The following is a 243,793-nucleotide window of genomic DNA, read 5'->3' as shown; positions in this document are numbered from 1 at the left end:
AGAATTTTTTAATGCTTTCTGATCTCCAGACAGCCATCCAGGTGGGTAATGGTTGACATTGTGAGCTTAATGCAAGCACATCTATTCACTATTTTGTTCACTATTTTGTTGTATGATCCTCAGTGAAACACAGTTGAAATAACACACCAGGACCTTCTAAGCGCCAGAAGTTTTACATAAAACCTGCTGTGGAAAGTCCTTTTTCCTCTGGAGATGGATGATCTACAACGGCCATCTATTTCTTTCCTTGGTATTAGTAATGTGAAGCGTATATTGAGTATTGCTTTGTGAGAAATCCTTTGATACTTTTGTTAAACACTGTCCTTTGCTATAGCTTTATCTCTAGCAACAAATCTGGTGTGTTTTGTACAGACAGAAAAAATGATAAAAACAACTTATTCTATTAAAGGAGACCATTCAAATTTAAAACGAGATTACTCTTTACAAGAAAGGTGGCTTATCTCTCCTAGGGAGAGATGCCTCGCTCTCATCAGATACCACCCTGACAGACCCAACAAAGCAGCCTCTCCTAGCAGAGCCTCGCAAGGCGGCTGCTGGTGAACCAAAGACAGTTCCTTGCAGCGGCCATCTCCCGACCTTCAGGGCTCCTTGGAGCTCCACCAGCTCCGTGGCCCGGCCTAGAAATGCCTGGGAATCCCCCGGCACCCGAGGGGTGCCATGTCGGGCGACTCGGGGGCAGCTCCGCACCCAACCGGGGCTGCGACCCCTCTGCCTGGGGGCACTCCAAGCCGGAACCAGCTTTCACACTCATCTCCCCGCCAGCTTTCCCGGACCCTCGGAGGGCTCCCTCCGGACCCCCGAGCTTTGCCCCCCGCCTCCCCTCTTCCTCCCTCCGCCAACAGCGGGCTCCTGGCCGCTGCCCCAGGTTCCCTCCGCTGAAGAAGTCGGGAGCTGCCCGGGGCTGGGGCTACGCCCGTCATGGCGGCGGGGCCGCGGGGCCTGAGGGACGGCGGCTGGATGGCGGCGGCGCGGCCCCGGCAGGGGGAGCCGGAGACCGCCGGGCTGAGGTGAGGGGGCCCGGCTGGCCTGTCTGTCTTCACTGCGAGGCTGGGAGGCTGGATGGGGCTTGGGGCAGCCTGCTCCGGTGGGAGGGGTCCCTGCCTATAGCAGGGGGCTGGAACCAGGTGGCCTTTAAGGTCCCTTCCAGCCCAAACCACTCTGTGATTCTGTGACCCTAACGTGTGGGGCAGCTCTCGGGCACTGCCAGGTGTCACGGCCCCGAAGTGCCACTCTCTTCCTTGCACCACGCTCTAGGGAAGGCTGGGGTCTCTACGGGACCTGCCCACCCTTTCCCCTCTTGCTGTGGTCTGAAATGCCTTCATAGATTCTACAGATATTTTCTGCTTTCCATCAGTTTAGTTTTGCACTTTTTTTCCCCCCATTTTTTTTTTATTAAATTAACTTGCTGTGTTTGCCTTCAGATGCTTGTTAATTTTTGAGGAAGGCAAGTACAGCTTCATTATGTCAGTTTCGAAGAGTTAGATACCGAAAACAATTCATCACAATGAAGTGAGGCACTTCAAATGTCAGAAAGCTTTAATTTTAATCACCTGCTCTCGGAGTCGACCCTGAAGCCTGGATCAGCTCCTGCTTGTGCTCCCAGAGTGAGGCGTAGGAAGAGCTAGCTGTGGCACAGCGACTGCCAGGACGCTGGGATGGGCACAGGACGGGCCTGCCTGGGAGAAAACACCGAGCAGAAAGGTATGGCAGCCATCCCAGCTCTCTCTGGAGTCTGGGTGTTTAGCGTAGAAAGGTACCTCCACACACCTGAGTTGTGGTCTGGAGCTCTTTAATGAGACGAGGTGCCTGCAAAGAGAAGAGAGCTCTTAGTTTTTCCTTTACATATACATACATTCCTCCTCTCCTACTGGGGAGAGGAGATGGGGGTGTCATTGTGGTATATAACACCTTGTTAGAGAAACTCTGCAGAAAGTGAGAGATCATTTACTTTGCAAGCTCATGACTTCCAAAGTAACATCTCTCGCTGGTCCCAGAAGTAAGCCTGTAGCTTACTGGGAAAGAATTGCAGTACTTGCTACCTATGTCTTCATGCAGAAAATAACACATGGGAAAAGGAAATTTGGCTCCTGCGTGAAGTACTTGGACAACCTGGGAGTCCAGAGTTCTGATCCCTGCCTCAGGGACTGCAGAGGCATTTTACTGATTAAATCCTTGGGGTAGTTTTCCTTGGAGTAGTGCTCAGTACCAAATGCTGCCTTCCCCAGGTACGTGTTTTAAGTCCTTAGGTGTTCTGTCAGAGGAGACCCTTGCATCAGCACACAGCAGCTGTGACAAGGCTTTTTGTACTTGGGATCTCAATACCTTAGTTATGCCTAAGACCCAACTTGGTGACGTCTTTTTCTCTCCCTTTTGAAAAACAAACAAACAACAACAACAACAACAAAACACAACCAACCAACCAACCAAAAAAATGATACGATCCTCTTTTTCAATATTTTTTGTAAATGTAAATATTTCTATATACAACTAATTGGCAAGATGAACATATATCTATACTTCAGAAACTCAAATGGCTGCTTTGGAAGTAAGCAATATCACCAACAAAAATACAGTTTAATGTCTAAAATCACACCAGTATGCTTAAGTACTGAGAAAATTTCTGGATGATGAAGAAGCTAATGAAAAAAAATATGTAAGCACACACATGCTAGGTATGAAGATAAAAGGTACAGAAAGAGCTTCTAAAGTGGGATTTACATATATTAACTTTGTAATTGCATACACAACAGGCAATTACACAAGAGTTAATAAAATAGTAGTAATGATTTGTACTAGGTAATTGAAATTTATGAAGCAGTTTTGGTGTCTCTAATAAAGCTGTGATGTCCTCAAGTAGAGCTAATGAGTATGATAGAAGTGACTAGCATGGATAAACACAATTAGTGTTGCATTTGTCAAACCAAGATAGTAAATATTTTTTTAAGTGTCTGAATGTTAGTATCATCATTAATATAGATGGGAAACTGAGGCAGGAATGTAAGTCATGTTTCAGTTTGCTTTGCAACAATATAAAAGACAGAAATTGGATACTGCATTCTTTCGTCTATGTACCCTTTTTCTACTTAGTAAAATCATGGTTGTTATTTACAAACGATGTGTAAAGTGACTTCAAAATCTAATGCAGGGTCTGCTGGTGTGTTTTGGCATTACTTCTGTACTTGTGGTATACTCCCCAAACCACTGTTGTGCTTTGCAATCTGAATTCTTTCCTCATGTTCGAACTGCTGTAATTGTAGCTGTTTGTTATTGTTGAGCTCGGGTCTGTAACAGTTACCCTGCAGAAGTAAGCTGATTGCTCCTGGGTCGCAGTATCTCTGTCTCTGCCTTTGAGATGTGTGAAGAAAGGAGAACTCTGAATGTAAGCGTGTTTGTGTTTGAGCATGGCTTATTTTTCTAAGTACTGTTTCTATGCAGAGGACTTACATTAAAGCTAATTTCTTTATTTGCAAGTTCTAATTCCATATTTTCTTTTCTTCCACACCATAGGATATATTTCCAAGGTGTGATAGCAAATGCTTTTCCTTACCAGAAAATAATTTGCAAATGATTTAATTGCCATCCAGTTGGAAAGTCTTTGCTTTCTACGTTCTGTGGGGCTTTCAGCTGGACAGGGCATTAAGACCTTTGTGCTGGGAAGGGTTCAATTTTCTTTGTTCCTGTCATATTGCAGTGTCAGTCTCTTAAAGGAGGCACGTTCACTGTAGAGTAGAATGAAACAGTATGGAATAGATTCTTTTAGCTCTCCCACTGGTCATACAATTTTATTTTGCTTCAGAAAAGTCCTGTATCATAATGGTATGGATGCTAGCAGCCAGAATTGTGGTTGAGGAATAATTTGGCAGGCTACTATTGGGAGGGACAGGGGAAAACTCCAGGAATAAGGTAAGCAGAAGTAGTGGCAAGCAAGTCAAATTGGTCGTGAGATGTGGTGGTAGTGGTTTGGAGCTGCACTGTCAGTGATGAGTAAGGACTGCAGGGGGCACAGAGGTTATAAGTCAGGATTGACGTGTGTTGACAGAATTATGTATGAGTATTTTGAGAACTAAGACTTGTTTTATGCCATAGGTTCTCTGTTCCCCTCCTCTCCCTCCCTGCCTCCAGCTGAGCTCCTAATGGAAAGGTTGCGGGGGGGGTAATGGGAAGCAGCAGAAGGATATTTATTGCTGCTTGGCAGGAATGTAAATTAAGTAACTAATGATGCGCACTGAAGAAATAGGTTTGGTTTTGTTGTCTTACTTCTTACTGCAGATTGCTACTAACAGCCTGCCTCTCTCTTTCACCCACATATAACTATGTATAACTTTGAACTATACCTAGGAAAGTCTTATCAAACTGAGTCTCATTTTGAGCATCTTCCCTTTCTACAGCAACCAGAAGTTTCTTGAATCAAGTGTGTCAAATCTCCACCAACACTTATCACCTTTAGGACAGCCATGGAGTGTGGGAAGGATGGGTCTGGTTGCCAAAGCTCTGGGCACCACTCCCCTTTTAAAGCAAGAGAGTGGGATTTGAAAGCCTGTGAGAGCAGATGGAGTGGCGGTGCTCTTCCACCACTCTTTATTTCTTGGAAATTTCTGCAATTTCTTTGGGTGCAGAGCTGGCTGGTGCTCATTCGCTCCACATGGGATCCTCACAAGGGGAGTAACCTACCATAAAGGTATTGGAAAGCTTCACACACGCACCTTTTCCTTGAGCTGCATATCTGGAAGAAGTTTGAGCTGTTATGAAGGCATTGAAGGAGGAATATCCTACACAGAAGGAGGGAGCAAAATGTGGGGTTCAGTGGTTTTCGTTACAAGGTGTGCTGTATTTCAAAAATGACAAAAAAAGGAAGCAAGGGGCCGGTGGACTTGGGTGAGATCAACTCTGATCTAGTCACTGGTGCTGAGGAACCAAGAGAGCAGTTGGGTTGACACAAACTAAAAATGAGTGAAGCTGCATGTCATGCCCGTTGACCTTCGCCCCCAAAGGATGCCCTAAACCAGTGCAAATCAGAGACTCTTTTAGATCCTCTTCCCTCCCCACACCGTACTGTTCTTCCATGCCTCCTGGGAAACCCTGCTGTCTGCTGTTGATGTTTCACTGATGCGTCCTCAGCCTCCTCCACCTTGTCCAGCTCTGACAGCTGATGCTCTTCCAGGCAGGGAGCGGATCTCTCCTCTGTTTCAAGACCTGCTTACAAGCAAGATGTTTCTACAGCTGGGTCGGGAACAGGGAAGCAGTGGTTCAGATCTTTCTGAAAACTGGAGGAACTATCACAGTGCCCTTCAATACAGTAAGAAATGTGGTTCACTAGTTGGTGTTGTAAGTGGGCAGAACGCCTGCTTCGGCTTTCTTAGGCTTAGTATAGCAGGTGGTGTGAGCCAGCCCCAGGGTGCAGTCTCAGGCCTGGACTGTCTCACACAGTCCTGTCAGAGGGTCATGCTCAGACAGATTTCTGACCAGGACCTGCTGCAGGCTTGCTTGAGGATTCGACTTTCTTCTGCTGAATACTCCAGCCCGTTTCCACACGGTCTTCACCAGCCAGGTTCAAGTCTTCCTTGCCATGTACATAAGAAACTGGAGCGGTAGCTTAAGACTGGGAGCTGCCTGCTGAAGACTGCTTGGCTTCAGTCAGTACAAAGTCTTGCAAAATACAGTACAAAGCCTTATCTGGGGCCTGCAATTTCTCTCTCCAGCAGGTAATAAAGAGGATGGGTGACTGCTTCAAGGGAGTGCTGGAAAAACATTTTGCTTGATATATTGTTTTCTTAACCCTTCTCTCCACTTCCTTGTTTTATCTACTCTCCAGGCTTTTTTTTTTTCATCTTACACACAGGCTGGTCCTGAGAACTAGGGGTTGTCTGCCAGGGTGACAAGTTCAGTTCCTTCCCAAGGAACTCTCGTGAGCCTCGCTGTCTCTGTGGGGATCACTCAAGCAGGAAAGAGTGAGGAGAAATACTGGTGAGAAGGTTTGAAGAAGAGGAGAGACTTGCAGTGACAAGGATGCTTTTGCTTCGACACAAACAATTATTATCTCTTCCTGCTCGTTTCGTTTCTTAATAAACATCCTGCTCCCTGAACTGTGTACTCTCTGGACAGCATGTCATTTAATTATTTTTCACTGGATGGAAAATCTGTCATTCCACTAAATTAAAAATAGAGCTGCAAATGGGCTTGGTTTGATCTCTGTGGCATCTGTAGCGGAGGAACAAGATTAATTCCAGCAATTAGATGTTAATTGATGTCTGAACATGTCTATTCCTAGAAACAGCAAGACCACATATAGCATAACTAGCACCATTAAAACAGCATCGTCTCCCCTCTGTGCTCTGCGAGTGCAGAACTGGAGGGGGGATCTTTCTGGGGACCCACATCTAAATAGAGCAGTGGGGGAGGCTGTGAAATGAACAAAAGCTTGTAGTGGGGAAGGGAAAGAGGGAGAGCAGCCTCGCTGAATGGTTAAGATCTGGTGGTTAAGTGAACGGGGTGTTACAGAGGAACTGTGGTTTTGTTTGTTAGACACACATCCACTTTATTTTCATTTCACTGCTGGTCAGGTCTGCCTAAGATTCACATCATAAGCAACTACAAAGGCTTATTACAAACTGTTGAAATACCTGATGAAGAGGGAAAAAAAAAAAGCACTTTTTTTTTTCACCATTGGAAAACCATATACTAACAATTTTGATTAAATGGAATAAGAGGTCATTGAATCTGGTCTTTTACCTACTGTGCGTAACAGCTTCAGCTACATCCATTTCAATAATGAGATTCTGTTTCCGTGCTGCCTGTGCCTTATATATAAAGCACCAGGCACTGTATATATTTCATTTTGTTTCCATTTAACAATACAGCAAAAATCTTTTTCAACTAGAATAGATGCTAGCCTTGGATACTGAAGTGCTGAATAGAATAATAAATCCTGTGCATCACTAGCTTGACTTTCATCCAAGAGTCTCAAAGAGCTTTATAAACATCAAGTAATCTTTCCAGCATGCCCATCACAACTGGAGGGTATTACCACCATTCTGTAGCTATTGTTATTAATTTGTATCATCGTATCAGATTGAAGACTTTACTGTGTACATAATGAAAAGCTAAGCCCCATCCCAAAGACCTTTGAACGATTATAAAGAGAGAAAAATAGGAGTGGGATACAAGAGACTGGAGGAACACAAGATAACAGGAGAAGGAAAAGAAAATTACAAAAAAAAGGGAAATCGCCCAGTGTTGGAACAGCATGGTCTGTCCAGCTGTTGTCCTGCGTCTTCTGGGCAGTGCAGCGAAGGCAAGATCTGAGGAAGTGTCTGCCTAAGGCACGCTTGGCTTGAGGAGCGATAGGGTCTGCCTCGGTATTAGGAGAAAAAAATATAGGTTGGAAGTAACTGAGCTGTGGAGGAGTGAAGGCCGTTGCTTTACTTATGGTAGCGATGAAAATGGAACCAGTGGGTTGAGGAAAAGAGGAACACAGAGTAGCCAGCTCCTTGCCCCAAGAGAACGGCCAAACTGAATGTGGATAGTGGGTGTTAGGGCAGCTTGCTGTATCTGGGCTGTGGGACGATCTCAACATCGTAATCCTGTTTAAACCTGCTTTGCGGTGTCCTTTTTTCCCAGACATAAAGGATTTTTCAGCAGAGGAAGAGAAGCACTGAGACTACATCACCACGTACGGAATATTACATACAGCCCGGTCACCTGTGGTCAGGCATTAAATTGCAGCAGGTGTGGAGAGAGCAGTTCTGGTGATTCAGCAACTGAAGAGGCAGCTTTAGGAAGCAGTGTCTGGCAAATTTGGGCTGTGCAGTGATCTATAAGCCTTTTTGTTCAGGCTTACCCTTTCATTCTTTGTACTAATGCAAAGGCTGAGGAGCATCTACAGCAAAGCTGTTTGCTTTACTCTGAAGTCTGTACCACTTCTGAGATGCACATGCTCATGTCTCGCTCTAACCTCATAAAGGGCATTAATTGCAGCTCCGATTGCCCCCAGCTGATGAGCACACCTGCAAGAGCTGAGTGTGGGTGACTCCCATATGCAGCTTCTGCTGGAGAAGACCCCTTGTTATCTCGTTTTACCCCGTGATCTCACCTGTTTTTCTCATTTTTCCTCCAGTCTCCTGGCTGTTCTTGGTAAAGTAGAGGCAGAATTTGCTTCATTATCCAAGTCTAGACAGCTGTCTGCCTTTTGAGTGGATTGCCTCTAATGCCTGGCTCCCTTTGGCAGCGTGGACAGGCCCAGGTCATCCCTGACGTAAGAGCACAGATGAGCAGAAGCCTGTAATGTTGAAAGTGCAGCTGTCTGCAGACTACGGGTATCTGTGTCCAGAACAAAACCCTCACAACAGCTTCTGCCTGTACACAGGTCAGGACTCCTGGATCCCAGATGTTTCTGAGGTATGTGTCATGCTGCTTCTGCCGCCCTCCACCCAGCAGAACAAACCTGCAGAGGTCTTTGTGCAGGCCTAGACCGTATGCTCTTCCTTAAGTGTGTTCCCTTTGCACGTCTTGTTTGTCCATCCCAGCCCCCACCTCCGTGTTCGGGTGTAACACCCGTGTAGTTTTGATGCGGTTTTGGTGCTAGCCTGTTGCAGTAATCGGTGCAATACCTCGTAGCTGTTGCTCTCCCTGAAGATGTCACTGAAGCTGAGCATCCAGCTCAAAGGCAATCAGACAGGTTGGGGAAAAACAAACGCACGCTCTGCACAGATCAGAACAGCACTTTACTTGGCCTGCTGGTAGGCTGCTGCGGGCTGCGATTCTCCTAACTTCTGTGAGGCAACGCAGGTTCAAGCTCGGTCAGTTCTTAGGTGGGAGAATGCTAAAGAAAAATTAGGTGCTGCAAGGTGTTTTTTTTTTGTTGCTGTCGCTGGCAGAGGAGGTGGCATTCCTCTCTCTTCAAGGACTGACTCATTGCCTTGGTGTGATAGCAGGGGACGTTGTCCTGCTGGAATTGCCATCATTCATGCATGGCATGAACACTGCATCCAGTTTGTGCTGCAGTTTAGAACGTCCCAAGGCACTGGGATTCTTATTCTGCTCAAACTCTTCAGATTTCCATGTAAACAACTTCAGTGCTGCCTCCCTAAATCTACGTTCATATGATAACAAGTGTTTGAGGCACAGTGTGTGAAGGACTATATTTGCAAGACGAGGGGAATGCATCTGAAGTGTTACTGAGGGGCTGGTGATAAATAGTAACTTAAAGCACAAGGTTTTTGCTTAAACCAACATGAAAATGGTCTTACTTTGCACTTGCGATGGGCTAAAGGCACGCATGGCCTTGGCTACTGTGCTCAGCTGATGAGCTGCGATCCGTTGTGTGCCCTGGTAGCTCAATCACTCACACTCATAGTCTGGATGGAGGGAGGATAGTGATTAATCTGTCTTTAATCCACGCATCGAGGGTTTTTCTGGGTGAAGATGGTTGGGCTTTGTTTACCTAAGTGTAGGAAACTCAACAGGAGGAAAAGGATCCTTGTGGTCACGGTTTTCTTTCTGTAAGAGCAAATTCTTCGTGGGCAAGCTATGCAGTCAAAATTGCGAGTGAGGTGAGGCCTAGCAGTGAAATTTCAGCAGTGGGGTGAACATTTGGGTTTTTGTAGTGGAAAGGATAAGGAGAGGTACTGCTGCCTGGTGTCCTTGGGTGCCAAGGTTTTGCATGTGGTTTCTATGCTTCTTGGTTGCATTTCAACTTGGTGTGACTGTACAGACTCACCTCCAATGCTTCTGATGACATTTGAGTATTTTTCTGCCTCTTAAAAGCTAAGATAAAAAAGAACATAATGGGCTGCCTAATCTGTGCAGTCCTTACTCTCCTCCTATACAAGATAAACTGCTTTTTTTTTTTCTTTTTCTTTCACTATTAATTAATTTGACCTTCCCTTTGTATTACTGAAGGTAAAATACTGTTATGCACTTGGAACAAGGAGGGGAAAATGGCATAAACAGTGTAAGACAGCTCAGCTACCACTGAGAAATATGTGTTCGTTGCATTAATTTCTCCGCAACAGCTGATTATGAAGTGCCTTCACACGACGCAATCTCTGGTCCATGCAAGGCTGTCCATGCGTTGCAAGGGGAGGTTTCAGCATTTGAAAGTAGACTCCTGCTAGTTGAACGGGGATTTTGAGACTCTCACGGCACCTAAATGTGGAATTTAGGTCCCCTGCCAAATGGCTTCGTTATTTTCCCACCCCTGAGAGCTGTGTGTTGGCAGAATGCATGCCGGCCTCACCAGTGTCGTCTGCATGTGCCTCTGTGCTCCTACACTTACAGCAGTCAGCCTGATGGACCTTCAACTTGCTCCCTTTCTGCCTTGTGGAAGGGAAGTCTGAGTCTGCATTTCTGCAGATGTGCTGGACCAAATGACCTGTGTTACTTTCCTCTCAAAATACACGATGATCACGAAGATAATGCAGGAGGCTGGGTGCCTGTTTTGTAAAGGCAGTGAAATGACTCCAAATGAGAGAAAAGCAGGCTAGCCCAATCTTTGGTTGGTGGGGAGATGGAGGTAGAGGGGTGCAGCACAGCTGTAATTACCCCCAAAAATCTATTTTTGCGGTTCAAAAGGCATTTCTTACAGCTTCATCTGCAGGGTTCAGCGCCCGACTTCATTGGTTGGCTTGTAGAGCCTGCTTCTGGTATTCTGATCTCAGCAGCCATGTATCGGAGGAGACAGAGATGAAACAAATTAGGCGCCAAAGCTAGCCCCGTGCTAACTAATGGGATGTGTCTGTGAGCAGCGAGCAGCCCCGCAGCTGCTGGTGCAGCCATTTCATCCAGCACTCGTGAGCATTCTCAAAGCTGCTAGGTATGAAGCGAGCTGGCAGCTGGGAAAGGAAGCGCTGATAAAGGAGTCAATCAAAAACATTTTGATTGCAGGTTCACGCGTCTCATTTTAAAATGAAACAACCCCCCTGGAGCTGTGGCACAAACCGTCTCCCTCTGATCCCTGCCCGGCCGTGTCCCGCTTACATCCCACGGCAGGAGAAGCCGTTGTGGGTGCACAGAGACACTGCAGAGGCTTTGCCCACCTGGCACGGCATTTTTGGGCCTCCATCACCTGTGGGCCCACGGAGACCTGCTGCCACCACAGCTTCTCTGTTACTGTCATATGTTGACATGGAGAAATGGAGGTCAGATATGGTATTCGTGTGACTAAAGCAAGGGCTGCTTCATTGCGAGCTGCCTTCCATTTAGTTTCTTCTTTGTAAAGGGAAGAAGAATAGTGTCTTTGCAGCAATTTGTGGCTTATTTTTGTGTCGTGCATCAAATCTGCAACAAAAATGAAGGTTTAACACCCTTTGAATTAGACTTAGCTAGCCCCCGTTCCCAGGTCTTCTATTCATTTTGCTTTTTTGCTTACCCTTGGCTGCTGGAAATTCATTATCTTGGGTGTGCTGTAGTATGCAGAATTGGGGCCCATCAGCTGAGCTGCGCTAGGACAGTTCTGGGTTTTGTTTCTTTATTACATGCAAATGGCACCAGCTGGATGGCTTTGTGTAAGCAAGGGGAATAGCTGCTTGCTCTGTCTGGTTTGTCTTAAGCACTGTGTGCTGTAGCAGAGGAGCAGTGGGGGAGAGCTGCCCGCTTATCCTGCTGTAGCTGCGCGCAGGTGAAGCCCTGGGGAAGGAGGAGAACCTTGTACTTCCCTCAGAGGAAAGAAAAAAAAAAAGCTGTTTGCAGTTAGGAAAACCTTGGGGAGGGAAAGGAGAGCAGAGACATGGGCAGGGAGTCTCCAGCAGAAGAGGCAGAGTCCCTCTCTTTTTCCACAAGGACAAAGTGATGAATGGAAAAACCTCAGTTTTGGTGGCTTTGATATATTTTGGTGGCTTTTGACTGCCTCAGCAAGCACAGCTCCATTTTTTTTTCTCTATTTAAAGAGAGGGCTTATTTTAGAGCCTGACAAAGTAGAACATGTTTTGGTTCAGAGAGTAGGAGCTTCTTGGCGTACATGTTGTGCTCATTTGAAAGTAGAGGTGGGGCATAGCTCCATACTCTAGCGGATTCATGGTCCTGTCACAGCGTATTTTTCTACTTTCCTTCTACATTAATTGGAAAAATGGAAAATAATGAAGCAGGGACGTAAAATAGGGTACCTGGATCGATAAAATGTCAGTTTGCTTGCATCAGTGTAACAGGCAGAGCTCATGTCATGCGGCTAAATAAATAGATGTGGTTTTTTTTCAGCATTGTGGTTGTCCGGAGTGCTTTAAAAGCAAAGACGATGTTCAAAAATCCCAAGCCTTCATCTGTATGAGCAGGGTAAGCAACAGTGAATGGAAACAAATGCCTCGTTACATGTTTGTGCAGTGTTTTATTGGAAATTACCGGCATCCTCTGTGTCGTGAGAGGCTGCTGAAGTCTGGTCAGTGTTGCTGCTGCTGGGTGGTGGCGGTGTCTTGGTACGGAGCTCTCGGGCACTGCGTGGCCAGCAGATGTGTACTCAGATCTCGGCGTTGGGCTTCTCGAAGACCCCCAGGCTCAGATTTGTGGCAGGGACCCAGCCGGACTTACTGTGGACAAGCACAGCCCTAATGCTGCTAGCCAGGTTTGTGAGCTGGTTTGATCAACGCCTTTGCAAGCCAAGCAATGCCCAGTGAGCAATGCTCTGCCTAAGGAGATGCTAGCAAACCCATTTTCATGGCACTTAGTGTTCACTGGTGGTGTTTTTTTCTTCAAGCTTTCAGTAGCAGCCCAGAAATTTACAAGTCTTTGTGCAGTTTCTCTGATGTTGCAGCATTTCCAGAGAGGTTTTTTTAAATACCGATGGAAAGGGAAGGAATCTTAATGGTCAGGAAGAAGGAGCTGCTGGTTTATCTGGGAACAAGTTTCATTTCAGCCAGATATCTGAAGTCTTCGTACTTCTTTGATGCACCCCTTACTTCTCAGCTTCACTTCTCAGCCCTAAATGCTGCGGCTCAATAAACGTCCATCAATCAATAGATAAATATAGACATAAAACCGGGTTGCTGCCAAGGACCTGGCCTAGGGAGGAGTTAACCATGGGAGCTGGAGGAGAATTTCTGCTTTCAAGGCTGCTAAAACTTAAATGAAAGGAAATTCCTTTAAACCCTGACCTTCAGCTCCTGGGTTTACTTTGTTCATGTTCTTTTCCAGGAGCCACATACTGGCTTTACTTATACTGGGTAAAATAAATAAGTGTGTGGCCCTTTCTCCTACGTGCAGGCAGCTTATTTCTGACAGAAAAGGTTCTTTATGAAATTCTGAAATTAACACTGACAGACGACCTCTCAATAGTCTGTATTTAACACTTCTTACACGCATTTTGGTGCTTTACAAATAGGATTGCATGCTCTGATCCCCTTTCCAAAGGGCAAATGCCTCAGGAGGAAACAGCCACATTTGCAACATCCCCCCCAAAAAATCGAACAGCATCCTAGTGTGAGAAAGAGAATAGTACTTCAGCTAGGCTTAGGAAACTTAAATTGTAAGAAGTTGGTCTAGTGCACAGTCATCCTGGCTAGCGTCGTGTCCTTTTACTAATCTTACGTCTGTTTTCCGTGTCTTGTGAAAATTGGGTACTGAGCCAAAGTGTTAGCTCAGCCTGGAGCAGTTAAGTTGTGTCCTGTGTTGGCGCTGTGCAGTGCCTGATGCAGGGCCCATCCTGTGCTCGACTTGGACTGGCAAGGTGTGACCTGTGAAATAACGGGGCCAAGGGCTCGTCCTGAGCACACAGAATGCAACGTGGCGGAGAGATCTGCTGATTCTCCAAGCTCCATGCCCACAGTGATGAGGTGGGCACTGTCAGCTCCTGGAATCAAGTTCTGCCTACAGCCTGGCTTCCAAGGGGGGGCTGGTGAGTGCTAACCCTAAAAAGCAGCCAAGCGTTGCCCTCATTGCATGCCAGGAGGATATTCCCCTCCAAGTCACGCACCCCTTTGGCTGTGCCGAGCTGCCACTTGCCTGGGGGGATGATGTTGCAAGGGGGTACAACTTGTGCGCCAGTCTGACTGGGGATGCCAGCTCTTTCCCTGGTTTGCCATATTCAGTATGCACAAATGCACTAGTGGAGTGTGATTCTTGTGTATGGGGGGGTTTGGACTCTGCCTCCTTATCAGAGGTGGCTTCCACATTTAAATGAGCTGGGGATAAATGGATACTTCAGAGCTGAGTAGTACTTCTCTATCCTTGCTGAATACACAAATTGTTGAGATGTCTGCAGGTGAAGGTTGCATAGTCTGTCATCTCTGAGATAAGTAATGCTTGGGTACGTGAGTGAGCCTGTCCTGCGAGTGTCCTAGTCCCAAACCCTTATTTATATGCTTTAAAAACAAAGGGTAAAAATTAGCCATTCTAGGGCTAATTCTTCCATCTTCTCATGGGCTCTGGAACAGCAGTTATCTGGTGACGGTGTTACGCAGTACTCACAAACGGTAGCTCACAGTTAAGCCCTCTCAAACAGAGAATTACAGCAAGAAAGCCATAAATAATAAGAACAGCAAGGGTCGGGCTATCTGGCTGGGAAGAACTGTATGGTGCAGTAAGCCTATCCCCTTTTGTTCCTTCTGCTGTTAATGCCTCAATACCCGCTTCCATGGTGCTTTCTGAGGAATCAGAAAGGTAATGCTGTATTCAAAACATGTTTTAGTCTTAGAATTACATTTTGGTACATTCTACACAAATTTGTGTCATCTTTAAGGTGGGTATCTAGCTCTGCCTGATATATTTTGTCTTCAGACTGCTCTCAAAATAAGCGGTGCTCCCCGCCTCTGCCCCAGAAAGGTGCCGAGTGTCAGCCAAGGAAAACTGCTCCGTGGGGCCGTTGCATGGCTGAATGAGGGCTGGCAGGAGCCAGGCGGTCGGTGCTGCCTTAACCTCCCTGCCCTGCTGGCTGCACGCGGGTGTTTCCATCCCCGTGAGTGGTGTGGGTGCTGCAGGCTGCTCCTCTCCTCCCCTGCCTTCCTGCTAGGGGTAAGGTCTGCTAGGAACAAGCCACCCTGAAAAGCACAATCCAAGCACAGACCAGCACCAGCTTCTTTAATACATCGTGTCTCTTTATAAACAATTTTATTGTTTCGCACGACAAATGTGGTTAGAAAGAGCAGGTACGATACGCAACTTGATCGCTTCAGGGACGCGTGGCTGCTTGGTTCTGTGAATCCTGAAGTCTTGCAGGGCCTGGGGTGAGAGCGCAGAGCTCTGCTGCAGCTGTGGGGCCAGGGGCAGCTCGTGCATGGATGCAGCCGAGGCAGCGTGATTGGCTTTACCTTCATCACCAGGCTGAGACCAGCACAGGCAAGGAGCTGGTTCTGACTTTGGTTCTGACTTATGTAATGCTTTTGACTTGGTCCACATGCCCCGTGGTTTCTACATCAGTCAAATCAGCCTGTTTCAGTAGCTGTGGCAGCTGGGAATTGTTTTCGGGAAGCTTGATGTAAAGAAACCAAACAAAGCCACGGTATCAACCACGTGGCTATAATTTTATGCCCGCATCATAGACCTGGAGTATTACTTGGAAAATGAGTGCAAGCTTTATGTTTTGTCTGCAGAATAACATTGGGATAACAACAGGCAGAACAAAAAGACAAAAAAATGCTTGGAGGCTTGGGCTGGATGGGCTGTCAGTACCTGCGGAGGTAACTCTGAAACACCGCTCGCGTATCTGCCGTGGCTGTAGCACCAAACTAGCTTTAAGGGTCCTTGTATTGACAAAGTCCACAGAGAAAGTTAAGAGCCCTGAGGAACTGGAAATATACATTGGAAATACAACTCAGCCTTACAGTGTTAAGACACAGCTCTAGGAATTTTGTATAGTAAACAGCAGCAGTCATTTAACACTTAAAAGCATTTTCATTACAGCCAGCAACAGCTCCTGGCAATACATGCCTCGATACCTCCAGAAGGGATCATCTCTACTGTTATGTTGTCTTCGTGTAGACTCTTTGAATATGACAGGCTGGGGAACACAGTTGAGCGTTGCAGTTGATGAGGGAGAGTCTGCAAAGGGAGGCTGCAGCAAGGCTCTGGAAATCATGGTGAACACAGAAGCCAGGGAGCAGAGAAACGAGGGCCTGTGTGGGTGCCAGAACAGAGGCTGCCAGAGTACCTGGAACAAAGTGTCAAAGAGCAGGTATTTCCCTGCTCCCACTAAGGGCTGAATTTTGCAGGAGTGCCTGCCTCAAACAGAAGCGAAGTGTGGCTGTTGAGGTAGCGGCTGGAATAAGGTCAGCAGCACCAGTCTGATCCTATACCTACATGTGTAGGAAGGTTGTGAATGTGCACACCCTCTACGCCCCCCCGTCACAGCGGCCTATGCCCCTAGTGCCATGAACAGCACGAGACAAACCACTGAGTAATGCCTGTAATCCAGCAGCGTGCTCACTTCTGCAGCTCTTGGCATGCCCTCAGCCTTTTCAGCTGTTTGGGATTGGTGGATTTTTAATGGCACTGCAAATGAGCGTAACGGTGCTTCCAGGGCTGAGGCTACAGTAATTGGTAATGCTGAAACGCCAACTACTACTACACAGACAAATTCAGACACTGGGACCTGCTATGTTGCCCCAGAAGGACTGATTCGATGTGCATGAGTGTTTAAGCCCAGAAACATGACTTGACTTGCCAGCAGACTTGTGTGTGCGCGTATTGGTGTATGGAAATACCTGCTTGGAGCTATGACTTTTGGCAAGACCTGAGGCCAAACAGTCAGAAAGAGAAAACAATGGGTGAGCGGTGTGACTCGAAGACAACTGTAGAATTTGTAACTAATTGCTGCTTCAGTGATGAGTACTTTAATCTATTTAGACATGGAGGGTAATGAAGAGGGAACTGCGTGCAGACAGAACGAAGGGGACACCTCGGGCTGTTGTGCACAGGGCAGACTATCCAAAGGAGCGTGACTCATGCAACATTGATACAAGGCAGCTTATTTAAAACATTTTTAGCTAGCCATCATTTTAAAACGTTAATGTAGACAAGACCAGTGGTGCCAACCAACAGAGGCTAACTTAAAATTTAGCTTATTCCTGGAGCTCATAGTCTTCAGCTCATGCTGCTGCTGACTGCAGTATGTCCTAGCAGGTCTCCAGAAACAGATCTACTGACAGCTTCTAGGAACGTAAATTGTCATATAATTTAAATGCTACAGAAGAAAAAAATATATAATTAAAAGCCAAGCTATTGCTGTGGTTAAGAATGAACTTGTCTTTGCTTCTTTGAAAAGTAGAGCTGAGACCAAGCACTTCAGGAGTTAACAATGAATCTCTCAGTTGGTTTCCTTAATGCAGAAGTGCTGATCATGCAGAACTTCCTTTCAAAAGATGATACAATGCTATGTTTTTTTTTTTTTCAAGGATTGCTACTTTGCTTCAAACAGACCCTGAACACATTAAGAGAAATAAAAAAAGAACATTGTCAAGTGTTCTGAGCACGCAGAAGAGATGTCCTTCTGGTGCTGCATCTCAGATACAGAGGATGACTTCTCTTCAACACTTCACTTTCAGAGATGTCTTTTTTTTTTCTTTTTAATGATTGAAGTACTTAGTACTCTAGTTAGACTGTGGTCTCCCATCCTCCCTGAGCAGAGTTGGAAGAGAGAAGGAAGGAGGCGTCTGCAACTCAGAAGAGAATAAAATGGACTGAGCAACCAGGAAACCAGCTTGGGCACCAAGTGGGCACCAGCTTTTGTCCTCTTGCTTCAAGGGAGAGCCAACAGACAAGAGTAGGTCTCTGTAATTTTATTCTCATTACTTACAGTCACTGCACTGTGCCACAAGCTATTAACGCACAGCATCCTATTGCATGTTGTTAGCTTTGCACGACCCTAGCAGAAGGAACCTTCTGCTTTTGGTTAAACCCTTGCCATCAACACATGCTACTAGCTGCAGAACAAAACCCTTGTTAGAGGATGCAGTCATTTTTAAAAACTACTTGTTATTTCAGTAATCTTTTCCGAATGCTTCAGAAGCATGTATTGAAATTGTTTACTGTTAGTCTTACGAAGTTTCGCTTGTTTTCTTTCACTGAATATAGCAGTGTATTGCAAAATGGGAAGGTCCTGTAGCAAAATCCATAGTTTTTCTAAATAATCCATCAAAAATGTTTTCTAATTGTGACAGTTCTGTTTCATTTCTTTGCATATAACGTATATTGTGGAATTGACTCGAACTCTAATGTGGTATATTCACAAAGAGAACGCAAAACAATATACTGCAGTACCAACCCAAGAACGTCGGTAAGGTTTGGCAAGTCATTATTTGTCTCTTCGCTCTTCTTATGATCTGAGCTGACTTGAAGAGGCAGGTGGACATGATCAGTAAGCACCGGTCACTTAGCAGCCTCTGCCTCCTTCTTTTGTGCCTTCTTTCCTCCTGACTCAACGTTGGACTGGCAGGTGAGGCACGCAGAGTTTACAGGAAAGTGGATGTGAGCAATAAAACAGAACTAGGGTGTGAGCTGTGGTTGTGTCCTGCCCCTTTCAAAGGATGGTTTGAAGAAACCTAATGGCCTAACACGTCAGTCACATCAATTAACTGAAACATAACGGAGAAAAAATAGCCTGTCACTGTGGTAACCTCCTCGTGTACTTCACTACTTTTACAACCAATCATCCAGATTTCAATCTGTTTGAAGTACTGCACAGGGACTTGCAAAAGGACCAAAGCTGATGCTTTCTTTTCTGTGGTGAGTGCCGAGAATCCAGAAAGAGCGATGTTCAAGCACGACTACTTCCAAATGACCAGTTGCACATGCTGAACGCCTCAGTGAAAAGTGAATAAAGAGTAAGAGAGACAGAAAAATATATCCTTGTAACTGCTGTCTTTGAGCCCTGTTATTTAAGAGTGGCTCTTTCCAGCATCATTAATGTTTGCGTTCCTGGAAAAGCTGCTAATAGAGTGAGATATAAAACCCATTGTTGCACAAGTTCAGCATGTAAAACATGCACTGTGAATACTTTTGAGAATTTTAATCTACACACTGTTTCTCCAGTGTGGTCCTTTGCAATAAAATGCAAACAGACGCACACTCTCACTCACCTGTAAGATTGTGACCTGGTTGCACTAAAACTGTATCCTTATATAGCAGCTCCTGCCACATCAGCTTTTGTGTTGAACCACTGCTCAATGCTTACATTACTTTTATTTTGTGAGCAGAATTAGAACCAGGTATTTGAGTGATGAAATAAACATCTGGTGCCAATAAATACAGATCTTTTTAAGTAGCATTGTCTAAAACATTTCCATTTGTTTTCTAGGTTTAAAAGTGCCCAGGAGCATACAAAATTATTTCCAGCACAAATTGGCTGCAATCTCATTGTGACATTAAGGAATTACTTCAATTAGACTTTCTCTTTGCTGTTCCACTGATGACTGACAATTGCAGTAACTACAATACGACAAAGAAAATGTCAATTCATTTGTCTGGGCACTTAACTGCGTACGCATCGCTATGAGCATGGGTGCTGCTGATTATTCCACTGATGCATTTTTTTTTAAAGCTGTTATAAGACCTGTATTTTTAGTGACACCATTAGTATCAGTTTTCTTCCTTGGTGAGTCTGTACTGAAAGAATCAGTGTAAGATTAAAAAACGTGCTTTTACCCTTCAGAGATTTATACATAAGCTGTAGCACAGTCACAGAAGGAACTGCATCGATTGCGGCATGAACTGAACAACACAATGAGCACAAAGTTAAATATAAACAGGATACTGTATTCAAGAGGCCAGTGGATTACAGATGCTCCAAAAGAAGGAAGTCATGCAAAATTCAAGGTTTGAACCTATTAATCACATTCCATGAAGACGATAAAAAGCAGTTAATGTTATTCTGGGACTGCTATAATTGCACCAGGTCTCCATCAGGGTGTTGCCTGTGCATTACTGCAGAGGAGCTCGTGTTCTCACATTTCACAGTTACATCCTCTCTCACTCAAGACATTGAACTGCTTCAAAACAGAAATCAGGTGCAATCAAGGACAGACTCCGGTGTAGCAACCTCGATGGACAATTCTTACTTTTCCTCAAAGCCTGGGCTTGCAGCCAGCTACAGGCTTGGAACTTAACAAAAAAGGTAGAGCTATCTTATGTAACTTACCTTTTCTATCGCCCCGCCATGTTGTTCAAGAATCACACACAGATTTAAAATTGAAAGTACCATATTAATTTGAGAGGAAATAAGGGGTGTACATGTCCCATGAATGAGGAAGAATTTCAATTCCAAACAATTTTAAAAGTTTTAAATAATCACCTTGCTGTTCTCTCTTTAATACATTCCATTGTTTATTACCTTTGAGTGTCTAGATTCTAAATGATTAAGAAACTGTTGCTACTCCTCTAGTTACCCATTGTGAATACAGCCCACTATAATTTGGAATACAGCTACTATAGGTGCAGAAGTTGCCAAAATATATCAAAGAACGTGTAGGATGTTTTAAAACTTCCATGTCAATCATACAGTGCACTGTATAGATTTGACTTGATAAGAGCAAGAACAACTTGTTCATTTGATTGCTCTATCTAACCTCATGATTAAGCTGACCAATACTCAGGCTACAGTAGATTTAGCCAGATTTGCTTACGAAATAAATCAATAAACTTGAACGCAGCAAAAACACCATCCTCCCCTTTCAATCTGGCAGAAAATCCTGTTCACCTTCCACCAGCTCTAAATTCAGCTCTAAGTCACTGGCCTAACACTGGCATTTTCCCCATTCATATTTATTACATGAACTTGCAGCAGAAATGGTGCAAAATAGCAAGACCTGTTGGAATAGGCAGAAAGGAATTCAAACTTTAATCTGATTGGTTTAATTTTTTTAGCAGGAGGAAAAAGAATAAAGTTACAAGATTCTTTTAATATTTTCACAATGTTAAACTAAAACTGAGCTCTAGGCTACATGTGTAAGTAAATCTAGAACACAAAAGGGTTAAATAAGATCTTCTTTTAAGATACAAGAACTTAAGCTTTCTTTACGTTTAACAAACTTCACAGAACAGATACTGCAAAGGAACAACCCCGTCCCCAACTTGTTTCTTTAAAGTGAACATTGTCCATAATTCACATGAATTTTTAAGTAGTGTTCTCACAAGAGCCACCTTGAAACCATCTGTGCACTTGTAACAAGTTTAAAGAGAATATTAAGGAGGAACAAAATAGCATCTTCAGTATTAATGCAGAAAAGTCTCGTGTATCAATCAGAATGCCCATCAAATGTTATGAATAGGTTTTGTAGGAAAAGAAAGTGCGTTTCACAGCAGCAGCTGAAATCCATGCTTTTATAAATTCTTCACGGCAAATGTAAATAATATCCTTGGACAGTCCCTTTCACCAGGACCATTTCCTGAAAATGCAGCACATTAGAGAAGATTTTGCTGCTGGTTTCATATTCTTGAATAATAATAATAATAAAAAAAAAAAACCTCTTGCCTTTTGGATAGCTTGTGTTTTATAGCGATGGGACACTTCTGATTCGTGGTTAATTTATGCTAATACAGTCAGATGCTGAATGTGTGTGTGGAGATGTGGTTTGCTGTTGTTGTTGGTTGTTGTTTTTGGAATTAGTTCTCCTTGTTAAATGCTTCTACCAGTGTAACAATGATTTGGCCGATAAGGAGTTAGTTACCTGCGACAAGTAGAATGGAGGATGACTCATACAAACCTTCTCCCAAAACACTGGGGTTTTTCAAGTGACACGTTACTGCACCTCTCTGATGTTTTCTGTCTGCCCAGTATTCAAGATGAGACAAAACCTTTTCCTCCCTCAGGTTTTCTTACACATTTACCTGATTGTTAATACCTTACCAATGGACTGGGAAATTCACTCGGGATTTAGCTGGGCCACGTGAGTACAAATCCTTTTTACTTGCATAAACCCTGTGTGCAGCAGGAGACATGCTGAATATTATTTTTGCTTTTTTGTTCACAAACTGACGAGACCGGTGCAATTCAGTTCAGCTCAGCTCAATGCGACATACCGTAATACAGAACCATAGGTCTAAACAGAGCCAAAACATCCTACTCCACGTAATGCTTTTCACGTTCACTTGCTATACTTGCTTTGCAATAGATGCGGGCAGAGATTTTCATGAGAGCGTTCAGCTGCATAGAAACAGGGCTGACGAAGCCCATTTGATTATCTCATTGACACTCTGGAAGCGAGGAATACAAACTCAATCTGGTACAGGGTGTTTCACCGGTTGTTCCCCAATACTGTTACTGAATTCCGTTTGCTACAAAATGTCCTTTTTTTTTTTCCCCAATATATAAGTCTAGCTACAGAAAGTCAGTCTGTAGAATCCAGCCATGGCTACTGTGCTGTGAATTAGCCTTATTTGATCAATTATCAGATACCTGCACTTAGCAAAAGGCAAACGAGAGCCAATCAGGTTTCGGCCGGTGGGAATGGCTGCACTGCTCAATGTATGTGCAATCTTCACACGACTCTTAGAATCTCTGTGGATGCCATGTAAAATGTATGCACCATTTACTGCTCTGGGATGGAGTTGGCTTTAAAGTGAGATCATAATTTAACCGAGAAGGAAAAAAAAAACGAAAAACAAAAAAACCCTCATAGGTTCCTTATAGTAAGATAGATATAAAAATTTTTCATAAGAATCTCTGTCCCCCTTTCTTTTTGGCTTCCTGGGAAGAACCAGGAAGATGTTCCTACCCCAACAGAATCCCTGATGCTGGTGACACTGCCTAACTCAAAAGCCACACGCGATGAAGGCACGAGTGACCAGTCAGGTCTTCTGGGCTTAAGCAGCTGCAGTTGCTGCTCTTAGTAGTATTTCACCTCCTCAGGATTAACTAGAAGTGAAGAGGTGAAAGGCTGCACATTAAACAGTTTGTCTGAAAGCTATGTGCATAGCAAACTTTTACACCAGCTTCTACACAACTATTTGTTTTAACTCCGCAGCTGGAATGTTTCCAGCGTAAGGCTTTTACAGTGACTCCAGCAATAACAGAAGCCTTTGGATTTTTCTTGTTTTGTTTAAATCCACTAGCCATGCTCAAAAAATAATATTTCTTCATGTTTTAATTTTATACGGTGGCTAGCAGGCACCTTAGTAACCAGCCAGAAATCAATTTCAACCACCATCATCCCCTAAACTACAGTACCAGGACGGTTGGCTAAAGAAAGGAAACTGATTGGCTGTAGTCTGAAACTTGCCTAGTACAAGGTGTCTGGCTGACTTTGTCCTAAATAAGGCTAACATTAGTGAACTAAGAGAACAGCATTTGGTTGCAGTCTTGCACTCAGGAACATCCTTCGCCGATGCGTTGGCAAGATCTTCCTACTTTCCGATCCAGTTTCACCATTTTCATAATGGCTTCCTCACGCCCACGTCCCATGTGGTCAAATGTGCAGTCATGTTGTTCAGGCAGGCGATGTAACATACAGAACACATAACCTACCGTGGAAAGGGAGAGGAAAAAAAAAAAAAAAAGCAAAGTTAAGGACTTGAAGAAAGTGGCAGAATCTTACCTGAATCAGAAGGGAGATATTGCCTACCGAGGGATCACTCGGTTCTCAAAAATCAAGTTTTTACTTACTTTCCTGACATGGCATTAATAAATACTGATTATTTACTGCTTTTTCTTGCATATTTATCAACACAATTCAAAGCCCAAGTCACACTAGTGTTTCTTTTGCCATCCTCTTACATTTAGGAGGAAGTCCTCAGGCATTGGGACACTGGGACACATCATGCCACAACATCTTGCTCTGTAGCTGAAAAGATGTAGCTTACTGTCTCTCTGTCTAAAGCTAATCAGTGTTGCCAGGAGGTCATCTCCAGCAGCCACCTCCTTCTAGTCTACAAAGAAAATCAGCTTTTTGACTTTAGAACGGTACAGAAATTGTCTCAAATTCCTTACCTCTAAAATGAATGTGATAAGTAGTATTAGGATGATAAAGTAGTGAGAAGAGTTACACAGCCAGAGGGTTTATGTAGTCCACTGTACATGAAATGAGGTATGCTATTGCCTGTGCTGCAATAGTTTTCCTGAATAATGGGTGCAAAGAGCATCACACTGCTTCCCGCTGAATGCTTTACATTACTGCCTCTCTTTGAATGCTCAAAAGACATTAAAGCCGCAAAGTGATGACATTTGAGGGATGGAAAAGAATAAAAATAAGTGAATGACTGAGAGTATATGCATATAGCCGTGCGTGTTTGTTGTATATGTGAGTATGTAAAATATTTCAAGCTCCTGAACTACAAAACATCAATTGTATGAGAGAACAACAGGTTACCTTTATGTTAATGCCACTGTTATGAAAATGGAAAAGGACACAAAAGTATCACACACAGAATTATGTTAAAAAAAAACAACTGAAGAAAAATTGATTCATCTTTGCTCTTTGTTTCAATAGCACCAGCTACAAAAATACATGCCTATTATCTGATTTTGAAACCCAGTTCTAGAAACAAAGAAAAAAGACACGTTTTCTGTATTGGTACGTGCAAGTTCAGGAATACAGATGTGATGCAGACTGAATTGAGATAACACTCTCTCCTTGTCATCATTGCCTCTACTTCAATCTCAATCTGGTCATACCACACTGAAATGTGATGAACATCTTCTGTGAGGTGCCAGAAATTCAAGGTTTGATTGTCAAAATGAAAATGTCCTCAGACTACGGTTTCAATGCTGAATAGGCATTTTCACTCAATTCTCTCCTACAGAGAGCAAGGACTGAAGGCTTCCCTTCATTATTTTTGAAATAAAATTTCAAATTACTGAACCAGTGTCCACTGTAGGCACAAGAACACATCAACACCTGACTGGATCAGCTCAAGAATCAATTAAGTCCATCACCTTATCTGCAATGGATGTGACAGAAGCAGATGCAAGAAATCCTGCAGATAAGGATTGGGCTGAAGTCATTTCAGTCCCCAATAGGTAAAGACTAGTTTCAAATCCTGATTATTTATTTTTTTTTACAGATCCTCTCCACTTGGTTAACAAGCACACGTAGAAATGCTATTTAGTGTGATTTAAAGGAGATACCAAATATATACACAGCCCCCTGCACAGCTTCAGTAAGACCCTTTTGACAAGTTCAACAAATCTAATAAGGAAATACATTTAGAAGACGATTTATCACTTTTGAACACAACCTCTCAGCTGCACCATCTCCTCACCTTCTACAAAGCCTCCTGGCCTTTTTTAGACCATAGTAGCTTCAAGATGTTTCTTTCTACTCTGCTTCCCCCAAGAAAATATTATCTATTCTCTACTTTGTCATATCTTTATCAAACACCTTTCAGTTCTTCTTAGAGAACCTATTTTCATACAGGAAAAGTTGTACCGTATACTATATTCATTCCAGATAAAACACGCTACTTATTTCTTCTGTTCATCAAATATTTCCTTATTCCTGAACAGAATTTCAATAACTGCCCAAAGAATGACAGACAATTTTCATTTTTGATCCTGCTAATTTACACTCTGAGGGAAAAGTATTTCTAATTGCAGCAACTAAATGATCTAAACCTGCTATTCATGTATCTATTTAAATATGAATAGCTAACTAGAACTGATAATACCTAATAAATGAAAGAGTACCCAAAGCATTTTCAACATCACTAAGGACAGGTTTGCATATATTAGCTGTTCTTAATGAAGGAGTTTATTCTTTTCAAAATAGCAATAGGGATCTTCTAAAGCCTCATTTCCAAACCATACTTCAGATCTTTAGTCCCATTATTCCAAATGCCTAAGTGACTTTGAAGGTTGGAACTTTTTTTTTTTTAAATTTATTTATTAAGTTTTATTTAGAATTCAGAGGATTTGAATACTGCTACATGGTAGCTAGTTGAATAGCACTAGTTTGGAACATTTTTTCATTAGTTCTGAGCAGATTTCTTCAATTAAGTTATAACTGCTCTATTCATTCCTGGCTTCTTCTCTCGTCTAGACATCACAGTGGACATTCTGCAGTCTGCATGTGGACTAATGCCCTGTCTAGTCTCAGGACCATCAGCTTTTACAACAGTTAAATTATTTACTTATGTGCACTGGGACAGGTGGTCAATATATTTGCTTCTATTTTGATCCTTAAAACCAATCCAGATTTAGAGATGAAACTTTGTGTCCTGAAAAGTCTGCTTTTTATGGTTATAAAGGAGAGTTAGATTAATGAGCTCTTGTGGTATATTTACTTTTAAGTTCATTATTGGAAGATATCAAATACGGGTTGTTTCCCCTAAAGGATTTTATTGCAGAAATGCTTCTTTTACCACACCATAGCTAAAAGGCAAAATAAATAACTTTCTGCTAGGGAAAAGAGCACTGGAAAAGGGAATCCATCTTCCAACTAAAGTTAGTTTACCGTAGTCATCAACCAAAATATGCCAGACTTCCACTACAACCACAGAAGATGTCAATCTAGTAAATGCAATAATACATCTCACAGCATTGCAATTGTTTCCTGATGTTAGAAGTAGACTATGAATCATCTACACCTCAGGCCACTAATGCAAACATCTTGGAAAAACATTATTTAGTGCATCAAAACCTTTAAGTTGCTTTAGGTACCCCAGAAACTACTTCATGATCGATTATCAAAAATTCACTTCCATTTCATCACCAGAGCATCAACGGCTAAAGCAACGAGCATATCAGCTCTGCCTTATTTGTAACCATGTGAGTGAGTCTTTTGCATAGGACATGCAAAAAAAAATCAGTCAAAGGAAGTCTAAGACTGACAGAGTACAACAAACCTAGTTTGTTGGGTAGGGGTGATACCAAAAACAGACTGCATTTTCCTCGTTTTTACATTCAAGAGCACTGACAAGACTAGAATATGGATTGATGGTAAGAAAAATATTTAAACTGAAACCTGAATTCAATTCATAATTTTGTCTTCAAATTCTGAAAGTAGGAAACTGTTATATCATCATCAACATACATGAAGCATCAGAAATAATTAAACAAAATGGCATGATAATCCACAACACAAAAGCCAAATTGTAATTCTAGAGGGTCCCTGATTTTTTTACATTTATTTTTTCTCTTTGTAAACTCAACAAAATGTGGTCAGACTTTCTGGAGCATGGCACAAATGCCCATTAAGCAGACTACTGCAAACCACCAGAGAGGCATAGCACATGGTGGGAGTACTCTAGTGGAGATACTTGGCCAGGCGTGATGTCCTGGTCTCTTCTAACACACTGCTGGAGAACACCATACTGTTACAGAAGATACAGGTAAATCTAATGATCCCTGTTACTTGAATAGCAACATAATAGAAAGGAAACTCTTCCCACCCCCGCCAAGATTCTGGTCTTGATCTCACAGATGAAACATTCAGAAAGCTGCTAAAGGAAAACTGATTTCTTGTTTGTGAGCATGTTTTGAAAAGTGGTGGAAATGCCAAGTAAGGTTATTAAATATTTACAAAGCGTACATATTTACAAAGTGGCTTAAACACATTTAACAGTGTCCCTATTTGAAAGATCTTGCTGTATATTACCTAAGAAGTAGTTGCGTGCTCCCACAATTACCCTTTAATAACTGCCTCACATTCTGTACATCCATACTGTTGTAATAATAAAGAGCGTATTTAGACTTTTCCATACAGCAAGTGTCATATACTTAATACGGCAGACCCATCTACTGATGAAAACTGAACCCCACTTATGTACAGGTATATTTCTGCATTTCTAGAAAAATCCAAGCCATTCAGATACAAAAATATAACTGCTGGCATGAAAAGATGAAGTCTCTGACTACCACCAACTATCAATCTTCTTAATTGTTCAAGCTAGACATTTACTTTCATTGCATCCAATGACTCTCTTATATACTCTACCAGCCCCTTCCAATTTGTTCGAAGAAGCTCCCATTGGCAGGTAAAGGAAAAGAAGGTCGATACTACAACACAACACCAGAGCTATTAAAACTTTAAAACCACCTTACCTGCATGCTGGCAGCATTTATAATTTTCATTCCCCCGTCAAACTCTCAAAACCGCCAGAATTTGCAGCTTAGGCCATTTCCAGATTTTATTTAATAAACAACTTGTGTAGATCTATAGAGATTCTTCAAAAGTAGCCTCAATAATTGCAAAGACTTACTCCTGTACAGAATTGTACGCTGTATGCTTTGACTTCTTCATGTGCTTCATAAGAAATTTTACCTTTCTTGCTGATTTGAAATTCCAATCAACAGAGTTTCGAACAGAACTTAAAAGCACCTCGTAGCCTTAAGAGATGAGGGTGCTGCAAAAATTCTCTGCTGAAGATGTATCATCTAATATGGCACATGTGAGCCTATATGCAGGTTTCTACATAAAGTCTGTGTACCACACAAAGTGCAAGAACAGATTTTAACGTATCTTTAAAAGGTAAACATATCTACGGGGTATTAGACAAAACAGCAAAATCACACAGATTAACCAACAGAGAAGATTAGCTCGTGCAGTGATACATGCTGCTGCAGCACTGCTCACGGTAATTGGACATCATTTCCCCAAAGAGTGTAATTATCCCCGAAACAATGTTTATGCATCTCCCCCATCCCTTCCAACTAGAAGGATAGCTTAATTTGTTGGACGTGATACCAGCAAAAAAGCTATTTTAAAAAGGGTGGGAGGGAAATCTATCTTTCTTTTTCAACTTGATACAAATTATTATTCTTCAAGAGACTTATGCAGTTGTTAAAGCACTGAAGCTAAAAACCGGTTTAATTTAACAAGACAATTTTCAAATCAAACGTTTTGCCCCCAACAGCAGTACCAGACAGGTAACACCACTGCACAAATAACTTAAGGGAGCGGGGGAGAGTTTTGTACAACATTAAAAAGTTAGATGTTATGTAGGTGTAAAGAATTTCCTTTTTTGAATAATCACATGATCTTGAAAATAATACATTCTGAAGGACTTAATATCACCACTATATTCATAAAAGGAACACTGACTGCCAAGTTTGTGTGCCCAGGAACATACTGAAGCAACACCACATCTTGCCTATCGTTTCCAGGTTCACAAGGTTATATCCTGTAGGAAGGGGGAGAATGAACCCAAAGAACAGAATGGAGGTTGGGAGATACGCAGTAGGAAGGCAGAGCTGTGCCAAAAAGGCATCTCAGTGTCCAAGACTAGACACCCAATAAAACTGAGATATAAAGAGGTAACACTATTGCAAATGGTAGTACTCCTATAATATTATTTCCATAGGCTATACAAGCATATATGCAAGTATCTGTTTCCTAGGCAGAACATATAGATTTGAGAGTAATGTGAAATCTTAAGAAAAAAAGAATAAAAAAGAAAAAAGTGTCTCTTGAAAAAGGGCAGGTGGATGCTAGAGCTATCCTGACATCGTAACAGGGCCTTGTGTATACGGTTGGACTTTTTCGAAAGAGATAGATTGGTATTAATACTTTTAGATGTCTCTGTACACCAAGCCCACTGGAGCTAATATGCTCATCCCAGAAGCTAAGGATTTAATTAAGAGCCAAAGCGTATCCAGTAATTTAATTAAAATAGCAAACAATACTGAGTGATTTAATAATGTATGTGTATCATTTTGTTTGGACCAATGAAACTGCCAGAAAGATACAGCTTCTAATAAAGAACTGGATTAAATAATGAAAGGCTCTATACTAACATACTGTACGTGTTGCATTAATTCTAACACTTCTCCCCGATCCTTCATGCATTTTGACTTCAAAGCGTCACATGCTGAATACAGTACTGGGTTTGACTTTCAGTGTACTTCCTGAATTATATTATTTATGCCTTGGGTTGTAATAGCTTTCTAGAGGTTGCACCATATTGATCCACAGGCTGACAGCTCCACTTGTTGGCCAAATCACTGGAGAGAAGCAGTTCTATTTTTTTTTTTTTTTAAAACCTAGATTAAATTTATTTTAGGTGTTTATCCCCTACTTACACCTTACTTCCAGTGTCTCTTAGATTACCCCTTCTGCTCCATCTAAGTCTTTATTCCTGTACCCTCTTGCAATCTGTATCACGAGTAATTCCTCTCAGAGAAAAACAGGGCTCCATTCAGAAGATGTATTTATACCATAAAGGAATACAAAGACTTAACGATGCACATTTCCATCCCCCTGCCTCTCTTTTTTTTTTTTTTTTTGAAAAGGCTTACACAACAATCCCTGCCCTCCTGCTTGTTCAGAATATGGCAGGATGCCCCGTGCCCCATTTATTCACATATTTGGCCATGACTTCAAAAAGTCAGGAACATTTAATGGCTGCGAGCACCTCCATAGGTGAACCTTTTCATTTCACGTTAAGCGTGTAGCTATTGTTAGCACACAGAGCACGTTTGATTCACTTTCAGGGAGATGCTTTCTAGGCCATCTCCTTCCTTCTGAGAAGAGGCTGCGGAGGACTCCTGCCAACCTCCAGCAGCTTTCTAAGTGCACAGTCCTGGTGCAGCTACACCTGCCTGTGAGACGCTGGATAAGCAACACCAGTGTAGAGGAAGAGCTTTGTTTAGAAAAGGTAGAGCATTTTAACCTTCAAAAACTGATTCCCTTAACATCTGGCAGGTAAGTGGCTTTTATCTTCATTTTTTTTCTGATAAGAAAAAAAACAACTAGAGACTGAGCCAATTACTTCCCTAAAGCTACTGAAAAAGACTGAACTAGAAATAAGGTAGTCTCAGTTAGATTTTTATGTTCAAGTTCAGCAGGCCATGTATCTCTTGGGTATAAAAGACAATTAAAAAAAAAGTATCATCTTTTACTTTATGCATACGCTTCTTTTCTTTTCTTACTGCAGTGTGGGTACTGACAGCAGAGACCTAACATGGCACATTAACAGAACGCTTATTTTTTTCCTCACATTTGTACCATCTCTGCAAAAACTCCCTGAAGGTTATATGCTGAAGGACTTACTACATCAGTAGCATCAAAATAAATTTTTTTTTTTTAACTTTTTTTTTTTTAAAAAAAAAAAACAAGGAACCTTCTAACTTGTTTTATATAAGGAAGACTTAAGAGATCAACTGACCCATTTCAATTACATTTATTGATCGGGACTGTAGGAAGGTGTAACCAGCAGGTTCGATATGTGTTACTAAATCAAAGGAGTTGCCTGTTGCAGATCTTTAGGTAGCACAGTGGAAGGAATCAAGATCAGTACCTGCTGCAACACAACCCCCACTGGCTGAACAAGCAGGGGGAATATACCAGAACCTTTTCAAATGGGATCTTTTGATTCCTAACTACAAGCAGACCATGAACTCCCTTTGCACTTCTAAATCTGCAGACAGCTTTTCTGAAACAAAGACACTACAGCATTTTACTGAGTCCCATCTTTAGGACCCATGACACACCAGTAACTTACCTGCTTTTCACTCTTTCATTTCAGAACACGTTACTGAGAGAGACCAATACTAGTTAACAGCTTCTATTCCCCATCATTTCAATTACCATCTTCATAAAATAAAACAAAAGAAAAGATACCTTTGAGTTTGAATTCAAACTCTTTTAAAATGATTGCAGCAATGTAAGCTAAGATGGTAGGCATTACTGGAGTGGCTGAAGCAAAAGTACTATTCTGGGAGCAAACCACTGAGGTGCCCGGCCAACATAAGTCAGCTGAATATGGCACATCTCAAGTCACAGCAGCAAGGCTTGTCAGCAAAGGCAGAATTATAGTATGTCGCCAGTTACTAATAAGATTTATTTTTCCTTTAGTACTTATTATTGAGCCGGTTGACTAAACCTCCAGAAGCAATGCGTGTATTTACTTTTAATCCATGGAAGTACTATACATCTGTTATAACAATACATAATCATGTCCTGAAGACATTTTGGCTTGTACCAGATAAACCTTACCCATCTGAAAAGTGAATTTACCAGTACCATTACAAATTCTTCTGCATACAAAAAGGTTCCAGAGAAATGGAACCATAATTTAGTATTTTAGTCAGTTTTAAGAGAAGCATTATTTTCAATACATGTTGGACTATTTTGTACAGCGATCAAGCAGTTGTCAGAACATTTTTTTCTTTTTGCTTATCTATTCAAGTTTGTTTCTTTCTTCCTGTCCTTTTGAAGATAATTTCTAAATTAACTGAGTAAATCAAATCATTCCAAATTTATTCTGGCACAATCCAAACAAGTGCCTCATCTCCTGTGTTTATGAACAAGCAGCTCTGTTATACAAGTTAAGAATCTGCAGCTGTTTTTCTTCCACCTGTTTTGTTACTGAATCGCAGTGAGACTCTCTGCCACACTATCTGTTAAAATGGTAAAGTCTCTTCTGCATGAATGCGTTTTGTTTCTGAAGGCTAACAGAAATGCTCAGTGCTTGATAGGAGCCTGTCTGTTCCTATCTCCCTCTTACCCCTCTGCTGAGCAAACAGAAGTGAAGTAACACTTTTAAACAGCAGCAAGAAAAAGAAGCCTACCAGGCTGCTGTACATTTATACAGAAATGAAATACAAATAAGGATGTGGAAAAATAAGCATATTAACAAACCAGAACTCTCTTTTTTTATACCTATTAACTATGCTTATGTGTACATGTATGTATACACATATAGGTATATATGTATATAACATGAGACAAGCTTTTGAAATAGGTAAGAAAATGTTTGCCAAATATTTACAATGAACAAACAAACAACAAAAACAAAATAAAACATTGTTTCTTTCCCTTCTATGATTACAGATTTTAACATTTATAATGTTCTCTTGTGGTGGTCGATCTCCTTTGAAAACATTAATGAGTAAATGCAATTTAAGTTCTTTGCATCGTTAACAAAACATACATATATTTTTCAAATGTTGGCAAGTGGCAAATTATCTGTAGAACCCCATCAGACTTAAGTCAGGAGATGGCTTAGGACGTAAGATGTTTTGTAACAGACACAATGCTGGTTTGGTTTTAGTTTTTTCTCTTGTGCAAGATAAATGTGATCCCAACAGGTTTAGTCCCTCATCACCTTAAGGTCAGCTTTCCTTTGAGCTACTTTCTTCAAATGACTTATCAAGTTTGTAATTTTGTTCCTATGAGTAGCTTCCCTCATGATCACTGTTCACATACAAAGGGACATGGTGCATTGATACCTGTGTAGACATTAACGCAAAGACCTGACATGAATTTTTAGCTTTTCTCTTTTGTTTTTTTCTGTATGAATGAATTTGTCATTCTAGCCATCTGCACTATGCAACATGTGCACCTTGTACTACTATGGCCTCTTGTCTTTATTTTCCTCTCTTTCTGTTCCCTCTCAGAAAAGAATGCACAATTGTCAGTGTTTGCATGCAACGACTTTAAGGGAAACAAACCACAAATTAGTCTGGTACAAATTGAGTTATAAACTATTCAAGCAATCTTTTGATTTTCTGTGTTGCTAAGCTGTGGCAATCACCTTACTATTAAACATGTTAGAACTAGAAACCATTTTAGCAAGGCAATCTTATCCACTTTGATCATGTCTTGATGAAGCATTTCACCAACTTCTAATAAAACTTTAATAAGGAATTTATCCAGTTTGCATTAAAGTCACATTCAATGCCATCTCTGACAAGCCCAGCACGTTGTATACTGCAAAGGCTAAAACAGGCAGAAAAAAAATAACACAGAAAAATAGGTTCCTATCAGAGAAGCACACAACCAGATCAGCAACATCTCTCCAAGGCACTGCTACCAGAATATAGATACACTCAGATTCCAGGGCACAATATCTTGGCCACTCCATTGACTGCAAGAGGATACAACTAAACCCAGCTCTGCATATGTGGAGCCTGAGCAACAGACATGTCTATTAGGATGTGGCCTATAAATAGCAAATCATTCTATACCAAACCGCCGAAGAGCCAGCACACTGTATTCATCTCTCTTTAATTGCTGACTTGAACTGGATCTAACACGACAGACGTGAAATTCCTTTAATGAGCTCCTAGAACATCCTTGTATGCCTCGCGTAATTCCAGCACTACTAAAGACCACTAAGGACTTCTGTGTTTTGCCTTTAAAAAGCAAGTGATACCAGAATTACTTTTTGCTGTACAATACTAAGCCTCTGCCATAAAATTAAGCAGTGTTTTCTGTGCAAATAACTTCCATGGCTTAGAAATTTACAACTCAGAATCTTTAAAAAATGTATACAACTTTATTTAGTAGCGATAATTATCTAGTCAGATAATTAAGACAAGGTCCATAAATATATAGTGTAAAAACCTGCCTTGTCCAAATTACATTTCTAGAAATGTGTTATATAGCTACTTTTACTGCCAAATTCACTGCTCCTAGTTTTAAACCGAGTTTGTGATGTCCGCCTGCTTATCACATTGCTGAACTGATGACTTAATTTTGAGATCAAGGATTAGCTGATCGATTTCAAACGACTTATACTTCCAATGGAAATGCTATAATAGAATGCAACTTTAAGAACATGACCCTTGTAATTCCTTGATGCAAGCCAATTGCCTGCTACAGCTAGTATTAAATAAATACATTATTTCAATATAGGCATTATAAATTGTAAGACACGAAGCTATTGAAAGGTCCAACCCAAACTAGAGAATCTCACTGTCTGGAAAACATGCCTGGTGTAATTGTCTTCTAGAAACGTTTCAGATGAAACTGGTTTTGTTCTAGTAGTGTTGATTTAAAGGTTACCCAGTCAGAGAGGCACAAAATGAGAACTCATTTTAAAATTTCTTTCTCACTGAAGCTTGCAAAGTGCATCAGCAATTAACAATTCCTATCACTGCTCCCAGTTCGCTGTGTGAAAAGGCTCAGAACTCGTCTTACAAATTGCTCTTTTGAAGATCAAAAGGAAGCTGAATTTGTCTGTGTGTGCTCTAGATGAGTTTGTAATTTACTGGAACTTTCAGAGAAGGCTTGGCAGCACGCTCATTTGACAGCCCCAGGGCACAGGATTCAGGGGAGCTCTGTGACTCTTCCCTTCTGAGTTCCTTCCTTGCCTTTAATTGGCACCTCATTAGAAATTAATGAAAATGACATCCTCTGTTCTTCCTGCTCTAGGCACAGAACGCTACAAAAAGGCCCATCACAATTCATAACACATTCAATTTATATAGCAATGGTTCTTAAGCATTATTTATGAGATGTGAATTTCTTGTCAGCAGTTAATAACTTGTACAGAGTGGAAGCAGAATGAAAAGAGTTCTTGCAAGTATGTGCGTATGCGTGCACGAAAATAAACAATCCTTTCTACAGCTGAAAAATGTTGAGTTTGATATTAAAGAAGCCTTACTGAAACTCCCTACTCAGTAGTAAATTGTTTTTCTTCGAGGCAAAGCCCTGCGGCACTGTCAAATCTGCATAAAATTCCCTGTAGCGTCAAGGGAATGGGTTCAACAGCACCACCTCTCTCTGGACAGGTCTTACAAGAAACAGTAGACCCAACACAGCAGTTCCCCAAATATCTTAGGATCAGGCATGAAGTCTTAGGTGTAAAGAATGAGCCCCCTCTCTGCTCTGTTTTAAACAGGTTGTGCCCTGTTTGACAAGACAAAAGGGTCTTATTTAATAAAGTTTAAAAACATTATTAATCAATGGAAGGACTTCTAAAAGTTGCTTTCAACTTCATTGCTCTTGCATAGCTCCCATTTTTTAGAATGAAGGAAAGATTAACGATGTAACATATACAGTAACATAAGTCATTTTCTCTTCAGTTCTCCCCAAACTTGTAAGGCTCTCTTACTCCCAATATTAGGGTAGATTTTTCTGTCTATGTCAGTAAGGTACTTGCAGGCACCCTCATTCATTTGATATGTGACATAAGCAGATGAAGAGCAGAAACTGCTGTCATAAGTCTGAGCAGAAAGAGCCAAACCAAACTGTCATTGATAGTACTGAATTTCTACAGTTCGATTAAAATACATACATACATACATATATATATATATATATATATTTCTTACTGGATACTTCAAAGTATCCAGACATGATTTCCATAATAAGCATTTCAGTATTACAGTCATTGGTTTCATGTTTGGTGGCTTCACAGATAACGTGTGTTAGTTCTATGGCAGTGCTCCAGTGTTTGAAATGAAGCCTCATGTCCAAAAGAGCATACAGCAGTTATCTCTAATGGTTACAGACAGACAGATATTGAAGAAAAGAACAAAGGATGACATGGATTTTTTTTTACCTTTCTATCATTTCACTTGATGTTACTTATTCAATAGAGAATTCATTATCTCAGTCTTTGTAACCAGCTTAGCCAATCCTTTCTTTTCCCACTGCTGCTCAGATGGACTTGCCTTCTACTCAGAAAACATTTTAATACAATATTCTACATAGCACAGACGCAATGTGAATTGCACCTGTCTATGCAAATCCTTTGGCAATTATCCCCTTGATGAGACGTCATAAAGCAACTGAAACTTCTCCAAATGTATCAATACAAGCATGGTCAGAAAGTGCAAGTGTAAGCTTTCAATACATGACTATAAAAAAAAATAATTAGCAGGTAAAACTACCACGTGCATTATCACTAGCTCTGACGAGCACATTATAAACCAGTTATGGGCACAACTGTTGCATAAAGGAGAGAGCATCTCCTCTAGAATCTAGTCACATTTACTGTTCCAGAAAAATTCTTTGTATCTAATATGAAACCCCACATTAGCTACCAGCATGAGATTATCACTCTCAGTTCAATTAGCTGAACAACTTCATCAACTATGGAAAAGTCAGGTTGAATGATATTAAGCGTATCACAAACAACAATTCTTTCCCCCCCATCTCTTTAGCTGATCGTAAGAAGGAAAACATTTTCAGTTAGAAGTTTTTTTGTTTGTTTGTTTCAACTTCTTAATACCAATGTAATTATAAAATGCATAATGTAGGTGCTGACCTATGTTTCTTTAAGCTCCGTAAGAAACCTGTCATCTTTGCATATCCACTGATGCGCTTTGTGTTTCTTCTGTCAAGTGAGCATGGCGCTCTCCCGCCTTACAGGGACTTCTGAAGCCTAATTCATTAATATCTAAGATCTCTTGAGACAAGACAGTACAGCAGGGCTAAAATTTTAAAGGGGAAATTAGACAGACAGGAACTAATTATAACTTTTTGCCACCAGTGGAAGTTATAGCTTCTATTTAAGATACCTTTGAAAGATGTAAAATGCAAGGGTTCCCTGTATTTCCACCTCTAATACAGATTCGAGCACCGCTGTGGTAGAAAGCCAGAGTACTCACCACAGCGACATGATCCCAGTTCCTGCTGTACTAGCTCCAGTTTTGTTTGGCACTGGAAGCATCGGCGTCTACTCTTCTGTTTGGATCGACTGGTTTCTTCAGGCCTGTCATTACTGTCATCCAGTAGCCGTGGCCGTTTCACAGGAGAAGCCTCACTCTCCGACTGTGAATCTGTTGTATTCACAAATATTTTAGGAAAAACATTAGAACTTCCTCACTGAGGCATCCCTTCGGGCAGATTGAAGGTATACTGCTTTCAGCTGGGGTCACCACCACGCAGCTTGATACTTCCCATTCTATCGCATGCATACATTTTCTGAACAATCACCATGAGCATCAAGTAAGGGACAAATTATTTTTGTTCCCTGTGAGAACCTCTCCTTGTTGACAATACTGAATAGAAAGTGAACTGATTAACTTCCTTCCAGCCATGGCTAGGTTGCGTACAGATGCATGTAGAGTACCAACCATCCTAAACAATTGCAGGCTTCATTTGTCATCTCATTTAGTTTCTCCTATGTGCGTTCATTCTCCCTCCACAAACAAACTGAACTAGGCTTCTGATGGAAAACAATCAAAAGCAGATTCGACCTATTTCCTCCCCGGGCAGAAGGAAGATTTTTAAGGCACAGCATGTAAACTGTCTCTCTTATGACTGAAGGCTTTACATGAAAGCACCATACCGTGCTTTCCCCTCTTTCCACATGGATAACAATTTAAATGTAAATTAGTATACACCAACAATACAAACGAAGACCAACCTGTACATGCATGCTCTAAATCCAAAGTGCCAGCCATTTTAAAAGAATTAGTCAGAATACCATTTGCATTGATAACTTGATCTATATAAATTTCTGCTTGTAAGAAAATAGTTTGCGGAAAACATCCTTCTCTCAGAAGATACAAATCAAGAGGTGCTGCTTTAGTTAAAAACAAGCAAATCAGTGATCCGTGTTGGTATTTTGTTGTGGGTCAGGGTTGCCACACAAGTGCTAGCGAAGAGTTCAAGGTAAGTTGCTAACACTCTCAAATTTAGCCTTTAACCTAAGAAAGACCCTTTTAAAATATGTTTCCTTAAGAAGTTAAAGTTCAGGAATGTGATTACTACTTCAGGCAACATAGTGTTGCTTTTTTCTTTTATATATATATATATATATATATATATATTTTTTTTTTAAACAACGTAGAGTGCTTTGGCTGGGGCTCTAGAGTCCTGAAGGAAATGTGCAGTACTGGCTGGAACCTGCAATGCCCAGACCTTATTTTTGTGACATATCGGAGGCAGTGGATTTCAGCAGATCTGCTGCTCTGCAGTCTGAGTCAGGTCAGGTCAGACAGGCATTTCCCCTCCCAAGGCTGTGCAGAGCTGACTCAAACCTGTATTTCCTTTTTAATAGAAACTGAGAATAATTTTAATCCCAACTGCACTAAAAGTTACATTGTTCGTAGTAGTGTTGCAAGGAGAGCAACTGCTGAAAGCCATTACTGCAATGGGTCGGCATTCTAGAGCAAGATGGTGATCAAGGAAAAAAAAAAAACATTAGTTCATTTAAACCCATTTTTAAAGGAAATTAATCTACAGGTAAAATGGTAACTATTTTTCTGGGAGGACTCTACCCTATCAAACTTGTTTTTGCCTTTATTTTAAATTTCTGTTGCATGGTGTCCTGTGCTTACGGAAGAGATGTCTACTTTGTGTTAGCTGTCCTGGCTTATCCACGAACATTTTTCAGAATTTGAAGCATTTTACTTAAGGCTAACTTGAATACCTCCTGTAAAGTAAGTTCCGATGCAGGAGCTGAGAAAGACAGTAATTTTCCAGGTATCACTCTGCAGAAATAACTGCTGTGGCTAAAACACCGCCCATATCCTTGTTATTTCAATGATTTTATCTGGTCCACCGCTTACGCACTTCTACCAAACCAAATATCTACAGCACCTGGACCAGGAACACCTGCTAGCCTCTCCCTCTCCAGGGGATGCTCCATTAACTTTCCCTGGTTCCTCACATGCAATAGAAACTAACTCACTTTTCTTTCCTGTGTTTCAGATCTTGTCTCAAGCATTTTTACAGTGGTTGGAATCCAATGTTACAGCCATTATAAATATGCAACTTGCCTCACTTGGGTCTTCTTTCTTTCTGTCATACTGCTAAGACATACTGAAAATGTGCCTGGTTTTTCAATACGTACAAACTCCCCGCATCTCACATTTCACAGAAAAGTGAGCAGCTTTCTGCACTGTATACAGGTGATAAGTTTTTATTAAGCTGCAATAATTCTATCTGATGTATGTCTCAATATAGCCTTCTTTTTGATCACTGTCATAGATTACAGCTTACACCTTACAAAATACATCTATGTGGGCTAAACTAACATTCTGTACGTAACTTATTCCACCTCTGCATGCCTGGCTGTGCAGGAACGCTGACAATGAAAAGTAGCGCCTAATGAATTAATACATTTATGGAACAACTAGTCCTGTCTTTAATTAAATCTCTGCAGAAGATGATTTGAAAGAGAGTTCCTCTGAATAGACTGCAGAGATCCCGACTCACACTCCGAGGCAGCCATCCTATTGTATATAAACTACTTTTCCGAGTGTTTAGAGAAGTGGGCTATCCATGAATGTAGCAGGGTGCACCTTTCAATACACAACTCATACACTGTCACTGAGCTGAGGCAGGGTTCAGGAAAACTCTGTCACAGCCCACCTCATTGTCAAAGGTGGGGAGCTACACAGTTTGTAGTTTATTCATTACTCAGAGAAACAGATATGATGCTATTTTGAAATAGCTGCCTCCCACACTTCTTTCCTTTTGGAAGCACATGCCGATCTGGTACTTCTCAAAAGCGAATTTTGCATTCTACATTGAGAATATGGAAAACACGGTGCTGTGCTTGTTATAAGTCCAAATATGGAATTCATGTATGTGAGCCAACCAGTGTCTAATCAGTTAATGAAGTCATGTGCCTTAATGAGAAAAATAGCTACCTCAAGTCAGGCTAGTAGCCCTTTAATTACAATATTCAATTATACATTTCCTGTTAATTGGTAATGACTAATTGAATATTAACATAAGTTGACTAATATGATAGAAATGAAAGATTACATATCTAATTTTTAAATGTGTATCTGAGCTAACACTGAGCTAACTTAGCCTAACTCTCAGGGACAGCTCCAGCAGTCCCACTACCGACTGCACAACGCCCTCAACGCACATGCTAATACTCACTGCAAAATGGACCAACGAATACATGTGCTTACATCTTCTTATGGGTAGGTACAAGGAACGAAGAGAAAGCACAGAGCAGAAATCAGAACTTTTAGCGTGCTTCTTCTTGCACATCACGTTGCCTTTCACAATACTGATGCGAACAATACTGGATGCAAAATACAGCTTCCAGCACCTGCAATCTTGCAACACGAGATTTCAGAGAGCTCATAGAAAATGGCAATTATCATTCCCAGCTTTACTACCTGGATTGCAGAAAAAAATAGGAACAGAATAAAGTGCTGCAACAAGAGTTAAGGGTAGACTCTCAGTATAAACTATTAAGCAATCAAAAATGGCTAAGGAAGAGGATTCTTTCAGTCAGTGACAGTTTTCCTTAGAAGGATGATTTGTGCAACGAGAATTACCTCTTCCTCTGCTTTTAAGAAACATTTTCCACACTCAACTTGCATTTTAGACTTATACCTAAGCCAACAAATCCTCTGAGATAAAAAAGAGATGCTTTCCTTTTACCTGCAGTTGTCAAAATTGTAACATTTTTTCTGGAGAAAAACAACAATAGACATAAGAAATTTCACAAAGAAATTTCTCAGCTACAGTAGTTCTGCCATTGTCACTTCCCTATTGCAACTTGAATTTTGGAGTCAAGAAATAAGGATTATTCTAATCTATGTCTGAGGATGCAGATACATCTCATTACGGCATTTTTTTTTTTAATCAAGCTCCCATTTGAAATATGAGAATGAATCCATCTGAGCAATATTTAAACTGGAGGCTTGACTAGAAACGACGAGTACCGTTCTTAGAAATTGTGTTGTGCCTTGGACAGAAGCTCACATTTGCTCCTCACTGTCACTGTTCTTGTCTTCATTATTCATGTTCCCCCTCAAAATCTTCCAAATAAATTGTGTTACGACTGTCAGAGGTGAATCCCAGTCTCTCTCAATCTCCTGTCAAGGTGGAGCGTGTGGGCTGCATACCCCTGGCTTCGCTAACCATCACAGTGACTCTTTCATGGCATTTTGGGAAGAGGTGGGGAGCTGTAAGCCCAGCAGAGACATGTGCTGAGAAAAGGTAACAGGCAGGAAGAAAGAGATGGGAGACTAGTAAGGGAAAAAGAAGCCCTCCTCTGTTGCTGCTTGCTTCAAGAATGAGATGAATCTGTTTCATCTCTGGTTTGATGACAGCTTTTGAGGCACTTGATCACGTTTTCTTCTTTTCATAAAGAACCCGTCACACTGACAGACTGACATTTATGATCTCAACTGCCTGTCCAAACACCAGTAACAGCAATAATTAATGAACCCTCCAACATCACTGCCATCTACTCTGAAACCATTTTAAAAGGAGCTTGAGCTGTTAAAACCTCTGTCCATGAAGAACCTCACACAGTCACAGCCAATAACCACGTAACAGGGATTAACTTGAGTTGGAGCAATGTCTTGTCTCCAGTTTCTTGCCCCCTCCTCCCTCTTTTCTTCTTCATTATTCCATTTTTAGATGAGGGATTATTTAATTCCCCGGCATGTTGACTATGCATTAGAAATTTCATCTAGAGGAAACTGCATCTTTACAAATCTTTCCTATTACATTTACCAGAATCATTATTTAAAATCATCTCCTCTACTTCAAATGAACCTAAAATTAACACAGTTACTCCAAAATACATTTGCTTGTTGACTATTAATGAAGAGAGCAAAATTCAAGATTAACATCTTATGAGCAGAGTTTGCCAGCGATGACCCCAACAATTCCTCCCCGTTGCTGTTTCATGCTGTGAAAACACTTACTTTGAAACTCTGTTATTTACATCAAGATAAGCATCTTGTTCCCTTGTGCAATCAAGACTGCATGTTGGAGCTCTGTCACAAACCGAAGCATACACCTCTCTCGAAGCACTCACAAGGAATTTGTTGTGTGAATTCACCTCAGCTTTTCTTAAAACACTGCAGACAGATGTCTCAAATACTTACATAGACCCTTCAGGAGCGTTTAACCACACAACCTCTTTCTACCATCGCTGCAGTGCCATTAGCATCTCCATTTCACTCTTTTTTCCCCCATGTAGAGTTTAAAAGCAGTTATGATGCTGAAAAGCTCATTGTCCCATCACAAGGTGGAGTTGAGAGGCTATAGGATACCCCCTATGGAAGTAAAATCCTATCAGCCCCTCCCTTCTTTGCCTCAGGAGGCTCCCAGTGAAATCACCCTGAAGACTATAAATAACCCCAAAAAGCTGCTTTACAGAAATTATCATTTCCATGCCAATTAACAAAACCAGTCAACACCAGTTGTTTCCTACGGCCCTAATGAGCAAAACCAACCAACCACCCTACGGCAATGAAACCAACAACTTTAAACTTTGCTCTTTGAGATACACAATGGAAAGAGTTACTGTAAGACATTCCACATCTGAAACACCACTGATGTTCTTCAGACTCTGCCAGCAAAACTCGCCTTCCCCCCTCCCTCTGCCAAAACATTAATTTTAGTTACTATCCAATTACACATAAAGCATTTTATTTTTATTTTTTAAACTGTAGGGGAGGATCCAGTACTGGGACAGGTTGCCCAGAGGGATTGTGGATGCTCCATCCTCAGAGGTGATCAAAGTCTGACTAGACATGGTGCCTAGCTTTCTCTAGGTGATCCCGCTCTCAGCGAGGACTACATGATCTCCGTAGGCCCCTTCCACTCTCAGTTATCCTGTAATTATGTAATTTCTGGATGGGAAGATGAATATATGTATATATTGCACTAATATATAAATATATGCACTAATTCCTTTTTAGATCACTTACATTTTTTCCTCTAAGCCTGCGTTGTTGGTACTACCATCAGTCAAAAGGACGCATGCTGTAACTGCAGGGTAACTTAATGAGGCTATTAACTGCCATCTCTAATGAAACGGAAGAGACTAATCTGGTAACTTAGATGAACAAAACGCAAGTTGAAAATAGCATGACAGTGAACTACATAGGATACTGCATGCATTTTATGCAAGTTATAATTAGAGTGAGAAAATGCATATTATTCTTTCTTGTCAAGAAATTTCATAATTGCTAAATTAAGCAAGAAGTGAATTAGTTTTCATCTCATATTTAGGCTCCTGTACTTCATCTGCCTCATGGTTAAATTCTTGCCTTACTCCCTTCCCTATACACTCTCTGATGTCAGTATGGCTTCAGTTAATGGAAAATGTTAATTTATTTCTTAAGCATTTTTACTTATACACCCAATTAGTTCAAACAAGTACAATATTTGAATGGACTCGGGCACCTGCACTGTCCAGTTCCTTTGATGGATTAGCATAGTGCATATTTCAAGTCATTGGAACAGTTTGTAAGGCACTGGCCACCCATATTGCTGCTGAGTGGAGGAAGGATCTTGCTTATTTAAAGACCTAGGCCAATGGGGGTCATTCCCTGAGTCACATCAAAAAGCGAGGCCTGTAAACTTCTAGAGCCCGCAACATCAGAGCGGTTTGTGCAGGCAGAAGAGGCTGGCCAGTCCTGCTGAGCACTCAGCCTGCTGCTTGCTGCCCGTCTCTCCTGCTGGGAGCGTAAACATTTGAAGAAAGTGTTTATATTTCATGCATTTTAGATAATGTATTTTAGCAATTTAGGGTTACGGCTGGGAGAGGGACAAAGATTCTGGTGACGCTGAATCATAAGAACAGGATTATAAAATGAAGGAATAATGAACAAGTATAGAGAGCTAAATGGAAAAACAGAACCACAAAAAAGGAAGAAAAAAAGCTACACCACAGGAATATACACGATGAAAAAGTTATGAAGGCAAATCAAACATCCCAGGCATTCCAGAGCACCTGAAGCCTACTTTCTAGTATTCAAATATGCATATTTACATATACGAATACATTTGTGCAAACGTACAAATAAGCTTACACTGGCTCTGGTAAAATGGGAAATTTGAAAGCTGTTTTGTTTTTGCTGACTTAATTGAGAGCCCTCTTACGCTTTGTGAAGTTCTCTAAAATTGGATTAACATGAATAGGTAATGCTATAAATATTGCAGATTTGCTAGTCAATTCAAGAGTGCGTAAATAAGCAGTGCTGCTCTGCTTCAAAATACTAGTAGTATACTCCAGCTATGTCCTCATCAATCAAACGGTACACAGTATTCAGGAAAGTAATTCTTCAAACTAATAGCCTAAACCCCGTTCTATATAGAAACTACTTGCTCTGTTATTTTTCACGCATACACCGAGTTTTTCTGAGTGCACCCTTCCCCCATTGGCATAATGAGGGTTTTCCAAGGCTAAGACACCGATTCAGAAGAGGAATTGTAAAGAACTCTTGCCTGCTAGTGGTGAAAAAGTATCTATTTTCAATATTTATCTTTCAAAAAAACCTTATTTGTCATTAACTGCAGAACCTGGGAGATGCCAACAGCAACAGAAATTTTGCGATGAGAGACCATCATTCCAAGGATTGTGTCTGACTAATGTTAAGAAAAATACCTGAAAGCTCTCGTATTTTGATAAGTACTTTACCGAATGCATTAAGTGTGAGTTCTGAAAAGTACAGTTTATCTATCTGCTAGTTTGTTTTCAATTCAGTTGTTTTAAATAAAACATAAAAAGCAGTTTATATTTTGTTATTTTTCCTAGCAATTTCATGGGGAAAACACAACCTGTCCTGGCACAGAATACAGTTTCTGCACACCTTATTGCTGTCTCCAATATGTCAGAAGTCAGGCTTTTACTGGGAAACTCTTACTGTTTAGAAAGGGGATATTTGGGAGCATCTAAACTAACCTGAAGACCAGATCTCCACAAAGGGGGAAGTAGAACAGATCAACAAACATACAAAGATGCAATAGTACATGCCCTGATGCCGTCTTGCGTCTTACACCTAGCTCGTTTTCAACCTTCTTTGACTTCAGGATATTGGTCTCATTAGTTACTCCCTGAAGTTTACGTTATGGATAATAATTTGGAACTGGAATAGGAAAATGAAGCAACTTTGGTTGCATAACAACCAAAAAAAAAAAATTCTCATTTTGTATTAAGATACGTACTTTCCCCTGTTCATGCTTAGCGTAATTCCAAGAGACTAAAACTACTTCCATATAATTTTAAGGTCCTCACGAAAATTAATTTCTAAACAGAAAATAGTGAAAACTTGTACTTGAAGCTCTCTGATGCTCACTGAAATCAGTAGTTAGCAAATTTAAGTGTCCATGTGCTTTTAAATATGTTTCAGGCCAGAAAGTTAATGCTCAAGTGGTTGAACGAGCCTCGAGTGCAATAAAATACCAAATGAAAAATGATAAAAGCTCTACGTCTCATTTGCTCAAGCCCACCAATAAGAAAGTCATCTTCCGGATCTGAACAGATCAGACCAAGGTGCTGCTTAATAACTGCAACACACTGGGGTAGAAACAGCTCGGTTCTTCAGGTTGGCAGGAGCAGAGGCCCTTGCAGGTTCTGAAGTCAGTGATCGCAACCGTTCTCTGCAGCATTCTCCCTATCGTCTGGTCACTGGGCAAACCCAAACGCGAGTAAAGCAAACCCCATCTCCCCCAGTCCTGTTCCAACAGATATTCTTACCAAGTTTTAAGACGGGGTTATAGGTGGGAAATGCAGGACGTGGGACCCCAATTCCTTTGTCCCTATAATTAACACAAATGCAGGTTATTTGAAGTTCTCAGCTGTGATTTTGTTATTAGGGGATGATGGCATTCTAACAGTCTGTGGGTGGATGCTGGCAATAAAAAGAGGAATTCAGAGCTGCTGGGATCATAAAGCCAAATTTGTATATTCTCTAATAATAAATATTAATCAGCTGTCAAAGGTCAGTTAAACTGATCACAGAGAGATCGTGATAGTTTAGAAAACTAATCATGGCCTGAAACTACCAAAAACGGATATAAAACTTTGTTTCATTTTATTCAAAATATATATAAAGAATAAAGTTACCTACTGTTTCAACAGATCCTAGGACAAATCCTTTGTAACAACTCTGCAAGACTTTAATATAAAGATGTACTCATATCTGGATTTTAAAAGATAACAATCTTGAAAACATACAACTTGGTACTTGGCAAGCATTTCACCCACCAGAATGAACCTTTCAACCACCTATCAGACCCAGCGGGTCCCCCAGCCCAGCCTCCTGCTTGAAGCAGGGTAACCCTAAAACCCAGGTCAGGTTGCTGAGAGACTTGTGCAGTCCCTGCTTAACAAACTTGAAAGATATACATTTCACAGCCTCCATGGGTGCCTGTTCCAGGACTAATGAGAGGGCAAAACCCTCTTCCCTTCATCTGTCAGCTATGCTCTTCCTAACACAGCCGATCTTATTCTCCCATCATCTGGTACTGCCCTCAATTTGGCATTTGAAATCATTTTCCTATTGGCTTACAAATTAATGTGAACTCCTTCCAGGAGATCAGCCTGTCCTCTCGACTTATGCACATTATCCTCAAAGTTGTTCGACTTCCAATGCAGCCTTCTATTTTCATACCCCAAATTCCATTATGAAAACAGATGAAAAATTTGAATCAGAGCAGCAAAAAGAGATTAAGACAAGTGAAAGATGAGGAATGGACTTACAAGTAATCAAAAAAGCTGAACACAAGTTATTTTGTGAAGTGGTAGTGAAAAAGGAAGGTTCGAGTACTTACCCAAACAGCACGAAGAACATAAGAGGATGAATTTGGGTGATTTAAGAGAATAAATAAGGGCAGCAAAGTATCTGGAGGACCTTCTCCATTAAGATACTGGATCTGAAAAATTTCAGTTTGACTCTGAATGAACTGACAGCATGGGACAGCTATCAAATAGTTGGAGTTGCACAGAAGGATGTACCTCACCGTCTGCTGACAAGTTATACAGGCCAGGAGACCTTTTGTTCTTTTCCTAATAAAGGTTTGAATTATTATTTTTTCATTTTACAGTATTGAAGTGCTTTTCTTCCACTCTTCACAGGGGAGAAAAAGCTAATTTCTCATAAGCTATACACACCTGTATAACCCAAACCTACTTAAATCAGTACACTTTTCTGCCACTTAAACCAGTATGCACCAAATCTCACCTTCTGCACATGGTAGCTAAATATACAGCTACGCTGATAGACCACACAATGGCAAAGTAGCAATCCTTTGTCTTTCTTTGTCTTCAGAAAGGATGCACCACTGACATGGATATCACATTTGACTGCCCTATGTGTTCATAAGAACATTCATCTGTTTTGGTACAACTTTGGGCAATAGAACAGAACAAAATGGCAAATGTTATTAAGTATACACATTATTGTATTCATCTACTTATCCTATTCTGTAATAGTAATTTTATTTTCTTTTTAAGACCTGCATTAGCCTGTCATAAATGGCTTTAACAGATTGATTAGAAAGAGGGGATTATTCCCAGAATAGGAATTACTAGCACATTTATTAACATCCTCAAAACATTGCCTGTGGGTATTTCTAATTCCTTCTATATAGCATATGAAATAGTGCTTCCACAGTCATGTTACATTTGTTATCGAGTTGGCCACTTCAGCTGTCTGGCATCCTCACTTTATGCACAATGCAAAGGAGGAAGGGAGCACCTAGGAACCAGTATGTGTGAAAGTTAATTTCAAATAAATACCAACCATGATCAGAATGGGTTTCTATTTGTCTTAGCTTAGTGTATTTTGACATAGGCAGATGTAAGTATTCCTGTCCTAAATTCTTAAGATGACAGAAAAATAATCTGTTTATTTTATCCTGGGTGTATTGAATAGACAAGGATAGAAGGCAGTGTTTTCACATGCTGCCATCATACTGCTGCACACATTTTCATTTCTGAATGTTGTATTTTTCCCACTACTACAGACAAAAATTCTGTTCAGAAGTAAACAGCATGAGTGATTAATGTATGAACTATGAAGATGGTTGCAAAACTTCTCTTTAGATTAAAGCAAGTACAGGCTAAATTTCAAGGCATTTTTTTTTCCTCAGTGGCTTTGTAAAGAGATGATTTAGATGTCTAGCACAGAAATGTGCTAGACACTGTGATAGATAAAAGATCATGAAAGACTTTTCTGTGAATATTACCAATTACTGTGTGCTAACAAGCTCTTAAAAACTTTCCCAGGAACTGCTGAAGTTTTTATAACTCATAGGCAAGGATCATCACACCTACAGCTGACTGGCAACAAACTTTTTGATATGTTGACCCCAAACCCATCTCTTCAGACTCTCCAATGAGAGACGCTGGTTATGATAAATTTAGTCTAAAAATGCACAGGAGGTTTTCAGTGCAAAAGACAACCATATCCATAATGAAAGGAAAGACGACTGTATCATAATGAATGAGGGTGATTTTGTAAAACTGAACACTGTGGTACTGAAAATAAATCCTACAACTGCAGCAAGTCTGTAAAGTTGTTTACAGATGCGACTATTATGATCCTTATCATTAGGCACATTTTAATCTACAATAATCGTAATCATCAGTTTGAGAAGGCTCTCAGATAGCCACTACTGGAAGCTGATGCAAAGCGTGTGTGCAAAAAACACCAAACTCGTTTCAGCAGCAGGGGAAACCAACGTGTCTATCCAGATGCATATGGAAGCACAGAACAGATAATACAACACATCACAGAAATAGGTAATAAGATGAGATAGTAAAAACCCATCAACATAAATCATCTGATCATGGTATAGTGTCATTTCCCAGCCTCTATTAGCTCTTGCTGCATCAGTGCAAGTCCCAGACACTTTATCCTGTTTATAATTGCTGATGAGCAGTAATAAGGCCTCCATGCCTCAGCTCCTGTCCGTTCCACTTCAGTGCCCACCTATTAGGTTATAACTTTTATTTACAGCCTTGCTTGATGTGGTGTTCTATTAGTACAGCTGGAAACTGAGCAGGGGAAAAAAAAAGAGCATCTCTAATGGGCACTATTATTGCCAGGGCTGGGTGATTTATAATGCTGCTTGAAGGCTGTTCTATCATCACTTTCCTCTTGGTGTGAGAGCTCTAAGAAGGTTGGATTTCTAACACTGTGTCCTCCAAAAGTCAAACGCTGAAGAATACCTTAGAAGTCCCTACAAGCAACAACAACAAAATATCTCTACGTTGTTTTGATGTTATAAACTCTGTTCACTAATCTTTCCTACAGTCTTTGCAAAGGCACTTAAGCACATCAGAGGAATAAAAAAATCTAGTCAGTGGTGGACTAGGTCTTTTTGTCCTTACTCAACACATGCGGATTAAGAAAACGATCACACAAAAGTAATGGTTTCTTGGAGTCCGCTGTGACTAAAAATTTGTGAGATTCGTATTTCCACAACCTGCCCTTTCTGTAACTCCTAAAAGGCTGTCGTCTTGATAGTCAAGATTCAGCCTCAAAGTGTCAGTATGAGAACATCAATAAACCTGAAGCTTCAAAAAAAGGACCGTGCATCTGCTTAACTGCTTTGCTGAAGCAGGGGAAGAACTCCTTGCACCTTCTAGACTCAAACTTTAAACTAGAGAAGACACAGAGCATATGACAGATACTGTGATCCTGCATAAATACCACTATACCCATCTAGGACAGATATCTTCACAAAATGTAAGCTCTCTGCACATATATCTATGCAGAGTATTACAGATACATGTTTCTCAAGAACCACTACTGAGAAATAATGTATTTAAAAACTCACCAACTTTATGGATATAATCTATGGATTGACTGTATCATTACTGCATTTTAACAGTCTGCTTCTATTACTCTCTCTACCACACAATTAAAAATTAACTGAGCGCACTCAAACAGTTCCAGTGATTTTTTCCAGGTTTCTTTAAGCTGCATGAAAATGTTTTAAAACCTGGCTCTTTTGAATTGCATATTCAATCATCTTTAGGTTCCACAGCAGAAGAAGAAGAGTAACTTTCACAACACAGGCACCCAATATAAATGGGATCTGGATGCCCTACTGACTAGAGCAAGCCTCAGAGTATCTGCCATCAATCAGAACATTACTTAACTATTAAGAAACAAATCAAAATACATGAAGAGCTATACACCAGGCCACAGTCCCATCTTTTTCCCTACAAAACCTTCAGACCACTGGCTCTCCGAAACCTTCAAGGCATCATCCAAACTAATGACTGCAAGTCCTTACTCATTCTTTTCATTATAATCCTTGTCCTATGGGCACACTTCAGATTATAAATACTTTTTACCACAGCAGTGACTCTGGCAAGGAGGAGGGAAAAAATACCCACCACTATTTGGTGTCATAATACAATTTTTTATCTAAACAGCTCCTCCAGCATGCAAGCTGACAAGTGCATGAGGTAAAAACTGTTTTTCGTAAAAGAACTTTTCCTGAGTCTTGACAGATTTATTGTTTTGATCTTTCTTCAATGGTTATATTAATGCTAATAAAATATGAAAGGTTTATGCCTTCCTTAATATCCTCCTGATGGGAACCTGCATGCAACGTATGTAGGTCAAATTTCTAATTTTCTGTCTCAAATGCTGATATATGGCAGACTTTAGGGAAAAACTATGCTTGAAGGGAAAAAATTACACAGATGAATTCCACCAAAACATTCTTTCTTCAAAGCACTCTAGAGCAGAAGAAATGTTGAATTCTTACTGCAGAGAGGTTTATATGCAATGTGTGGTGTTGAAAAACATTCCTAGGATATTATTTAGGTGAATACGAGCAAAGGAGACTACACTGAAGTGAATGTAGTGTGAAATACTGACCTACATAGTCTGCTTCCTAAGCCTGAAGATATCATAACATTTCTGGCAAATATGTTATAGCCAATGTTTTCCTGTCAATTCCCATATTTATCTCGATTCTCAAATGCAGACTTTGCAAAGATATTTCTTTCTTTTCCAAATGGCACTGAAAAGTTTGCTGAAAACGCAAGCTCTGAAGAAAACTGCCACTCCTGTTAACGGGTTTATTAGTGTAGGGGACTACAAACAAAATATGCAAATTACTGAGCCCATAGTAAAAAAAAATGAGGAAAAATGATACAATATAAAGCCACTAGAATTAGTAGACTGAAGATTAAACTTGTGGCATCAAATTAAGATCTCCTTATTTTCTTGTTAAACACATAAAAGGATTAACATACATGCATGTAGGATAGCAAACATTAGCATAAACTAATAATAAGAGAACTGCTGAGCAAAGTTAGCCAACCATTTAATGGCTATTTTTCAACATGTCTAGTAGTTTCAATGGCTTTACTCTAAGGAGCTTTTACTGTCCTGTATGGCACCGCAAACAGTGGATTTTGTCTGTTTGCTAATCACATTTTTTATTTTTAATATTCATACAGTACTCTTAGTTTTCAATATGTATAACATCACAGAAACCTTTTAAAATATCCTGCAATGAAAATCAGAGTTAAATGCTACAACCACTAACACAAAGAATACACAATTTAGTAACACCATTGTGATGCAGATTCGTTTGGAAGGGAAACAGTGGCAAACACTCCTTGTTGTTTAGGTATGCTTCCATATCTACATGAAAAAGAATCCACAGTCTTCATATTCTGAAGAAGCTGAATCCAGCACCTTCCAGTGCCACACTTACAAAGTTCTCTGACAAACAGTATTTACAACATTATCACAGATTATCGTGCATCGCTTGAGAGCTCTGCACCTTCAGCAAGCACGTTACTGTAGCTTCTCTTAAACTTCCTTCACTGCGGACCAAGCAAGCTAATACCATGCACACATGGAATAACCACAGCTCAGCCAAATGTATAGTAGCTTGAAACAATTTTTGAAAGAATGACCTTAGAGGAAATTTACCTTTAACTCCTGAAAGAGCAAGAGTCCTTAATCAAATGGGAAGACATTTCCTTTCTGCATTCAATCCAGCTAAATTAGTATATTAATGCAAATATAGGCAAAAACTATTTTGGAAACACAGACTGCTAGAACATTAACACTACCTAGATGCCTGTCAGTGCCCCTCCACAGGAGATTATGGCTTTCCAAAACAGTGTTGGTGGAAAGGATCGTAGGAGTTCTCCTTAACCCACTGCAAAACCCAAGTCTGAAAAAACATCTGAGCCAACACAGATAGCTTGGGTTGCCTGCCTGAATGAGTGCTGGTATGATTCCTTATGACAGATCTGTTGCAGAAGTAGCACCTTCAGCCTGGCAATGACCTAACATATCACTAACTCTGAGAGAGATCATCCAATCTATATCCTCCACGTAGAAATAAAATCACCAAAAAGACCCAAAGCAGGTAAAATTTAGTTTTGATTAAAGTAAACATCACCTGTCTCTACTGCATCTTCAATCAGAAAACTCGAAGAAGTTTTCTCCTTTGATACTTCACATTTAATGGAGGGATTTCCAGAACATTACAGCAATCATTACACTTAAATCAAACTAATTATTTATGTATTTCTTAGGTCTACAAAGGTTAACTGGAAACATAGCATACTTAGGGAATTAATTTTGACCAGACTCTGATGAACCATCTTCCATACACATCCTTTTATGTTTATACATATTTTTCTGAGAGCAAATCAACAATGTTTATTTTTGACATTCTCCAGGTACAGTTGCTACCCCTGATCATTAAACTGTATCTATACAGCCACGTTACGCAAAATCCAACTTGTCAATCCCCACAAAACACATACCTGAGTCGCAAGATCTTTTGGTTGGTGTGGTTAATGAGGCATGAGCTGTACCTGTGCATGGCCCACCTGGAAACAGAGAGGACTGTAAGTCTCAAAATACCGCCTATATTTAACACTTAAAACCACATCACAATTATACTTAGAAATATAAAAAAAAAACTTAGGAGGACTTGTCTTTGGAATGCATATATAGAAGTATTCTACTATTCTCAGTATCTCCTTCCCAGCCAAGTCTGAATACATCTTCAGCTGAAAAAAAAAAACAGATGAGAAGTGGGGGAGAAGAGAATTTATGTTATTACTTCACAAATATTTTAAGAGACAGTTTTAGGAAAATACACATCGTAATTGCAATTTTTCCAGCACTGACAAAAGGTGCTGTTTATGTTGGAACAAAAGCTAAAAACTTATCTAACCAACCCACGACTAACACACTGGAGGAACCGATCACTTCCCTTATGTCAACAGAAATCCTGTCACTGTCTCCAGTCAGATAATGACTTTGCCTCTTATCTTGTTCTCATTATGTTTTCAGAGTGTGGCACAAGCATATGCTAATGACCTCTTTCCATGCTGAAGTTTTTTGTTGAACTCTGGACTCTTGCCCACTCATCTGGTATCTGCTTGGTAGTAAATTTCTTTCTGGCTTTCTTCTCACCATGCATCATCACTGAAGAGTTCTCCAGAGATCTTGTTAAAATAGCAACCAATTCAGTGTATTCAGCAAATTGCAGTAATAATAAATAAATAAAAATAAAACCTACACAGTGAAGCCAAGATAACCTGAGAGTAGCATTGCCAGTGGTAATGATACATCATATCTTTGATAATTGGATATTATAAATTGGATGATGCTAGAGAGCCTGAAATTAAGTTAGATCTAGTAGAGGTTTGGCTAGCAAAATACCAATAATCAAGTTTGCACTGGACTGCTGGTAATATAGTAGTACCATGCTGACAATACAACAGAGCTGAGTGTTGTGACATGGTAAGCTTTAACGTAAGTCTTCACCCACTGAGAAACACTTTTTTCTTTTTTTTCTTCCACCCCTCCAGTTTTTGCACATCCAGAAAGCAGCACAGGCTTTGGCAATCGTTTTGTCTTTTTAAATATTTTTAAAATTTGACCTGGTAGTAAACTATTTCTTTTTGACTCTCTCAGAGATGTCCTACCCCGTCTCCCCTTCATTTTTTTCTTTTATTTCTATTTCTCTCAGTATCAGCTCTTAGGTGACTTTGTCTGCGCTGTCATACTTGTAGCATCGTAACACTATAAAAAAGAAAGAAAAGAAACTTAAGCAATAGGGAGGGAAAGAGGTGAGGAAATTAATTTGGTGCATTTGACTTAAAATTAAATGCATTTGGGAGCAAAGATCTCACTAGTTTTACACTTGCAGTTTTTCAGAGAAAGACTGATAAGCTTCCCGAGTTTTTTGTTCTTCCAAAAAAAAAAAAAAAAAAGAATCCCTCTGGCAACATACACCATCTCGTAATCACACAAGAGGTAATCTTTAAAGTGATGGTTATAAAGGCAACCTGGTGAGGGTTCGGCCTGCAGGCAGACACTAGGTCATGGATTAGGGCCTGGCCAGGGGTTCAGCTAACCAAACAGGACAGAGAACTACCCAAGGCGACAAAAGAAATATGCTGCATGTGACAGACACCTACACAAGCAGCTGAGAGAAGTTATAGCCAGTGTTGTGAGGGACGGCTGGATTTTTCAGGTTTCGAAAGACAGGTTTGTGAGAAATGATATAATAAATCAACCTGTTGTCCTAGCATACAAGAAGAGCCAAACTGCTGTTGCCATCCAGAGGACTGGGAGGCACGGGCTGGATGCCTTCCCTGGCCAACAGGAAAACATCCAGGACAGATGGAGCAAGCACCGTGGTAACACCATGCTGGTGCCCTTTCCAGGCCTGACAGCATTGCCAAGCTTTGTAACCATTAGAAGCGGTCAAATAAGTTCAAACCAGTTTTCATAACATATCTTCTTCCAGAATTCTTCTAGAATGTAAAAAAATTGAAATATCAGATCGATCTATGCTAGTAATACTACTGCAAAAGGCTCCAAAAAAGGCCTACTCTAGGATTAGGTGCATCTGGGAATATAAGATGCTGCCCTGTTTTCTGTATCAAGAGTGAGCACAACAGTGCCGAATTTTCTACTGGAAAAATTTATTTACCATATTGGAACATTTTGGATACTTACGCTGAAAATTACACTGCCCATTTGTTAAGTCAGTCTCAGCTTTTAAAGATCAAATATACAGTGGTTGCATACACACAAAATATACAACAGGATATGGGATTTCGATGAACTGACCTTAGACCACAGCTACCTCTTAAGATGCAACAGCTCTTCTTTAAATACTTAGTTACATTCCTCCAGTTTCACTGAATAGGCATTGGCAGGCACCATCACCATCGACTCTCCATAAGACTAATCTTTGCAATTACTGTACAATTATTTCCGTTAGTTTATATTTTCAGCATCTGACTAAATATAAGATCTTTATACTTTTCCGTCCCTAAAGTACAATAAGTTTGTATCTATTCTGCACTTCTCTGCATTAGAGTTTTTGTTTTATTTAATCTTCTCTCATTAGGTATTACCTTCATAGAGCTTTGATTTGTATAGCACAACATTAAGGTTTCAACAAAGAATATTTGGGGATTTGCATGCACATACATGCCTAATGACAGTAGGCACGCACACTGCCTAATAACCAGTGAAGGCTTCCTGTCCTTCCTTCTGCTATTGTTTTTGTTCCATCATTAAAAATGTCATGCATAATTCAATACTATGTAGCATGGGCTTGACTGTGTAATTCTTCATGGAAGTCATTATATTGAATTTTTTGGTACACATAACATCCAATACAGACATCTTATATTATTGGAAACAGCAGCACTTTTTCCACAGTTTTGATAAAAATTCTGCATGAGAGCAAAGCAAAGTCAGATAGAGTAGAGCACCAGTCCTTCTTTGCTATACATAAGGTAGGCTTATTACTTAGCATGTTTCAGGATATATCTATACCTCTGTTCCCAAAAATAATTGTTTCCAGGGAATATGACTGTGATACACAAAACACTTCAGTGCACAGCAAGAGGCCACATGTCTAGCTTCTAACATAACCCAGAGGGCTGTACAGACTACTATTTTTCTCAATACAAGCAAGAGATTAAAATGGAAGAATAAAGATATCTTTCTATTCTATTGTTTAATCTGTTAGTTGGATATAGCTTCTGCTCCTATTTTTTTCCAGCGTGTGCCTTCTGACATTTGCAACTCCCATTCCAAACAAAAGCAGCTGCTGCCCAGCCATAATCTGATTCCAAGAACAGAACATTAAAAATGCAAAAATACTAAAGAAATAATTGTGAGCATCACCAAGTCTGCAAGTTGAAAAGCAGAGTTAAGAACAGACAATACAAGATCCTTTAACTTGAACACTGTAATACATATAAAAGGTCTTGTTAATGTAGCTGCTATGTTTTTGACTTCTGATACCACTAGCTTCTTATGACTAACTTAACAGTACACTTAACACATCAATTGGGAAAAACAGGTTATCAAATTACTAAGAACTGTGCAGCTCAATAAACAAGTAAACATTTCAAAGCCATTTTCTCCAGAAAAGCTCTTAAGTAGTAAAATTTTATTCTGTATTACTTATATTTCTCTGTGTGTGTTAATATTATTAACTATTATAACTTTTTATTTATGTTTAAGTTGACTTTCTGAATGCCTTTCTGTATTGACCATCCCCTCCTGAAAAACTAATGATTGCCAAGTAGCACCTATCTTGCAGGACATACCCTGAGTCACGGTAACTTATTTCCCCATTTCTGAAGTTTCTGTAAAGCAAAGTGACTCCATTGAGTCAGACTTTCCTGTGCAGGAAAAAGCAAAATCCTAGGGTAACCTCTCTTTGAACCCAGAATATTTGAGCCAGCTGTATTAGAACAGCACTGCAAATACAGCACTTGGAACATTACCTGTTAACCAGAGGAAGAGATGCAGAATGGAGTGAAGCCATGCTTATACAAGAGTACAAAGCCTAAGAGTACAATAACACACTGAAGCAATTACAGATAACACAAAATCTGTAAGCCAGATAATGAATGAACGTGAAAAATAAGTTAGAGCCTGAAGCTTAGTAAGATTTGTTCGGAGTGACAAAAATACGCTTGAATGCTGCTTTGAGCCTTCAGTACTGTGATGGTTCTTCCTCTTCAGAAAAAGTAGACCAGCTCTGTGTATGTAACAGGCAGGAAAAGGGTAATCATATAAGGGCTGAATATCCTTGGACAGCAGTGTTGTAGCCATGACAGAGGGAAATGTTATGGCTATATGCAACATGGGAAAGAACACAACTTTGGAAACCCGTCCAAACCAGTAAATTAGCTGTGCATTTGCATTTGCTGAATTGGTAGAGACATAATCTAATTAATCTACACAATTGAGTTTGAAAACAGACATTGATTACAAACACAAATACATAAATGGGAATGTAAATCTCTAAATTCAGCCTGCATAGACAGAATAGTCTCTAAGGAAATAAAAGCAAGAGAATTTTACAACATTTAACTACTTACCTGCTGTAGAACATTTAAACTGCATGGTAATTTATGTCATGTCATTACTAAACAGATTAGAGGATTATATATATAATCACATACAAATATACACTTAAAAATCTAGTTGTACAAATCTGCCATTATTTCCTTTTATGGATTTTTATTTACACATGGCTTTTGGAGAAAGAAACAAAACCAGTAGTAGCAAAGCAGTCCAGTTACATTTAACAACTGTAATGAAGTAAACCCACAGGATTCAGATTCCACTTTATTCCCTACCATTGTCTGACTCCATTATCTGCTTTTCCTCAGTTTCCCCATTCGTAAAGTAGACATGATACTTTCCCACTTTATAGCTGCAATTTGAAGTGCAAAAACGGGCTTTTGAAACCGGCAGTTAAGTTATATTATTAGAAATAATTTTTATATAACCTTGATAGCTGTGCAGTTCTAGCCCACATTTTTATTATATGACTGTGTTTCTGTTTCACATTCCATGAGGTCCTTTCACTTTAATAAATGGGACCCTAGGATACACTGTCTACTCTGCAGTGTGAAGTGACTATAAATCAGACTGAACAATTAACAGTGGTACTATTCTGCTGGTCTTCATTATGTTTCAAAATTATCATGCTACAGACGTGGAAAGAAGTGTTCATTTCATAAATCTACATGCCAGACCTTTCCAGTTTATATGCTTAAGCCATAAGAGCCACCAGAAATGTTCATTAGATAAAACTGGGACCGTAAAGATTTGATTAGAACTTAGACAAAGATCCCCAGTCATGAAATAATGATAAAGGTAACACTTCTACCGGACAGTTTTTTTTCTTTCAGATTTATAGCTGCCTGTATGTTCTGCATTGGCACCTAATACTAGTCACATTTCTCAAAGCATAACTCCAATAGCATCAAGCTCAGAACAGTTCTATATTTCAAAGCATTCTTGTAGAAAGTTGATTTGAATAAATACTTTTTAAAAAGTGTACTTTGTGATAAATATTCAAAAAAATCCAGGTTTGATGATAAATCAAATGAAAAATTGAATTTCTGTTAATTCAGCATTAAACAGTACCAAAAGGCTCTTCATACACAGTACGTTTAAAGAAAATAAAGTTAAAAAAACTCTTTAAGAAGAAGAATATCTACCACTATGTGACTTTATAATAACTTAAAAAAAACTCAGAAAACAGCTAGATATTGTGGTATACAGATGCAAAATGACTGTGATATCAAACAACAGCCAGACGCATATTCTATACTAGTGGTGTGTGTTTTCTTTTGCTCTGATACAAGACACAAAATTGAGTGCAAGAAGAAAAAACACGTGACAATCTTGTGAGTTTATAAGGAAAATCAGAATTACTCATCACCATCATCTAGCTGTAGCTTTGTTCGTTATGCGAGGTTACAAGTTTAATTGCAGTATTAAATAATGTCAGGCAGGCAGGCTAGTTTTGTAGCCCAGCATAATGTCAGCAGTTACTGCATTCGTTTGTATCAGAAAAAAAATCCCTACAAACTGGTATCTGAATAAATCAGGTTAGCAGCAAAACAAATTAATTTCAATGATCATCTATAACAACCAAGAGAAAAAGAGACTACTAGCTTGGTTTGTTTATACATTCAATGCATTATAAAAGCAGGCACACACATAACTTTCAAATATGAGCCAGAAGAATTTCCCTGCAGCCAGAATTAGAAAAAAGACCGAAAAAATACAGAAATGACTTGTATCACAATGAACAAGTGAATTCTCAAAGCCAGGCCATTTCAAATGCATGGAATCTAAGAGCAACTGTCATTTCAAAAAATCACTGTTCTTATTTAAAAGGCGCAAAAGACAATTAAGCATGCCACAATAAGAACTCAAAATACTTTGTACTTTGTATTTTGAGAGCGTACATGTGAAAGTTGACATCTTTGACTCCCCTGACAAGCCCAAACAAAAATACAAAAACTGTAAAGTAGTTTTAAGTTGGTAGAAACCTTTTGCATGGTGTTAGAGAACAGGCTACTCAACAGAGGGGAAAAAACAAAAAAAGGATGTGTTTGTTTATCCGTTTTTCATGAGGTTATGTTGAAAAAACTGACACAGGATTTTTTTTATATTATTATTATTACTCATAAAACAGAAAAATATCATTACTTTTCTAGTACGGTAGCCTGTATTGCTTTTTACACAGTCATGCTTCAACAAGCCATGAAATTCAGAGGATAAACATCCAATAGGTACAGTAGAAAAAACAATCTCTCACCTTTCTGCCAGAGATCTTTTATAGAAGCCTGGTGCATCTGCGTCTCAGATGTAGTACCCTTTATGTTCACAAAGTAAATTTGGCAAAATAACTTCATAATTGAGTGTAACTGTGTTTGCAGCACATAGAAATGCTTAATAAAACTAACGTTTCAAAGCATTCTTTAAATTCGTCTTGCAAATTGTGCATTTAAGCATTTGAGACAAATTAATGGTGTTGTAAATGCTTGACATGCAACAGTTTAAATCTTGGAGGCTTTATAATAACTAGAGAAAATTTACAAACATTCAGTCCTGAAAATCACATTTAGGCTTCTAAAATTCAGCACATAGAGGTAAGGTGTGGACAGTAATAACCACCTTCTTTCTGGGCTGAAATCTCCTATGTATTTTTTTGACAGTTACAGCAATACCTCACATCTTTGTGTATCTTCTTATAAAGTCTTCAATGTAGAAACGTAGAGCATTTAACTGTTCTAGAAACATCAGCTATTCTTTTTGTCCTTTTTCAGTTGTGGTTCTTGCTAATTCAAGGAGGCCAGGAAGAGTTAAACAGATAATTAAAATAAAATCATGTCAGCTGAAGCTAAGATCTACTGAAATTTAAAATCTGATCCAGCTGCCAGAGCTGGAGTTGTTCAAACTGACATTTCTCCTGTCACATAACAACACAGTTAGTTTTAAACCTGTACAGCGTCAACTTTAGGTCTACTCACACAGTGACAGAAATATAATGTGACATCCCCAAAGAAAGCAATGAAGGCCTGAAACCAAGCAAAAATTATTCCATATTCAGTGTGACCTTTTCTTTACCAAAATACACAGAACCTTCCTTAACAAGCTGATTTATCTTTTTTTTCTTTTAAAGAGTGCTAGTGGTTGGAGGTGGGGGGCAGAGAAAGAAGCAGAAGGTCGTTGACAAATCCCCTTTTTCCTCCCTATTGAAAATAAACAAGTCTCCCTCCCAGTAAAAAAAAAAAAAAAAAAAAAAGGAAATCATTGCTAGAGCAAACAGCTGATATGGTGACTAACACTGAAGTAACTTCTGCCTGGACATCCTAAAAGAAGAAAGGAGGCCAAAGAGAAAAATAAGAATAGATAAAAACTAGACGGAACTTGAACACAGAGAAATGTATCTGCATATAAAGAAGCACAGGAACAAAAATTAGACTGATTTAACTATCTGTTAAGAAACAGATCATTAAAATCCATTCAAATCTAGACTTAGTAAAGCAATACCAATATGTTCCTTATCTGCAAAAGCTTATTTCAGAAAACTTATTGCAACTGACAATACGATAGACAAGATGATTTGAGATGGAAAAAGGCAACTAGAGTAGTGTATATGGAAAATAAAACAGAATGATCTTAGAATGGTTTCTTTCCCTAAACCGTAATGGTATTTTTTGAAATCAATGACATGTAATACTCCACAAAACCAAAACTTGAGAGGAGAGGGAAAAAAGTCCGTGAGCTTCTGCCACTGTCACCAGGTGTAAATTTTTAACACATTTTTGTTGACTGCAATTGTAATACTGAGAACTGCCTTCCACCTACAAGAGAAAGATTAATCAGAAAGTAGCCATTTGGGTAGGTGATTGTTCAGAAGCGATGGTGGCAGAAGGAGGAAGGTTGTTACCACCTGGTTTTGCATATAAGACACTCAGGAATTTAGTGCAACCCGCACAGAACATCAAAACACTTACAAAATGGCAGAGATCATACTTGCACATTGCCAGACTGAACTCCTGTAAAATCCAGTCCAAGGAGCTTTTCTCTTTCATCAGTCATTGAGTCTTTAAAAAGGAAATGGCTACTTGAAACAAAACAAACAATCAAAAAACCCACCTTCACTTTGTCTTAACTGTTCGATCTGTTTACCCTATGGACTCAACTGCTATGGCAAATGCCTTGATGTGAGACTCTTAAAAGCTTGAAAGGGAGGAAAGAGAAATTGAGTGCACCACAGAATCCTTCCTGAGCACTCCAATCTTTCCATTCTTTGATAGGGATTACCTTAATGATCCCATACATTGATTTCTGGTGAATTACTGCAATTCTATGCAGAACAGCACGTAGCTGTACGTAACCACACAGCACTGCAAAGTATCCATCTCTGAAGAACACAGCTGTAATGAGAGCAGTGCATGCTTTATAGAACTTGTTGCAAAATAAATAAATATTGCACAGAAAAAATACACCCTTAAATTAAAATCAAAAAGACATTTAAAGTTTGGGCATTCTTCATTACAGGAAAGAATCTTCCACCCTGAGGCCATTATCCATCAGAAGAGCTCCATCAGTGTATAATTATTTCTGATAAATGATATTAAGCTTCATTAAAGAGGTAGTGAGGATGTGAGAGAAGACAGAGAGAGCTCAAGCTGTACATAAATCTCTCCACTGTATTTCACTTAAAATCACCCCAGCAGGAAGTCATAAAGAATTTTTTTATAGGTAATATTTTCAAATGCTCTGCAGGCTGTGCTGCCTAATATCCATCACCTTGAGTGTATGTTCACAAGCACAGAGCAATCCAGGATGAAGGACATTATTTAATTTCCCTCCCTCTTTCCCATCCCTGTAATCACCTTCCCACTTACCCCCAAGTCCTTCTCAGCCACAACAGAAACACTTGAACACAATCTAACTCATCACTGAACACATTTTCATAAAACCTGACCCAGTAAGCACTGGAGAAGCACCCTCTAATGCCAAATAGTAGATCTTGGCTCATAAGCCAGCAAAGGTGCTGAGCCCCACTACCCTGTGAAAGTTCAAATGTGTTGCTGAAGCACAACATTTTGCTGAAAGGACAAAATAAGGCTTTGTTTTTACAGCATACTGCAAGTTTCCCCTGAAGAAGTGCTGGACAGAAGGAAGAGATGGGTGGTCAGCAGCAACTGTACATGTGAAGGAGAGACAAGAGTTACATGGCAAATTACTCTTATTACAAATAACTTATTTTAGAAAGGTCAGCTTAAACAACACAAAGTGCCTATTACTTTGGGCTCTATTTCTGAAAATATTCCCATATACGGGTAGAAAACCATAACTTAAAATTAAACATTTTATTTTAAGTCTAATAAACAACTACAATCCCAAAATGACACTTCCTGCTTTGCCCACAGCCATTCTGCACAAGTAAAAAGAACATAAATGTGAAGTCTACCTACCTGTAAACAGAATAAATATTTGGGGAATTCAGTTAAAACCATCCTATACAAATAGTGAAGACAACTGAAAGCAAATGTGCCATATCAAAGATCTCTCAGTCCTACTGCTTTGTCAGCATTCTTATTTCCAGCAGAGAAATAACAGCAGCTCTAGCTTAGTCTAGCATACTAAATGAGTATGTTTTTCTTGCAATGCACACATCTATTTACTGGCCACAATGTACAAGCAAACTCAACTCAAGAAAGATTCCCCTCCATAAAAAATCATTTTAAAATGAAGCTATAGTTTGAGCATGTTTAAACTACAAATGACACATTTAAGCTTAAGTTGTTAGAATGCAGATTTTAAAACTCAATATATTATATACAGGATGAACTCATAAAGAGGCTTACAATAAGGACGATTTTATCACACTATGTGTTGGTTAATTTTTAACATCTTAGCCTAGCTTAAGGCTAATTTAGCCTGAAACAGCACAATAAAGACCATGAAATAAGAGATAGATTACCACATGAAGCTTAGTTATCTCAGTAACCTAGCAGGAGTCTCGACAAACATGCATTACAGTCAGTGCTATTTGCAATTGCAAGGATTAAAACCCATTTAAAATGTTTTAAAGCCAAAATTTACAAGATATTGGTGTTTATCCTAGAATATGTGTATTAATTTACTACCAATATGAGAAAGAATTTCTCAAAATAAGAGTACCTCAAAATCATAATTAAATTGCGTACTGCAGTTCAGACAGCTGTAAAGTTAGAAACTCCTGTGACCCCTTTTAATTTGCTCTTCTGTTAAAACCAACAGTTTTGTATTTCGTGAATCACTTCTAACCTCTCCCCTTGCTCTCAAGAGGGTCCTTCTTTACTTTCAGAAAGAAGTCTGTGAAACATAAGACAGAACAAAGCAAAACATTTATGCCTCCCTTGCTCTCACTGAGGACTTGTGCACTTACATTCCTCTTTGCTCGGTGAAGTTACATTCAGTTCTGTCAAAAGTTGCTGGTTGGAGTTAGCGGCCTGTGTGGTTAGAGAGGTATTGCTGTTGTCACTGTTCGTTTCTCCAGAGAACAGATCTGTCTGGCTGTTGCTTGTGCTGGGAGTAGAGTCATCATCTGGCTGCTTCTTCTGGAAATCTATCAAAACCAAGATCCATATGTCATCTCAACTGCTCAACCTAATCAATTTTGTACAAAAAGTAGCATAACAAAAATAACCCCCAAAGACTGTCAGAGGCATCATCATCCTGACAGTTTTTAAATCTCATATAACACAAAGTTAGAGTAGCTTTTCATTATTTCAAAGTATCTTAAGAGTTACTTAATGCTAGAGAACAACCACCAATTTCAAAACTATACAAAGTTCTTGTTTCTACAGCTGTTCAAGAGCATCCAATGTTTAATACTGAGTGTATCAGTATACGCCACATGGTGGTATCATTTTAATAACTGCTTGCACAAAGCACTTGTAACAGCATAAAGGAGCAAACCTCTGACTGAGGAAGAACTAAGGTATGCAGTACAAGGAAACGTTACAATTCTCTAAAAACAATACTTCTCACTGCCATTACCTAAAACCCCACCGGTGTAACAGTTCTGGAAAAGCTCATGTAGACAACTGTGGTTCCAGGTTAGCATGTGGGAGCTGGGCTTTGCACCACTTGTTTAGTGGTTATGTTATTTTCTTAATCTTTTCTTCACTTACCAAACTCTCTTTATCTTGGCCCACAAGTTTTCTTGCTGTTGCTTTTTCGTGTCTCTGCCCTGTCCCCTGGTAGCGAGCAATTGACTGTGTGGGTCTTCACTGCCAGCCAGGATCAGCCCAGTACAGCATGGCTGCAGGCACCACATGCTCCAACCTTGCTTAAGAAAGCAGGTATGATGTCTGCAAGGGGCACCTTGAAACTGTATTTACACTGTGCCTATCCCATTATGCCCATCCCTGAGCTAGCAGTGACCACCCAGGGAGGCTTTAAAAGCCTAGGTACCAATGAATACAGTCCTCTGAAAGGAAAATGGTTTGTCTTTACAATATTCCCTTTAATATTTAACCAGCCTGCCATTTGACATTTTTGAAAACACCTAAACCATACTCTTAGATGTTCACTCAAAGACCAAGCATCATCATAACGAGTAGCATATCTATTTTTTTCCTTTCAAACTGTGGCTTTCAATAATTTAAAAACACTTAGAAAAACACTATTCTGCATAGTCCACAAAAAAATTGAGAAGTTAAGGCATTGTGATGTTGGCTTTTTGTTAAATTGTGCAGTAAGCTGTCTGAAAGAGAAAATCCTTTATGTTTACAGTTTCCATTAAAACAACAGAAAAGTAAAAATTTCTTAGTGCGTGGGAAACATTGTAATTTTTAACCTTCTACTTTGTCATATTTGCTTTTAATATTAAGCGCAAAGTTATTTACGCAAAGCAATTCTTTCCTACATACTTAACTTCAAACTAGAACCAAAAATGAAATAATAATGCTTCACACTCCAGTTAAGTAATAAAATACACTGTTATCACAACATTATGACAATGAAAAAAAAAGAACAGAGTCCTATGAGCACAAATTTAAATCTAAAACTATTGTAGCAGCAAGTTCAGGAAAAAAATGTATACGTATACCAACCAGAGGACAAAGCTCTTTCCAGGTTCCCATTCAGGCCACATCAGCTTCTCCACAAAGGGAATCCCTTCTATTTTCAACTGACTTGTCCACATCTTGCCTCTTTATGCTTCAGTCTACCTGTGGCATCTTCTTCCTTTTGTGCCCACACTGTCTTAAGTGCTTTTCCCATGCTCAGACTGAACTGAATCTGGGAATATTTAAGCAATCCCATCCCCTTTGCAGATCCCCTCTTCCCTTTCTGTACCTACCACGACATAGCCCAGTAGATGTTTTAAAAGGGGGGTGGGGGGGAATAATAATAAATAAAAAACAGAAAGAAAAGAAAAAAAGACAACCATTTTGCAACACTGAAGCCAACGCATGTTTTGCGGCACAGCTTATCAACTATTTGTAAATATGACTTTTTTGGTTTGACAAACTAATACATTTTATCAGCTTTCTGACAGTAATTTTAACAGTTTAAAACACATTTCAAATGCACCAGACGATAAGGCTCCCTCTGTTAGTCAAATCAAACAATAGGTTTTCTAGGAGTCCTGCCACAGGGATGCCAAGACATTTATTTTACCCCAACAGGCAAGATTAACAAAGCCATCATCAGTGGTGGTCAGTATGCCTCGAGCTGGCTGAGGCAGCTGCCTCTCTCCCCATCCCAACTCCCTCCTCCTGCAGTGCCCAACTGAGGGGAGAACTGAGCTGTGGAGGGGACAGCATTGAACCAGACAAGGAAATAAAACCACCTCAGAAGATGGCAGCAACAAAAGCCAGCCAACACACCTACATCAAGGCACTATGGATCTGCTAGTTGAATACAACTGCCAACTCCAATGCTGGCATTAGAAGTTGCTCGCTGATTAACCTACGACCATGGAGTTAGGTTCAGGAGGTAAATCCCTCCAGGACATTAAAACTACGTACAGCTAATTTGGCTTCAAAGTCTTAATTTTCCCCTCTTTTTGTCAGCCAGTGCCAAGTCTCAGAACTGCCCCCACAGTCTGAACTCCACACATTGGATAGATCCCATCCTCAGGCCTACCCTGGCTCCAAACCAGATTAGGATTTGAGGTGAAATCTTTCCAAGTGCAAATCTTCTCTTGAGGGCTTTCCAAAACCCACAGTCCTGATACTTGATTAGCAATAGCGCTGGTCTCAGTTCCTACCCGCTACACCACTGATTTCAGTCTGACACAGCTCTGCCCTCGGACACCCTCCAAGAACACCCCTCCCAGCCAAGCAGATTTTGGTTTGCTTGACGTCCAGTTATTCCCACAACACGAGACATCTCTTCCTAGTAAAGATTGCTGAAGATGAACTGCATCATCTCCTGGCATTCCTAACACATTTTTTTAAAGAAGAAATAAAAAGGCAGAATTTATTTATTATGCAAATACACATACATCAATAAAGGTTGCTCATTATGTCATGACAGAAAAAAACGGAGCAGTCCACAAATATTTGCAGATGATGAAACGCTGGTTGCCAACATGACTCACTGGGACTGGGAAGCACCGCAGTCCAACAGTCCCTAATTGCTGACTTAGGATTTAAAAGTAATTTGCCAGAGAAATGAAGCTGTAACTTCTGCTGTGGAAGACTCAGCCAGAAGCCAAGCTTGGACAGGAATGAACTCAAAGCCAGGGAGGAGGGGGAAAGAGGCAGACAGGAATTCATCTGCCTCAACAACAAAATCTCAACAACTGGTGGGATGCAGTTTGTTAGGGGTCATAACAGAGCTGGGAAGATGCCCTTCTCGGGCCTCACTTGTTATCACCACAGTTTCAGGCAAGTCAGGCTCCTGAATATCAGTAGTGTTTGTGCAATCAAGAAAGCTTCAAGCACTTGTGATTCTGCACCAGCCACAACAAGACAGCTGCAGCAATGAGACCTGGAGACATGAGTTTAGAAGATCCTTAACTCTTCACACCTATACTGAGGCCATGGTGCTGGCAGAGGGGGAGCTCACAGCCGGAGACATCCTGGGAACCACTGGCCTACAAATAACCCGTCGAGAAAAGAAATGAAAAGTGCACGTTGCCTGCAAAGGTAGCCACAGAGAGTGTTTTATGTGAGACTGCACCCAAGGCAGGGCACAAAAGTGAAGCCGTATTATGTACATGTATCAGAAATGGGAGCACTTCCATTTTCAATAATCTGAGCAAGAAAATGGTTCCTCTCAATATTATACACTGTGAGCAATCTACAAAATCCATTTAAAAAAAACGAGTGCAGAGTTGCAGAACAACAATAGATACTATGGAGTTTATTAATATTCAGCAAGTTAAAAATTCTCAGCCACTGTATTTTTTTTCCCTAGATAACATGCAAATACTTCTGTTGGACTAGCTCAGTGTCATCCACAAAGGGCATTTCCAGATGAATGTAAAACATTATTTAAGGAAATAGTCTAAATAACAAAAGTCCTGACAGTTGCTCAGTGACAGAATGGTAGATGCTAATGCTACGCAGTACCTCCCAAAGCTGTACGTTTAAGATGTGCATAAACCAAGCTCATTTTTTTCTGAAGAACTATTCATATTTGCAAGCTATTGATAAATTCTCCAACTTAAAAGAGAACACAAAAGGCTATGAAAAATCCTCACTCAGTGTTTGTGTTTCACAAAAAGCTTCCGAATGACACTGTCTGAGTTGCCACACAGCAGCAAAATCCACCACTGCATCTGCATCCTTTTTGCCTTTATGTTGTATCCAGAACAAGTTTTTATTCAGCTTGCAGATCAATTAACTTTCAAAAAAGTCTTACCCTGCTCAGTTGGCTGGAACCTGGGAACATCTCCTGTCCATTCTTTTACTTTTTCACTGCAGAAGAGAGTACTTGAGGAAGATACTGAAACTGGTGTACCCTGAGACACACTAAATGTAACTCAACTTGTATTATTTACACACACTGGTTTATTACTAAATATTGCCATCTTACTTCAAATTGCATTACTAAGACAACTTTCAGTAACGTCAACAGCAATACAAGACCCATTCAGTAATATAATCTGTATTATAAATTTGACCTAAATTATCAACAGATTTCTGAAATACTGCTTTCTGATTTGTGGCCCAATATTTTATTGGTGCAAATATGTATCTAATGAGATATTGGATGAGCTGTATTATACTTTTTCTCTGCTTTGGTGGACTCCATTCGGCCTTTTTTTTTTTTTTTTTTTTTTAACCAGGACACCTGTTAACACAAATAACTTGCAGACCACCTTGATCTCCCTCAAACACAATAAAAGCTGGCAACAATTACCGGAGCAATTGTGTCTGAATGGATCCAGTTAAGCCTTAACCGCTTAACAAATAAAACAAAACAGAAATACATGCACAATCCAGGCAAGATCTTGGCAAGTTTTGAAGGGGAGGCTTTACTCTGATTAAAATCAGAACATAACTATTGACAGAACAATGACCTCCCTAATAGACTCAATGTGGGGGGAAAAAACAAACCAGAACAAGAGCTGGCAAGGAATTTATCATTCCCAGAAGTTTCTGTTTTTAACTACAGAAGCATACAAAAACACCTTCATTAACTTGTCTCCTCCATTTTTACTGAGACTTTCACTATGCTAGCAGAAGCAGTGCCAAAATGCACAATGTATGACCCAAAATCCATCAAATCACCCAACGTTCCCCTTTCCCTGTTAATAAAATGCAATTTTATAACTTTTTACAGAACCTTCAACTGGTACACAGGTTTAGTTAAAACTTTCTCCATTTGACAGAATGTTTTCTTTTCCTGCTCAACTGTCCCCTTTCCTCCATTGCCTTCAGGTTTCAGATTTTTTTTTTTTTTTTGTTATCAGGCAGAGCCATCACTAAAAGACGACTTGAGAAAAGATCTCAATAAAATGCACAAAATCAATCCAAAAAAAATTGTGCTGTATGGTGGAGAAGCTGCTACTAGCAAGCAGCAACACTGCCAGTTTTTGAGCTCCAAAATCCTTTTGCTGTGTTGTGTCTAAGGGTTGCAGCCTGCATCCCAACTAGCCAAGTGAAAGCAGAAGGTCTCAGGCAGTGCTCTGATGCACTGGTGTTAATATAAAGAGAGTTAATTTTGTTCTGTTAATTAGGATTTATGTGTAAACAGCACAAGGACTCCGTGCATATACAGACATGATACAAAATTTTCATACTTTCTATATACAATATATTCAAATAGATAAGATTCAAATGAAAGCAAGAAGCTAGATTTGTTCCCAGACATCAGAAGACGAGTTCTTTTGTAAGACAATCTTACACCCTTTCTTATTTCTAAAATAACATTGATAATGAAAACCAGCACGTTTATAGCTTCTGATATTACAGCCATCAATATCTGACAAAACGCATAAGATAATAGTGAGTCCTAGACTTTTGCTTAACTATAAGGGGTCTGTAATTGAACAGGGAAGAAGAACCCTTTAGCTTCTGGTAAGTAACTTCTGTGATTAGAGACAGTGGAAACTTGAGGTACAGTCAAATATGAGCCATACCAATATACCATTAAGAATTTAATTCTGAAAAATATATGTATGTCAGAATACTATATACAATGACTTAATACTAAGCCATATTTTTCCCCTCACTTGCACCAATGCTATAGTATAGTAAATCATAAAATTTATGACACTCCCAAATGGTCTTAAACTTAATAAGCTCTCCTTTCAGCCTAGTTTAAGGATCAAGGTTACCAACACTTCCCATTCTCTGGTCTACAAGAGATGTTGTCATTAAAAAAGAACGGGCTCATTCAAATAAATGATGGATGTTGCAAGAAGTGTCAGAGTAAACAGCATGCTAAGAGGGAAATTAGAGTTTTAATTTAGAATAATTTCAGTTGACAGGCGATAGCACACCACTTCCTTACTCTCCAGTCCTACAGCTCCCATAACTTCACAGTGTGAACTAGCAAAAAAAAAGTTATTTGGAGAGTGCTTGCTTCTTGCACTGCATTAAATGTGCAGGCTGCACATTTCTTGTAACCAGAGCATCTTGTTCTTTTACAGAGCATAAATTAACATGTTAGTGTTACATCAAATGTCCATTAGCATCACAACACTGCACACAAAAGACTTTTACCTTACTCTAATCAGAAAACAGTTTCACACTTCAAAGAAGGTGCATTTTGAAAGTACTTTGGGAAGTAACACAAATATTATGACACTGAAACTGCTATAGGGAAACGTTTGTTTTAAGTTATTGTATAATTTTATTTTTTCTTTTTCATGTGCCTGGTCATACATGACGACCATGATATATTCACTACAAGACCTAAAGATTTTATTTACTTTTTTATTGACAACTCTTCACTGTGTTTTTCTGGTTCATAGCCTACTGAAGGCATTTGAAGTGGCATTCGCTTATACCTATATTTTGCATAATAAATTAACGTGAAAGTAGTTAGTAAGGGGAATGCACTACTGGAACAAGCATTTGTATTGAAGAAGACAGCCAAAGTCATAAAATGGAATCAGAGGTAAGTACTGTACAAAATTACATTTATAAATACATGTACACACATTTTAGAAAGATGTTTCATAATAAGTACACAGTAATAATAATAGCAAAAATAAGTGGAGGAATAGAATAATAGACTGGAGAGTAGGAACTAACTAACATTTACATGAACTATCAGCTGAGCTCATCGCTTTCACAGTTGAGCACAAAGTACAGGGAGAACTAACACCATCAAAAATATTAGAAAAATGATTTTCTGTACAACTGAACTTTAGAGTTGAGCACATTTTAAAAACAGCAACACATTAATAGGAGTTTCAGATAATGTGATTTGGATGTTACAGACACTGAGCTTTTCATACACATTTCCTTTTCTTTTCAAACAAGCAGAAACACTAGAAAAAGGGTAAAATAAATATGAAAAAAAAGTGTCTGCAAAGGTGGCAATTAGTTAAAACTTTGCTGCAGTTACACGTATTTGTCATTCAGGAACCATGATCAAGTTATATATGACCTCCATATTTGTAAAGCTACAAGGACATTTAACATGATCAATTTTCTCTTTAATTTTATTAAATCTGGTGACATCGTTTTTTGAGTAAAGTCCTACCATAGCTCCTAAAAGAGACACCCTTGCTTAAGGGTAAGTAACACCCCCAAACAGGCCCCGTCTTTCTCCTGGCTGCATACAATGACTCTCCCCCATGCTTACGTGGGAAATTCCAGATTTGACTACCATTTTGCTTACTGTTTAAAAGGAAAATTCAAAAATGACTACTAAACAAAGACTAGCAAGCCAACAAGCATAGCATTATTACAAATAACCTTCATTTTAAGATCCAAGTTGTTAATAAATACATATGCATATTGCATTGTTAAGGAAGAGAAATGCAGCTTTGTATGGGAGCAAGCAGAAGAATCTGCAGCAACTCTATTAACCAGGCTTATAACACCTTCCAAGATTGCCATGAAAAAACCTGCCATTTCCACAGCACGTGATCCCACCATCCCCAAAGTAGCTGTGAAATACTGAAATGATGAAAGAGGAATTTCATTATCGCCTAGAGAAGTAGCCTCTGAGAGAAGCTTCCCCACTGAACACACTCCTTGCTCTGTCTGACCACAGCAATTTGCTTACTGGAGCTGCTTCAGTGCTGACCAGCAACAAGGTCACCAAAAGCCTTTGGAGAAGCATTTTAAAAACCCTTGCGTCACATTTCGTGTTGTTCCTTTAAGTAGCATGCTTACCTATCTCATATAAAATTTCATTATTATTCCATAAAACTCACCAACACAGAAGTATAAATATTATTGCCCATCACCACGGCATCCAAAGTACTGAAGCTATGACGAGTAACCTACTATTTGAACAGCCACTCTAATTTTCCTGTTACAGAATCCCTCACATCCACGGTTAGCATCTGTGCTTTAATCCAGTACTGAGAACAGGCAGTGAGAAGGTACTATATAAAGGTATCACTGCATCACGAAAACCCAACCCAGTGAAGGTCTAGCTCTATAGCACCTGCACTTGACAGCAGAACTAGGAAATTAAAACAATTTATTACCCAACTAATTGGGACTGTATGGATTCTTGAATGCCTGTCAAAGAGTATCTGTAATAACCCAACCCACGGCAAAAGCATGAACTTTAAAGAAATTCTGGAAAACAGAAAGCAACCACTTCCTGATCATGACTGTGAGAAATGTTTTATTTTTCAATGATAGGTAGAGAGTGTGAATTTATCAGGAAGAACACCTACCAAAAATGGACTGCTAAGAAAACACACAGCCCAACAGGCAGCTTGCCGTGGAGTCTTAAGCGCTGCCACTACAAAAATTGGCAGTAATGATGGTTTGACCAACTCTAGAGAGGGACAGCAAGAGTAAACCCTGCTACCCAACAGTCAGGAAAAATAAACCAATAAAAGGTTAAGAAATTAGTCTGTAAAACTAAATGACTGCACTTCTTTAAAGATCCACATGCCACTTAAGGAGAAATAATCATTTAACATGATCTAAGTGCAGTACAACACTGGGGATGTAACAGAATTAAATACAGGAGAGTCTGGAAAAAGAAAAGTACCTGGGGAAAACATCTAAGCAGCTGTGATCTACAGAACTTATTCTCAAAGCAGAATTGGAAAATCTGTAACCTGAACATTTAAAAATAGGCAAGACAAATTCTAAAAAACAAACACAGAAGTTGTGTGTTGACTTAGAAAAGAAGAAAACTGACAAGAAGCTGCAGCTCTGTCATTCCCCTAAACTTCTGTACCTTCATCACTTGAATATTTAGTACTAGTAGTACTTTATGGAATTGAATAAATTATTAAGGAAAGTCCCATTTCAAATTAAATTCAGATTGATGATACATCAAAATCTATGCTCACCGAGGGGGAGAAATGTTCATTTTGATTAGAATCTCATAAGTAAACCCATAAAACAAGCACTTTGCAACAGCAGCGAGTTATATGAAGTAAACTAATGAAGTGAACTTCTAGAGGCAGTTTTATAATAAATGAGAGATCTTGAAAACATGACTGTTAACTGATAGAAATAGATTTTAATTACCATTCATATTTATTTTGGACACTTCATTCACAAGACACGTAGGAACTAATATTGTTTTAATAAAGGAAATGCTTCAATTAGCTTCTCGTGTACTGGAGCTGTCTTTGCAACTCACCTTATCATGCCCTTTCCGATACCTAGAGAGAACCTTCCAATTTCAAAACATATGTCTATTTTTTTTTTCTAATTAATTCCTCCAGTCAAAATTATGTGGTTCCAATTAAACTGAACACACGGCTCATTTTCTGTCAATAATAGTCACATGTTGAAGCATTCTCAAAAAGTTGCCTATTCTATAAACTGCCAGGATTTTCACATGGGATAAAAGGCCCCTACAGCAAATTAAATCTTTCTAGCACTAACCCACAAACTCCTCATCACTTCCGCCTCCCTCATCTCTAAGTTCAGGCACCTTAAAAACTACCTTTGTCCAAGCTCTGAAAACATCCCTCAGAGTTACTCATTTCTTGGCCACTTTTCCACAGCTCTCGCTGAACAACCACGAGGCAGATCTAAGGCTCTTTCTAGAAGATTTCTAGAAGAGGTAGGAGAGCACGGCCTCGTTTCATGAGTCTCATTTCATTTCCATGCTACTAACCCATCTGCTGTGAGCACAGCAGAACCATCCGGCTTCAAAATCCATCACACAGTCACCACATGATGGAAACGCAGGCAGATCTCATCCCATATTTTCCTTTCTAAAGGAAAGGAGGGGGAGGAAATATCTGTCTGAGGAGATTATTTCATATTTTATCGCTACTTAGGTTTAACCACCAAACCAATGAATTGCAAGGTGAAATGTAAGGAGTTTCCACTCTTCAAAATCTCACTGGAATCTGATGCTTCTTGTTGCAATAAATACCTGCTTTTCATATACAGCACCTGGAGAGAAGTGTGGAGAGAGGGAACACCAAGTGCAACAGGCCTCAGGTGTGGAGGCAAAACTTTGCTATGGTTGGAGCCCATGTGAGCAACTTGTGGCTGTGATAATCTACAATAATAGCCAACAGCAGGTCATGTTTTAATCACACAAATGAGAAAGCTCACTGGAAACTCAACTCACACGGTCGTGCCTTAGCTTCAAGCTCCACAGTTTAGTAACTTCCCAAAGGAGTCCGGGAACCTGAAGGAGTAGCTGTAGTCTCCCCACTTATCATCCCCTCCTCCTTACTCTGCAATCATACAGAAATGCACAAGAGCACAGTGGTCAATCTGCCAAGGAAAAAAGTGCCAAAGTGAGACTATTCAGGGTGCAAGGAAAGAAAGATGACCTAGATTTATGAATCCAAAAGGTCAAACACAGCAAGCTGTCACTGGATGCAGGTGCCGCAAGCTGCTGCATTATCGTTGAACTCTCAGCATGGAACAGCATGGCTCACGAACACGAAACCAATTTCAGCCCCCTTTGCTTACTTTCAACATACTTGAAGTATATACGTATTCCCCTTTGCAGTCTTTTAGGGAAAAATACATGAATATGCAGATATCAGAGAACTGCCTACATAAAATAAACATTGCTTACGCTTTTGTGAGCAACAAAACAACAAAATCTTGAGTTAATGAAAACAAATATTTTATTTCTACTTATTAAAATTGTTTTCTTGAAGATAGCAGAAATGTTGAATTCAAGTCAATGACAACAGGCATTTGCATTAGTAGCCAGTTAATCCCAAACAACATAGCTGGAACCCAACCTAAAATACGGAATTATTATGAAATGGCTGCAAAGTCAAGTCATCTAGTATGCTCATTTCTAAACTTTAAGGATTTTTTTTTCCCTTACAAATGCTGACTATTTCAAAATTTCGATGCTTCTCTGGTTTCTTTACATTCAAAGAAGTGCAGAAATTGGAGAGGAATGGAAAAACTACGGTCTTCAGAATGATATGTTCCTGTCCCTCCAGTGGGAACAATGGATAAATACACTCTACTTATTTTTATACAGCAAATACATGTGAACTTAAGGCGTCTCCTGCCACAATGAAGTGATCCTTCTGCATCTCATTGCTGGAGGATCGCTGCTGAAACCTGATAAAACAATCTTGTCTGTCCTAACTAAAAAAAAAAGTGCAATAAACAAACAAAAAAAGAAAGTCCTTTTGCTTCATAAATCCATAATTTGTGATTTTTGACTTCTTGTGCCACCACTTGCAAATTAGTGGAGATAAGAAAGTTAGTCTTTTGCCAGTGCTGTTTCCAGAGCTCTGGGTTGCATGAGGTTATTAGGCATGGGAGATTTACAATCACTTAGACAGGAGTCTTCATTAGTAAATAATAATAATAAAATCTCTACATCACAGCAGTGATGTGTAGACCTGTAACAATATATTAATTAAATGCTGGTAAGGTGGAATCCTGCATGTGAAAACAGATTCTGTGACCAGTTCTCCATGTTCCAAGCTTTGTTTCAAGGAGATCAACAGCTTCATGGCCACACGATTGGGACTCCTCCTCACCTAAAGGCTCCAGCTGTTTTGCTTTCTGTCTAGAGCCCCAGAGAAAATTTACAGGATTACACAAGTTCTATTAACAACGCAAAACAGGGAAAAACTATTTTGAGTGTTCAACTAGGGGTGGGGGTGCAGAAAGAGCAATTATCAATGCGCTTACCAAAAAGAACAGGACAAATCATCCCCAAATGCTTACCAACAAAAAGGAAAGCAAGGATGAAAAATGCTATTCTCATGCATTCAGCTAGTTTGCTTGCATCTGAAGTGCAATACCCAGGAAATGCAAGGAACAAAAATGTACTTTCCAGAAGTGTTTGAAAGCATTCTTTCAAGTGTTTTTGTTATACTTAAACAGAGCCAGAAATAACATAGTATATTGCTTCTTCAAGAGCTTGCACTGTATACAAACAGCGTATGATTGAACCCACCCCTGAAAAGTTTGCAGGAAAATATTAGAAATTATCTGCTTTTTGGTGTTAGTAAGATAGAAGATAAACAGTTAACAGGTAAGCTTTATCCTCAAGTTATGGTGGCTAATTCTGTTACAAAAGCAAGTAACTCCAGGCATTACTTTGGAAACTAAGTGAGGATTGGCACATAAACCTTGGCTCAAATAACTAAATGTGAATAAACTAAAGGATACATAATTTTTCAGGAAGAGCTAAATGATTACTAGAAGCTAATAGCTGTTTCGTGCGCGCTGTTCTGATTACCTGATTAAAGCACGAGCATCCAGAGCCTATCCTTAGTAGGCCAGCAAGAACAGCAAAACACAACCAACTCCAAGAGCAAGAGGGCAGGTAGCTGAAAAGTCTCATTAGCTAAGAAACTCAGAGCAAACTTGGGACAAGCAGCCCAACCTCTCCCCCATCGTTCTCAAAGAATAAGAATGGCAGGAACCTCCCTATGCAACCCAATTCTCTTTTGAAAAGTTCTCCTTAGCCTTCAGGAGCTCTCTAAGAGGCATGCCCCACTAGGAAGTTTCCAATCAAGTGTGTGATGCAGCACATTAAACTATGTGATGTCTACCAGCAGAGGGAGGTGTTCTATTAGATTGCATTTTCCAAAAACTTCCTTCCCTGCACATTGATTTCAACATTATTTAATCATCACCAGTAGGGAACAAGCTTCCTTCTTTCTTTAAAGGCACTTTGAAGAGCCTCTTGTTATGCACACCCACTTTAGACTAATTACTGCTCTGGTAAATTTGATTTTCTACTTAATAGAAGCAACTCAGTTAACTAATCCAACATTTCCAACTCAAACTATCAGCAGAAAACCCTGCCCTTAATCCTCTCTTTCTGACCATAATGTGATGACAATAGAAATTCTCATCTTCCATCTGACCAGGGAGCATTAGAGACTTTTTTTCCAAAACAGAAACTATTTCAGCTTTCTTCAGTGCGGAGAGAAAAATGAAGTGCCATCACCTTGCTTTGTTGGATAAATCAGTTCAGCAAGCCATCGAGATTGAAAGACACACCAATTAAAAAGGGGAGAGGGAGATTTGCAGTAGCAAGACCAATGTCATTTCATCTTTGTAAATTCTGCTGCAAAAATTAGTGGGAATAACCATTACGGTTTCCTGAAAGACAAAGGAGTGGTGCTGACAAAGCCCAACTGCAGGCACTTAATTTGTGCATGACTGTGAGTCGGCAGACACCTCTGGAAAAAGATTCAGAATACCAACATTAGGAGAAAAACTACTGCAATATTAAGTGTCTAATTCACTCTCTTGAAATACCTACTTGTCTCTGCTGACTACACTTGGCAACTCAGTTATGCATGGGGAAAAAATATGCCACAAACCAGCCATCTCTCTTTACAGCTGTTTCACTTATTCTGCAGAAGTAAGGAATAAGAGCAAGAGCCTTGTGTTCCAGAAGAGAGCTGTAGGCTTCCTACACCGAAGAGCTGAATAGCTGCTATCTGCAAGACTAAACAACAAAAAATAGAAATTTTTATGAAAAAGGGAGCATTAGGGTTTTTGGTGTGTATCATTTCAAATACGGGGTACACTGATTCCTGCCTTCAGGAGACAAACCAACCAACAAACTGTGCTATCCACTGCATTGGGTATTTCTACTTAAAAGTAAAGTCTAAGTTCTTCAATATCAGAACTTTAGGTGGTATGTTTTATTAGTAGAGACTCCAGTGTTAAATCCAATCTTGCTGGAAAAGCAAAAATGGATCTAGGAAAAAAAGAGCAAGTTTTCCCTATTCAATGGGTTTTGCTTGGAAACAGCATCAGTAAATCTAACACGTAATGTTGTGTGGCTGCCTTTCCACTGTTCTTCCTCACCTAGACTGCTGTAAGACAACGTTTTAATGCTGCCTAATTGTCTTTATATTAAAATAATTTTGAGACAAACAATTTCAGAAGTTCTCCTTCTGAAGGATGGATTTTATTTTCATAATCATAAAGCAGAACCATAGTGGTGGGTATGATACTATATGTACTACTATTTTTATGCCCATATATAAAATAAACTTCAAGAAGATACATATATTTAGCACAGGCCAAAATGGAAGAAAAAGGCTTTTTTTTTTCTCATGAGAAAGGAACACCAGAATCATAAATTTTATTCACACCATGGCTTGAATTATCTCTAGAAACACTTCCACAAAAAAAAAAGTGTTTATTTAAATAAAAAATGTGCATCACTAAATATTTTTAAAGTCAGTTTTAAGAAATGTTTCTCTTATTTGCCTAATGTTTACATAAACACTAATATATTTAGATTCTCGGCAAATAATAGTTGCAGCTCAACTGAAAAGAGAAGTAAAATAAGGGTATTTTAGGTTATTACATCTACCCATAACCTATTGTGTATTTTTTTGTTGTTGTTTTCCCCTAGAAATAGATTCCAAGCTGATGCACATTTTCTCCAAGATTTTAACTAAGAAATTAATTCATGGACTTCCATGCTAACCACACTGATATTCCCTAGGATCTCGAATCTAGTTAAGTATGAATATTTGAATCTTAAATCTTGTTCCATAAAGGCAAGAATCCTACATCCGATTTCACAAAGACTTGAGTGTCCCTAGTTACTTCCTATCTCCTTTCTGCCAAATTCAGCAATGACTAAGAACACATTAGCTCTACAAACACGCTGATATCAAACCCATGCATTCAATTCCATCAACATACTCCCTTGCTAATTAATTTGTGACCTCTGCAACACACAGTGGGACGTCTATCTACAGTCTCCTCTAGTTCCCAGCTCAGAACATAATTCAATCTGGACTGCAACTCTGACCTGACTTCCTGCTTATTCCTTCATTTCCAAGTTCCCCAGGCTATATTGAAACTCATCAGCTGCATCTGGAATAAACAATATGGCTAGAGAAGCTCAGCTTCCAATTACAAGACTATACTATTTCATATTTAATATTACGAAGAGCACTCCTTTTTCTATTTTGCAGACATTTACACTAACAGCTGTGCTAATTCTATTCTGCCTTGTCTGTCTTGAGTCAAATTCTGCATTATTAAAACACCACCAAACCTAGTACTGTTTGCAATGCTGCTCAAGAGAGCAGATTTCAATTTACACATTTACAAGAAGTTCTGAAAAACAAAGACAAATCAATGACCCAAAGAGACCACAATTGCAGAGGTGACAGATGAAATCCAAGCTTCTGTAGTATGTTCAGCTGGAATATTTCAAGCTGCTTTATACAGGACTGTACACCATTTAGCGCGAAAAATGTCACATGTAATATGTCTGAAGGTAAAGTTTGTGTTTACTGTTGAATTATCTTTTTGGTATTTGCAAACGGACTTCGAATGCTGTCAGTTACACTTTCGTATCCATTTTGCAAAGGTATCCAACTGCCTTTAGAGATAGGGAAAAGCCGTGTATCAAGAAAATTAAGCCACTTCTTCAATTTCATGCTGGAGAGATGCATGACAAAGTCAGGAAGACTACATTCATCTCAAATTTGGAAGGTTTCTTTTTTTTTTTTTTTCCCCCATGAGTATTTTTAGAAGCTGTGAGAACAGTTTGCCCTGTTTTCTTACAGTCTTGCACTCTTGGCCATTATTGGTGACAGGGTGCTGCCTAGCCAGAGCTTTGGCTGGCCCTGCACAGACATTCTTTTACCCAGGTCCATGAAGCACTTAGGAATTATTCACTTGAGCACAGGAAATAGCTTGAAGATAGCAAGAACAGCAACACCGTATAGAGAATAGAACTGAAGAAAGCAGAGAAAAAAATCAGCAAAGAAAGAATATAGTTAGGAATGTTTTATATAAAGAAAATAGTTTGGACTATTCTATGTAAAGGAGTATTCTAATGCCACAAATCAATTAAAAATCAATATTCCAAATACTGGCCATTTTGCTCACAGATTGTATGGTTTGACATTTTTATCTTGCTTAATCACACCGATCCTCCTAGACAAGCAAAACCTGTTTTTTATGACCATCTCTGAAAAAGAGCTCATCCAATCCTGCTGAAAAGAAACTGCACTTACAGATTACTTACATAGCCAGCTATTTTGCAGATGCGGCTAGTTGAAGTTCAAATAAAATAATGCCATGACTGACATCAGGAGTTTTTCAGCCCTTGACTTTTGCTCACCTTTTCCAGGAGACCCCGAAGTAGCACATCATAAGGTGTGTAAGCTACCACTTTCTGGTTCTAGAGCTTCTTTCTCTTATCCCTGCTTATCAAATCTGAAGTCTCTTCCTTTCTCTATACTCTCTCAAAAAAAGCTGTTTTAGAAACATGAAATTTGTGTTCTTAGGTCAATTTAAAGATGGTTTAATCCACAGTATATATTTCTCATTAAATCTGCTTTGCAAGAAAACTGCAAAATATTGATCTGCAATGCCACGAGAATAACTGTGGCAGTCCGAAGTCAGCAGCAGTCCTTCACGTTGAAGACATGACACTACTCTGAAGGATTTTCAGTCCGTTTTTTACATCAAAATTACATAGGAGAAAAGTAATCATTTTAAAAATGCACTATAGTCACAAAGACTGTGCTAGGAACAGGCTCGTCTGTCAGATTCATTGCGATGCGTTGCCTAATTCATGCTACAGACACAGGTCAGTGGGGAGCAGCAGTTGTAAATGCCATGAATGATGTGTCACCAACTTCCAGACTGCAGACTTGTGTTTATGATTTTCTGCATTACCTACTTGCCAGACCTCCTCTTTTAGTGCTCTGCAAGGTATACTATTGCTAGCTATATTTTTACTGTCTTCTCACCTAAACATCATTCTTCTTTCATTTCCTTTAGTCATTCTCTTACTTCTGCCAACATGGACAGAAAAAAAAACACCACATGGCTAAAAGCAAGTAAGAGTAACTTTATCCTTAATATGCTGCATTAGCAAAAGATGCTAGTACTGAGTAAACAGAAAGCAGTCCCAATGCACCTGAATCCTGTCAAAAGCAGAGAACGCTGACAGTAACAAGTTTAGGAAGATCTGGAAGTTCAGTAAGGTACAGAGCTATCCCTCTGCAGTTCTGAATATATCTTCATAGTTTCTTTCAAAACAAAACAAGGAAACAAATCACAGCCTGCTCTTTGGATGCTGAGAAAGTGGAGTTTCTATTATCTTCATTACCTGTTCAATGACAGCTGACTGAAAGGCTTTCATCAAATCTCATGTGGTGAAGAACAGAAGGCTTTCCACCTGGATGCCTGATTAGTACTAAAATATCTACAAAAACATCAGCTGTTAAAAATTGCTTGGAAAAATTGTTGGAAGCATAGCTCTCTACTTTAACACAAAATGACTGTCTAACTGAAGTTCAAATGAAACTGATCCAAAATTGCCAAGCTAAAACTACTTTGCAGATTTCTGTCTTACTGACAAGCTACAAGTTATTTTTACGTTGCAATTTTTCACAAGAAGAGAAGAATCATCTCTAGCAGGTTATGCCACGGACCTATCACTAATGCTTAGGAGTTTCTCCATGCTCCTGTACTCAGTGCCCGCACTTGCTCAGTTTTCCTGAATGAGTGGGAACAATGAACAGGAAGGAGGAAATCCACAGCTGGGAATTTCTGAAATTTTTAAACCAAGGTTACATGCCTTGTTTAGGCAAAAGATAACATCTGTTCTGTACGCAACTGCAAAAAACAGATGCAAACAAAACCATCTGCACATGAGATTTTTGGAAATCCTGTTTCAACTACAGCACTAGAAATCACATCAGGAAAATACAGAACACTAGAGTATATATTTATCTACTTAAGAACAGTTGCTCTTTCCTGAAAGTGTCCAGTGGAGGTAACAATACCTTATGCAATTTCTTTAAAAATCACCACTTAGATTGCTCCATAATTCAATTATTCATCTAGAACAGAGCTGTGGATGCAAACGGAAAAGCAACTGTATGATAGCAACTTCAAGTGCTTCTTCCAGCTAAACCTGCAATTGCAGACTAAAAATGATATTTATTTAAAATTCAGTTCAACAAGTAAATAAAATGAGAGTAGAGTGAATAGAAAATAAATTCCTGTACCAGGAGAGAAAAGATACTCCCAAGGTAACACACACCTGAAAGTAATTTTTATCAGAAAGTAAAAAATCAGAATGGGCCTCAAAATGAGACGTTGTAATAACAGCATGCAATTTACATACTGCTTTTATTTTAAAAATATTCATTTGTCATTTTTAATAATGCATTATATAACCTTAGATCAATTATGATTCAAAATTATGAGAGTAGTATATGTGCCAGGCTCCCATTGAACTAACTCAAAAAGTCATTTGGCTTGGTTAGTTCAATTTATAGCAAAATATATTGATAAATACACCTTAAACTTCATTAACTTTATGAATATCCGCTGCTCTCCTAGAATGATTTGGCAAGCGAATTTTTTGTGAGGACATCCACTAGGTCCATTCTCTTCTCTGCTTTCCCTGTAGAGGTTTTGAGCAGGCTGAGACATCCCTCCTCATCTACACTCTACCCGTAGCTCTTCTTTTCAAATGGAAATGGTGCCTTGAGAACAGAACTATCACTTGACCGTGCCATTCTCCCATTTAATCCTCTCAGTATTTTTTCATGTGCCAGAATTTAGTCACAATGATGAAAGCTTTACTCTTGTGGCACAGTATTACCTTTAAATCCTGTATTTCATTATCTGTTTTCCAAGATCATTCACCCTAATTAGGGCCTTACTGCGTAAGAAAGCAACAATTCCTGAGTTCTCCAGCCAGTGTAACATTGCTTCTTCTAATTGACATGTTGGCAAAAGACAGAAAACAAGCCAAAACCACCAATGAGTTATTTTAATCCAGTACCATGACAGGCAGTTACTGTCAGACTGGGATACACAGGATGCTGTCAGGCCATCCTCTCAGTAACGACATGAAGTACAACTACAAGGGATGCTACTCTGCCCTTTTTAAGATCCACAACCATACTCAAATGCAAACCTTAAACTTTCCACCGAAGTGGTAAGAAGCCAGAGCAACAACAAAATGCACAGAAGAGCAGCAACTTACTGGCTTCAGAAAGCTCTACTACTTGAAGCTGGTTTTGCTGACTTTACAAGTCTTACTTTTCCTGATTAAGAACCTTTTCCCTCAGATATCCATACAGTTGTATAGTCTCCACGGAAAACAGCAGTCATTTGTATAAATATTAATGTTTATATCTACAAAGGCAGCCAGCTGTGAAGAACAGTTTTTCTTCAAATCTTTGTTTTGATTTTCTGTGGCTCCACCCAATCTTGCATAAATTGGGTTAGCCTCAGATTCCACTAGGGTTTTCATCTTTATGTTCCTTTATATTTTAAATACTTAATACTAAGGATAAAGACTATGCATTTAAGTGTTCGTGTATTAAAAATGCTTTAGGAGATACTGTTTGGCAAAGAGCTCTGCAATGACACTTCCAGACACCAAGGAGAAACATGCCTTAAAGTTAATTTTCCTCTGTCCTTATTTCACCAGACTCTCAAAAGAACAAAGTAACCTCTTGGTTGTCACTCACTGTTTTCTGACTTACACCCTTCACTTGCAGATTTTTGAAATTTGAGAGTAACTTAACTATTCAGAACATCTTCTGACATTTACATTCAGCATAGCTGTTACATGTTCATAGCACTAAGTGAGTTATGATCTGCTGAAGGAGAAAAAGAGAAGAAAAAACAATTTGGAAAACACGTAAATACTGTGATTATACTGACAAAATCCTCAGAACTGAGGAATTACACAATGTGCCTGACCCATTTAGAGTCAATACCTTGCTTTAAGATCTGACCAGCAACTTCCACGTTCCCATCAGTAGCTCGATGGAGTTGCACCAGACACCAGTTCACACATTCAGAACTTCCGTTCGAGCGCCTAACCAAAGACAGGCTTAGTGTGAATTAGTACCTTACACCTTCACAACAAGTCATTGTACTTGTGAAGTATCTTGCTTCCTTGCGCTACAGTCTCAAGGATCTTTGATTAACATATTTGTAATTTGATGGCTTGCTATTTATACACAAGTGTTAGAAAGCCTTAACTCGCTCCTCTTGCTTACAATTTCCAAAGTTCTCAAATGTTCTTCAAGTCCCAATGACATTTGAACAAATGATTTAATTTCCAAGTAAGCAGAATATATATATCAACCTTTGGCATAAAACGCCGGGGTTACAAGCTTGGAATAAAAGCAAGTGTTAAAGATGGTTTTTTCCTGGGTGTTGAGATGATGTAATGTTTAGCACAAGGACCACTTTACTGCTGTTTACACGGCACTCAACGCTATGGGGACCTGAATTTCTCTCTCAGATATTTAAATATTACTGATTTCTCCTATGGCACACTTTAAAAATGAGAAGTAGAAAATTAATTTTGACAGGTTAAAGTACTTCTGTGGGAAATTCCAAACTAATCCTACATCTTCAGATCTTCTTCTTTTCCCACTTGTATTTCTTTCTTCTAACCACACTGAGTTCAACATCACTTTAAAGACTTAGGTGCTTTGATAATATCCTAATTAGTGAGAATGCATATATACATTTCCACATTAAAAATAAAAAATAGAAAATAAGTTAAAAACCCTAAATAACTACAAACGTGTGGCACACTATCTTTAAGAAATTTAAGAAAACGTGACTTTTCTACTCCAAATTGACAATTTGATTGCATTAGGAAGAGCTCTGCTTTCATCCTCTCATCTCCAAGGCACCTCAATAGGAAGCTACAGTTACTATTGCTATCATTTTCTACAGGCTAGCAGAATTTGTCTCATCGCAGTGGAAAACTGTCCATTGTTTTCATTATCTGTATGTTCTCTATGCACTGGATCACATGTATGTACTACTAATAAAAATCAGATATGTGAAACAGAGAGGGAAAGTTATTAGCCAAAATCTTTAACAAACTCCCTCAGAAACCATGAACCATTCACTGACTTAATTGTAACTAGTGCTGGGCAAGATGGAGTAGGCACACCGAAGACTGAGAGGCAATATAAATCATGAAAAAGTTTACGCAATATCAATTATTTGAAATAACAAAATAAACAATCCTTTAATTGTATGGGAGTGGAACGCAACACGATTTTTAAGCATGTCCAACAAAATTTAGAAACTTGAGTGGCCCTTTTTGTTATATCAAAATCTGAGTACATAACGTTCATGAGATAGGTTTCTCAAATCGGTGCATGGTGCAAAAAACATTTTTCTTCATTACTTATCATGTTTCATCCATTAAACTATCGGCTTCCTCAGAGGACAGAAACAAATCACCAACCACGTTGAATGGATAAAACCACCAAGAATAACTATGAAAAATTACAGAATACCCAAGAGATAATATTTATTTCTGTTAAGAGAGCAAGTCCTACTAGGATGATGAGCAGAATAGATGGGATGGAGAGCAGAAGGAAGGAGGAGGGACTAGATTTTTTTAAGTGGTATATTTAAAAGACAGGGTTTTTTCTTTTTCTCTGTGAAAATGACAATGATGCACATCTTATATACATCTTATAATTCAGCAGTGAGAGCAACGGTGTTAATTTTCATCAAAACTTTACATAAGCAACAATGCAAAGATTACTAAGGAACAGAAAGGAACTCAAAATGTGCAAGTCAGATGATGATCATCATTTTATACTGGTATATGCAAGAAGCCTAGAAACTGCTGGGAACAGAACATGCCTAGTGAAAAAGCTGATTTTACGACTGCACTGGGATTCGGTTTATATATCCAGTCGTACATCGCACAGAGATATTGGGTTGAGAAAAATGCAGCATTGGGATAAAATACAGAACACAAACCTGACCAGGAGAAGATCTTAATCATCTTTAAAAACTGCTTATTACATAAATATGCTGTGACCACTGGACGTAAAATGCTTACCCCCAGCAGGTTTGGCAGGAGAGGTAAGAAACTGATCATTTGATAGTACTCTTGGTAGGCTGCTCGAAAGGCAACATGCAAAAGCCCTGAGAAGACCAATTTGGCAATACTCGGCGAGGAGTACAAACAACACGGATTCTGGCAAGAACATTACCAGCTAAAAAATTCATGGTGTAAGACGACAGAGAAAACAGAATGAGTAGAAGAATCAACGGGAGAATTTTTATTGCCGTCATTTTCACAAGACCACACCATCCAGCGTGCAGGATACGTATTTGTGTCAGAGGACTTGGGACCTGTTCTGCTCAACACACTTTCTGGATGATGGTGCACAAGTCAGTTGAGCAGAATTTCTTTCCACTTCTCAGTTTGACAAGACCGGCAAATTGAAAAGCCTGAAGTCAATGAGCATAAGACTAAGTACAGTAAAGCATCACAAAATTTCTCCAGCAGACATACCGAATCTTTAGATTAAACTTCAAACCACCAGTCATACACTTAACTTTTCCCATATCTTGTGTTGGCCTTCTTCTATTTGCCAGCAGATCTCCAAACAATGCTTTAAAACAAGCCTGGGTATAAAAAAAATACTGCTTTATTAATTATTTATTAATTGTTGTTTTTACTGCTTCACGTAGTACTAAAGAAATCTTTATTCCAAAAAGCTTGTCTAAAGAATTAGTATTTCCTATTCTGCACAAGCATACAATATTAATATTTAATTAAAGGACTGGAAAACTAGCTGAACACCAACAAATTAACCTAGCGCTCTTCTTCCATCCAGAGTACTTGTCTCTGAAAGCCTTACACCGATAAACCCACTATATTCTGACTTTGGTGTCCAAATCATTCATCTTCCCCACAATGCTCATCTCAGCTAGGATGATGTTTGATCTGATTGTAACAGATTTCCATTTCAGAACCAATTGTAACTCTCAGCATGGGATTATATACAACTTCAATGAGACGGTCTCATCCAAGAAGCTGCTGACATGCACTTGTTTATAGTAGCAGTATTTTCCATATGGGGGTGAGAGCTCAAGGAGAAAGGTTAGTTGAAAAAAAGAACATTTAAAAGAAGTGACAGAACTTCCTTCCTGCTAATCATATTGATATGACTACATATGAAATCTGACTTAAGTGCTCATGGCATTTCTATTTACCTTTAGAAATTTCACTGCAAGCTGTCTTCTCTCTTTATAGGTGCTCTTCACTGCACCTAGTGAGTGCAGCAATTAATGCAAAGCAAGAAAGCTGCTCTGCAAACCTGCTGACAGCTGTTTAATGGGAGAGGTGGAAAGTGGTGGACATGTCCTGGCAGTGCACTTAATGGATACACAAACACCTCCAGTCATCAGCCTAGAGTGATAGTGGCAGAAAATTAACTGAGAGATACAAAGCTCATTTAACAAAGAGACCCACAGCAATCTGGACAATATAAGACTGGTGTAAAGGTTGGGAGAGGAAAACAAGAAGATACATTTCTTCACAGAGATGGCAGTCTTTAATTCCACAAGTCATTTTATTTAGCCTTGTTGCTTCAGTGCACAAACCGTTGCCTCTGCTTTGCAAAGCAAATGCTTTTATACAGATCTGTAAGCTCCCTGGACAGAGCACGTCACAGACTTGCTCGAGTTTAAAGGAGATTTTCATGTTAATAACACTGCCACCATACCACGTTTTCTTCGGACACTTCAGAACGTGGTTGTAATATAAATGATGGTCTGGCTCACATTATGCCCATTTCAAAATCCAAATTTCATCCACTGACAGCCCTATTGTGTGCAACTACTGACAGAAAAGTTAACCAGTATATTGACTGAAACCAACTTCTTGGCAGTGGGAACTAAAGAGAAAGACCTATAAATAGTAATTTAAAAAATCCTTACTTTATTTTTAAGTAAGCAAAAAAGCACAATTATTTATCTATTCATTCTGCAGTAGCAACTACAGCTCAAACAGGGCTATTGTGCAAGGCGTGGTATACACAGAAGAGAACATGCAGAGACAAGACTGCAAAAAGTATATTTGGAATGCTACAGTGTCCTTCAAATATTGTAATAAAATCACCAAAGTCCAAGGTCTTCCACAGAATTTGTGCGATTCCACCTTTGTGGTGACTAAGGAGATCTGATTGCCCTTTTATGATTCAGCACAAAGGGCAATCGTTCTGTCAATTAGTATATTCTTGAGCAATTTTCTGTGGCACTGCGAGCACGCTCCTTATTGCGGACTAATAAAATTTCAAGGCCACGAATCCTTTGCAATAATCGAAATGAGGAAAATGTCAAGCTGTCTGTTTTCTGGAACCTGACATTTCCCACCACCAACACAAACACCTGGTGACCTGTAAATCCACTACATGCTCTCCTCCTCCAGATCTCCTCTTTGAAATATCTGTGTACCAAGAGCTTAAAAAAAAGTCTGTAAAACCCCAAATATTATAATGGCATAAAGAACCAGCAATAAACTTTTAGAATTATGCACCATCTTACGTGTCATTAAACGGGAAAAAATCTTTTACATGCTGCAATAATGAAAAAAGCTTAACCTCAGCAAAAATAAACCTCCCTTTGCTTTTTTCAAAAATCAGTTTTCAAATACAGTTCTTCTGATCTCTAGTTGATGATGATTTTATTCCAAGAACTGGAAAAAGAGAACCCTCGACCTATCCCACTCAATTACGTACATGAGCCAAAAGTCTGAAATACTGTCCAGCGCAAAAATAACCTAAGCACTTTCCAACCAAAATGTATCCAAAACAAGATGACTGCATTGTTTAAAAATCTCATACTGCAGACAGGAACACACCACAGTTCGGGTAACATTTCTTCTAACAGCTGTGGCAGTTTAAGCAGCTTTCACTGCCTGTTCCTCAGCCGACCATCCCACACTGTGCCTTCAGCTATGCCAGTACGACTGCGTGATGAACCACACCAGAAAATTGAGCTGAATTTGGAAGAAATACAAACACCCCCTCTCATCCCAAAGAGCCCTCATACACCAGAGCAAATACAGTTTTACTATCAAAACTTTTTGGACTCCAGCAAGCAGCATGTAGTTGCCAGCCAGCTGCACAGCAGAACCGGAGGGGCGATGCTGATGAGGGAGCAAACAAGGGTGTCCTCCGAGCGGTACCAATCATGGACTTGAAACCCTGGCTTTCGTTTCAGATATCCAAAGAGTGAACGCTGCTCCAGTTTTCAGAGGTCATGTTCTGAACATTTAAAGGCGTTTGCAAAATCCAGTAGCCTAGTTGTCTTTGCTTTAGTAGCTTTACGGGGAAGTTTTCTTAAATGAAACCTTCTTCCTGTAGAGGCATATGTGTTTTAATATCCATGAATGTGCTATACTTGGAGATGATGCATCAATACCTTTTATCTCCTTCTCCATACAGCTCAATCAACTTTCTAAAACCCAAACTTCAGAATGCGTTTTCCCCTTGACACGTCTGGAACATATTTCAGTGTACTTCTCAGAAGTAACTGTACAAAGCACAGGGTTTCTCTCCCTCTCCGAGAGAGTTAAGTATTCGTAACAAACATTCTAAAATAAGCCCCATGTTTTCCACGAATATCCCTTCTTCCATTTTTTAACTAAAGGACAAAATTCCTTCCTTTGTAACTATGCATATGCCTTTGCCAGAAGTATCAAGGGAGTCAAAATTTTAGAAAGATTTAAGAGAGGCAACACTGGCATTGCTTCTAAGAGAATACATAAATTACAAATGAAACCCATTTGCTCCAGAGGGATATCAGTAGCCAGCAAGGGGCAAAAAGAAGCCTTCCTTTGCTATCAGTTATTAGATAGCTGTCCATTTTGTACTTCTGGATGATTTTCTTTGCTCCTTCTCCTAGCAGAAGTGCTCAACATCTCCTGCTCCAGACAAGGTCCTGAATGCAACTGGATTCAGTGCAGAAGTTTCCATGATATTCCTGAATTTTTCTCAGCAATAATGAAGAGAATGCATGAATTATTTTTATCTTCTTGCTTTCAGTGATGTATGCTTTGGTTGGAAGGTACCTCTAAGCGTTTCCCTGTCCAAAGCAACATTTTAGCACATCATTGGCATGGATTCCTTTTTTCTAGAATGAAGAGATCCCAAAACCAAGACATCTCTAGTTACTCCTGAATTGACTTTCAGACAACTTGACAATATCTTTTTTTTTTTTTAATTAGTTTATTGATTTCCACTGTCTGTTCAGTATGGCTAATGCATAGCTGTTCCCTCCCTTGTACCACCTCACAAAGCTTTGCAAGCACAATATACTGACACGGAGAACTCATCCAGGAGCTTGTATTTTTTGATGGGCTACTTTTCCCCCAGACCAGTCTGCTGTGTGGCCAAAACAGCCATGCCAGCAGAGGGAAAAAGCAAGTGAGGCTTTCTATTTTGACTTACCTATACCCCTTCCTATTGCTTGTGGAACTCCAAAGTGGAACTTACATTTTGAGCTAGATTTGAGCTAGCCTAACTTCATTCATCTATTTTCACTCATTCATCATTCATCAGTTTACTCAAGCTTCAGATGAAACTTCCCAACCCTGAGTCTGGAACTACTGACCAGGAGCCTAGGGGCCAAGATTGGTCCAAATACTGAGAAACTTTGCAAAATAAAAACTTGAGAACCTGAGAGCTTAAGCACTTCTTCGAGGCACAGTTACTAGTTGGCAGGTAAAAATGGTAAAGAGCAATGAAACAAAATGCATAAAATCTAATAAAGCAATCTGTACCGTTTGTCTAGTTCTGCATGAAAAAGTGACGTCCAAAATGAAAACAAAATCAGAAAAAAAACAGTTTGTAGTGGAAAGATATGAGGTAAATGCAGCTGTTAAATCAGGAGACAACTTAGGCCTTCTGAAAACGATTTTTAGGAAAAGTAGTAACACGAAACGTAACATTATGCCTCTAGGCGATGGTGTTATCTTTAAGATAAAAAAAAACACAGGGTCACCTTGCTGTCAGCAGAAAAATTTGTATCTCATTGTCTGTCCAACTCAAAGGACAATGGTAGGAGAAACCTGAGCAGTGAGCTCCACAGCTTTGCAGATTATGCAATTTCCAGTTCTTCCCTGCAGGTTAGGCTATAGCTACAAAGATGTGGAATTTCATTTTGCTCCTATTGCTTCTGCATCACGAGAGACAACAGAAAAAGCTTTAAAAATAAATACACATTTCAGAATTTATCTTGAATCCCTGTATGCACAAAGCGAGAAGAGGCAGTTAAGTGTTTTCAGAAACAGGAACATTGATATAGTGGAACTAAGCAGATCAAGCTTTCAGACTGTATTTTAAAAGCACTGAATACATGGCTGGCTGGGCACACTAATAACCAACTTCAAATACCAACTGAAGTAGCTCTATAATGAAAAGACAGCCTAACTAAATGAACGTCAAGCAGGAAAAACAGCTTATTTTTCCATTACTCCTACTTGCTTGTCTACAAACGCCACAATAGAGTCTCTACTATTTGCCCTCTATCTAATTTATCATATCTAAAACTGATATACACAAACTTCTCTACGTGGAAGACTTCAGAATTATTTAGCGCACATGCTAATGACCTGGGTTATGCTTCTCAAAAAGTACCCTCATACTCTATTGTTTTGGTTGATTTAGAAAGTGTTGACCTCTGTTCTAAAATAAAGTCACATTTATTGAACTCTTCTGAATCTGGATAAAACATTTCTTTAAATTTAGGAGCACTATAGTAAAAATCTTCTTTTTACTTTCCCTATATCCATAAAGGTCAAAATGACCTGTCCCTGGTGGTTCCATGTTCACATGAGTCATAAACCACTGCTGCAGTCTACATTTAATTGTCTAAAGAACAACCCGAGATACCTGCGTCGCAGCGTGCTCTCACTAGGCATGGTGCAGTGAGTCTGCTATCACAGCTAGTTTCTGAGCTGAGCTGACCGCACAATCCTGACAACATTACATGATGAAAGTTGGAAGGGAAAGAGTCAAACCCTGCTTCACAAGTATCAGAGTCTGCATCTGTATGGTCAGCAGAAGTATTTTTAAACAACTATAGCAGAGCAGTGGGAATGAAGAGATGTATAACCGCATAGATTACAGTGGAATCCAAAATACACATCTCAGCTCCTTAACTGGAAAGACATTCCCTGCTCTCAAAAAACACATAACGGCTAAGAGCATGGGACAGCCATGAGAAGACACATGAAAAGCAAGAGAATTAGCAACTAGCAGTGAAAACAGGATCATCTCTTCAACATATACACATTAATTAGCATACTAGAAAGTGCAGTGCTGGCTGTCACTTGAGTTACAAGCTATGTATTCTGGGTGAAAATTTTGGGTTCAAAAGAGTATGTGATCTTTACAGTGACAGGAATTCAATGATTTATTATTCATAGTTGGTGAAATGTATTGGCACTCAGCATAAAGTAAAATTAAAAATTCAAGTAAGGAAAGCAGGGTGAGTTACAAGATTTTGTTAACCATTCAAATATTTATTGCATTAGTAGTACAAAGCGTGATGACAGATGAGAAAGCTGGGGTTTCCTAAACGGAATTACGAGCTTACAGGACCATTAATGACTGCAACAGAAGTCTCAAAGCATACAAACCTGTTTTGGCAGGCTGCTGCAAAACCAACAGATGTAAAATAGAGATTTATAAATGTTGTATTGTTTCACCTGTTATTACAATTTGCAGTGCACTTGAGTTGCATTTGGTGAGCTGGGAGACATACTGTTCTCAACAGATGCACGGCTGCATTTTGGAAAGGATACTGCTCCACACAAATGGATTACGAAATTTCATCTGTAACTAACAAATACTAGTGCATGCAAGACAGATTGTACAAGACACTGCTTCCATCATTTGCGAACTGGGCAGAGGCAAATATTTTCCCCATGGCATAGTATTAAAGACGTTTAAATAAACAGTAAGAATTCTCATACCAATGATGGCTGACTGGCTATTCTGACTTGGAAGGTACAGATGCAGCAGCTTCCACTTATTTCTGGTATTCTGACATTATGTACAGTAACAAGAAAACTTTGGATAACAAGTTTGAAACAATCAACAGCAATTTAACATAAAGGGATGATATTTCTATATTAGAAAATCAAGCAGATTAAGTCATTTTTCATTCTTGCAAAAACCCTGAGAAGGCAGCCCCTGGAGCACTTAAATGCCTTCTGTAAGGCTAAAAAAATAAAAATGCAGAAGCACCTGAGAACTTGTTGCTACCACTTTGCACAAAAGGGAGATTCAAATTAAAGGATTGACAGCTATTACACAAGCTTCTTGATAAGTAAAGTGTTTCTGTTCTACAAATATATCGAGTCCAGTAAATTCAAGATGCTTTTGTACTGCGATTCTGCTCAGTCAGAAGACAAGGTAGGTAACTGAACAAATACATCATCAGAGTACAACTTCAGAAAGGCAGCATGGACTCCCCTTCTCACAGTACTTGGCACAGAAACACTTCCTATTCCTCCATCAGGAAGGAGCCGACCGCATTACATCTGACTAATACAATCATCAGCTTCTCTGGAAAACAGCCAACATCACGTCAGCTTTCCATTAGAGAGGAACAAGGCCAATGCTTCACACCACCCACGATCAGCAGTTATTTGGTGGCACAGCTACCCTGCACTGCTTGAAGTACATTCTAGTACGTAATGTACGGCAGCCAGGATTCAACGTTCTTAAGTTTTGTATCAAGGTAGCAACAGATGATGACTTCTGCTACTCATCAGGTGGACAGGCTGTTGTGGTGGGGGCCAGGGGAGTGGTGAGGACAAAAAAGGTTTATATAAACACATGTAGTAACTGATGTCCTGAAATGAAGAGTACTTGTATTTTGCTCACCCAAAAAAGAGAGGAGCATCCTTTAAAAGTATTTTCCTCTTTCCAGTGTTGGTGTGTCTGAACCAAATCCAATGACTTTTTACTGGTTTTAGTGCAGTTTTCTGTATCATAAAGCCAGTTTAATCATTATCTAACCAACTGAGTACTAGGTCAAAATAGTTTATAAGGATTATTTAATACTTCAACCAAGAATGTGGACTTTGTTTGTTCCTCCCTTCCCTCCCCAACCCTGACTTCATGTTACTGAAAAACTGCATTCTCAGCTCCTAATAAAATATATTTTCTCAGTTACAAATCACTTATAACCACGTAGGTAGTTTAAAAAAATAATACTGAAACCTTACTCAAAATTCAGTTCACATTTATGCCAAGACTAACTTCTGTACATAGTAATCCCATATATAGTTCACTTGTGTGTGTTTGAACCACTAACAGCTCAGGTTTAACACTGGAAAAGATAAACTATGCTCACAGCATGTTTATATATATAATATATATAAGACAAGTTTCCATTTAACTCAAGGTATACTGAAGAAATGAACACAATTTTGGTACTAACACTTCCAAAGTAACTCTGTAAACCTGGTTTGATTCCTCCTCCAATATATGTCAGTTTGAGGGCAATTTCAACTCCCGCATTGATCCCTGAAGTAACTTTGATTTTAAAAACTGTTCTTTTATTGCAGTTGGCAATTACCTCAAGAACATTCTTATTTATGGTGCATGACTTCATTCTGGACATTTTTCAAGTTAGCTGACATTGAGATGCTACAGCTTCTCATAACGAGGAAGTGCTATTTATTCCGCTAGCATTGGGAGCACCCTTTCTGCTGCCCATGGAGAAACACAAGAATTACCAAGGGATGATACCATCTAATTATTTAAAGTCTCCAAAATTAACACTTTCATCATCATATTTTGTATATGGACAAAATTCTTCAGGATTTCATTTGCTGCTGACTCCTTCCACAGAGTCTCTAGTTATCCCTGTGACCTCAAAACACTGGTCCTAAAATCCCACGTAAAGGCAAATTACCAGGATTTTAAGAAACTCTGCAAGTTATGCGACTATCCAAAGTAAAGCAATCCAGGACAAACTGTAGTCTGCTATTCAGTCAAATTGGTTGAGGAATGACACAGCAGCAGCTCAGCAGGTACCTCAGAGGCACTAACTGCAAAGAAGTTAGGAAGTTACATACAGTCCCTTCTAGGCACATCACTGAGGAGTGAATGTACTTAGGCAATTAGTTTGAATAAATGGGTATTCTCTTAATTGCAAGAGCCTTTTCAAGCTTTTCATGGAAAAGAAACAATTAGAACAATCTGAAACAAAATGAGTGTGAAATTTCTCCGCCATCTCACAGGCCATTGTGGCAATGCAGAGACATGTAACAGATGGTCAATTTAACTTGCATTCTCAGTTATTAAACATTACCTGCAGATCCATTTAACTGCTTTTCTACTGGAAACACTATATAAATTACATAGTATCCACAATGCAGAGGATTAACTCGACCTTTCTCTAGGGCATGATACATTCCTGCTCAAAGCCATTCAAATACAAAACGAAAATGGTATATTAGCTGTTCTTCTAGTGTCAGATTTTACAGTTACATCCTTAATAGGTGAGCTGCTGAGTGTCAGTCATCCGCCTTATTGTTTCTTTATTACAATCACCGTGAAGTTAATGGACACTGGAGGGGGAAAAAAAGAAAAAGAGTGACAGATTACAGTATTATAAAACAGTCCCGTGAACCTGGGAATTGAAAATCCTAGCAAGAAAAAGCCAGACGTACTGTTTTACACTGTTGCTATAATGAACTGTTGCACGCAATTCACATGACATCTTTTGCCTGTTCTTCTAAATATGCTTCAATAGCTTCTGGAAATGACAGCACACAATGCTGTGCCACTGTTTTTAATCCTCTGCCTGGAAAAATTAAAACACTGAGAATTTGATCAAATACAGATTTTACCAATAGCAATTGCTTGCCTTATGGCAAGCTACAACATTAACTATGTATATCACAATAATTGTATGTAAATTAAAATGACTTCTGAAATCCATCATCACATCTAGACCAATTATTTGATAATTACTTCATTTGATATATTCAGACCCCCATAAAGTATGGGGAATGAAAGGCTGTTTGGGAGGTATGAATACAAATTCTCCTGTTTCTTATCAAATGGCCTTTAACACCTGAAATCTCAAGAAATTACCTGAACTTTTCATCAGCTAAGAGCTCTATTCTTGCTTGACTGACCTCTAAAACAAAGAAAGTTAGGAAAAAAAGGAATATTGGCATAGAACATAGAAAAAAGATTCAGTGATATTTGGTTGGCATACCTCTATACATTTGGATATACAACCACATCAAAGCAAACAGAATTTTGATATTTATGTTCTTTTCACGTAATGGCATCAAAATACAACCGTCCATGGAAACAATAAATATTCCCTGAAGCAGTCCTGAACAATTAAGAATGTAATTATACTTTTACTCCTTCTTAGCAAATACTTAGTTTGGAATAGCAGGGATATTCATTTGGGCCACTTACCCATCCTCCTCCTTCCCTGACAACCACACTTCTTCAAACACATGCAATGGGCACAAACTGAAGCACAGGAAGCTCCACCCGAACATCTCAGAAAACACTTTCACTGTGAGGGTGACCGAGCACCGGCACAAGCATCTCCATCCATGGTGATACTCAACAGCACTATGGATGTGCTCTGGACATGGTCCTGGACAACTGGCCCTAGGTGGCCCTACTTCAGGAAGATCTTATCTTTATGAAATAGAGTTATCTGCCAACGTGGTACTACGAGGCATTTGAAGAGAAGCCTGCAGTGAACTGACACATCACAAACTGCCTAAAGCAAGGGTGCGGCTCCTCACCTGCCCAGCACACTCTTCCCCACAGTGATTTCAAATCTGCATGATGAATTCCTACAAAAACTACAATCCCTGCAAATATTATCATCTTCTCCAAAGGCAAGGTACACTTTGGTGATGTGGCTGTCACTAACAAATATAGAGTAGAAAATAAAGTAATGCATTTAATAACAGCACTACAGGATTTGCCCTTGGAGAAAAGAAGAACGAACCACCCATAAGAAATGTGAATCCCATTGTAATGCCTGAAATTAAGCAAGAAATAAGGACAACTCTAAATGGAACAAACAAAAAAACCCATACCAAGGAGTTAAATCTATAAGAAAATACCACATTTGAGCCAATACAACTGCAGTATGGGCAGTACGAAAATGTTTAAGGCAGACAAGTAGCTACGTGGGAACACAATATCCTCCAGAAGATCATGCAATGCCACAGAAAATTAAGACAGCACCTGTAGTCTTGCTGGGTAGAGCATTAGCATGAATGGGTGCCAACAGCTTGGAAGCATTATTTTGTAGATATTTAAACACACACACACTTCAAACATGCCAGGCAAGAGTATTTATAATTCTTTGAATACTCCATAATAAGTATACAGTAAAAAAAAGAATCCAAATACTTTAGTGCTGAAAAACAGAGTTCATCTGAACAAATCTACCTGAAATATTCTCAAAGAGACCATGTGATATTGTTTAATTTTTCTCATTATGAATTTTAACTTGTTCTCCTTTGGCTCATGCTCTTAGGTTAAAATTGGATTATAATTTTTTTTTTTGTTCCATATCAATTACACTGGAAATTAACTCTAATTTTTGTCTTGTAATATTGACAAGCACTAAAAGTATATGGAGTGTAAGTGCAAAAATTAAAAGGCTTTCACAAAAGCAAATGATCTACATGTTTATACTTCATGACAAAAAGCGTTCTATCCCATATTCTGCATTCAATACTAGGGTTTGGCAACCGATGAATTAAAGCAAAAGGATGTTTAAGAGTCTCTGGTCTTAAAAACAGGCAAGAGCATTTGTTTTCTTCTATTCTTCATCGTAGCATAGAAAGTATTTTATAGATACACTTAACATTAACCACACATTCATTTTGTTTAGCACGTGGTTAACAGCAAGACTCAACACCATCATTATCCTTCACAGCTACCCTCCTACTTTGGGATTTTCTGCATCTTCAGTCACAGTGATTGACGCCATCTTCTCTCACCACTACTCTCATCTTTCAACTAATGAAAACTTCACTTTTGGAATGACATTTTAGAATTAGTGAAGTTTAAGTTAATTCTTGGCTTTTTAACAGTTTTGATCTGTTAACATTTTTGTATTGTCAAATAGTACAACAGTACAGCAAAGACAAGTGCTATATATGAACTGCCAAATAAAATAATAGGTGATTTGAACTAGAAATACACACAGTGAAAGAAGGATACAAAAGCAAGTGGATACTGCATGGATGAGACTATTTAGGTAACAAAAAATTAAATGCTTTAGAAGTTGTGTAAGTTTGTTTTTTAAATGTGCCACTCAAAAACAAAGTCAAATGCACAGTTTAAGCTATATCATCATCATCAATGTAAAAACAGCTTCAAATTATGCATGTTCCTATGTCTGCAGACTTGGTAAAGGAGCATAAATGTCCAACTTAATATTTATGTTGAGGTTCTTACACAAATAACACGGTATTTTTCTTGTCTTTACCATGTGACTAAACAATTCTGATAGATACATTTTTTAATGTGTTCCACACCTGAATCATGAATTCCAAATGAGAAAAGCTGCTAGCAGCTAGTATCTACAGTTATACACAGAATAAATACATGCTAGAGACAGCACCAAATAGAACTCACTGCAGAAATTTTTAGCTTGATTTGCCTAATGAAACTGAAATAGAGATTTATTTCCAAGAATTTGAACTAAAACTCTGAATAAGGCATCTGATACAAATTAATTTTCTTACACTAATTCAAAAGGAAAGGTCTGTGCCAGGTTAACAAATTAAATTTCTACTGAGAAACTTCCTAAATTGAGCAAAATGTGGTTAATGGAATCTGTGCAAGAGTCAATAGTTTCCTCTATGGCCCTGACACAGCACAGTACATCAATAGACCAGATATTCTTTTACAAGTATCTCCAGCATTATGATACTGTCATCTTTCTTTTGCTGTTTTCACCTTTCACTCTCCCATTCATTCACTGCCACATTCAATACAGCTGATCAGTTATTTTTCACCAACAGCAAGAGAGATTTTTCACTTAGAAGTGTTGTAATAGTAGAGGACACAGATTTCAAGCCATGCCCAGCACATTTTCCCCTCCCTTTTTAAACAACTGCATGACACACCAACATGCTTGAGGAGTCTTTTGCCAGGGACAAGATATAAATGTACATATATATATATATGTACGGGAAAATACACACTGGAGTGTCTTTTTGCAAAAGTCCATCCAGAATTCCAGTAAGAGATGAACTATAAACACACTTTATTCTGTCAAGTGTTTCATATATGTTGTTAGAAATAGGCTAGAATGCAGACAGAAAGATATTTTACTGCTAAGACACTCATTACTGCAAAGCACAATGACAAATAGGTAACAAAAAGAAAACCTTCCAGTACTTATTCCGGGAAAGGAGATCTTCAATCAAGGAATGAGACTTGAAACAGGACTACTTGGTCCTTCTACTGAAACTGGGGTAGGTATCACTGATTTCTATGGAAACATAGCCAAAACAGATGGGGAAAAAGGACTAAGAAATGTCTCTACACAATCGCGAGAGAAGTAAATATCAATAAATGTGTACACACGCTTCTTTATTTCTTCAGAGTCAGCAAGGTCAGTCCCATATCATTTCAAAACTAGAAAGAAAGCTATTACATCAAATCGGGCCCAATGAACAGCCTTTGGAAAGAAGCTGCTCTCACAGAATTAAAAAGCAGTATGTTATGACCTATGAAAAAGAAAGGGCAACAGTTGGACTGGTTTGTGTTCTTTAGTGTTTTCAGAAGCTATTACAACCTGCATGGTTTCACAGGACAAGCCTGCCTTTTACAGCCTCAGGCAGAGCACCCTTTCCCACCATCACGTACTACAAGCCCAGCACTTCCATTTCTCTGACAATTCTTTGTTTTGGTCGATGCAAGAGAATTCACACACTTACTAAAGGGTCTAGTGTTCAGAAAGCAAGCATCAGAACATATCTTTTTAAAGCACCTTACTTCAGTGAATCCAAAATGCATGGTGCCCTTCGATCGAGAAAGAAAGCACGCTGACTGAAGCGCATGGAAATTACAAAGCCAATTGCCAAAACAGTTAAATAAATAAATCCACAACAAAATTCCAAGAAGACTATTACCATTGTAAAATTAAAGTGAAATTAAATTGCAATTAGCATGCAGCTTTTATCATTGTTTTTACTGAAGATCATCGAGAAGATTTATTATAGTGACTAAAGCATTAGGGAGTAAAGTAGCCATGATTTTTTTCAGGCTTGCTAACAACTTTTCATCACTTGTAGTATCCCATGGTACAATCATCATGCAGATTCAATTACTTTAAGATGTACTAATTACTGAATAGCTTTGATGGGCTCCAAAAAAGTAGTGATTTTCCCTACACAGCTGACAACTCTACATGAGTGAGCGCAGCACTATTGTTGAGCGCTTTCAAGAAATTTGACAGGAGCAGCATGACGTACCGACCTATTGTAAATGAACAGCAATTTGGATTTTTGTTAAGTTGTTTAGGCTGAATCCTGAGATTTAATATGAATTCTCAAATCTCTTTAATTTTACACACACTGATCATCTTCTCTGCCCCGCTGATGGAGCTCAGTATATCCACTTCCAGACAAGAAGTGGATTCACTTTCTTTCAACTGCATGGGGGAGCCAGATGGCCGCTACTGAACAAAAAGAAAAATTAAAAGAGAGCATAGCTTCCCTAGGGAATCTCTTCCAGTTAGGTACCACACCTTCCACAATTTGTCTGTCAGTATGGAGTAACTTAAACTTACTCTGAATTTTTAATCGTGGAGGAGTCCAATATCACACGAATACAATGCTGCCAGGTTAGAGTTGAGATTTATTTTCCATTCCTTTGAAAAGGTAAAAAGCATATCGATAGAAAACTATTTACTCATAACCAAATATACTTCAAGCATGAACATATTTGAAAGCCTTGATCAGAAACTAAAACAGTTTTGAAAACTCATTATAAGAGTTAAAAGAAAAGGTCCAACCAATTTAAACAGCAGACAGCACGGATGCAGAAAACTGCTTCAAAAAAAAGCAGCTCACATTTACCACTTATACCTATATGGAAGAAGAGATGACATAAGGAAGGGAAAAGCATCATCACAAATGACTTATATTAACAAAGAATAAAAACTGCTAATGTTTCACTTATTTTTCCTCCATGAAAGGCACTAGGAGCCTGCTGCTTAACATCTTAATACACATCTGCTTCTTACAGAAGCTTCATAATATTGGTTTTACAATTCCTGAATGCTGTGGGTTTGATTTCAAGAATGTGAAGAGTTTGCCCCAAAACACCTGCCTGGTAGAGAACGCTCACCACTGATAATACAAGACAGGCATCACAGCACACCCTAGGGATTAAAACTGCTTTGCAAAAAGCTATCAGAGATACAGACACTTCCCTTTAACACTTGTACTGCTTTTTGGAAGGCACTACCACACAGACAGATGCGTATCTATCACTCATCTTCTGAGTCAAACTGAAGGGAAAAAAAAAAAAAAAGGAAAAAAGCCAAAGTGCTCTCTAGTATCAGGAAGCCATTTCCAGCAGACACCTGTAAGGCTGGCAGGTGGCAGCACGAACCACTGCCAGCTGGAACGCAGAGATCCCCAACTTGGTCCCTCGTTCAATGAAGTTCTTCTGTTCAAACAGGTGGGAGAGGATTCCTACTATGCAGATACCCTTGGAAACCAGTCAAAAACTGGATATTTATACTGAATTTTGCAGCATGATTTAAGCCAAGGTCTAATTTTGTACAGTTCCTGACTTTTACTGCTAAAGACAGTCCAAAGAAAAAACACAAAGCATTACTATGCTAGATACAGGATGTTTTTTTGTTTGTTTGTTTTACAATTGCTTAAAAATCAAGAACTATGGCAATTTATAATCTGATTTCAGATGAATTACAGAGATCCAAGGGTATCATCAAATCCCCAAACTTGCCAAGTTCAAATATGTCCAGATCACCCCAACTAGTGTATCACACTAAAGAAGATGGCATGCACTACTACGACTGATTTCAAGCAAAGCAAACATGCAGTTTCTATTCACGAGAAGGATGGTAAAAGCCAAAGTATCCCTCATATTCTTCTGTGTTTCTGCAGATCAAAACATTATTATTTTCAACTTTTACCCAAATATTATATAACCAACCAACAACTTACTTCTACTACTACTAATCCATTCTGAGTTGGGACAATCACGAGTACACTCTACCTAAGACAGTAGCTGTAGTTAGACTGCCAGCACTACTAGAACGTATGACAAAAGGCAGCTCCAAAGTAAGGAAAGCCTGTGAGAGTCCTCACCTCTGTTGGGAGCCAAACTACACCTGACATCCTATGATGGTCTCAATTCTCAGAAGAAATGAGGCAGATAAAAGGAAATCAGTGTTACCCTTACATGAACCCTAGGAAGCTCACACTCCTCCCTTGCACTTTTTTGGTAAGCTAACGTATGCACAAACACAAAGTAAACCCAATGTTTTCACTTTACAAACTCCCTGGAAGCCTCTAGGATCAAATCTAGCTGCAAAGATATGGCGTTTAACATGCTGATAAATAGAAGGAAAAAATGCTATTTTCTTGCTGAATGATGCTCAGATTTTAAGTACATGTCTTTCAGTTCTCCTTGGTACCTCATTTGGTAGACATCTGGAAAATGAGCTTTTTTCCTTTGTTCCTTGTAAAGATAAAGCAATTCCATTACCTTATTTGCCTTTTGTGCTGAAAGCAGTTTCTGTCGCCCATGTTAGAAATGCCGTATCATCTACAGATGGACTAGGTGATCAAACCAGTTTTACTTCAGCAGTTTATGACTTCTGACAAACCAAAGCATTCCTCTTCATAAATACCATTACAGGAAGAGTCAGTCTTACCAGATGAGATGCACAACTCATACTTCCAGCAGAAAAGTTTCCAATTATCCCTTTAGTGATCTAAATCTCTGCAGCCTGAGTCAAAAGAAGTTAACTCTCTCAGGTATCAACCCACTCCTGTTGCTGCATGACTCTAGTTTAACCAGCAGTTCACGCCAACTTGAAATGTTTTAGATTGGCACAAAATGACTGAAATCTGCTTTACAGACAGAAATGAAGCCAGTGTAAGCCAGATGAACATAATTTGAAGACATTAACCTAACAGGTTAAAAAACATACCTTATGTGACCCTGCTACCACTCTATATTAGAGCAGGTAAAATACAAGACAATAGAAAAAAAGCCTTGAAGAACATGACTGTCCCCCCAGAACCAGCTAAAGATAATCATCTTCCTCAGCTATCATGCGCTACTGGCCATCCCATCAAGAGAAAAATAAAACAAAACAGTAAAAATATATGATCACTTGCCTAGTGAATAAATAACAGCACCTGAAATGACCAGTCTAAAAAGCATCTCTTAGAAAACTGAGTGCTTCTGCCTAGGTCTGCTAATTACTGAATTATTTGCCTTTTTTTTTTTTGTGAAAGTGTTGAGTCATCCCTCTTGGCAGAAATCTGTGCTCCACTACTTCTGTCAGAGACCCTGTTACCTACATTTGTGCCTCAGCTTTGTCTGGACAGAAGTCTCCAAGTAGGGTGCTGAAATTATCTTAAAAGCGAAACAAGGAATTTCTTCCTACTTTCCCACTGATCACTCTATCCCTGTAGATCTACCTCTTTCCCAACGTTAAAAGCAAAAGTTTAATCTGGAGTATTCTGAAACTCTGATAAAAAATGTTAAATATAAAATGGATTATAAAGCCAATTTGTCTTCCACAGGTAGAAGTGCTATTCCTTATTGATAACTTCTAGTAAGGGCTGACCTAAGTTGAATTAGAGTGAAAATCTGTAATGAAAGCACTTGTAACAATGCCAGCTCCAAACCAGCACTCAGTTTTGGGAAAAAAACGGCTGCTTTCAAAACAAACAAACAAAAAGCTGCAAACAGAACTGACATTTAGTTTCAGACATCCTTCCCATCTCTTAATGTGTCTCATAAAATTCACATCATCAAATAGCAAATACTCTCACAATGCAGTTATTGAAAAAGCATTATAATGCTCATTAATGGCAGAAGTCTTTGAATGGTTACAATCCCTTGTAAAACCAGCATACGAGGACACTGGTATCTTCTGCTGTTTGCCCTTTCTCACCATGATTTTAACTCATCCTTACCTCCTGCATTCTCCTGATGCCGTGAATGATGTGCTCTGAAAGCACTTTTTCATGCACGAAAGCAAATGGAAAGCAGATTGATGTCCACATTACAATCTTTCTAGGAGGATTCTACTTCAAGCAAGGTAATGCTTATCAAACAATTAATTTTAATATTGCAGGAATAAGATTTTTTCCTTTATCTTCTAATCTGAAGACAAGAACAAATCCAGTAATAGAACGTCAACGTTAATTTAAGAGTAGATGAAAAATGACTTAATAACACTGCAGCAGGATAACGTTCTACAATAGGTCATGGAGGCACAGAATTCACAATAAATTAGTTCCCGTATCACTGTATACTCCTACTAAGTGAGCAGGGCACAACCAAAAGCCTGTTAATGTCTTGCTCTACAAACTGGTATCAGCTTACATTGCAGCATCTCAGTTCCCCTCATCAAGCAGTAAAACTGGGAAACGAGACAGCAAGCCTCCTACTTGCTTTGCTTTAAGTAAAAGGCAGAAAATGAGTTGTAGTTAACCACGAAATTCATTTCCATGTTAAGTTACTAATAAGTGACACTTAACAGTACTATAGGAAGGTTTTAGCAAAGAAAGTTGTAACTAGAGAGCCACAACAGTCAGAACTTGAGACTCTCCTTCATTGACCCAGTTATGCACAAAGTTAGTATTTTGTAGTGGTGCGTCTGTCCTTACCTTTTGCTGGACAAAATATAAAGTGGAAGAAGAGCTTTCTAATCTAAGTTAGGAAAGGTGTCAAGGTTGTGGACACAGTAAATGCCATGCCACTGTAACTTCTCCCCCGACCAATGCTCAATGCTTCCCATGTCAGAGAACGGGGCAGGAAAGGCCAGGAGGTGCTCCAGCATGCAGCCTTGTGCAGGCTGAAGGGAATCCACCTCAGGTTTCAAAGCTGAAGAATACTGAATTCCTTTCAGCTAAGCAAACAGGAAGATTGGGCAGAAAATAGCAAACACCTCAATCCCTGCAGTTTGATGTTTACACAAATCGTACGGCTATTCAGCCTAATACTTTGTAGGAGTCAGAGAACAGAACAGAGGATTTCTTCTTCACCTGCTCAGTAAGACACCCTCACAATAGCTTACGCTTTTCGTCAATTTTCACATCCTGAATCCCTTAGAATTTCACTGGGAAAGGAGAAATGGAATAAATTGCTTCTAACCTGGCAGCTCCAGCAAGAATTACGAGATTTTAAGCTTCGTGTTATCCTAATCCTGTTTCACAAAAGACTGATTTAAACCAAAATGTTTTTAAAATCGATGACCAGAGTTTAAAAGGTTGATTCTTTGTCACTGTCTGCATTTAAACACAACAACTTGCAATAAAAAATGGTTTTATATAAAGCTTAATACTTCTGTTAACTAAGAAACTAAGGATATCTACGTGATTTACATAATAATTTGGCTTAGTATTTGTCCTGATTTGTTGGACATTTCTTGTTTGCTACCTTATTTGTCTATTCGCAGTTTAGGAATACATCTGAATGCAAACTGGAACTCAAGGGAAAATTCACAAATAGAGGAAATTAAAATTGATTACTTGGTTAGATAAGAAGTTACCTGTAATGCTTTGGAGTTAAAGACATGCTTTGTACTTATTTACATGTACTGCCTGTTACTAAAAATGACAGCTCCGAGTGCCACATCCTCCAGGATATTGCTTCCCAACACCCCCATTCACACATGAAAGCAAGGAAGCCAGAAAGCTAATTTTCTTTTCGTTTTTACTGTTTCAGAATTTCATGTTTGCCATTAAAGTAATGACACAAACCAAAACTAATAAAATACTTTTTCTATTCCTCCAGAAGAGGTTACTACGACAAGAGATCGTTTTCTATTTCCATACAGCTTAGCTGGTGACTTCTGTAACTTCATGCCTCATTTGCTCCTTTGTAGCATCTAACAGGTAGAAGTCAGTTGCTTCTAAAGAACATTTGTGGGGATAGGTTCATCACTTAGGTATTTCCATTTCTGAAGTACTATTTTGATTAGGAATGCGATGAGTCAACATAAAATTCTAAAAAGTCAAGTAACTTCATAATGGGAGAGAATCAACGTAAGATTCAGGGAGAAAAAGTCACTTCAGAGCACTTAGATATAATGCAGGGCACATCTAGAGAGAATATATGCATATAAAAATAGAGAACATCTATTACATAGATGTTATTATAGAGTACATCTTTAAATAAATACTGCTTTTAGTTTATTTCCCCACTAAATAGGTAGACACACACCAAAAAAATGGTCCAAATTAACAGATCTTTATTCCTGACCCTTATCAAACAACACTGTAGGGAAGAGAAACGAGTGAGGAACTTCCAAGTTTTTCTACTCACTGAAGAATAGTATTTTAAAGCAATATAAACAAGACTATTTAACCTAGTATTAATCAAGCGTGGTCTAAAGATGCAAGACTTCTGCTTGATAAAGCAAGCCTTGAAACGCCACCCTCATGCACACATTTATTTGGGTAAATATGCTGAAATCTCTTTGAAATCTTTGAAACCATCCTAGAGGTTTAAAGTTTTCTTTGCAATTAAACCCTTACAAAACACATTCTGAAATGAATTCTAATCAATTTTACTGGGGGTGCAGAACGGGTTACAAACTGTTCTTGTTCTTCACAGAAATCATCTTCAACTGGAGTTTATATAAACTGCATCCTCACACCAGTAAGATTGTCTACTTTTTCTCTTTTAAACAGGTAGACTCATTTGAACGCCTTTGCAAGCATAACTACAGAACAAGCCACCATAACATTACATATGGCTCAATACTTTGTCTTTTCCTGAAGTTCTCTAGAAAAAGATAAAGTCTCAAGTACAACTGAGAGCTTCTTCGTAAGTCAAAGGGAGCGTGTTGTAAATTTTCCTTCTCTGTAGGTTAAGGCATGATTTAATTTCCCTGGCTCAGGTGTGTGTATGGAGGGAATCACAACTGACTCTTCATTCTCTCTCTGCAGGGAGTTAGTCATTGCAACTTGCTATTGGAAGAGAAAATGGTTTCACATTAAAAACAAAACTATTATTTTTGTTCTCCTGTAAACAGACACTCTGTACTTTGCTACGCTACCTACAGAAGAGGCCCCAATAAATATCTTAAAATCCCTTTCGCTATTTACTAGGGCACGGTCAGCAGAACACAGAGCTGCTCACAACATCAGATGTTTATGCAGTACTAACTCACAGTAAATATCTTATAAATCAAGAGCAAAATAGCTTTCATCCTGTCAAAAAGAGCTCAAGTGGGAACAAAAACATGAAATCTGACCTTTACATCAAAAAAAGCTCTTTTGGTTACCACCAAAAAAAAAAAAGGTTCTGTAACAAAAGCTTCCAGCAACTTTAAATTTCTTAATTGATTTGATGAATATTCCTACATATTTTGCCCTGAGACCCAACGAGAACCTTTTGGAGGGGTAAAGGAAAAAAAAAAAAAAGGACTGAAAGACTGAAATGCACCAGTAACCCACTGCTATCCACAGCTACCAGATATATTGATTTGGAAAATAACATTAGCCATCTTGATTTTGGATTCAGGACAACCTTTGCATCAGCTCAGTTGTTCATTGATTCAAGAGCCCAATTTAAAAAAAAAAGTTATTCATACTGGAACCCATCCAGTTACCTTTCACTAGCAGTCATGCATCAGCTGTGATTTTCACATGCTGATTATCAAACAAAACCCTACTACTACTATTTTACATCTTTCATTATTGTATAACTGAAGACTATTTTAAAATAATAGCTACACTAACAAAAATACTGAATAATGACTAATATTTGAGGATTTCTAAACATTATCTTACCTTTGTCAACGAGGTAAACGTAAACACCCATTCCTCTACATTTCTAGGATTATTTAACATCTATCACAGTTTTCTCTAGATACTAGTGAGTCTCATACAAAAAAAAAGAAGCCAACATTGTCAAAACGTAGCTTATAAATTGCTGTTCAAAGCTCTTCAGCGGAAGGCAGTTCTACTGAGGACTTGAAGTGATGCACAGACTGCTGAAACACAGAAAATGTCTTACTGAAACAGTACGCTCACCTACACTGAGATCAACTTCCTATTTCTTCACATATTGCTGGGCAGGACATGTCAAAGGTGAACTAAAGCTCCTCTATTAAAAGCAATAAAACTCTACTAAGCCCAGCTAAAACACGATGGTAGAAAGCACAAGTATATTTCATTTTCAGGCTGGAAATGAACCAAGAACTGAAATTTACCTCCACAGACACCAGCTAAAAGGTTGTAGGGTGGTGGGGTTTTTTTGGTTGGCAACATTCTTTGCTAAGTTTGAACAGTCAAGAAGGAAATATTTTAACTAACAACTTTTGTACACTCAAGACCTTTAGCTCTTTTACTTGATAGAATGAAGGCAGTTCAAAACATTACGTCAGAACTTTACAGAAAGCAGTGTTTCTTTCTGCTAGACTCTTGACGTAGTCTTAACCCCAAAGAAAATTTTGAAGAGCAATCAGAGAATCAGATTCCAGCCACCACCTCTGCCACAAAATTCCTACGTGGTTTTTCCATGTGCCTCCAACCCATACTTATTCAAAGGATGTTCAAATAGGCATTCTTGGGTCCTCACTAGCAGAACCATTCAGCACCCTTATAGCTCCCTTGAGGCAGAAAGTGATATCTATACTTTCAATGCTTAAAGCATCATAAAATTATATACCTTAAAGGAGGGAGATTAAGAAGGGGCTACAACATCCATGCTTCTCAAAGTGGATATCCAGAATCTGTGGATGTTTGACATTCATGCTTTTGATTCTGATCTATGTATAATGAACAAGAATATCACCACCTTGACTCACAGAAGTGTCAAGATGGTAAATTACTTATTTTCCTGAAATATTAGAGGGTTAATAAGTTCTTTAAAGAAATTAGTAACTCACCATTCAGGCCAACGTACAACTGTCATAATAATAAGAAAAAGGGTAAGAGAATTTTTTGTTTTGCTTTGCTTCCTATTCAATACACCATACTATACAAAGCATGAGTGTACAACTGTGGAAATCTCCCAGTAGTGTTTAAATTACAATGTGTATCATATTTCTTACTTAATAGTGAGGAACGTTATTCATTAGAAATATTAGGGCTTATTGTGTATGCAGAACTACCAGTATCTTCACGGCAGGACAGGATATCTGTTTAAAGGAGATATTTAGACATTTTCAGCAAACAGAGCTTACCTGGATGACATTTAATGACCTGTGATATAAACGAGGAGATTAGGCCAGTAATCTTATGCTTTCTTGTACTCTTCAATCCTTTTAGCATAATTAAAAAGCAGTTGTAATGCATACATGCAGATTGGATTAATTATTATGGAAACATAACTTGTCTTGCTGTTTCCTAAATCTTAAGTACTCAAATCTAGTACGTGCATTTGTACATAAACACTTGTGTGCATGTATTATGTGTGTATATGTATGTTTGTGTGTATATTTACACCTAGTCATATATACAAATGCATAAGCATGTAGCCATATACAAAATGAGCTATCAGCTGCTTTATCAGACAAGACTATCCAGACAGTTTTCCCCATATTTTAATTATCAGAAACAGTTGGTAAAGGGCAGAATACATTTTTTTAGATTATCAGTAAAACATTAGACAGGATGACAATCAATACAATTTTAAGAAGTTCCATTAGAACTTGAGGGCAGTGAGCCTAATACTAAATAAGCTTAACACGCCCTGTAAAGTATACCTAAATTTGAAATTGGTGAGATAGCTGGTACGCTGAGTGGTCATCATGTTATGCAGAGAGTAAGAATAACAGCACTCCTCTTATTGTTTCTGTATTTGCTTATTTCCGTATTTACAAATGCCTCCCTAACCATGTTGGGTCAGGTTAGCTGACAGGATACACCATCTCCTGCCACCTGCTGAGAACACGCAAGTTTCCTAAGCAGCACTTTGAAAGGGGTGGAGAGCAGTCAAATACAAAAATGGGAAAATTAAGGGATCCTCTGCTTCTCTTACTGGTCACAAAATTCAAAGCTGTAAGATGGGAACTCTTGCATCACAACAAACATTCAACAGCCATACATAGCCTACAGCTCACAGCTGTCTTTAAACTGTTAGATCTTTAAAACAGGAAGGATGTTTTAGTTTTATATTCACGTGCACCTTAAACACGTGTGCAGCTTATTATTCGTCTTGACTAATAATTAGATGATATCTATGTGACCAGTGATTTATTTTTTTTAAACCTAAAGTGGGATTTTTTCCCCTCAAGTTTTTCAATCAGGTTCAGCAGTTTGAATGCTAACATAAAAATTCTTGTTCAATGTAAAATACTAACTTCTGTATCTCTGAAGAAGGCAGTCATTACGCTTTTCACTTCACATATAGCATTAATTAGATGGCAACTCATGCACAGACAATACTTCAGAAAAATTAAAGGTTATAGCTGTATTCTATATGTGTAACTGCATGAGCAGTTTGCCCTCTGGTGACTAACTCTGTGAGGACATACAAGATTTGTAACAGATATATGAAGACCAGTATGAATAAAGAATGAATGGAACACTTGCTTTAAAAGGGTTAAAAAAAATGGTATGCATTAATTGCAACAGTGCAATGTGATTTCATTCAAATAAAGAAAAGTACTGAACTAAAGATACAATGTCAAGAAGGAGAACAGAACAGCAACCATGGAACATCCACAGAAGGTAAAGAAGAGAACCGAAATTCCAGAATTTTGCCTAAGACTTCTAAGGGTTAGAACAAAATAATGAACCAAATGGTTCCACACAGCATTCACTCCTTAAGAGTATAAAGGGCAAGTCAAAAATCAGCTTATAGCGAGGGCTCAATAGATAGAACTCCTTTCTCTCCACATTGTGCACAGGTCTTCTCACCCAGAGTACTTGGACATGCGTCCTAGGGCTTGTACGAAAGCGTAAATAGACAAAATCAACTTAATTACAGATTTTGTGAAAACAAATCGCCTTCCTCCATAAGATCTGACACTGAGTTATGTTACACTAATTTCCTGCATTATCACTAACTAGCTGGGGGTGGAGCATGGATCTGCCTTATGTATAGCTAAACGATCAAGCTTCTATTCCAGTTTGGGCAATTTAATCAGCCTGAGGTGCTTGGCTATCTTTGAAGACAGCCATTTTGCACTTTAAGCTAATATATGCTAATGGCATGCTTACTTCAAGCTGATTTGGCAGAGGAAAATACAGATATTGTTCCTCAAAATGAATTTTTGCTTCCCAAGATGGAGCTCTAGATTTATCTCAGCTCCTTAGTTGACTGACCACTGCTACTGTACTGAATATCACATATATTTGATCTTCACAAACATTCCAGTGAAGCAGTGAAATATCGTCACCTCTCACTAACTAATGAGGAACAGAGGCACAGAAGTGGAAGACAAAAAAGAGACTTGTCTATCACAAAGCAACACGTATTTACTGTGAAAAGGAAATCAGGTCTCAAGTTCCTATCTAGCTGTCTAGCTGCTAGGTCATACTCTTTTCATATAAAATAGATAGACAATTTAAAAGTCATCAGTTACATATTATTCTGTTATCCAGATCACATTTGTCCTGTACATCTGCTTACCTAACAGCTTAAATCACCTTAGCAAACAGCTGTACTTCCCTTACACCTAGCTGCTGAGCTAGAAGGTTTTCATGAGGGATGTTTTTCTTGGTCTTGCCTTGCTTGTGTATGCAATGGCTGTTGAAATGTTGTCGTAGTCAATCACCATGACTGCTCACCTAAATTATTTTCCAGCGTCCTTAGCTGAAGGTTGTTGGTGGACAGTAACTTCCTCCCTTCCAAGGTGCACAAGTGCATAGGATGCGCAAGTACAAGAGAAGAGAAAGTAACAAAAATGTTTGGGTGGAAAGTAAGAAAGAGCATTAAAAAATAAAGTTAACTTCTAAAATCTTTGTAGTGTCTTCCTTGAGTTCATCGGGAGCTTTGTATAAAGAACAGCATTGTTGCAGAAGTTATCCAGCACTGTCCCAAAGATTAGTATCGATGGTCATAGCTGTACCCTTTCCCAGCTACCTCAGAATGGCAGAACAGCGAGCCCTTCCTCATGGTCACCTCACACATAACCCTAGTACACTTATTCAGTAAGTGTTGTTTCTAGACACTTTCACTTGTATAATACATTTTGAAACTAGCTCTTTTACCACCTGGCTCTCTTCCTGCACTACCGCAGCCTGTTGGGTAGCAGTACAAGGGGAAACAGAAAGGTTAGCTGGTATTTCTCTACAATGTTCTCGTGGCATTAGTGATTAGAATCCTAGAAAACAGGCAATAAACTTGACAGCTGTCCTTGTGCATTTATAAATACTCTGCGAGCAGTACTGCATAACATGTCTCCAGTGACAAACTAAATTTTATTTGTGAGATGAAACATGAATCTGGATTACACTTCTCAAAGGAATGAGTTGAATGCTTCTCAAATGTGCTCACTGATACTGACCTTTCTTCTCAGAAAGAAAGAGTTAAACAGATTTCCTTATTCCCCAGAGGCTGCTGGTCCCATGCAGAGGTGCCATGTTTTATTTAAAACATGCTCTCTCTCAGTAACCACTTGTTCTAATTGGCAAAGCAAGGCTGGGTCCCCAAAGCACATAGCTCGTTACACTCAGTTTGGATTACAAAAACACGATGAAACAAACTGCATCGAAATGTACAAATTAACAACTCAGGAGTGCACGACACGGACATGGAATTAGATTGTAATATGGAACAAACTCCACAGGGAGGCTAAGGAACAAATCACTAGTGTCTCTATAAACTACAGAAGATTTCCAAACGAGCAAATACACAAAGCAGAGCACAGACTTTTCTATAACTCAAGCAAATTGCTAAATGTGAAAAAAAAAATAGAAACATTCCCTCTCGTATCTTATGCATGCATTTATAGGAGAATGGTGTTACACGGAAGTTTAATAAATGAAACCTGTGGGTTGCACATTCTGAATAGGTAACTATGCTTTCATGCTGGTAATGTGCAAACATCATAGCAATTAAGTCATATCTCAACTTTTTTTTTTTTTAAATATCATCAGGGAATCTATACACCAGAGACTAAATTATAGCTGGTGTTTCAACAAGTCATTTGGAAAGGTTATGACTTGGAAGGTGAACAAGATATTAAAGAAACAGGAAGAAAACAGCACTAACACGAGGAGGAAAATTTTCTAGGTAACAGAACTATGAAGCCAACTAAAAATAACGGAAGCCTAAGACAAAAAGGGACTGAGCTCTGATTTGCTTGTAGCTCAACCACCTGTATAATGGGTATGGCAATCCCCTGAGATAAGAAAAAGAAAAGACATGAAATAGTATCAGTAATATCTAGTCAAGCTAGGAGAAAAATATAAATTAAAGATATTTGGTAGTCTTTTCAGGGAGCCAGTACTGAGATGTTGTCATATTGTTTTTGTCAGATGTTGTTTGAGTGTAATTTATGTTTTTTAACAAATGAGCTCCAGATTACTAGGCTGTGAATTTAACAAGATGCAATGCAATGGAACAGCCACTAATGGCCTACAGGGTAGTCTACTGATAGGACTGTCTGTAAAAAAAAAAAAAGTTCTTAATTAAAAGGCATTCAGTTTCCCTAGACTGTGTTGGTGAAAACACACTTTCAAACGTTACTGAAAAAAAAGCGAACTTGAAGTTAGAAACATAAGAAGGAACAAAGGAAACAAATCTCAGTGCCAGCTGTGAAAGAAATCCCTTCTTCCACTAACTCTTCTGCCCACACAGAAACAGAAATGATTCACGGGTCTGTCCTCCATCAGCGCTTAACCCTCCTCACTACTATATATGGGGGAAGATGAAAGAGGAGGAAAAAGGAGAAAAACAATTGAGGAAATCAAACCAGCAGCTGAGCCATTGGCCCTACTGACAAGCTCCATTGCACCGCCATGCACATAACACCATCGCACAGACAGGTGCCAGGCAGATAACGCTGGCTCTTGCATATGGCGTCTTTAATGCCCCTCTACAGAATGCCCAGCAAAATCAGACCAAAACAACACAGGAGCCCTGTACTCTGCTACTTCCATGCCACTATGGTATAGATGGAAAAAAAAAGGCCCCTCCTTGTTGGGGGACCCCCTTACACTAATATATTTATATGCCATATATATAAAAATAATACACAGATTTAGTAGCTTAAAGTGCAATCTCTACTTAACTCTTAAAAGCACAGCAGGTCTAGATGGTTTCAGGTACCCTTCTCTCCCACGTTTCCAGTTTATACATAGCAAACTAAGAACAAGTAGCATAAATATGCTGGATGATTTGGCTGGTGGGACTATTTCTGACAGAACTAAAACAATTAGTCCTAAGCTTAGGTAGTACAACTATACTTGACCTAACTCATTTTTTCCCATTAATTTCTATTTCTCCACCAAAACTTTAAGGCAGGTTAAGGAAAAGGGAGTAAATTAAAAACACAAAAGTCCTTTCCCATTCCTTTCTCAAAATATTGCCCTAACAGCCCACAACAGAGCTATTACTCTGATCTTCACACTTTTTAAAGCTGCAGAATAATGCAAACTAACAGAGTAAAAGGAATTGTTGGGGTCAGCAGTGCAGATCAAGCTTATTTATAAGTGAAAACCACATGAAGTCATTTGTCTAATTCTTTAATTCCATTTCATGGCTACTATCTTTCTCAAGCTTAATATACATCTGACTTTTTCAAGTTTACTATGTTAAGACATCTTTTCCCTACCAGTCTTCTCCTTTTAAAAATTCTTTGGGCACAGAGTAAGAGCAATTAAATGCATGTGAAATGAATTTTCTGTTTATATCTGGAATGCTACAGTACTTCATTCGCAGGTGCTCTAAGAATTAGCAGTATCTTTACTGCCACTGTAAACAGCTAAACAATTTTCCAAAAGAATTTCCAAAGAATTGTTTAGCTTCAAGCCTGAGTGTGCACTAAAAGTGGAAAATGAAACTCTACTAGTCTCAAGTGCTAGCCAGTGAGTGCTGCTTTTTGCAGCAAACAGTCCGTGTACTTCAAAATACAAAGCCAGACACGACTACAGCAACAATTCTAGCCTAATGAAGCAACAAATTGAGGCACTAGCTTCCATTAAGAACCAACAAAGGTAACAACATACTGCAGCCTTCCCGAAAAAGATGCATTTTGCGTGCACGTAAAGAAAACTAGTACTCTGTGCTTTTTAAAGAAAAAAAAAACAAATCCACACAACACTTTTGAAAGTGCTCTCTCTTTTCCAGTAATAAAGTACTAAAAACCAGGGATTCGCATCAGATATTAGAAGGATATGGAAAATGTAAGCATGACTGATTAATTGTTCATTTAGGAACAAAAGTTTTATGAAGAGCTGAGTTATGCATACATTATTATTCATCATACAACAGGATACAGTAAAGATTACAAAATATGAACTAGCAAAATGCAAGATGCAACTTTTGAAAATGTTTTCAGTAGCCTGAAAGTCTGACTGACAGTCAAGTTAGCAGCTGATTAACAGCAAAATCTCTTTAGACAGGAATGTTGGTTTTTGCCAGATCATCCTTAAAGTAGGTGTTATTACGACCACGCAAGGCAGCAATCTAAATAGTTCCCAGAATTTACAAAGACAGCAAAAAGAGGAAACTGCGTTACTCAGTGACTCAGTCACAAAAAAAAACACAGTTCTGTATGCTCTGAAAATTGTGTATGACTTGGGCAAGACAAAATAAAGGTCTGCTCAACAAAACAGAAGGGTTAAGACACACAAAAACATGCAATAACTCCAGTAAGACATCTGAGTGAGTCTGGGAAATAGAAAGAATAGCAAATAATCCGATACTTCTAGAAATCAGTTGATATATAGAAGATATAAATGTCCATTTTTATTCTTTTTTCGCCTTATCAGATCTCTGAAGCTCCAGAGAAAATAAAATATACTGTTGAAGTTACAAAACTTTATCATCTGGCATAAAGCCAAGCATACGTACTGAAAATGCCTATGTGATTACCAGCAATACTGACTTCCCACTTGATGGATGGAAATGAAAATTCTTTAATTTTTTTATACTCAACAAGTGCTTCACAGAATATCAACATTGGATAGCTGGATTAAGAAAGGATATGGACATCCACCTCTAGAAAGTTTCAATTACATGATCACACGAATGTTACAAAATTGATTCACAAACCCGTGAATACCCTAATTATTATTTCATCTTCTTCCAGTTTTCCAAGCACATCTCCCCACCAAACCTTCCAGTGCTGCACTTACCTTTAGCTTCACACATAATTGAACAACCTGAAATCCACTTCCTGCATTCCTCCGGCCAAGGCTGACTGCACCATCACAAAAATTAAACTTTCCAGATTCCCAATCAAATGGACTAAAGGCAGAGTGCAGGTTTTTTGAGCTATTTAAGTGGAAAGTCTAGTTTTACAGGTTTCTGTATTTAAATATTTATTCTTACTCTGTAGTAGTTTGTTCTGTGACTGTTCCCACAGGCTCCAATTAAAATTGGGTTCTTGCGGTACCAGGTGTTGTTTTTGTGAATGTTTGTAGAATTCCTACTTGAAAGAGTCTACTTTAACGAAGTGGCTTTTCAAAAGCACTCAAACAATGTCCCTACCTGAAGTTGATATTAAAACTTCCCTAAACCTAGTGGGAGCAAAAGTAGATTAATAAAGAGTGCTTTTGAAAAATTTCACTCATCACCATCATTCAGATTTAGCAGTTTACTGTATTGAAAGAAGAGAGGTTGAGGTATTAGCAAAAGATGTGGTGTCACTAAGGGAGATGCTCTAGCCATAATTTGCATTTTTTCTACTTACCAGCCTATATTCTGATTAAAGAAAACCTACACTTTATTGCATTTGTATCCAGAATGTGCAAGACATCTAAAGCAACTATGCCTTAACTATCTCAAGAGCAATTTTCTGTGAAGCAATTTAATATGCAGGATTACGCTTGTGCGGTATCTGGAGGCTTTGAGGCATCGATAGCACATGGTCTTCACTGAATTGGAGACAGAATGTTGTAAAGTACTTTGCAGAAGTACAATTAACTTTGGATGATTTCAGAGGCTCTTTAATGTTTCAGGGTCTGCTACTTCTACTGGGTTTATGCAAAACAAGTCAGGTATTCCTTCTTAGAACAGGCAGATGGGGTGGAAGGAGGTACAGAGGGCTGAAAAGGAGAGCTAACTTCAAACTCCTCTCCACTATTTATCAACCTTTATGCACAAGCCAGCGTGGCATATGAGGAACAGCAGATTTGTCCTTGCGTGGAAGGCCTCGGTGAACCTTATAGATCTAGGTCAACACACTGGGCTCTTCCAGGCAAAGGGTTGCATGTATCTGAAGTATCCAGCTCATCCTTGCCACAGAGAACTTAACAACCCAATCTCTAAAGTAACCTATGAAAAAATATTTTCCTGTTTCATGTAAGAAAACGTACAAAGATAGCCAAAACCAGGAGTTCCAGTCTCCCTACTACTTTTAGTGAATTTATCTTGAATAAATCTTAAATAACTACTTAGAAATCACTGGTATTTGGTCAGACAAGAAGGCAAACTGACAGCCCATGACCACTGCCCTTTTCTCTGTTTCTGTGCTTATTAAACCCTCCTTCCTACCACCATCACAGGCACCTAACTATGATCACTTTTCCCCATGAATGGGGAAGAGAGGAAGGGTAGAAGCAAAGAATAGCTCACTATCATGTATGTACAAGCAGGTATATGGTTCAGCAAGTCTGAGAAACCTGTAAAGATAGTTAAGTTCTACATAATAACTTATATTTCAATGTAACCCCAACAATGTTTTCATCTCTTGCTGAATTGTTGCCGTTCCCTTATGACTTATATAAAAATACAAGATTTATGCAAATGCAAGGGGCTTTGCTGCTGTGTATGTGCAAAATTATTTTTAAAAGGAAAAAAAAGACTGGATTCTAACCATCTGAAAAAGGAAAGGAAAAAAGTCATTTAACGAAGTTACTAACCTTTTTCGTTGTGTGGATTTCTTTTTTCTAAAATAAAAGAGAAAGGAAACGATGGTCAAGAGAAATAATAATTCCCAATTTCCCCCGGTATACAAATCTGCTTCAATACATTTGAATGAATAACCTGCCATACTAAAAGAAAAAAGCTATTTTTTTTCCACATCATATCTTTGGAGTGCCTGGAATAGTTAAAAACATATTTCAACAGCTTTCTTGCTGTCTGTGGTGGTTCAATTTACAGAAGCAAGTATGTTTCTTTATTTCAACACTGTGACTGGAAACCCAGTAAAAACGCCACTGAAATATTTTTAGTGTATCTGAGAAAAAGACTTGTGAGACTGAGTTTGAGTTATTACCCAAACAGGACTGGAGTTCCGATTATTTCATTATTAGTTGATGAAGGAACCATAGTTAAAATCTAATACTAAAACTACTAAAAAACCAAAATACTATGTTTTCTTTTTTTCCAATTAGCAGTATCTTTTTAAGTTTCTCAAACTTTTGAGAATTACTATTTCGATAAAATAAACAAGCTATAACAATTGCAAAGAAAATCTTGAAAATTTTAAGAGAGAAGCTACTTTTTTCCCCCTAAACCACACATTTTAGTTATTATCTTGTATTTTTACAGCAGAAAATGAACTTGTTCAGAGGGAACAGCTTTTCAGGAGAACTACAGAACAGAAGCCAAGAAGGGATCATAAAATGTCTTCAAAAACAAACAAACAAAAAAAATAAAGCCCAAATGAAAGATGTTTTTATTTAATGCCTGGCCCGCTGGTTATAAAGTTTGGGGTACTCTGGTAAACCAATAATATGAAGGATGGGCCATTTTGGTATCTCAGAATTAGAAAATCCACATTTCTGAAGTATGCAAGCAAAAGTTATTTTATAATGCTAATAAGAACATAACAGTACTGAGTCAAATCAAAGACCTAGCAGCATACTTCTGACCATGGTCTGTAGGGAAAGAGTATATGTAAGCGCTTGCACTTTCTCCAGTATACCCTTCCAGTGATCCATGCATTTGGAAAATAGCCAGAGGAATATATGCATCATTTGCTGAACAGTCTTTGACAATCTTTATTTTCCTTGTGTTTGTTTAATGAAGTGATGCTGAACCCAAGATTTGAAATCTACAAGTCAAAATATTTTTTTTGGTGCACAAACCTCAGTAAAAGCATTTGCATTTCTGGGGGTGGGGGGGGGGTGGGGGGAATGGTACACTTTGCCTTAAATTTCAAAGATTCTATCACTTTTCCACTGGAAACCAATGACCTTAAAAAAAAACAAAACTAAAAAGTGCAAGCCAAATATTATGGCCAACTTCAGTTCTAAAAGGGAATATTTTATAGACAAGCCAATGACTGAAATCTTCTAAAATTTTTTTCCATCTTTTTAATACTGTACCTGTTCCCCAAGAAAAACTGAAATCATGAACTACGAAAGCACTTCAATTACAATTAAAAATAAGGTTACAACACTAAAAAAAAAAAATTTCAAAAAGGCAAAGCCAGAAGATGCTAACAGGAAAAGGTCAGTAGCAATTCCTAACATCTTACACAGTAGCGATGACCTTGTATAAGAAAATAATATGTAGCAATTATAAGTAGACTACTAATGAGCTACTGATGATTTAATTTCCACGGGCTGAAAATTAAAAACAAATGTAACTAGAGGTTTTCTATAGCAGTTTTTTTTTTTTTTTTAATCCATTCCATATTTCAGAGAATATTACCAAGTAAATCCTACAATATTCCAAATTCAGACTTTTTCATTTGTGAAAGCTACATCATCCATATAGGTGCTCTGCTAACACTGGAGCTCTTTAGTTCAAGGGCATTCCTGACTTCCATAAACTTCAAGAGCAAGGCTTCATTGGTGCATTTACACAAGAGATTCTTGATTAGCGAACAAATGAAGCACCAAAGTGAGGAAAATCTGATTGTATGTACACACTGAAGGAAGAGAAACTCATGCAAAAACCCTGAAGGAGATACCAACAATGTGGTTTCAATAATCTAACAAAAAAAAAAACACAAAACCTTTTACTGCACTTACCAGCAAAGCATTTGGAACAGAGATTCATAGTCTTGCTGGACCTGGGGCAAAATAAAAAAAAAAAGTAGAGCTAAAAAATTCATTATAATTCTAATCAACACAGGGAAGCTTTTCAGGAATGAAGCAAGGGTACAGACAGGGGAAGAACTTAAATGGCTGGGAGTCAAAGATAACAATAGGCTAGAAGTGGCCGAACTAGGAACGGGGATGGGGAAGAGACTTCATCTGATAACCTCTTTACAGAGCTTTTAAAACACGACTTTCACTTATTTAACCTCATAGTCGAGAATAAGCTTCCTTTACCATTCCAGGTATTTTTGCACACCCATCAATCAGATCTTTCTATCGCAATCTGATAATAATGATAGACATGGAGAGCCAGTACATTCCACTTGGATATTAAAGCTCCCTTTGGCAGCAGCTTTGCAGGCCTGACAAATCCTGAATGCAGCATAGCAATAGAGAGATTAAAGTATTGCACTTATAAGGACATAGACAGATGTGCTCTTGGAAGTATAGCTGGAATGGTTTAAGGAGTTATTACCTCAAGCTGTTCATTACTACCCTCAGCTGCATCCAGCAGTAATTTAAAATAACCTGGCTGACTTTGCACTGACATGGACTAGGATAGTTCACATGATCCATTAGCGTGGCTCGACTTTCAGGGCAGTAACCTTCAGCTGAGAGAAAAACAGCTGGAGAATGACAGCAATACCTTAAGCCTCCCAGATGTCTCCCAAGTGTCGGTGCAATTAGGCCACAAGCTCTCACCCTCAGAGAAAGTCGGTAGGCCCACAGACAAACGACAACAAAAGTTCAGGCTACAGACCTCTCCAGGGCTACCAGGAAACTACTCAAAGCAATATACTAGGGGAGCATGAGCTTCTCCCAGCTTACAAAAAGTACTCTTCTACTATCACAACTCCTCTTTTATGAAGTCAGCCGGAGACAGTTCTCGAAATGCCTCTAAGCGCTGAAATGCCTTCAGGTACGAGCAACCCAGTTTCTGTGCACACTGCCCAATAGTTCATTCAGTCAATGCTCCTGAATCAGCTCTGCCATTCTGTATCAGCATTAGCATCCTCCTGAGCAGGCCTGAAAGTACATATCGATAGGCAAGGTTGTATCAAAATTGTCCGTGCCCAGAAGACCTTTTTCCCCTTGAGGCAGCCTCTTCGCTGGAACACCCCATTTAGCCAAATCAATTGCATCTTTATCATTGGAAATATGCACACTTAAACAATTGACACCACCAAAACAGTTGGTTCCTAATTCCAGCCAAACATGGATGGAGTTTGAGATGAGATCTGCACCTTACAATATACAAATTATAAAAATCAAGACTTAAGACAAAAACTTTGAAAATATTTTTTTCAAAGCAATTAGATCGCAAATGATGACATGTATTAGAATTATACCTTTTTTTCCCCACAGAGTTTGCAAATGGATATTTTGAATGACTTTCCAGTTACAAAGTAAATCCAGACTTGATCAATCATATCTTAGTATTAGTCACATCAAAACATTACAGATGCTTTTTGATTCATGCACATTTGAAAGCTGGTTTACATCAGGCTCAAGGATTCTAGAAGAACACAGTTCACTGCAGATATGAGACATAAGCATTTGCCAGCTATAGCAGGAGCCACAGACACATGAAAGCTAGTTTTAAATGCAAACAGTATGTGCACAGGAGAAAAGTTAATTCCCAGGAAAAGAAAAGCAGAACAGCATTTGTAGCCATACAAATACATCATCATATCGGCGTAGACCCAAAGATTCAATATCTATGTTGACAGTCTGCACAGATTATCTACCTTCAAAAGAACTGCAATTAAAAACAGCATGGTGAGTCAACACCTACAGCATTAGTGTGCTGCAGTTCAGTACTCACTGCTTATGGGTTAGACCTTCTGGAGCAGCTCAATATGTCAGGCAGGAGCTTCTCTGCGAAGCCATTAAACCCCAGGGGCAGCAAAGAAAAAGAAAGGTAGAGTTCAGATGGTTCATATTGATGACATCGGAACGGGCAATGACAAATGTTTTCACTGGTATCATCAGCCATCTCAGCTGTTAAATATCAATCCAAATCCTCATACAATATTTACTTGTTAACACACCAACAATAAAAACACATGCACACACACAACGTACAGCCACGTGAAAAAGAAAAATGCTGTCATTTACTCATAACACAAAAACAGTTTTTTCAGAAAGGACAGTGCTACCGGACAAGCAACTACGCCAGCTAAATGTCTTCAGTTCACTGTTATTCTTTCAAGCTTCACTTTCTGATCCTTTTATACACATTTTTAAGGCATCACAGTTTGTCTGAGGCTGCAGCATTGGATGAGAATCTAGATTTAGACACTTAGGTCACTGCAGATGCATTGACATTAAACCAATACTAAGATAATGCTTTTTTTTTTTTTTTTTAAACACTAGAGACAGTAGCAGTACTGACTAACCATCACCCCTTTTGGAAAGTGTACTATTTAATTAGAGCAAAGGTTTTTACAAAGAAAATATATCAAGCAGTTTACGTATGTCAAGGTTAGTAGGTATCATCTGAAAGACACGCCAATGTCTGTCAAGTAAAAGGTATATTTGACAGCTCTTTGGTACACTGCAAATCCCTCCCCTCATCACTACGATTTCCTCTTTCCTCTCACCACCCTTTTAAAACTGAGCACACCCATATATGCTATTTTTCCTCATGTAAGTCTTGTTAGCCGCATTGCTATTTTACATTACTTCCTAGTGACTCCAGCATTCACCAGAAGCATGTCACCAGCCAGGAACACCAAAATATAAGTTTTCCTATGTTCCTGACAGTCTTTTCAAATACACGTCTGTAATATCTGTTCTTTCTCCAGGTAATTTTATTTGAAATGCTCAAAGCTCTAAGGCATCAAACGGTCACAACACGTGGTCATGATAAAGCCCTCTTTGTTTCCACTTCATGGTCAACTCTACTTAAAGAGAAGACTTCTAGGAAAAACAGTACATTGCAGATTTCTAGGAACTTTCATAAAAATGAGTGTAAAGGTGAATAAGGCATAGGCAGCTCAAAGTCCAAGTCAACCTTGGCAGGGAGAATTGTACATTTTAGACTGCAGTTCTTCAGTCTGACACCAACACTTCCACACCTTTCTCTCCCAGTTCTGTTGGGATATTCAACATGCCGATGAAACAGTTATCAAATTGCTGGTTTTAACTGGACATATTAAAGTAGTTTCCAGGTTTCCCTCATAAAAGTCAGGTTTGTGCTCAACAGCATCTAATCCAGAGTTACTACAGCATCCACTTTATATGTACAATATCCCTACAAAGTCAGTTCTGCATTAGTAATTTACAATCTCCACTTGTACATAATTTAAGCTGGTATTCAGAAAGACATTCATATTTATGGATAAATCAAGTCACACAGAATGGTATTATCTAGAGGCAGAATATAAAGCTAAACCCTACTTGAAGGTACTTCCATCTGTCAAAAAGAAACCATTTAACTAAAGGGTGATACAAAATTATTATGTAGATTTGGAAACCACAAGGTGAATCTCGGAAGGTCAAGTGGCAGAGCAAATGAGAGGCAGAGGATCTTCAAGCCAGCTGGAAAAATCCCAGAGGCTACCAAATAAATTGCATGCAACTATTCCACAGGACTTGGTCTACAGTAAGTTTAGGTATCAAAAGTGTTTCCACTTCCAAGAACAAACAAAAACTTCCTTGAAAACACAGCCTTGAAAGTACTAACAACGACGCGGGGACTTGGAAAAAGGAAGAAACTTACAGAAACAGGACATCCCAGAAACTACAGTATATTTATGTTACAAGCATTAAATAAATCATATGTAAGGGTAAAAATAAAAAAGCTCATTTCAGGATATTCACACCATCATCCCTTATTTGGATGGTTGTGCCTGCAAATTTCTATAGCAAATGAAGCTATTTGAACCTATAGACAGAAGAACACACACTCTAAGGTCTTAACTTCGGTGAGATCAACATCTGCATCTCAGATTAAACATGCATAATGGAAAGTGAGAAGCACTAAATTCCAAAAATAACATTCTTCGACTCCTACGTATTGATATATTGTAACTAATTAATAAAACTGAAAACTAAGATTCTTATTCAGTCACTCCGCTTCCTTGATTCCCTTTTCATATATTACAATCATATGAAGACATGGCCTTATCTACTCCACTAAAAGCATTGAAAATTTTCTCAAATATATACCCTAATGTGCTAATTATTCCTTTTATTTCTCGCCATTTGGCAGTGTACCATTGCAAGATACCATCCAAATCAATGTGCCTTCTACTTTTCTGTCTTCACTGGAAGCCTGCTCTTCCTTTGCCCTCTCCCAGTAAATAACTTTATCAATATGAAACCACAGCTAGAGAAAGAAGTTATAATTCTAGCCATAAATCTCAAAAGATTGTTAGATGTATCGCAGTTCATTCAAATAGCCAGAATCTAAAAGAGAATCTCAGTCTGAAGATTCAAGAATAAATTGCATGCAGAAACTTTGAGCACTGGAAGAGAGTTTAAAAGAATTATACAGAAACTTCGTCTCAGCATCTTCAGACTTCCTAATGAAAACAATTTTCTGCCAAGAAACTTGGATAGGCATACCTAATAAATACCGAAGGTTTTGTAACAAACTCTTACATTTTCCAGCAGACTGTCAGGTACGTCCTAGCTTCCTCATTCCCATCTTTAAGAAGATAGATGAAAAAGCTAACCAGAAACGCTAAAAACTAATACAAGCTAAACTTCACACTTAAGTGCCAAAGAGCAATATGAAGTGTTCAATTTGGTCTATATCATGATAACTCCCACACATTTTAAGGCAATAGTGCAATAGCATTATTAATGCAAATGCTCGCCGATAGCAAGACTGGTACGGCTGCACACGAGTAAAAACAAGTAATGATTCTAGCATAGGTGTTCTCAGGGCTTAAAAAATCCAGAAAGCAACAGTAATTTCTGGAAATAATTTTTCTTCAGTTGTCTTTCGGGAATGGAACAATACAGAATTTGAAGAAAAAAGAAAGCTCTCATATGGGATGTATACATTAGATATTTAATTTTAAATGTATTTAAGCCACAGGTGCAAATTAAGAATGAGTTTGTATTTTTGTTTTTGTTTGTTATTGGGAACAAGAGTTTTTAGCATATCTAGCAATGATTCTTTACGATTTAGAAGTTCTATGACTTGGTAGTAGGAAAACATATCTGCTTCAGTGGCACTATAATCGCAGTGGTGATTAAACACATCATGTTAAATGCTTCTTGGACCTCTTCCAGTATAGCAATTAGAGTGGGATCTCCGTGTCGCTGCAGTCAAATATATCCTAGCTCCTGAATGATACCCATCCAGTACGTCATGGGCTGTATGTCTGAGAAACATTAACATGCAATGAGTCATGTTATTAATTAGTTAAAACCACACAGAAGCCTCCACCCTACATATTCTGCACATACTGTTTCATGTATTTGGCAACTTAAGGACAGCTATAACATATGTTAAAGCAATGCATTTATACTACTGTAGTTAATGGTCTGTCACAATTTCCATTATAAAGCAATTTTCAAAGGTTTATAACTCTGCTGAAGAATTCACTCCGAGCTGAATCCTGGCACACAGTAAAAGCAAAACCATAGCCCACACATGTTTACTTTCATCCAACCAGACTTGGAGGATTATTCATCATTAAAAGAAAATTGATCCAATTCTGTATTTCCCTTACGCTTTTCATCATTTGCTCTGAGCATATAACACTTCACCTTGTACAGAAAGGAGGTTAATTAGACTGTATTAATAAGACCCTCCATCATCCCTTTGGAAGTTCTGTATAACCTGTACACTAGCTTCTCAAGAAAGCCATTTTACTGGTCTAAATCCAATGTCACCTCATAGATTTCACGTATGCTATATATTTGGTATTTCAGTTCCTCCTGAATTTGTAGTCTCTCTAATGGGATACAGTCAAGGGGTTTTTGGACAGTTTAAACAATTATTTACATTTTTAGACTGAGGTGGCTCAGTAATTCTGAAAGAATGACGGATGCCAAATTCTGTTCACATAGAACAGCAGAAGTGGAGCGTGTCAAATGCAGGTGGACTTGCAGAGAACCTGGCAAACAGAAACATTCACATACACTCAGATTCTTCAGTGAACTAAAATCTGAAATTAAATATCCCATAAATGCGGTCTATGTCTTCTACTTCATCAGCTGTTCTATACCCACATGCTTGGGGTATTTACCAATTACAGGAATTCTAATTCAATTAGAAACTTATCAGGAAGATTTTATTACTGTTACTAGAGGTTTTTCTTGCTTGGAAAACACATTGATCTTCTGCTGTTGATTTCTGGACTCCTCATTTTCACAATGAACAATTTAGTGTCCCTTACCATTGCAAGATTTTTGGAACACGGCATTAAGCGATGCTTCAGTTAGTCAGTCACATGCCAACAGGGACTGACCGCATCATCCTGACTTCAATTTGAGATGAAATGGAGAGTAAACTTCATGCCCAGCGCAACTTACAAGTGTAATGTCCTTTTGGCAACTCTCCACAGTCAAAAGATAAGCCAATGCATCCCAATGAAGTAGCTGAAGTCTGATTTATTATTTTTCCAACAGCTACACTAAAGCCTTCTTTTAAAACTCTTCGGCTGAAGCACTTCTTATATTTTTAAATATACAGAGACACTGAAATGCTTTATTTATAATAAGGCCAGAGAACAGAACAAATACACCAGAGGGGAAAACAGGAAAAATACACCAACAAAGTAGCTCCTTACCCTTACAAAACATATCTTGGGCTCTGACACAAAAGCACTGATGGAGTTCAAATGTAAAGCCTTATCCAAACAATTCATACAATAAACCGCAAAGAATCAAGTGCATCTAAACTAAGGAAGAAGGGTTGTAACAACTTAAATAAGATTCATTTAGGTTTCTAGCTGAGTGTACAAAGTTGTTGCCCTCCAGTCAAAGCTAAATGCTCCATAAATACGTCTTAACTTTCTTAAAAAAAAAAATCTCAGCAGCACAATTCTATACCAAGCATTCCTCTGCAAATCATCTGAACCTTTTTCACAACAACGTGTAGCCTATTGTTTAAAGGACAGTAAGAAGGTTGAAATACTAAGTATTAGTAGACTCTAAAAGGTCTTTAGTTGAAAAGTAGGAATAAAGTTTGAAAGTTCTGATCCAGCCACCTTCCACCAGTTCTTGAAGGACACTGCTATTTACATGCATTGCAGTTAATAAATAACTTTGCCCTATGACAACACAAGCACTTTCAGATTTTACAACATTAAGTAGTATCAAATTTATCTTTTTCTTCAGATCAGACAATCCAATGCTCCACTGATAAGTAGCATTCGAAAACCTAAATCACAAGGTCAGAAATAGATAATAAATATCAAATCTTTTTTAAGAAAAAAAGTTGGAAGAGACATCAAGAAAGCATCTGTTTTGCCCCCTAACTTGAAGGCATGGCTACCTTCACATCAAACCTCCCCAGGAATCCTATTCCAACACTTTAGGACCCAAACAACTGCATTTAGATTAGAAAAAATACAAAACCTTTCCTTTCTTGTTGAATTTAAGCTCTTTGTTATTGCAAAAACTTTTAACAGACCTGAAGATTCATGGCACCCTACTCGTGTAAGGACAAAACAACCAAAGTTATTAACCAATTAAGAGATCTCCCTTTCTAACACCATGATCATTCTTGAGCTTTTCTTTATTTCTTCCCATTCATCCATACCTTGTCCAACTACAGCGGACAAATTGGACCTGGACTATAACAGCAGCTTTAGCAAAGCTGAGGATAAGAGAAAACTTAACACTGATGTCTCTAGCAATATTCTTGACTTCTAAATCAAGACTATACCTATACAATCAAGATTATAGCTGTCTATGACACTGGTTTCTGGAGAAGAGAAATAAGATGAGTGTTAGCAGAAAGTAAAGAAAGGATTATTATTCAGACTTTTGTTCTTCAAGTCAAGGTGATATAATGGTTCTTGTTCATTTCTACATTTACTAACTTTCCAAGTCAAAGTTAAGCATGGAATTCAAGATTTTTTTTAATTTATTTTTTTTAAAGACTAAACAAATGGAAAAAAAAATCAAAAAAAATACAACGACCTATAAAACTAGTTCAGTCTCACCCCTCCATTTGTTACTAGGCTGTACTACTATTTCTGTTCTGGCAACCAATTCCCACATCGTCAGGATTTAGCCTGAGAATTCTCCTGGAATCCAGAGCGGCCTGCAGCCAACTGTGGAACTAAAACAGGGAAAGATAAAAGATGAAAAGAAGTGCACGAGAAGAAATAAATCTGGATTTGCAAGAGGTTTTTTGGTTGTGTGTTTGTTTTTTAAATCAAAATTATTTTTCTTACTAGAAAACGCTTGAAAATGCTAATTGGTATGATAATGGCCTAGAATGGGTAGAACTTTGGAATGACAAAAATGCCTTGCAAAGTTCTTCAAAGACCTTGTCTGTCTGTATGTGTGTGTAACATTTACAACAACTTATTTAAACCAGCTAAAAATGCTGTTGCACAGGATTCAACTTTGTAAATACATTTTGTTGAGTACTGTGCCATGTGTTCTCTCAAAAGCTATCAGAATACCAAAATTATAACCTAAACTACTTTTTCACAGAGAGATTTTTAACATGTAGCAGGTCAAACATTACACAGGCAGAAAGAAGTTTAAAGTGTTAACCATCCCTAGTACAGAGAGAGAAATACTTACAGGTGCACTATCCACAAAAGATGTGACAAGAGTCAGAACCCCAATAATTATTTTGAAGATTCATTTCTACAAGTTAGGAAAGCACACAAAGCTAAAATTAGAAATAAGTAGACAGAAAGAAGAGGAAAGAGCATCCCCTTGGACAACGCAAGAAGGCATTCCTCATCCTGGACCGGTAGGAGCTGCATCGCATTCATCACCAAGCAGGATGTCCTGCAGGATAACTCTCTTGTCTAGACCTCCATAAAACACCCCTATTAGCAGCAAGGTAACAAGGTATTTTCAAGAATGAGCACCACTCTCAGTTTTACAGTTCCTTGCACTCCTTTGCATACTGAACCCTCCTGGATTTGCATACTACAGCAGAATTGTAACACTTCTTGAAAAGCACGTGAAGAATTCTCACAAGGGGCCTCCAACCTGTATTATTACACCATTCATAAACACACGTCTAATGGAAGCCACCAGCACACAAATTCACAGGCGTTTTTCTCCCCCTTTAAACCAAGTTTTAGTAAAGTCTTTAGATGTTTAGCTGAGGGAGATTCACTTTCTTCCATCCCAGTGAGCCTTGTACCCAGTCATCCAGCCAGGAAGCAACACCGCTCTTACTTTGACCAGTGCTGCCTCTGTAGCTGATTACAGGCACTCATTTTCGGTTCTCACCTGGGAAACATCATTGCAGCCAGGTCTCGTGATACTGTTCTAGAAAATAAGAGTACTTCCTTTCTTTCTGCAGAAATTTGCAGTGAGTTTTATCAAGGATATGTCTATACTAGGAGCAATCTTCCAGTTAACTGTTTAAACAAAACATTCCTAAGATCCACCTGTTCTGGCAGAAAGCTATTCTGGCCAGTTGGTACATTTAAAGAAAAATTAAAGAGAAGAAAAAAAAGTTATGGAAAAAGTCACTTTCAGAAGTGAAATAAACCACTGGCAACTCATCATAACAAGTGCAAACAAACAAACAAAAAAACAACCAACCAAACAAAAAAGGTCCTTTCTAGCACAATTCCATCAGTTGCATTTCACCCATTCAAAACTACCTTGCTGGTAGCACAAACTGTTCTGAATGCTTCTCCCAGTCACCCAGAAGTTTTGGTTACCTTTCTAATAGCTCCCAAATACAAACTTGTATCAGATTTTTCATCTCTGAGAAAGAGAACAGAAACTCCCTGCCTCAAAAACCATCCCAGAGTGAAGAAACAGAGTTCTACTACTTGATTGCTATACTACAGCAAGTATTATATAGTATAAAGTATATATTGTAATAATTTTATAATGTTATAATATAAACTAAACATCTTTATATTTATAAATTTATAAAATAAAGTTATAATATACTTATATATTAATATAAACTGATTTTATAAATTTATAAAGATGAAGTTTATGTATAAGCTAAACTAAAATAATATAAACTAAACATAACTAAACACTTTATACAAAGTCTTGGCCCAGAGGAACACTTCGGATATTTTAACTTAAGAGGTCAAACAGTTCTTCTCTCATATGTAGCTTCTGCCTTTTTCGCGTTTTTTCTTTTAACTGCACAGCCAGAGTTCAGTGTGATTCAAATGAACATAGCATTTCTAAACAGCATAAAACTGCTTATAAACATTTCCCTCAAGATGTTTGTATTGAACATGCAACTTCTGAAGTTTCTGAAAATCAAAATAAATCAGGTAAAATTCATAATAACGAAGAGTTCAAGGAACAAACCACTATAAACCAAGCTTTGACAACAACTTTAAAAAGCAAACAAACAAACAAAAAAATAACAATAGAAGAAACAGTATAAGCAAGAGTTAGGCTGATAGTGACAAACAAAGCTGTATACGAAGCCAGATATTAATCTGCTCCTAGAAAAAGCTGGGATTTTTTTTGTGAATGTGCACCAAGGCACAATCACAAGTTTTAAAAAAGAATATATATATACTAAGCATCATTAGTTCAGTGAAAGTTGTCACCTACAGCTCAATCACTAGTTTATAAAAAAAAGTAGCACCTTCTTTTAAGAGAAGTGTGCTGTGTAATGTTGCCTTCTCTGGTTCTTCTAAGACAGTGGATGCTGGTCATAAAAACTCCTGCAGTCTCTCAGACCCTTCACCTGTGTGAACGATATATGGCCCTATAAAACATTCCCAAACCATCCCACTAAAGATGACTGCCAAAAATAAAAAAAATAAAAATCTGCACAGTTAAGTCAAGAAACACAAATGAAATGGAAGTGTCTGAAAGGAGTAGCAGCAGAGAGAACATAGCAGCTATGTAAGTTTTGAATGGTTTACAGAAAAAAGCATGCACTACATCACTACATCATTAAGCTTGTTTTCTTCCTGCTAACCCTGAAAAGATTCACTGCCTCCCCTGTCATTTTTGATCCACACACAACATATTCCTCATGATAGCTAACAGCAACTTTTCTACAGGTTTTTTATTATTGGTTGGTTGTGCTTTTTTTCCCCTCCTTTTCCTTTTTATTTTTATTTTTTAATAAAAAGACATGATTAAAACAAAAAAAATATTTCAGTGCTTAATATGTCTGAAAACCCCAACTGCCCCCTACATTTTCAATATGATTTCTGAGATCTGATCTTGACCTAGAACACACTGGTCAACTCCATTCTCTTTCTGAGTAAAGGATGACGGAAAGTTCACGACTCGATGATGCCAAAGAGGCCTGCGAGTGAACAGGCTGCGTCCCTCAAATCCTATGACTTGTGCCCAGGAGCGACAGCTGCCTCAGCTTTGCACTCTATCCAGATATGTTATTTCATAACTTTTACTCTGAATAGAAAAATATTTTGCATACATTTAACTGGGCTAACGAACTACGCATTAGAAAAAGCGTAAGACCTCTGTAATGATCACCCCGAGCCCAGATCACTTCAGCTTTAGCGTCCAAAATTGATGTGACCCAAAACAGGAAACACCTTTAAAACAAGGTAATGTGTCATGATGTCAAAGTCTGTCTTTTTTTAAGCATTCTAAGTGCAAATACACGATCTCCAGCATGCAGATAGAAGATGTAGTTCTCAACTATTTCCACGAAGACAAAGTACATTAAATGCTCTGCCCCAATTTCCAGAGAGAAAAAAAAATTACTTTCAAAATACGCATTTAAAACCTGCCTATTTCTGATCTAAGAGCAAATACTGAGTTATCTTCTCATTAGCTACAGTTAGCCCATAGGTCTAACTACTTGTCTTTCTGTCCTTGTAACAATACAACGTGGTTCAAATACAGGAGACCTGAAGATCAGTAAAGCTGCTTCAAAAGCCAGATGAAGAGCATCCTCTGTGCATGCTTCTACAATGCAGCATTCTGGTCTTTGGCATTGTATTTTATCACAAGTTAATGAAGGACATCACGCATCTGATTCACTGAATAAAACTGGCGTATTAGCACGTCTATGCTTATGAATTTCTTCCATACAGAAAACAAGCTCGTGGGGAAAAAAACACCTAATAAAAGAGTAACTTTCTGTAACAGGAAAGCTGACAACACAGATGTCTGCATATTTTAACACTGTAAATAATGAACAATTAAAATGAAAGGATACAATTAAACAAAAACATTTTGAGTCATAATACATGAACGTTAACAATAATCCAGATGCTTTTCCTTTCTTTTAAATGTGCAAAAAAAAAATCTTTCCACTTCTACCTAATTATGTCAACTAAAATTAACTAAAAAGAATTACACAATATTTCAATGAGTTTCAGACTGTTTTCCTCATAGCCTAGTAAGTCAATCTTCCAGTTCCTTCCCCAGTCCCAGCAATCAGCTTTTTCTACCACGTTCCAAACTTTTCTGGACTTCTCTACAAGCTTCTCAACGCCTTTTACTACAGTACCTGGCTCAGCAAAAACAAGTACCAAATCCTAGCCATGATCAAAGTCATAGAAAAAAGCACATTTGTGCAAATTTCAGGCCCCTGCCTTGCACTTTACACTGACATTAAGAGGCAATGATGGCTATTAATATTGGCTTTCTTTTCTTAACTACAGTCAAACACCTGACCAAGGGCCATCAAGCCGTAGACGTCCATCCTGAGTTGCTTCAGAACTTCCTTCTCTTTGGCACCTATGACACCTGTATGGGCACTGCCACTGCATCAACCAAGATGTCCATAGTATGAGGTTATCTTCCATAGGCACTGAAATAGAACGAGCATGGTACTCAAAAACCAGCCCAGACCAACAGCACCAGTGCAGAATTAGATCCAAAAGATAAGAGTTTGTTCCTTAGAGAGTTGCACTGGCATTTTTATACTAATATGTGTGTCTTAAAGCATCCATATTATCTGACTTCTTCCATCTTTCATGCTGTCTACATCTCCTCAAAACATATAAAACTGTATTTCTCAAACTTCTAAAAGGAAACAACAGTAATTCATTCCTACATATTCAAGACTGGGGAGTTAATGTATCTAGTGATCCCTGTAAAACATTCTTAGTTAAAATGCCCAGAGTGCTGTACCTCGTCAAAGACCTCAATTGTTGTTTTTTTTTTCCTTCCTCTGACTGTGATCAAGAACTCTTTCCCGTATGTCCAAGTGCAGCATACCTGAAAACTAATTCCTTACATTCCAGTATGAGTATGGGTGCCCAGGGAAGACAGCAAAGATCAGAGGAAATGAACAGCTCCACAGACACTTTTCAGATCTCTCTCCCCAGAGAGCCTGTCTTTTGCATGATAGCAATAAGAATCAGGAAAGTTCTCCTCCAGTGTTCTTCACTCACAAGTCTTATTGTCAGGAAAGAAGATAAACAAGGCAAGAGACCGAACAGGATACAAAAGAAACACATCAGCAAACACCGTTTAACCCTGTCCACACATTTTAGACAATTAGTAAAATAAACAAATGGAGTGGGGGGAGCAGGACACAAATCTTAAGAGTTAAAATTAAGCACAAACCAGAATAGAGAAGCACCTTTATCTTGCTTTTAACACCCCATCATGACTATCAGAAGGATTTTGTCCTCAACTGGTCAGACACATGGAACCGTTGGGAACACCAACACTTGGGAACACCTCACCTATAAAACCTGCTCGTGAACATGGAAGATGTAAACTGAGGCAGGGCAAACTCCATCCTATCAACTAAAGTGGAAGGGACTGGAAAAATAAGCAATGGCAAGAATACTCAATCTGCTACTATGCCAGTTAGCATAGCTCCCAGATTATTTACTAACAAATGAGATCATACAAACTGAAGCATGTATCAGGTTATGACTAACACTGGGATACGCACTTTTCCATCCAAGTTTCACATGTGGTCTTCTAAACAGAGCGTATGAAGTGAAAGTTAAAACAACATGGACATTAAAAACTGCAAGACTGAAGAGCTGACATTTTAGTGTGTACTTATCTCATAGGCCTAAAAGACTCCCTGTTTGAAAATAATTTTTTATCTCCCAGTAAAAGTTTCTGTGCTGCTACTATTATCCTTGGCAAGGAACAAGAACCTGTATATAATTCCTTACACCGTCAGTTAGTACTGCTCTAATCCGCTCTGGGCAGATTTAAATCAATTATCTACAACCTGGAGCTGATACAGGAGGGCATTTAATAGCCAGTACCCCACCTAGTCTTTTCCTGAGCACATCCTATGAAGAACTGGCACATTGTTCAATGTCTAATCGCTGTTCTCAGAGAAAGAGTGCTCCGCATCTTGGTTCAGCTCTTGGCTTAAACACTGTCTGCAGAACTCTTGAAGAAAAGAAATTACACGTTGCAACAGGAAAATGGTAAAGGAAATTAGGAAGAGATTGCCTGCCTCGTGTACCAGGTGGTGCTAACCTCCCTCAGCCTTCACACACAGCCAAAGCCATAAAATCAAATTGACACTTTATTCAATAAAAACTCTGATGACCCCATACCTTCAAATATACTGTAGATATAACCACCTAATAGGTTCTACCCAAGAGGACAGAGATGACGAGGCATTACAGAAAAGTACCAACACAGGACAAAAGTATGCAGCACGCTGCCTTTTGGGTGCATTACAACCCCTGCTCTCTGTGGGTCTCTGCCAGTTTGCACGGAGCAGTTGTAATTCTCCAGGTACTCTAACATCTGCGAAGCATTTTATAACTCAAACGATCAGCACACAGGGTTCCTGCTGCTGTTAACACTGAATCAGCTGGACTACTAGCAGCGCTGGTGAGAATTTACTGCATAAAGGAAATGGTTTACAGAAACGGGTTACCGCACTTCAGTACCAGCAGATGAGGCACGCTAAGTCTTGCTCCGTATTGAAAAGACTGACCCTCAACTCTACAAAATTTAACTTAAATCACAGGCTGCTTACGTTTAATGCAGGGCCGCAGTGAATTTCAGCTGCAATGGGCACTGCTAGATCACAATCCAGTCTGCAACATCTGAAAATAAATCTATTTGTATTATATCAATTTATATATCCATATAAATCTACAATAACTACTCTCCAAATACAGAATGGACACTTAACACCGTATCAGTGGTATGTTACAACCAACAGCATCTACTGATGGGGTGGTCTTGCACATTATTCACACAACAGCAAATGCTGACTGCTACGATAACAGAAATAAGATAAGCTTTAAGATTTATCCTATTACCGGATTCAGTACGACATGTACAAAATAACCCAGAATACTTCTACAGAAAATAAAAGAAAGTATGAGTAATAATAGGAAAATGTATTTGTTTGCCTCCTTTTTACACTACAAGAATTCTGGGCTGTCTTTCCCTGTTTCTCTTTTCAGCACAAGTGCTAGTAATTCAGAAGGAGAATGAACACATTGGGAAGTACTATTATTAAAAAAATAAATACCCAGGAAATCAAATACAACATGAATATTTAACCTATTTAAACAGAATAAGAGAGGCATTCACAAAATGCTTGAGCAAAGCTAAAGCGAACAATACTGGGTATTTCCATTCACTTCCTGATCCCTCAGTAAAGGTTGGAGAGAGCTCCCACTTCTGCTCCTGAGACTTTATTAAATTCAACAGAAGCCAAGAAGTGGCTTGACAGTCCCAACAGTTCAATTGATAAAACAGATTTCAAAGCTTGTACATTCTTCTATAAAGGTTAAAACAGCAACGGAAAAAAAGCAAAGAGATTATTTTCCTTTTAGAAGTCCCCTTTTGGAAACCTAGCAAAGACCTCAGACTTTTAATGAGCAGAAACTTTGGACTTAGAATTAAGCTTTCCTCAAAATGTAAATTTAGTCTGAGAGCTAGTATTATCCGAACTGCTGAATGCTGATTAAAGCTTCTCATTTTTTATGCCTCGCACAACAAATGACCAAATTTTGTTCCCCTGTATCCTAAAGTTTAGCAAAAAAAGCCATGTTATCTTTTTTGAAGTCAATTAGACAAGTTAATAGAGTTAATAAGAAAACAATAATACCCATTGCTTCGGTATAAGAATACTGGTAAGGATATAAGGATAATATAACAGATTCTGTTATCATCATCAATTTATGGTGTTTGAAACACGCTGTCTGAAAGCCCTAATCTCATTAGAAGTGGTACAAGAGACCTAACACACTGCAACTGTCACCCTCACGCAGTCAGGTCTTGGTTCTGTCTAGAAGGAAAGGCACACTGCTTACCAGGCATTTGCTCGGGACCACTTTCTAAACACACTCACAAACCACATGGCTACTTATGCCCTTGCATTTGAAATTAAATGCCTGAGTGTTATAAAACAAGCTATTTGCCATTAAAATATACTTCCTTGGGAAAAAAAAAAAAAAGCACAAAGGAGAAAAGCCCGTATCCTTCCATCTTCTCAGTAATCTCACACTACTTCTGCAACTAAAACTACACTTTTTTCACTCATTGCATTTCAGTGACCAACACTTTTTTTTAGAGTTTCAAGACAGAGTACTAACTTTCATTTAACTAACTCACCTGGCAGAGTTTACCCATCAGCTACAGCAATGCAACTGCTGCTGTGTCAACAGTTTCAAAGGAAAAAAGATTATATTCATTTATTTTTATTATTATTTTTTGCTACTGTTTAAGAAACTTGTGAATACACTGCAGTAGCATTCATTTTTCCTTTCTTTTTCGTAACACCTATAATAAAGCTGTTCATAGGATGAGGGCGGGGTTTGTTTCTGTAACACACCACAAACATGTCATCCCCCAGCACACAAGAAAGTTCAGAAGCCTCCTCAGTAATAGGAACAGAACGGTCCAGGGAAAGAAAAAAAGTTTTTGAACAAACCATCTTCTCAGATGCCAATGGGACAGTCATATCTGTCTTTCCTTTTGCCATTTTCTGTTCCTTTAAGGTGAGCCTTTTATTTTGAGTCATTACTTTTTACTTGGAACAGAAGTATTAAAAAAAAAAGTAATTACAAAAGTATTAAAAAAAAAAAACACTATGAATTGGCCTGACTAACCAGACAAATATTCTGGTCTTAAGTGAAGTTTCCCTGATGTACAAAGCAGTACCCTTTATACAAGAGGACCAAAGGTTTTGAAAATTTTTTCTCTCACTATTACAGAGCGTAAGGTCAGTGACTGCAGCTGGATTTCTGGCATTTATAGTATGTAACATGAACAAAGCCGTATGAGTTCACAGAAAAGTCTCAAAAAATTGAAAGGCTGGTTAAGGGAAAGCAGAACACCTCTAAAAACATTAGTCTGCTCTATCAAAGCTACGTTGTACAAAAGCTTTACATTCTACTAACTTTGCTTGTATTTATAAAGGCAGAATTTGTGTGGATGGAATAACTGATTTGTTCTTCACTGACTCATCTTCCCAGTTACTGAGGCTTCTGCAACTGTCCTACACCAAGCATCGCACCCTGGAACGTGAGAGCTTACGGCTTGTTCTGGACTAAGGGTGTCTTTCTTTCTTACAGAGGGCATGCTCCCAGGTTTCATTGAAACTAAAGCTTTTTTTGGTGTGTAAATCAACCGTTTCTCACGGCAGAGACTGGCAGTAAAACTACAAATACTCAAACTACTTTTAAGTTCATAGCACTGAATGTTAAACGTCCATACTAATGACAGCTATCGCCCTGCCACGTCTCCTCTGAATTTAATAGGAAAGTATGTGAATTTGAGAACCTGCTGATTCAGGACACCTGAACTTAGCTTGTATTTTAAGCACTATTTTTTATTTTTATTTTTTACCACCATTACCACCATCTAAATTGCTCCCCAGAGCCTTGCCACTGGGTTCAGTAATCCTATCCTGTTCCCTCCTTAAAGCAATACACTCGATTACCCTGTTCAGGGAAAATCCTATTGCCACCAAGGCTCCTGACATGCTGTTACAGCATATGTCCTGAAAAGGGGTTAAGGACAGGAGAAAGTTTTCATGAGACAGTTAAACATTGCACAGCATGACTGTACATAAACAGGAGAACATATGGATTACAGACATAGAAAACTTTGGATTTCCACATTTTTCCTTAAGCTTGCAGACCACTGCGTGGGCTCTAAAAATCCTTATGTGCTGAGTCCTTCTCTTTTACAAAAAGAAGTGACGCTACGTTTGTGAAGTACAACAAATACCTGAAGGTCCCCACTCAAAACTATTTGGAAATAGGCTGCATGACACACAAAAATTAGCTATATGCTACAGAATCGGTCAGAGTTATAAATGCATTGCTCATGTAATTCTGAGCCCCTATTTCTCCCAGAACAGTTTGTGTGCAGGAACAATAATGAATTACTGTGGAGTGATACATCTCACTAGGGAGGAAAATATTCTTAATATAAAAGATAATTTCTGCCAGTAATTAAACACACAAAAGAGTTAGTAAGAAGTCAAAAAAGTACTGCTCAACAACACCAAGGAATCATTGTATGTCTACAATGAAAATAGCTACATTTCTGTCCACAGCCACAACAAAAACACTTCCCATTGACATACAGAACACTAATAAATCCCGATGTGTTTATGACCCACGTGCACATGTGCAAACTGCGGACAGAGCTAAGGTTAGTAATTCAGCCTGTTTTATGGCATGCCCTCATTCAAATGTTCTGAAGTCTTACTGCAACGCTGAATGCTACCTATCGAGTACATCAACAGCATGTTTTGTTCTGCTGTCCTGCCAGTTGGTGAAAATAGCTGAATGCAAAACTCTTATTTATTCCACTATGTAACTTGTTTCAAAGTTGTTAAGAACCGGTGCACTATTCCTCTATAAAGCATGTATACTTGTAAAAACTCCACAATTACATTGAAAATGCAATTAAGTGAAGCCAACACGCACAAGTCTATCGAATGCTGACTCTACTACTAAGCAATCACCCCACTAAGTTACTCGCAACATTTTTGGCTTTGGCTTCAGTCCTACAAGCTCACAATCACCGTCTGATCATATTACGTACGTATGGATGGCAACCTGACGTTTCCAAATGCTCCTGAGTGTCAATGGGATTTGAGACCCAAGCCATTTAAAATGCTTTGAAATCCTTTCTTATATTTGGACTTTCAGTGAAGGACGCTTGATTACAAGAACTGTGTTTGCCTTGTTACCTATGAAAGACAGAGAGCTCTTTCTGTTTTGATCCCAACCGTGCTACTCCCAGGGCTGCTCTAAAGAAGCCCTCCCAGTAACCAAACCAAACTCCACATTCACAAGGAAACACATTACATCCCATGTTACTTGACCAGTGGGTACGTGGTTTTAGCTCAGTCTTCAGCACTTCTACTAATGTCAGGCATTTCTTGAGCTATGTCGCATCACGTTTCTGCTCTTACCCAATTACTCTGGGAGGCAATTCCATTTGATGGTTTTGAACAATTGTACTGCAGAGCACCCTGAATTATTTCACAAAACGTCAACTTGATATTTTAAAGGGCATCTCATGTCTGCAAAATACAAATAAATATTTTCATACTGTAGCCTTAATGTTATAGACTGATATATTGCTGTTCCAAATTTAGGTTTAGTACAATCAAAGTTTTAATCAGAAGTGTATTTATCTTATACTTCAGTCTCTGTGACAGCTCTGTAAAGCAGGGTTTTCATGGGTAGCACTAACAAATAGCAACTAGACAGGAAAAGCTCAAAGAACCAAGTTTTTTTTGTTTTTGTTTTTTAAAATATCCTATTATTTTTATAATCTTAGCAGTGCAGCAATATAACAAAATGTTATAAAATAATCTGCCAAAGCATAAATAAAACCCGCTAATCTCATCTCCTCTCAGCATCTAAGTAATGAGAAATGCAACTAGGTAAACATCATGCATGCTAAATCACAGGCGGTTAGTGAGGTGTTTAGCTGAGTAATCAAACATGATATCAGGAGCACTGAGTCTTGCTTGGAAACAACTCTGCCATAACCAATCTGTTGAGGTACTCAGTGACCCACAAATCCTAACTCCAAATTCAAGTAGCTTTACATACATCAGTTCACTTTTGCATTTTAAACATGAGATTTAAACATGTTGATTCATACAACTAATTCAAGACAAGCATTAGCTTACTCTTCTCAACAATGTAAAGCCAATTAGCAGCTTACTTAAGAAAATAAATTACCAGGATCTCAAAAATCTTGAACAATCTCAATGTGTTACCTGCTCTCTCAAAGTCCAAACGCTTTGTCATAATACAATTGCACATAAGCGGTGAGATTTTTTTTTTTAAAGAATTTTAAACAGTATGTGGAGAAGCTTGCAGTGCCTATTTAATTAATAAGATAGATCAGACTTTGTGCCCAGCCACTTGACATTTTCCTTACAAATTTGTAACTGAAGCCTTTATGCAAGTATAGCAGTTCTGAGAAATGGCTGGAGGGCAGAGAACAAGGTCACCCCAAAATAGTAAATTTTATTCTTTGACAAAAATAAAACAACCTAGTATTTCTTTCCTACTTGCGAGGATTTGGAAGAAAAGGAAACTAAACGAATAATCAGAATGGGAATGTGCTTCACCGTCCTCACTTCCCACCTCCTCCAAAATTTTGTCACAGCCTAAACTAGTTCCCTGGGAGGCAGGTTGCGATGATGGCCTGTCCCATGCTGTGCCTCGAAAGCCCATTTTGGGGGCCCCCATAACACTGTTGGGGTGGTAGACCCCGCTGAGCAGGCAGCTCACATTCCCCCACTATAACAGTTCTAGTCATCGGGTGTAAACGCACAGCCTTTAAGGACCATATGCCAGCATGCTAGCCACAAGAAATGGGTGCTGCGTGCGCCATTTGATGGGTGACACGGCAGAGAACAGCGCTTTCCAGAAGGGTGCCAGGCGCCCCGTTGGGGTGAGACCCTCTGTGCGATGCATCGGTCCTTTCTCATGTTTCCCGCAGCACACTCCCGCTTCTCAGGCAATCGCATTTCAATTACCAGTACAGAAAGCATTCAGCACGCACGTTCTGCTTAAAGTTCAAGGGTTTTAAACATCTAGTGAAAAAACAATCCTTCATCCTGAGACAGGAGAAGGAAACCTTTACACAGACTGGTATTTTGGCTTTTCCATCTTCGGTGATCCAGATTAATGCAAACGCAAACTGCAATCTTCGCAGTTGTCATTTTCACAAGGTAGCTTTTACTGTTTTGTAAGTGTTTAGAGCAGACAGCCTACATTTATTTACATGAACAAAACCAAGGGTATCGCAGCACTCACAGAAACCATTATGTTATCCGCATCATTTTCCTGTTTTGAAATAACATAGAGAGGACGTGGGAAAATGCTTCAACTCCTTACAATTTCCCTTCGCTAATTGAGACTGAAGGGATAAATCACAATCAGCGCACTTACTGCATCTCATTCAGGCTGGGGGAAGTCAGCGCCAAGTTAAATATTTCGTTCACACGCATGCAGAGCAAACAGCAAAGGCCCTTTCGGTGGATCAGCTATTGAGGCATTTCTGACGGTAATCTCAGGGAAAGGCACCGTAACCAAGCACTGAGGGATCATTAACAGTAGGTTAAAAAAAAAAAAGAGCCCCGTAATGTTACCTCATCCTGAACACTCATCCAAGCTATGCGTAACCTCATTGTACACAAGGAGAACGAGCAAGTTTTAACCACCTAATCACTGTCCCAGGCTGGAGCTGTACACTGCAAGTCTACTGCTCAATCATCCACATCAAATTAACGTTGAATCCTAAGTAGAAGCAGTAGCTAAAAGGGATTTAAAAAAATTTAAGCAAGCAAGCAGCAGCGTCAAGTCATACCTCTTCAGTCATCTCTAATCTCCAAGAGAAAAAAAGCGTTGTGTTTTTTTTGAAAAAAAAAAAGTCAAGCAGAATCACGGAAAAGTTTTTCACCAAATATCCGTGCACCTTTTCCATCATTTACTCATGGAGGGCCCCTTCTGTAAGGAGAGCACACAATCCTCCCTCTCCACTTTCACCACAGTAGTTTGAGAAACTGGTACAGGACAAATAAAGGTACCTCTAACAATGAAACTAATGAATAGCAAATATGTACGCTATGAACTTCATGTACATGATTTTCTTGCCCTCTTACTTCCCAGTACTTTCACCTAACACACTGGCCCTTCAAACATGAGCCTGGCAAACAAATAATTCGGACCTTCTTGCTACCTAAGCATTACTTTTCCTTGAGTCAACTCAAATAAGGATATGTTTTCTTTCCATTATGGGAAAGGAAAACACACCACCTATACTTCCACAGAAAACATTTACATTTGACTAATTCAACCAGAATCAAAGTGAATCAAACAAGTCTGTAGCTTCCTTTGGACCGTACAAATTGAACTATCAGCTAATACGTTTTGTGATAAAGGTAATACCACATTCAGTGTTTGCTAGCTGATTGTAGCAGAAACAACAGTTTCTGAACCACACCTACAAACAACCAACTGACAGCAGCCACGCAAGCAATAACTAAGGTCAGCTATCCAGCCAGCTGGTAGAAAACATTTATTTCCTACCAGCAGTGCTGCTGCAGCCATAATAAATAAGCATACAGGCAAAACTGATTTTGGAGACAGAGGCGATGCCTGGATATATACTTGGAAAAAGCAGAGCAGCTTCCCCGTATACTGAAGGAAGACTGTGTGTCCAAAAAGTTGGTCTACGTTTTCCATGCTGGGTATTGATGTAATAAAAATGTAAAATCTACCTTCGGAATTTGTCTTGCACAGATGATAAGGGACAAGAAAGCTAAGCAGAAGAAAGGAAAGCACTGCTGATTAATCAAGTAACTATAAAACCCAAGATAAGGATCATCTACACCATTCCCCCTACCCTCTTCTCCAACTGCCATCACCATGTCCAGAGAATACAAGCTTTTGAAGCAACCCTGTTTTTGGAGCACCAGTCTTACCACATAAACCTTAGTGGTGCAAATATATACGGCCCATAAAATCACTGAAATAGTTATTGGCTGAGTGGCCTTAAGTAGTCCTCAAAACTAACTAAAACCCCCAAACCTTCTCTTTTATTTTGTGTGATATTCATATCAAGAAAAATACTACTAGAATAGTTAGCCCAAATTGTGTTCAAAGAAAAGATACTTAAATCCTCAAAATCCATAAATGTGTATGAGCAGTCTTCTGTGCTACAGTTAAGTCATCAGCTACACTATATAATGACTACTTCAGGACAAATCATTTCAGTTTTTATTTTTTTTTAATCAAAAACTGCAAAGAAATTAATAATTCTCGCTGTGTAAATACATAAACTTCCAAGATTTATATGCACATAAAGTTGCAACATAAAGACTACTTAAAAGCACTTCTGTACTAAAGTTTTCAACAAACATGTTGCTAAAGAAGTCAGCAACCCACTACTAATTCAGCCAACAGAAATAATAATGACAGAAAGAACACCAATAGGAAAGCGGCTCAATCACTTTTTGTCATCTCGACACCTAGCAATGTGCAGGGAAACTGATCTGAGGACACACACAAAACAGGAAATCAACAACTACAGCAACCTCTGCTACGCTGTCTGAAAGCTGCAGATTTCAGTTTCTGAAAGCCCTGGCCTAGTGCTGTTTAGTTTGGCTTTCCAATTAGTGGTTACAAAAGCAAGCAGCAATTGCAGTTATCTCAATTTCAGATGCATTTCAGAGGACATGTCAGCTCAGGCAACCGAATTCTAACCTGTAATAGTCAAGTTCCTGCTATGCCAGTAAGTGATGAAATTTCCAGTATTTTACTTTATTTTGAAAGAATGATGCAACACATTTGCTTAACTTACTATGTAATGACATACATCACGGTGTTTTTTCCTTTACTATCTGAATCCGTCTTTACAAGCCACTTGTGCAGGACAGGAAGTGTTAATTATTCACCAGAAAGATTTCTGGTCGTGCCTGAATTAGTCACATGAGAACATTAATAGCAAAAGGAAACACTGCATCACAGAATAATGGATAATAATGGGGTCCTATCTTCATCAAGAGCGTGCTATGAAACCACCTGAGCCTTGCAGATGTGTAATGCAGGCGGTTCTTGCTTTTCTAATTGCATAGTAACTCTTCTGATTGAAAGAAGCTTCCTCCACCCACCACAAACACTTCCTTCAACACGGATATCCTTGGAAACAACATGTCAACGGGTCAGCGTTGTTTTACAGCAAGTGCTGATTTAAAACAAACACCTCTCTAGAGAGGACAGAGCTTGGGAAGCTGTAAACACTCCCCGCTATATCAGGTCTTTCATTCAAGGCTCCTAAACCACTGTGGAATTAAATGAAGAGTGATACATGATTCATTAATGAAGGAAAACACGCATGTGAAAAAACATGGTCCAACAAACTTCAATGCCAAGGACTTCTAGCTATTAAATAAACAGAAGACAAAAGAGAATGGCACTCAGCATTAGGGGAACAATATCTATATATCTGGAATCACCGTACCCAAGCAAGAAGTTAAAACAGCAATGTGCCCAGTGCCCAAATAAAACCAATGACTGTACTAACAAACTACAGACAAAAGAAGAGAAGAGGATGTAGTGACATTCAACACCTCCAGATATAATGGACTTAGAATTCTAACTAGTTCTAGAGAAGACACTTCCAGCATGTCTATTTTAGAGTATCACAAACACTCCATGCACTGGACAACACTAGGAGTTACCAGCATCAGTTGGTCTACTTCCTTAAATCAAACGCAGAGTCAATTTGTTCCATCTTCAGTTAATTATTTCCAAGGCAAGTTTAATTTCAATTACTTTGCAATGAAGTATTAATCACAAAGCTCCAACTTGAAGAAACCTTAAGTGTTTGGATACTATTGTTAATTGTTTTCTTTTAAAAGCTCAAAAGAAGAATGAGCACCTAGGTTAATGAGGTAAGTTATTGAGTATATGTGGACTATTCCTAAAAGCCCTTTATCAATCATAGCTCGGCTCCACACTCCTATCTAAAAACAAAACCAAAGATTTCAGCTGCTCCAAAGAACTACCGTATTTTCAGTCTCCTAACGTTGTGAGCATTTTTAAAAATGAAATCCTAATATTTTCGATAAGAATTTTGCCATTAAAAACTGAATTAGACTAAGATAAAATTAAAATTGGAAGGAACCTTTATTACAGAATCATACTATGTTAATATACATCCAATGTTTCACTCCTTCAAAGAACTATGCAGTCAAAAATTGATTCTAAAAATAGGACTTATCAGGTTTTGAATAGATTAATATGTTAATGATTCAGGGCAACACTAGAAATCTAGCTTCAGGATGCGTTAACACTTGGACAGTTTAAGAAACCATTCTTGCCCATTAGTTCCCTGAAGAGGATTAAAAAAGTCCCCCTAGGACATTAACAATGAGCAAGCATTACTACAGCTGACATTAAACTCTTGTCAGCAATACCTGACCTAAAATTCACCTTTCTCTAGCTAAAAATGCATTTTATTGAGCAATACTGGATATTTGTTGAAGAAAAGTTTTGAAGACCCACAATTGATTTATCAACAGTCTGGACTAATATTGATAGTACCTTTGACCAAAAATCAATCTGATCAACGGTTAGAAGGACAACGCAGCCTCCAGTACCGAGGGATCCTTTCCAAAAGGCAGCATTTTACCTCCTTTATACACACAACTTCCCCTGAGACACCTCCAACGTATCATTAGGGATCAAAACACGGCTGTTACGGCGACAGGGCTGATCTCAGTAGGTCACATTAAGTCCATGAGGACGTGGCTTTGGATCCTGCACAATTAGGAGGCTATCTTAAGTGCTTAGAAATTAAATAGAACTTCTTCATTCAAACAAGAAGTGTATACATTGCAAAACAGGCCCCAATTCAAACAACTCACCCAGCACCACACTACATCAGCAGAGTTAGAGAGTACAGGTGGTAACCACCAACCCTCTCTTTCTCACAGTTTGTCTGACTGCTTATTAAAATTATAGAAAGCCGGGTTTTAGCTCCATTCAATTTTTTTCATTACTTACAATTACTCTAATTTGCACCAAATAAACATTGTCAATCTAACACTAGCTAACATATATAGATTAAATGACATAAGGCCAGTGAAAGACAGTTTAAACATGAATTCCCCTAACGCACTAATGAAAATATCACATCATTAGGAAACTGAAAATTACCTTCCTCACATTGACCTACATCGTTCAAGTTCAGAGCATGCGTACGGTGGCCAGGTTAAGTGGCAGGAACTGAACCAAACCCCTACGAGCCTGGCATAGGGCAGGTCCCTGCTGCACGTAACTGGAAGACCCCAGAGAACCCATTCAATGTAAAAACCCATCCACAAGTTGCTAATACATGTATGGAGAAGTTGTATCACTGCACTTTCCACGACGCTACTGTTCAGATACCGTTAACAGAGGAATTGAACAGACAACTGCAAGTGTCTTGGGTCTCCAACTCTTGGAATATTAAAATCTTTCATTTAAGACATTTCCCTGTATACAGGTAAAGAATAATTTACAGTAAATGCAACTACGTATACATAGCTATTTGACTTCTTCTGTGTTACATGATTTAAAAAGAAGTGTTAAAAAACTATTTTAGACCCCTGCTTAAACCTAAGTTCCTTCACAAATCTGGCAACTAGGAAAGTAAATCCATGCTGCATATATGCCTGATTTTTAATTCTTCTTCCAAAAATAAAGAAAGGAGTCCATGCTAGTGAGCCCTGACGACACTGAACAGACAGGAAGGGCATCTATAGTGCCATCTGAGCAAAAAGGGGGAGAGAACAGATCATTCTGATTTACCTGCCTAAACCGAATATGAAGCTTCTCTCTGAGATCCAGGTAAGAGTTTCACCATAGTCAAGGTCAAACATTGTCCAAAAACTGCCACAAGATACTGTGCCAACACTTCAAAGACCCAAAGTGAGCCAGGCAGGGTTGTGTATTTGAGGAGATACAGAGGAGCACTGTAGCATTTTAAACTTCAAAGAATATAAGCATCATTTCTCTGAGAAAACATATCACATCGATAATTTCCACCAACTGCCTCTTAAGAAGCCTGTGTTTATTTACATACACAAACTTCTAATTTAAAATAATTTTAAAACCCATTAATAATTGGCATAGCACGTTAATGAAAATATTCAAGTCCAAACCAAACATCGCCAATGCATACATCCATCATGGATCACTCTCTGAAGTTAATGCTTCGCATCACTGCGATTTCAACATCTTAAAGGAAACAAGCATCTGGCTTGCGCGGCTTCCATCATTTTGAGGCTTTAATATTACATGTTGGGCTCCGTGGGCCCGACACGCAGCAGCGACATTAACATTTCTGTGGAAGTTTGATGTTGAAATGGTTAAAGCTTACGCAATTAAGAACAAGAGCAGGATGTCCTCAAAACCGATACCTATGTTATAACCTTCAAACAGTCTGGACTTACCATTAGGAACGCCGGACAACCTGAAGCACACTCAGTGAAGTGAAGCAATACACAAAACACGATATATCTATGCAGCCATACAACAGTTGAACATTTTACCAGCATGACAGATATTTCGTAGCATTACCAGAGGAATAATCACTGCTAATACCTTCAGCTAATCACAGTTTAGAAACGAAACAAAGACAACACTGACTGACATGAAGACAGACACCTGACCGGTGACACAGACACAGCAACTTTTTACTCTCAACTCCTCCAAGCTTCCAAAAGCAGCACACAAAACCTGCTTCATCCCTCTTTGCTCCACCAGTAGAAGCAGCAGAAGGAAACCAAATTTCATTCTGACCACCGAGGAATTTGGTTAGATTAAAAGATGCTGGATACAGCTGTCTATAACTAGCAGTGTATCGATCTATAATTAGGAAGTATTTCTACAACATTTTATATAAAGATTTTGAATAAACTCATAGTTTAAGCAAGTGTTTGTTTTCTCAAATTCTGGCTTCCCTGAAGAAGTAAACAATTTTAATCAAGCAGGCCTATTTTTGGATCTTCTTAAACAAAACACCCTCATACACCAGCTGTTTGAATTTATTCACTCCTTAAAATTATCACACAGCAAGATTAAAGGAAAAAAAATCAATTACTTTTTTTTTTTTCCCCATAAAGAGCATGGCTAGATTACGGAACTACTTGTTGCAGGATGTTGTGAGGGTCAAGAATACGTAAGGATTCAAGAAGTCATTATGCAAATTCATAAAAAATAATTAAGACCTGCTAAGCCATACACCTATAAAACGGAGGACAGCCTCATGTCAGTCTGCCAGAAGCAAAGGAGGAATATACCAAGATAAGCATCGCTGCATGCCTGCTCTGTTCTTACACCTACTCCCTAGCATCACTTATCACCCAAGCCAGAGTCAGGGCTGGATGGATCTCTGGCATGATCCAGAACAGCTGTTTTCTATTAAATAACAAAATCTCCTTTCTGTTTTGTCTATTCTGTTAAGCACTGCAAAAGAAAGCATTGTTTTCACATTCCTAGAACAGAGCTTATTACAGTTAAAATATCAAATCCAATTCATCTGCTTTTACTTCAAGTGCCAGTAACCCCTACTCCCAAAGGTCAGCTTCTGCAGCAAAAAGAAAGCTAAGCCTCGATCCAAAATGGAATATCTTCCTGGTGAATGTGGTTGCAAAAAGCAATTGTTCGCTGTATAGAAAAAGTCTACCTTTTGACTTTAGTTGAGATGCTCTGCTAGTTGTATTACGACTGAGGGAAATCCCAAGAACCTCACAAATTATTGTTCTTCATTCTGTATATTGTTATTCAAACAGGGAACATGACAAAGTCCAATTTTTCTCTCCACTGTCTCCTTGGATTGAAGCTTCTCCATGTCTCATAATTCTCAGTATCTTCTACAATTTAAATCCAAGCAAAAAAAGTCATTATCTCTCCAAAGTCTCTCAACATCCTCTGTAGCATTTCCTTGGAAAATCTGTGACTAGACCAATTCCTCATTAGGCCTTTTGTTTCTGTTAGTTAAATAATTTCTTCTTCCAATTTGTGCAATATACCTACCTCGCAGCAGTTAATGATGGCTTTAACTACAAACTGCTCCGCTCACTTTCACCCAAGAATGTAACATAACATTAAATAAGTTCATTTATAGTATATAAAAAGAAATTCAAGTATTTTAGCCATAAGCTAAAGCCAAAACAAAATATAACGACCACTTCAGGCAAATTAATTACTTGATTCAAACCAACTCTAGCTCACTGTAATAGATGGCCTATAAACGTTCGTATAATTCTATGGAAGTTAATTTTACTTGTATTACAGCACACTTGAAAGTAATAAAAGCAAATGAGCTTTTATTCTTACAAAAACACGTTTTGGGTCTTGTACAGCACAGTAAGAATTAGCCTTCCTAAAACACAAGCATCATTAATTTATTTATTGATTCAAATCAAGGTATCACAATTGAAAGAATTGACATTTCGTGTCATCAGTAGCACTGCAGAGAGAGACACCCTGCCCCTCGCACAGCACCATCCACAGACAGCTACCCCAGGCACTTGTGTCATCCCTGGGCACTCAAAGACCTCAGTTAATACCGAGGACTAATAAACGGTAACTTGTTTGGGACTGGATGCACTGACTTGCATAAGCTGCCAATTTTGTTACTTTTTCTAGCATCTGATCCAAAGATATAGTAAGTGAAAGCCTAAGTAACTGCATGATTCGAGGCCAGCAAAAACTAATTCTTAGAGGGAAAGGTGCCTATTTCTACAGTTTCATCAAGCCTCACTTAGGAACATCTATGGAGTGTTTCAACAGTACTTAAAATTAGGTTTATGAAGGCATTATTCATTGAGGATGACGTACACAGCCTATGAGATTAGAAAGTATAAATGGACAGTCACTGAGAGCTCCGATGGAATGAACAGCTGCAATCACCCATAAAAAAGAAGGAAAAGATCAGCCAAAGAGGAGGCTTGTTAATGGCACATACATACGTACATGTAAGTAAGTAATGACATACATACATATATACATATATATATATATATATATATATATATATATAAGTGAAAAAAAGCTTTGGTGATATATAGTCGTAAACTAATCGTGCTTAGGTTAAATGATTCACCACTTGATCAAGCGTTTAATTTTAGGAAACAGAATTGAGAGAAGAGCCAGTTTGGCATGGCAGGGCCCTGGTGATACACAAGTAACTGGAAAATCCAGACTCCGAAATAAACTCTGGATTGGGTCTGCACACAATGCTTGGGGCACAATGCCTCACCACGTCTATGATGCACGCAGTGTCAGAGAAGGCAGAACAAATGGTATCATCCTGCAAAACCCCTGCTGGCGTGTTCTCAAAACAGCATTGCCATCAGTTTCAGCTGACTACAGTATCTTATAGTGCCAGAAATAAGATGAGATGAAACTAAGCATACTGTGTTTTCAATCAACTTCCTGCTGGTTGCCACCATTTCAAGAATGGAATTCATTTCTTTTATGTCCATTAGCATATTCCCTTCTTTTCTGGTTCTAAGGCACTAAACACGATGGTCTGGCATCATCTGGACCGTAAGAAAACCAAGCAGCATTCACTACGGTACAAACAGAATCACAGCAGTATTACCCTCTCTGACTCGCTCCTTCACAATGTACGCTTCTACCAGCCAAGGAGTATTTTAGCTTACAAGTCTCATCCACGCATCTAACAGTGTAATAGTAAAAGCCCCAGCCCTTTGATGAGCTATACGCAAGTGAAACCTTTGTGGAGACCTTCCTGATGAGGAACTGCCAACATGAAGTTCATTAAAGGATTATGCCTCATTTCTAATAAGCAAAGTGGCTTAACTGGAATATATACATATTGCAATATTTCCATGTATTTATTAACACAGAGCAGAAGATTTTATATATGTCAGAAAAGACTGGTTTCTGAAATCCACTCATCTAAGAAAAAAAATTTACATGGTCTGTTAATCAGAAAAAGAAGAATTTTTCCAGATCATAAGAATGAGAAGCTAAGCACAGCACAAACTCTAAATGAAGTAATCTAAAATAACATCTTGCACACTGCACCCTTTCCAACCTTTATACACAAAAACTATTCCAATAAAAAGCAAAACAGTTGCAACTAACTGAAGTTTAAGATGTAAAAATAGAAAGAGCAGGGGGTAAAATATTTCCAAACAGCAAGCTGTGTGAATTTTACATAAATAAATCAATACAGATGAGGTTTGCCCAACTGAGGCTGTGTGAGATGATTTTGTAAAAATATAAAGATCATCTCCGTGTTCCATCTGAACCTCGCTGGAGCAAAAATGACAGCCTGGACATACTAAAGAGAAGGGGAAGTCTGCAGAAGATTTAAGGATGGCTTCTGTGATCTTCCACAAAAGGTAAGAAAACATTAGTTGTTGACCTTAAGCAGATGTTTCAGAAGTTCTAAGCAGGCTCACTCAAGTCCTTCTTTCAGTTGTTCATTTTTCAGTCTCTTAGATCTTGAAACATCAAGAGTTTAGTAGTTTTTCAGTCACTAGAGATTCCTGCAACCTACGGGATCTGAATTTCTAATATAAAACCCAGCATTTTAAAAGAATCCCTCCAACTTTAATGCAATAGTATGTACAGTCCTCTCTTGTTACCCTTTGAATACCACCACTAGACCAATATGTACTTCAGGAGCTACTTTATGACTATTTATCAATAGGCAAAGTTCAGCCCACAGATCCACAGCTTACTTCAATGGTTTTCTTAATGGTTTTCTCAATATTTTCCTTAATGCTACGTTTGTGGATTACTGCAGAAAAGTATTCATCTCACCATAAATGGTACTGCTAGCAGTAAACAAAAATCAAGGCAAAACAAAACAAACAAAACCGCCACCACCAAGCCCCAACACTATCTTTTACACTCAGCCACAAGACGTACTGGGTAACGTCTAGACCCGACGGTCTGACCCGCTGGCAATGAACTCTTCTGCAGCCTGCGTGGTTCAGGCGCACTCGAGAGCGGCCATCCAAGGATTCTCCATCACTGGACTGATGCAGACCAGGAAACAAAGCAAAGCTATTCCTCTACATGCCTTTCTTTAGGAAGTTCATAGAAATTATTTCATCAAGTTACAAGTTTCAGAACTTTTCATGGTATTAAATGCTAGAATTCTGCAGAGAAAAGGCAAGCATGGCCCTGTTATTCCAAGTGTCAAAGTAACATAAAGGTCACCGAGAAGACTCCATCCTCTTTAAGACATACTGCTGGCACAACCTTAACTGACACCGAGAGCAGCAGAATTCAGAGGCATACAACTCTTTATGCTAGCATGACTTCCTTCCTTCAGAATGCTGGCATAAAACTGTGACACCATGAGTACTCCTGCCAGTGCAACGCTGCTACAAGGGCATGTCCATACAGATTTACCAGCAGATCTTTTCAAGCACTGGCAAGGCCCAGGTGAATAAGAAGAGGACAACACTTAAGTTTCTTCAAGACAGAGAAGTACAACAAGCCATCAGACTGCGGAAGCTGATGGTGCAATTTATTCATTTTTTGAAGTGCAAATATAGGTACAAAGCTTGGCAATGAGTATTGAAGGGCACCTGGGAGAAAGGGAGCAAGAAATAGCATTTCGATAATTGTTCAAGGGAAACGTAGGTTTTAAGAAAAGAGTAATGGCTTTAAAGGCAATGGGGTTTCTTGAGGGCCTCCTGTCACCATTAACCAGATCCTCAAACACGACGCACCAGATTTTTGTCTCATTATCACAACCCTCTGAACTAGCCCAAAAGTTCAGCCCAGAGGAAAAGTTCACTTTCAACTTTCTGTGACTCTCCTCTCATGCCAAGATCAGGTTACACGAGTCGGTGCGCTGCCTCAGAGACAGCGGCAACTTGCTCCCCACTACACTGCAGAAAACATCAGTTCCAAACATGGCAGCCTAAGAAAACAGAAATTAACAGAACAATTTACCGTATATTTGTAATATGCCTTGCACAATCACTCCCGGCAGGGCCACGGCATATGTTGCACTTCATGATTTCTCTCATAACTCACGAAAACGGATTTCATTTAAAATCCTGCCACTCCAGTGGAAGCACCCCACGTACAGCGACACCGCTAAATCACTCTTATTGCATCTCCTTCCTCCCAGCCTCCACTCCCCCCCCCGAGCACCTTACATTGCACGCCATAAATCCCAGGAAGGCACAACCACAGACAAGCGGAAAGCTCAGGTGAGCCCTCAGAAGTCTATTTAGTCGTGTGTTCTTCGAGCATTTCGTCAGTAGGAGCGTTAGGGACTAATATTTCTGGGATATATATATATATTAGGGGCGTTTTGTGACTGCGTGTGTCTGGCAGCAAACCACCTGCCATGATACGTCTGATTTAAAATACAAGAAGTGATCAGCGATGGAAGCGTATCCAGCACCCTAGGGCGGGTAGGGGGTTAGCGAGGGCCTGGCTTAGTATTTTTACCCCAGCTCTGACTAAATAACAGCAGCCCTACTTCGCCCTTCACTCACAGGAGGCCGGCCAGCAGCCAGGCAGGCCGTGGGGCTCCCCGAGGTGACGGGACCACCATTTTACACAGCATTTTCCCCTTGACCTGGGGGGGGGGGGGAGCAGCTGGAGCCCCCCCCCCCCCCCCCCCGGCTCCCTGTGGGGCTGGGCGGGGTGAACCGGGGAGAGACGGGGGCGGCCCGGGGGGGCTCGGGGGCGGCCCGGGGACCCCGGCGGCAGCCCGGGGGGGGTTCACAGCCGGGCCTGCCCCCACCTGAGGCGTACAAGCAGCCCCCCCCGCCCCAAACCCACACTTAGGGAGGCACAACGCAGCCGCCCCCCCCCTCCCAGCCCCTCCCCAGGGCTCAGCCCCGGCCCCTGCCCCTTCCCCTGCTCGTTCCCGTTCCCGGTCCCCCCCCCCCCTTCCCCTCCGCCGCCGCCCCGCCCGGCCGCAGCCCAGCCCAGCCCCCTCCCGGCCCGCGGGGCCCTCGCTTACCCCCAGAAGCCGCAGGGGCAGCGCGGCGGCAGGCTGGGCGCCTTGCTGCGCTCGCTGCCGGCGTCTCCCATGGCGGGGCCGGGAGCGGGGCCGGGGCCGGGGCCGGGGCCGGGGCCGGGCCGGGGCGGCGGCGGCGGCGGGCGGTGGGGGGGGGTAGGGGGGGGGCGGCGGGGCTGGGAGCCGGGATTCCAGGCCGGTCAGCTGGAGCCGGGCGCCACCACCGGAGAGGCGGCGGAGGGGTGGCCGCGGGAGGGGGGGCGGCCGCGCCCTAGCGGCAGGGCCCGCGTTGCCGCCCGCCCGCTGTGACGTCCCCCCCCCGCCGCCGCGGCGAGGTGCGCCCGTCCGCCCCGCCGCGCCGCTCGGCCCCTGACTCAACAATGCGCCCCCCTCCCCTCCCCGCGCACACACAGACACGGGCCCGGCCCCGGCACCTCGCCTCCCCCTGGCTTGAGCGCGATGGTTTCGCCGAGCCGCCGGATCAGCTGGGAGCGGCCTGTACCAATGTGCTGCCCCGGGGGGAGACGGGATTGAGCGGGGGTGGGAACGAGTGGAGAAGCGAGCTTAGGAGGCGCCCGCACACTCGAGAGGGGAACGAATATCTCCGTAACGAGGCCACGAGGGGCTGCCTGGCCTTTCAGGGCCGGCTGGCTCCTCTACCCCGCGTTCACTCCCACCCACACGTTACGCCGTAGTGGTACAGCCGGCGAACGGGGGTGGGGGGGTGGGGGGCTGGGGGGCGGCCGGCCGTGGCGGCGCATGCGCGATAGGCCCGCGACGCGGAAGTGCGCCGGTGGCACAGCGGGGTCTGGGGCCTGCCCCGTGCTGCTCGGGCCGGGCCGCTGTCAGCGCGGCGCCCCATGGCGGGCGTTCGCCTGCTGTTCGCCTCTCTGTGAAATAAAAACGGTCACGTTCCTAAAGCACGCTGCTGTCCTGTGTTCTGTTCTTGGCTGTCTGGGGAAGCTAAGCTGAGGGCTGGCCTCAGCAGTGGGAATAGGGGCACCGCGGCCCTGCCGTTCTGGCCCCAGAGGGGGGGAAATGGCCGGGGTGAAGCAGGGCGAGCAGAGAGACGGGCGGCAGGCACCTCGCTGGGCTGGGCAGCTGGCTGCAAAGGGAAAGGAGAGGGGAATGCCAGCGTCTGGACTTGGGAGCTGAGTAATGGGCATTGTACCTACAGAGCAGGCTTAGCAAGCGGCCTGGGGCAAGTCGCAGCCTTACTGTACCTTGGTTTTGTCTGTGACATGGAAATAACACCAACCCCCTGCCAGAAATCGCTCTTTTGACCTCTTTGTGGAAAATGGCATGTGGAAAAATACCGGTGTGGTGATTATGCAGGTGGAATTGTAGTACATTCTTGAGGTGGTGTTATCTTACGTTTTGACTTTGAACCTAAACCCAAGGATGTTTGACATTGAAAGTAATATATGTTGTTAACAAATCCTGGAGTATGTAGGTCTTTGTGAACAGCTAATTAATTCTGCCAAAACCCTTTTAACTTAAATATTGACTATCTTTAAGAATTTTGTATCAAATTAATTCATGGCAGAGGGAAAAAACTAGTCATGGAATGCACAGAGACAAGCTTAAAACTTTTTTACATGTTGAAATTTAATTAAACTCAAGTAAACAGGCTGCTTCTGAAGAGAGGTTTGTGACTGAACTCACTAATAGCAGTTGGTTTATCCAACAACCATCGAGGCTCAGGCTGACTGACTCCCTGTTGATGAACCAGCCGGGCTGTAGCTCAGCCAGACCTTGCTCTTCCTCAGCAGAAACTTTGAAAGCAAAAACATCACTGAGTGTAAGATCGAAGCGGTACGATGGAGACGGGATGTGTGTTGAGAGTTTTCATTGACAGATTAACTGGTGCCAGCCCTCTGGAAGTAGTCTGTGGTTGCGTAGTGAGCGCCCTGTGCGCTGGGGTGTGAGTGCTTCCTCTTGGCACAGCTCTTGGAGGAGCCTCACTGCTGAGGCAGCACTGTGAGTGCACTGAGAGAAGTGTGTACTTGAACAAAATAGCCCCAGCTTCATTAACTCAGCCTTTTAAACCAGTAAGTCAACTGAATATTAAAATTGTCCCCTATGTGCTGGCTACCTATAGTGCTACCGGAGGCTGTAAACTCCCTTCGGTTAAGCAGTACATTCTGTCTTTTTTTAAAGATGATTTGATAGCTAGTTCATTTGTCCTGATTTGCAATTAAAATGGAGTCAGCTTTCAGCTGCTACAAATGTCATGGAGAAGCATTCTCTGTGGTCTTCTTGCTCAGTACACTTGTGTCATTCCAAATAAACTTGATTTTGTAAAGTTATGTTGGGTTTAATGTCCAAGTTCTGGTTTGTGAAGCAATTCAGATTTTTAAAAATCCTATAGTGGTTTGGTAATTCATTCCAAGTTAAACACAAGAAAAACATGAGTTCAGAAATAATGGGATTACAAGAAGTAAGTATATATTTAACACGATGACAATGAAGACACCTCAACAACAATTCAGCTCTGCCCAATACTGATGCCCTATGGAGGAATAATCTGAAGGGGAAAAAATCTTTAGGATTCTAGTATACTTCAACACTCTGGGACAGAACAGAAAGAGCATGTGTGCTTGGTGCTGTAATGTCTTATGTCTAAAACAGTATTTTGGAATTTTTTTAAGAATAACTTCTGCCACACTGTTTTTCAATAATTGTGGTATTTCCTATATTATTTAAGTAGCAGAAGGTATAAATTACTGATGTATCATTCAGAATTGCTTCTGGAAAAATTATTACATTAATCTGAACTTGTTTCTCTAAACCTTTAAATGTTTTGGTTTGTGTCATGTTTCTTCTAGTCTTATCAGTCCATTTGCAACCTCCAGAAAGTGTTTCTGTAGTGCAACATCACAGCAACGGAAAGTCCTGGTGTGCGATGCTTCTTTGGAAGCTGGCTGGGGGAAAATCGGTTCAGCTGATCTAAAATTAATATAGTCATGAACAGGGCATCACAACCTCCATAGAGTGTGTAAGCCATTCTTCCAACAGATCTATTGAGCCAGGCCTCTGGCTCCCTGACTGAGGAGCTTCATTACTGACATTTTCTTTATTCTTTTTTTTTCCATCCAGAGAGTCCAAGCCCTGGATACCTTCTGAACTAATGTACAAGCATGTGCAAACAGATGGATAAGCAGCACCTAGGAAGCTTATGCAAGGCATTAGTTGGATAGGGGTGGGAACATTCATACTCAGAAAGTCATCGTATGGTCCAGTTATAAAAAGGCATGTTTCAACCTCGGTGAGGAAAGATGTACTTAGTTGGGGAAAAAAAAAAAAACTACTTAGTAGTAGGAAAGTAACTTGAAAAGTGGTTATGTCAGAAGAGCAGTGAGCAACAATTTAACTCTATGCCAACAGAAACAACTAATGTAATTTTAGTTCTGCTTATCCGAATGCATGAAATGGATGGGGAAGGTAGTAATGCTTAATGAGACTGTAGTCACCCTGCAGCTTTTCTCTGGGCATCTTATTGCAGAAAAATCACAGAATGCAGAGAAGAACGACCAAAATACATGTAGTCTGCAGACAATGAAATACTTTAAAAATATAATGTTTACAGTTTGACCAGTGAATGATTACATAACAAACATGGAAGGTATTTACCAGCAGGACACACACAGTTTAGTAAAAGATGTAAAAGATATGTTTCTAAGGGAAGAAATACTTAGGTCAAATAAGGAAAATGTTCTCACGGTGAAGTCTGATTTTTTACCTCTTGCTGAGGTGCTTCGGGCTCATTCTCAGTGGGGCCACAATGCAGGATTAGATGAGGTAACAGACTTCTCAGGATCAGGAGGCAGAACTCTACCAGATTTAGAAGCAACAATTAAGTACCGTTGTTTCTCAAGTGTTCCCTTTCTTCATATATACTAGAAAGAGTTGTACCTGTGTACAATCAGAACGTTTTGGGTTGTTTATTTTGGTATAAACATGATTGCCCGATTGCGATACATGTGCACAACCGTGAAGTAGAGCAGGTGGAGAATGTCACAAGTATTGTACATCTTCCTTCTCATCTTGAAATCTAAATTACCATAAAATGATAAAAGTGACTCATGTGGTGCCAATCTGTTAGAGAGACTCTTGAGCTGATTGAAATAATCACCACTTTTTATTCCTCTCCAGTAGGCTGATATGCTTCGTAGCAAAATCTTTTCTTTTGGAAGATCATTCTTGTTAAACCCTCTACTGAGGTTGAAAAGTAAAATGAGCATGTGGAAAAGGGCGATGGAGACGATATGTCTGAGCCGTAGACATATCTAGCTATAAGGGTGAACAATTACAATGATTCGCAGGAGCCCGGGGGCATAGGCTAATGCCCATGAAGAAATTAACCTGCAGCAAGTCAGCATCACAGATGGGACCCCAAAAAAGGCGACTGAACCCTGCCTGAGACTGGCACACATTCTTTTGGCTGAATCAGGACCAGGGCTGTCAGCCTTTCAAATGCTTGCTTTACAATGCTTAGCTCATCTCATTTTCTACATTAGAAAAGCACGTCTTGGTTCTTTGTATGCAGCTGGCATAGCAGGGTGTGATCCAGCTGAATGCCTCAGGATTTGCTTATTCGTTTAGTCTAAGTTAGGTGTCAGTGCAAGCAATCTGAAGACAGAAATGCCCGCACCTTAGCCTCTGGCTTGGGCCTCAATGAATCTGACTCCAGGCTTCTTTGCTACTCAGAGGAAGCCTCCAGATTAAAGAAGGCAAGCTGAGTTCATCTTGGCTCTCAACATTGGTTGTGTTGACGAAGCAAAAGAAATAGAATCATCTGTGAATTATCAACTTATGAGTCATGTAGATTAGAAGGTTTTCATAGCTACGTCTTTTTTAAAACATAAAACATACATTTGAACACTAAAAGAAAAGTTTAAATAGTCGCAGCACAGAATTTGGAGTCAGGACTTTGACTTTTTTCCATGTTGTTTTAAATCTCTCTGTGCCTCAGTTTTGCTTTCTGAAATGGAAATGCTCATACATCTCATTGGCAGTCTGGAAGCAGAATCTTTACTGGGTGGCATTTTTAGAAACAAGAATTTGTTGTTATTATTGCTCTAACTAAAAGAGTGGCATTTCTTTGCAATTAATGGCTGGACAGAGAGTCCAAGGTGAAGGCAATAACTCTTAACACAGCCAGATGCAATTTGCAAGGATATGACTAACCCAGAGGCAATTATTATTAATAATACTTTTATTTATTTCACACATGTATTACTTCCTCTTCCTGCCCTTTATGTAATCCAGGACACTTTGAGAAAAACACAAATGCAAAAAATAAATAAATAAAATACATATATATATATATAGTTCAATTAAACAAAACATTCTAGGCTAATCTAAAAAATGACAGATCAAATATTAAAACAACAACAGCAAAACTTTTGGCATGATTTAATGAAAGGAGAGGGGGTAATAGTGACCCCACACAGATGTGACAATGACTAAGAATGAAATCATTCACAGAAAAATAAACCTGCAGATGTTCTATATAAGCTGATACTTTTTTTTTATTGTTATAAACAGTGAGACTCATGAATGTGTAATGATGGTCACATCATGCTAGGCGTTTCCTAATCATAGACAGCAGACTCAGCAAAAACCATTCTTAGCCTTTGAGAGCTCTTTTTAACAAGTGAGCTCCAGGCACTTTTTTTTTTTTTTTAAAAAAAAAAAAAAAAGGTAAGCATTATCGCAGCAATTTTACCAGGAGAAAAGCAGCCTTGGAAAGTGAAACAAACTGTCTTTCCAATACAGCAGCCCATGCAGGGGTCTATGTCCTCTTTCAGAGCTTGTGCCATGAGTGCTTCCTTTGCAACCCTCAAGACCTCCCTCCTTTGCCCTGGATTCAGCATCACTTAACAGCGGCACCCCAAATCATCTTCGATGCAACTACTTGGTTTATAAATGGAAGAGTTAAAAGTAAATAAAGCACTAGAAATTACCTTTCATTTGAAAAGGGAGCTTAAGGCAAAAGAATGTAATTAGAAAGGTGGAAGATGCATCATATTTATATACTTCCTTTGCTTCCTGGCTTCTCTTCAGTATTTTCACAATACTAGACCAAAGGGTCCTTGTCTGCACCTAGGTCTTCTGGGTCCTACTCTAAGGTAGATAAACAAGCATAATAAAGCCTTGGTCTTGTATAAATATAAAGCAGTCCGGTCTTCATTAAACTGGAAGGTGCCTGCCCCTAGCAATCTGTTTGAAGACGAGCTGTTCCTGCTCTTTCCTCAGCATCTCTGAAGATGTTGGATGGGGAAATCTGCATCGGAACGCGTTTCCAGGCCCCTCAGTGGGTTTGTCAGTTCTCTGACTCCTGACCTGGTGTTTCTGAGCACAGCTGAGATGAGCAGCAATTCCCTCATAAGCGCCACAATGTCAGGGAGGCTTAATTGCTTAGCGGCATGAGAAAGTGCTCAGTAGTTCAATGACAAAAGGTCTGAGGAAAATGTGAATTGGGACCCTGTGATTCTCCCCTTCTGCCCCTGCCTGCTCCCTTCCACAGTGCACTCAACATTTAGATTTTTCGGGGATGCGGCACCAACGTTAGCTGAGAAAATCCTGATCTTGCCATTTCTGGTGTCCATGTGAGCACAGCAAGATCAGTAGTTAGAAGTCATAAGTGCAGCCTGGGTAATTTTGTAAACAACAGCAGCACCAATTTCTTTTATAGCAAGTAAAAAAAAAACAGACATTGCCGCTGGAAATGAATAGCATACAGAGCAGCTGTTTCAAATTTGTCTGACGCTGTTATAAAACAACTTTAAAGTGTAACAGTTGTACCCATGGCAAAATTTCCTTTGCTGTGTGCACACTTAGAGCTTTCTTTTATGCTATATGACCAGGCAGACACATTTGTGCTCAGTCCACTTGCTTTTCGGGTCACCTCTGAGGAACATCATGCCAGCTGCTGGCTGCAAATGGCTGGCAGACTCCAGGTGCACTTGCAGGCTGGACTTGGACAGAGGCCGAAGAGGGAGGGAGAGGAGGTGAATTGGTTAGGGCTGCTTGTAAGTCCTGTCCCCACTCCTGCAGTAATGTACTCGAGGTGGTGTGCTCTGTTCTTCTGTCCCCAGGCTGAGAATGGAGATGAGAAAGAGCTTTCACCCATGACGAACGAGAAAGAAGTTGAGTTGCCCAACAACATCGTAGTTGTAGATGAGATGGAAAGCAGAGAGCAGACTGGGAGAGAGAAAAGCTGCGGTGACTGAGCTGAATGACTGAAGCACCCTGTGTGAGCAGCAGGCAATACTCCAGCTGCTGGCCCTCGTTTTGGTCCTGTGCAGCTCTGTTGAAGCTGCCACCAGTGCAGAAAGAGGGATGGGTGGTGTGGGGATGCTGCTGGGGGGCTGATGTCTCCCCATAGCACAAGGAGCGCCCTCTGTTTCTTTCCACAGCAGCAGGCATGGCAAGCCTTGTCTCAAAGGCTCTTGGATTCTCTGTCCCAAACTGCATGGCATATAATACACACTCCAGTTACACAGATGGTCCCAGAGGCAGTCAGCTCCTGCAAGAGGGAGGATTACTTATAAGCAGGTAGGAAGGAAAGCGGCTCTACATGTCTGTGCATGGATGGGGGATGTAAAGGTCCTGGGCTGGTGAGGGGAAATGGACTCCTTACAGCTTCTTAACTTCACCTGCTGAACATGCACTCACACCTCCAGCTTCCCAAACCCTTCTTTGAATTCAGGACTGACTCTAGCCTATTCAGGCTACAAATGTGTGGATTCATAGGACAAATGATAACCTGAATGGAGTAAGAGTCTGGCCTTACATTTGGCCAGAAGACCAGTGCAAATACCCACACTGAGGTTTGGAGCTGATGGCTGACACAGGAAGGAGAGACTGGAGGATCATGTATGTCTAGCCACCCTTCTCTCTTGTAGGGGAGAGAGCATGAGTCTCTATTTGGGTAGGTAAATGGCTTTTGGGGAGGTTTATTGTATTTTACAGAGAACTTTTAAACAGAGGGACAGGTTACAGGGTAGATCTTGAAGGCAGGAGACAGGAGGAGGTATACCATAGGGACGGGTCAATGGTTAACAAGCTGGAAATAGTTCAGTGAAATACCACAGGCTGAAACCATGGCAATGGAGAAAAGAATAACAGGAGGACAGGAAAAGAGAAGGTATCAGCGAGCTCTTGGTAAGCAATACTAGAATTGAGAGACTTCTGAGCAGGGATCCTCAAGCTCATACTGTTGCAATTAGCCTCCTGAAGCTGGTCTGCACGTTTGGGACCGTCACTTGCACTGCCTGCTGCTGAGCTTACTTGTTCCTTTATTAACCCCCACAGCAGTGGCTAACAGGAATGTGAGAGGCACAAGGAGGCTGAGGGAAAAGCTGAAATAGTGGGTTTGTCTGTAGTAGCATATATTTCTGAAGTGATACAACAGTTTCTCTTTGACACCTCAAAATGGGATTTGGGTCAAACAGATTTGTTTTCCTATTCTATTGGTCTATTTCTAATCAGTTCTCCAGCAAGCAAGAAAGGCTTCTGCTTTCCTGGTTTCAGAGAAAAGCTTGAAAAACCCTATCCAGGAATTTCTACTGGCCTTTGGAGGCAATTTATAGACAACAGCTCTGAGGTGGGAGCTGCCTGCGCTAATTAGTGAAGTGTTATCATTACCTGCAATTCATAGAAGGGTCTCCTTAACGTGAGCTCATTCATCTCTCTGATCAAGAGGTCAGACAAATAATCCAGACAGCATGATTGTGAGTAGGTCTTGATAGCCATTAATCATGCTCAGTGATGGTTTCCTGCCTTTCTGGGATGGGCCCATCACCACCCTCCTTTGGGCCCAGAGGGAAGGCCACACACTGTGTCCATCTCCCTTCTACCCTAGTGCTTTCTGGCCATGCTGATTTATTGCATGGGGTGAGATAGCCACTCTTGCATCCAGGATCAACACAACCAGGCTGAGCACCCCTTTTTACAGAAAAACAGATGCACTGCTCTGGTTCAAGAAGTTAAATGCTGAAATCAAAGCACCTGGGACAAGACAGTTTATGCATGCTGAGCCGTTGCTGGAGCGCACATCTGGTGCACTAAAGGCATGGCCGTGCTGCCTGCAAGGCCTGCTGGATGCAGCTCCTACTTTCTGCAGCACACTGCATCTGTGCAACGTCTGTGAGAAGATGGGGAGGGCTCTCCAGTAAGGGGTTCAAAACCTTGCTGGTTTGCATGCATGCACGGGCAGCCAGCAAATGCACTTGTCTATGCTGTGGCTGGACCGAAATGACAAAGTGGGGACCCGTGTCCTCACAACCACCATCACAGGAAGGCTGTGCCATGCTGTGAGGGGGTAGGTGATGCTCTGTAGAGCTGTCTGTCAAGTGCAGAGGAAGGTGTTACCCTTCTTTCTATCATTTCAAGAGTTTAATGTTTCATTACAAGCTTTGGGTGCAACATCTTTATTCTTTCTGCAGCATGTATGTACAGATCCATGGTACAATCTAACCAATTTATGAAGAAATAACAGATGTGATACCAAAAGTTTTCGCAGCTGCCAGTAAGCAGTATGCATACCCAAGAAAAATGGAGAAGAGTGCAGCACATGCACAACACAGTGGGGCTTTCCTTGCACCTCGTTCCCCCTGAAGTTTTTAACGTCTCTCTTTCTGCCTCTCGCTGGAAGGTCAGAACGGCTGCCTTAGCCAGTCTGAGGTGACAAGTCCTATCAAAACAATGAAAGAACATACTTTTTTTTTTTTTTTTTTTCCAGAGCAAGAATGAAAGTTGTGTTTTAAGTCCTACAATATGGAATGGTAACTAGTTCACTAGTTTGTGGTTTTGCCTACTAGCCATGCCTTCGTTTAATTGCTTAACCTTTTCAAAAGATATTAGTAGCCTACTTACCAACACCAGCCACACATATGCTACTGTGTTGGTTTCAAATGGTTTAATTAAACAAATTTAGGTAAAAAAGGAGGGGGCAGCTTGAAATCAGGTGTATGGCTCATTACCACTGCTGCTCTAATGTTTCTCCAGCCTAGAGAAACTCTACAGGATGCCATTTTCCTGTAGAGCCCTAAAGAAGAGACAGGATGACTTTTCTTGGGCTTTTGACAGAAAACCACCTTCTTATTCTGAGGAGAGATTTCGGCACCTATTGAGTGATCAGCATATGAATGAATTGGGAGAGCTCACTGGCAGCTGTTGGACATTTATCCTGCTTATGAATATCACAGCTTGCAGCAAGTCTCCCCTCTGTAAAAAAATCTGAAGCGTTCAGTCAGGAATAGGGAAAAACTGGGGTGAACATCCAGATGGTGCTGAACTGAGATACCAGAAGATGGTTACAAAATTATCTCTTCTCCAGCTTCCTGCATTATTCCCAAACAGCAGGCTGTGAACAAATAACCCCTGGAGACTGGTATTTCTGTCAACAATTTCATTTAGTATAGCCCTGGGACTTATAACAGCCTGTGTGGGACAGTGTTACACCACTAGTATTGGCACATCTAACAGCGCACTGACCTGTTACAAAGAAATTTACCTATTTAGACCCAGATCTCCATTTCCCTCTCCCTGCTAACAAATGTGGCTTTAGCTGTTTACATAGCTACAGATCCAACCCTGCTGCTACTTCTATTCTAAGCCCATTCCCCAGGAGATCTTTAAAATACAATTATCTCCAGCTCCACTTGATCACACAATCTGTCCCAAGGTCTGTTCCTGCTTTTTTTGGTCCTCCTGTTGCCAAGGTCTCTCTCCAGGTAGTCTGCTCTCTCTTTTCTTTGACCCTGTACCAGCACCTGGCCACGCACCTCCTTGCTGTGGGAAAACCTCGTGGCCACGGTTGCTGTTGCAAAGCAGGCAGTGGGGTGGTGGTACTGTATTTAAGCTGCCCCTATGCAGGACATCCACCTGCCCAAAGCTTTCCTTTGCCAGCCTCTGTGGCTGTTTTTGTGCAGGTGTCCGTGCGTGTCCCCAGCCACGCACTTTTTCTCCTCTCACCAACTGCTGAGTGCTCAGCCCAGCGAGCAACCCATTCAGATTGTGTCATTTCAGGCTGTTGTAGAGAGCTGAGCACCGAAGAAATAGAGCATGTTGTGATATTTTGGGTTCAAGCTTTGCTAGAAACTAGCAGGTGGCTTCTAGTGTGCCGGCGAAGAAGCAGGGCCGATAGAGGGACGGGAAAGCACAGGCTTAGGAGGCTGTGTGGTGGCATTGAAGGACTACTAAAATTAAACTCCGCTCTCTAGGTTTCAGCTGTGTCCAGTTTGGATTCAGCTTACACTAAAACCTAGGCTCTACTTTATAATCCTGAAATATGTATAGCTTTTTTTTTTTCTTTTTTTTTTTTTTCATGAGGATGAAAATCAACCTTGAAACAAAATGCACAAGGACTACAGCCATAGGTGGGGCAGTAGAAAAATGGGTGAGAGACAAACTCTCAGTAGTTAGCTCTAGCTTCATGTAGAGTTATTTACTGCAGAACCTCTTAACGCCCGTGTTTGCCTCATGTAGTCTATTTCTGGAGACAGACTGCTAGACATTGGCTAAGCAGGTGGTTTGCTGATGACTCCCACATTATATATTGATCTGTTCTGCGCTCGCTGTTTCTGGCTGGTAACTTTATCAAGGCAGAACTGCCTCAGTGTTTTATGTTATGACAACGCTTAGCAGTACTGGGCTGCTGAATGAAACACACGCAGTCCTCTTCATGTATAAAACCATCAAAGAAAAGAGGATAAAGCACCCACTTATTAAACTCACTCTCCCTTCTCTTCCCCTCTCATGCCATGCCAGCCCTGAATAAACCCTAACAAAAAGCTCAGCTCTTTCCCAGGAATCAGTGAGTATCCCTTCTCTTCCCTTAAGCTGCAAGGTGCAAAAGCTGCTTCTCAGTTCCTTGCTAAACCACCTGCCCGGAGGGCAGCATCCCTCAGGAAGGGCCAGCCAAATAGACACATCGGTCTGATGCAATACCTATGAGTTTTCTTTGTCCCTTCAGCTGTTTGACCCTTTTGGGTGCCTGTGATCCATACTAGACTGATTTCTTCCTCTAATCGGTGTCAGTGCCAGTTGTTTTTGATGACTGCACCAGCTTTGGATGTGGTGACAGAAAGGACAGCATGCAGTTTTTTTACTGCTTGTTTCCTGGCTTGCGCAGGCTGGTGCATGAACCAGGGGGAGCTCTGACATGCAGTGTGCCTCATGTTTTATGTGGCACCTCTGTGGTGCTTAGGAATTTAGAAAAACACATGCCCCTCCATCATTTTCTCATCTGAATGCCAGAAGGAACTAACTCTAACACATCCTATTTTGAGTTGTACCTTCTTCATTAGGCAATGACACTGGTCCTATATTTTCTTGAACTGAGGATGACATAAGTGTCTTTGCTAATTGTTACCTGATTTACCCAGCTGGATTCTCCTGACACCAAACAACCGTGGCAGAGTCCAAGAGTACCAGTTCAGCATTTTAGTTTCCAGAGTCAGATGCTCTCTAGGTGAAAGGAAGTCATGCTACAGATTTGTAGATAAGCTCTAGGGCGCTAACTGGTTCCTAGCCAAAAAGAGCTCAGTCAGAGCTATGTTCCTACTCACACCTTCAACAGAGGCTGAAAAAAAAAATTGTAAGTGGGCTTCTTAGAAGACAGAAGGAGAGAATGACCTTGAAGAAGGGTGAAGTTCATGTACTGGATGACAAAAATAATTTGAATCCCCAGACCAGTTATTTTTTTTTGCACTGCTTGAGCTTAGTTATAAACTTTCTTTGCCAAAGAAAAGCTCTTTTTGTCTTTTCTCTGTGTACTTTTTGCTCAGTCATACCCTTTTCTTCCAATAACTTATTTTACATGTCACCTTTTGCCTGGCAGCAAAATGTCTGAGAATAGTTTGAAAATCAAGGAGTGCAATCTTACAGTAGAGAAATAAAAATGCCTTTTTCCAAGCTCAGTTCTGCATAATATCTATAAGTTACAGTTACTTATGCTGCCTGAATCAAAATCATTTATTGCCATTATAAAAAAAAATATTTTAAGAGTTTCAAATGGGAACTTGTGGCTTGATGCACAGATTGGTGTTCACAGATTTATTAGACATGTGATAAGTAACTTGTGAATAAGAAGATAGCTGTAATCATTTGGAGATGCATTTAAGTTTTAAAGATATGGAACCAAAAAGTATGTATTTTCTGTAATATTCAGAGTGCATGTGCCCTATTTCCTACTGGAATGGGTGACCTGTCTAGAATTGTGCAGCTGTAGTTCAGAAGCAGCTTTCATGAGCTCATGCAGATAGATAAGAAATAGATTTTGTATTCCATTGAAAAGGGTAACATCTCTTACCAGGGTCTGTTAAACTGTTCCTAAATGTTCTAAACATTTCAGCATCCCCTTGTATTCTTGTTTCAGGTGTTCTGCAAGCTGTTTCCGACTTTTTAATTTTTTTTTGCTGAAGGATCACGCAGCTCAGGAAACACAAGTTTTGATCCTTCTCCTGCTTCTTTGGCTTTAAAACCATGACATTCTAGTGATGAAAGGAAATGGCTCCTGCTTTATGTCAGATAAGACTACCGTAATTTATGTTATAATAGCCTTAGTAGCACATATATAACCATTCCTAGGATTAGGAGCAAAGTGAAAGAGAAGTCATGCATGTGGTGCTTCAGCCTCTTGAAGTTTCAGGAAGCTTCATTGTCTAATGGGCAGATGAGGAAACAGAACCAGAGCTCTTGGATTTTCACTATTGATACTGCTATGAATTCATTTGCACAGATCATTTGATCTTTGTGTGTGTTGGTTTGCAATAGCTATAATGCTTTTGCTACCAGAGTGGTGTAACCTGTTAGTACTTGTAGAGTGCTTTGAGACCTCTGCATAGAAGGCACCCCATGAAAGCTCAAAAAGGCATACAGTGAGGCCAACTTCAGACTTCTTGTCACTTTTCTGGATGACTTATTTTAATTACAATGTGCTAAGCAGTTGTAAACTTTCAATTGTTGCATGTTGAACAGAGGCTTTGGTTGCTGGGGTTTGAAAGGTTCCCATCCAGCAGCATGGCTCCAAGTTCATCAGTGCTGTCTCTGCCGATCCTGCCCTGCTTTCTCCTCTGCAATCCAGTCCATCAGTGATTAATTCTCCACTTGAAATTAATAATGGTGAGCTTGTCAATATTTTAAAACCCAGACTTAATTTTGCTCTCTTGAGCCTTGCCTTTGGCTCCTGAAAGCAGAACCTTTAAACTCTATTATTTGGGAGGTCTACCGGGACACCTTGGTGTGGCAGGTGCTATATATGTTTAGTGCTGCATTGCTATTAAAATCCATTAAGAAGGATCTTTCTGGGGCTGTCAGCACACTGCAGATTAAAACCAGAAAAATAAAGGCACACTCAACAAATGCTGCTGTAGTGGTTCAGATAGCTGCAGAGAGAGGGCTCATCTTTGGCTTGTGATCAGTTTACTTCTAGGTTCAATGGAAAGGTTGTTTGGCTTCCTGTACCAACTCTGAAAAAAAAAAAATCAATGTGAGGATACTTGGATGAGAGCCAGAAGTGCTGTACTCAATCCAGAATATAGAAGTCCTTCACAATTTCTATATTCTGCTCCATACAGGCTCTTTATATTCTAGTGAGAACTAAGCTTTGCTATCATGACTCCAGCACCACTGCAGGGTTATAGGATGTGAACAAGTTGTCAGATTTTATTTGGATCTTTAAAAATGCTTTTCAAAACCCCCTGCCATGACACTGTTAAAAAAGCAAGTGAAAGGTGAGAGGAGGAGCCATCAGACACCTGCAAAAGAGCTGGAAACAAAACATAGGAATAAGCGATTGGTTTTTGAGCTGACAATGATTCACTGGTTTGGAAAGGGGAGGGAAACGTGAGGTGTAAGAGGTGGCTCTGATGCTGCCATAGTCTCCTTAAACCTGGTGGAGATGGAGCAATGGCAGAGGCAACCCCTGGCAGCAGGCAGTGATGATGGGCCAGCTCCCACTCCAGCAGGCACACGGCAAAGCTCCAGAAGGGGTAATGGAAACCACCCAGACACCTCGATGAGTTTTGCTTGAGCTGTAACATCACAGGAAGGGAATTAAGGTGGTATGAGGGACAGCTTAAGGGATTCGCTTGCTCAGGGCATAATGGGGTGAGCAAATATGCAAATAAAGTAAATCTACCTAGAGTATGGGGTAAGTCAGTTTGCAGTCATGGTAATGCCGTTGCTGAAGAAAGCAGCACGATCTTGTCCTGCCCTGGTTTCCTGTTTCAGTAAGGATACCAAATAAGGCTCTCAGATACAAGTGGCAGAGATTGTAAAAGGATGTGAATGAATGTTTTATTCTGCAGAGGAAGGTTGGAAAACACCGAAAGTTACACATCAGGGAGTTGGTTCCCGGTTGGGTTGTGGAAAATACAAGTGGTAGAAAGAGGAAAAGTAGACAGTCCTATTCACCCTTCCAGAATACCAGGATGAGGGGACTTTCAATGGAAATAAAAAGCACCACATATAAAACTGTTAAAAGGAAATACATTTTATACAATGCCTAATTAGCTCATTCCCATAAGATAACGTTACGCCTAAGAGATTAGTAGGATTCAAAAAAAGGATTAGACATTTATACGGATAATGTAATTGGGGATGTTCTCATTAAATAGAATACATATTTTCTTTTGTTATGAAAGGATATAAACCCTCTTGCTTCAGGACCTAGGCCAGTTGTTAACTGATAAGAATTAGAAAGAAACTTCCCCTGTTGGCAAGTTATTCCTACTTGTCTTCTGCTTCGTTTCCTGTATTTAAACGGAAGCATTTCACCAGGCACTATCACAGAGGGATTATTAAACTATATGGACAATTTAGTTGGTATTGCAAGGCAGTTCCATTTCTTTATAACCAGATGCCCCACTGTGACAGGTCACAAAAATCCTAGTAGTCTCAAACAGAATCCCTTTTTCCTTCTGCTAGCTCTGTAAGAAGGTTGACCTGGAGGGCCACCTATTAGGTACCACCAAATAGTCACTAACAAATCTCACATGTCTATCCTAACTGTGATACCTTCAAAATCTCCTGCAGGGCTTACATGAGATCAGTTAGAGGGGTGGCTGGATGCCAAAAACTCTACAGCCCACAGCTTTTGAGGGTATGTCCTTCTCCCACATATGTGAATGCAATTGTCTTATGAATGCTACAGGCTGACAAGAGCAGGAACAAAACACATTCAGCTAAGAATGAAACAAAAATAATTAGTAGGAAAAAAAGTGGTTCAAAACTCTGCCTTTCACTTCTGGGCAAGATAGGAAAGATCATGGCAGTAGCCTAGCCTCCCTGTTTAAAAGCATCAGAAGGCCTCATCCAACCTGGCTAAAACTAAACTGCCTTGCATCTTGATTACTGAAACACCTTTCTCTTTGGTCTTGCCAAGTGTAATTTCAGTCTGCGCACATCCCTGCAAAATACTGCTGTAAAGATCACCCTCCTAATCCATCAGCTTGAGGATTTTACACATCCTTTGCTCCCCTACTACATTCCTCCTCTTTACTCCATCAAACACAAGCTATTTATCTTTCCTGTCAGGCCCTTCCCACCCTGCCAAAGAGCTCTCCTTTGCTATGACAATGTCGTTTCCCTTCTCATCATTCTGTCAGTCTCTATTTCTTACTTGTTAACATTTTTATAGAAACACTTCTGTGCTGTCTTCCCTGGTGCTACTGGGAGGAATCTTGGTAAAGAAGTGTGAAACCCCCTCATTATCCTTTTGCAAACCTCTGCTAAAACCCTAGCATTACCATGCTGCCTATGAAGAGCTTGACAGTGGTTTGGCCACTCCCCATCACACACACAAACACGAGTCCATTCATCCTTTCCACTTCCCTGTCTGCCCAGACACATCCATCGTCCTTTTGATTTGAATTTGGGAATGTGTGTTGGTTCTGCAAAGTGTCTATACAACAGCTTCTTCATCATTAACTAGGATTTCCAAGGGTCACTGCAAAACAAGCACTGATATTTCTTCTTCCTCTTATATAAATGTTCACTTGAACACTGAGTGCTGTGCTAGTGAAACACCCAGGATAGTGACTGCTTTCTGTAGGTTGCAGACAGAGCTGTATGTGGAAGGCCACCATCCTCTGTAGTAGAGGACCCGTCTGAAGATGGCTGCAGTGAGAACTGGACTTCAAATGGAAGTGTTCAGCTTAGCTCTGTTCTTGGCAGTGTTTCTTTTCCCTCATCTGTTAATGACTGCTGCAAATCCTCCAGTCCAAGGGGGTGTCTTTTGTGTACTAAATGCTGCCATTATTTATCAAGCACTCTTGTTGAATGTGCTTGAAGTCAGTCCTGCAGGACAGTTTCAATCAAATTCCATTCAATTTATTCTATCTGAATAACTCTGAAATGTAAATAAAATTAAATTAATGGTGCTGTATTTGTATCCTGTTACAAATGTAATAAGCTTGAAGTAGTGCTGACCGTAAAATCAGATGAAGACTGTAGAGTACAAAACAACCTCTAGAAAATAGCACAAAATTTGATATCTGGCTTGCAAGAGCAATCAGGGGTACATTGAATCCAGAGGGTCTTTTTAATCATATTTGTTCACACTGCTTGTCTGCTTCAGTCTAATAAAAGGTGAGAATAACTCGGTCTCCTGTAGTGGTTATATTTGGTTTAACAAGCATGCAAAATACTGTGTATCTGCTCCCAGCTCACTGTTCTGGGATTTGCAATGATATTGTTATTAATAATAATCTTACATTTATAGGACACCTTTAATCCCAAAGCACATTATAAATTGTAGCTGAGGCCCAACGTGCTTACTTAGCACTGTCAAAATATGTGTGAGTTCCAATTATGCAGGAAGATACTCCAGATTTGGTCCTAGGAATTGTAAATATTGATATATACATGGCAGAGCATTTTGTCTATTGAATACCTCCCCAGGAAATGTATTCCCCAGAAGGTCTAGGATTCCTGCCAATTAGATATTTGGATCTTTTCTGGTGCAAACATTACCCCAAAACACTGGGGAAACCCCAGCCTTCACCAGGAGTGCTACAAAATGTATTGCAGGCATACAAACCAGGCACAGTCTCAGGATTTGAAGGTCTTGTCTAGAGCATTAGGGACAAGAAGATTTGTGGACTGCAGTAAAGCAACTGGGAACAAGTAGCTGAATTGGCCCTGCTGGGACTCAAACCTCTGGCTCTGGGGAGCCCAAATATTTTGAACGCTGCCGTCTGTTCCCCTGCAAGCTGCTCTGCTTCAAGCTGCCAGCCCAGGGAGTAGTTAGGAGTACTTTCAGTCTCTCACATACTCGTTCTGCATAATTTACAAGAGCATCGAGGACTTCATCATATACAGACAGAATTCAACAGACTCAGGGAAAAGATGTACAAGTGTCTGGGACAGCACACGGGGAAGGAAGACAGGAGTGGGACTGAGCTTACACAGGCTCATTCCTACCCATCACAAGTCATGAAAGCTGCCATGGAGAGGGCTGATCAGCTTTTATTTTCTTCCACCCCTGTTGATTTGTTTCTATAAGCCCTAAAGGATAATGCAGTAGAGTTGTTTCCACAGTAAACACTGCTCCAAAAATGAATGGATCTCAGGCCTTCATCAGTTATGGCATTAGCCACCTCTACACATGAAGCAAAATTTCTTTGTTGAGGTAGTTGAAATCGTGAAGACCATAGGCAAAGTGTGGTTGCCAGTGGACAAGAAACACTTCCGAACTGTGAACAACATTCAGATATTAAGGAGAGTTCATTTCCAAGACTTTTGTGCTCTGACCTCCAGGTACTTGGACAGCCTCCTCTGAAAGTCCTGTCTGATTGACTATGAATCCTGGTGTCTGAAATGACGCGGAAAATATTCAATCAGGGACAGAGTTGATAATTTAAAAAAAAAAAAAAAAAAGTGGTTTAATATTTCCTCATTTCAAAACCATGCCTAGAAATCTTTCTGAGTTTGTCCAGACTTGAGTAAAATTAATGAAATTGCAGTCATGCCTTTCATTCTATTTACCCCTTAAATCTGCAGTCTTGGCATGCAACATGTTTCTTCCCTACTGTGAGAATGCAGAGTGCAGTTACGTGGGCTCAACAAGAGAGGGCAAAATCAGCACTGTGGAAATGGGGTACATCTTTGTGGAAGGCACTGGGATTATGCCAAGAACATATTCAGTACGAAGGGTCCAGCCCAAAGTGCTGAATGAGGTGTCCTGAGTACATCATCCAAGGACCATGGAGGTCCACCAGTAATCTTTTATTTTGATTTAAAAAACAAGCAGTCAGAGAGTTAAATAAATTCATAAGAGGAATAAACTCTACTGATCTTCTCCCAAAGATCAACCCTTTCTCCCAAATCCTTTGTTATGTGGCTATCTTGCATGTACTGCTCACATGCTTTCTTCAGTTATTCACAGCCACATGACAAATGCTACCTAATGGCTAGTTTATCTTATTTATGCTTTTGTACTACCCTTTTCTTACAAACCTGAAACACTTTGAATTCTCACAGTGAATTACAGAAAGTCAATGTTCATTTTTCATTGATGGGATTCAATACAAAAATGTCTTTTGTGAAAATCTTTGGATGAGCTTTAGCGTATAAAGGTTTGCGTGGACACGTTTATACTTTGAACCATTCTGCACAGCGTCTTGCTGATGTCCCATATGATATTGCTTCACTGTTTACCTGTAGGGTCTCAACAGATCAAAGGTGAAGCTAATGTGATTTGGCTAATGGTGTGTGCACCCAAAAGTAGGCTGTAAAAATCTTACTCTCAAAAATCTCACATATAGTGCCATACCCTGCAATCTCATTGCCCAGCACATGTGAGGTACCATCCAAAAGTCACAGATCATCCTACACCCAGGGAGACGAGCAGGCTGCTTGGATTTGCCCTAAACTTGATGCCTGCGATCTCGAATTATATGAATATATACCAAAATGAACGAGTGGAGAAGAATCCCCTTAGGATATACCTCATTGCAACAATGAAGGAACAGAGCTCTGGCAGAAATGGAGGAAAATCCCCAAGGCCATAAACAAAGTCTCTGGCAATACTCCATGTACCTATTCCTTCTCCAAGGCTTTGGGTCTGATATTTGGTGCTGAAGGGGGTGTGCAGGCTTCAGCCTGTGCTGGTGGCAAAGGGGAGACTAGTCCTAACTTGGCCAGGGCTATGAGGATGGAAAATTCCTGGAAATACAGGATCCCTTCCCTGTACAAAAAGCTGGAGCAGACCCAGAAAAGAGATGCTCCATAAACACAGCATAAACTTCCTATACCACTGAAGCAAAAGGGTTCTCAAGAAGATAGTAGCAGAATTTGTGTTAAGGTGTATCTTAGGCTTATAGAGAGGGAATAAGGAAGGCACTTAAATATGTTCGGCAAGCCCTGCAGTTGGTGTTATTTTAGGCCAATGAGAATTAGGAAGTTTCTCCAGTCTGTTTGGCTTAAAACTCCCATTTTGATGCTATATTTCCTGCAAGTAGCATCCACATAACAGAAGTTTTGTTTGGTGATGATTATTCCCTTGAAATTTGCATAGTAATTGCACACCACCACTTGCTCACCATCCCCATTCTCCCAACCTTTTTCATTTTTATACCAGCCAGGTCAATCACTGCAGCACATGCCCCCAGACCGATCAAACTAATGACAGTGCAGGACTTTCAGATAAATGAATACTTAAGAGAGGCATCCAAGTCTACTGATACTTCAGTTAGGGAGTGTTTGGACAATAAAGAACACAATTTGCTATTTAATGGACATTATTAACTTTCAGATCCCATGTAATTTTATGAGGTATATTTCCCAAAACAAGATGTGTGAAAATGGAAGGAGATTAAATACCCCTTGTCTGGTCACAGTCACTCTCTTGCCATCATCAGACCTTAGGCCTAGTAAGGTTGTTGCAGGACCCTGCTTGGCATTGTGCTTTGAATTTGTTCCCTAGCACAATAAAGGAGAGCAGTAAGCCAAGGCAATGCTGCAGCTTCTCACTGAGAGCAGAAGACAAAGCATGCCCAGGAAAGTTGTTGGTGAAGCGATGCTGCACATGTGAGAAGGTTGTTCTGCCACATGAAGTCACCACATCTCCCTTGTCTGTCCTCTGCCTTTCAAATAGGTCCCTTCTCTGTTTTTCAGGACCCCATTCATGCCAGGGTGAACTCCTCCAGCATAAGGACAACCTGCTTCAACACACATGCAAGGGTGCCTTCATTGCCTCCTGCTCCTCACTCTTCTTCCAGCCCTTTACTCCACGGATTTCTCCTGCCTAACCTCCCAATGACTCTCATCACCTCCACCTTTCCTTCCTTTTAGGACTCTTTTGCTAAAGGGAAGCAGTATGGGCAACATTTTATTGCCAATAAGCTTCCCCCTGTGTGAAGAAGAGACTTGGTGATGGCATTTCAAAATTATCACTTTGGAAGTGTTGTCATGGCTGCTACAGAGACCCAGCTGACACAGTAATGATTTACTCATTTCTTCAGCCTTCCTTGCTGCCATATCACAGCCCATAAGAATGGGGAAAGTATCAGTGGCAGAGTGCCAGATAAACCTCCTAAGTAAGAAGGGGAAGGGAAGAGAATCAGTGTTTCACATCCTCTTGATGGTATTGTAGAGGATGAACAAAGCAAAAAGAGGGGAGCTCGCTGACAAGGTGTTTTTTTTTTTTATTGAAAGGGGCAGAAGACAGAATCAAACTGCAGAAAATTAAAAGCTACAACAACAGTAATGAAAAAAGCCTGCAGAAGGGGCTTCTGGAGTGGAGACAGAAGCAGAGAGCTGGTGCAGGATGTGCCTGTGGCTTGTTCCTGTGCAGTACGTCAGCCCCAGTCCTGTTGTGCTCTAGAGTCCACAGGGACAAGCTCTTATTGAGGACAGCAGTACCCACGCCAAAACACAAGCCAGAAACTCTTTCCTTCCTCCTGCAAGGCTACAGCAACAAAACCAGCAAATGCCCTGTGACTCCCACGCTTGTATTCAGGCAAGGCCATCAGACAGAAGTGCCACATCTGAGAGCTGTGCCAGAACACCCACCTGGGAGCTTTGCAGCCTTGCTGGGTGCACCCAGCAGCTATTCAAGTGCTTTACAGTACAGATTTTGCCAACAGTGCTTCACAGACTCTTCTGTGGATGAGTCCATGACTCGGCTGTTGGAAAATTTTGCCTGGGTTTGCCTGATAGGAGGTTTCACTACTTGCAGTATTTGATTTTCAGTAAAGGCTATTTTTGACAAAAGTGTTAAAGTTTTATAAATTTATATACTAGCTCATAAACATTGTAAAATGCCTTTTTGACAAATCTAATAAACATAACAAAATGCCCTGTCAATAAAATCACTGAAATCTTGCCAGGCTGCATAATAACATTGCATTTCAGCATGGTTAGCACCTACCTTTAAAGAAGAAACACAAACCCCCTTCCCTTTTGAGCTATGAGTTGCTGCAGTTTGCTGACCTTAACACATTCAAGACCCTGGGCTTCTCCTTTCTACCAGTCGTTGAGTCTTCAGGGCTAGGATTAGCTATGGGGCAAAAAATACAGGAGGTTCACATTTCACAGGAGCAGATATCGCTCAGTAGCCTCCAGCTTTGTCATATCCTTGTCAGCCTTCCAAGTATATGCTTTGTACTCATTCCACATTAACTCTTGGTAGAATGGAGCCAGTCTCATAGAAATGCCCAGGAAAAAGTTTCATGAGCTGAGAAAGCTGATGGAAAGACCATTTTCTGAGAACAGAAAAAAATCATGTGACCCTTGCTGTCAAAGCTGTTGGAGTAAGAGCTACATTTTTCATTAGATGAAACAGGTCTAGCTTTTGGTAGGTCCTGGCATCCTAGGTTCCTGCTGGTCACACCATACAAACATGGGCAGACCTTCTCTAGTGATGATCCAGGCTCTTGATTTATGCTTTTGGGTGAACTCTTATAGCTGCTCTGTGTGAGTATCTGTGTATGTGTGTGTGAAGACTCATCAGCTGAGTCTTCTCAGCAGCTCTGCTGCAATCAGAAAGCTTAACTGTACAAATCTGTCAGAAACCTGTGCATCACCCAGCTGCCTGCTTTGGGCTGTCAGCACCATTCCCACAGCAATACATGCTTCCCTGACAGCAACAGCAGCACCTGCTCCTCTAACCCCATACTGGGTAGTTCCCATCTAGTAGTAGCTGCGAGAGGTTTTTGCAGTTTAATGATGTAGTGACGTCCAAGGGCATAAGCAGAGGAGGAATAAACCCTCCGGGATACATGCCCAGAATTATGGAGCTCCTATTTCACAAGGACTGGTGCTGCTTTGCAGTGCTGTGGGGGCACTGAGCAGAAAGCTGGGTGAATGGACATGCTGTGCTTGGAGCGGTTGCACTAGCAAGGGTTGTGAGCAAAGAACAAAGGCTGAAAAAAAATCCCATCAACCCTACTTCCTAAACCAAAAGTATGTGGATGCATACTCAACACCAAGTCCTTTCTCCTAAATAAAGGTCGATCCTTGTCAGAGAGGACCCACTTACTAGGTTTAGTCAAAACCAGAGCAAAAGCCTTACAGACTCTCTGCTCAGCAATGCTGGGCTCCATGTGCACATAAACCCAAATGCAAGGACACGTGCAAGGAATAAACCCACTCCAGGAGAGGACCCGAGCTGGGCCTGTGCTCTGCTCCTCTCCCCGCTCTCATCCCTGCTCCTGAGCAGTACAGCAGGAACCAAAATTCAGCGCTGCTGGCTAGGGCTGTGGTCCACAACCCCAAGCTAAGGCAGCATAGCCCAGGGCAGGTTGCAGAGCCACACTGCGGGGAAAGCTGCTGAAGGAGTGCTGTGCCGTGGGGAAAGCTGCCAGGAGCTTCTGCCAGATGGCTGCAGGAGAAAGCCTCTTGGTCATGCTTTTCCTTAGACACACTGCTTATACGCGCACCTTTCCTGAGAATGTTTGCTGTATGGCTTTATAATTAAGCTGGAGCATCTTCAGCACCTTCCAGAGCTTCTGAGAGAAAGAGAAGAAGGCTGTCTCCCTGACACTGTTGCAGAGGAAGGATCCTGTGGGGGCTGAGGGATGATCTCTTACCTTTCCAACGCTCGCCTGGGTCCTACCTCCTCCCACAAATGCTCTGCCCTCCACGACGAGGTTCAGCTCCTTGTTAAGGGACATTCGGCAGAGGCACCCCAAAGCTGCGGGATACCATTGGTAGCACTGTGCTGTTCATTACAAGGAAGTGTATTATTTCCATTTTCTGCACTGTCCTGATGAATTTGGTGTAGTAAATCAATGGTGAGATGAGTGTCACCCCTAAGCTCATTGAACCGTGCTCTCTCCTAATCAAGCCAGTGAGTTCTCCCTAGCTTGCATCTTCCATAAGTATTATTTTCTCAGTGTTAGCATCCTTCCACAAATACTTGCAGAATGGTCATGGAAATAATTTGAAGTTATTTCTTGCTCTGACATATAAACTGCCAAGTGTAAATGTCTCTACTGGTGGTGTTTATTAAGATCCTTCAGGAAATGACATGCATCTTCCAGTGGGCTCTGAGTTGGCAGCTGATAGCTGAACATAAATGGGAACTCCCGCCTGCAAAGAGAAAGATAAACAGCAGGAAACATCAAAGTACATCTCTGTCCCAGGAATGAAACAACATTCTTCAGCATTCTCTTCTGCTTTCTCCAATTTCATGGAATGTATTTAATTACTTTCTATTATAAATGAGACCTAAATTAGAGAAATGTGCTCAGAAAATCTTCCTTTCATTGCACAGCTATATTAACTTTATGATGTCACAAATGTCGAATAAAACATTTATATTCTTCTCTTTATTGGCTAAATTTGTCTCTGTTTGTAAATCCATGGAATTCAATTAAATTACACCAGATAGCAATTTGATCCTGTTTGTTTAAGTTCTGATGTGAGAAGATTTACGAATGGCTCTAATTTCTTTATTTCCAGAGTTTGGTATCATATTTACTTAAACGATACTCTGCCTTCACTGCCATGAGAACTATTTATCCAAAATGGAGTCAGAGGAGAGTCAGATCCTACATGGAAGATTTTCCTTCCCACACTAGATATTCACAGCTTAACCTGAGAATGCAGCCTCATAGAAGTGCACACCTGGCCTCCATCTGACCTAGATTCTCTCTCAGACTGTGTCTGAATGTGCTTCTTCTAATTTTATGTTTGATAGGTCAGGCCATGTATTCATTGTGTGGAGATTTGTCACCCACCTATACTTCACAGTACAGATCCAGCAGTGGGATTAGTCTGAGATTATGACTTCCACCTACAAAGCGTGGCTCTTCTGACAGTCTTTGACATGCATTCAGATCTCCCATTGAAGGTATTTTCTGGGTGATCATTTGGTGATGTTCTTGTTCAGAGCTTCAGACTGAGCTGTGTAGACTCCAGGAAAGGGCTCCACAGGCAGAGCAAGGCTGCAGGTGCTGATTTGGAAATCTTTAATTAATAAGCTTATGTGCAGCAAAGGCGATTCAAAGAATTTCACCAAAACCTCTGAACTGGATCCCTTGCTGTCTCCTTTGGGATAAAAGGTGTTAGAGAATTGTAAGATGTTATTGCAATTGACTGTATCAATATGGCTTTGTACCATGAGGGAAGCATTGTTCAGAATGATAATGCAGAGGGCATTGTTTGCTTCACCTTCACTGGTAAAGTCATGCTTATTCTGTAGCTTTTATGCATGTCTAGGGAGGTGATGAGTAATGCTGACTCTAGTTGTCTGTAGCTTCCTCTTTCCAAATGAAATGGACACAGGCTTTATGATGATATCGATATAAACCTGCAGTATCACAACTAAATATGTGAAAACAGTTTATGCTACTGTAAATCTGCAGAAGTTTCAAGGAATTAAGTGGATTTATTCCAGATTGACTGTCACTAGGACCATAGTCTGTCCTAATTGTTTTTCACTAACTAGTAGGGTCAAAAGTCCCCTTTATCTGTGGGAGTCTGCATTTACAGGTAAAGCTCTGATACTAAGCTAGCTGTAGAGGTGTTAACACTGCATCACTGGTATAACTATGAGAGATGAGCATCATTAAGCTGGAGTGCTCCAAAACACTCTTTCAGGAAAATGTCACTGTAATATATTGCATCCCTTGGCCAGTTATGTCTCTTTTGACCTAGGCCTCCCAGGTCCAGAAAAACACTTCTGAGTTCAGCTGGGATCTGCTTTCCTCCCACAGCTAGGCTTTAATGAAGCAAAGTTCCCCAAGCTCATTTCAATGAATATTTAGTGGATATGTCAGTGAGCTTCTTTCAGACCCCTCAGAGATCTCATTCCCTCTGGCATCTGTAGTCTTCATCAATTTTACTTTGTCTAGCCTGGAACACGTTTGTACCCAACCTTACACCTCTTTGTACATAGATGTAGGGCAATGGCTGAAGAATGAACAAAGTTCTAGGAGAAACACATCACACTGTTTATCCATTGCCTATTTACGTGCTCCTTATTTAATCATGATTCAGCTCTTTCTCCAGAAGGAGTCTGAGGAAAGACTGAGTCAAAACTGAGTTATGACCTCAGAAATTTGGGCAGCACTAAATGTTCTGTTTGTTCATTTACATATAACACTGTCATATAGGTATAGTGCTGATAGCAAGGAAACATAAGGTGAGAAACTGACACCAAGAGGTTTGAGCAACATCGCAGTCAGGCTCTGCAGTGACTTCCAACACTGGATTCCAGACCAGTCCCCAAAAAGTGCTTCCTCATTAAATTTTTGGGTATTGTCATTTTGTGCTATTTGTATTATTGCTGATCATTATCTTTTTTATTTTTTATTATTTTTTTCCCCAGAAAAATAATGAAAAAAGAAGAGGAAGGCAGAATTGTCCACACTGAGATGTAAGTGGTCTCTTCCAGCACTTTCAAACATCTTCCTAGAAGAGCCGGCCTTTACAGGTTTCTCTCCCAAACTGTATATTTTTCACAATTCCTCATTCCCAAATGCCTGAAGGAAGCATTTCACAGAAGAAAGGACTTTCTCAAACTGAGCAAGGGAGCCTCAGGAAGATTTTTAATTCAAATACTCCAAAAGTATAGGCATGCCCTACAAGAAACAAACTTTGGACATTCTCAATCACTTTCTCACCAGGTGCCCCAGACTGAGAGACAGTCCCCCACATTGCCTTTTTCCTTCCATTTGAAGATGGAATCTACAGGAGACATCGCCCGTCTTCTAAACTCTCAGATCACTAGCTAGTTGGATCCATGTGTTTTCATCCAGGAATATAGCTTGCTTCTTTGCTGCTTCTGCTTCTTTACTTCTTCCTCATAGCTTGATGTCAAAAATGTCACTCTTTATGAAAGCTGGGAGGAAAGGACAATGTCAGTGCATGATATGTATGGACTGTGACAGGGAGAGAGGCCATTGATACAGGTCTAATGTCACTAATAATACGTGAGGCAGCATAACAGGAGGTCTTTGGAGGCAGCACTTAAGGGATTCTCGACAGGTGGAATTCAGTCCTCCTTTGGGGGTTAATTATAAAAATCAGCCCAATTTATCCTGATGTTTCACCTCCTTTGATGTATTAGATCATTTCAAATGTTTAACCTTGAAAGGACAGAGCTGCTGTAGCTGTTCTTGCATAGTTCTGCCTAATAAATTGAGACTAGGGTGGGTCTGCTTGGAGTCTCAGGTTCTGTCCAGGTCTTGTAGGGATGCTGTTTTTACTGCCACTGGAACTTTTCCAGCTAAAGCACTGTCTGGAGAAGCTTGGTAATGACTCTGATACTATACATTTTAAGATTTTCTGGTTTCTGACTCAATACTACCTTAAGGTCTCATCCTCTCAGCCACCGATGACTTCATTGGGAGTACCACTTCTGGGATCTGTCCCTGAGATACACAGCACCCTTCACTTCCAGGTAACAATTAGGCATTTTGGGGTAGGGCTGTTGTGGAAGAAAAGAAATTGCAGCATGGTCCCTGCCAGCCAGACCCACTTCCTACCCATCGCACAAGGACAGCTGCCGGAGGGAACACAAAGGTGGAAGAATGGTGTCTTTTGTCTCCTTTTCTTGAGTGGATACTCCAAGAGGACTTTATCCAAGCATTGAGCCATTGTCTTGTCTAAGCACTGTACAAGTATTGGTAACTAATTTGTATTCTGTGCTATCCTGATAAAGCAAACAAGTAATTTTGTTTATACACTGAAGGCTCTTTCCCTATCTGGTTATATTAAATTAAAGTTTGGACCAAGATCATTTGATGTTCTTTAAATTAGAGGGAAAATACAGGTGTCACATTCGTGATTGAACTGGCACGTGAAATTCATGATCGTATTTATGTCAGTGGGATTATATTAAATTGTTAGGTTTATTTTTACACTACATCAAGCCTCACGCGCTGTGGGACTCTGGCACACAGTTGTCAAAACAGCCAGACAGGTTGCTGTGGGGTCCTTTGCTGTGATGGCACTGGGACTCTGTGGGACAGAGAACATGATCCACAGCCTCCTGCTACCTCCCAGAGCAAAGCAGTATGAACTACTCTCTTCTGGTGGTTTTCGCCTCTCCAGTACTCTTTACTCCCACCAGTGTTCCTAGTTCACTGTGCATACCAACAGCAGGTCTCAGCCCTGACCCCAGATTCCTTCTTCTGAGTGTCCTGGCATTTTTCCTGGAATACTGCTGCAGACGCTATGGGAGCCTGTGTGGGAGTGTAAAGTGCCTATTGCGTAGAGCTGAAAAGGCAGAGGGCAGTGTTCAGCCTTTCTCTTGCTACACCACACAGCTCCACCAGGCATGACTTTGCTCAGGTCTTTCATTTTGTTCAGTGAGAGCCAAGCTCCAGCGATTACATCCCATTGAAATCAATGTCAGGCACTTAAAGGCAGCTCTTATGTTCAGCATCTGAGCAGGAATTCCCTGATTTACATGGGGAAGGCACCGGGCAGCAGTGGGAGGCTGGCTTTGAGCTGTGCTTGCTGCAAAACAAATAAACATAGGTTTATTTAGCTTTCAGTAGCCTTGGAGCTAGACGCTTATCACCAGATGCAGCTCCCTCTACGTAGCGCTAGCCTTGGAGAAGGCTCTCAGTGAATCATGAGCCCCTCGTCTGCAGGGCTCCTGCTGGCTTTGTATCTCTGTGCTGTGCTCACAACCATGTGAGGAATAATAACAGCTCCCACCGCGTTCACTGGGGACCCCTCCATCACTCTGCAGGCAAGCTGGGAAGATGGCTCCTGATGGGCAAAGCCATGGGGGCATAAGGCTCAAGTGTAATAAAAGAGGAGGCAGGGGGCTTCTACTGTGTCTCTGCGATGTCCACACGCTTTGCTGGCTGGTGGAGCAGCCCTCAGTGTGAGGAGGTCACTTCCCCAGTACCTGCTAGGTTGTGAAATGAGCACCGCTCAAATTCCCCATGCCCTGCGCTCAGCACGACAGCAGCATCCTCTGGGCCACAGTGACTGTCACTCACTGTGGCTTGAAAGCCCTTCATCACAGATCCTTGCAGTACTCCAGCCTTGCTTCCTTCAAGCTTAATTTAATGGCGTGTCAGCGCCCAGACACAGCTCAGCTTTTAGAGCGAGTCTTTGTCAGAAAGGGCTCCGGCACTAGGAGCTCACCCCACCATCAAGTCAGTGCAAAATCCATCTAAAACACACTTTTCCGGCAGTGTGCTTTGAAACAAAACAATTGTAGCCACACATTTATTCCTTTCTGACATCTCCATTGCTCTGCCCCTCAGGAACTCAGCATGCTTTGTTTGAATTATAAGATGATTTTAATACTGTGTTTGTATTGTTCTCTGAATTGTTCCTATTGTTGTTCTACAGTGCCCCAAGTGTCCTGGCTGCAAAATGCTACAACTGGATTATTTCTTTGCATAGGTAAACACTGGAAAATAAGTTTACTGGTATTGTCAAATGGTAGGAGCAAGCCCTGAGTATATGCGTAAGTGCACACGCCGGAGTTCACGTAAATAATCAGCAGGTGTATACACACCCATGCACACGCCACAAGATTGTACTCATGCACTTGAACTGCCAACAGGCGTCAAGGAAACATGCTGGAAAGATCACCTCAGATTTCTCTCACTTTGACAATGGAAGGTTAAGTCTGAATGCAAATCTGAGCTCATTCGCTGCATCTCCTGTTTTCTGCAAAAGCTTCTCTTGCTTTCGTGTGGCTGCTCTAAACCGAGAAATTATGTCTTGTTTCTGCTTTGGATAGACTGTACCCACAACAACAGGCATGTGGAAAATCTTGTTAAACCAAGTGAGTTTTCTGGCCTTGTGAGACAAGTCTGGGGTGAAACGCTCATTGGCTTCTGGCAGCAATCATTCAGAAGGCAAACCAACCATATTTTGAAACACCTTGGGCACTTTTCCACTTCCTCCAGAAGACCTGTCCCCGTGAGGCAGGGAAGGCAAATAACAGCAAAGTCACAGTGGGCTGTAAATGTAGATGCACATGGAAAGGCACATGGAAAGACACCAAAATCACATTTCTTCCAGTTTGGACAAAGGGGCTGACTCGCTGAAGAAAATACAAGACTGCTTTACTACACGGGTGGTTGCTCATGTAATTACAATGATAGAGCACAGACTACAGAGGGTGCCTGAAGCCTTTGCCTTTCCATAAGCAGATGATGCTGTAAACCTCCCAGCTCAGTGGAGCAGTGGCAGAAGGGTGAGTAGGGTTGAAGACAGATTTTGATTCAACTTTATTCCTTTGCTCCTGGCCCATGGCTTTTCAGATAGACTCTTTTTTTTTTTTTTTTTTTTTTTTTTTTTTTTTTTTTTTTTTTTCGCAAGTATATGGTATTTGTCCTGTTTTCTCAGAAGTCTTGGAGTTACTTCTCTCTCAAATGTTTTGTTCACATTTGACTAGGAATGAAAGTGCCGAGTTGAGGTGATCAATAGCAAGAAGAGCACAGTTTATCTTAGGTTGCTGGGCCTTGCTTTTGGCTTTTATTTTGTCTTGTCTTGATTATTGTTATATATGGCTGTGCCTGCAAAAATTTGATAGGAATTAGGGGTACATTCCAAGGAGCCCAGCCTTGTCCTTTACTGAATATTCTTGCACGTAGGGCAGCAGGAAGAGAGAAGATCCTGTGCTGTCCCATTGTTCATTATCTCTGGTGTAAAATGCCAGTTTGACTCTGCAGAAACCACGACTGTTTCCCCATGCTTTCTCCCTAAAGCTTCCCAACAGTACAGCTCTGGCTACTGACATTTGCACTGTAATATCACCTCAAATTGACTTGTGAGGGCCAAAATGATGTGGTAATAGGGCACAGGCAACACTGCTACTCTGTCTGTTCTAAGCCTGCCACTGTTGCTGCCACTGGTAGAGTTGTACAGGTGACAGCAGTGAAAGACAGTTTTAACAAATAAATAAATAAATAAAAGATCAGTGGAGCTCTATGAATATTTTGGTCTACATGGATCCCTGCTCATGAAAGGCAGAATTTCTGTTTAGATTTGTGGATTGGATTAAGTGAAAGCAACTGTGTGCCTTTCTATTCCTCTAATTAGGAGAGGTTTACAAGCTTGTTCTCCTGCTTAAAAGATAAATTTATCATTAGCTGTCTTGGCAAGGGAAATCTGAATGAAATCTCAAGCTATTAACTTTTAACACATAAATTTACTTATTGACCCCTTCCATAAAGAGGAACAGAGGAAACAGCTGCAATGCATCGCATCAAAAGTCTGTTCAGCCCAGCAGCCTGTCTCACAGTAGCAGTGGTGCATGCTTCAATGTGAATGTAAGAACAGAGCATCTATGCCTTGCCTGGTTCATCTCCCCAGCCTCTGGCAATCAGCACTTGAAAAGCTTCCCATTTTGCTAATCTAGGATTTATTTCTAAGATTGCACCTTCCAGCAAAACCTGCAGAATGAGGAAGCTTTTCAGGGATGTATAAAGGTATGGGAGGTAGCAAAAAAAAAAAAAGGAGTATTTGAGCAATGTCTTGTTTACATCAGGCAGTGTAGGAAGCTGCCTGTTGTTGCACTATAAACTGACTGTCCTTGGCCCTTTCTTTTCCTCTGTTTCAGCAAATTCCAAGCAATTAGGTCCTGGAGATTTCCAGTCCCAGCTGTACAGGCAGTTAATCTCCTCAGCTGGTAGTGATGGGATCCATTTACCTTCATGACAATTAGGGAAAAAAAAGCAAACATGTAGGTGGGGAAAGACCTAAGGATTTATTTCCAAGGTGGAAGAACATAAAGAGTTTGAGGGTGATCTGCCAGTGCTGAAGTATTCCTGCAGCTCCAAGCAGAAAGTTGCAAAGGTCCCTCTTTGTGGTGGTCTTTCTGGCATGTGCTCCTGAACCTTTTCTCCACTGTGGTCTGTGAGCCACCTGATTTCACTAATACCTTGTGATAAATAAGCCAGCAGAGCAAAGACTGGGTGATGGACAATAAGTATCAAGGATTTAATTCCTGGCATTTTGTCTCTTGACTGAGGGCCTCTTGTTTACCAACTTACTAAAACTGATCTGAAAGAACTGATAAGTATCTTCATTGCTATACATAGAAAATAAAGTTGTTTTGTTACCATCTCCTCAGAAGAACCAGGCATACCCATCTTTTGGGGCTCTTTGCCTGCAGTAACTGCAGTATCCTCTTCTTTTCCTCACATCTGGATTAGTCTGTGTCCTGCCTTAGTTGACACAGTTGTGCTCCATTTGCAGGACCCAGCTCTGCTTTTTCTCCTTTTCCTTCCTTTCTCAGGAATGTTTGGACCCTTTGTTTCTGCAAAGCTGACCCCACAGCATGAATTCCCTAGCTAGTGTCTGGCAGAGGTCTTCTCTCACGTGGGACACTTCATCCTCCAGGTGAATGTTCTTCTGTCCCTCATTAAACATAGTGCATCCAACTTACCTAGCAGGTTAATCATGGGCGTTGTGCCTTTATTGCTCTTTTTATGGCCTTGTTGTGGACCAAAAGTCCTTGGCCACATGGTGAGGTCTCCTGGGGCTGGGTAATATGCTCTATTTCCCACAGCCTTCCACCTGGAGGTGCAAAAAGGAATGATGTCTGGCTCTCAGGGAGAGCTGTTTTACAGATTTTGGCTGCTGAATTGGCTTCAGCTTTGGATCTCAGAAGTGGTAGAGGCTAAGTGAATCAGCACCAAAGATTTTTCACCAGAAAGCTCTAGAAGCAGCAGCCCAAATCCAATTGAGATGATAATTTCATTTCATAGTTTCTTTGCACATTTTTAGCTCTTGTTATCCTCACTAGAAGTCTCTCTGGAACCATGCCTCTCTTGTCTTATGACAATGCCTATGTCCATAGCGTACCAGCACATCTTTCCCACCTTTCTTTTGTAGCTCAACGCCTGTAGGCTGGAGCCGAGGATTCACCAGCAAATAGATAGTAGAGCTAAAAATGAGCCCAAAGGTGATCTGAACTGAATCTTTCAAAGCTTTTGTACCATGGTGCTTTAATTTGCTAGCAGACAGCTAAGCAATGGGCCCTTGCAACCTCACCCTGCAGCTAGCTGCTCTCTTAGGCCAGGAGTCTTACACGAGCAGAAACTTAGAAGATTGTCATCTCTTATCTCTCTCCAAACTTTGCCATCAGTTTTGAATGTGACATTTGGTAATGTAGCAACAGCAGAGTGTAGAGAAAAAAAAAAAAAAGAAAGGAAAAAAAAAACACCCTTTCAGACTCCAGAGGAGAATTGCTCATGCCATTTCCCTTTTGTATCCACTGGTGAGGTATTTGAAAAGAGCAGGAGATAAGTAGCCTTATGACTACTACAGATTAACAGGCTCTGAGGTACCGAACACAGATTGCTGCTGCTGGAAGTATAATGGCTATTGAAATTCACATTTATACAGACATTTCCATGGTGGCACTGCAAAGAGCAGGGTGTATAGAGGGCTACAGACCATAAACGCTGAAGCCATGCTAAATAACACAAGGAGAAAAAGCCCTGCTGTTGGGAAGCAGCAGGGCACTGAACAGTTCCTGCTGTGTAGGAGGCCCTCTCTTACTTCAGATTATGGATCTTCCTCAGGGACAAAGGACTGCACCACGGGGAAGGGAATGCAAGCCCCTGACCTGCAGCACTGAGTGACGAACTGCCATGAGGTGTCTGCTGTCCTGCCCCGTCCTCCAAGGCAGTTCACAGGCACAGTGTGAGCCGAGGAGGTTCTGGGGGACAAAAGTACAATGGGGTTTCTCTTACAGTCTTTGTTTCTGCTTATGGTTTGGTTTTCAGAGCTCATTGCACAAAGATGGGGCCCCATGCAACATGGGCTACAACGAGCCATGTCATCCAAGGTGTGCATCAGACAGTGCAGGCAGGATTTGCACAAGGGTGGTTAAGGCAACAAGGACTTTTGCTTTCCATTCTTTAGCACTGGAATTTGAGAGGCTCAGAAACAGCTGTATTGGGGCTGTACCAGGACAAGATTACTAATTCTCATCCACAATCTGTGATGGAAATTGTGAAGCATTCTACATGAGTGAATTCAGTTTTTCTGATCTCCTGAGTTGTAAGGTCAGTATTACTGTTCCCATACTATGGCTGGGGAAATGGATGTACTGGAAAGAAAAGTGTTTTTCCCAGGGTCACCTAGAAGATCAAGAACAGACTTAGGAAAATAACATGGATATCTTTCTCCAGGTCTCCGGGTCTAACCCTTCACATGCAATTTCCTGATAAAGACACAAGTCAGTTCTTTTTGCATGTCCTTATGGTGCACAACATCTACATTCACAGCCTCTGGCCACCTCCCAAGCATTTGTAGTGCTTTCCTTCCAGCATCCCTGTGAAAAAAAGACTAGAGTGCTTCTTTAATAGGTGAGGAATAACAGCGCAGGGGGTTTAAGGTTTGTGCTGTTGCCTTTAATGTGATGAAATCCTTGATTATATAGAAAGCTGAACTGGTATAAATAATGGTTGTACAAGTCCTGGAAGAAAGCAGTGTAATAACCTGATATTGGATATTTAGATGCAGAAACCTTAATAAGTCTTCTGCCAGGGGAGGGGCCGGACTCTCCATCAAACTTTCATGCTTGTACCTCTCCAGGGAATAGAAGTTGCACATAGTTGTTAGCTCTCAAATATATCCACAGTTTTCTCTCCAGCTGTTGCTGTTACTCAGCAGAAAGATGGGATGTTGATTTTCACCACTTATGCGCTTTAGATTGACTGATCCCAAAGGAAAAGAGGGATGAAAAGCCATATCTACAGGCTGCCAATGAAATGTTCTGGACAGAGACATTTCCCCTTCCCTCCCATCCTGTGGCCTTCCATCATCTAAGTGCAGGGAGGTTTCTGAGCAAAGGCAAACAATTCCAACTTGTGTAATGGTTTTGTGATATAGTTATCCCATCAGAAAAATGTGTTTTCTGGATCACATTGGGTGCTTGGTGCTCTAATGGTAGGGGGTGTAGGTCATGACTGAGAAGCATCGGCAGAGATGTGTGAGGGTGGCACTTGAATACCAATGTGACCTGAAGGTCAGAAGTGAGGGCTGCTGACAGATTTTGGTTTGTGACAGATTTTGATGCCAAATACCTTTATCAAAGAGGTATGTCCTTGCTGCATCAGAGCCATCAACACTCAGGGCAACTTCATTCTGTCAGAGGAACCACAGTTTCCTCTAGAATTGCTAAAATTCCAATATCAAAACATTAAAGGTTAAAAATAACTCCACAGCTGGGTCTATTCCTCTCTCTAAGTAAATGTTTACTCTCTTGTTTCTGTGTCAGTGGCACTGGCCAAGTCAACACTCAGATGCATCAGAATGAACGAGTTATTGCTGCAGCCCCCAGGGTCACACAGAGCCCATGGACATGTGCAAGAAACACATAACTTATTTTTGCTGGAGGGAAAATGCAGAAATGATCCCCAGGTCTTCAAATGGAGGCAGCTGGTTCATAACCGTTAAGGCTACCAGGCTGTCTTATTAAGGTCAGATCTAGTGTGTCGTGTTGAACGTAATTATTCCACCGCTTATAATTTCAATACATTTGATTCTGAATATGAAATGAGGCAATTTTCTTCCTGGGGATAAGAGAAATGTGTGCCTTTGCAGAGCATGAGACACAATCACTCTCAGACTGGCCAGCTTTATTTCTTCCTGATGAGGCACTGACTCCCCAGGGAATGAGCCTGAAACAGTATTTTCAGCAGAGAGGGCAAAATACAAAGAAGAAAGTTTTTTACTCTGCTCTCAGGGGTGTTGTGTTTGGATGGTGGCCTGTTGCTAAGTGGCCCCATGGGAACGATTCCCAAAAGGATCATAGTTCTGTGTCCAGGGATTTCATTCCCTTTAGACCTCTTTCATCACTTCATTCAAATCCTAATGCTGAGATTGACCCTGTAGGCTATTAGCTGCCCTCAGCTACCATTCTTCCTGTTTTAAAAGCAGGGCTGATAGGAACATTTTAAAAAAAAAAAAAGACTCTTCAGACCTGGCAAATTTTGTCACTAGGTAGGTACAAAATACTCTTTTTATTTATTTATTTATTTATTTTCTTTTTGAAGTGAATGGGATTGGGTTCTTTGTTGCCTTGCACTTTACACTGAAATGTATGCTTGTGCCAAATGCTTATAACATGCTGCCAAATCCAGAGAGTAGCATTTTGTATGTTCTTTGTTCAGGCATGAATGCCCGTGCAAGGTGCAAAGCAAGACTAGCTCAGATGCTACAACAGTCCCAATCAGAGAATGTTACTAGCAAATGCTGAAATGGGGCAGCGCATTTCCTTAGTTCTTCTGCCTCGTCTGAAAACAGGATCACTGAAACTGATCATAATCCTCACCCTACCAAACTGGCATACGTTCAGAAAGCTAAGTATAAAACAGCACTACCCATGGTCTCGCTCACTTGCAACCTGCAAATAAAATTTAGTTTTTCAAAACTGGGCCCATATGGGAATTGTAACATTGCCAGTTTGTTTCCTCAGTAGTTTTCAGGTGTCCTGTTATCACATATATATCTGAGCGCAGAATGGATGGCAAACAATGCACTTACAATTAAAATACCCTCTACAACCCATCATTTTCATACCTAACAGGGAATGAAAGGTTTTTGTTATACAGTAGTCCCACATGCTTTTTTTTGTTTGTTTGTTTGTTTTTTTTCCCAACTGGTTTTTAGTCCTTCAAAATGTTCTGGGTGATGGCAGTGCTGACAGCAGTGTGCCCTCCCTTAAGAATTACTTTCTAAGCAAGAGCTCCATGTTGTAGCACAGGAGGGGCTGGGGCTCAGGTTATTAAGAAGCAAGATATTCTCAGGGGGACCAGTGGAGGTAGTTGTTGTGGAAGAATCCCTGGGATGGGTGTATTTCCTCCTTCCGATAGCAGTGTTATCTCCCTCTCGTGTCCTCAGAAGGATGTGTGCATATTGTCTGCCTGGCTGGGTTTGGAGATCCCAATGACAGAAGGTCTTGAATTGCTTGGTGTTGTGGGTCATTATCTGTAGGAAGGTGGATCATTATCTTTAGGAAAGGTCATTATCTTTAGGAAAGTGTTCTATGTGATCACAGCCTTTAGTAAGAAAGACCTCACCTGTACAAAGACACAGCTAGTGCCAGCAGACCCCAGAGCCTTTCTGGATGAATCCTGGCCAGCTGTGGTTACCCCAGGCGGTGCTGGCCATGGCTATTACAGAGGTTGCAGGCTGCTGTCTCTTGTTCTCCTTTCAGCTCCTCCCAGCAGAGACAGGCAGAGGCCTGTTCTGTGGGAAGGCAAAATAAAGGGAGACTTCTGCCCTCACCTCTTCTAGCAGTGAGAAGAAATAAATTCTGGCAAGGCAGTTATACCCTGCTCCTTCTTGTTGAGCTTGTCCGCGCAACAGCAAAGCCTGAATTTTGACATTTTCTTTTTAGGTTCCTGACCTGAAAGAGCACACATTTTAACTGAAAGTTCATGTGCTAACTCTAGGGCCGCTTCTTCACCCAAACCAGTGTGGAGAAAGGGTCTGACTATGCACTGAGAAATGGTGAGGCTGGAGTGACGAGGCTTGAGGATATATCTCAGGGTATGGAGAAAACTGCCTGAGCTCAAATTGCTGGGCTGGGATCCTGTGATTTGTGTAAAAATATGGTGTTGAATTACCACTAAATACATGAATAAGTAGTGAGGGGATTCACCAAGAGCATTGGTATCTACCAGAGGAGCTTGCTGTTCTTGGCTCAGTCTGTAGCCTCCCTGGGGATCAGCTGGCATTTAGTTTTGATCACTGCAGAAAAGGGAGGCTGAATTTGCAACAGTGACTGACTTAGCTGATGTGTGTGAAAATGTTATTAAAATGGGAAAAATGTCTCTCCAAATGGGTTTTGCTTTACCGCTTAAAATCCCATGTAAATCATGCACAAAGGATTTGGAGTGGGGAAAAGTATCAGAGATAATAATAAACTATTAATAGGAACTAGTCAAGTTTCACTCAGTGGGATTAAGACTCAGTCATGTCTCATTTAGAAGTGTAGTATTAAGCCGTCCTTCAGATATGACAAGGTTTATGTTTTTGCTGAGTTGTTTCCAAATGAGGAGGGAAATCTCAATTAATTTAAAATTTTGCCTATTGTCAGTCATGCTCCATGGGTTTGCTCTCATGTTGGGAGTCCAGACTGATGCCCTAACATATGCAGCAACAGCAGCAGCAATGGATGTAGGTTTATTGTTGACAAGGGAGTAATATGTACCAAAATGAGGTGCCCAACATTGGAAACATCGTCTGATGAAGGGTCACTGACAGGAGTGGGGAGCTTGTCTGTCCATTCACTAGCATTCACTAATGTTGTCCCAGAAGTGGAATTTGAAAAGGTATCTTTCTTCATCCTGAGGAAAACAAGCTTCCTTTTCACTCACGTTGGCTGCTAGAAACAAAATCATAGCTATACATGGAAAAGACTGACTCAGCATCCCTCCAATCACCTCTGTGCAGAGCAGCTATCAAACTCAACATCTGTGTCTCAGAAAATGTGGTTCCTACCTCTTCTTCTATGATTCTGTCCTTTGGCTTGGCAGATCTCATTATCACAAGCTCTTTGTTTCCTGATACCTAGCATTACATATCCTCTGTAGGATTTCAATACTTTAGTTTTACAGCCCATCTAAGCAGCTGAGTCAGGGAGCTCACCCATAATGTAGTTAGAACATATGGCATGCATGAGTCCTCGCTGGGTCACAACTGGATTCAGTGACTTATTTGTCTTAGCACAATACAGATATATTGCTATATTTAGGTACTCTCTCACACTGTCCCTTTTCAACTGTGCTATAAATGATCTCCAAATATGTGCAGGCAGTTATTTTGTACTCCTTAGGTGTCACTTAAAAAAATATGGTATCAGCAGAGTTGTGGCCACTTGCTGAAGTATCCCTATTGATGTAATTATCCCAAATATCATGTCATTTAGAGATTTATTGCATTAGGGGGATGGGATCTAATCATCCTCCTCTTGTACAAGAGAAGTGTACCACTTAGACTCAAGATAGTCATTACTATGACTCCAGTCATTACTACCGGAGCAAAATCAACCAGTTAAGGGATTCCTTTAATCAACTTGTCTTCAACATTTGTAGTTTCAAATCAGTTTGCTGGGATTGTCTTTGCTTAGAATGTCTCTTCAGGGTATCCAAAACATCTATCAGAAATGTCTGCAATTTTAAGAGAAGTCACTCAGTGTAAGCTCAAACATCTGCTCTCCTCACAAGTGTACACTTCATTTTGATTTCCCTAGTCCTTTGCTGTGATGTTAAGAACTCCTTCTCAGTATAGGACTTGGTTGTCATTGTTCTTCCCATGTTCTCCCAAGGGAAGCTGAAAGAGACAGTTCCCAGTAGTGCACGTGCAGACAGAAATTTGGTAAAAAGGAAGAACTTCCTTGGATATATTTTACTGGCAAATTTACCTGGTATGTGAATTTTTTAGAGAGCACAAATTTTGAATTAGTAATAGAACTTGGCTTTGAAAACCCATTTTAGCAATTAACGGGAGGCAGGAATTAGGGATAGACATGAATATTAAGTCATCTAGAAATCTAAACAAAACCAGCACAATTTCAGCTACATAATCTTTGCAACAAACAGCTTGTGAATGAACTACGGATCACTAGAATTTTTTAAAGGTTTCCGGATACAATTTCAAATGTTGAATTAATTTCTGGAAAATCTCAAATCAGTGAGCACACACATCATAAAGAGTAAATAGACTAAAAGATAAACTACATTCAAGAACTTATGTACATTAAATAATTTGCTCAACTCCACTGAGACTTAGCAGTCCACCCTTTTATTCTAGCCCCATGCACTCACATACATGTGTGCACATACACACACATTCACACACTCATTGGATCACTCACTCTGGATGATTTAGGTCTTGTAACATCTTGTCATTAGTCACAATCATTAGTGACATGGTCATTTTGCTGATCAAGTTCCTCTTCTCTCACGTTTTCTGGTTCTGCATTGTGCACTGCTGTGATTCGTCTGTGTCCTGTAGAATTAAGTTTAAACAAAGAGACTTACGTGCTTCAGTCTTTAGATGGCACCAAAACTGAATGCACTAATTAGGGAAGCTTTATGGTTTCTATTATTTTCCAGTCAGAAACAGGCCTGCTTTCTTTCAGAGATTGTGGAGGTTCACGAGCTCTGATTTGGCAAGGTTTCTATGAGTTCTACATATATGCTGTTTTAACGCTAGATCTTATGTTGATTAAAGAGCATCATCTAAATAGAAACAATTGCACTAGCAGCTTTGAAGTGCTCTGTCTGTCAGGAAATTCTGTACAGAATTGAACTACAAGAGTTTGACAACAAAATTTAATCAGACTCTTAAAATATAACATTAAATGGTGAGCTTGTCTGACGTTGGTAGAGGTCCTTTCAATTCCTTCCTATTCAAGCGTATGAAGCAATGAAATATTTTCTTTTCATCTCAGGGCATTATTATCTTTAAGGAGTTTGTGTACTGACTTCAAGCTGTCTAGGTGATATTGACTGAAACAAAGAAAAGCATGCAATTGCATTTCTAAAGAACCAGTGCAAAATGATATGAAATTAAAATAGATGGAGACATTAAGTGCTCCCCAAGGGCAATGATACTGGTACTTAATGGCCAGAGATGTACAAGAGACAAAACTAGGAGTTATTTACTACGTAAATCCTTACAGACAGGCTTCTGGTACCTGGAGCTGTGGTGGAGGAGGGTCTGAAATTGCTGCTTTCTTTCAGTGCTAATGCTGAGATGGTCATCATCCCCCCAGATTAATCCCTTCCTTGTCCTCAGTTCTTCTCATATCCCAGTGTCTCTTGCTAAACTACTTGTTTCTTTAACACCAGTTGTTAAAGTGCAGTTAGAAGACCAGAGTCCTGGGAAGCTGAAAGACTACAAAAAGAAAAATTCTCTTCAGGTTCATGTTTCTTGAACTGAAATTGAATTACTTACATTATCTTTTATTTATTTATACTGAATTTCTGAGCAGAGCACTTTTGTGGCTAATGAGCAAGTGACCTAGAAGACTTGAATTTTAAAATGCGTAAGCTTAATACTAAAATCTGGAACCTTAGGCTTGGTCAACGCTAGAATTACTCAGATAAAGAAAACATCCAGTGTGTGCAAGGGTGGTGTACTGTCTAATCACTCTGCCTGTGTCAAGTCGTTGTTTCAGTTAGCCCAAAAGAATGAATCATGTTCATTTAAAAAATATTCTAAATACACATTTAGTAACAATGCTCATGTAGAATGGTGGTAACCCAACTGATCTGCTACAGCACTGGCCTAAGACAACCACTAAAATTTTAGTATTTTAGTAAAATTTTTAGAGTAGCAACAAGGTCTTTGTTATCTCGGGCATTACTGCATTGACAAATACACATGTATTGCAGCTTCTTAGAAAAATCTGTTTTCCCCATACATTTAAAGGTCTGCTGCAGCCTGTGCCCTCTCCTTTCCTTCCATGGGGCAGGTCCAAGGGGCTGCTGAGATCTCCCCCAGCTGAGGTTTAGTGCTTGGACCATATTTTGAACAAGTCAGCTTTGGCACTGAAGCTTGCGTAACCTGATCTATTTTCTCTGACCTGGGCTGCTCATTTCTGCTCATTTCTGCCTCTGTATGGAAGCTGACTACCCTCTTGGTTGTACTGCAGGCCTAGACCACTCACTGAGATTCTGAAAAGGTAAAGGGGAGAGGGGATGCTAGGAAATCTGCTTCAGATGCCTTTTGCAGTAAAGCGAGTGTTTGTGACTATAAGACTAATAGAAATATTGGTAGCATCAGGGACATGGGTGAATCCACAAATCCTCTTGGTTTTGAAGTACATTATGGCTAGTGCCCTGGTAAGGGATGCTCTGGGAAGTGTCAGACTCACAGCAGTGGACCTTCCAAGGTGAATTGTGTTACAGGTCTTTTTCTCTCAGCACTGCTCACCAAATGGCTGTACAGGCTGACTAATGTTTCCTCATGAGCTGGCATCCTGGACACATTCTGTAGTATAACAAAGGCCTGAAACAACATCACCAGCTCCTTTGTATGCCCTAGAGTTTTTTTGGGTAGATGCTGAGCCCCGAGCAAATACTGACCACGACCAGGTGTGCTTTCCATGTTTCTCCTTGAAAGGACAGCTCAAGACAGATACTAGCTATAAAAGCCTTTATTAGGCTGCTACATCAGTCTGCAAGTTGAGTGGTCAAGCACTGGAACAAGTGTCCAGAGTATCTGTGGGATCTCCAACCCTGGAAGATTCTAAAGCTCTTCTGGATGAGGCCCCGAGCAACATAATCTACTTTTGAAGATGACTTTGAGATTGTTCTTGGATTAAATAGACTCACAAAATCCCTCCAATATGTATTACTCTAAATCTTAAAACTTCTTGTCTGTGTTGATTGTTTTGACTCACCAGCTCTTTTAAATTTCTTCTCTCCCTGGTCCCCCCACCCCCCTTGCCACCCCTCCCCTTAAATAATATATATATATTATATATATATATTATAATATATATATAGCAGCATATATATATATTATATATATCCTTAAATGTTAGCTTCTCTGTCCTGAAAAAAATACAGGTTCCACAGAAAAGCACAGATGACCCAAGTGGAAATTTTAGTAGTACCATTACATCAGAGAAGGGCTTTAATTAGTACGTCTGAAGTAAAGATAATGAATTCTGCCTGTATCTGTTACTGACACATGAGAAGGATACTAAGCAGATAGAGACCATCATTTGTTAAAGTGAAAGGTGTCTCCTTTAACCTTGCAAAGATCTCTCTTCCAACACTTCTCTTCATTCCTTGAGCAGTTTACCTGGGCAATAACTGTGAGGGGAAGAAAAGTGTTTTTTTCTTGGCCATGGGGTGGAAGAAGGAAGGATTCAGAGAAGTAGAAGTTGAGGAAGCCAGGAACTGTCATATTAAGAATGTGAATTTTTAATACTTACTTTGCTGGTGAGTTTGTTCTCAGGAACTACACAGATTTGCCTTGGTCAAGAAGGAAGAACTTCGCTCCTAGTAGACTCAGCTAGGATGAAAGGCACTGAGTCTTGCTCTTGTGCAGAAAGGAAAATAGGAGCAAGGGGACAGGGCTGCAGACTTACTTCTCCTCTGAAAGATGATTCCTTGCAGTGATACTGTCACAGGGGGGGCTGCACAGTGTGACTTTGGACCTGTGTTACCTCAGAGAAAGCCCCCTCTGGTGTGGATGGTTTCTCTGTGAAGGTGCCTGGCCTGCACACTGCACAAACATTGTGGGGAGCCCACCACAGAGATGAAAACTTTGTAGAGAACAGCTTTACCCATCCTCACTGTCACCAGCCTCCCTGGGAACAGCCTAGCCTGGGGCCAGCAGGGAAAAAGTAATTAAGGACAACATGGTACTGCCCTCCCTTACACTGTCTTGGATTATCAGATATTTATCATCCTCTGCTTTCTAAATGATCCTTAATGTTGGACCTGTTGGATTATGAGAGGAGCCTCAAAGAGACTGAGAATAATGCGAATGCGGTGAGGAGAAAATGAAAGAGAAAGGCAACCACCGTAACAGAGAAGAGATCCAATTTTCCTAAGTGTCTAAGGGACTTATGAGATCAAATCTCTTGTAGGTTGAAGTCACTGGGGGTGATTCTCATAATTTACCCAATTTAGCAGGAAAAAAATAAAAACAGGATATAAGCTTGGCAATGATTATGCTGTAGGCAAAACAACCTTTACTTGCAAGGTCTCTTTGCTAGACTGTCTTTATCCTAACTGGGGTGGTGGGTCCCTGGGGAATTCCCCCTCATACACATCCTTTCTCAGCAGTCAGAGAGCAACTAATGTGCAAGAATGCCTGGAAGGAGAAGCTCGTCACTGTTTTTGAGTGACAGCTTGTAACTGTACAGTCTCCAGTAGAAAGCCTGTCTGCTGGTATTTCAGTTCCCTGATTGGGATTCTGTTTCCCCTGCAGTCTGGCCTCTCCTTGTCTGTTTGTTTTGTTATCGTTTGTATGGAGATCATCAGATGCAAGTACATTTGACATATGGAGATAACAGTCAGGAAAGGAAACAGCATATGGCAGGCAATTCATATCCATCAAGATCTGTCATAAAACCATTTTTAGCAATAGAAAAAGAAGGGTGGAAAAAGACAGCAGGTTTGAATTTAAAACAACCACAATACTCTAACAAACAGGAGGGCCTAGGGCTTGCTTTGCTGAATGACACCACCAGTTCACTGATGCCAGCAGCAGTTGGTACCCAGTGCTTCAACGGTGGGTTAAAATCTTCTGCAGTGCATTTACCAATTACTTTTTGACCATCACGGCTGTTTAATGACTGGCCTCAAAGCCTTGACTGAAGCTAAATGTATTGACTGTCTGGCCTGTTGAATTGCTACCTTGGGGTACTTCTGAATTAAGATGTTCTGTTCATCCCGGGTTTGTAGGGTCAAGGGAGAAAGGCAACATGGTGCATGTGCTAAAGGGTGAGCAGACCTGGAGACCCCAGCATGCTGTGCACGGTCCTGCTGTCCTTGTGTATCTCATTTGCCTTGTGGCAACATCACACAACAGGCTGGGCAGATGAGACAGTCCAAGTCCTTCCCAGCAGGACACCAACATTGCCTGCTGGAAGGACAGGTAACATTTGTGTGTGGTAGTCTGAAGTCAAATCATGTGCAAGGGTGCTTGGATATGTAGCACTGGATCTCAGGAGTGCTCCTGGGACCAATAACCTATGTTAAGGTGTACGCTAGAAACATGTCATTTGATTTTTTTACTGTAAAAAAAAGTTGATTCTTTAATTTAGCTGAATTGAACTGAAAGCCCCTTTGGCTGGAGAGGAGTGTTTTGAGATGGTCTATCTGGTCCAAATGTGGCTGTATTTGGAAGAACTCATTCCTATATCCTGAAAAGCTTTAAAGGAATGAGGATGCTTTCCAGGATAGAATACTATGTAAGTCACTAATCTATGTAACTTATTTATCAGTAATCAATGGCATCTCTTTGGATAAGTACGACCATTTTCCCCCAGGGGATCCTGGCCTTTTACCAAAGAAAGTGGCCTTTTATTTTTTGTTTGTTTTCTTTTTTTATGACCCTATGGAAGAGTCCTGTGGGATCAAGAGGCTCTTCTAAGAATAAGAAAACCTCTGCAAGGGTGTGTTTACATTGCCCAGCCTAACAAAGGTCTCACAGGCTCAGACACAGTATACCCGATTTGTCAAGAGAAAAGAACAGCCTCAGGCTCCTTCTCATGAAACCAAAATCTGAAAAATGGAAGAGAAATAGCCGCAGTACAGCAAGATACTTTCAGGGAGGGTCTTCTCCCAGCCCTTTTTCCTTCTGGTCTTTCACATTACCAGAGTGACTAACCCCCTTTCTTCCCTGCCCTTTGTCTTCTTCCCATCTAATATTTGCTCTGCTCCAGAAGAAGAACAGTTGAGCTGTGATGATGGAGTTTGGTGGTATGACATCTCTGGAAGTAAAAAGATAGAAAATCTTGTTGGAGGAAGAAATGAAAGCTTTCTGAGATGGAAAAGGCCTGTTTGATGATCCAGGACATGTGGCTAAGAATGGAATCGGTCAACCTCATCCATGGGTTAAACATGCTGAGTTGAGCGGAGTTACAAGAGAGAGGAGCTTGGCCAAGTGTATCTTCCACTCCTGTATGGGTGAGCAAGGAGGATGAAGCCTTTGCCTGGTCTAATTGGGTATCAAAGTCCAGCCCTGCCCAGAGCTTTGCCACAGTGTCAGAATAAGGAGGTTTTGTTGCTGAGCATGGCAATACATTACAGGTGCCAGCTAGAAGGGTTTAAAATGCAAAATGGCATTTCAATGTTTAAGAATAGCAAGTAATTTGATGGCTGTAATAGAAAAGCTTCCAATCCTTTAGCAATGTGTTCCAGAGCTGCATAACACTGCTGATAAAATTGCCTTTGGATTCCTTGTCTAATATTCCAGCCTTTCTCTCGCTCAGCAAAACACAATAGCTTGCTCTAAGCCTCCCTGGGAGGGCAGCTAACAGCACATTTACTAGACACTTCAAACATTTGATCATATTTCTCCTGAGTGTATTTAATATCTGTTAATGTCAGGAGCCCCAGCCTGATCGAAATACCTGCATTGCCGGGAAAAATGTTTAATATAAAAGATGACACGGGTAAGCAATCACTTACTGATGTCTTTTGGAAATGGATAGGTGACTACGTAGCCCCCCTCCCCACCCTGCTCTGTTACCACCCTGCTGCTGTGTGCTTCTCTGAATGCATTACAGTGGCTATTCTGAGTATGCAGGAGATGCCAGGAATAGTTTCATGTTTCCTGCCTCATCAAACCAAATTCAATCTGTAAAAAATTAATACACCCAGAAGGAACAGTTAAAAGCATCTCCAATCAATTAATGTTAAAACGGGGGCTAGGAGGCTGATTTGTTAAAAGAAAACCAATCCAGTTCAGAGCTCAAGAGGCTGCTGGGGCAAGAGTACAGTCAACGTCTCAAGCTGTAATGTTTCCAAGGAGGGGAGCAGATAAGATATAGACTGAAGCTATTAATGCATCATTCCCAGCTGTTCACTGCTTCAGGCTTGGGGACCCGAAAAAGACCATTTGGGGTTGGCCAGAAGTTTCAGCAAGGCAAATCTTCCCAGACTTCCCAGAAGGGAATGGATGGCACATACCCAGCTCTTTGCACTGGCCATTTGCATTTTCTGTCTTTTCTCCCAAAAGCAGCTGGAGTGAGAAATAAAAGGATGCAGCCAACATCTTTGAGGGATCTGCATGCTAACAGCAGCCCCATGCTTACTGCACTGCTCACTCCAGCAACTCAGAAAACAAGTTGATATCCCATCTCTATGGTTTTGCCTTAAGAATCAGAAGTCAAGAAAGATGGAAGAGTATTTTTTCTTTTGATATCTGAACCTTTCCTCCATTCAACATTCTCTTCACTATCACAAGGGCCAGGCTTCAATTTAGTTTGTAATAGAAACAGAGACTGTCATATCATCTCTTGACTCCAGGGCCTGGAGCTTTAAGCTGCAGTTTGAAAGACATTTGGGGCAAGTTGCAAGAAATGGCAGCAAAGATCCTCATGGTGAAATTAAACAGAAATCTCAGTAATTTACACACAGGAGGGTTCAATCTGCAACTCTTGGCTGTCTCTTGCCTGGTGTGCTGGTCCTCATAAAGGTGATAATATTTTTGAATTCTATTTTTTTTTCTCAAATGCTGTCAGATTGTTTCCAAAGCATAGAAAACTTCCAAATTATGGCTGAATTCACATTTGAATGAAATCTTTCCAAGCATCTTTTCTTGCTACCTGGCCTCTTAAAAAAAAAATTATATATATATAAGGTACACAACCAGCTGAAGCCTATTGTCATTATTTTGCCTCTGATTAATGTAGGTCACACTTTTGTTCCTTCCAGCTATTAAGAATTTAGATCCATTTATACTTTAATCCCTTGTCTTTTTCCTGTTCCTTTGTTGCTGTGTTACATCCTCACAGTCAGAGAGCATTGAGATAAGTGGCAGAAAAATGGGGAGAGGGAGTTAATGCAGTAATCCAGCTTTGAAATAATAATAATAAAAAAAATGGCCTGAGATAAGTGCTTGAATCCTTCTGCTTACTGAAAGCAGAAGGGGAAAAAAAAAAAAAAGTGGCAGGAGAAACTGAGGCATAGAGATACTCTGCAGCAGGACCTAAGTCAACATTAGGATGGTGTGTTTGAATGCAGTCCTTGTGAGAAAGGCTTAATGAAACTGCATTTCCCAGGCTAGCCTGGGCTAAGAGTGAAGGAGGTTTGCTGAAGGCTCTGACAGGGTTGCATGGCTGTAGGTATGTGGTTTGGCTGGTACTGGAGTTATGCTGTTTGGTGGGTGGCTGTGTTCAGAGAGGGCTCCATATGATCACGAGGAGGAAACAGAGAAGCTCATAACTGCTGAGATGGGAAAGAGTTATATCACGCTTCCCACCTTCCCCATATCCCTCTGTCCAGGACCCCTGTTCCTGAGAAATAACTTCTCTTTGTTCACGAGTCTGTGCCTCTGAAGTTTAGAGTGTGTTCTGGGCTTGATCTTTTCTAAGATCTATATTTCTTTTGAAGGAGGGAAGGAAAGGCACTAGGTGATCTCATCTATGCTCCCTTTTCTCATGAAAGGTTGGACTTGACGAGCTTTCGAGGTCACTTCCAAACTGGGATGTTCTGTGATTCTATGAAATTTGTAGACACCAGCACCATCTCTGCCTGCAGTGAGGAAGCATGTATGCATGGTCATTGGCTTCAAAACTATCACTTTCCTACTTTCTTTCTTTTAGGTAGAAGGTAACAGCAACCTTCCCTCCAGTTAAGTCAGAGTAAAATGGGTCTGGAGAGAACTCAGGTAAAGCCAATTGAGATATTTTTATATTCACTAAAAGAAGTTTACACAGAAATACAATTATTGGTCTCCTCTGTCAATAACAGGGCACAATGACTCCAGAGTGCCCTAGGTTACATATCTAGTTCTTTGCTGTTTGAAAGCCAAAATCAATTTTCCTATGAAATTTTGAAAATAAAATGCAGATTTCAGGAGAATTTTTGGACCTCATTTATACCATGTCACAACAGATATAAACTGGGTTTTGCTGAAAAGAGAGCATCTTTGTATCCTTTACGCAGGTCTGGGAAGAGGGAATGATGTTGCTGCAGTCAGGGTATGGGAGACTGCATGACTCAGCTGTGTCCTACACTGAGATATAATAAAACACAGTGTGGTGCTGCTTTAATTTTAATTCAAAATAAATATTTTCATAGGCTACAAAATTCCTCTAATACACTTATCTGGGAGAACACGAAGATTAAAGAAATCCTGTTAATTCCTTTATCTTTCAGATACAGGGCTGAAAACAAAGACATCCAAACCTTGAGCCATTTAGAAGAGGAAGAAGCCAAAATCTCTGCCAGAGGTTTGACTGCTGGGTTTACTCATGGCTTCAGGTAAGCTTCTTTCCCTGGATTGTTTAGCATTTCAGAGGCCCTCTGTGTTCCTCAAGGAGAGCTGTGGATTACAGGCATAAAACCTTTGCATAGCTAGCAGCCAAGGCAGAGCAGATGGAGTACAAACAAGCTAATCCAGGGTGCCTTCCAGTCCCGCATCCTGCCTCTGACCCTGGCCAGCACTACCTGCTTCAGAGGAAGATGTAAGAACCTCACAGCAGGCAGATGCAGGATAATCAATCCTTTCAACCTTGTTCTCAAGCCCCATTAGATCTCATCCTGATCCCTAAATAGTTCGAGGTTGGATTAAGCCTTGAAGTACGGCATTTAATACACTCTGAAAATTGTTGTTATCATTAACTCCCATGACTCTGGAAACTAATGTTGTCCATAGACAAATACATTTTCATTTTGAATCATTCTGTGTCCTTGGTCTACTATGGCAATGAATACATAGGTTTCATCTGTGGTTATTTCCCTGTGATTTTTCTTCACTCTATGTCCCTTCTACAGCCATTACGAAATAAGGAGTAGGAATAAACTGAGTATACTCTAAAGATGATACATTCCTTCATCACATTATTGTGAAAAAAGGTCTCGGGATGAATTTTTTCAGCAGCCTAAGCACCAGTTTGGTATCTCAAAAACAGAGGGAGTCTTTGCACTGCTCCCAACCCCAACTTAATCCACATCTTAATCCTAGTTACAGACCTTGGCTGACTTGTGTTCCAGCTTTTCCAGTCATGGCTAGGATGAGCAAGCTCTCAAAGGAGAGCTTTTTTTTTGCTGCCTGTCCCTTGGCAGCCCTCTTTCTGCCTCGGTCCATCTAGAGCAGTAGTTCTTTGTCTGCCTCCCAACACTCACCGTTACCCTTGCCCTTGCCCTGTTTGTCAGCACAGCCTTACCCAAGACCCTCAGGCACCTCCGAGGTGTAAAGGCTCTCAGTGGAGAACACATTTGCAGCCTCCCTGTTCCTTTGGCATCTTTTTTTCAGCCCTACTCTATATGTAACTCTTTTATTGTTTCCCTTTTGAACCCCAACCGTAGGCATTAGACTCATCTGCTGCTCTTTTCCTAGAATACCTTCTTAATACTTTGCTTTAATGGGATTTTTTGATTTTTTTTTGTCATAACCTTACTTAACTTGTGCAGTATTTCTGATGAACTTTTTAGAGCCTATGAAGTGAAGTCGTTTTGTGTGGCATTTCAGCTGCCCCTGCGGTGCTTGCGTAGAACAGCTCAAATATTTTCTAGTCTTTTATTTCTAATTCATATTGGTTCTCTGCTATTATCTGTGCACATATTGAGTGTACATGAATATATCTATGGTGATGTCCTAGAGTATTTCATTGCATTACCTGCATTGCATCCTTGTACCACCTGCGGTGCAACATCCTCTCCCTAGCCCCACCTGTCTAACATTCCTCCTCCCTGCTCTATGTCCTTTCTTCTCCTTCTCCTTATAACATTGCAGCCTTTCTCTTTCCTGATGCAGCCTCCATCCTTCTCCACTCCCCTTCTTTGTGCTCTCAGCTAGGACAGGGTCCAAGAGGGACCCAAAGGACCCGTGTGTGTATGTGTGGTGGGCGAGGGAAGGCAGAGGAGCACCCACCTGCACGAGCCAGCAGAGACCCATGCTGTGAGCCAGGGGGAGCGAGGTGTGCAGGGGAGATGTTTCCCTGCTGTTATCTTTGGTGTTTCAGCACTGTTGTTTCATTATATCGGCCAGTCATCTGTTTGTCTAAGGTCTTCCTGAATGTCATCATAATTGTTCCTGGTACTGACCCACCTAAAAAAATTGTGGCTGGTGCCATTTTTGTTATTTCAGTTCAATCCCTTTTTAGGCCATTCATAAACACATGCAAATTGAGCAGTGTGGGATCCAGGGTGGAGCCTTTAGGCATACAATGTTTGCCAAGGTGAAAATTAGTCCATCCAATAAGTCACTTAGCTGTTTTCCTCTTCTCTAGAGTTTCATTCAAAATATATTTTACCCCTTTCCCAAAGATGTCTTAATTCCTATAGTTTCTCTTTGTGTCATGTTTGCTCAAAAACATTTTATCAGTCTGAACAAGTCATGGCTTTCCTTTAACATGGCCAGCAAATTCAGAGAGATTAGTGAGGCAGTTTTGCTTTCTGTGAGCATCATGCTAAACGCTATCTTTTTCCGTCCTTAATGTTATTTTCAAAGAAGAATGACTAATATATTCTGACCAGAGGTAGCTTTGCAGACTCCAAAAACCTGTTTCCATTACAGTGCTGATCACGCCATCCCTCAGCACTACCAGGTTTTTAAATGAGTTCAGTAGTAATTGAAAGAACATGAGAAAGGGCAGATTTCAGGAGCTTAGGGCTTGATTTTCCAAACAGATCAGTACTCATACCTGGGACTAGAGTTTCACAGACCTGTTTGGAAATCTGACCCAGGGCTGTGCGGTGACACCCCTTAACAAGCTGGTGAGTCTTCATGGCACAGTGTGGCTCTGTGCAGATAACAGCTCAGCTCCTGGAGATCCGATAGATCTTTCAGTGCCCAGCAAATTAGCCTTGCTGTAGAGCAAGGCAGATTCACAGCTATTCTGCTTCCAGTCTGAGAAATAGCTGGAGTAGAATTATCTTGATGACCTTTGCCCTGTGCATGAAGAAGACTAGTTTATGCTTTGTGTCTACCACTGCCATGTAGATGCTCACAGAAAGTGTTTTGGGTGTGTATAGATAGGCTCACCCTTGTCCCAGATAATGTGGAACCTTCTTCCTGCAACTGTTTCTGCACGGAATAAACCCCAAAACTGATGGCGGCTGCCTCCCCTGTCAGCCAAGGGAGGCTGAGGAGGTACTAGATGCCATTGCCCCAGGCACTCATCAAAATTCCCCTCTGACCATGTGTGGCTACCTGGTATCCTGCTAGTGCCTAACTCTGTCAACTTGTTTTCTAGCTCAGCACTAACCACAGGTTTAGTTGTGAAGCAGCTCAGCCTCTGCAGGCAGCTAGGAAGCAAGGTAGACTCAAAAAAGAAGTGGATGCTCCATCTGATGACCTAGCCTACTCAACGGAGAGAGTTCCTGCAGGAGAAAACAGAGCAAAACAAAACAAAACAAAAGGAATAATAAAACAAAACTAAACCAAAACCTGGGAAATGCTTCTCCATCTGATCCCAACTATCTTGTCCTGCTGCTCAGAGGAACCATGTGGCTGTTACAGAGACGTGCAGGAGAACGGTGTTATTAGGGGGATCAGGTATTTGTTCAGGAGGCTGTGGGATGCAGCTATTCCTTGGGCACTGTAGATGTATTTACAGTATTAAAAGGTCAAACAATCTTTCTATTTCCCTGTTTGCTTCAGAGAGTTTTGTTGAACATTCTCATTATTCGTTGTGGTATTTCTTTGGTTTAAGAGGATTTCTCTGCACGACCATAGTTATTAGAATGCGGTGTGTGTGCAGAGAATGTGTTATTACTATAACAAGCTTCTCCTCATAGTAGATATTTATTCTGAGTGCAAGGCTTTTAGTTCAGTTGTGCGTGTGGCAGCATAGACAAGAAGGGGCAGGTAATTTGGAAAAAAAGATGGAGTAGAGTGGGGAAAAGACTCAAAATTAGTAGTTTAGAGTGGTGACTTCTGCTCCTGTCTTTGTTACGGGCTCTGTGCCAGCTCTTACCTTTCCTTCCACAAAAAGGTCAGGAAAGTGAGAAGCCCTGTACAACAGTCTGGAGACTCTTAGGATGGGAGCAAATTTTAGTCCTCATGCAATTTTCCCCTAATTGCAGGCAGGGCTTTTGGCCCTATTAACCTTTAGGTGAATTACAGAAAGCCTCCAAATCTGTAGGCAGCTGTTGGGACACCTTGTTGATCCTCCTCCAGGATACACTTTTTGTTCCTTGTCCATGACACCCATGAAAAGAGATTGCTGGAGATATCGACAGCTAAACACAGCACATAAACACAAGAGGAGGTAAAGGCAACAAGGACTTTCTGTAGGCTTGGGAAAAGTAGGACCTCTGGCATTATCAGGCAGCAATAATTAAAGATACTGTAATGAAGCCAAGGAGTCAAAAGCATTGTGTCATGATTTCCACTCTGTATTTCAAAAGCTACAGCATATGGGCCTGGATAAGGATGATTACTTCCAAGAAGAGGTAACCAAAGAGTTCGTTAAACATAATCTATTAGGATAACATATACCTAAGAGTCTTAAGAGAATTGGCTGAGGAAACGCTGGGTTTTAATGAACCTGGGAGTGCTGGCAGTATTACAGAGGACTGCAAAGGTCTTAGGTTTTGCCAGTACTTCAGACGAGTTTGAGGAGTGTTTAAGATAATTATATGTTGAGCAACCTGGTGTCAATACCTGTCAAAATAATGCACAAGAAAATGACACTCAGTTGCTAGCTAGAAATATAATTAACACCAGGTAACATAGCTTTTAAGAAGGTAGGACCTGCTAAACAGAACGACTTTCATTTTTGTGTTTACAAATTTAGTTGTCAACTGTGACTGCAGAGAGATAATGTGCTGCTGCAGTGTGTTCAACATCGCCCAACACAATATTTTGACTTCAGTCAGAAGAGGCAGAGCACACTGACTGATGGGAGCGAGGTTTATATAAAATAGTCTGTGTCTGGTGTTATTTCAATTTCTCTACCAGTGATCTGGAAATAAATATAAAATTGCTGCAGATAAAATCTGAGGATGACACACAAACTGATGTAGTAGCCAATAAAGATGGGGACAGTGGTTGCACAGAGAGATAGGATGGTGCAGTGCTCAGTGCCCATTTCAATGAAATGCTTTTTAATGTTGCCAAATGCCAGGTCATTCACCTGGGCTCCAGGAACAAGGAGTTGTTCTGATCTGGTCGACTCTTATTCATGGCAGCCATAACATAGTTTATTTACTTATTTATTTATCTCCCTTGAAATATCTGTTACACGAGGGTAATGTGTTTGGATCTTATCACTGACAGTGTTGCCAATGGTCTTTGCCAGCACAGGCTGTTTTCGCTGGTTGCATATGTCAGTGTTAGTCTCTTACAGGTGAGGGTGACAGTGTCATGCAAGTGACAAGTGAATCAGACTTGGTGGGGGTGTAGGTGACTGTTGAGACCTATTGTACTCTCAGCATGTGTCACTCTGCTACTGATGATATCCTCTTCCTTATGTGCTTTTTCTGCCCAGGGGCAAGATGATCTAAGTGGCTTATATCTTCCTCGAGCTTGGTGCTTGTGACTGAAGATTCATGTGTTGGCTGACAAATTACACGTAGTCATATGTGCACGTAAAGTTGCTTCAAGTACTTTCTTGGACAACTGCCCTTCCCAGTTCATTATTTGGGCATTCTTGTACCATCTGTCCAAACCACGAGCCCAGCTCACTGCAGCTGGGCCTTCATTAATAGACTCTCAGGAGTCGATCTTCATGCTGTGAGGTTTGAAGGGTGATTAGCGTTTCATACTGTCTTGGTCAGAGTAGGGAGAGAAAGTCATAGGAGCAGAATTTCTCCAGCTGGTGCTTGCTCTGCAGCATCAAAGACATATTTCTATAGAACAACATAAAGATGATAGAAGGGGAATTTGTTTCCAGTTAAATATTAGGAATACCTTGATTTCACCCAGCATCTCCAGTGGAAGTCAAAAAAAATGTTAAGGGAGAAGTTGTGCATTTGAAGGTTGGATCCACTGGTAGATGCTCAATTTTAGAAGTTTTTTTTTTGTTTGTCTGTTTGTTTGTTAAAATCAAACAGCACTTGTACAGACAAAATCTTATACAGATAAAAACCTACTAAGTTTGTGGAATCTTTTAGACACAGATTTTTAGGACATTGTTTTCGCATTCTTTTCATGGATGGCTATGCCAGGTAAATGTCACCGAGGCTGCTGGGCTCAAATCCTGGCTTGCAGGGTGGGGAAGCTTTCCTCCATCACTACAAGGTTCTTGCCAGCACAATTATGGGCTTGAACACATTGACAAAGCTCCTGCCACAGAGCTTGTGAGAGCTGATGAGATCACAGCCCTGGAAAACAGTTAGCTTTATTAAAATAAGGACTTGAGAATCGAACCAATTTCTCAAGTTTGGTTCTCTTGTCATTAACCTTGACAGATCAATGGGTTTAAATTTCTTTCTAATGTATAAATGCTGCACAGGCTTTGATAAAACAACCAAATGTATCTGTGAACTATTATCTGTTTCCTTCCAGGAGACTGCTTCACGATACATACTGTGATATAAATATCACAGTGGTTGTTAAATTTTGTTATTCCCTTGTGATGGTCTCATATTGAAAGGAATGAGAGACTGTTAATTGTACTAATTATGCATCTTTCAGAACTTATTTGGTGGATTATGTACTGCTTCCTACTTCTGAGTAATCAGTGGTATCAATGTACCAATATCTGGATTTTTTTAACTGTCTGAACCAGCAGCCTGAGGATTGTGATGATTCTCCTATTACAGGATAGGCTTTTTAAGAGTGGAGGAGGCAATTTGTATTTCCTCCTGTGTTTCTGTAGAAAGCAGTGACTCAGGACTCTGTGGCAGAGATCATGCCCAAGCCTGGCTGTCCTCTTGCAACACCAGAAGTGAAAGCAGTGGTGTAAAATTAATTTACGTGTTAGTGACAAAGGAGTTAAGGTCCCTCTCTCTAAAAGTCCTCAGCCTGCTGCTGTTGTCAGGTCTTTTTACAGAACTGATGAGTACGAAAAGAACCAGGAGGGAAACATGAACCTCCTTCATGTGGTGATGTGGTGAAAAAATAGATCCCTCTGGAGACCTGGACCTGAACTGCCATCCCAAGGTTAGGGGGGCTCTGCTCTGCTGCTTTCTTCACCAGCCTGTAGGCAGGCAGCAGGTACAAATCTCATGAAGCAAGAAGGACCTTGCAGGGCACAAGTCTTCCCAGGCTCTCTCTTCTCCTTCCAGTTGTTTGTAGCTGATTTGTAGCTGTTTCCTACCTGATCATCAGTTACCTGATCATCAGCTGAACGTGTTGTGGATGGCTCCTGCTCTCTTCTCCCAGTTTTGGGGTAAAACTGCTGGAGCTACTGCTTGCTGCTCTTGGACTTGGCCAGTCCAAACCTGCCACCCTCAGAAAACATCAGTAGAGCAGGAGACACTGGGTCATTTCTTCTTGAAGGGGGTGTTGTGTAGTCTGGGTTTTGTGCTGGCATCTCTGTCTTAGGCAAGGGTATAGAGTAGTGACCAAGAAAGTGCATGGTGGGCACGTGAGGTTAGGGCGACCGGCATGTGGGGAGTAATTTTCATACTTGCTGTGGCTCCTTCTGTGACTCTGGTTAGGGGCTGGCATTGTCTGTGACCTTCCTGCACCACGCCAGCACTTGATAACCAGGCTGAGCACACAGTGCCTCAGCACCCTAAGGGACTACGTTGCCTCTCTGTGTTCATGAAATCTCAACATCTCCAGAGAAGGTATTGCCCATGCTGCATTATCTATGAAAAATTCTTGCCCCCAAACCTTATTTGTGGCTCCATTAACCTAAATAACTCATCTGAATGCTCCATTTGCCTTTTAAATAAAAAACAAATGATTGTTGAGGACTTGCATCCCTATCATTTCATGTTGCTTTCTTCATTATGAGAGGAACATAAGGGTCCCTGATCATTATTTCTGACTCTGTCATTAGCAAAGGTCTGGAAAGCATGTTTTCACTCCATTAGCTTTCAGAAATAAAAAGAATGATTGCGTAAATCAAGAATAATTATTTCAACCAGCTTTCCTCAATGTTTTGCTGTAGAACAGGCTTGGGCCTAAACAAGAGCTGGCAAATTAATTTCTATTATTAGTGTTTTCTAGAAAAACACCATGTTCAGGATGCATTTAGCAATACAAATGGCTTTATTTGTGGTTTTATGTGCTTCTCTGGTCACTTATGACAAACATTAAGACACTTAGAGTTTTCCTCATAAAGTCTGCCAAGGCTCCTGTGATTTACACCTGGAGTGGTGTGTAAGACAGATTTCCAGATCTGTCATAGTCCTTTTGTTTCTCAGAGGTGTGTGGATGCCTATGTTAACCAGGACCACCTCCTCTAATGATACCCTTCTGTAATGACATTGAAGTGCACTCTTACTGCATGATGGCATGTGAGTCAAATGGTATGAACAGAGTCCTTTTCATGCTCAGAGCAATTTCTTCAATGTGAGGAAAGGATTGCATGAGCCAACTTTTTTTTCCTGGTTTTCCTGTTAGAAAACCAAAATGCAGTCATTTTTCTTCCGGATACTAGATTAATACTTGCTAGATCTCTGTTGAGACCTGGAAAATCACCAAAAAATAGGATTCACATACCATGCCTTCTTTCATGGTGTCTTCAAATGAGACAGCAAGCGTGAGTGTGTAGGAATGGGAAGCGAGTCAGGGCCCATGAGATGGAGTCTGACTGCCCCACCACAGTGGAGACAAGCTGCTTCATAGCACCTTGAATCAGCTCTTCCATCTGCAAAAGGAAAGCTATAGGTACTAGGATGATATGAGAAATAATTCCAGGATTTTAGCAGTCTTGGACAGAAAGTACTATAGAAGAAGTATTATTTCTTATTCTGACTGAAGATGCCCTTTGATTGCAGGAGATAGTAAAGGTAATTACCATGCAGCTGAGTGCTTGGAGTGAGACTGGGTTGAAGAAAACTTTAGTCCCCTTTTTCAACTGAAATAGCCTTTAAAACCCCTGCTTTAAAATGAGTAATGAGCCAGCTGGCATGAGGGAGAGTGTCTCCTGTAGATCAGTGCAACTTCTTTCACAGATAGAGGGGTTCAACTGGAGATTTTGGTTGAAGTAGGAAAGATCACGTTTTCCTTGACAGTAAAATGTTGAGTTGAAATTTTTGTTTGTTGGCTTTTTTTGTTGTTGTTATTTTTAACTGGTCTGTGTTTGCTGAATGAGCTGTGGATTACAGCCTGGCAACACAGGTGTTCTTCTGTAGAGGTAAGGCATTCAGTAAGAGACAGAGATGATGAGCACAGAAAATAAAAGGTGATACTGTGAATCATGATATTGTGCCAGAATTTTATGTTAATTGCGTGACTTGTTTTCCTCACCTCTGAGTGTGCTAGTTCCTAGGAGAGGAAAGAGTTCAAAAGCTTGACTCCATCAAACTCACAGAAAGCCTGCAGTCATTCACACTTGACTGTTAACACAGACCATAAGCTGAAAGACAGAGGGAGATGTCCTGTACCTGGCAGTGCTGTAAAACAATGAACATGCTCCCTACCTCTCAGGACAATCTTCATGGAAAGCAGGCAAGAGCATCTAAGATAAAAGAGACCTCTGACCAGCAGGGTCAAAAGGACAGCATCAATCCTGAGACAAAGGGATTCATCTTAGCCTTGAGATTGACCTTTTGTTTAAAGGATCTGAGCCAAGGCATGTGGAGAAAAAGTATTGATACATGTTACATTAGCTCTTAAAAGCAGGCACCAGAGAGGTTGACTTGACTATCACTTTTGCTGGAAGATTCATGGTAGAGGCAAAGGTGTAGCCGAAATAGCTCAGAGCTATGCTTAGGGAGCTGCGAGATTTGGACCTAACCTGCAAACCTATATGAGACAGGGACTCATCCCACTCCAAATCCATATCAGTGACAGATTAGCTGAGCAGGTGTTTTAGGAGCGTTTGCATGATAAGGGTCCAGAGTGCATGGCAGGCATCAAGGCCAGAATTATCACAAAACAAAGCAGACTGGAAGTTAAGGTGGAAGAAGAAATGAGAAACATTTTGTTAAGGGCTTCTAGAAGGTCATACTGCACTATTTAATAGTCTCTTCTGGCCTCAGATTCCACATCTTTGTGCAGGATATAGAGGGCTCCTCCACCCTCTGGTTTGCTCTGCTCAAGTGAAACATTTTAAGGTAAATTTGGAGATGATATTTTGTTATTGCGGTCCTTCAGTAAGGCCTAGGACCATGAGGAGCTCCTTTGCGTTGTGACACGGACCCTCACATCCACATCTTCAGGTTGCAGGGCACTTCCACATGAGCTTCCTCTGCTGGAGATTCACATCCTGGGTTGCTGAAGCAGCCTTGCTGAAATGTGGCTGCAAAGTAATTAATAAATACACTAATGGACTCTTCATTGCATTATTAGGACATTTTGAAATTTACTCTGGGAAACCTTTCAACTCCATTAAATCCACCTTTGTCACAAGATAAAGTGCTCTTCATAATAAGCTCATTAACATTCAGACTGCAGTTCAACCCCATCCATTAACAGCTGGCAGGCAGGAGTTTCCAAAAAGACCCTAAAAAAGCGTTTTCCTCGACTGGGGGCTGGCTTCCTAAATGTGTCTGTTAGTCCTGCGTTGGATGTTTTGTGACAGGGAGCCTTTCTGCTAACTTCTCTATGCCATTTAATTGTACTGCCAAGACCAGCTGTAATCAGTCATGGATCTGGAAAAATTTGCCAGGAATTCCCACCCTGCTGCCGGGGTGTTTATTTGAATCGAAAGCTGCCATGAGCAGAAGATGCCAGACCCATGCAACAGCCATGGGCATTTTCCTCCTCTCTCCCGCTTGGCTGACTTTCATTTAGAGCCCAAGTGTCAGCTGCTCTGATGAAGTGTGCTCGAGCTGGGCGTGATGATTAACTGCGAATGATAACAATGGCATTTCAGTGGTGGCTAATAGGCTTCCAAGCTTAATCTCTCTGGCTCTTACTGAGATAAAGAATAGATAATTCTTCCAGCTACAATGGTTACATAATAAAGTTTGTATTTGCTCCATGCTGATGAGCTATGAAGCCTGCTTTCACCCAGCGGCGCTTCAGAGGCCCCAGAGCCGGGGTGTTGCCAGCTCAGGATTTTACTGGATCTCTGATGTCTTGCAGGTCTGTCTCCTGGAGCCGGGTGATTACAAGGAATTAATGCCTTTGTTCTTTTCTTCAGTCTAAAAAAGCAAATCTCCAGCCAACTACTCATAGGGAAATAGGGACTGAGGCGAATTGAAATCATCCCTAAGTAGTCTATTTGAGCGTGCAACTTTTGGACAAAACTCACGACTTCGGGGCACCGTTTATTGATTTGAATACTGAGGACTGTCAGTTCTGGGTCTGGCACATCCACAGCAGGGGACGGAGCTATAAAATCATCAACTGGCTATGAAGCTCAGCAGAGAGCCTGAAGACTGGGCTGTGAGGATGACTTTCTAAGCACTGAGAACAGCTTCTCTGGGTGGGATGAAAGCCTGTCAGTGAGTGGGGTAAATGAGAAGCTTGACCTGAAGATTTGAGGCTTCAAGCTGTCACATTTTAGGAGCCCAAATGCTGGGATGTCAGGACTTAGCAGTCCACCCAAGAACAGATTCAGTGTGTAGCTGAGCATCAGTGACACTTACATTAGTCTTCAGTGGAAAGCATCCATGCAAATGCATCAAAGGAGGCTGGCTTCAAGAGGGAGAAACTCCTTGTAAATGAAGCACGGGCAGACTGTTGGTTCAGGGCTGTGCCTGCCATGAGTGGAGCCCTCGTTCCCTCAGACCTGCCCGTCATAGCATGGCACAGAGCAGCAACCTGTGAGGAAGGCACTGCATCGCTGGAATCGATGAGCGGCCCACAGTCACCTATTTCAGGAGTCACCCTTTGCTTCTTGAATTCTAACAAAAGAAAAAAACATTCCTTTTTTTACCTCAGCTCAAATCTTGCCTTTTTGCTCCCGAGCTGCCTGGCAGGAGGCCAGACTTTTCAGAGATGTTTCTTACAACCCTTTTGACCAACCCTAAATACAAGGTCTAGAACATGATCCGTACAATGCTGGTGGTACACTCAGTGAGAAAGCTCCAGTTTCGAGGATAGGCAGGACGGCAAAGAAGAATATACATCCCACTGCTAGAGTGTAATGTGATTTAGTGGACAAACAGCAATACATTATAGTTAGGTTTTACAGCTGCTAAATGTGTTAGTTCTTAAACAAACATCCAATGGGATTATAAGCCTTGCTTCTTTTGAAACATGGGGCTTCAGAGGAGAGCTATTTTCTTACAGCATCGAGCATTGTGTCTTCAGGCTGTGGGATATTATTTAAAAAATGTCAAAGCAGAGTTCATCCTTGATGTATTAAGCCTCATTCAGTTTTGATTTTCGCATTTTCTCCTGCACAGAATTCCCGTTTCTTTCCATTCTGCCCCTGGTATCCCAGCTGTTCACAGTTCCTTGGCTCCGGCTTTATGAAACGAAGCCAAGAAGCAGATTTCAGTGAAACCAAGAGAATTTGCAATTAGCTCCACCTTTCTCAGAGAAAATATTATGTCTGTGTCTTGAAGTACACTTTGTTGTAGCAGCATGGCACAGTTCCTGTAGTCATGCCTTGTCGGTTTGTTGAGCCTGTACCTTTATACCAACAGTATCCCTACAGGTCTCCTATGGAGGAAACAAAAGATGCTCATTATATTCACAGCTGGGCTGTCCTGAACCTCTCTTTGAAAATCAAAGCAGTTCAATTATTCTTTTTATTCTTCATTTTTGTCACTTCTGCATTGATGGTTTTATCTGGGGAACAAGACGGTCACCAAAATACAGATCAGGGTTGGAATTTACTCAGGGTCTATTTCTAGCAAAATACTGAACCATTTTACCAGGCTTTGGCATATTTTTTGGTATCCCTTTGAAGAAAGATTCTTGTTTAGTTTCTTACCTTGCCAGTGTCATACCCTGAGTGGCCTTAACTCACCAAGACAGCAGGAAAACACCCCAGAAAATAGGATCATATCCTGCTGGGTTAACAATTCACATAATACACTGGAGGGTTTGGTAAGCAAAAGAAATTGTCTCAAGGGAAAAGACATGCCCACAGGGCCAGGAGAAGGGGAGAGAGAAAGAAATAGAAAGAGGGCAAGGAAGAAGGTCCCTTCCTTTCAGCAGAAGCAGCTGCCTTGCCTCAGCTGTCCCTGAACCAAACTCTGACTGTGCCCATGGTGGGGCAAGATCAGTAGCCCCTTCTAAACAAATGGTTCATTTTTTTTTAAGTGGAAAAGCTATTTTAATTATTTCTGACATACTAGTAGAGGCAAACGGCAGTCCTCCCTGAAAACACCCCCTTCTTCTCTAGTCCTTCACCCTCCTTCCTTTTGCACAGTCATAGGCTGTTCCTTTTCACAGGTGGCATCTTAGAGAGGCTCTGAGCTCTGAGTTTAGAGCCAGCTTTCCATATACAACTGGAAAGACTTTTCTTCATTCTAATTGACCTGCAGTTCTTTTTGGTATAAATGAAGAGGTGAAAAAAACCCTTCTACTTCAATAAAACTCCACTTCCAGCTCTCTGTCCTCCAAGGTTTAAATTTATCATGTGTACTTTTCTCCTGCTCAGGCTTTTCCTCAACACTCCATGTTGTCTGTTACTGTGTATAAAAATGATCTGTGTTGACACAGGACTGAGTGGGCACTTTGTATTATCAGCTCCGGCATTTGCCCATGTCCTTTATTTCAAACAACCAAAGCGTATTTCACAGCGAGATGGTTTCTTGAAAGGTTTTCCACTGACAATTTGTCTAAAAAGAGATGCTGCTAGAGAAAGCAGAAAAGCTGGGTTTCTCCAACCCGCTTGGTGGAGTTATTGAGGAAATTGCTCAGGGCTTCGAGGCTGCTGCCACAGACCTAGGTGCGTGTTGTGCTCGCAGGGCTGCTGGTCCCGTTGGTTAATGGGATGGGAGCACCCCGCAGCCTGCCCGTGCCCACCAGCATTACTGGTCCTCGCCAGCTCACTTGGGCGCACAGAAAGCGTGGGTGTGCTTGCTGTGCGCTGCTCTCTCTTCCTTGGCAGCAGGCTCTTTCTACTGCCGCTGGTTGAACTGTTTTTAATTATCCTCTTTGGACTTCTGTGCACAATAATCTGCAGTTAATTACAAACAATCAGACAAATTGGTGTTCTAGGGAAGGAGAGAAGGGTGACAGAGACGTGAGGACTGAAGCTGGAGCCGACTCCAGTGAGAGACCCAGCTGGTGCTGGGTGCTGTTTGGACTGGGGGGGGCTCGATGGAAGAAGGTCTACAGAGAAAGCCAAAGCATCTCTTCTTTCCTCCAACCCTGAAGCGCGCTCTGCAGTTTGCTTCTGCAGCACCACCTCCACTGTGAGATAATACAGCTTGGTTTTGCAAGCATGATTGTTAGATCCCACTACTCTGTTGGGAAAACAACCCGCTGGAGAATGGCAAATTAAAAGGCTCAAAAAAGTACTGGCTATGCTGCTGCTTTTCCCTGGGCTGCCCAGATGTCCCCAGCTGTCTCAGAGGAGGCCTGTCAGGGCTGTCAGGCTGGAGGTGAGCTCTGGGGAGGTGGAGGCTTCACAGAGGCAGCCCAGGCGCATGGCATAAGCCTGGCAGCAAGTCTTCCCGGGAGCATCAGACCCACGCAGGAGATAACTCCAGAGCTTAGGGTTGGTGTTTTACATCCTGCGCACACAGGCTGGCACCTTTTAAATTGCAAACTTGTTTACAATTTAATGCTAGCATTGGCGATGAAAGGGAATTAAGGGGGTGCGCCTGTGGATTTCTTCTCATTTTCTGGTTGCCATAATCTTGGGTGGGGTCAGTAATTTTTCCATTAGTAAGAGCGCGCTTTTAAAAGCGATTATTGGTTGTGAAGGATGCTTGCTCGGTCCCCCGAGGGCAGGAGGGATGCGTTGCAGCCGTCCCTGGGCACCTGGGCACCGCCACGACCCCGGTGCGCGCAGCGGGCGCACGGCGCTGGGAGCGGAGCCGCAGCCGCTGCAGCGGGAGCCGAGGCTCCGAGCCGGGCCGGCAGGGGGCAGCGCTGCCCCGGGCAGCCGGGCCGGGCCGAGCCGGGCCGAGCCGTGCCCCGGGGCTCGTCCCGGAGCTCCGCCTGGAGGTAATTTTTCCGTGGCTGCGCTCCAGGCACCCTAAATCGTGCCGCTGCTCCTGCCACGTACTCTCGTGGTGTTTTCCTCCGGGGTCTAAAATATTAATTAAAAAAAAAAAAAAAAAAGCCCTTTTACAATGCACCACTATATTAAACTTATAACGCTGTAAATCGGCACCGTAAAACCGTAACTCAAGGGCTGGGTGTTAGACAAACCTGACGTGCTGCTGGGGGAACGGCAAAGATCTTAACAAATTGCATCATATACAAGTTTCTGGAATGAACATAAACCTTACGGTTTTGTACCCCTATTAGTTGGCTTTTATGGTACTTTCAGGGACAAAAAAATAAAAACGGCAAGGAATACAAACAAGCAAATCAATTCAGAAAAATAAAAGTTGACGTGAGCTTGCATCCAAAGAGTGAGTGACGGTTCAGGCTTTCTTGTTTGTTTGTTTGATTATTCGAAAAGGTTTGAGAAAGCTAGGTTAATTTAAAAATATTTTCCCTTCACTTTCTTATTTTCCTTTGCTTCCTGCATGTAGGTCAGGATGGGCACTGCTATATAAAGAAACATGGTGAAATTGGTTATTCTTTATTCTTTACATTATTTTCAGTCTGTTCTTCAGATTTCTACCTCTCAAATGAAAATTATATTTTGATCCCGCTGCTTTTTATGGTTCACAGATGATCTCAAGGGGCTTATGTTCCCACCACACTCCCCAGAACAAACACTCGTCTGGTTTGTCCATTTTATTTTGACCTTCAAAGCAGTGCCTTGCCCGTCTCCTCCGTACTAGAAGAACCCTGGCAAGAACCTTTGCAACCATAAATAGTCGTGTCATTATAAAGCAATAACACGGGCTGTAGCTCTCCCTCTCTGTGAGAGGTGGGCAAGGGTATGCAGCTTGTTAGTCTCCTTTTCTTTGTGAGGGAGCAGTTCATTTTGAAGTTTCATGCGACATCACAAATCAGGTCTTCTGGCAAAGAGGGGAAGCAAACGCTGAATATTCTGAGGCGAGTAACTACCCATAGTGAAGAAAATCCTTTCATGTGAGCACGGTGTAGGTAATGCAGTATTTATTTACCGCAAAGAAACCGTAAAGAGCACAGCATTGATTTCTTGGTTTTTATTTTTCAGGTTGGTTTCACGGGGCTTGGCCTGTTGGGAGGATTTTCTGAGAAACATCTGAATAGCTGACGGCTGAATAGCTTCAGCGCTGACCCCCTGACCTGAGGGAGGTTTGCTGCTCACAGTATTCCTGGAATGACACAGGGGCTCCGTCTGGAGTCAGGCCAGGACATTAAATGAAGCTGCTTTTGTGGCACTTCTGCTTCTGATGGCTGGAGGACAGACCTCCTACAGAGAGATGCTGTATGTCTCTGCAGCGTTTGACTCTCTTGACTACGACCCCCTGCTGGCCCTTGTTGAGGAGGGGGGTTGCAGGCTGATGGGAATGGTTTGGCAGGACATACCCAGTTCATAGTGATGCGATCATGCACCTCCACTGCTAACTGTGGTGCTGTCCCACAGGGATGTATGCTTTTCCTTTTTCTGCTGACCCACTTGGGCACAAAGTCATCAGCGTGTGAGAAACACCAATGCAGTCCTAACCACTTCAAGAGCACAAGCTCACTGTGCCAAATCTTCCCCTCAAGTTTTAAGAGGATACATAGTCAAGTTCAAAGTCTGAGACCTTGAAAGCCGTAGTAGCCTGGATCAAAGCATCTAAAAAAGTCACCTTATCAACACCATCTGAATTATAAAAGGATCTCTCCACTTCCCACGGGAGCAAAAAGCAACATGGGGAAAAGGGGGCTCTCTGATATCCTCCCCCAGATGTTTTAAGCACTGGTCAGTGTCCATCTGAAGCGTGCAAAAAATCTTCTCGCTTGGGACAGTTAGGATTTTCCTTGCAGAGCTGCCCAGCGTCTTCCGATTGCTTTGTACTTTACAAGAGCAGGGGATGTAAGTGCCTCTGAAAAATAGGTCCCTCATGACTAGAGCAAGGTACAGCAGTGTTTCACTAACTGCATTGAGACTTCAGGGCCTTCATGGGTTTCTACATCACACATGCTGGCCCCAAAGTAATGGCCCGATAGCATGGTTATTGATTCAGTATATAATCTTTGTCTCCACTGTTGTGGTTTAGCCCAGCTGGCAGCCAAACACCACACAGCCGTTCGCTCACCCTCCCCCCTCGCTCTCCGGGATGGGGGAGAGAAACGGGAAAGTGAAGTCTGTGAGTTGAGATAAAGACAGTTTATTAAGACAGGGAAAAGAATAACAACAACAATAACAATAATAATAATAATAGTATTAATAGTAATAATGTGTACGAAATAAGTGATGCACAATGCAATTGCTCACCACCCGTTGACCGATGCCCAGCCTATCCCCGAGCAGCCGGCCCCCCCTCCACCCCGGCTAGCCACCCCTATATATTGTTCAGCATGACGTCAGATGGTATGGAATACCCCTTTGGCCAGGTTGGGTCAGCTGTCCTGGGTCTGTCCCCTCCCAGCTCCTGCTGCATCCCTAGCCTGCTCGCTAGCAGGACAGAGAGAGAAGCTGAAAAGTCCTTGGCTTGGTGTAAGCACTGCTCTACAACAATTAAAACATCAGCATGTTATCAGCGCTCTTCTCATTCTAATCCAAAACGTAGCACCCTGCCAGCTACTAGGAGGAAAATTAACTCTGTCCTACCTGAAACCAGGACACTCCCCGCATCTTTTTATGCCCCCCCGCCCCTTATGTAACTCTTATCTTCAATTATATGTATCTTTAAGCCATACACTTTCTAAAGAGTGTTAAAATTATCAAGTGAATTCAGAATAAGGAGGTGAAAAGAAGTCTTCTGTGATACTAGTAGGGCTGGCAGTACCGAGGGGAGAGACAATCCCCGGTATTCTTTGGTATTGAAGTAAATTGCAGGCATCGAGAGTTTAAAGACCTTGTGTTATTGATGGGGGTGTGTTAGCAACAGGAGGGATTGACTCTAACATTAAACTGGAATTTAGCATGTACAGTAGGCTGTCAAGAGAAAGAAATAAGAACAAAGGAGACTGTTATTATCTTTTATTATTATCTTTTAATACCCCCCCCCCCCCATTTTCCTTCTGTATGCTCTTTCTCTCAGCCTTCTCTCTTTCAATAATTACAATAATCAACTTACAATGATAACAGAAATAATCTCCCACAAGATAGCTAAACAAACCACATGTTATCTGTACTGAACTGTGCTCACTTACTGTAGGTATATCACTTATGGAAAAGCCAATAAAATTTTAATTAGAAAAGCACGTAGGTTGTCAGTTAAGATGCAAAGGGGTGTGCAAATAAATGTAAAGCGGTCCATAAATTGCTTGGTATTTGATAGAACAGGTAGGAGGGCAAACCCACCCCAAACAAAACAAAACCAAGCTAAACCCTCTGGGTTGGAGGAGCTCTATTTATGTTGCTCTATACAGAGCACTAATTGCCAGGGAATTCAAAAGAAGGGGGAGGGGAAAATCCTCCCCTGAGCGACAATCACATCCACCCACCTCCACCAGCGCTGGTAGCAAGTGCGCGGAAGTTAATTAAAGATTTTACATCTCACAACCGCAGCGCTGGATTGATAGCTCTGGAACCTGAGATAAACTAAAGCTCTCCCACACTGCATCACTAATACGCCTTCAACCTCACCCAGGAGGCACCACCTTAAGGGATTAGGTGTTTGGTTTGCTCGGTGTATTCAGGGCCTGGCCTCTGCTAAGACCGAAGGAGGACGGATGGATGCCAACTGGAAGGTGGGTGCTCATCTCACAGGAGCAGGTCTGTAGGTAATTACCTAGGCAGGAGTGACAGTGGCTTGAGAAGACTCCAGTATCTCCATGCAAGTTGTTCTAAACACTCAGAGCATATCACATAAAGGCTAATTGGCATAGAAACCACAAAAGAAAGAATTTTGGCACAAGCGCTGTGAATGTGAAACCGTTTAACAGCTGACCAAAGCGAAGGATTTGCTGGAGTCAATTGCAATATGAAGAAAGTCTTCTACACCAGGCAGTGCCCTGAGTTTGCCTTGCTCCTTGTAGTCTTTATCTCTCGTGATTCTGGTGTGAGATCTGCCTCGGTCTGCTTCAACTGTTACTTTGAAGACAAAAGCTTCACCCAGACTTTTCCTCCAAGCTCTGTTGCTGGAGGATATCACTGGTAGGAAATTTCAGCAGTGATGGGAAGATCAGTATAGGTCAGTGGTTATGCTTTGCACAGTTCTTCCTTGGTGAGTGAGCAACTGCCTCCTGGGAGTGTATTCTAGTGCAGAGAGATCCCTTTGGATAACAGCACGATAAATGCATTTGTGGTGTGAGGACATCCTGAGACAGCATCTGAAATTCCTTTTTCTTGATTGCTTCAGGTGTAATGGGTGGAAATTCCCTGCACAGACTGCCAAAGACTGCACTATCACATGCAGAGAGGCAAGGCCATGAGGTGGAAGGACTGATTTCTTCAGGGAGCACATTGCAGTGGTACACCCGCTGTCATAGGACACTGCGTTTTGAAGCTATTATAAATAGATAATGCTTACATATTGCTCTTTACATTTACGGTGACCCACAGGCCATACCTAATTACACAATTGCAGCAGCCTTGCAAGGCAGGGCAGTTAGGATCATTTTCCTTTAGAAACAAAATGGCGGCAATGGTATTAAAATGCATGACCAGGGTTAGAGATGAGGGGTCAGTGAGAAAGCCAAGGTTGAAACATCAGACTTACATATTCCCAGTCCTGTGCTTAACATGTGTCTCAGGCAAAGAAATTGATGTTAATGATGTACTAACCTCTTTCATCTGAAGATCTCAAAATGTTTTATGTCCTGATTTGCTTTCCCCATGCAGCTTTATTGTAGGCTTATGGTTGTCCAGAGGGGAAAAGTGCAGGCTTCTCTGTGCTGTGCGTGTATCCGTATGGCCTCCAGCTCCCCGCAGGGAGGAGGTGGCAGGAGTTAGTCACTGCTCTCACCGAGGAGGGAGCTGGGCGACTGTGACAAAGGAACGACGGGAGCCATCGAGGGAAGGTGGGCTGTAGGAAGGAGGCTGGGTATGGGTTGGGAGGATGTAGCATGACAGGGGCTCGTGTGACAGCCTCTGGGCAGGGTTGGAACTAGGCAGTGTGGTATGGGGTCATTAGGATGCAAAGGGTGTCCAGAGACATTGCAGGGGGGTCTGTGCAGGGAGGAGACTGCAGGACACAAGGTGGATAGGCCCTCTTCGGGGAGAGCTGGATACAGAAGCTGGTTAAGGGGAAAATAAAAGATCATCCTTGTTGTTTTCCTTCAGAAAGAGCACTTTTGCCATCACAGTTCTGCCATGGGCTCTGAAGGAGAGGTGGCTGGCTGGGTGGGCTGAGGCCAGCCCTGGGTCCCGCAGGGCCAGTGCAGAAGCGGCCTGGGGGCAGGTGCCACGAGGCCTGAGAGTCATGCAAGAGCTGCCAAACCCAAAGTGTTTTTGACTTTCTTGCCATTGTAAACCACTCACAACAATCTCCCCAAAAGAAAATGCAGAGGTATTCAGAAGTCCAAAGCAATTTCTAACTCAGAAACCAGGGAGGAATGTGGCACCAACAGCGACCACTATGAGCCCCCAGGAGGTCGTGCCCGAGTTCCAGGGTCTCACCTCGTCCCTTCTTTGCCATGTCTGCCAGCAGTGCAAAGCTCCTGCACCAGGCTCTGCATGTAGCAGGGACAGTTTCCACCATGGATGCTGGTGTATAGCAGACCCAACTTTATTTTTTTTATTTTTTTTCCTCCTGTTTTGATTATGGAACTACTCTTTATTCTAGCAAGTCTGAAATTAGATGCAGGTGCGAATTAACTAAGTCACAAGTGCATTGCATTTGGTAATTTTTCTGTCAAGAGTCATGTTGAAAGGTCGCAGAGAATAACAAGTGCAGCCGAGAGCCAACTGGCTGGTCCAGGTGTGCCCCGCCACCGAGCGTGCCTCCTCAGCAGCAGTGCGAGGAAATTGGGTCTGTTTTCACAGCACATGCTGTGAGTTCACTCCCTTCCTGTCAATTTTCTTCCTCTGGTTTTGTCTGCCATTCCTCATGGCTGGCCACAGCTGTCTCCTAGTCCTCACGGCTGTGATTGCAGAGCAGTAGTTGTCATGGTTATGTTGCTGCCCTGGAATTTCGTGAATGCACGGGAGCAAAAGCATGGATCCTCCTCCTCATGCCCTGTGTTTTTTTCCAGCTGAAGGGAGAAGGGCTGTTAGTTGTCAGTCCACCCAGCTATTACATGTAGATGAGGGAATCCATCTCCATCCGCCAGCAGGCAGCTATCTATGGATCTTCTGCCCCTCCTCAACCCAACTGCTGCCTCTGTGCAACTGACAAGAGAGCAGTGGCTGTGGGGGCAGCTCCCCAGCAGCCAGGGTAATCCGATCAGTTGAGCTGTCATAATGCACCCATCAGATGCCTTGTCTGTCTTCCCTGTCTCTAAGGAGGTGTGAGCATCTTGTGTGGAGCAGGGTATAAATAGCTCCGGTGAGGTGGGTGGCATAGGACAATAAGGCAGCGGGAGGATGTGTGAAAGCGTTATTCTGCTGTGGCTGCTCACAGCTGCGTAGCGCTCGTTTTGTAGAGGGGCCATTTCTGGCTCCCTGTGACAACTTGCTCATCACTTTAATTCTGACGATCTTGAAATTCAAGCAGTGAGGCTCGGTTCCAGCCGCCCTCCTTGCAAACTTTCTGCCTTTATGTGCACTAATTGGCCCAAGAGAGATGGTGAGGTGCCTGAGCCGTGGAGCTGAGCTCCTTCCTCAAAGTCCTCAGATGAAGCTGTGCATGTATCTGTCAAATCAACATTGCAGTCTGCTGGCAGGGCAGTGTGTGGATAAAGCTTGTCCTGCTGCTGTCTCACAGATGAGCAGGGGGCTTCATTCACCGAGCAGTTAATCTGGATCGCTTTCACCAGTGCTAAATCCATACTATTTATTTAAAGATTAAATTAATGGTTCTATGCAAATTTGCAAATTAGTTAATGACATAATTGCATCAAATGATAAGTATGGTGCCGCACAAAGCGAGGCAGGGAGACCATTTCAGGCCTGGGTTTCCTCTCACTGTGGCATTCAGACAGCTTGTCACCCAAGTGGAGCTGGGGTCTGTGCCTTTGCTGGGATGAGTGCATGGCTGAGACGGGGCTTCATGCCCTCTCCCTCACCTGAGTGCTGCTGCATCGCGTGGATTATTGTTCATAGCCATGCAGAGTGTGTTAGTGATGCTTTCCCAGTTTGGCTTCTTACTTTGAAATAAGGGAAAATTGCCACCAATTGGTCAGTTTTCCTCAAAAATCACATGTTCTGTAACTGCAAATGTAAGTAAGCAGTTGCAGACCTGATTTCAGCATCATTTTCTTGGAAATGTCAAAGGTAAACCCACACTTTTAGACAGCAGTGAGTACAAACTACTTACAGTGTTTCATCTTGGACTGAGATATTTCCTTTCCAGCTCGTGCAGTCAGTGCTGTCTTCCAGGAATGCAGGATGCGACCACCACCCAAACAGCTGCTCTGGGTGAGACTCAAGAGCCACTTCACTCAGAATCCGTTATATGACAGTAGCTGATGCCTGGAGAAGAGTATCAGAAATAAACCATTAGGTGATGATGTCCCTTGGTGCTCTGTCTTCAGCTGCCTGTGCTCTGCAGCTACAGGACCTCCTGAGCCAGGGGTAGCACTGAGGACCAGTGACAAACTGGCTCTCGTGCACATGTACCATTTGTCTCCTAAAATAGCTTTGTATTCTTCATTTGCCCTTCCTGAAGCCTTCTTCATCCCAGTAAATTTTAGTGGGGTTATGGAGTATTCCCACTTCTTTTTGCTTGGAGTTAAATCTCTCTATAAAACCTTTTAATTGAGGCATATAGGGGATATAGAAACCTTCAAGAATTAGATGTGAGCAGTGTAGGCAGTAGCGAGGCACCCTTAACAACAGGGGCAACCCAGAACTCCCTGACACAACACAGAGTTGTGATTCTCTTGTATGTTTTGGAAGTGAGAATGGTAGCAGTCGTCTTTCAGGGGTTGTAGGGGCATGGTTCATGTACACAGGAAAGCACAAGAAGATTGGCAGTCACTGAAGCTGAATAGTCCTTGAAGGTTTCATATAAACCCCCTGGTTAGTGTTCCGCTCTTCTGAATGGTATGTCTGGGAAGGTGTCTCACCTCACCCCAACCTTTTCTTGGAAAAGTGGTTGTATATGTGAAGATGATAGGGAGTAGGGGCAAGTGACAGAGAGAGACTGATGAAAGTGTCAAGTAAAGAAATACTAGTGATAACTTTCTTTTACATGGGAACACCCTAGGCCTGCTAATACCTCCTAGGCCTACTACTGCCTCCAAGGCCAATCCTTCTCTCACATTCAGTTTTACTTTGGGATCAGCTTTACCACCTCACCCCCATCCCCTGTCTCCTGTTTATTTATACAGGAACACCTCTGAGAAAACTAATCTTATTCTCTAGCCAATGTCCTGGTTCCTGTCTTGAAAGCTGCATTGTTTCTAATCTGTTTTCACTTCTGTCACTGATTCTGTTGTGGCTCCTGGCTAATCACACAAACTGTTTTGTAACCTCGTCAGCTCTGTCCATGCTGGTAGTGTTGCAGCCCTCACTTACTCGTAGCCACTTCTAATGCCAAAGCCTGTATTTGAGCCCTAGTGTCCAGAACTGAAAGGTTAATCCTCCAAACCCTCCAGCACTCACATATCTTCTTGAGAAACACCTTTTCTGACCATTCTTCACTGTATTATCACAGTGCTGGGAAGAATGTAGAGAGATGCCCTTTAAGATAAAGACATTAAACCTTAGGTCTAAATTCACTTTACATGACACAGATTTTGTTACTGCTCCAGCAGATTTTCTTATTGATTTCTCTGGAGCATCTCAAGGCATCCTCACATCTTTAGGCTTCAAAAAGATTTCAGAACAGTGATGAGTGGAAAGTTTCCTTGACCTTTGTGACCATTTCTCTCCTCTGGACGTGCTCTCTCCAGGTAACTAGTCACTAGGACAAACTCATCTGGTTAAAAGGTCACTTAAGTTGTGTACTCCACTTATATCATTCTAAATGATTGTGCTTTGTTTGAGACCATCGTCTGCTGGAGCAGGACGTTGATGGTTGGGTCACTGGCCCTTGTTGCAAGTCAGCAATCTCAATGGCCTTGTTTCCAAGAACAAGTCTTGGAGCTAAAGCGAACGGATTGTAATCTTGTGATGCATCAATTATACAAACTTTTAAACTACCTCTTATTCTAGGCAGACAAACATTAATATTAACTAGCTATCCATCCCATTATATCAGAATGGTTTTACAATTTTAATAGAGCACCGATTAAATAAAACTGTTCCTTGGATGGAGGCCAATAACAAACTAGTCTTGTGAATGCAAGAGTATTAAAAAAAGTAAACTGCCTGTCCAAAGATCCATATAGCATAGTATCTTTTCTCTGTCAAGAAACAAAATTTGGACTTCTGAAGAACATAAAATCAGTGTAAGCAGCTAGTGATACTTCCCTGCCTCTTCTCCAGCCTCCAACCTCTTATGGCTCATCATTTCTAGTGCCAGATGTGGTTTCTATTTATTTGGTAATGTTGGCAAACTGCATCAAATGGTGCTTTCATTTCAAAAAGAACCCTGAAACCATTCATAAGGAACTTCTTGATTCTTTTGAGGACTCTTATGACCCTCATCCCTCAACTGTCCAGAATGTCTTACTGACTTCAGTGGCAGAGAATATGACTTATCTTCCATTAGCAGATGCAGGGAAGAGAAGACAACGCAGAGATTTGAACCTGCTGTTCTGGGTGGTCTTGATGTTCAGCTGAGTAGATCATCTCCTTGGCAAATAATTTAAAAAGCAATCCTGGAAATTAGCTATTCATCTTCACTGTTAAAAGGGTCCTGGTCATCTATGCAATGCAAAGAGATCTGGCAGAATCTTCAGAGGCCATGTACGAAATAAAACTAGGATTGACTTTTTCCATTTCCAAAGGTGTTACAGGACAGAAACCAGAGGTCTGGAGGGGATAAAAGCACTGAGTGTATTAAACCTACACTCTGAAAAGAAAAACTCAGCAAGTGCTCTTCTCAGACATAACCTGCCTTTCTGTTCTCTTGCTTTTGGGAATACAACATGAGCATCAAATGGGCTAGAGGAATGACCCACCATCCTGCAAAGCTGAATATCTTTGCATATGTGACCAAAAGCATTTTGAGAATATGCATTTTACTTTGTAATGTTGATACACCCCAGAGCATTGGGCCATGGGTCTGTTCTGGTACAGCAGTTTTCATGTTTCTCTTCCTGCTATTTGCCCATGGTCATGTTCTTTCGGAACACACAGACTAAAGCAGGCTGCCTTTAAAGTCTCTGTAGTTAGCAGTTCTCCCCAGCATCACAAATTTAACTCTGCATAAGAGATGCAGGTTGCCTCTTCAAGCAGGATAAAGCTGCTGCATCCTTAATCTCGTGTTACACAGATGTCCATATCAAAAAAAAGACCCATTTCTCTCTGTTCCTCCTCTTTCAACTCGCAGCATAATGGGCCAGCAGTGAGATTAGATCTCAGGAAACTCTGAAAGCCACCGTTCCCCTGGAGAGGGCCCTTGGATTTACAGTCTCCAGGATTCACACAGTGACTGTTTAATTTCTGAAGTGTTAACTGAAATTTACTACAAATGCAATTTTATGCCAACACATTTTTTGTTGTTGTTGTTACTAAGGCAGCTATTCCATAGTTACTATTTTGGTTCCCATGACGACTGCATTGCTACCAGAGTTTGAGATGATAAAATTGTTATGTTGACAGATTCTGATTGACTGTTGATACCAGTTGGCAGCAGAAAGGAAGCTTTTCCGATAGGTTAATATGTATATTTTCAGGAAGAGAGCAAAAAGGCACAAATTAGTTTTTGGTACAGTTAAATTTTAGTAGCAGCAGAAATGAAAGTTCATCATCAAAGAACCAGAGGCTGTTGGAGAGAGAGGGAGTGAAGGGAGAGAGTGAAGAGTGGATGTCTGCATTTCCAGGGCCTCTACACCTTGCTGCCTGGTGTCCATTTTAGAGAAGAGTTTGTTGTCTGCAGTCAGGGAATTTTCTAAATTCTTTCTAAAGCAGCTGCCTGGTACCCCTTCCTGGGGTAGACGGACGAAGTATGAATCCAGGTGAATTGTGCAGGAGAGCACAGCACTGTGGAGGATGGCCTACTACCAACTTAACATGACTGTGTTGAATACCGGGGCTTTGTAAGCAAGGAAGCCACAGCCAGAGTATTGGAGGGATCTGAATATTGACTGGCAGCCAGAGCAGCAGCTGGAGCAAGACACCTTGGAAATATCAAGGGAAGGGAAGTGGATCTTGGGTGGGAGGCTGAAGAGAAGCCACGGTTGGGTGGTGGTGCTGGGGACGGTCCTACAGGGGAGACCCCTGCCTGGCATCTTCCAATAAGCTCTCCAGGCATGATTTTGTCACACAGCTTAGGTGTTGCATGTGGCTCAAATAACTTTCTCTGTAATATGGAGGCTGCCTGGATTGTGGGTTTTTCCCCTCTGAGGTATGATTAGGGAAATGTATTTGTTCTCAACATCAAGGTAGCCAAATGGTTGAGAAAGATTTGGCCTCTGAACTGAGTTAGAAGAAAGAAGGTAAAGTGTGCTCTGTGAGCTGTGACTTGCACGGGGAACGTGCTGACTGTTTTATACTTAAAAATACCTGGTCGTTGCCAGGATCAGGAACTTAGAGGACCTGCCTCTAAGCTGTGGTGTACTCGGTGCACTAGCAAACATTTGGGCTACTAAATATCCCGTGTACTTACAGCAACACAAGTGGGTGACATTGGTGGTGGGAGGATGGCTGGACCAGATGATCTTGGAGGTCTTTTCCAACCTTAATGATTCTGTGATTCACTGGGGCTGGAGAAATGTCAGTGCCATCATTTAAACAGTGAAAAGGGAAAGGATAGAAGGATGGCAAGGGGAAGGGAAAGTGGAAAATGTTGTCTGTCTGAAGAACATCTTCCTGTGTGTACAGTGCCTGGTGCAGCTGAGGTTCTGGTTCTTGCCTGGCACTCTTGGGTGCTACCTCATTTAAAATAAAAAAGTCGGGAAACGGGTAGTCTCTCTGTGGCTGTTCCTCACATTTCCCAGGCATGGCTGCTGCTGGCCTGTCACTCAGAGAACTTGCCCAGGGTTGTTCCCAGTATTTACCAGCATCTCTGTATCCCAACATGTATTCAGTGTCAGGCTTCCTTGTTCCTTACAAGGGAGAGTTTTGATTATTGTTCTATTTTTTTTTTTTTTATTTTTTATTTTTTTGGTAAATGCTACAGTGCTTTACTGCCTGCCGCTTCCAATCTCCTCCTAACCTCCCTGCAATCTCCTTGGCAGTGACTGTAATTTACTGTGAATTAACCTAGTCACCAGGGAGCTCCTAATGGCCGTTCTACAGGTTTGCAGATTATCTTAAGCAACCGATATTTAGTGCAGAAAGAAGGAAAACTTCTAAAAGATTTAGTAAATGTCATGAAAAGTCTATTACAGAGCTTGGGGTGTTTTTTTTTTTTTTTTTTTTTTTTTTTTTGTTTGTTTGTTTGTTTTCCCAGCAGTGCTTGGCTTTCCCTGCTCCAGGTAGAGGCCAGACCAGGCAGGCACCTACTGAATCCTTGTGGGGAAAGGAGCTTGGAGAGAAGATGGAGGAAAACAAGTGGGCCAGAGTGGAGTGGAGATGCCAGTTCCTCTCCCGCAGAGTGTGGCAGCACAAAGAAGAGATGTGTGTTGCCCGCTGAGGCTCCCCCTGCACAGCGATGCCTTGTTGTTCTTTATCTCGCTCATGTTACTTAACAGCAGGGTTGGTTTGTACAAACCCAGATTAAAGCAGATAAGAAAATGAAGCTCTGAATTATTCAGCAGGGGAGGAAGTGGCTGGGTTTCTGGATAAAGCTATGGTCTCCAATAGAGCTGCCAGTCCCTTGGGTTTTATATCTAAATCTATTTGCTCTGCTTAAGCCTGTTTTATGGTTTTTGAAGAATTAAGGTGATGCTTTGTTTTATTCACAAAGAGGCTGATTTCACAGCAATGGCAGAAAAAATGGGGGTAAAAAGTACCTCATGAGATCTGCTGGTCCATCCTCATATCCCAGCAGAGTTAGTTAGGGCCAGTCTCTCCTGACAGACATGTGCCCAACATGTTCTTCAAGCCCATTCATATCAGAAACTCCCCAGGCAAAGCAAGCTGTACCAATGTGTCCATCTGGTGTCTCCCCTCTGATGCTCTTGGCCCTGAAACCTGTGCCAAAGCCTCCTTAAATCCTTTTCTCATGGGCCTCCCAAGCTCTGTGGGTGTTTTGGGACCTGCTCTGGTTCAGGGACAATTCTTGATGCTCATCCCTCCTTCTAGATAGCCTGGAGCTTGCTTGGAATTGGTATCTCTCAGTATTGGGTCAGGCAGAGCATCAGGAAAGACAGGGGTTTTGGGCCCAACTTGCCTGAAAAAGGGCACTTACACTTCTTTTGTATGCCTCTGCTGGTGCTCCAGAAAGAGAGACGGCAAAGTGGAATAGGCTGTGGGGCTCGCATCTCGGCTTTGCTGCTCTTTGCTTGCCTCCCAGCCAGTGTGGGATAATCACTGTCATGGAGCAGAACCAGGGCGCTCTCTGCAATAGCTAATTATCTGCACTGCTGCTTGCACCGACGGCTGCTGCTCTACGAGTCTTCCCAAACAGTAAGCATGACTTTTCCCTTCTCCATGCTAGTTAGGCAACACAGTGACTGTAGGTGTCCTGACCTCCTGGAGAAGCCTTTTCTGTTCTTAGGATTGGGAACATCATTTACAAGACCCATACTGCCACAGCAGACAAAGCTTTCAGCTGGTGTTTTCACTGCTGTTATTTTGCATGGGGTAGTTGGGATTGCCTGGATTACTTTTCCTATAACTACACCCGCTGGGGGAGAAACAGAAATCTGGAGACACCAAGACCTGCTGCTGCTGTGATTACTGGCAGGGTGTAATTACACAATAATTTTCCTTTGCTCACAAAGCTGACTTAAGAAATTCCTGCCCTCATACCACATTTCATACCATACCGCAGCCCCCTCAGTTGTCCCAATAACACCAATTATGGGGCTGTGCTGTGCATTGTTAAGATCAAGCTTAGCTTCTTCAGCCCTTTCCTGGAAGTATTATTTTTTACCGGTGTCTTTTGGTTTGCTGCTGAACACACCGTTATCATATAACTACCCCTCCAGCCGCAAGGGAGCCGGTTCTGCTCCCGTTCAGATGAAGGGGGGCTCAGTGCTTTGTTAAAGTAGACCGCTTCTTCACATGCATAATGCTGGGCTGGCACAAATGCTGAGCCAGGGGAGAATCCTGATCGCCCGTTCCTCAGCTGTGCTTTTCCCTGCTTGTGCCCAAAAGCAGGGCTGTCGCCCACCTGGGGCTGCGAGCCCGTCTGGTCTCCCCAGCCATACAACGACTGAACTAGCGGAGATCTGGCCAGGAGACCTGCCCATGGAAATCTGAGGCTTTTTGGCCAGAAACCATGATGCCCATGCAACACAGGGACATGATTAAACATTACCTAAATTCTTTGACTTCTGACTCTGAACTCTTTCTTTAAATGGAAGGGTCGGTCCCACCTTCCAGCCCCAGGCTGGCACCCCGCATGCAGTGCTGCCTTGTACCACTGGGGCTGGCTCCTCCAGGAGCAGCTCTGTGTCCATTTTCGACACAGTGAGCACTGTGCCCAAGTTTGCTAAAGCCCCTTTAGGATCAGAGACATTTACAGTGTCTGAAACTTGTTATTACAGAAGCAGCCCCCAGCATGATATTCCTCACACTCTTTCCAGTTCAAAGTTTACTGTGTGGTCTCCAAACTCCTGTGTGAGGAAACTGTGCTCTCAGCACCATCATCCATCTCCTTTTTGACATTGGAAGTCAGGCCAGGGCTTAATGGCTTGAAACACAACTCCTGCTCTCTCTCCAGCATCAGCTCTTCATGGCCTGTTACAGCCCTCGATCCACACATTGGAAAAGCATTGGCTTTCACTGCTTTTTTTCTTCCTCATCAGACACAAATTAATGACCTTCAAAGAGTACACTGATACCGCCTCGAGCCCTCTACTCAGCCAGCCTGCTTTGCTCTCAGGTACAAAGCTCATCTGATACGAACATTTACAAGGTTCCCGGGGGGTATCATGTTTTCCAGAAGCCAAGCTCTGAGCTCTCTGGCTGCATTACCCCATTGATTAATAGTACAACTTGTGGTCGTCCCACTCCTTGCAAATAGGAGCTTGAGACCCCGCCATTTAACAGGGGTGTGGGGTATGTGAAAAGCTGAAATGTCAGCACATCACAGCAGCCATTAATCATAAAGCTGCTTTAAAAAAAAAATAAAAGAAAAGAAAAAGAAAAAAGGAAAAAAGAAAAAGGAATTATCAGAAATATCAAGGAGCCAATTTAATTGCAGCAAATCCATGCATGGTGGCTGCTTTTTAACTTTACCCACGTCTCAATTAGACAGGGTTGGAGTTCTCTTGTTTCTGCTTTTGAAAAGTCTCAAACTGCAGGTTTGATCAATGGTGGGGGATAGAGAGGAAATGAGCAGGAGACGAAAGGGCCGAGTTTCCCTAGAAGCTGTCACTGTAATTTATGGCCCTGGCTGATAAAACTTTTAACTAGTCAAATATGAGCTAGGAAATAGTGAGTGCAAAGCAAGCCTTGGAGGAACGTTCCCAACCAAAGAAGTCTTCTGGGAAGCACAACCTTGTATGGCTAGCTCTGTGCCTGGGAGCTCAGGAAGGGTCACTCCTGGCTCTTGCTCATCCCTTGGGTTGCTGTGGCCAGGTCTTGCTCTGAGAGAGCCTAGTGCTGTGGGTTTTGACTACTTCAACTAGTGACAGCAATCTCCCTGCTCGGGATACATAGGCCAAGGCAGCTGGAGGGAGATGTGACCAGTCTCAGCAGAAGGAAGGTATAGGAAGAGGGCAAGCATGTAGCATCATTCAGGGCTCTGCTTCTGGCCTGTCCTACAAAACAATCAGTAGCAATCTGCATCAGAACCCCACTGTGGGAAACATAGCTGCTGCAGGAAATGGCGCTGGTGTTTTGGTGTGTTTGCGTTTGCGGGAGACAGCCTCTCTCTGCCCTTTGAGTCCATGCTAAACAAAAGAGTCAGCAAGACCTGGAGGAATTGTACAGCTAGTGATTTCTTTAATCACTGGCAAATGCCACTGCTTTTCTCCCTAGGACAAAGGGTACCAGCATCCTGGACCAATTCTAACCCACTCACTCCATTTAGCTGTTTTTACATTTCTTTTGTCTGGAAAATGTGCAGTTCTTGAATAGCTGCTTAACTATGTCTGATCATCCTCTTTGAAGGGGAATGTGTGCTGGTGAGGAGCAATCAATGTTTGAGTAACGAGAAGACCACCAGTGGGAACTGGGAAAGCTGTTTTTTTGTAGGAGGTGCCTGAAGCCAATGGTCAGTTTGTTTTGAAGCAGGAATACAGGAGAGGAGGGAGTTAATGGGATCTCCTGGTCCCACACCACTGACATTCATGTGGTCCTTTTTTTCACCCCAAATACCGTGTCACCCACTGACAGTAACTCTGTGGTGAGAGGACATTATTGCAAAGCAGTGGCCAGTGTGTTTGCACATTGCACATCTCTTTAATGTAGCAGAAACCTCAGACAAAGCGTCCTTTTTGGCTGGAGGCTACCTGCTGTAAACCTTATGTCCTTTCACCCTTTCTGGGATGGAAAACTCCCTTCTTTCAACATTCCAGAAACCCTAACCTGAGTTTTTCCCAGTGCTCTAGGGCAGAGGCAATTGAGTGAAAGCTGATTCTCCTTTGCCCACATTGTTTTCCCAGTAGTTTCTGTCCCCCAGGGAACTGGATGACCAGAAGGTACCACAGCCAGAGCAAAGGCAGAAAGGTCAGAGAGGTTGTCCCTCCTTCACTCCTACAGCTTCCAAATCGAATATCCAATATTCCAAAAGACCTGCCAGCATCCAGCCACTGTCCTGGCCCAGGTCCTAGAGTTTCACCCAGCACAATATCTTCAAGCCAGAAAGAGTCTCTAGAGCTTGGTGCAAGGGATGGGGCACCGCTGTCCTCCTCTCTCTGTACCTACTTATATGAAGGATAAATGCGTAAAGTGACTTGGGAGCCTCTGTGGATCTCGGTCATAAAACCAAAATGCTTCCTATCTGTTCTGGTTCATCCATGAGTGGTGAGAGGAGAGGCAGAATAGACACCCTGAAAGAAAAGCATGTTGTTTTGGAGGCTGGCAGCTACAGAAATCTGTTGCTGAGCTGTTGATGCTCTCTGACTCTTGGCCACTGCACTAGCTCCCCGTCCAAGCCTGGCAGTCACAGCTGTCATTTTGCACCCATAGGTGTAGCAGAGGCAGTCGGGGAGTGCTGCCCATGGCAGTGGCTTTCCCGATGTAAGCTGGGTGTGTACCAAAACCACAGTCATCCTCCCAGGTTTAATAGGGGAGGTGATCAGCCTTGCTGCCTGTGTCATTTGTCAGGGGTTAAAAAAAGTAAGCTGCTGTTCACAGTCCTGTTCATCTTCCAGCACATTTTAATTTCAGTTGGAAAAACACTGGCCTCCCTCCCCAAGTTATCCAACATTTGAGCCGACATTTGATCCAACGCAGTTAATACATAAATCCTAGCATGACTAGCAGCTACAGATGGGTGAACCAAGAAATTGCTTGATGCATTTGCTTACACTGCATATGAAACCGGTTATCTTGTACAGGAAGGATAACTCTAAATTATCAGTAATCCACTGGATCTCTGCAGTACTTGAGACACATTTGAAAAGATTTGCCAAAATCTGGGGTTATCAGTGTGTCAATTTATAGACATACAGGTATATAGGATAATGTATAATGCAGAAGGCATTACCTGCATGGTTCTTCTTTCTCTCACAAGCCTAGACCCACACTAATTCACCCACGTGTGGTCTCTTTGAGCATTCAAATAAGTAGGAACCATCCCCAGCCACCAGCTGGCAGAGGATTATTTCCCAAACACACCTGTCGAGGTCATGATTTCCTCCCTGCCCTCCTACTTTCCTCCCACCTGGAATTTCTTCTTGTACCTCCCTTCCCCGGTGCCTTGCTAAAAGCCTTGGAGGGGCCAATGCTGGTCTGTGCTGTGGAGGAACATTTTGGACCTGATTCTCATTTACACTACAACAGACTTTACAGCACTTTGGCAGTGGAAAGAAGCCATGAGATGAATATAGATCACTCCAATTTAAAGCTCCTTTATATTATACAAGGGAACACCATGAAAATGGAAATTGGGTCCCCTATTTTTAAAGCCTGTCAGCAGGTGTCTATAAAGCTAGGAAAGGTAGTTTTATTGCCTGGGCAATGGGAAATTATGCCCTTCCCTGGGGAAGTGGACTCTGCGTTCCTCTCTGTTGTTCTGTGGGCTGGGTAAAGGAGGAGCACAGTGCCCCCAAAGAGACATCTGCATGGCAAACTGCAGGGCAAGCCTGGATGTTACCTACAAGTGGCAGTAAAGGGTCTGTGTGTAAGAGGATGTTGCTGGGCTCAGTCCTGATGGGAAAGGCAGGCACAGCAGCCCTGATTTATACCCAACACCTGCCATCCGTTCCCCACAGGCAAGGATGGGCCAGACCACAGCACGAGCTGATTCCCTGCTATAATTCATCACCTCTCGGTTTTTCTGACCTCTCCATCCCCTTCCCCGCTGACCACCATGCAGCATGTGATGCCAGCAGCTGGGGCTGCCCAGAGGTGAAGCGTCTCCATCAAGCATCCCCGACATCAGCGGCAACCCCTGGGGACCGCGCTGATGCTCGGTGGTGCAGTGGCTGTGGAGTCAGCCCTGCTCTGCAGGACATCCTCCCTACAATTTTCCTCTCTGTCCTCTCTCTCCTGCTGAAACAGGGTTTCTGCTGTCCCTGCTTGTTCACTGGCCTTTGCCGACTGTCCTCTGGATTTTATCATCCTGAGCACTGAAGTGAACCTGCCTGGCTCAAGCTGCGGGAGAGCTGTGCGGCAGCAGTGTCAGGGGCTACGTGGCTACTTTGTTGCTCCCTGCAGGAGCCTGAATATCACCTAAGAATACTGCTCCCTTCCTGAGGGAAATTAGATTTATTTTGTTCTTCACCTGTCTGGCAGTGGGCAGTGGATGTGGATGATTTGGGCAAACTGGGAGAACTGGTGGGGGGAAGAGGTCTCAAAATATCTCCATGAGTGCTGCTCCAAGTGTCTGCATATGTGGGGCTAACTCAGGGACTTGGGGACAGTTCATACAGCCCCATAAGCAGAGAGAGCTGAAAAAGGATGTGACAGGCAAACAGATGTACAAAGAATGGGAAACTACTAACCTGAACAAAGCCAATAATCTGTTTCCTGAAGATGCTGGTGCCGTCATGAACGAGGAGTGGGGAGAGATCATTTAAACCATTCAATGACATTGCTGTGTCTTCACTTAAGAGAAGAGAAAAGCGAGCTTCCCAGTACAGAGAGATCCTTGCAACCCCTCTAGCACACGGGAAGATGGTAAAGCGAAACAAAGAACAGCTGGAAATGTGATGGATCAAATATGTGGTAATTCTGTAATGTTGCTAAATAGCTTGCTTTTACGTGCAATACTGTACTCAGTCCTGGAGAAATGGCCAGAGGAGGTGCAAAAGAAGTAAAAGTTATTCAGGAACTGCTAACCAGACATAACAAAATTTGGAAAGGGGGTGGAAAATACTGGATCTCTTTATTAAAAAGGGTTGATAAATAACAAGGGACATGGTGGACAAGAGTAAAACAATAGGTGGGTTAGAGAAGGTATACTGGATTCTCCTAATTAGCTTCTTTCATGGAGATGACTCATTAAATTGAAAAACTTCACGTAAAAAAACTAGAATTTTTTTTTTATGCAATACATACTTCCAGGTCTGTGGAACTCCTTGCTGTCGGAAATTAATGTGTCCAGAAAACAGAATGGGGCCAGAATAAAAAATTATGTATTAACATGGATAATGGAAACACCCTCGATTTTATACGATGGACTATAAATCCCCATGCTTCAAGGCAGAAGCCAGTTTCTATGAGATGAGTGGTGGAGAAAGCTTCCCCAAGGGACACACACTTTTATAAATGCACTTTGCAGAGTTTTTTCCATTGTCCTCTGGAAGTCCCAGTAAGGATGTCACCACAGGACCAGTTCTGGGTCCTGCTCATCCCCGTGTTTCAAGCCAGAAGCCTAAGTGTGAGAGTCTCCACAGCTCGCTGTCTAACCGCACACAGTCTGTTTGCTTCATGGTGACAGATCAGGAGAGCTGTGCCTTTGCCCTCTCTCCTCAGGATTTCCTCTCTTCCAGCTGGACAGAGGACTCTGCACACACTGGCTGAACAAGCAGAAGCAGGTGTCTCCTGGTCATGATGACAAATAGCCACAGGTGCAATCACTTTAGCACCTCCAAGCTCACCCCTCTACTATTAAAAAGGTAATTGCGCACCACCCAGGGCATGACTGGTGGGCAGTACAAAGCAGGATTTGACCTGGATAATGTAAATTTTGTTCCACAGCCTTTGAGCTTGTGTAGCCCTCTTGGGGCTACCTTAGGGGAGCATGGTGCCCTTCCTGTTATGCTGAGGCTGTCAAGAAAGCACTCGAGCGACTTAGTCAAGTTTATTGAAAAATCAGTGGAGGAAATCAGCTTGCGGGTTGTCTTGAAAGGTGGATGAGCCTCATTCCTCTTCTCCCTTTTCTGCTTTGGAAACTGGCAGATCTAGGGGCCGGGGCAACGGTCCATTTCCCCGTCCTGCCTCTGACTCACAAGCAAGCCTGTCCTCACCTCCTCCTCTTGGGTTCCCCATCTGTGAGCGGAGATATTTACTCAGTGGTGAGTGCAGCTCCTGAGAGAAAATTGCCATTGAGCTGTGGTGCTCATGTCCACGAGTCTGGGCAAGCAGGCAGGTGGTGGCTGGCCACCAAACTTGCAAAGGCTGTTTGAAATTCATCTACAGGCTGAAGCCCACTCAGCAGTCAGATGGAGATCAGGAGAGACGAATCGCTATCAAGACCAGGACCAGTGCTTTTCATGGTGCCTTCAAAGCCTCCAGGGCTCATTCTGGGAATGGGCAGAGCTGCCCAATGCCCTGTGAAGCTGCAGCTGGGTGCTATAGGGGATGCACAAGGATCGCCCAGTGGCTGCATCCAGGGCCGGGGTCCGAAATCTCAGCCCCGAGCGATGCACAGCTGTTATTACTCCATCACCTGAGCGGCTCCAGCTCTGTGGCTCATTAGCAGGTTGGATATATTAGTAACTGTCAAACAATTGGAGAGCTACCTTGTTGGGTGAATGGATGAAAACACATTAACTCCCACAAAAGGGGGAGAGGCGGTGATTAGCTGGTGAGATGACAATATGAAATGTCAGTGGCACAGACAGTAAGCACAACTGTTCATTATTATATTAACAGCTTTAATTTTCTGCCTTTAAACAGCAGTTTCCTGTCAGTTCAATTAGATTTTTTGTGTGTGTGTTTAATTTAGATCAATATACTGCTGCGTCTGGAGTTTTCCTAACACATCCTCTGCGAGGTGAGAAGCAGACCAGCCAGCAGGAGCATCTTTTTTATTGTCCTTGAGGTGAAAGGCAGTTTGTGGAGAGGGTATTTAGGTGATGCATGTCCCCATGCTAGGGGAGCGTAGCTTGCAGTGATTTGTGAAATTCTTGTAGAGGTGGAAAAGTGGGGGTGGGGAAGAGGTGAAGGTACAGGAAGGTCTCGAAGAAGCAGCCAGAAGTAAACTGCACATTGTAATATTTTTAGAAAATGGTATTACAGACTAGAAAATATAGGGAAGAATAGGGGGAGGGAAATGGAGTCTCATGCCAGGAATGACTGAAGGCTTGATTCTGATGTTGGTGACACCACTCTAAGTCTGAAGTTGCTCAGATGATGTTAATGCTGCCTGTGGAAGTGAAGTTGGGATTTGGGCTGGATGCTCAGTGCCAGAGAGCAGAACATTTAGGAAAAGGGATTTCCCTGGTTTCTTCTGTACAAGCAAGTAAGGTTATATTTGAACCCTGCTAGGCTAGAGGGATGGAAGCCCAGGAGAGCATGGGTCTTCCCACACTGTTTTCAGCCTGGATTTGTCCAGTGCCAAGGGAATTTCACCTTGCCTGGTGCCAAGTCCCTGCATCTCTCTCATGCCCATCCTTCCTGCTCTGCAGGCACAAGCATGCCCTTTCTGCTTTGCGGGCTGGAAGGAAATGCAGCTTTCACCAGTATTTTAAGCTTGCTGAACACTTGTGACACTAAAACAGATTCCTGTGTGCCTTCCCTCTCTTTCAGCTCTGGCCCAGTTAGAGGATTCCTGTACCTAGTTACTCTGTACTTAGGGTATTTTTCTCCTGTTGAAGTCAATAGGCTAATACAGTCTGACTCAAGAACCTTTATTTTTAGTAGCTAGTCACGTTTTTTTTGCTTTATTGCCCTTTATAGCTCTGATCTCCGCAACATCTTCCCTCATTCTGCTGATACTCCTGGATAATCAGGTTTTCTCCATGAGCTCAGATGTTTTACATTTGGCTCTTCACCTCCGTTAGTCCCCACACCTGGAAGCCCTGCAGCTCTCTCCTCCTCTCCCAGGCAGGGAGGCAGCTCTCTGATGGGGGAGGATTCTGACCTCCAGGCCCTCCATTTCTGACCCAGTCTTCTCTTCCCACCCTGGAGAGAAGGATAGACCTCTGACAAGGGGATCCTTTCCCACCTTCATGATCCTATTAGAAGAGGCTTCCAAGCATAAGAGGTGATGGTCTCCTGCCATCCACGTATCTCCAACAAACCTGGAGTGAGAAAAAACAAACAAAGGGGTCCTGGACAAGGAGAGGTGGAAGGGGATGGTTTGCTAGTGCTTCCAGGAAACATAAGCAATGCTGCTGCAGCACCATCCCTGGCACACAGCACATACTAAAGGGATGCCAGAAAGTCTTTGCATGCCACAGAGGTGGGCAGAAGTGGCAGTGATGGGGCTGGCACTTACACAGCAACTCCAGGCAAGTGTAACAAGAGTATAAGCAGGAGACCCAGCGCTTGAGGCTGGGGATCAAAACCTGAATTTTGAGACTAATGTGAAAGCCTGGGGTCCCTAGAAATTTATTGGTCATTGTGCATTACGGAGCACAAGAACTGTCATGTTAGATTGAATGAGTGGTCTGTCTAGCCCAGCACTGTGTCCTTGGCAGTGGTCAGCAGCACAAATTCAGTCTGCAGAAACAGCCAAAACAAAGTGCTTAGCCAAGATCCAGAGCCAGGCAGTGAGATGATTTTCACTTTCTGAATATTTGGTTGATGTCTCTGATGGTTGATGATTCTGATGTCATACATCATCTAAAAAGCTCTTCCTTATTCCCATCTCTAGGACCTCCTCCATCATGCTGAGATAGCAGCAGCTGTAGGGAAACCAGCACCTGAAGGCTTCAGTACAAGGAAGGGCCAGGTAGTTGGTAGCACTGTCTGCCCAGGGAGCAGTGTTTGGTGCCAGCTTTTGGCAACGTGACTCCTGGTGGAGCTGGCTTTCCTTAGAGTTTAGGAAAATTTAGATGCAGGGTTTAATGTTCCATCTCTACTTCCTATAGCACACAAGCTCAGAGGTAAAACATCTCCCTCGATTCCTAGGCATCATTCCTGGCCTGCCCTGAAGCTCTGGCTAGGCAGTTACTCCTTAAGAGATCTGCTCCTTGCTTTTCTTCTGTTCTGGGCTCCTCCCCTCCCTTTCAAAGTTAACAAAGTACCAGGGCCTGCATATGTGTTAACTTCCCATCCGGAGCATAACCCTTTCCACTTTCCAGGCTGGAGTATAAACATTACAAATGAAACCTCCAATGGGTAAAGAATGAACAATCACTTTCTTAATTTTTTTTTAAAGGCACTTTAGGGCTTTTATCAGCAAAGCATCGTGTCCATTAAGAAACAAATTAAGTCATTCTGCAGGCAAGCTAAGTGCTGCTCCCATGCCAGAATTAATACTGCCTCTTTCCACCGGGGATGTTTAAGGGTCCCTCCCCCATGCCCTGGGATTACAGCTACTTTTAGTTCATAGAGGGAGGATTAATCAGTGGAGCTCCTTTGCAGAGCTCCTGAAATAGAAATCACAAATCAGGGAGACTGGGGAAGGAGCCTGGAAAGTGACAAATGTGAAATTATGTTGCACTTTGGCATCTGTGCGGGGAAGATGGCTGCGGTGCCTTAGCGGCGCTCGCCTGATGCAGGGTGCAGTTCCTCGCTGCAGAAGGAGACCTGGAGACTGGGCAATGGAAAAGCAGGGCAGGGAGAGCAGAGGGACAGCTGCGAGCTTCAGCATCCAAACAAGGAGTTGTGAGACTTGACAAGGCTGTGTGTAGGAGGAGATGGTCAAAGGCAGTAGCTGAACCTGCTGCATTGTCCTCTGCTGTCAGAAGTGGAGATACTAAAGCTGGTGTGAGACCAGAAGCTCTAACTTCCATTTTCTTTTGGGGCTTTCTTGATACAGTGCTGTAAGTCAAACTTTTCTAGATCCCTTCTCCCCAAACAGATGCTGATTCTCAGTCTGTCTCACTATGTGTAAGACCAGAGCGTGAGGTAGTCTGCCTTGTTAGTATTACATGCCTACGCTTGGACCCATTCAACTTTGTCAGAAGGGTCTCCTTATTTCATCCCTAGTCCACCCCCTGGCAATGCTGCAGCTGTCCAGATGGTAATACAGGTGTGCAGAGAAGAAAGAATTAATGCAG

The 243,793-nt window shown here is 40.9% G+C and overlaps 1 protein-coding gene and 2 long non-coding RNA genes across 5 annotated transcripts; 2 read left to right on the top strand and 1 right to left on the bottom strand.

The window, feature by feature from the left end:
- Positions 1-399: 399 nt before the first annotated feature.
- Positions 400-6,104, top strand: LOC121067602. Its single transcript, XR_005818347.1, has 4 exons — positions 400-1,028; positions 1,443-1,722; positions 3,818-3,924; positions 4,410-6,104. It is a non-coding gene; the product is annotated as an uncharacterized LOC121067602 (long non-coding RNA).
- A 911-nt stretch (positions 6,105-7,015) lies between these two features.
- LOC121067601 lies at positions 7,016-19,876 on the top strand. Of its 2 annotated transcripts, none has more exons than XR_005818346.1 (2): positions 7,016-8,415; positions 15,534-19,876. It is a non-coding gene; the product is annotated as an uncharacterized LOC121067601 (long non-coding RNA). The 2 variants fall into 2 exon arrangements; XR_005818345.1 differs by having other exon boundaries at positions 9,919-19,876.
- An 888-nt stretch (positions 19,877-20,764) lies between these two features.
- On the bottom strand, positions 20,765-155,142 carry ZFAND3 (zinc finger AN1-type containing 3). Of its 2 annotated transcripts, none has more exons than XM_040552323.1 (7): positions 154,808-155,142; positions 120,710-120,750; positions 118,649-118,675; positions 63,993-64,172; positions 53,017-53,082; positions 37,148-37,318; positions 20,765-23,394 (listed from the first exon to the last, which is right to left on the bottom strand). In XM_040552323.1, exons 1-7 carry the CDS (start codon positions 154,876-154,878, stop codon positions 23,240-23,242), a joined length of 711 nt encoding a protein of 236 aa, XP_040408257.1. In that variant the 5' UTR covers positions 154,879-155,142; the 3' UTR covers positions 20,765-23,239. The 2 variants fall into 2 exon arrangements, with proteins under 2 accessions (XP_040408257.1, XP_040408258.1); XM_040552324.1 differs by lacking the exon at positions 154,808-155,142 and adding an exon at positions 140,232-140,342.
- Positions 155,143-243,793: the final 88,651 nt, after the last annotated feature.

The sequence above is a fragment of the Cygnus olor genome, chromosome 3 (assembly GCF_009769625.2).
Source record: "Cygnus olor isolate bCygOlo1 chromosome 3, bCygOlo1.pri.v2, whole genome shotgun sequence".
NCBI lineage: Eukaryota > Metazoa > Chordata > Aves > Anseriformes > Anatidae > Cygnus > Cygnus olor.
This window is presented reverse-complemented; position numbering and strand designations above follow the sequence as displayed.

Coding starts and splice junctions, on each gene's coding strand:
- ZFAND3 (XM_040552323.1), bottom strand. CDS start 154,878: ATGGGAGACGCCGGCAGCGAGCGCAGCAAGGCGCCCAGCCTGCCGCCG. Junction 120,751..154,807: donor TGCCCCTGCGGCTTCTGGGG/GTAAGCGAGGGC, acceptor ATTTTGCCCCAG/GTCCAGCAAGACTATGAATC. Junction 37,319..53,016: donor CAAAAGATCTTGCGACTCAG/GTATGTGTTTTG, acceptor TGAATACAACAG/ATTCACAGTCGGAGAGTGAG.